Source organism: Balaenoptera acutorostrata, chromosome 2, assembly GCF_949987535.1.
Source record: "Balaenoptera acutorostrata chromosome 2, mBalAcu1.1, whole genome shotgun sequence".
NCBI classification, from domain to species: Eukaryota; Metazoa; Chordata; class Mammalia; order Artiodactyla; family Balaenopteridae; genus Balaenoptera; species Balaenoptera acutorostrata.
The window spans coordinates 32,059,064-32,347,421 of NC_080065.1; the positions used below are offsets into that span (position 1 = coordinate 32,059,064).

The 288,358-nt window shown below is 40.3% G+C and overlaps 1 protein-coding gene across 2 annotated transcripts; it reads right to left on the reverse strand.

Moving 5' to 3' along the window:
- Nucleotides 1–10,958: 10,958 nt before the first annotated feature.
- PRLR (prolactin receptor) lies at nt 10,959–194,796 on the reverse strand. 2 transcript variants are annotated; one of them, XM_057541846.1, is made up of 10 exons: nt 194,776–194,796; nt 61,539–61,599; nt 27,315–27,427; nt 24,464–24,596; nt 22,888–23,057; nt 18,161–18,330; nt 16,630–16,771; nt 15,138–15,237; nt 14,578–14,647; nt 10,959–12,729 (listed from the first exon to the last, which is right to left on the reverse strand). In XM_057541846.1, exons 3-10 carry the CDS (start codon nt 27,382–27,384, stop codon nt 11,707–11,709), a joined length of 1,878 nt encoding a protein of 625 aa, XP_057397829.1. In that variant the 5' UTR covers nt 27,385–27,427; nt 61,539–61,599; nt 194,776–194,796; the 3' UTR covers nt 10,959–11,706. The 2 variants fall into 2 exon arrangements, with proteins under 2 accessions (XP_057397829.1, XP_007192280.1); XM_007192218.2 differs by lacking the exon at nt 194,776–194,796 and adding an exon at nt 150,870–150,989.
- Between the last annotated feature and the right edge of the window lie 93,562 nt (nt 194,797–288,358).

Below are 288,358 nucleotides of genomic sequence, written 5' to 3' on the forward strand. Positions count from 1 at the left end.
AAAATACATCATGACCAAGTAGAATTAATTCCAAGAACGTGAGGGTAATTTAATATTAAAGTATTTTCTCTAAATAAATTCTCTGTTATAATTTACATGTTAACTGAATAACAGAGAAAAGTCACATTATCATATAAATAAATTTGAGAGCCTTTAACACCAATTCAAGATAAAAAAAATATTATTAGCAAACAAGGAATAGAAAGGAGTTTCCTTAACATAGCCAAGTGTATCTGCAAAAACCTACAGGAAACATACTTAATGGTGAACTTTTAGTAGCATTTTCTTTCATGGCAGGATCAACAAAGGATGTCCACTATTCTGCTTCTACTGGAAATCCAACCCCAAGAAATAGATCAGGAAAAAGAGTTATAAGGATCAGAAAAGAAGAAAACCCAGTTGTTACATTCTGATGATATAGTTGTAAAAATGGAAAATCCAAGAAAACTTACAAACTACAAGGATTAATAATTAGAGTTCAATAAGGTTTCAGGATATAGGATCAATATTAAAAAAATCAGTGGTTCCTATATACAAGCAGCAACCACTTAGAGTAAGATAATCTTTAAAAAGATACCATTTGCAATAGCAACAAAAATATTATGGTGCCTAGGAATGAATCTAATAAAACACATGTAGACATTTATGAAGAATAGCATAAAGCTTTATTAAAAGCAAAAGTAAATGAAGTGATATACCATGTTCATGATTAGGAAGACACAATATTATAAAGATGTGATTTCTCCCAGAATTAATACATAAATTCTATTAACAACAATTTAAATCCCAGAACAAGTTTTTAGGAAAGTTGATAGGCTTATCTCAAAATTCATGTGATGAGTAAATGGCCCAGAATTGCCAGAATAATTTTGAAGAAGGTATGGAGGTGTAGGAATTAATTTACCAGATAGCAAGACTGCATAAAACTAGGGTAATAAAACAGGGGAACATTGGAGAATGGATAGATAAAGAGACCACTGGACTGGAATAGAAGCCCAGACTTAAGATTTACGCTTATGTAGGGACTCAGAAGATGACAGTGATGGCATAAAAGATGAGCAAATCAGGGATGAGCTATTTAGATCCAGAATGGATTCATTAGGACAATGAGAATTAAAATGGCAACAATAAATTATTTTATGCTCATCAAATTGTCAAAAATTAAATATCTGACAATACTAGGTAATGATTAAGGAGTGAACTCCTACACTGCTGACTGGGATAGACATTGGTACAACCGCTTTGAGAGCAATTTATCAGTATTGAGAAAATGTTAACATATGTGTCCCATATGATCCAATAATTTCACTTCTAGATGTACATTCTGGAGAAAGTCTTGCAAACACTTAAAATGTGAAACTTGCATAAGAATATTCATTGCAGAGTCATTTATAATAGTGGAAATGGAAAGTTGATCAACACAGGGATTAACAAATAAATTTTACATATGTACACAACTGCATACAGCAGATAAAAACCAATCAACTGGAGCTGTTTGGATCTCAAAAACCCAATGCTGAATGAAAAAAAATCATGGTGAGTAATGATATATGTTATTATCTATGTAAAATTTATAAACACCAGAATAATTATATATATTGTTTATAGATACATATGTATGAAGTAAATGCATTTTTAAAATGTCCAGGAAGGATATACAACTGTAGGGTTGTGGTTACTACTGGAGAGGGAGATAGAGAATTTGGTTATTGAGGGATGCCAATTCCTGCATCCATCATGTTTCAGTTATTAAAAAGAAAAGGTATGCAAATGTAAAATAGATAGCTAGTGGGAAGCAGCCGCATAGCACAGGGAGATCAGTTCGGTCCTTTGTGACCACCTAGAGGGGTGGGATAGGGAGGGTGGGAGGGAGACGCAAGAGGGAGGAGATATGGGGATATATATATGTATAGCTGATTCACTTTGTTATACAGCAGAAACTAACACACCATTGTAAAGCAATTATACTCCAATAAAGATGTTTAAAAAAAAAAAAAGAAAAGGTATGGAAAAAAGGTAATATTTGTGAAATTTGGGTGTTGGTAAGTGGGTCTTTGTTGTATCATCCTCCCTAATTTTCAAGAGTGTACGAAATATTTTATGCAATAGACAAAATATTATAAATGGAAGAGTCAATTACAGCTGGAGTTCTAAGTGAAGACATGGGATAATTCCAGGTCAGAGGAAGCAAACAAAAGAAAATGTGTATTGTCGGTGCTGAGATTTGTGGCTTAAGCTTCATTTGGGAGAGTTGGTTGTTTATCAGATTTGGAACCTCTCATCTTTGTTGTTCTCAGAAGGCCCAAGGAACTTCTGAGTGCTTCCAAGCATGTTTGCATTTTTAAAGCTTGGGTCTGGCAAATGGCTAAAGACTGGAGGAACTTGAGGGCAGTGGAAAGAGAAGATGTAGAAATTAGCTGGGTTGGAAGCAAGATGTCAGTTTTGATTTAGAATTAGTAGGAAATGAAATCAGAGAATATGTTGAAAGAGGAGTACAAGAATGCATGCCTGGAAAAATAATGCCTTGGATGAGTGTTCTAAGCCAAATATTTTAGCATGTGTCTGCATTAGTATTTAGATTGTTGTTTTTTTCCTTCTTTTAAAAAAAATATGTCCCAATAAAGTTTGTTGAAACAAAGAAAAAAAAACCCCCAAACTTACATTATATATAAAATACGTGTTTCACATATATAGAAAAAGACCCTCCAAAAATCATTGCTTAGGAAGTAATTTATTGATTCAATTTAAATTAACCATTGCTACCATTGCAAAAGCAGTTGCTCTGAAAAGTATTGAAAAATGTATCATGAGATTACATAGTTCAGTAACAATATCAATATTGATCACGTGAAGCAAAACTACTGGCAAATGTCTTTGAAGCTCATTTTATAATTTCTAATAATTTATGCAGCGAATGTGTGTCACCTTAAAAATGTACCTGTGATGTTTACAAATTCTTTCAAACACATTTATAAATACAGTAATAAAAATTCCTGAGCTCCCTTAGCTTATACCAGTGTTCGCCAACCGACAATCCATGTAGTGTTTGACTAACACCCTCTAGCCTTTACTTAAAAAATATTTTGTCACATTCGTAAACGTATCTGTGCTTCAAGTCTGTTTGTAAGTGTAAGTTTTAATGTGAACCTGATCATAATAAGAGAAAAATGCTTAACACTTGTATGGGCAGCAGGAGTTGAGGGGTGAGGTGAGTAGGCCAGGTTGTAGACGACAGAATCCCAATTTAAGTGTCGAGACCTCCAAAGTAGAATATGTTTTATAGTATGGGTTTTGTCTCACTTGCATTCTTCAGAAGGATTCTCAGAAGTAAATCTGCAAGAATCTGCTTCCCTGGCCAGTAAGGTCCTATTGGAGGCTTTTCAATAACCCCATTTCCTATAGTCCTGCCCTATCTCCCAGCCCCAAGATTTCAAGGTTTCTGTTAAATAGATATTATATCTCCCAGTCCCTCAAAATAGTGGGGGATGTAGAATGTGTAAAACTTGGTTAGTAAGTTGTAGAGTTTAGTGGGGTTAAGGTTTCAGATATGGTTCTGGCAAGATGCGGCAACATATAATTTCTGTTTTCTTTTAGGAAAAGCACATGCGATAATTTTGGAAAATTAGCTACACATTACTTTTCCAACTCGTCATTAATTATGCGAACGCCGTGTCTGGTGACTAACACTACAATTTTTTCCAGCTTAAAAGTAAAAGTGTGTCCAGTAATTAAAGGCAGATGGCACCAAGGTAAGCATGGGGGAGTCAGTGCTTCTTTGACAGAAGCCAAGTTTTAGGGAGTGGTACTCACTAAATGAGAAATTTCTCATTCCCTGGTAAGACATGGCATTAGGGGATTTAGGAGGCAAAGAAGAATTTGTGAAGCAAACCCCACACCATCCCACAATTCTGTAACACAAGCATGAACAGTAGGTAAAGATTTCTAGATCTAGATCCATTAAAAGTAAAAAGTTATCATTTTACACTTAATCCAATGATTTTGGTCAGAAAAGATGTTGTTAGTAATATGGATGAATCATACTGTTCAAAAGCATTCCATTTCTTAATGGCTTGGTTTTACCTTTATTTTATAGTAGTTAAATGAGCTTCTCTGATCTGATCCCCATGTCCTTGGTTCCATCTCACGTTATTTTTAGCAGCTTCTTGTGTGAGGGATGGGGTGAAGGAGGGAGATTACGTTTTGCAATCATGTGGAAGGGTGAAGAGAAAGGAGGAAAATTGTTTTGGTCCAATTTACATAACCAATTTCTGGATTATAGATCCTTAGCAGCAAAAATCCATCAAGAAAATTGTTTCAGCCATGAACGTGTTATTTTGCTATTTACGTATCAAATAAAAATAAATAGAGGAAGGGGAGGCAAGGGGAATAAGCATGTATTGAGCCAGGCACTGAGCTGGGTGTTTTCAACAGCATGAATAGAAATATAATGATCACATGTTACTGGGATGATTTTGTTTGGCAAGCGTTGTTTTTGGCGTGCGGTAAAAATGAAGATGCTCTGGTAATAGCGATTAGCAGAATACCCCACACTGCTGACACGGATTTAACTGTCCGTGTTGCGCCCTCAGAATGGAAGGAGACAAATGAATAAATCCATGGGAAAGAGAAAGCACAATGTGCAATAACCAAAGATTTACAGAATTAAAGATGCAAGATGAATCAGATGACTATAGTCTATAATTCTTTAAGGCTAAAAAAAATAGGCATTACCATAAGTTCATGTAGAAATGAGTTTTCAAAATCAAAACAAGACTATTTCTGATATATGGCTGATTTCCCCCATACCATAATATCTTTGATGGTTAAAATCAAATAAGGAAAAGATTTATTTCTAGGGGCTTTAGGGAAGTCAAATTGTGAGAAATACCGCTATCGTGGCTTTGGGTAACCACCTTGAGGTGACTTACGGTTAGGAAAAAAATCTGTGTCTATAGTTTTGTTGATTTTTACCTGGTGACTTACCATGTATTCTTTCTGGCTCTTATTCGTCAGCCAGTTTTTATAAAATGGAAAAATGGTTATTGAGAAAACCTAGCATAAACCTACTGACTGGTGAATTAGAAGGTGTATTGTCATGTAAAAACAAAACAAAACCCCAGTAACATATTGTAAAAATCACTTCTAATTTCCTATGTAATGTTTAAGAATTTTGCTTGGCATTTTCTGGGAAGAGAGAAAAAGCAGAGGTAGTGGTAGCTTTGAAAATATGGAACCTTTTGCTATTCCATAGCCTTCACTTCAATATGGCTTTACAGAAGACACAGATCACCTAACAGTCTGGTTCTATAGGTTGCTTCGGTTTCCGTGTGAGACACATAAATTGTCTGAGATGACTGATCAAGCAGAATAACAAGCCTCATGATGCAAATAACATTCAAGAAGTATAAGAGGTCACATGAAGCAAAGCTGGGGGGGTTGACTTTTAAACAGTTGTTAGATTGTACTTTAAACACTTACCCCAGAGCAGCTGTACAAGGGCAACTTATACTACTTCTAGACAAAGATTAAGAAAAAAATTAGTACATTCATGTTTTCATCAGAAAGATATGATTACATATTTTTTTCAGTTTTGTTTTCCAGACATAGAAACAATCATACTGAAATACATATTGATAGATTCTAAGTCATTAAATAATTATTTTCCTTCGTATTACATGGTGAGTTTCACAACAGGAGGATTATATGTCTCAATGTGTCATACAGTTTTTGAACCACATAAAGCAATATAATATAAAATCATATAACAGCTACTTTAAAGTCAGGAATATCACATGCAAATACACAGTTATAGCACTGAAAATAGTCGAAGTGGGAGATGTGACATCTTTCATCTCTAAATGGTAAGCAGTTTGAAGGAAGGACACTAGAACAAGAAGGGAGGTAGTTACTTTTAAAACTTCCAAATCATTTTATCAGGAATTTTATAAAACAAATTGCTGTTCAGGAAAATCTTTGCCATATAGTTTTTCAATTTCAGATAACACAACAACAAGATATTTTCCCCCCTCAGGATTTGTGAAATTTGCATGGAAAAAACTCAGACTGGATTTTGAAGTGTATCCAGGTGAAGCATAATCTGACCATAACTATTAAACTATCATTTTTGATATTGCTACTTAAGTAGCTAAAGTTTTTAGAGTTAATTGCTTTTTCTTTTTAATCAGCAGCAGGTAAAAGGTTAACTAATAGACTGTGCTTATCTAAGGGTCTCTCTCTTCACTGACAACAACCATGTAAACAGTACACGTTTTTCCCCTTTACACATCCCAGTGCTTCCTGACATGAAATCAGAGCATAAATCAAAGGAATCAATGTGGACAAAACAGTCGTGGGCATATGGTGTTGTGAGTTACGTACATCTCTTAGCCATAAACTCAGAACACTGAATAGATAATAGAGTGACTATGTCCAATAAAATTTGGGTTTAGCAGGCTACTCTCGGCATTTTGTGGAATCCTAAGATGCCCAAACATTTGGAAACACCCTATCTTTCTATCTCTTTCCTTTTATTGAAATAGATACCATGTAATGGTCTCAGACCAAAAATCACCTTCTTGAAAGACACAAATCTAGGGAGAGAACTCCTGTTTGATTTGCAGATGACATGTATACTGATCATGAAATAAGTCCAGGCCATAACTATAAGTAGAACTTCTGGTTAGGTCATAAGCTCTCAAGCAATCATTTTGTGTTTTTAAGTTTCTGCTTAAGACCTCCTCAGCCGAGTCGTCAATGTAGCTGGATTTATTAATGGCCTTTGAATGAATGAATGAATGAATTGGGCTAGAATCTCTAAGCCTGAGGACCTTTAAATGGGGTAACTTGTGACCCTCAACCTGGGTCTTGATATCTGTGTGGCTGATTTAACATTTGACTCAGTCCTTTGACTCAGGCCAAAGTCATCGTTTATGCATAATGTAGTTTCTTGCAAATCCTATGGTTGCTACTGCACATAATGAACTCTCAGGAAAAATAAAGGCCCTGGAGTGAGAGCATAAGAAGCCTACAAGATGGACAGCTAAGAAGAAGAGAAGAAGCAAGGATGCTGAATGAAATCGATCTGACTTGGAGGAATGGATCTGTTTTTCTCTTCAGCAGTGTCACAGCCACATGGTCCACTGCTCCAGGTTAAGGCCACACCAGCAATATTTCCCTGCACTGTCCCTGGGCCTTCTACAGAAACCCTGGACTTTACTTAGATCATGAGCATCAAAGACAGTTAGAGCCGGAAGGGGTCTTAGAAACATTTTAGGCCAATCCACTCGTTTAACAGGTGAGGGAACTAGTGGCTAGAGTTTAAAGGACTTGCCTAAGATCACACAGCCTGTTTAGTGGCAGCAGGATGACCTCGACCTGGAAATTGAGTGCTCAGCCCACTACCCTAGCAACAACACAATTATGCTTGGGCTGAAAAAGAAATTGGTTCACTGAAGTACACACGAGGCTTTCATCAATGACAAATCTACGTTAGCAACCCTGCAGATGGTAATCCAGAGGCCTTTACATCTTTCTGCATGTGTGCAAATTTCCACGGTGCATGCATTGCCCTTCTAAGGCCCTGGCATGCAAGTCCAAGCCATTCAGAAGTACATTAATATGTTTTCAAATTGAGGGTCTCAAGTAACAGGGCGGCAGGCTTATTCCAAAATCCTAGCCAGAGTCAATTTCTTGTCAGACAAAGTAAGTTACACTATTCACATCAGCTCTGTGGCAATTCAATGAAACAGTAAATTAAAATCCACTCAATAGTTGCTGATTGGACCTTGGACCGTTTAGTCATTCCCTTTCTGGCTTTTTCATTCATTTATCTAAAATGTAAGATTTACTTTCTAATCGATACACTTTTCTTGCGAAAAGGAAACTTCAAAAAAATAAAAAAGTAAAGAAAGGCACTTTGTAAGATGTGTACAAATCTGTTTCTTTCATGTCTACTCTAAGGAGATAGCGAAATTACTACAGGCAGAGTCAAGTCTTTCTGCCAGTGATGGGCAGTGGCGGGCAGCCTGGAGAAAGAGGCAGATTTGGGGACGGACCCTCCTTAGCCAAGCTGCACCCTGGGGCTCAGGTGCCTCTGGTTGTTCATCGGATTCTCCCGTTCAGTTGGGTCACTACAGGACAGTCGAACTCCTTCATCTCGTACAGATGGTAAGGGATTGACCAGCTTTGGACCAAACCAGTGAAAGCAAGTATTTAGTACATAACCGCCTACCAGGATTGGCCTTAGGCACTTAGGAGATGGAGAGTCTGTTAAATGTCAGTGACATGGCTGATTATAACTTGTGCTCATTTGAGGTGCCTTGTACGCATTTGCTAAAACTGACCAGAGAAGATCTTGCAGTTTGAGTTATAGGCGTCCATAATTCATCCATTGGCTATCCTTTTTCCGTGTGCTTTGTAACTTGAATATTTAAGTGTTTGTTTATAAAAATATGACCTTTATAATTAAGAGCTTAAGGCTTTTAAAACCAAATGTGCAATGGTGGTGCATAATCCATGGGAGAAAAAAAAACAAACCAGAATCAGCCACCTGATATAAGAAAAGTGTCTTTCTTTCTAAAAATCAAAGCCTCTTTCAATGTCTTTTAAAAAATATCTCATGCCTCTTCTCTCTACACACATATTTGCACATAATCTTAGACTATGATTCTATACCTACATGATTTATAAAATGCATGTGCAATATGTTAAGATCGGTTGGACTTGATGATTTGCAAGTGAAATAAAATGAGCACATCACTGAAGAGGACTTGTATTTCTATGATAAAGGGCAACTATTTGTTAGCTTAATTATGATACAAGGCATTGGTTAATTATCTTTGCTGGACACTATTCAGTGAATCATGGAATCAAGGAGTCGGAGTTTAAAAGGACATTAGAGATTATCCGGCCTAACATTTCCTTCAGAGAAAACTGAGGCCCAGAGAAGGGAGTTGATCTGTCTAAGGTAACATAATTAGCATTAGAAGCTGGGTCTCTTGACCCCCAATCTGCATACTTTCATTCGACTAGGGAATTCCTTCACAGAAAATAGGCTAGACCATGAAAAAAACACAGTTTATTAAAGAGTGCTAACTGACCATAGAATTATAGCCTTGGCTTTAGTTAACAAGTGGTAGTAATTTACTTGGTGTTTTTTTAAGGATTTAGTTTGTCTTCAGCTATGACATTTTTTTCCATATATGCCAAATTATATATCAAAAGCAGACTATTTTTGAATTTTCATACTATCAGAGTGATTGATATACATCTTGGAGGAGATTGGACTGTTTTGGGGAAAGGTTTAGTCTGTATCGGCTTTGAAGGGCAGAGTCTTTTCTCAATGCCTCTCAAGGTGGAATATATTCCCTGGCCCTCTTAGAAGTTGTGTGTACTTTTGCAGGTCATTCTCTACCATTATGTGAATCCTAAACCACTAATGTGTTTTAAAAAATGATGCCTTTTTCTTACAGTACTGTTCAGTGCAAGTCAAATAGACTCGACCTGTACTTTCCAGGAGAGGATTGCTCCATGCACTAAAATAAGCTTCAGTGGAAACGATCATCTCGGGCAATGCTTCTCAAACTTCACTGCGCACATGAATCATCTGGGGATCTTAGCAAAATGCAGATTCTGATTCTGTGGGTTTGAGGCCGGGGTGGGGTGGAGATTCTGCATTTCCAAGCAGCGCCCAGGGGATGCTGATGTAGCTGGTCAGACCATATTTTGAGTAGCCAGGATCTAGGGGATTGAATAAACTTGGACAGCTTTCCCAAATAGCCCCCTCACTCTTAACATGTTGTTTGCATATTGGGAGAATAGAGCCTCAGATTTATTACTTTTGCATTTCTGGAAGCTCTGGCAATGTGTTCACTTTCACACATCAGGCCACTTCTGAGTCCAGTTCCTATCAACATGGACTTATTGGGCTGGAATATTTAGCTCACAGAGGGAGCTCAAATTCTCTATGTTCCAGCTAGTGAGTGGACACAGAAATGGATTTGCTGTCAGGTGAAATGGACACAGAGGCAGGCACTTCAATGAGTCATGGATGTGCTCTTTAAAATGGAGATCCAGGCTTCTGACTGCCCTTGGAGAGCCTGCCCTTGCAACTGACTTGGGGCTTCCGACCTCCATACCCTGGCCTTTGTAGTGGTTCCCACTAATCCACAGATGCCTGGTTTCTTGGAACTTTTCTTTGGATACTTCTGACGTGAGTGCTCTCCCTGCCCCTGCCAACATTTTGCAAGTGGATCTACTGGATCTACTCCTGAGGGACACAAACTCTTGGCTTTACTTAAAATGTCCTTGCTGCCCAAGGTCGTTCAGAAAAGCAGAACAAGAACCCTCTCTCTAGGACAGTGCGTTAGATGTTACCACTCTCCTTTTTCATTGTAGCTCTATGACTATTCACCCAGAGAAGAGCAGAAGCCCTGGAGTAGCCCTAAATTACAAAGAAGTAATTTCCGGTCTGTGGAGAGCCCTAAAACTCTAACTCTGTGATTGTTGTTTAAAGTATCCTGGAGATAAAAAGAATCAGCTAAACTATACTACACTGTGTTGGAAACTGAATATTGTCATCCGCTTCATATTCCTCAGTGGGCTTTGGGTTGGTGTGGCATTTTATTCCACAAACAGGGACTGCATATATCACTCTGTACTGTAAATACTCCTTATAACCACATAGCAGAAAATACTGCACCCACTGAATACGTAAACAGCTGTACTGGGAAGGTAGAAAACAGTGTTTTACTTACCTAAGTGATAGAAAAATAGTCTTCAAAAATACATTGTTAAACTTACAGGTTTATATTAAAGTAGAATTTGTATGTACAGTAAGGCAGTACTTCCATTAGCGATTATCTTTTAAATTAAAGTTAGTCTTTTGGGATTTTTTTTTCACTAACAGAAGACTAGGGTGTGTAATAAATTATCTATCATGCTGAAATGAAGCAGGAAAACATTTTAGAAGGATTCACGACATGAAACTCATTTGCCTCTTATGTAAGAAAATTTCACTTTCTAAAACTCTATTCTTCAGAAACTTCAGAATGAAATACAATTTAGGGGGGGACAATCCATGCTTAATAAATTCAAACTATTTTAAGAAAAAATCGGAGGCATCCTTTTTATTTGCATATTGGCAATGCATCATTAAGGTAATAGGAATGGATGTAAACAATTTGTCAGGTGTTCTAGAATGCACTCTTTTTTTTAAGTGTGTTTAATTTGGTTAATCCTAATAAAATGAAAGAGGAGTGCAAAGGTTAAGCAATTGGTCTTCAAAAGTGGTTTTCATGGCATTTTTCTCATATCTACCATCTTCCTGTGGTAAACAGTTTTGACTAGTTCATATCCTTCTGTCACATACCAGACCATGAAAGCCTGTTCCAGGGGATATACCTATTGGCACTGTCCCTCAAGAATACTAAGCAATGTGCTTTTATTTCATTGAACACATAATTTTATAACTGATAGCAAAACGTAAATCTACAAATCACACGAAACTAAACGATTTGCTCTGGAATCAGCTGTTGGAGAAAGAGGCAACTGGTTGAAAATGGATCATGAAGAGGAGTGACCTGGGAGTTTGGTAGTGCCATTCCAACCCCGTTCTCGAACCTTCTCTGGTAGAGTGCATTTCATGTACTCTGTAGTGTTACCTGAAGGAAAATCACATTTTAACCCATCCTTCCATGAATCAAGCTCTCACTGAAAGGAGTGCATAAAGCCTGTGGGATGCAGGTAATCCAACCCACCGAGCTGGAGTCTGCAGTTGCTCGGGGCCGCGGGGAAGGAGGCCAGGTCTACCTCGGCTGGATTCTGTGGCAGGGATGGCGGGGCCTCCTTGGCTGGTTCTTCAAACGGAGCCAGGTCTTGCGCTCGCCGATCCTGCACCAACACCAGGATGTTGTTATCCATCACCCGGGACACCTTCGAGTACTCCTTGCTGGTTTCAGGGGTGCTGGTCTTCTCCGCCCAGCCGCTGTTCTCGTTTGGTTTCGGGAGCAGCGCCAGCGCTCCATCTTTGCTGACTTTGTGGATCTCCACGTACTCCAGGGGTCTAGCAGAGATCGAGGGGGTCTTGTCCTGGGGCAGCAGCCGTGCCGCGTCTTGGTCAGTCTTGGAACGGAAGCTTTCTGACTCCCTCTGTTCAGCTGCCTTTCCTTCCCCGCCAGTCTCAATGGTTTGCGAGGGTTTTAAAGCATGTGTGTCTGTTTCATCCAACAAAGCGGATGCAGCACCTGGCGTGCCCAGGCCCAGCTTACACACATCAGCAACGCTGTGGTAAGATGATCTGGGGTAGGGCAGGCTGGGGGACTGCAGCAAAGGCCACGTTGAAGATTGGGATCCGCTGGCATGAAAAGAGGGGATTTTGCCTTCCACGCTTGTGCTCTGAGGGTCTTGGGGCTGGGTAACGTTTGTTTCAGGTTTCTCTGCCTTCTCAAGGCCCTCAGGAGTGTGGAACTTGGAGGGATTGGCCCGAGGTTCATCACACTTTTCAGACAAAAGGGAAGGGCTGTCGCAGCTGCCCCGGCCAGAGTCGCTGTCGGGATCCAAGTGTGTGGGCCTCACGCCTCGCCCCGGGTGTTCTTTGGAGTGAGCCGGCATCAGCTGCTGCCCTTCACTGTCATCCACCTCTAAGAACTCCACCAGTAAGTCCTCACAGTCGGAAGTGGGAGGGAAGTCTTGGCAGCCCAGGGCGCTCAGAAGTTCTTCGGACTTGCCCTTCTATTGAAACACAGACACAAGGCAAGAAGGCTGTGAGGTTCGTAACATTCTAAATCGACATCGCAGCCAAGTCTGTGTTCCTGACTGTGGGACGGTGGGATGTGGTCACGGCCTAGCAGAATTTCCCAAACGTCACACATTTGTGTCCCAGGCTATCTAGAATCACCTCCTGGACTATTACTCACCTAATATTTTTCTTTAAGTCAATTCACGATTTTAACTTAGCTTTTCTCTAAGCAATAATGATCATGAGTTGAATGGGCAAGTAGTATCTGTGCATATAATAAAACTATAACTATTAAATAAGAAAAGCTTGGGAAACATCTAAACCCATAGTGCTCACGCGTGCACTTGGTACTGGGACTCACTAGTTCTGAAATCTGGTTGCTGTCCTCCTAACTGGCTTCCTCACCCCACGTTCTAGAGTCTGGTAGAGGGAAGTTGATTCTCATCGTTTCCTTCTTCTCTCCCTTCTCCTCTTCCTTGCTTCTCCCTCCCCGTCCCTCCCTTCACCTCCCATCCCACTCCTTCATTTCCTTCGGCTCCATTTCCCCTCCCTGCACTCCTCCCCCGCTTCCTGCCAGCCCGTATTCCCTCCATCTCCTTCAGTTCCTCTCCCTCCTCCTTCTCCTCTCTATCCTCCTCTCCCCCCACTTCTCCTCTGGCCTCCTCTTCTTATCTTCCACGCTTCTCCAGATGCTCTGACTTAGGTCAGGGACCGGTGCCTAAATCTTGGCTCTATTACTTATTAAAGTGTCTATGACTTTGGATAAGCTGTTCTGTGATCCTCAGTTTCTCCATTTGTAAAATGGGAATAATAGTACCCATCTGGGAAAGTTCTTTTGAGAATTAGGGGTAATGGCATTAAAAATCCAAGAACTTTTTTTTCTGACACAAAAAGCAGTTTTTAAAAGTCATTAAGTCCCTGTGGCTACAAGGTCAAATTGCGAGCTAAACAATAATTCATTTAGTTAGCTGAGATGTTCATGCTGGGTCTATAAAGGTCAGTGCCAGAGACTGGAGAGCAGAATAAGAGCCCAAATTCTGGGGCTCTAGTTCCTGCTCTGATATCTGCAATCAAAGTGAATGCCATCAAGCCAAATTCCCCAGGACTCACTCTTCACATTCTTGTGCTTTTGGCCTCACAGTGGCTGGGGTCAAGTGACAATGTGTAGGTGACTGCTTTTATATACATCAGTGTTAAACAGAAGGTCAAATTGAAACTATATATTTCAACCTGCAGAGAAATTTAAAATGTTCTAACACCGAGAAATTCAAAATGTTCTAACACCTCTTTTCATTTGAAACACTTAAATTTAATTCCCACTTGAATCGGTCTAAGTGGGCCCTGGCAAACACCAGTTCCACTGTACTGAGCCAGTCTTAACTGAGCTCTCAAACTGAGCAAAAATTGCAATAGGATATTCTGTTACTATGGCCTTCTGTAAGGAACATTCAAGTGAGAGCTTACACCAAAGTATGACGGAGGGGCTGGTGGTAGGTTCCTCGTTCGTATTCATCAAAATATAAACCCTCTTTCTCAATTGATTATTTGTACAAAATGTTTTTGATGGGGCTTATGAAAAGACCTGATAAACCTAGCAAGCATTCCTATGTGTTTTGAGGTTTTCTTGGCTTTCTTTCATTGCCCTCTGACACTTAGTATCTGATGGTAAGTACCCTCATGCCTCCCACATCTTTCTGTAAACACACCTGTTGAAGAGGAGGGACAGCTGGTCCAGGATGGTCGAGCTGACCAGGCTGCACTGATGGGAACTGTGTGCTCGTGTGTAAAGATAATGAGTTTAGAGAAGCTGGTCACAATACATTCTTACCTCTGGCACTTACCTCCAGCAGATGAGTATCAAATCCTTTTATTTTTGGCCCAGGAACCGGAGGGAGGATGCAGGTCACCATGCTATAAAAAGATTTGTGAGATAAGATAAATGACACATGTTTTCACTTTGTAATTTTTGAAAGATTAGCATTATCTCCAAATAGCTGCTGCATGGACTATGGTAGGTAGAAGTTAGAGCTCCGAGGCTGCGTGAGACTAACAATCAGTGGTGAAGACAATGAATAATTCTAGAGGTCAACATAAAAATGAACGCTGGCTAACTAACTCTGGCTGATTCTGAAACGATTAGGGGATTATTTGCTGTTCTTGCCAGATTTTTACTATTTCACAACTGTGAGCCTCCATTTGATGGAAAGAGCATCAACTTCAAATGTGTCTATTCTACTTTTGCTAGCACTGATAAAAGTTTTTCATGGCGAACACACTGCAACTAATGGCTAAAATGAGGTGCTTGAATTATCTGTAGGTTTCCATCATTTTTGTATTGTCTTTTTTGGCCATTATCCCTGACAACCATGATTGGGAGGAGGGTTGATAGACAGTGAAGTACCTGTAGCCCTTCAAAGCCACTGCCCAGACCATAATCAAACAGATGACAGCAGAAAGAACGGCCACAAAGATCCACACGGTTGCATCTTTCATTGAGAAGTCTAAAAAGCAAACAGCCAGAAAGTTTTGATCACATATAGCATCATTAAAAACAAACAAACGAAACAAATCAATGAAATTTTTGAACATAAGTTCCGCCCCTCCACACCTTTTCTGATTTGAACATCAATCCAGAGTAACATTAATGATGGATTTAATTTTTTCCAATATTATTAAATTTTAAAGTTGCATATATTTTACAGTACTCTAAAATTTTCAAAATCCTTAAAAATATTATTTGATTTGATACTTTTATAGGAAGTCCAAGGGTACATGGTCAGTTGCAGTAATAATAATTAAGAAAGCTAACATTTATTAAGTTCTTAGTAAAAACCACATGGTGTTAAGCTCTTTACATACATTGCCTGTATGTAAAGATGAGGAACTGAGACTCTAAGAGTGGTTTACCCAGAGGCATGTAGCTATAAAGTTGCAGTCTGGGATTTGAACCCAGGCCTTCTGCCTCTAGACCCTGTGCTTTTATTTCGTAAGAGCCAGGGCTGGGCTGGATGCACACTCTTGTGGCCTGTAATTCGGTGCTCTTTCCAGTATGCCAATGTGAGCCCTGATACTTTGGCCAGGCAAGTTGTCACAAGAGCTAGGCTTCGCCATGCAGTTCTGGGCAAGACTTCTAACTCCACTGACCTTTGGTTTCCTCCCTTTCAGTTCCTAACGGCAATTCTGTTCTCTCCGAATATTTGAGATGGTTGGGAGGAACAAACAAGGTAAAGACTTTGTAAACTGTAAAGTACTTGAGAAATGCAAATGATTCATTCCCTGTAGAATGCCAGCCACCATGTTTAATGGCACTTAAAGAACTGGGTGCCTTTTATATACTGTTCCTTGACTAAGAGACCAACATGTAATTGTCTTCAAGGACTGAAAATCAATTCATGCTTTTCAGATGGGATAGCGCCTTACAAATTTGGGGAGAACTAGATGATGACCTTGAATGATAGGAATGGGGCAGATAGGGAGGGCAGAATGACTGACCATCAAGCCCTCTGAGACATTTCAAGCCCATGACTGCAGACTTATCCTAGAAACTGGTCCTCACTGACAGTGACCCAGGGAGCAATGCTATACTTCCAAATGTCTTTGTGTTGAGTGGAGAGATGATAAACTCACCTCTACTCATTCTTCTGGCTAAGACTCAAAATAGTTTCTCTGTTAGTAGTTACTACATACAAATTTACTAAACTCATTCTATTTTTTTTTTTTTTTCCACACACACACACTGTATTTTATTTTTACAAGAGATAAATAGACTGACACCAAGCATTGTACATGGATGACCACAACAAAAGCAACAATGATTGCAATTACCAAACATTAAACTCATTCTATTTTAAAAAGATTTAGGAGTATAAGCAAAAGGGAGCCAAGACACTCACCATTAGGTATCTGGATGGAGCTCTCTGGGCTCCACTCACTCCAGAATCCATGGTCTGGCTTGCAGTGAACCTGGACAAGGTATTTCTGTCCTGGATATAAGCTGAGAATCTTAAACTGAGTCTGCTGCCCAGCGAAATGAGTCTAAGGGAGGCCAAGGAAAACAGAAGTCACTCTGACTTGTGTTATGAAGAAAGAGACTTTTTCTTTAGGCAATAAACTATTGGAGGAGTGAGGCCAAATGATCACACTTAGTAAATACCCTGTTCACACCATTCCACCCTCTCAGCCCATCCCTTCCTCCTGTTAAATACTGCTCACACAAAAATCAATAGGCTTTCTATCTCTCCATTTGGAACTCTACTTCAGAAAGACAAATGTTCTGCTCCCTACACCTTGCTTTCTAAATTCTACATTATGGAAGGTGACTAGTTAATAACATTGGGAAATTGTTCTTTTCTAAACTCTAATAAAATAATTGATTCAAGGATCATTCACTGATGTAAAGCCACTAGGTGGAAGAGAACTGGGAATTCATGAACACTGAAGCAATTGTGCACAAATTAAACATGAGTTTACAATCAAGGGATCAAGAGGGCACTTTTAACATCATTTATGGTAGGTTGAGCAGATGATCTTTGTTTCCTGATATGATGGAATATGAAGCATATATATCACCTCTGAAGTTTTCTTGCCAAAAATTGTTCACCTAGAATCTAATCAAGTCTTTAGACCTAATGTCTGGTTACAGGAAATATGGGGACAGAGAAACTGGCTAAATGACCTCACAAAGAACTAATCAGACAAATGCAGAAGGTGGGGCATTCTATGTGACAAGTGGCCCAGTCTCCTGAGCACGTTGAGAGTGAAGGGATATATCAGCCAGCCACAGTGAGTGATCCTGGAGTGGATTCTGGTTTGAACAAACCAGCTGTTAAAAATATTTTTTGAAGCAATTGGGGGAATTAAAATATGGACTGGCCATTAAATGATATTAAGGGATTCAAAAAGATGATATTAAGGAATTTCAATTAATTTTCTACATGCGATCTTATTATTTTGGCTATATTTAGAAATATTCCCTTTTTAAAAGAGACATATACTAAACTATTTAAGAGTAAATTATCATAATGCCTATAATTTATTGTACTATTTGTTTACAATGAAGTATTTTAAAGTGAATAAAAATGCCATTAGCCATGGACTGGTTACACTGACATTTTTTCCTCCCACTTAGTGCCATTTAAGTACTCTCACAGATGTTAGATCTAAGATATCCTGAGGGAGGTGGGTTGAAAACCCGGCAGAAGTGGCTGTTCAGTTGCAAGGAGCTAGTCCTGGGAGAGCTGTAAAGATGAGCCCCCATCCATCCCAGTGGAGGGGAGAAGGCCCTTCCACACATGGGTGGGTAACATCAGCATCAGGAAGGCAACATGGTGGCCCAATAATTAGGGGGCATGACCTATTCTCAGTTGGAGTACTTCATCTTTGCCAAAGGACAGGGTTCCCTCCAAAAGCTTCCGGTTGACTCACCTCCCACTCAGCTGCTTTCTCAGGTTTTAATCGAATTTCATACTGGAGTGTGAGCCAACCAGATCTTACATCAACCAGGGTGGGTGGAAACCATTTTATCCACAGATATGGTTTGCTGTCTTCTGGCTGTTTTAATTCCAAAGTCAGGTTCACAGGAGGGTCTGGTTCAACTGTAGATATGAAAGAAACTCCACATTTAGTCAAATATGGGTACCTGAATCCAGAACTATATGACTTAGAGGTAGATCTCTCTACCTTTTTTCTCTCCATGGTTATGAGACACTTGGTATTTGATGTCAGGTTCCTTTAAGTACAGGTCTGTGAACACCTCCTTAAGGGTGAGGTGCCTAGGCCATACTCCCCAAAGCAATCTATAGATTTAATGTGACCCCTATCAAATTACCCATGACATTTTTCACAGAAGTAGAACAAATAATCCTAAAATTTATATGGAACCATAAAAGACCCAGAATTGCCAAAGCAATCCTGAGGAAAAATAACAAAGCAGGAGGCATAACCCTCCCAGACTTCAGACAATACTACAAAGCTACAGGAATCAAAACAGTGTGGTATTGGCACAAAAACAGACATATGGATCAATGGAACAGAATAGAGAGCCCAGAAATAAACCCACACACCTATGGTCAATTAATCTTCAACAAGGGAGGCAAGAATATATAGTGGAGAAAAGACAATCTCTTCAGCAAGTGGTGTTGGGAAAGTTGGACAGCCACATATAAATCAATGAAGTTAGAACACTTCCTCATACCATGCACAAAAATAAACTCAAAATGGGTTAGAGACAAATATAAGACATGACACCATAAAACTTTTAGAAGAGAACATAGGCAAAACATTCTCTGACATAAATCGTACCAATGTTTTCTTAGGTCTGTCTACCAAGGCAATAGAAATAAAAGCAAAAATAAACAAATGGGACCTAATCAAACTTACAAGCTTTTGCACAGCAAAGGAAACCATATACAAAATGAAAAGACAATGTACAGAATGGGAGAAATACTTGCAAACGATGCAACCAACAAGGGCTTAATTTCCAAAATATACAAACAGCTCATACAATTCAATATCAAAAAAAAAAAAACCAATTGAAAAATGGGCAAAAGACCTAAATAGACATTTCTCCAAAGAAGACATACAGATGGCCAACAGGCACGTGAAAAAATGCTCAACATCACAAATTATTAGAGAAATGCAAATCAAAACTACAATGAGGTATCACCTCACACCAGTCAGAATGGCCATCATTAAAAAATCTACAAATAACAAATGCTGGAGAGGGTGTGGAGAAAAGGGAACTCTCTTACACAGTTGTTGGGAATGTAAATTGGTGCAGCCACTATGGAAAACTGAACAGAGGTTCCTCAAAAATCTAAAAATAGGATTGCCATATGGTCCAGCAGTCCCACTCCTGGGCATATATCCAGACAAAACTATAATTCAAAAAGATACATGCACCTCTATGTTCATAGCAGCACTACTCACAATAGCCAAGACATGGAAACAACCTAAGTGTCCATCAACAGAAGAATGGATAAAGAAGATGTGAGATACACACACACACACACACACACACACACACACACACACACAATGGAATACTACTCAGCCATAAAAAATAATGAAATAATGCCATTTGTAGCAACATGGATGGGCCTAGAGATTATCATACTAAGTGAAGTAAGTCAGAAATAGAAAGACAAATACCATATGATGTCACTTGTATGTGGAATCTAAAATATGGTACAGATGAATTTATCTACAAAACAGACTCATAGACATAGAGAACAGACTTGTGGTTGCCAAGGAGGAAGGGGGTGGCGGAGGGATGGAGTGGGAGTTTGGGATTAGGAGATGCAAACTCATATATTGAATGGGTAAACAACAAGGTCCTACTGTATAGCACAGGGAATTATACTCAGTATACTGTGATAAACCATAATGGAAAAGAATATAAAAAAGAACATATATATATATATGTATAACTAAATCATTTTGCTGTGCAGCAGAAATTAACACAACATTGTAAATCAACTATACTTGAATAAAATAAATTAAAAAAAAGAGTGAGGGCCCTAGGGCGCTGGCTTGCCTTACCCTCGTCTCAGTCCTGCTGGCCAGTCACATTTTCTCCATTCATTTCTTACCTCCTCAAATCAGTCTCCATTCCAGGTGAGAGAAGAGTGAGTGTAACTCTAGTGGACTTGGCATTATACCCTACAGTTGCCTAAAAAAACAGCTTTAGAAAATTTGCCACTAATCCTAATGCTTGTATGTTACTAAGTAAATACCTAAGAAAGATTGTTTTATATGGACTTACTAAATAAACATCAGTTATTTAATATAAGTTTTAATTTGAACACAAGACTGAGAAATGTTGATTAAAACATCTTTGTACAAAGGTGCAAGTAAAATGTTCAAGATGAATCCCTGAAAGCAGTTTCTCAACCTCAGCATTATGTGTATTTTGGACCAGATAATTCTTTGTGGTAGGGGCCTTCCTGAGCATTGTAGGACGTTAGCAGCATCTCTGGCCTCTCCCCATTAGAGGCCCTCTCTCCCTGTGTTGCAAACATCAAAAATATTTCCTGCCATTGCCAAGTACCCTATGGGAGGCAAAGAGCACCCAGTTGAGAATCACGTTTCAAGTGTCTTCAGCATAGCTAAATATTTCTCAGTGACAACAACGAAATCTATTTCTGAGAGATTATGTGCCAATATCCTGTACTGCAGGTTATCGCTGGATGAGATTCAAGCTGGTAGACTTTACTGTGGTTAAAACTGTGTTGTAAATGAACTTCTGCGGCCTGTCACCAACACTGTGTGCTGCAGGGTTATATGAGAATTCCATGAACACTTCTTTTATTATTTTGAAAAGTATGGCCCAACACATTCTTTCACCAGAGAATTTGTTTTCCAGAGTCAGTATGAATTTGATCCATTCATTAATTTCACTTTTTAAACATACTACTTTTCTTTAGTGATCCCATTTTTGTTTTTGTGAATAATCTTCATTACAGCAGTTGTACATTTCAGAACTTCTCTTGCTTTCACTGTTTTGACCTTAAATATTAAATATTTTAACACTTGAGGGCAGAATATTTGAGGGCAAGGAAATTTAAGAAAGAAACTATGAAAATGGAATTATTGGGTGTTTAGCATTTTAAAGACTTCATATCTCATGTAAATTTATATGAATGGAATTTATTTTATTCCTACTTGTCAGTGGGGTTACTTTTTGATTTTCTTAAGCTAAGATCAAATTCTGTTTCCATCCCCATGCTCATTGCAATAATTTGCTGGGGAGAGACAGAATTCAAATGGGTTCCAGTTGATGTTGGAAGCTTTTCTAGTTTTTAAGGATCAGTCACTGATAACACACCAGTGGGATGATATACAGTCCAATACTTGAGAGTCCTAGCCTGATTTTCCTTGTTGGTTGGTGTTAGGTAAGTCAGGAAGACTTGGGTGACCTTGAACCTAATTAGCTACTCCTTAGGTTAGCTAAGGCCAAGCCATCTCTTGTCCTAAGATTCCCTTTGTCGTCCCTGCTAAACCATGCAGATCACTGCAGTTATGTCTCATTGTCCTGCAGCTCAGTGTTGATCATGCAAAGCAAGAAGCAGCTCTCAGGTCGATTTGGCTTCACTTTGCTAATGACTTCTCCAAACATCGTGGTTGTGATCCTGGCCTTCAGACTTCTGTTCAAGCAGCGCGATTTACTCCTCAAATTCTTTATTTTGAAAAGAATAGCTCCAGTTGCTAAGAAACATATGTATATTGAGAATTGAATTTGGGGCAAAGTGGTTTGGAGCAATTCCTGTGGGTGGAGAAGCAGATGAGACTCTTCTAAGAGGTGCTACTCCATGAAGCAGCTCTGTCTTTCAGGGAGAGAAATCTCAGAAAAGAAATCCCAGCTCGCCAAGGGAGAAGGGGACATCGGTTGCAGGGGGAGGGCTGGAGAGAAGGATTGATAAGGGAAGCTAAATAGAACATTCCTGTTGGGTGCAAGGGGATGGGAAGAAGGGTCAAAGGAAGGCATAAGGATTTTACTGTCTTACCGTCATAAATAAAAATTGGTTTACTCAGCCATAAAAAAGAATGAAATAATGCCATTTACAGCGATATGGATGGACCTAGTGATTATCATACTGAGTGAAGTAAGTCAGACAGAGAAAGACAAGTATTATATGATATCACTTATTATGGAATCTAAAAAAAGGGTACAAATGAACTTATTTACAAAACAGAAATAGAGTCACAGAGGTAGACAACAAACTTATGGTTACCAAGGGGGAAGGAGGGGGAGGGATAGATTAGGAGATTGGGATTGACATATACACACTACTAGATATAAAATAGATAACTAATAAGGACCTACTGTATAGCACAGGAAGCTCTACTCAATACTCTGTAATGACCTATATGGGAAAAGAATCTAAAAAAGAGTGGATATATGTATATGTATAACTGATTCACTTTGCTGTACAGCAGAAACTAACACAACATTGTAAATCAACTATACTCCAATAAAAATTAATTAAATCCAAAAAACTGGTTTAAAACACTCAGTTGGCAAGGATGGTGTGAATTTTCTCATCTTTCTTTATGGGAGTCTATCCATAAGCCAAGAAGACTCAAACTGAGTTTGACTATTGGTAGATTCATATTGGAGTAACAAATTCCTCACCAATCACCCTTCCCCTTACCTATGTAAGTCACGTCCACGTAACGTGGATCTGAGGAACTGCTTCCCATCTGGTTCGTGGCATTTACTGTGATGATGTATATCGTCCATATGGAGGTGTGCTTCTTGTTAAAGTAGCAGGAGTTGGGGCCACCGGTTTTGTAGTCCGGACATTCATGGGTGAATGTCTCTCTGCAACGAGTAATATATTAGGAGTCAGTAAGAAAGTGGTAAAAAGAGTCTTGTTTTTTCTTAATAGATCAATACCACTGGATTTTGGGGAACAGGCATTCCAGATGCAAAAACCAGAGCTGAAGAAGGGCTCCCCAAGTTCTTCTGCCCTGCCCATGTCAGCTGGGGGTGACCAAGGGGAGAGAGTGCTGGAGAAGGGGTGGCAGGGTCACGTCAGAGCCCCAGTGACTCTGTTTCTCACCAACCCTTCCTGTCTACAGGTTGCTGTGGGCTTTGTGACATATGCCCCCTGCCAATAAGCACTTGAGTTTTCTGTGGCCAGTGCACTGCTTTCCTCAGGGAACCACCATTGGGTCATCTCAGGGCACTGGGACTTTCCCCTGCACATACACACGGGGGGGCGGGGAATGCACAAGGCAGCATTTATTGCACATATGTTTTGAATTACATTTCATTAAAAAATGATTAAAGGGAATACAAACTGCAGTATATTTCCAATTACACTAAGTCGGCCACAGAGAAAAGTGACTCTGAAAGGAGATATTTCAGGCCCACGAGGCTCCTTAGGCTGCTCACATTTAGACCTGGGGGCCTCCGCGCAAGACTCACCCCGGAGGTGTGCAGGCTTATTCCACTTGGCTTGCCACTTGGAGTTCCTGAGATCTGTTTGCCTGACACCCCTTTGGGTCCCAGAAGGGATGACAGCTTTGTGTACCACTAAGTGCTGTCACTGGGAAGTGAGCCAGCTGTTTCTACTAGTAAATGTTTTCTTCACTGGGGAAGGATACAGCCGTCCCTGGATTTCCAGGAGGGTCTCACTGTAACTGTGACTAACTCCTTGCCCAGAGATCACCGTGTTTACTCTGCACTGCAATTTTAGCTCCCAGTATGCCTTCTGGGAGATCACGGGTCCATGGATTTCCTAAGGGAAACACCTCACCTTCCTTTTCTTGTAGGGCTTGTTATTTTCTTGCACGAGAAACAAGTTCGAAAAGCTAATGCACCACGGTTGTCAAAGATGACATGATAATACTCTTAGGTTACAAAAGTAATGGTTACAAAAAATGATAAATGGCACAAGGTTGATAGATAAGCATCTAAAATTAACTAGCACTTAGGAAACACTTATACGTGACCTTGGGCTACAACCTAAACTTACGACAGGCAATGGGAGCATTGCTGGATTCTGTTGCCGCGGTGGTGGCCGAGCTTATGCACGTGAGGGAGCTCGGCAGGGATGTTCAGAGGAAGATGTGGACGCGTATGTTTGATTCCCTCCCCCAGTAGCAGGAGCCTTATCGGCGTCCATTCAGGGAAGCGTGGCAATTAACCCAGAGTCAGTGTTCCTGTGGCTGGAGAGTGAGGACACCCAGGTGCGCTCTGCTAGGAGAGAAGCGAACGTTTACCCTTCCTTGCGGTAAGTCAGCGTGTAATTGGTAGGTAATCTTCCATCTGCCCCAGGCTTCCACCAGCAGGTGAATGTTTCCTTTTCGGGAGAACGACATTTAAAGATCTCAGGTTTCCCAGGAAGTGACTGTCCTAGAAAAAGCCAGAAGCCACTGGCGTCAATATTAAGGTCCGTTCAACTCTTTGACCATTCTGCTGGTGACAGAAGCAGATTGATGGGGCCGGGCCAGTGATGAGGCCTCGGGGGGAGTAGGGCTAGGGATGGAGGGCTCAGAAGTGCCGAGGTGTCAACATCCAGCAACACTCCTCTGTGGGCTGCCCTAAGTTGGCAGGACTCAGAGAGAGAGAGCTTTGCGGTGGGGGGGGTGTGTGTGTGTGCGCGCGGGCATACTGTGAGGTGGAGATACTACACCATTTGATGTAGTTTCAACAACGGTGAGCATCGAGTGCTAGGGATACATATGGACCGAGAAGGAGGACGTGGCCCTTCTATAATCCCAGGGAATCTATGGAGTGGATACACACCCACAGCCCCGTAAAAAGAATTCTCCCCCGGGCATGAGCATCCTGTGGTCATTTGCTGATCCAGTGCTCTCTGGACCTCTCCCCTCTGGCTCACTAACCACCATCTTTCTGCCATTCCCACACAGTGAACTCAGCTCTCTTCCCTTGCTCTTTCACTGTATCACCGAGGCTCCCCCTTGAGTTGCTTCCTCCCCATCTTCTCTGTCCCTTCCTTTTCCCCTTCACTCTCCCTTGATTGCATTCGGCTTTGACCTCTGATTCAGCCTCACAGTCTGGCTCCCCATCCTCCCTGCCTCCATTTCCTCATTTGGGTTTTTGGTCCCTTTTCCCTTATATTTCCCCCTCTCTCCCTGGGTCTTTATGTGGCGAGGTGGCAAAGGGTTCCCTTGTAATTCTTGGCTCTTGTTGGGGTAGGAGGCGTGGGAGCTCCTAGAGGTGGGCGAGTGCTCTTGCGGTTACTAGCTACCGTCATTATCTAGGAGCTGTACTTAGTCCCAGCTGGAAGCTAGCAGGGCTGAAAGAGCTGATGTGGAAAACCCAGTGTCAAGTGGAGGAAGCTTCGGAGTTCCCTAATCCCCAAAGTTCTTGGTGAGCTGGTTCCCTCTTCCGTTCCTGATCTGTCAGGTCCAGAGAGGGAAACAGTGGCCCTGAGTTGGCCCTGATGCTGCTGGGCTGGGGGGGCCCATCCACGCCGAGCCACATAACCCCAGGTGGTGATTAGTTCAGGAAATCAGGAGCAGAGAGAAGAGCTTCCAGGTGGTGGTCCCTCAGCCTCTGGGGCTTCTCTGTTTTCTGCCACACTTGCCCTTCACCCCTCACGCTGGCTCCCGGGTAGAACTGCTAGCAGGTCAGAAAGAGCAAGTTTGGAGGAGAACACAGGTGGGAAGACAGGGCACTAGGCAAAACCACTGGAAAGAAGAACTGGATGGAATGGGATGATGTGGTGCACGGGCTGGGGCCGAGGTCACCAGGCTGAGTGTCAGTCGGAGCCCAGCCGCCTCCCAGCCCCCCGAAAACGGTCCACGCCAGACGGCCTGGGGTCAGCTCTGCCGATGTTTGTAACGTGGCTCGTCCTCTGGGGAACATTTCTTCAGGGTAATGTCACAGGGTGAAGCGATTTTTTGTTTGTTTGTTGTTGTGGCTAGGGAGGAGTACGTGAGGTAGAAAGGAAAGTTTACTTTTCAAAAAGCACAAAACTTATGGCTCAATAATGAGCATATTTAGAAGCCAATTAAGGCCACTGTTGATTATTTGAATACTTAAAATTTCCTTATGGATTATACTGATCTCTGCGTTCCTTTTTCTCTGAAAGCTTCTCTCTCTCACATTTCACTGGTTATTAATAGTACCTCGAGGAAACTCAAGAGAGGAGGGTAAAGTTGTGAAATTATAATTAGTTAAATGTTTCTTTCACCCACTTTAGAGGAGATGGTTACAATGAATGGACTGTCTCACTATCCCTGTAAAATGCACGCAAACACAGGAACAACCACAGAGGTACCACACACGGGTACACACACACACACACACACGCTCAAATAGAGCACATATCAGAAGTACACCCACATATCACAGAGGAATAATATACAGAGGGGCATACTTGTACAAGTATACACCAGTACACACACAGGTACATACACAGAAATATACACCCACAAATGTGTACACAGACAGGTATACCCAGAGAAGCATTTGCAATCAGGCACATATAGGGAAGTTAAGATATACACAGGTATACAAAAGTATACACACCCAGAAATGCGCAGGGGTAGACACACTGAAATGTACACACACAGGCTCACACGCTCTAGTCTAGTTGTAAATTTCATTTCCCCATAACAGAGTTGGCTCTATACCAGTTTCCCACCATGTAACAGCAATCCCCTTATAACTCTTTACAGGTTTTCAAAGATTTTTCTCACACACCTTTTCATCTGAGGTGGAAGAAACATCACTATTCTCACTTTGCAAATGTATAAACCCAGAGAGGTTAGGTAATTGGCTCAAGGTTGCACAGCTAGTAAGGGACAGAACCTGAACTGAAACTCTGGTCTGTTGTTGGTAGAGCTCTTTCCCTGCACTCCCAGAATGAGGATGGAAGTCAGAGCATAGTGACAGGATTTTGCATTAATTGCATTCACTCTTTTGCCTTAATTTTTGCATTCGTTTTAATCCCCAAAATATTGTAAATAATTTAATAGCAGCAAATGACATGGACATTTTCATTTCTTGTAATTGCATTGCAAGAGGACTGTGATGGATTCTCCCCTCCTCTCATATAAACACCCCAGGGAATGAAAGAGAACAGGACAGTCTCTTACTTACCATTCAGAAGGTTGGTGTTGAGAAAGAGTAGCAAAATGAAAACCACTGTGGAGGCCGCATTTTCCTTCATGTTGGCTCCCTTCTCTTTCCACAGGAAATGTATCAGAGGTTCACTGAAAGAGAAGGCACAGGCAACTTTTTTGAAACGACAGTCTGGTTAGGCACATGCCCCACTTTACTCTGGGTGTTTGCAACTGATTCTTGCTCCTTGCTGAACATGAATAACAAAACAGGAGGAAAGGAATGTAGGAAAATGTAACAAGGATGGCTTGGCTCAGAAGCATCGCTGCGCACATGCTGGGAAAAATGCCACCACCAGAGGTCATCAGATGACAACGTTCAAGGGCAGCCCAGCCGCAGCTGGCTCTTTGCACACACCCCAAGGAAAAATTGTTCTCTTTGCACCCCACAGTCACCTAACAATAGATCACCTGTTTTACGTGACATAGATTGTATTCCCTACAAAAGAATTGTTCTGGGAGGGCTTTGATCCTCCAGCCAAAATTAAGCCAGGCTGAAAAAGTCAGTGCATTCAGTTTAACTCTAACCTGGCCTCAAGGATGCCACCAAGTAAGGGGGGCTTCCCCTGAAGGTTCAGGTTGAGAAGATTCTGGAAGCCTTCTGGGCTATGGGCATGGCTGTGAACGATGCAGTGAACTCTAGTGAACCTCCACATGGTTTCTTTCTCCCCTTTGGAAAAGCCCCATAAACAAGAAATGACAAATCCCAGTAATAATTCAAGTCCCTTGGGTTTGAAGAATTAAGCAAATTTTGAACCTGCAGGGGTTGAGAGTTTTGAGAAATTTATTATTATATTATTATTTTTACCCTTGGAACAACTTTTAAAGCCTCTAAATGTCCTTCTAAGAAAAAAGGATTTTTAAAGACATTTGGAAACGGTTCATTAGTCTTTTTGGACTCCACACAACTCTCGGAAAACAAGAGATTTGATGAAGTAAGTGTAAATTCTTGGAAACCCATGGCTTACATTTTCCCTTTAAAATTTATGGGGTTTTTTAAATCAGGAGAAGGGCACCCAGGGGCAAGGCTGCCCATCTAGGGACATTGGAAATGACTGAGTGCTGTTTGATGAGCCCTGAAAAGACCAGCCTTTGTCCATTCCTCTTGGTCAGAGGGCGGATCACTATCTGCCAGCCGCACACCACCTAACAGACAACTTCTTCTTTTTTTTTTTTAAACATCTTTATTGAAGTATAATTGCTTTACAATGGTGTGTTTTTTTTTTTTAAAGATTTTTTTGATGTGGACCATTTTTTTTTTTTTTTTAATTTACTTATGGCTGTGTTGGGTCTTCGTTTCTGCGCGAGGGCTTTCTCCAGTTGCGGCAAGTGGGGGCCACTCTTCATCGCGGTGCGCGGGCCTCTCACTATCGCGGCCTCTCTTGTTGCGGAGCACAGGCTCCAGACGCGCAGGCTCAGTAGTTGTGGCTCACGGGCCCAGCTGCTCCGCGGCATGTGGGATCTTCCCAGACCAGGGCTCGAACCCGCGTCCCCTGCATTGGCAGGCAGATTCTCAACCACTGCGCCACCAGGGAAGCCCCAACAGACAACTTCTTGAAGGCTTCTCTACCTGAGATGTACTACTCCCTCTGAGATGTACTCGGAAATAGAAATCTTAGTGACAATAGAGGTTCGGTGTACACAGGCGCCATCAAGGGACTCTCTCATAACTGGGGCTCCTGGTTCAGTAACAACTCCTGTGAAGTAGCCAGTATCCTGTTCTTTGGGGACCTTCTAGTTGCTTTTTCAGGATTCTTTTTGAATATCCTCCCAGGTTACACGTTCTAAGCCACCTGCTCTCTCTAACCCCTGAGGGTCATCTAATTAAATCAAGATGCTAAAGGCTCATAATGGGTTTCAAGTCATTCCTCCTATGTATGGAACACTTATCATGGGCCAGGCACTGTGCTGAGTGTCTTTTAAAAATTTTTTTTTCGGCTGTGCTGCGCAGCATGTGGGATCTTAGTTCCCTAACCAGGGATCGAACCCGCACCCCCTGCATTGGAAGGGCAGAGTCTTAACCACTGGACCGCCAGGGAAGTCCCTGTGCTGAGTGTCTTAATCATCCAAATTGCACTGAGCCCTCACAATGCCCCTGTGCGTAGCGTGGGCTATTACAATCCCCCCTTTTTTAAATTTAACTTTTATTTTATATGGGAGTAGTTTCATTTACAATGTTGTTTCAGGTGTACAGCAAAGTGGTTCAGTTACACATATACATATATCCATTCTTTTTCAGATTCTTCTCCCGTATAGGTTATTACAGAATATTGGACAGAGTTCCCTGTGCTATACAGTAGGTTCTTGTTGATTATCAATTTTATACATAGTAGTGTGTATATGTTTATCCCAGCCTCCTAATTAACCCCTCCCCTCCAACCTTTCCCCTTTGGTAACCATAAGTTTGTTTTCTAAGTCTGTGAGTCTGTTTCCTTTTTGTAAATAAGTTCATTTGTATCATTTTTAAAGATTCCACATGTAAGTGATATCATTCGATATTTCTCTTTCTCTATTACCATCCCTTTTAACAGAAGAGGAAATGAAAGTGTAGAAAGGTGTAGTAAGTTGTCAGTCACGTGCCACTGGGAGAAAGGAATCTGGCAAATCTGAGAGTGTCTGATGAATCCTCCTCATTTGTGGTCAGTGTGTGATGAACGTGCAATTATTCCCCATTCTATGGGGGAGACGGTGGAGACCACGGTGACTGAGTCAAGGTGAACAGCACCCCAGCCTGGAGTGGGTGTGGTGTCAAGAGAGCCAGGACTCAGCGAGCTCAACCACCATACTTGTGTCTGAGGATCTCAAACACTGTTGTTCTCCCTAATCCAGCTTCACTGGACCCATCTAGACCTGAAAGAGTTTTTTTTTTTTTTTTTTTTTTTTTTTTTTTTTTTTTTTTTTAAAGCTGCTTTGCCTTTTTTTTTTTTTTTTTTTTTAAGGATTTTCTTTTTAATTAATTAATTAATTTATTTTTGTCTGTATTGGGTCTTCGGTTCGTGCAAGGGCTTTCTCCAGTTGCGGCAAGCGGGGGCCACTCTTCATCGCGGTGCGGGGACCGCTCTTCATCGCGGTGCACGGGCCTTTCTCCATCGCGGCCCCTCCCGCTGCGGGGCACAGGCTCCAGACGCGCAGGCTCAGCAATTGTGGCTCACGGGCCCAGCTGCTCCGTGGCATGTGGGATCCTCCCAGACCAGGGCTCGAACCCATGTCCCCTGCATTAGCAGGCAGATTCTCAACCACTGCGCCACCAGGGAAGCCCTGAAAGAGTTTTTTGTCCTAAAGATCTGATCTCAGCCTGGCTTGGGGATGGGAATTCTACCTACTGGCTGAAGAAGTTCTATAATATCCTTTTATTGAAACTTCCCTTCCCTTTTTGCATCAAAATACTTGAGATCAACTGCTATAAATCACACCTTTTGGGCGAGGTCACGTGCTAACTAGACAGCTCTTCCAAATCAGGGCTCCACGTGTTTGGAAAAAGAAACGCCTGGATGGGGAGCAGCGTGGAGCAGGCAGGAGCAGATACTGTCATCACTTATGCTTCCTGGTATGCTGGTCCAGGCTCAAAGAAACTCTCCTAAATAAAGTTTTTCAATAAAAGTGCTTTCAGGAAGCATTTTATAAACTAAAAAGAAACAAGCTCCTCTGGGATTTCCTAAGATATCCTGGAATCGGTTGACTAGCCACGGGTAGTTTCTGACGCCTTGAAACCCCCATGTCAGGGAATTGGACACACTCATAGTGGTCTCATTACTGTGTTTCAATAAATAATGATTCCCAACTCATCCTGCAACTGACTCTCCAGCAGGGTAAACACAGTGGGGTAAGTAAACCTTCAGAGAGAAAGATAACCCCAACTGCCCACTTTGCTATGCCGACTGTTAACCTGATCATCTATTGTGGTCTCTCCCCACACTGGGCATACCTCCCGCTGTCCACTGATCATTCTTATGGCTGGTGGACATGAGGCTGGGGATAAATTTGGTTTTTGTCTCAAACTAAAAATAGAGTTACAGTATGATCCAGCAATCCCACCCTTGGGCATATATCCGGAAAGGACAAAAATTCTAATTCGAAAAGATACATGCACCCCAATGCTCACAGAAGCACTATTTATAATAGCCAAGACATAGAAGCAATCTAAATGTCCATCAACAGATGAATGGATAAAGAAAATGTGTATATATACAATGGAATATTACTCAGACATAAAAAAGAGTGAAATAATGCCATTTGCAGCAATGTGGATTACCTAGAGATTATCATACTAAGTAAAATAAGTCAGACAAAGACAAATATGATATAACTTACATGTGGAATCTAAAAAAATTGATACAAATTAACTTATTTACAAAATACAAACAGGCTCACAGACATGGAAAACAAACTTATGGTTACCAAAGGGGAAAGTCAGGGGGGAGGGATAAATTAGGAGGTTGGGATTAACAGATACACACCACTATACATAAACAACAAGACCCTACTGTATAGCACAGGGAACTATATTCAATACCTTGTAATAACCTATAATGGAAAATAATCCAAAAAAGAATATTTGGGTCAGATATTATATCCAGATCTGAAGTCTGAATCACTTTGCTGTACACCAGAAACTAACACAACATTGTAAACCAACTATACTTCAATAAAAAAAGTGTAAATTACTTAAAAAACATTTTTTTTTTGTCTCTCTGAGTCAACTTCCCCATTGCAGCAGGATCTTGGTCAAGATCATTCACTCTAACTGGGTCTGGAACATCCAAAGAGTGTCCACAGACTGCTTTTAGTGATGGTTATAGTGGTAAATGGCTCCAAATATTTGGAGTCCAACTAGGAAAATGTTAGCCCTATACTCCCACCAGAGGACAGTTATCTTGGTTTCACTCCTCAGTAGCTCCCCTAGTGTGACTGTGGTTTAAAAATGCAAAAAGTAAAACTGAAAAGCAGGTCTGTAGCGAGTCAGCAGCCTCCACGCCTCGCCCACGACAAACTGCCTCGGCTTCCTCGCTTCTGAATGCTCAGAGACTCTCCCATCTTTATGCTCCTCCGTAATCTTATTCAAATATGCCTTCTCCCGGTGCTGTGTCCCACTCTGGCATGACCCCACAAACCCTCTTCTTCCTCATCTTGCTCTGCATTAATGCTCATCCTGTTCAGATTCTCTCTGTCCAAACGCTTCCCTTCATCACTCTTTTCCATTAAGCCAAGTCTCATCTACACGGACCAAGAGTTGAGAAAGCAGGGGCAGGACAGGAGTGGAGACGCAGACGTAGAGAATGGACTTGAGGACACGGGGAGGGGGAAGGGTAAGCTGGGACGAAGTGAGAGAGTGGCATGGACATGTGTACACCACCAAATGTGAAGTGGATAGCTAGTGGGAAGCAGCCGCATAGCACAGGGAGATCAGCTCGGTGCTTTGTGACCACCTAGAGGGGTGGGAGGGAGACGCAAGGAGGAGATATGGAGATATGTGTACACGTATAGCTGATTCACTTTGTTATACAGCAGAAACTAACACACCATTGTAAAGCAATTATACTCCAATAAAGATGTTAAAAAAAAAAAAAAAACCAGACCTGAGCTTTCACCCTTTACCCCCTGGTAGACTCTATCTGCATATGCTGGCTCACCCAGGCCCTGAGCCAATCCCAAACCCAGAAATCTCAGCGCTACCATTTTGTGGGACTTGCTCCCAAGACCTGGTGTCAGGTGGTCTTGAAGTGAATGCAATTCTCACCTTGTCTTGCCTCATCTTCTACTGTTGCCCCAATGCTCTACTCAGATTTTGACTCAGTTTCCCTGACTCTAGAAGTGAACCTAGCATGCTGGGCAGGGATTCTGAGGACCTACCTAGCTCTTGCAAGCCCAATTCCCATGGATAAGCAGGGCCCCATCCAAGATTTGAATTTCTTTAAAGAATGTCACACATGTGAAATGCACAAATCATAAGTATTCTGCTCAATGAATTATCGCAAAGTGAATATGTCTATGTTACCATCAGGTCAAGAAATAGAACACTAATAGCATCCCAGGAATCTCCCTGGTGCCTCCCCCCAATCTCTACCCATCCCTTCCCAAGAGGAACCACTCTTCTGACTTTTAACACTGCAGATTAGTTTTGCTTACTTTGGGACTTTATAGAAATAGAATCATACAATATGCATTTTTTGAGTGTGTGTGTCTGGCTTCTTTCATTTCACATTGTTGTATGATTCAAGCTTGTTGTTACATGGACTCGTACAAAATTCATTTTCACTTCACCTCATTCATCTTCATTCATATTACATTGAATGAAAGACCATAATTTATTTCCTCATTCTTCTCTTGATGGACATTTGAGGGTTCCAGTTTTCGGTAAACTTTGGATTTTGCTAAGATCGATCAAGACTCCGATGGCAGGGGAGCCCTGAACACCTCATACCCACTTTGCGCTCCTCCCCAACTTTCAGTTCTCTACCATAAATGGTTAGGACACCACCTGCCATACCTCCTGACTATAAACGCAAACTAAGTTCCAAATGCCTGTGTGGTCCTAAAAATGCAAACAATCTCATTTCTTGCAAACAAATTTGAAATACATTCACCCATTGTTTGAAATGTTGGGAATTGTGTTAGCTGCTTCCTCTGGGGTCTGCTGGGTTGGTGTCCTCTGCCCGTTGGGTCTCCTTACCTGCTGCTCTACCTGTTAGATGGACTGAGGCTAAAAAAACAGGGCGAGAACCCCACAGGTACCTTTTGATTTCCAGGAATCTGGCATGTCTTTCCAATACAGAATGCTAATATTTAGTTTGGAAAGCAGAGGACATAATCTGCTAAGGGTGGTGGAGAGCAGCAGGAGGGATTAGCTATTTCACACCAGGCTCAAGATTAAGGCCGTTTTACAAACTCTGCCCAAAGTCAAGGGTCAATGACTGTAGAGAGAATAAGTGAATCACTGAAACCTTAAAGTTGAAAAAGCAGAACAAGAATCTAAGATAGGGGATGCAAATCTGCACGCAGAAGAACTGGTCCTGTGCTAATATTATCAAACTCTGGACTTGATGCCAGCTTAGCATTCTGTCTTTGACAGGGGAATCTGAAGAGGTTTTCAATATAACATGGCAGCCACTCCTGAATGCAGGCATTGAATGTTGCGGATACAGTGCTAGGAGAACCCTGGCCTGAGGGTGGGGAGATGAAGGTCCTAGCTCTTCCTGGGTTGCATGCAAACATGTGCCCACGGCACTGAAGTGTTTATCTGTCCACAGCCCAGAAAACATAGTTACACATTTGTTTGTGAAATTTTACAGCAGGACGTTTTCTCATATGTCATCCATTATTATTTTTCTTTTCTTTTCTTTTTTTTTTATCACTGCAATGATCAAGTTTACATTTTATTGCTTCTCAAACAGGTTGCCTTCTCATTCCCTGTCCTGAGATATCCTTTGATAGGAAACATCTGGCACTTTCCATAAGGGAATCACTTCTATATAAAACGACCATCCCAGTCGAACCCAGCAGTTTAGTCAGAACATCATGGCTGTGTGGATGTTACTAGAAATAGTAGAGAGACAGTTAGAAAATGTCCACCTCTGATTCCAGACAGCCCCTCCCTCCTCTCTTGTGAATCCCAGAACTTCTCGAACTGCTTGAAGACTCTCTGTCTGTGAAAATGCATCCAAGGAGAGGAAGTATGCTGTGCATGACCACAGCTGTGCGATGGAAGAGGCAGACAATTAGCAGAGATCGGATTTGTCCAAACTGGAGCCAAATCAGGGTCGGTACTGCACCTGGGGACTTACACAGAAAGGTCTCCTGGCCCCTAACCTAATCGGGGTAAACCACTCATGGTGATGTATGCGCCTTTGCACGGGAGTCACTTTAATAAAACAGAACCCTAAATGCTTCCCCACGGCTGGAGGCATTGCTTCCAAATCCAATTACACCAACTCCTCTCACTGGCCGCAACATGCCAGCAGCGTTTTTACTCTCAGAGAGGCTTATTTTCACTCAGCCTCCTGGGCTTGAAGGCAAGAATAGGAATTGGGTGAGTTTCAATTTTCCCCAGTCAGTGCACACTTCAGACAGATGGTGGAAATTGCCCTTTGGCCTGATTTTCAGAGGAACTAGTTCCTCATAAGACCATCAATTAACAACAATTAAAAAAAATCCACAAATTGTACATTAGGTTTTGCAGTTTACAAAGCTGTTCCAGACTCCAGTGGTCTTCAGTCCAGGATTCACATTAGAACCATGTAGGGAACTTCTTAAAAGGACCAACTCCTATGTCTTCCCAGAGGTTCTGATTGATTCAGAATTGGATCCACTGGCACATGGACATTTTAACAAAGCCCTCCAGATGATTTCAATATAAAGTCAGGGCTGGGAACCACTGATGCCGCCTAACACATATAATGCCTCTGCTAAGAGGCTTCCCTTGATGGGAGAGGAAACCGAGGCTCAGAGAGGTAACTGGTTTTGCCCACCATCACACAGCTCAGCCAGCACAGCAGAAATGGGAATCCAGTCTTCAGACTGGGAGTCCTGCCTCAAATTAACAACAACATCAAAGATAAAATGACAAAACATTTACACGGAGATCTGTAGTGTTTAAAGCACTTTCACATCATGGTCATATTTTATTCTTACAATAATCCTGTGCAGAGGCAGGAAAGCTATTATTGTTCCTACTACTATGTCACGGCTCCCATGATGAGGAAATGGAAGCCCAAGGGGGTAAGTGGTTTAAACTAACAAGCTTGTCTTAAAAGCGTCCAGTGTGCTCGGAACTGTGTGGTGATAAAATCCGCAAACCCTCGTGTAGGACACACTACATGCCAGGCACTGAGATGTAAGTTCTATGAATACGCCCATTTTACAGATGAGGACACTGGAGCCCAGAGAAGCTCCATGAGTTGTTCGGGGTCACACAGCTAGTGAGCAGTGTACGGACGGAGAGGAACTCTGCAGCTGGGCTCCATGATCTGGGTTGTTAACCACCATGCTTTCGCACTTCTGATGGCTACAAAGGAGTAGTGGCCTCTACCTTCAAGAAGCTCCAACGCACAGAACCCAGCCCGGCCATGGCTTGGTGGACAGGTCAGAGGACCTTGGGACCACGGGTTCTGAGCCGTCTAAGGCATCCCTCTTTCTGATAAAGGGCTCTCTCAGCACACTCTCCCTTCCCAAAGTCGGCTCTGGTACAGGGTGCTGCGGGGATCTAGGTATGGTCCTTCAGTAGCAGTGGATGTTCCTGGGGTACTGCTTCTAGAGTCTGTTCTGGGCACCACTTCCCATCCCAGATACAATGGGTCAAAATTTTTGGAGGGCGGGACCTAGGAAGGGGCATTTTTTAAATTAAAAAATGTTATTGGAATATAATTGTGCAGCATTAGCTAAAACCTCTATCAAGTCACATAACAATTATTTCTGTGATGGGAACAATTAAGAGCTAGTCGCTTAGAAACTTTGAAGTTTACATTGTTGTCTATAATCACTATGCCCTGCATGAGATCTCCAGGGCTTATTTATCTACTGATTGCAAGCTGGTACTGGAAGGGGCGTTTTTAACAAGCACTTAGGTGATTCTTTTGAAGCCCTACTTATAGCATAAAGGACTAGGCAAGGCAGCTACTGGTTAGGAGGTAGGATTGGATCCTCCTCCATCCTCTGGGCCTGGAAAGGGCATTTTCCTAAAAGGACTGACCTGAGCTGAGGGTTGCTCGGGAGGAGGGCTACGAGGTCAAGGGCACTCTCCCCGGGGGTGTAGGTCTACACCAGGAAGCAACTGTTACATTTTCAAGGAATGTTGTAAGCCATCGGGCTTCCTGTTGGTAGCTTGAAATCAGCCCTAGTGGGAGTGCTTATATGGTGGGAATTGGCAAATGCTACAAATCAGAATGTTTCTTTCTTCTTTTTTTTTCTCCCGGAAGACCAGTTGTTAAACTTTGACCAGCATACCCCTCACTCCACCTCTCTGGGCTCGGCGTCCCCCCATGTAAGAGGAGGACTTGGGGGTAGTTGAAACTTTCAGGCCAGCTTAATGCAGGTTTGCAGGGAGCCCTTTCTGACTGGGGGAGACCTCGGGAACCCAGGATCCCTTCCCTCCTCCCTTTCCTCTCATCTGCCTCCCTCTCTGTGCTGACTTAACCCGGCCTTCCTCGGGGTCCTGGTCAGACTCCCCCATTGCTGCCTCTGCTTGCTGAGGCTGCAAGGTTATTATTTTGCTCCTTCCTGTTGACAACTGCGTGGGAGGTTAGCGGGACCTCCAGTTGCTTAACACATTAGCTTTCTAGATATGGTACACAACACCAAAATCAAACAAACGAAGCCCCCGTAACCGTAAGCTAAAAACTCGGCTCACCTTGACCCTCGTAAGTGCGCCTCTCACAGTAGCCTGGCGCTTCTGTGCTAGAACATTTTCAGTGTGTGTCTATTCACCCAGCCCGGAGCGTGCCCTGACCTGCCTGCCACAGCTTTCCGTAGATAGCTGGGGCCCCTTGAGCTCCACCTGCAGGCTCTGGGCAGAATGTCCATGCAGTGAGAGAAGCCCAGGGAAGGCTTGTATCGGGTCCTGTTCTGTTCCTGGTGCTGGAATCCTGCGGGGTCATCTGTTAAGACCCCATTTCTTCCATAACAGGCCCTTCAGGCCCTGGATCTCTGCCCAGTGCCCAGATCAGTGGCTGACTCCTAGGGCCGGCCTGCACCCCCATATTCTGTTTGCCCCAGCATCCGTGGTGCGTGGCTGGACTGTCTTTCTGAATGCCTGGCAGGATTCCCGGATACCGCCTCCTTGCAGCCCAGCTTGTTGCCTGACCCCTCCCGTCTCGCGCTGTCCCTCTCACTGACCACGCTCCTGCTCTTCTTGGGAGGAAGGGTAGGTTTCAAGGTCCTGGCTCCTCCTGGCCCTGATCCCTCTCATTCCTAGAGAGCAGTAAAGCACCCCTCTGCATTCTTCTTCTTTTAATAAATTTATTTATTTATTTATTTTGTTTTTGGCCGTGTTGGGTCTTTGTTGCTGCTCATGGGCTTTCTCTAGTTGCGGTGAGCGGGGTCTCCTCTTTGCTGCGGTGCGCGGGCTTCTCATTGCGGTGGCTTCTCTTGTTGCGGAGCACGGGCTCCAGACGCGCAGGCTCAGTAGTTGTGGCTCGTGGGCTTCGTGGCTCCACAGCATGTAGGATCTTCCCAGACCAGGGCTCGAACCCGTGTCCCCTGCGTTGGCAGGCGGATTCTTAACCACTGTGCCACCAGGGAAGTCCCCCTCTGCCTTCTTGATATCAACCAAGTTTAATCTCTGCACACTTCCAAAGGTTTCACACCTTCTCATTTACTCATTTTGCTCAGTAATTCTATTAGCTGTGTCTGTTTCACATCTGGCTCATCTCCCTGTCAAAATATGCTCATCCTCGTCTAACATGCATGTGCAGGCACACAGACTAATAATAACAGCCCAAATCAGCCCCCTTCCTCCCACCCTGCAGCCCAGAGCAGGTGAACAATTGCTACCATGTGACTCCTGCACATTCCCAGAAAAATCCCTCGGCCATTTAAAGAGATCATGGGTGTGTCCTCTTCCACCCTGAAGGAAATTCATTGGTGAAATTGGAAGTGGCAGCAGCCACGTGACAGAGGAAGAGGATCGGGACTCAATCAGAAGATCAGCTTGAATTATGCCAGAGGAGGGCAGGCCTGGCCAGGTCTGAGTAATAAGGTAACTTTTTTTTTTTCTGTTTCACCAGGACAATTAAATATGGTTGAGTATTCATTCATTCATTTATCAAATATTAATATTTATCTCCTTCACCTTCTTCAGGCCATTGCTTAAATGTCACCTTATCAGCAAGATCTTCGTTGACCACTGTCTTCAAACCCCATCTCCAGCACTGCTCCACATTCTTCACCCCCCACCCCACTTTACTGTTCTCCACAGCTCATACCATCAACTGACCCGTGATATTTTTCCTCATTTGTTTGTTGATGGTGTGTTTCCCTCCACTAGTCTGTAAGCTCCATTAGAGCAGAGACTATGCAAGACAGTGCCTAGGGCAGTGGCCTAGATCCCAGTGATCTCAGAATGTTCAGTTTTGTCTATGTTCTGGAAAACATGTCATGTCTTACTGAAACAATGTCTGCCCCTTCCAGAGGAAATTGGTTTCCTTGCTCCCCTAAAATTGTAGCATAGCAGCAACTAACTAATCCATGGTGCTGGAATCCTCCCATTTCTCTTCCCTTCAGAGTATTTAAGAAGAGAGATTTTTCGAGCCAAATTATCTGAGTTGGAATCCTGTTCTGTCATTTACTAGATGTGTGATCACAGGTAACTTACTTCTCTGTGCCTTAGTTTCCTCATCTGTAAAATGGGAATAATGCACGGATCAACCTCGCAGAACTATGATGAAGATTCAAAGAGTTGGTATTGGTAATGGGCTTAAAATAGTGCCCAGTCTACCATGAAGACTATATAAATGTTTGTTAAATTTCCTCCATTCTCCCATTGCTGACTGCGTCTCCCTCCTAACTCTCTCCTACCCAAGAACTTTCCACAGTGGAAGAACTAAGAACTAAGGTAGAGTGGCATCCTTTCCATGGGAAATGTTGCAATTAGAATTTCAGTGGAGGCAATGGGGGTGTGAGCAGATTGGATTATAGTCCCCAACTCTTTGCTCCCTCCCAGTCAGAGGATTCCATACCCCCATCCATTGTCATTAGACACACTCATGTGTAAACAAAGAAGAACAAAGAGTTTGCTCACTTCCCAACTCTACAAAGATGAAGTTGTCAGCCACTGCAGTGCACCCTGAGAGGAACTGAGGATGAAAAATGGGAAGAGGCACTCGGCTTTGGAAAAACAGCCCCTTGGATAGTTGGATGCACAGATCAGGGAGAATTTTAATGAACCCAGATTCTTGCATCTTCCCACACATGGAAGAGCAAAAAAAAATCATTAACTTGAGATATCCATTCTTGTGACCAGCAGTAATCATTTTTTTTTTCAATTTTTATTGAAATATAGTTGGTTGATTTACAATGTTGTGTTAGTTTCAGGTGTACAGAAAGGTGATTCAGTTAAATCTATCCATCTATCTATCATCTATCTATCTACCTGTCTTAGATTCTTTTCCATTATAGGTTATTACAAGATATAAGTATAGTTGCCTGTGCTATAGAGTAGGTCTTTGTTGTTGGTTGTCTATTTTATATATAGCAGTGTGTGCATTTCAGCATTAATCTTTTACAAGATGTATACTGAATTGCATGTATTTCCTAGCCAAAAATCATATATAAACTCTCTCCTCCTTTACCTCTTCAGAACGGTTCCCTCCGAGCTACCGAGGGGCTGTCTCCCAGATTATAGTCCTCAGTAAGGTCCTTGAATAAAACTTAAACTCACAACTCTTACACTGTGCGTTTTTCTTTAAGGCTTCGTATGCACCCTGTGGGTGGAATACACATCTCATCTCAATGAATTTGGACTTGGCCACATGAAAAACTCTAGTCAATGGGACGTGAGTGGTTGTGATTGTGTTTGCTGTATCCAAACAGAGCCTTAAACACAATTGCATGGTATTGTATTTATTGGCTGAGGCCTTCCTGCTCTTGTTCTCCATCTGTCCTCCGGACGTGCCACGTGGTGCCTACTCCCTGCATCTGGGTTCCGGAATGAGAAAACAGGTGGAGCCCAGACAAGCTCAGCTGAGTCCAGCCAACCCCAGCAGAGCCACGGCCAACCTGCTGCTGAGCCACTGTCCTTGCGTAAAGTGAGCAAAGAGGAAATGTGTTGTCAGCCACTGAGAGAGCACCATTTGTTACCACTGCGGAACTGACTAATCCAGGGCAAGAGCGGTAGGAGGAGGACATATGTTTTGCAAGACTGTTCAAACGAGATGGTTTTTTCACAGAGGGATCTCTGTGTGTGTTATATATGGGTCTGTGAATGTGCTGTTCATCCAATCACAAAACAACTTAAACAATAATCACTCTTATATTGGTAACAACCTTGTCTACTATGTAGATTTCCATTTCTAGAAATGTGGGCTTGGGAAGTGAGAAGGGAAGTTAAAAATAAAATGAAAAACAGTAAATTGTTGACCAACTGGCATTACCTCTCTGGCTCTCTGGTTATTTGTCTCAAGAGGAAATGAACAGCAGGAGTTCTAGAATCATGGCATTTTGGATATGAAAGGAGCCAAAAGACATGAAAGGATTCTGATCCAACCTCTCCCTTTTACAGGTTGGGCAACTAAGGCCTGGAGAGATGAAGTGCTTTGGCCAAGTGCCTGATGGGAGAATCTTTACAGCACTGAGAGCGGGCTGTGTGCACATCTGAGAAAGTTACAATATCTAAGAAGAAATTTTCAAGAATGTGTCGAAAGCATTTTTCCTCTCTAATTCCTGCTTTTTTCTACATCTCGGTTAGAACTCTGGGAGACCACAGGAGTAGCAAAAGCTTCTAGTGTCCATCAGAATTTGGTTCTCCTTTTCCTTCTGGGCAGAGAGTTAAAATTTGCTTCATTGGCTCCCCTGTAGTTAGACAGAGGCAGGTGAAGGAGTTGGGGCCTCTGAAAGTGGGCAGAAATGATGTACATTTCGTCTAGTCCTGGTCTATAAGATATTCACACATTCTCTCTCTTTCTCTGATCCATAACTGCCCAGAGGATGATGAAATGGATGACTTCAGTCGTATGGGCTTAGTACAGCCCACAGATGGAAGGGTCCTGCATCCTCTTCTGATGCCCACTGGACTGGGACATGGGTGAGAAACAAATTTTGGTTGTTAAGCTTCTGAGACAGAGAGAGGTTGGGTGTTATAACGACTAGCCTTACCTAGATGACTAATCCAGGGATAATCCAGAGACAATCAGTGCTGCTTAGTTTAGATGGTAACTACCATATTTAACCAAGTAGAAGAGCTGTAAATAAGAAGGAAGCCTCTGATATCTGGCCCACTGTTCCTTCCTGAATACCATCATCAAAGTCTCTGAGTAACCTGTGACTTGCTTCCTCTGCATTTTCAGCCCCACACACTGTCACATTCATATGTGTCCACAGGTGTTCAGCAACACTTGTTGATGGCTGACTGACTACTTTTATAAAGCCATACACAATATATTATTTTGATTCACAGATCCATTGAAAGAGCACTTGACTTGAGCTCTACAATACATTCTTCCCATTAAGCAACAGGCCCTCCATATTACTGAGGGCTATGTTCTGAGACCCTATGGATTCTTCCAATAAAGCTGCTCATGTTCATCAATTCGAACTCTAGGACAGTTGGGGGACAAAGCCAACTGAGATGTGGTTGCTGGATAAGTGAGCTTTGAATAGTGATGCACTTCTGTAGCCCAGAGTAAGACAACAGCACTTAGAAAAAAAGAATATAATATGCTTAACACCTTAAAAGGTAAGTGCTATTGTCAATTATAAAAGAATCCCTCTATAGATTTCTTAATAAGTCCACCATCCTATTAGTGTATATCAACAACCAGTAGGCCTAAATCCCAATTGGTTGCTAGGTTTCCTGTGTCAGTGCATTTGCTCATGGAAATAGAAAGGCCCATGCAAACGTCTGCGTATTTGGCTACCGTGACATTGGCCTCGCAGAACCCAGTAAATCATTGTTGACTCACTGCTTTACAATAATAGCATCACCTCTTTGTACGATGTGTAGTTGATGGTGTGTCTTCCAGACAACCCTCTCTGAGATTACCAAGGAAAAAAAAAGATTAGGAAGTCCGCATCTAAAAGCTTAGCCAATTTCTCCTTATCTTTGTAAACATTCTTGTAATATCATCCATAATGATTTTTCATCCTTGGCCTGGCAGACATCCCATACCATGTTTCTCAACTCAGCTTCAGAGACAGAAATTAATTTTAATATTATGACAGGAACAATATAATTTGGAAGGGAAGTTTGCTGCTTTGCTGATACCTCCAGTTCTGTCAATTACCAACTTATTTAAAAGTCAAAATATAAGTGGCTTGGGATGCTTTTATGGGAGTGCCTCAGAAGAGGGACTGATCTGCACCTGGATGTCTGGAATGCCTTTCTGAATGTCCTTGATTGCTTAAAAAACTAAAAATAGAACTGCCATATGACCCAGCAATACCACTACTGAGCATATACCCTGAGAAAACCATAATTCAAAAAGAGACATGAACCACAATATTCATTGCAGCACTATTTACAACAGCCAGGACATGGAAGCAACCTAAGTGTCCATTGACAGATGAATGGATAAAGAAGATGTGGCACATATATACAATGGAATATTACTCAGCCATAAAAAGAAACGAAATTGAGTTATTTGTAGTGAGGTGGATGGACCTAGAGTCTGTCATACAGAGTGAAGTAAGTCAGAAAGAGAAAAACAAATACCATATGCTAACACATATATATGGAATATAAATATAAATATATATGGAATATATATATGGAATCTAAAAAAAAAATGGTTCTGATGAACCTAGGGGCAGGACAGGAATATAGACGCAGATATAGAGAATGGACTTGAGGACACGGGGAGGGGGAAGGGTAAGCTGGGACGAAGTGAGAGAGTGGCATGGACATATATACACTACCAAATGTAAAATAGCTAGCTAGTGGGAAGCAGCCTCATAGCACAGGGAGATCAGCTCGGTGCTTTGTGACCACCTAGAGGGGTGGGATAGGGAGGATGGGAGGGAGACGCAAGAGGGAGGGGATATGGGGATATATGTATACGTATAGCTGATTCACTTTGTTATACAGCAGAAACTAACACAACTTTGTAAAGCAATTATACTCCAATAAAGATGTTTAAAAAAAAAAAAGACCCATTTTATAATCCCCGCCTTTTCTTTCAGGCTCTGTGCATGTGCCAGGCACACAGAGCTAAAGTGTGGCCAGTGAGTCAGTCTGGGAAGAGCAGCAGATAATGTTCCCTTTAATGTCCTGTGCAGTTCAGAAGAGAGGTTTCCTGCTTAGGAGAAGTCCTCAGGAGCACTTGCATGTTTACTGGATGAAGGATGAGTGAACCAAGGGTCGCAGCCTCCAACGGGCTGTCTTCGTTCTCACTCTTTACCCCTCTGGAGGTCACATTTAGCCCCATGTCACTTCATGGATTAACAGGAGCAAGCATTTTGTGGGTGGACAGGTACCACATATCATGGCAGACCCTTGGCCAAATTCCTTATCAGGCATCTCTGTCTTCCCCTCCAAAGTTCTTCTCCTTGTCAGTTGCCTTGTCTTGCCCCTTTATCTTCCTTTCACTCCGCTCTAAATCCCCTTGGCAGTCCCAAGCCATCCTGCTCTCCCTCAGCTTCTGTGTCTCACAGACTAAAATACCAGGCTGATATCTAGAGAAATAACCATGAGTGTTCCTCAAAGTATGCCCCATGGGGCAAGCCTTCCCATCACGTGCCTTGTTATACTCTTTGCCCCACAGAAACGGCTCCCTTTCTATGCAGGCACAGGGCTGCACGGAAAATGTGATCTCTCCATGTTGTTTCAGAAGCAATGAAGATTGACACATGGCTGCCCACTCAAAAGCCCAGCTGCCTCCTTCGCCTCAATTTCGGCTTTCCTTCCTTCAGGCAGGGACTTCCTTGGGTCTCCCCAAAGCAGGGGCTGCCCTGTCCACAGAGCACCCAGGACCTGACCCTATCATAGAACTGATAATGAAACCCGATTTATCTTTCTTCCTGAACCCGCCCAGGCTGGTAGCTCATGGATGTCAAGAACTGTGTTTATTATTTTATTATTTTTTCTTCTATGTTCCTCATCCTTAATACAAATCTCAATAAATGGTTTTGAATAAATACATGTATTGGGTGTCAGTTGCATTTAGAGGGAAGTTGGTAAGGATTTTTTTTTTTAACATCTTTATTGGAGTATAATTGCTTTACAATGGTGTGTTAGTTTCTGCTTTATAACAAAGTGAATCAGCTATACATATACATACGTTCCCATATCTCTTCCCTCTTGCGTCTCCCTCCCTCCCCCCTCCCTATCCCCCACCTCTAGGTGGTCACAAAGCACGGAGCTGATCTCCCTGTGCTATGTGGCTGCTTCCCACTAGTTATCTATTTTACATTTGGTAGTGTATATATGTCCATGCCACTCTCTCACCCTGTCACATCTTACCCCTCCCCCTCCCCATATCCTCAAGTCCATTCTCTAGTAGGTCTGTGTCTTTATTCTCATCTTGTTGCTAAGGATTTTATTCTCTAATGGGCTCTAAATCATTGGCGTATGTGGTTGAGAGGGTAATGCCTTGTCTATATTGGGTAGTTTAAAAATTGATGATAATGGCGATGTGTGTTTTGATAGGATTTCCAATTTTCAAAGTATTTTCTTATAAAATATTTATTTTATTCTTTTCCCAACGCCGTGAGATTTCTGGATGGTATCACTGAATTTGCAAATGCTTGTGGCTATTCAACAGTAGAGGCGGGGCTGGCACCTTGCCTTCTGAGTGTAAATTGGTGAAATCTTTCTGGTAATACATGTTAAAAGCCTTAAGAATGTAGATACACTTTGTTTTTTTTTTTTAGAACAGTATACATAGTTGCCTGTCATTTTTATTTTTTCTCTTCATTTTTAACATCTTTATTGGAGTATAATTGCTTTACAATGGTGTGTTAGTTTCTGCTGTATAACAAAGTGAGTCAGTTATACATATACATATACATATACATATACATATACATATATCCCCATATCTCCTCCCTCTTGCGTCTCCCTCCCACCCCTCTAGGTGGTCACAAAGCACCTAGCTGATCTCCCTGTGCTATGCAGCTGCTTCCCACTAGCTACCTATTTTACATTTGGTAGTGTATATATGTCCATGCCACTCTCTTCGTCCCAGCTTACCCTTCCCCCTCCCTGTGTCCATTCTCTACGTCTGCCTCTTTATTCCTGTCCTGCCCCTAGGTTCTTCAGAACCATTTGTTGTTGTTGTTTTTTTAAGATTCCATATATATGTGTTAGCATACGGTATTTGTTTTTCTCTTTCTGACTTACTTCGCTCTGTATGACAGACTCTAGGTCCATCCACTTCACTACAAATAACTCAATTTCGTTTCTTTTTATGGCTGAGTAATATTCCATTGTATATATGTGCCACATCTTCTTTATCCATTCACCTGTCGATGGACATTTAAGTTGCTTCCATGTCCTGGCTATTGTAAATAGAGCTGCAATGAATATTGTGGTTCATGACTCTTTTTGAATTATGGTTTTCTCAGGGTATATGCCCAGTAGTGGGATTGCTGGGTCATATGGCAGTTCTATTTTTAGTTTTTTAAGGAACCTCCATACTGTTGTAGATACACTTTGAATTGGAAAATACACTTCTAGAAATTTATCCAAAGGAAAAGAGACGTGCAAGAACAATTTTGTACACACACAAAAAATCCCCCCTGGTCTATTTATAAAAAAAGAATATTGGGAAAAAAATCTAAATATCAAATCATAAAGGCTTATTTAACTAGATCATGGTATAGATATTCAGCAGAATATTATTTAATTTTAAAAATAATGTGATAAAACTTTTAATGATATGGAAACATGTGAAAGAAAGAAGATAACTGAGTACAGGAAGTGGATGTGTTTGACCTCAATTCTAATATATGTATCTCCACATGTGCACAGAAGAAAAACTGGGAATATATATATGCACCCAGTATATTAGCAGTGGTTATCTCCGGGAGGATGATTCTAAAATTAAAAAATATTATTTTTGTAATAAAATAAAGTATTACTAAAATACCCAAATAAAATTAAAAGTTATTACTTTTATAATTGAGGGGGAAAATCCCAATAAAAATTTTAACACCATAAAAACAATCCCTTCATGGACACCTGGCGTTTCGGAATGTAAATACATGGACGAAGTCCCCACTAGGGTGGGACACAGAATTGGTTATACGTGTCATGGCACAATTTTCAGCTGTTGACAGCCAGCCTCCCCGTGTTAATTAGTGGTGGTGTCTGAGCACGTGACCCATCTCTCGGGCAATAAAGAGGGGTTTCAACAGTTCTTGATGTCCTGCTTCCTTGTTTTTAAGAACTCCCTCCACTTCTCAGAATTCCATTATTATGTCCATCTTAGGGTTATTTAAAATCCCCAGGGGCAACTAGCTATTATTTGCCATTAAGCTTCTGACAAATGGATGAGAGGCAATTTCATGGAAAACCCCTTGCACTGAGCCTCAGAAAAGGGTGAGGTCATCTTATTAAAATGGAGTTTAAGAAGTTCAGCTGGGTTCTCTCTGGGAAGCTGGGTACTTGTTTTACCCCAGCCCCTCAGCTTCTGGTCATCCTTGGGATACAAAGCAAAAGGAATTAGAAGTTTAAAGTGTGGAAAAGAGGGAAAGAAGGTGGAGAAAGTGGGAGAATCTGGAAGTCCAAAGGGTGGTAAGGAAGAGGGGCAGCTGGTGGACTCAAGGGTTAAAGCCCCACTCTCTTGTCTATGGCCAGAAATCTGAGCATCTCTGCCACGTCCTGAAACCACTCCCAGGGCCAAAGTCTCTCTCTTCCCTTACCTTGCTCCATCTTGTACCGGCACGTCCTGTCCCTACCTGATTTAATCACCTGTTCTCACTCTTGTACAATATGTTCTTTCAAACTTCCTTCTTCATTCAAAGCATCTGGGCTACTTACACAGCAAGATAATTACTTGTCTCTCTTACTGGCTTATATTTACTCTTTTTTTCTTCTTTCCCCTTTACTCAGCTTCCCTCAGGAGCCCTCTCTTAGCAGAAAAGCCACCTGTCCAATCAAAGATGTAATGGCCAGGGATCTGAGCTAGGCTGGATCTGTGGCGAGAGCAAAAAGTACTCCCAGTGCAAACTCCTTGAGAGAAAAAGGAAGGAGGAATGAGAACCAGGATTCACCCCTTTAAATGCATTTTCAGAAAACTTCAGGATGACTCTAGTTTAGTGGCTGGAACATCTATCCATCCATCCATCCATCCATCCATCCATCTTTCAAACGTCCACTGAGCATCTCTGATGCAGCAGGCATGGGCAGGGCCCTGATAATTTAGTCTTGTGCTAAAGCAACCCTCCTAATACTTAGGCTGGTAGAGAAGAGAAAAGCTAGTATAACACTTTACTGTAAATGACACAAGTATTAAGAAGGAGCTCTGCAGGGGCCATGAGAGCCAACAGCAGGCAGATTTGACCTACTCAAGGAGGGTGGGGGCTTCCCTGGGGAGGCTACCTGAGGGATGACGAGTAGAAAGTCCCTCTTCTTTCTCTGTTCACAGCCCTGCGTATAGATGGGTGTAGCAGATGCTCCCGGTTGCTTCTCCAACAACCATTTCCCCTTTGTTTTTGCACACAGAGCCCAGTTTTGTCAGCTATCAGCTGTTCAGTCCCAGGGGATGGGGCGTTATCATTCTAAGGTAACTGTGGTAATCTCACTTCCCATTTATCTGTGATTGGTTTAGGACTGGTTATTCCACCCAGCTCTGGACATTGAGACATGGCAGAAGTCTTCTCGGGTCTGCTGGGGAAGATTTTCCTCCCTGGTCAAAAGAGAGAGGGTGGAAGAGAAGGGTCCCCAGATAAAAAGAGTCTGGGTCCTTGGCTGTATTATGAGCTCCTAAAGCAAACCTGGGATTGGTTTTCTCAGGACTTCTTTGGTGAGTGTTACACGTCCATGGTTTAGTCTGCTTTTAGCCTGGCATCTGGCCTTTGGGGGATGATTTCATCAAAGTCAGGCATGGACAACTCAGTGGTCTAATTGGAGAAATGGGTATGTTTTCAACCCTAGTGGCCTCTACGGGTGGAAATGGTGGATGTGAGTGAGAAGTATCAGGATTCTGCTGTGAAGGGAAGGAACAAAGTAGCTTGTGGCTGGGGTATTGCTTTATTAGGTGCATTCAAAGTAATCATATCCTCACTATTGCTTTATCTGTTTGAATATCCTTTTGATTTTTTTCTTTTCAGTTCTCTGGACAATGGCAGATTTAGTGCTAGCAGTCATTAAAAGCGAAAGTCCAATAATTACTCTGCCTATCTGATTTTTGATGTGCATGCTCTGTCCAAGAAAATACGGAATCTGATTGGTTATTTTGCCATGTATGTAAATAGCTCCCACGTTGTGACACATTTTCTCAAATTTGAGGAAAGTCATCAACATTTGGCACCAACCACTGAAAGTCCTATAAATGGACTAATCTGATTCAGTTTTCTGGATACTTTTCTAGCAAACAAAAGCCACCCGCATGTTCCAGGGTCTCCCACTGCAGACTCAGAGTTTTGGGAGCCAGGAAAACTGTATCTTCCTGTGTCTCGGGCACAGGAAAACAGACTTGGCAGCTCTGGTGCCCAGGCTGTCATATGCGCCATTTCCTCTTTACCATTAATGTTTGTCTGGGAGGGGTCTTCCGGGAAAAGTCACATCCTTTTTCTCAGTCTAGTCCTTTGCTTGGCCGTTCGCAAGTGTTATTTGGTAATGAAGAGTCCACGAGATGGTCAGGGCTTGGGGCTGGACATGAACTGAGGTTGCAGTATGATCCAGGTGGAGGTCACACACTTTGGGGCTGGCACACTTAGGGATCTGGACAGGTACAAAGTAACCCTCATTCACCTGAGAGGTGACGCAAGCTGCAGACAGAATTGGGCAGTGGTTTCTAGAGCTGGTTCTGCCATTTCTCAGTCAGATTGATTTGGGTCCATCTCTTCCTCTTTCTGAGATGAATTTCTTTTAATCGAAACTGCCGAGAGGGTCACATCTGTCTTGCTTTCCTCAGCCAACTATTGTGAGGATGAGATGAATTAATGTTATGAAAAGTCTCCACGGGACTCCAAGTGCTATGTGAGTGTGAACCAGTGGTCAGTAAGAGGTGAATGCTCCCAGATCCTCCACGTCTCTCTGACTCTCTGAGTGGAGGTCTAATTCCAGATGGAGAAGGTTCTCCTTTCTCCCTGAATGTCTTTTGATTTAGGAACTCCCAAGTATCCTTGCTTTAGGACTCTTGGTTACTGAGGGGCTGCCATGTGCCACCATGGTGATGATTTCCCTTTGGCTGGGAGTCCAGTGACCCCTGTGTCCCTCTTGGCTCAGGATTCAGGACAGGGTCATTTGTTTCACAAGGAGCCACGGATCCCAGGGGCCATACAATGGAGGAAATGGGGCCCAAAGCCAATGCCAATCGCTCCTTTATTTGCAGGTATCAACACCAAGAGCTTTGTGGTGGGGTGGCTTCATGTTTGCTCAGGGCTGGAGTCTGGGCAAAGCACACAAAGTTTGCCTTTGGTGCCCTTTTGCTTTCTCTTTCAAATTCTGTTCTCTCTCCTACTCCTCTCTGTCCTTCCCTACACAGAGGTCATTTCAGGCTCCCTCTGCTTCCCAGAACTCTGTGTTGGCAGTACCAGCAAAGTCAAGTGGAGTTCCACACAACAGAACTCCCTACGATGATGGAAATGGTCTATGTCTTCTCTGTCCAATACAGCAACCATAACCATATGTGACTGTCAAACATTTGAAATGTGGTCAGTGTGACCGAGGAACTGAATTTTTAATATTATTTAATTTCAATGAATTTACATTAAAATTACCACATGAAGCCAGTGGCTAGTGTGTTTGACAGTGCAGGTCTGGAGCTCAATACCTCAATCATTTCAGTCCTTCCACTCCAATCACAACTAACCTGTCCTGCAGAGGATGGATAAAGAAGATGTGGGACATATATACAATGGAATACTACTCAGCCATAGAAAGAATGAAATAATGCCATTTGCAGCAACATGGATGCAAATAGAGATTATCATACTAAGTGAAGTAAGACAGAAAGAGAAAGACAAATATCATATAATATCACTTATATGTGGAATCTAAAATATGACACAAATGAACCTGTCTACAAAACAGAAACAGACTCCTGAACACAAAGAACAGACTTCTGGTTGCCAAGGGGAAGGGGGTTGGGGAAAGGATGGAGTGTAAGGTTGGGGTTAGGGGAGACCTTCAAGATGGCAGAGGAGTAAGATATGGAGATCACCTTCCTGCCCACAAATATACCAGAAATACATCTATATGTGGAACAGCTCCTACAGAACACCTGCTGAATGCTGGCAGAAGACCTCAGACCTCCCAAAAGGCAAGAAACCCCCCACATACCTGGGTTGGGCAAAAGAAAAAAAAGAAACAGACAAAAGAGTAGGGATGCGACCTGCACCAGTGGGAGGGAGCTGTGAGGGAGGAAAGGTTTCCACACACTAGGAAGCCCCTTCGCGGGCGGAGACTGTGGGTGGCAGAGGGGGGAAGCTTCAGAGCCACGGAGGAGAGCGCAGCCACAGCGGTGCGGAGGGCAAAGCGGAGAGGTTCCCGCACAGAGGATCAGTGCCGACCAGCACTCACCAGCCCGAGAGGCTTGTCTGCTCACCTGCTGGGGCGGGCGGGGGCTGGGAGCTGAGGCTGGGGCTTTGGAGGTCAGATCCCAGGGAGAGGACTGGGGTTGGCTGCGTGATCACAGCCTGAAGGGGTTAGTGCACCACGGCTAGCAGGGAGGGAGTCCGGGAAAAGGTCTGGAGCTGCCGAAGAGGCAAGAGACCATTGTTTCAGGGTGCACAAGGAGAGGGGATTTAGAGCACCGCCTAAACAAGCTCCAGAGACAGGCGCGAGCTGCGGCTATCAGTGCGGACCCCAGAGACGGGCATGAGACGCTAAGGCTGCTGCTGCCGCCACCAAGAAGCCTGTGTGCAAGCACAGGTCACTATCCACACCTCCCCTCCCGGGAGCCGGTGCAGCCTGCCACTGCCAGGCTCCCGTGATCTGGGGACAACTTCCCTGGGAGAACGCACGGCGCCTCAGGCTGTTGCAATGTCATGCTGGCCTCTGCCGCCGCAGGCTCGCCCCGCATCCGTACCCCTCCCTCTCCCCGGCCTGAGTGAGCCAGAGCCCCTGAATCAGCTGCTCCTTTAACCCCGTCTTGTCTGAGCGAAGAACAGGCGCCCTCAGGCGACCTACACAAAGAGGCGGGTCCAAATCCAAAGCTGAACCCCGGGAGCTGTGCGAACAAAGAAGAGAAAGGGAAATCTCTCCCAGCAGCCTCTGGAGCAGCGGGTTAAATCTCCACAATCAACTTGATGTACCCTGCATCTGTGGAATACCTGAACAGACAACAAATCATCCCAAATTGAGGAGGTGGACTTTGGGAGCAACTGTAGACTTAGGATTTGCTGTCTGCGACTGACTGGTTTCTGGTTTTATGTTTATCTTAGTTTAGTATTTAGAGATTATTATCATTGGTAGATGTGTTTATTGATTTGGTTGCTCTTTTCCTTTTTTTTATATATAGATATATATATTTTTTCCTTTTTTCTCTTTTTGTGAGTGTGTATGTGTATGCTTCTTTGTGTGATTTGTCTATTTGTCTGTATAGCTTTGCTTTTACCATTTTTCCTAGGGTTCTCTCTGTCTGTTTTTTTTTTTATTTAGTATAGTTTTAGCGCTTGTTATCATTGGTGGATTTGTTTTTTGGTTTGGTTGCTCTCTTCTTTCTTTCTTTCTTCTTTCTTTTTTTTAAAATTCCTTTTAATTTTTAATAATTTTTTTATTTTAGTAACTTTATTTCTTTTTATTTTCTTTCTTCTTTCCTTCCTTCCATCCTTCCATCTTTCCTTCCTTCCTTTCTTCCTTCCTTACTTTTTTTCTTTCTTTCTTTCTCCCTCCCTTTTCTTCTGAGCCATGTGGCTGACAGGGTCTTGGTGCTCCAGCCAGGTGTCAGGCTTGGGCCTCTGAGGTGGGAGAGCCAAGTTCAGGAAATTGGTCCACCAGAGACCTCCTGGCTCCACATAATATCAAACAGCAAAAGCTCTCCCAGAGATCTCCATCTCAATGTTAAGACCCAGCTCCACTCAACAACCAGCAAGCTACAGTGCTGGACACCCTACGCCAAACAACTAGCAAGACAGGAACACAACTCCACCCATTAGCAGAGAGGCTGCCTAAAATTATAACAAGGTCACAGACACCCCAAATCCCACCACCGGATGTGGTCCTGCCCACCAGAAAGACAACATCCAGCCACATCCACCAGAACACAGGCACTAGTACCCTTCACCAGGAAGCCTACACAACCCACTGAACCAACCTTAGCCACTGGGGGCAGACACCAAAAACAACGGGAACTATGAACCTGCAGCCTGTGAAAAGGAGACTCCAAACACAGTAACTTAAGCAAAATGAGAAGACAGAGAAATACACAGCAGATGAAGAAGCAAGGTAAAAACCCACCAGACCAAACAAATGAAGAGGAAATAGGCAGTCTATCTGAAAAAGAATTCAGAGTAATGATAGTAAAGATGATCCAAAATCTTGGAAATAGAATGCAGAAAATACAAGAAACGTTTAACAAGGACCTAGAAGAACTAAAGAGCAAACAAACAATGATGAACAACACTATAAATGAAATTAAAAATTCTCTAGAAGGAATCAATAGCAGAATAACTGAGGCAGAAGAAGGGATAAGTGACCTGGAAGATAAAATAGTGGAAATAACTATGGCAGAGCAGAATAAAGAAAACAGAATGAAAAGAATTGAGGACAGTCTCAGAGACCTCTGGGACAACATTAAATGCACCAACATTCAAATTATAGGGGCACCAGAAGAAGAAGAGAAAAAGAAAGAGACTGAGAAAATATTTGAAGAGATTATAGTTGAAAACTTCCCTAATATAGGAAAGGAAATAGTCAAGTGCAGGAAGCGAAGAGAGTCCCAAACAGGATAAATCCAAGGACACACTTGCCAAGACATATATTAATCAAACTTTCAAAAATAAATACAAAGAAAAAATATTAAAAGCAGCAAGGGAAAAAAACATAACATACAAGGGAATCCCCATAAGGTTAACAGCTGACCTTTCAGCAGAAACTCTGCAAGCCAGAAGGGAGTGGCAAGACATATTTAAAGTGATGAAAGGGAAAAACCTACAACCAAGATTACTGTACCCAGCAAGGATCTCATTCAGATTCGATGGAGAAATTAAAACCTTTACAGACAAGCAAAAGCTAAGAGAATTCAGCACCACCAAACCAGCTTTACAACAAATGCTAACGGAACTTCTCTAGGCAGGAAACACAAGAGAAGGAAAAGACCTACAGTAACAAACCCAAAACAATTAAGAAAATGGTAATAGGAACATACATATCGCTATTTACCTTAAATGTAAATGGATTAAATGCTCAACCAAAAGATATAGACTGGCTGAATGGAGACAAACACAAGACCCATACATATGCTGTCTACAAGAGACCCACATCAGACCTAGGGACACATACAGACTGAAAGTGAGGGGATGGAAAAAGATATTCCATGCAAATGGAAATCAAAAGAAAGCTGGACTAGCAATTCTCCTATCAAACAAAATAGATTTTAAAATAAAGGCTATTACAAGAGACAAAGAAGGACACTACATAATGATCAAGGGATCAATCCAAGAAGAAGACATAACAATTGTAAATATTTATGCACCCAACATAGGAGCACCTCAATACATAAGGCAAATGCTAACAGCCATAAAAGGGGAAATCGACAGTAACACAATCATAGTAGGGGACTCTAACACCCCACTTTCACCCATGGATCATCCAAAATGAAAATAAATAAGGAAATACAAGCTTTAAATGATACATTAAACAAGATGGACTTAATTGATATTTATAGGATATTCCATCCAAAAACAACAGAATACACTTTCTTCTCAAGAGCTCATGGAACATTCTCCAGGATAGATCATATCTTGGGTCACAAATCAAGCCTCGGTAAATTTAAGAAAATTGAAATCGTATCAAGTATCTTTTCCGACCACAACACTATGAGAGTAGATATCAATTACAGAAAAAAATCTCTAAAAAATACAAACACATGGAGGCTAAACAATACATGACTAAATAACCAAGAGATCACTGAAGAAATCAAAGAGGAAATAAAAAAAATACCTAGAAACAAATGACAGTGAAAACACGAGGACCCAAAACCTATGGGATCCAGCAAAGGCAGTTCTAAGAGGGAAGTTTATAGCAATAAAATCCTATCTCAAGAAATAAGAAACAGCTCAAATAAACAACCTATCCTTACACCAAAAGCAATTAGAGAAAGAAGAACAGAAAAACCCCCAAAGTTAGCAGAAGGAAAGAAATCATAAAGATCAGACCAGAAATAAATGAAAAAGAAATGAAGGAAACAATAGCAAAGATCAATAAAACTAAAAGCTGGTTCTTTGAGAAGATAAACAAAATTGATAAACCATTAGCCAGACTCATCAAGAAAATAAGGGAGACGACTCAAATCAATAGAATTAGAAATGAAAAAGGAGAAGTAACAACTGACACTGCAGAAATACAAAGGATCATGAGAGATTACTACAAGCAACTATATGCCAATAAAATGGACAACCTGGAAGAAATGGACAAATTCTTAGAAAAGCACAACGTTCCGAGACTGAACAGGAAGAAATAGAAAATATAAACAGACCAATCACAAGCACTGAAATTGAGACTGTGATTAAAAATCTTCCAACAAACAAAAGTGCAGGACCAGATGGCTTCACAGGTGAATTCGATCAAACATTTAGAGAAGAGCTAACACCCATCCTTCTCAAACTCTTCCAAAATATAGCAGAGGGAGGAACACTCCCAAACTCAGTCTACGAGGCCACCATCACCCTGATACCAAAATCAAAGTTGTCACAAAGAAAGAAAACTATAGGCCAATATCACTGGTGAACATAGATGCAAAAATCCTCAACAAAATACTAGGCAACAGAATCCAACAGCACCTTAAAAGGATCATACACAATGATCAAGTGGGATTTATGCCAGGAATGCAAGGATTCTTCAACATATGCAAATCAATCAACGTGATAAACCATATTAACAAACTGAAGGAGAAAAACCATATGATCATATCAATAGAGGCAGAAAAAGCTTTTGACAAATTCAACACCCATTTATATAAAAACCCTCCAGAAAGTAGGCATAGAGGGAACTTACCTCAACATAATAAAGGCCATATACAACAAACCCACAGCCAACATCGTTCTCAATGGTGAAAAACTGTAACCATTTCCACTAAGATCAGGAACAAGACAAGGTTGTCCACTCTCACCATTATTATTCAACATAGTTTTGGAAGTTTTAGCCACAGCAATCAGAGAAGAAAAAGAAATAAAAGGAATCCAATTCGGATAAGAGGAAGTAAAGCTGTCACTGTTTGCCAATGGCATGATACTATACATAGAGAATCTTAAAGATGCTACCAGAAAACTACTAGAGCTAATCAATGAATTTGGTAAAGTAGCAGGATACAAAATTAATGCACAGAAATCTCTTGCATTCCTATACACTAATGATGAAATATCTGAAAGAGAAATTAAGGAATCACTCCCATTTACCACTGCAACAAAAAGAATAAAATACCTAGGAATAAACCTAGCTAAGGAGACAAAAGACCTGTATGCAGAAAAATATAAGACACTGATGAAAGGAATTAAAGATGATACAAACAGATGGAGAGGTATACCATGTTCTTGGATTGGAAGAATCAATATTGTGAAAATGACAATACTACCCAAAGCGATCTACAGATTCAATGCAATCCTTATGAAACTACCAATGGCCTTTTTCACAGAATTAGAACAAAACATTTCACGATTTGCATAGAAACACAAAAGACCCCGAATAGCCAAAGTAATCTTGAGAAAGAAAAACGGAGCTGGAGGAATCAGGCTCCCTGACTTTGGACTATACTACAAAGCTACAGTAATCAAGACAGTATGGTACTGGCACAAATACAGAAATATAGATCAATGCAACAGGATAGAAAGCCCAAAGATAAACCCACGCACATATGGTCACCTTATCTTTGATAAAGGAGGCAAGAATATACAGTGGAGAAAAGACAGCCTCTTCAATAAGTGGTGCTGGGAAAACTGGACAGCTACATGTAAAAGAGTGAAATTAGAATACTCCCTAACACCATACACGAAAATAAACTTCAAATGGATTAAAGACCTAAATGTAAGGCCAGACACCATAAAACTCTTAGAGGAAAACATAAGCAGAACACTCTATGACATAAATCACAGCAAGATCCTTTTGGACCCACCTCCTAAAGAAATGGAAATAAAAACACAAATAAACAAATGGGACCTAATGAAACTTAAAAGCTTTTACACAGCAAAGGAAACCATAAACAAGATGAAAAGGCAACCCTCAGAATGGGAGAAAATATTTGCAAATGAAGCAATCGACAAAGGATTAATCTCCAAAATTTACAAGCAGCTCAATATCAAAAAAACAAACAACCCCAGTGCAAAACTGGGCAGAAGAACTACACAGACATTCCTCCAAAGAAGATATACAGATTGCCAACAAACACATGAAAGAATGCTCAACATCACTAATCATTAGAGAAATGCAAATCAAAACTACAATGAGATATCACCTCACAACGGTCAGAATGGCCATCATCAAAAAATCTACAAACAATAAATGCTGGAGAGGGTGTGGAGAAAAGGGAACCCTCTTGCACTGATGGAGGGAATGTAAATTGATACAGCCACTATGGGGAACAGTATGGAGGTTCCTTAAAAAACTAAAAATAGAACTACCATACGACCCAGCAATCCCATTACTGGGCATATACCCTGAGAAAACCATAATTCAAAAAGAGTCATGTACCACAATGTTCATTGCAGCTCTACTTACAATAGCCAGGACATGGATTCAACCTAAGTGTCCATCGACAGATGAATGCATATAGATGTAGCACATATGTACAATGGAATATTAGCCATAAAAGAAACGAAATTGAGTTATTAGTATTGAGGTGGATGGACCTAGAGACTGTCATACAGAGTGAAGTAAGTCAGAAAGAGAAAAATATATACCGTATGCGAACACATATATATGGAATCTAAAAAAAAAAAAATTGTTCTGATGAACCTAGGGGCAGGACAGTAATAAAGACGCAGACATAGAGAATGGACTTGAGGACACAGGGAAAGGGAAGGGTAAGCTGGGACGAAGTGAGAGAGTGGCATGGACATATATACACTACCAAATGTAAAATAGATAGCTAGTGGGAAGCAGCCTCATAGCACAGGGAGATCAGCTCGGTGCTTTGTGCCCACCTAGAGGAGTGGGATAGGGAGGGTGGGAGTGAGATGCAAGAGGGAGAAGATATGGGGATATATGTATATATATAGTTGACTCACTTTGTTATAAAGCAGAAACTAACACACCATTGTAAAGCAATTATACTCCAATAAAGATGTTAAAAAAAAAAAAAAAAGGTTGGGGTTAGCAGATGTAAGCTATAATATATAGAATGGATAAACAACAAGGTGCTACTGTATAGCACAGGAAACTATATTTAATACCCTATGACAAACCATAATGGAAATGAATATAAAAAAACGAATGTGTATATATATATATACATATATATATATGTATATAATTATATACATATAACTGAATCACTTTTCTATACAGCAGAAATTAACACAACATTGTAAATCAAGTATACTTTAAAAAACCCAAAAAACAATTAACCTTCCTGTGTCCCAACCTCAAGGCCCCCTTCTTAGAGAGGTACCTACAAGTTAATCTGACAAACAAATTCCTATCCATGTTTTAAGTTCTTACCCTTCTTAGGTAAATGCGTAGGTATTGAACAATGTCGTGCTTCAGTTAATGCAGAGGCTCAAATGATAGGCATTTGAAGGACTCTGGTAGGCAAGCTCGGTGGGTGAAAAGATTATAGGCTTAGAGTTTTAGAGTGACCTCAAAGCATGCTCTATGGATGGGCCCATCCTCCCCAGTGCCCTGGGCTGCTTCAAATTTCCTCCTAGTCTCTTGCAGTTTGGGGAGAGTTAAGGTCAAAGATGTGTAGATGGGAGCCTGGGAAAGAGCTGGACGTGGGAGGGTTGGAATGGGCAGAGCCTAAAGGATGCCAACCTCCTGCAAAAGAACCTGGCATGCCATTCAGAGTGGCATTCTGTTCCACCCTGGGGAGGAGGTGCCAGGGAGAGGTTGTTAGGGAGGGGTCATTACCACTGGACAGGATTGAAGGGTTAACAGTTCGAAGAGACCAGAAACCAGACTGAAGGCCACAAAATGGACTGTGGCACTTCCGGTGGGGTATCAGACAGGAAGTGTGATTCTACTCTTAATTCTAATCCTCCTTTATAGGGATCATTTTGTTTCCTCTGAATTCTTTTATGAACATTGCTTTCTGGATGTTCCTTTCACCCTGAAACTGAGCAGCGTTTCTGTTTCTCTTGGACAACCGTGGGACTGCTCTCAAGTTCTTGCCTGTGTTTTCACAGATACCTACTGGTATCAGAAGCCAACATTTTCACACCAAACACTAGGTTGGGTAAAGGGTTGAGGATAATGAGGGGCGGATGTGGTTTGTAAATAAGTATACATATAAATAAAAAAGAGTAGCCAACCCCCCCTGGTGCTTTGCAATGCAGTTTAGATCATGCTGTGCTTTTCCAGACCTCATGAAGGGAAGGATTGCTCAAGCATTTAGTGTTACTCTGTCCTCTCCCGTTTGCCTTTCACTCAACCAAACCTCATGAGGCATTTGCCATCAAGGGGCAGAAGCCTAGGAAGAGAGAAAATCCGAGAAGCTGGTGGTTTGGCTGGGTTGATTCACCGGTTGCAGTGTTACCAAATACTCCTGGGCTTTAAGCCAAAGGGTCTTGCTGTGAGGAAGCACTTTGACAACTTATGGCATCCCTTCTGCAAGTCCTTGCTAATGTTTACTCTGAACACTATAAATTTCAGTCTACTCACGTGAAAAATACAAGTCTTTGCTGGGCTGAGGTAACTTAGAGCAGGGGTTTTTCTTGTGGGGGATTTTGTCTCCCCCAACCCAGGGGATGCCTGGCAATGTCTGGAAACATGATTTTATTGTCACTACTGAGGGTAGGACTTTCTCCTCTCTGGAACCCTAGGCGACATCTGAAGACATGGTTGGTTGTCACAAGTGGGGTGGGGGGTGGAATAGTGGCAGTTAGTGGGTGGAGACCAGGGGTGCTGTTAAGCATGCTACAATGCACAAGACAGCCTCCACGACAAAGAATTATCTGTCCTAGAATGTCAACAGTGCTAAAGGTGAGAAACTCTGGCCCCGAGGGAAAGCCCAGGCTTGGTTCTTGACACTGACGTATCAGATGGTCCTCAAAGGACCATCACTTTTCAGTATTGGAGGACAAGTACCCTGGGGTGACCTCAGGAAATCCTTGGATAATTCTCATCTACCCATGACCTAGTCAGTTTCATATCTTCATGAGTCCTTAACTTAACATGCTCTGAAAGAGAGAGTGCATCCTCAGGGTGACACGTGCCAAGTTGGTCTCAGAGGGTCAAGATCCCATTTTTCTGTAGTACATACAGAGGGTAGCCTTGAGGCTTGATTTCTCCATCTGTCAAATGGACTCATAATACTTTATGACCTATTTATCAGCTGGGCCCGGTATCCTAGGGAGATGGAGTTGGGGTATGGTATTTGAGGTGGCATGAAGGGGGAATATGTGAGTTAAGTACTTCTACCCAACTCTGACTCCAAAATGGCAATAGGATATTGTAGGTGAGGAGAGGCAAACAACAACTTGTGAGATCCAAGTCAGTAGATTGTGCCTGGGGTTCAGTGGGTCATGGGACCAGGAAGTGATTTTCCCTGCCGATGGTAGATAGGGAAGATGCAGAGCCCAGCATGTCTGAGTCTTTCCATGAGGACTGTCAGTGGGCTGGGAGGAAGGGGACAGGCAGCTGTGACAATAGTAGGGGCTGAAGGGGACACAGAAAGCCATGGCAAGAATTTATGCAGAGCTGCTTGGGAAAATAAAAGCAAACACAATATTTCTTTTTCTGATTTTAAAAGAATAACACAGTCATTGTTGAAATTTTCTCAAGTACAGACAACTATGAAGAGAAAATTAAAATCTCCTATAAATGCACCATGAGGAGATATCAGCTCTTAATAGGTGTGGTATTTTCGTTGAGAGAAACAGAGAAGGGTTTTCTGGGCAGGATGGGCTGGGGAGATCGAAAAGGTCTTTGAGAACAGCAGAATGCAGCAATGTGGATGTTGACTGGTTGGGAACTATTCTCTCTGTGAGCCAAGAGAGAAGAGTCCTTTCCTGAGCCTGGATGAAGCGCACAGTAGGACAGTTGGGCGATGTGACAGAGGGGCACGTGTCAAGCTCCCCTTACCTCAAGGTTCATGTGGAAAGCATCCTTAGTGTTCGCCTCCATGAATAGAAGAGTTCTTTAGCTGAAAGAGGAAATGACTCATTTTAGCTCAAAGATGATGAAACAGAAGATGCCATTTCTTACTCACTTTGCAGCAAGAGCATGACTGAAATCACTGCACTTCAGTGATGGCATAAGACAGCTCTAGTTTTTTTTTTTTTGAATTAGTTTTCTATCAACCTTATTATGAAGTAATTTCAAACTTATAGAAAAGTTGCAAAAATACTAAAAAAAATGTTATATTCCCTTTACCCAGATACCCTAATTATTAATACTTTACATTTGGTTTACCATACTCTTTCTTCTTTTTTTTAAAAAATTTTTTGGCCACACCATGCAGCATGTGTGATCTTCATTCCCGACCAGGGATCAAAGCTGCACCCCCTGCAGTGGAAGCCCAGAATCTTAATCACTGGACCGCCAGGGATGTCCCTATCATTCTCTTTCTTTTCTGTATACACAAATGTTTATTTTTATTAAATCATTTGAGAATAAGTCATGCTGTCTCTTTGCCCTCTAATATTTCTGTCGTGTTTTCCTAAGAGCAAGGGCATTCTCTTATATAACCATCATGTAATGACTAAAATCAGAAAATTAACGTTGATATAGTACTATTATCTTATCTACAGATCTTCCTAAAATGTTGCCAGTTATCCTAATTGGGATTTGACTTTGTGAAATTTGGCCCTGGAGACCTTGAATGAAATTTATTGACATATCCTGTCATAGCCATGGCTGAACTGGGAATTTGGCCGCTCCAGCTCAAAGCTCGAGTTTGATTCTATCTCATGGGTTCATATGAGCATTGGCAGAAGCCCGCTTTTCGAGATGTGAATAATTTTTGGTAGTGACAGGGTTGTTCCCTGGGCTGTTGCGTGTGGGCTTATATCAGCTGGGCTATGCCCATCTGGAATCATGGTTCCCATCTTGTTCCTTCCAATGTATCTGGCTCTAGGTTTTGTCTAAGACATTTTAAACTCTGAGGACTAACTTGCCTGGGTCTCTGAGGCATGAGGTGACAATTGCTAATAGTATGGATCTGAGTTAGAACAAAAATGATTTCAGGACTTGAATACAAAATAGGCTCCTATATGTGTGCAGTTACTTTTTAAAATTTGCTTTGATATAAAGACAACAATTCCTAATTTAGTGCTCAGTTTTCTCTTGCACATTCCATGCAAAAACAAGCAATCTAACCAGAGTAGCAGACCAAATAATACTTTTAAATAATTTCTATGTCTTCAAAATCCAGAATCTTGGGGATTATTGTTCAAGGAATCCAGGGCTGAGTGTTCTCCATGCTGACACCCATGGAGAAGGAAGTGGAAGGCAGGCAGCTGCGGATTGCTACCAGCGGCTTCAGGCCAACACGAATCTCTCTCATACACCCCCAATTCCTCAGCATCAACCGCTACTGGCCTAATGAATGCAGAGCCCAGATATCTTTGCAACAAAAACCTATGATGTGATGAGCCCATGTGAGCGTAAAATGGCCAGACCCAAGACATCAGTTAATGAGGTGTCTGGTGAACCCAGAGTTCATAACGCAACTGTCTGGGGCAGCTTTCTCAGAAGCCACCAATTTTTCTCCATAGGATACAGTGATGCTGAATTTTTCATTTTAAAATTCTGAACATTCTAGAATGTATTTTAAATTCTGGGAATCATTTCAGGACTTAAAGCCCTCTCTTTGATAATGTTCTAACTCTGGTTAAAACAACCCCTGCTCTGCTCTGTTGCCTCCCAAATTAAATTGACACTTTTTACTCTTCAGCGGGAAGCGCTGAGGGGTCAGCAGAGGCTAGGGGAGGGTGCAGGAGTGGAGCACAGGAGGAGGGCCGCGTTGGGGGTGGAAAGCCTGGAATGGCGAGCAGCAGTAGTCAGGGCTCTGGAGCAAGAAGAAGTAAAGGAGATTGTGGTCCTTTCACTCCTGCAGTTCAACAAACATTGACTGAGTGCCAGGTCTTGGACTCACTTCATTCATTCATCTGTTTATTCATTCAGAATTAAAAAAAATGCCTGGCACACCATTTAGCCCTTGTCACTCTCTACCCCGACTCCCACGCCTACTCTCAGCCCTCTTCTGTGCCCTGCGGGCTGGCTCCTGTGATGCTCTTGTCCTCCAGCTCTGGTTGGGTCCCACCCATGGGAGGCAGGCAGAGGATGGGAGCAGAACACATCAGGGTATCTGTTTCCCAACCCCCTTGCCTTCATCCTGGCCTGCTTCCAGCAGTGGTTGTGTCTCCACTGCCACAGCTCCAGGTGGGCGGCCCCAGCTCTCACTGGGTCCTGCCAAAATCTCTCCCTCCCCATTCCCCTCTAGGCAGAGAGGGTGGTGACAAATTCCCTTGTTACTTGTCTCAACTCTGCCCACAGGTATGTAAATTATAAGATTACATTTTCTTAAACATCCTAGCTAAGTATGTCATCTTTTTCCTTTCTGACCTTGACTGCTGCAGCCCTTGAATATATGCTGAATTGTTTTCTGATTGCTTGGGACAGACTGGAAAGATGAAAGTTTTGTAGATAGTGTCTGACACTAGGCTTCACCAGTGCAGGGTGTGGAGGCGTAACTTAACAGAAGCTTCTGGGGGAGAAATCTCAGAGGTTTAGTCCCTGATAGACTCCAGTATTGTGTGTCAATCAAAGACTGACTTGATCTCTGGCCACATAATTAGAAGTATGATGTCCAGAATAAAGGAGGTGATAGTGCCACTTCATTCTGTCTCTATTTAGAGTTCTAGGCTCAGTTCTGGGCTTTCCACTTTAAGAGGAGACATGTTAGTTGTCTTAAGTGTTTGAAGTTCTGTCATATAGAGCAGAGGTTGGACAAGTTTTTCTTTAAGGCCCAAACAGTAAATATTTTTGGCTTTGTGGGCCACATGTTCTCTGTTGCAACTACTCTCTTGTGCAAAAGCAGTCACAGACGATATGTGAATGAATAGGCTTGACTGTGTTCTAATAAAACTTTATTTACAAAAATAAATGGTGAGCTGGATTAGGCCTGTAGGCTTTATTTTGTTGACTTCTGATATAAGGGGAAAAACATGGATTTTTTTCTGGGTGTTTCCAAAAGGCAGAAGTTAGATCCATGTGTAAAAATTGTAGGGAGGTAGATTTGTGCTAATTTTAAGGAAGATCTTTCTAAACGTAATGACTGTTCCCAAACAGGATAAGCTGATTCATGAGGCAGTAGGTTTCTTGTTATTGAAAGTATTCAAAGGAGAAGCTGAGCGTCGCAGAATAATTTTCAGCAAAGCACACAGAGTAACTCAGATGATGAGGAAGGTAACAATACCTCCTATATCTGTATACTTAGTACAGTACCACACACAGTAAGTCTTCTAGATTTTATACTCTTAGAGGGAAGAGACTGTGCTGTATCTATCTTTGCATCCTGCCCACTCCTGAAAGCCTAGGATAGTGCTTTAAACACAGTGAGCGTGACCAATACATGTTTTGTCAACTTGGCTCTTTAAGTAAAATCTTGCTGACAGATGAATTAAACTAACTCGTCTTTAGTACAGTCATCACTACTAGTCACGTTAAGTTAGTTCAATTATCTCTAATAAGCTTCAATATTGAGGAGTTTCACTGAAAAGAACAGACATCATAGTGAACATTTATTAAGTTCTAAAATATGCCAGCTACTGTGCTAAGAATTTTACATGCACTATTTTAATTCTCCCAAAACCTATGAGGTAGGTGCTATTATCACCCCCATTTTATTGATGAAGAAATTGAAATCCAGAGAAGTCTCAAAGATGGGAAGTGGCGTAATTAAAAATCGAGCTGGGATCTCTTTGATGTCAAAGGCTGTTGTCCAACCACAACACTATCCTGCTTCTCATTCATTTGTTCATTCATTCAGTATTCAACAAACACCAACTGGCGGCCTGCTATTTGCCAAGTACTTTAGCTGTTGAGGACAGAGCTGTGATTATAAACGGAATCAAGCCCAGGCTCCGAAGGAATTTACATTGCCAGTGGGATATATCTGGGATAGATGTATTATTGACAAAGGAGAAGATATTAAATGGTAATTCATCACAAGAGACAGAGATTAAAAAGAGAATCAATATTTCTGTCCACATCAGAACTTCCGGTATAATCCTAACTGATGAGTTTATCCAAGCTCTTTCTTTGTACTGGCATTGGCCCAAGTTTAGTCTTTAGTCTTTTGTCAAATTCTCAGATGGGTTCAGAGATTCAGAAGGAAGCTTCAAGCATTTTGGCAACTGATTCAGATCACTATGGCAATTTGTAGATATGTGAATGAAGCCCTAGAAGGGAAAAAAAACCCATGAAGCACTCAGGTGTCACTCTTCCAGGGCAGGTTGAATCTGAGCATCGTCAAACTGGGAGACCAGAGGCGAACAGATGAAAAGAGGTAGAAAAAGCCAGTTCAGTTAACACAAAAATAAAGAAAAAAAAAAAAACCTCTTGGCAACGTTCCATTTTCCCCCTTTCCTGAAACATAGAAATACTAAGAGCCTAAATTCTAACTCCCAGCTCCCAGTATCATAAAAAAGATCAATATTTATAACAAATGCTACAATGTTGAGAGGAAAACACACCAACTTGGGTCAAGCGGATGGGCCTTGTTTAGAAGGAGGAGAGCTACCAGGGCGCAGGCAGGGGAGTGGAGAGAACCAGAGGGAAATTCCAAAACCTTGAGTGAGATTGAGATAGAGCAAGAGTGCTAAGGTTCAAACAGCACAAAGCCAAATAAATTGTCAGGTCCAATAGACAAGGGCTTACTGGAGTGGGAGACAGAGCCCAAAGGTCAGGGGCTGAATAAACAGGAGCCCGAGGAGGAAGTGAGAGAATTCAGAACTTTGTATCTTTTTGGGAGCTAACGCAAGCTTTGTATCTTTTTGGGTGCTAACCGCAAAGGATGGGCATGGATGGCCTAGTTAAAATCACAGGATAGGAAGATGGCGGAAGAGTAAGACGCGGAGATCACATTCCTTCCCACAGATACAGTAGAAATACTTCTACACGTGGAACTGCTCCTACAGAACACCCACTGAACGCTGGCAGAAAACGTCCGACCTCCAAAAAGGCAAGAAACTCCCCCCGTACTTGGGTAGGGCAAAAGAAAAAAGAAATAACAGAGACAAAAGAATAGGGACGGCACCTGCACCAGTGTGAGGGAGCCGTGAAGGAGGAAAGGTTTCCACGCACTAGGAGCCCCTTCGCGGGCGGAGACTGCGGGGGGCGGAGGGGGGAAGCTTCAGAGCCTCGGAGGAGAGCGCAGCCACAGAGGTGCGGAGGGCAAAGCGGAGAGGTTCCCGCACAGAGGCTCGGCGCCGAGCAGCACTCACCAGCCCGAGAGGCTTGTCTGCTTAGCCGCCGGGGCGGGCGGGGCTGGGAGCTGAGGCTCGGGCTTCGGTCGGATCGCAGGGAGAGGACTGGGGCTGGCAGCGTGAACACAGCCTGAAGGGGTTAGCGCACCACAGCTAGCCGGGAGGGAGTCCGGGGAAAAAGTCTGCAGCTGCCGAAGAGGCAAGAGACTTTTTCTTGCCTCTTTGTTTCGCGGCGGGCAAGGAGAGGGGATTCAGAGCGCCGCCTAAACGAACTCCAGAGAAGGGCGCAAGCCACGGCGATCAGCGCGGACCCCAGAGTCGGGCGTGAGACGCTGGGGCTGCTGCTGCCGCCTCCAAAAAGCCTGTGTGTGAGCACAGGTCACTCTCCACACCTCCCCTCCCGGGAGCCTGTGCAGCCCGCCACTGCCAGGGTCCCGGGATCCGGGGACAACATCCCCGGGAGAACGCACTGCGCGCCTCGAGCTGGTGCAACGTCACGCCGGCCTCGGCCGCCGCAGGCTCGCCCCGCCTCCTCCGTACCGCTCCCTCCCCGCGGCCTGGGTGAGCCAGAGCCCCCGAAGCAGCTGCTCCTTTAACCCCGTCCTGTCTGGGCGGGGAACAGACGCCCTCAGGCGACCTACACGCAGAGGCGGGTCCAAATCCAAAGCTGAACCCCAGGAGCTGTGCGAACAGGGAAGAGAAGGGGAAATCTCTCCCAGCAGCCTCAGAAGCAGCGGATTAAAACTCCACAAACAACGTGATGTACCTGCATCTACTGAATACCTGAATAGACAACGAATCAGCCCAAATTCAGGAGGTGGACGTTGGGAGCAGGAGATATTAATTTTTCCCCTTTTCCTTTTTTTTGTGAGTGTATATGTATATGCTTCTGGGTGAGATTTTGTCTGTATAGCTTTGCTTTACAATAGCTTTATTTTACTTCACTATATTATAGCCTCTTTCTTTCTTTCTTTCTATTTTTTCTCCCTTTTACTCTGAGCCGTGTGGACGAAAGGCTCTTGGTGCTCCAGCCAGGCATCAGGGCCGTGCCTCTGAGGTGGGAGAGCCAACTTCAGAACACTGGTCCACAAGAGACCTCCCAGCTCCACGTAATACCAAACGGCAAAAATCTCCCAGAGATCTCCATCTCAACATCAAGACCCAGCTTCACTCGACGACCAGCAAGCTACAGTGCTGGACATCCTATGCCAAACAACTAGCTAGACAGGAACACAACCCCATCCATTGGCAGAGAGGCTGCCTAAAATCATAATAAGGCCACAGACACCACAAAATACACCACCAGACGTGGACGTGCCCACCAGAAAGACAAGATCTAGCCTCATCCACCAGAACTCAGGCACTAGTTCCCTCCACCAGGAAGCCTACACAACCCACTGAACCAACCTTAGCCGCTGGGGAGAGATACCAAAAACAACGGGAACTACGAACCTGCAGCCTGTGAAAAGGAGACCCCAAACACAGTAAGATAGGCAAAATGAGATGACAGAAAAACACACAGCAGATGAAGGAGCAGGCTCAAAACACACTGGACTTAACAAATGAAGAGGAAATAGGTAGTCTACCTGAAAAAGAATTCAGAATAATGATAGTAAGGATGATCCAAAATCTTGGAAACAGAATAGACAAAATGCAAGAAACATTTAACAAGGATGTAGAAGAACTAAAGAGGAACCAAGCAATGATGAAAAACACAATAAATGAAATTAAAAATACTCTAGATGGGATCAATAGTAGAATAACTGAGGCAGAAGAAAGGATAAGTGACCTGGAAGATAAAATGGTGGAAATAACTACTACAGAGCAGGATAAAGAAAAAAGAATGAAAAGAACTGAGGACAGTCTCAGGGACCTCTGGGACAACATTAAATGTGCCAACATTCGAATTATAGGGGTACCAGAAGAAGAAGAGAAAAAGAAAGGGACTGAGAAAATTTTTGAAGAGATTATAGTTGAAAACTTCCCTAATATGGGAAAGGAAATAGTTAATCAAGTCCTGGAAGCACAGAGAGTCCCATACAGGATAAACCCAAGGAGGAACACGCCAAGACACATATTAATCAAACTGTCAAAAATTAAATATAAGGAAAACATATTAAAGGCAGCAAGGGAAAAAAAACAAATAACACACAAGGGAATCCCCATAAGGTTAACATCTGATCTCTCAGCAGAAACTCTGCAAGCCAGAAGGGAGTGGCAGGATATACTTAAAGTCATGAAGGAGAAAAACCTACAACCAAGATTACTCTACCCAGCAAGGATCTCATTCAAATTCGATGGAGAAATTAAAACCTTTACAGACAAGCAAAAGCTGAGAGAGTTCAGCACCACCAAACCAGCTTTACAACAAATGCTAAAGGAAATTCTCTAGGCAAGAAACACAAGAGAAGGAAAACACCTACAATAACAAACCCAATACATTTAAGAAAATGGGAATAGGAACATACATATCGATAATTACCTTGAATGTAAATGGATTAAATGCTCCCACCAAAAGACACAGGCTGGCTGAATGGATACAAAAACAAGACCCATATATATGCTGTCTACAAGAGACCCACTTCAGACCTAGAGACACATACAGACAGAAAGTGAGGGGATGGAAAAAGATATTCCATGCAAATGGAAATCAAAAGAAAGCTGGAGTAGCAATTCTCATATCAGACAAAATAGACTTTAAAATAAAGACTATTACAAGAGACAAAGAAGGACACTATATAATGATCAAGGGATCGATCCAAGAGGAAGGTATAACAATTGTAAATATTTATGCACCCAACATAGGAGCACCTCAATACATAAGGCAAATACTAACAGCCATGAAAGGGGAAATTGACAGCAACACAATAATAGTAGGGGACTTTAACACCCCACTTTCACCAATGGACAGATCATCCAAAATGAAAATAAATAAGGAAACACAAGCTTTAAATGATACATTAAACAATATGGACTTAATTGATATTTATAGGACATTCCACCCAAAAACAACAGAATACACATTTTTCTCAAGTGCTCATGGAACATTCTCCAGGATAGATCATATCTTGGGTCACAAATCAAGCCTTGGTAAATTTAAGAAAATTGAAATCGTATCAAGTATCTTTTCCGACCACAACGCTATGAGACTAGATATCAATTACAGGAAAAGATCTGTAAAAAATACAAACACATGGAGGCTACACAATACATTACTTAATAACGAAGTGATTACTGAAGAAATCAAAGGGGAAATCAAAAAATACCTAGAAACAAATGACAATGGAGACACGACGACCCAAAACCTATGGGACACAGCAAAAGCAGTGCTAAGAGGGAAGTCTATAGCAATACAAGCCTACCTCAAGAAACAGGCAACATCTCGAATAAACAACCTAACCTTGCACCTAAAGCAATTAGAGAAAGAAGAACAAAAAAACCCCAAAGCCAGCAGAAGGAAAGAAATTATAAAGATCAGGTCAGAAATAAATGAAAAAGAAATGAAGGAAACAATAGCAAAAATCAATGAAACTAAAAGCTGGTTCTTTGAGAAGATAAACAAAATTGATAAACCATTAGCCAGACTCATCAAGAGAAAAAGGGAGAAGACTCAGATCAATAGAATTAGAAATGAAAAAGGAGAAGTAACCACTGACACTGCAGAAATACAAAAGATCATGAGAGATTACTACAAGCAACTCTATGCCAATAAAATGGACAACCTGGAAGAAATGGACAGATTCTTAGAAATGCACAAACTGCCGAGACTGAACCAGGAAGAAATAGAAAATATGAACAGACCAATCACAAGCACTGAAATTGAAACTGTGATTAAAAACCTTCCAACAAACAAAAGCCCAGGACCAGATGGCTTCACAGGCGAATTCTATCAAACATTTAGAGAAGAGCTAACACCTATCCTTCTCAAACTCTTCCAAAATATTGCAGAGGGAGGAACACTCCCAAACTCATTCTACGAGGCCACCATCACCCTGATACCAAAACCAGACAAAGATGTCACAAAGAAAGAAAACTACAGGCCAATATCACTGATGAACATAGATGCAAAAATCCTCAACAAAATACTAGCAAACAGAATCCAACAGCACATTAAAAGGATCATACACCATGATCAAGTGGGGTTTATCCCAGGAATGCAAGGATTCTTCAATATACGAAATCAATCAATGTGATACACCATATTAACAAATTGAAGGAGAAAAACCATATGATCATCTCAATAGATGCAGAGAAAGCTTTTGACAAAATTCAACACCCATTTATGATAAAAGCCCTGCAGAAAGTAGGCATAGAGGGAACTTTCCTCAACATAATAAAGGCCATATATGACAAACCCACAGCCAACATTGTCCTCAATGGTGAAAAACTGAAACCATTTCCACTAAGATCAGGAACAAGACAAGGTTGCCCACTCTCACCACTATTATTCAACATAGTTCTGGAAGTCCTAGCCACAGCAATCAGGGAAGACAAAGAAATAAAAGGAATCCAAATCGGAAAAGAAGAAGTAAAGCTGTCACTATTTGCAGATGACATGATACTATACATAGAGAATCCTAAAGATGCTACCAGAAAACTCCTAGAGCTAATCAATGAATTTGGTAAAGTAGCAGGATACAAAATTAATGCACAGAAATCTCTTGCATTTCTATACACTAATGACGAAAAATCTGAAAGTGAAATTAAGAAAACACTCCCATTTACCATTGCAACAAAAAGAATAAAATATCTAGGAATAAACCTACCTAAGGAGACAAAAGACCTGTATGCAGAAAATTATAAGACACTGATGAAAGAAATTAAAGATGATACAAATAGATGGAGAGATATACCATGTTCCTGGATTGGAAGAATCAACATTGTGAAAATGTCTCTACTACGCAAAGCAATCTACAGATTCAATGCAATCCCTATCAAACTACCACTGGCATTTTTCACAGAACTAGAACAAAAAATTTCACAATTTGTATGGAAACACAAAAGACCCCGAATAGCCAAAGCAATCTTGAGAACGAAAAATGGAGCTGGGGGAATCAGGCTCCCTGACTTCAGACTATATTACAAAGCTTCAGTAATCAAGACAGTTTGGTATTGGCACAAAAACAGAAATATAGATCAATGGAACAGGATAGAAAGCCCAGAGATAAACCCACACACATATGGTCAACTTATCTTTGATAAAGGAGGCAAGCATATACAGTGGAGAAAAGACAGCCTCTTCAATAAGTGGTGCTGGGAAAATTGGACAGGAACATGTAAAAGTATGAAATTAGAACACTCCCTGACACCATGCACAAAAATAAACTCAAAATGGATTAAAGACCTAAGTGTAAGGGCAGACACTATCAAACTCTTAGAGGAAAACATAGGCAGAACACTCTATGACATACATCACAGCAAGATTCTTTTTGACCCAGCTCCCAGAGAAATGGAAATAAGAACACAAATAAACAAATGGGACCTAATGAAACTGAAAAGCTTTTGCACAGCAAAGGAAACCATAAACAAGACCAAAAGACAACCCTCAGAATGGGAGAAAATATTTGCAAATGAAGCAACTGACAAAGGATTAATCTCCAAGATTTACAAGCAGCTCATGCAGCTCAATAACAAAAAAACGAACAACCCAATCCAAAAATGGGCAGAAGATCTAAATAGACATTTCTCCAAAGAAGATATACAGATGGCCTACAGACACATGAAAGAATGCTCAACATCATTAATCATTAGAGAAATGCAAATCAAAACTACAATGAGATATCATCTCACACCGGTCAGAATGGCCATCATCAAAAAATCTAGAAACAATAAATGCTGGAGAGGGTGTGGAGGAAAGGGAACACTCTTGCACTGTTGGTGGGAATGTAAATTGATACAGCCACTATGGAGAACAGTATGGAGGTTCCTTAAAAAACTACAAATAGTACTACCATACGACCCAGCAATCCCACTACTGGGCATATACCCTGAGAAAACCATAGGTCAAAAAGAGTCATGTACCAAAATGTTCATTGCAGCTCTATTTACAATAGCCAGGACATGGAAGCAACCTAAATGTCCATCGACAGATGAATGGATAAAGAAGATGTGGCACATATATACAATGGAATATTACTCAGCCATAAAAAGAAATGAAATGGAGGTATTTGTAATGAGGTGGATGGAGTTAGAGTCTGTCATACAGAGTGAAGTAAGTCAGAAAGAGAAAAACAAATACAGTATGCTAACACATATATATGGAATCTAAGGGAAAAAAAAAAAAAGGCCATGAAGAACCTAGTGGCAAGACGGGAATAAAGACACAGACCTACTAGAGAATGGACTTGAGGATATGGGGAGGGGGTGGGGTGAGATGTGACAGGGTAAGAGAGTGTCATGGACATATATACACTACCAAATGTAAAATAGATAGCTAGTGGGAAGCAGCCGCATAGCACAGGGAGATCAGCTCGGTGCTTTGTGACCACCTAGAGGGGTGGGATGGGGAGGGTGGGAGGGAGGGAGATGCAAGAGGGAAGAGAAATGGGAACATATTGTATATGTATAACAGATTCACTTTGTTATAAAGCAGATGCTAACACACTATTGTAAGGCAATTATACTTCAATAAAGATGTTTGAAAAAAAAAAAATCACAGGATAGGAACTGACAAATACTAGTGATACTTTTGCAATTCCAGAATTCCTTTTGTTAGTAGATTGCAAAGTGATTTTCAGATTGGTGAGTCCTTATCGCGTTAGCATGACCTTATTGCTAAGATCATGGCTAGAAAACAAAGAATGATAATTAGTTAACATTTATTGACTGCCAGACACAGCTTTTCAGCACTTTAATGCATTGTCTCATTTAATCTTCCCATGTACATTTTGAAAACCAAGCTCTTTACTAGAGACCTAATTAAAAAATGATTAAAAACAGAGGTACATTTGGAGGAAACCATAAAATGTCATCAGAAACAAGTACTAGTCATTTATTCATTCTTTTGTTTCCTGGACTATTTCTTCAGCCGCGAGTGATCGAGCACCTAATATGTGTGGGTACTATTAAGGGTCTGTGCAAGGGTGATTGTACTCATTTCCCTCATTGTTTAACACACAGGCAGTAGAGGGAGCAAGAGACTGTGAGTGGCAAAATACGGGTTCCGTTTTAGCCCTGCCTCTAACTGTTCCTGTGGTCCTTGGATAGGTCAGTTTCTTCTCTGTTTAACGTCTTCTAGTGTAAAACAAGGAGCTGGGACCACATGATGCTTGAGGTCTTTTAGAATTTAGTGGTAAAGTCTGCAGTAGCTTTATAATACTTTGTATTTTATAATGAACATTCACTTATATTCTATCATTATACTCTCCCATCACCATTGGGTAAGTAATAATACTATGAAGCTTTAGAGAAATTTGCCAGGGCTTGAAGCAAGTTCCTCTGCTCTGTCCACTAGAACCCTCTGCCTTCTGTGTATGAGTCCATGCTTAGTTTCCAGAAGAATTGTACAAGGGCTGGGTGCAGATATCAGAGGAAAAGGAAGAGATACAGGAGATACAGAAGACAAGGAGAAGTTGTGAGTAGGAAGATGTGCCAACACTCAGGGGCTTCGTGTGTTTTCTCGGAAACCATTTAGGGCTGCTGTGACCACTGAGGAAGTGTATCCCAAGGCACAAGAAGAGAAATCCTCTAACTGGAGTAAATTACATGGAGGTAGATTCAAGTTCAATGACTGGGGAGTGAAGTGCCTCCCTGGACATTCCACTTGTCCATTACTGAACAGAACTACAATGAATGGGTCTTGTTATAAGGCAGAAGCCCTGGACTCAAGAGGAAGAATACCTTTCACATGATTATTATGCCCCAAAGATGAGATGGGCCCCTCTGGTAGGAGATTAGCTGCTTAAGCAGAGACCATATGAAACCCTACAGGGGTTAGCGACTTGGATCAGGCCTGGAAGACCAGTAAGGGGACTTCCAACTCTGAAATGCTATGGTTCTGGAGACTGGTGTCTTACAATTTAAGCTGTAGTCTATCATTCCTACTCCAGAGTTTAGATATTCCTGCAATCATCTGTTGGGAAAATTCAAGGTCCTTTTCCAGCTACTCATATTCAGGACAAGTTCCTCAATTCATTTCTTTCCAAGAAGTTCCCTGTATGGATCCTTGCCGGCATATCCACCCTGACCTCCTGGTCTTGGTGTTTCTGACCTCCCATTCTTGACAAATATCCAGGATTGGAACATCTTTGCAAGCCAGAGTTGAAATCAAACACCATTGTGTTGGACCAACACAATGAAACTCTAGTCTTACCAGCCCATTGATTAACAGGGTGACCCTTGCATTTGTCCAGTGTCCTTATTTTCCAAGGTGTTTTCCATCTGCAAGCTTTATCAGAAGCGTATAAGTCAATTGGTATCCTGAGGGTAATCACTTTCACAAGAGAAGGTACATGGAAGTGCTTTGTAAAAGTGAAACACTGTGAAAGGTGAGATGTTTTATTATTGTTATAACATGCCCCGGGTCACAGTACAGCAGAGCCATATCTAAAGCAGGTTCCTTCAAATCCTTTTGGGCATGAGTGTAAAGTAAATAAAGAGTACTATGGATAATTTACAAAGAACCAAAGTCCAGATCTCCTTGATTGATTGGCAGGGAAGGATAGAATTTAGAGCTGGATTTTACAAGTGTGATAGCACCAAATCAGGATCACTTAAAAGCAGGCTGGTTGTTCCAGTACAATGAATAGCCACGGCATGAACATGAATCTGCATAAATTGGCCAATGGTCATTTTGAATGGGGCAACCATGGGTTGGATGAGGTAGCCACCAGCAGCGGACCTGAACCAAAGGGCTTTCTGCTTATTTTAGCTCAGAGACCACAGGTGTAAATCCACCTTCCCAGAGAAGCTTGTAGCATCTAACAAGCTAGGGTTACACTCCTAATTCAGAGGACAATAAAAAACAACCTCCAATGATGAAAAGACCTTAGCCAGAATTCTCAAGAAATTGGCTTAAAAAATAATCCCCAATTGATTGCAACATTAAGAACATTCTTAAAATGTTACCTTTGTCCTGATGTCTAAACCCCCATGGAGGGGTTTACGAAAAGGTTCTTTATGCATTTGAAGCCACTAATACTATAAGTGGGGAAAGAACACACTCTTTTAATTAAAAGAGCAGATTGTTATGATTGTGGTAATCTGAATCGAGAACATCTTTTTTACCTAGAAATATGAGAGAATAAATATTTCCCGGAGTTAGTATCCAAAGCTTGGGATTATTTAGGATTAGTAGCCAAAATTGTTATTTTACACTGTATAATCAGGAAGGCTGCTCAGAGGAGAATGTTAGAAGGAAAATCTGTTTTAGGTTTCCTGTTACTCCAGCCAACTGGGGACCATCTAAATGCCATTTGTCTCCGACCCTTGAACTGTCTTCTCCCCCACTCTTGGGGCAACACAGCCAATGACCCTCTTGGAGCAGCAAATAACTGGCATGTATCAAGGCTAACACTTCTGCTTTGCAGTCTAGTTGTTTGCTTGACTATCAGATGTTGCCTTTTTTAGGTAGTTGAACTTGGCAGAATAATAAACTGTGCTTCTGTTTACTCTTTTGTTCTCAAGGCTAATTTAAAAGTGCTCTTGGTGGGTGAGTGGTGATGATAATGGAAACATCTTAAACCATTAGGTTGAGAACTGAAATACCAACATGGGCACAGGAGACTAATTCCGTAGCTGATGGAAATGAGTCAATGTACCTTCTTTAGCCTGAGCACCATGTGCAGTGTTCTTTTTGTTCCCATAAACCACAGGGTCTGGCTCCCCAGAGTTGGGAGAATATAGCATCTAGCCAGAGGATTTGCTTTACTTTGAGGTTCTTTAAGCCCCATGTTTGTTCCAACAGCCTCAACTCAGCCCCTTACTACTGTTTTCTCCCCATGGGTTTTGGTCACATCATTTTCCAAAGTGGCCCAATTGCATCAATCATTCATTTTTATTAAAAAAAATGTGGGTGTGTGTGTGTTATTATAGCTATATCCCACTATACAGCATATTGGCTAACATGATTCATTGCATAGAGGCACCATGGTCCAATGAATGTGTTAAGAACCTGAACCAGACCAAAACATATATAAAAGTGACTTGTGCCATTTTTTAGCCATGTGACCTTGAGGAAGATACGTAACTTCCTTGAATCTCAATTTCTTCATCTGTAAAGTGAGAATACCTTTCGCTACCTTTTTGGATTGTTGTGAGGATTCGATGCACAGTATCGAGGAAATAGCAAGTAGTGAATACATGCTAGTGATATTAATGGTTAACACTGTTAATTTGTTATGCCAGGAATTACAGGCATCCTCAAAGCATCTCTAGGAACTAAGACCCATTATTATCTTCACTTTGCTGATGAGAACTAGAGAGACAGGTTAAGTACTTGCCCAGCATCACAAAGATATGAAATGGCCATGCCAGGATTCCAGAGTCCTCAGTCTGGCCACTACTCCCCATGTAAGAAGAGTGGGCAGCAAGGGTTTTGACACCTTAAGAAAGTGGAACCTTATTTGTTCCCTCTCACTCTTCTTTTCCATGCTTCTTCATTCACACCTGAGTCAGAAGCAGGGAAAGACAGAAACTGATACAATAGGACAGTGTAACCAGTAGACCTCTGGCAGACCAGCTATGGAGCTTGGCCTCAACCTCAGCTGTGAACTTGTTGGCTGAACACAAAGGCAGTTGTTATATTCCATGTAGTCAAAAGATTTTAAACATTCTAAAGTTATTTTATTAGAAGGGAGGAGTGAACACTCTTCTATACAGATCCACTCTACTGAGATCACTGAAAAGCACAAATATAAATATCATGACATTATTATATTATTATTATTATCTCATCCTGCAAACATCTATTCTCCATAAACTTAAATAGAAATCATTTTTGCTATCAATACTAAATCTTAAATCCCTTACTAATCTTATCTCTTAAATCTAAGATATTAAGATCAGGAACCGTTTTATTCACTCAAACCTACAGCAAAAAGCTGTTCAACTCAGATTGCTGAGATCATGGCAATTTGCTCTTTTAATTAAAATACTAGTGTGACTAGTGTGTTGTCCAACAGCTGATGAATGGACAAACAAAATGTGGTATATCTACAATGGAATCTTATTCAACAACAAAAAGGAATGAAGTACTGATATATGCTACAACATGGACAAACCTCAAAAATGTTATCTCAAGTGAAAGAAGCCAGTCACAAAAGACCACATATAGGGCTTCCCTGGTGGTGCAGTGGTTAAGAATATGCCTGCCAATGCAGGGGACACGGGTTCAAGTCCTGGTCTGGGAAGATCCCACATGCAGTGGAGCAACTAAGCCCGTGCGCCACAACTACTGAGCCTGTGCTCTAGAGCCCATGAGCCACAACTACTGAGCCCATGTGCCACAACTACTGAAGCCCGCGTGCCTAGAGCCTGTGCTCTGCAACAAGAGAAGCCATCGCAATGAGAAGCCTGTGCACCACAAGGAAGAGTAGCCCCCCGCTCGCCGCGACTAGAGAAAGCCCGCGTGCAGCAATGAAGACCCAACGCAGCCAAAAATAAATTAAAAAAAAAAAAAAGACCACATATAGTATGATTCCATTTATACGAATTGTCCAGAAAAAAGCAAATCTACAGCGACAGAAAGTAACTTAGTGGTTGCCAGGGGCTGGGGGTAGGGGAGAAAGGGGAAAGGGGAATGACCACCGCTAATGTGTACTAAGTTCCTTCTCCGGTTGTTGAAATATTTTAAAATTAGGTTATGATGAGGGTTGCACAACTCTGTAAATATACTGAAAACCACTGAGTTGTATACTTTAAAGAGGTAAACTTTATGGTATGTAAATTATGTCATAAAATATATTTAAAAGAAACGGTGTGTTATTTCCCCTACTTACTTGCAAAAATGATAATAGACATTCTTTCATGTTCAGCAATCCTCATTATTAGCAACACTCTTTTTGAATAAACAGTGATGAACATGAAAGCATTTATCTCCTTCCTCCCCCCACCCTCCCAAGAGCCTTGATAATTAATCTTGTCTTTACTTTTAACCTCTCTGTCAAGTATTTGACTGCTGGGAAGTCAGAGTTCTAGAGATAAATGGCTCTCTATTTAAGTACAATTTTCAGGCCAAACCTTCAAGTCTGCCTCCATCTCTGGCCCCTTCCCTGTGTTCTCTTTCTTTCTCTTCCAAAACCTTGCTGCTGAGGACCCAGTGTTCCAAATCAGAACTGACCTGGAACAGGGCCTCCACACTGCAATGGGAACAGAGCCAATTGTTAATGAATACAAAGCATTATAGACAGAAACTGGCGGGGATAAAAAGGATGGTACCTCATCCTTTTGGATGTTGGTGGTGGAAATGTAGGCAGCTTTTATTTCAATACGTGTGCCTTACAACAGGAGTTAGATGGGAACTGGGATGCCAATTAATAGAACTGCAAAAAAGTCATGATTGATTGGCATTTAGGCATCAAGAGAAAAAAGTTCTCTCCTTAGTGTTCTCGATTTGCTCCATTAACTGTACAAACAACCAAGGCAATGGCAAAATCGTATCCTTTGGATGGAAATCCCAGTCCAGTTTCTAAATATTGAGAGTTCTGTTCTCCACTCAGCTTTCCTGCCAGGAGATGCACCACATGGGTTTGTGCAGCTCTGACAAAACCCTTCCTTCACGTTCCATTCCTCTGGTCCAAGGACGTTAGGGAGGATTTACCCATAGGTCAAGGGATTAACCTTGGCTAACATGGAGTAGGGGCTCAACTGGTTTTAAGACAGGAGGAGGCCCTGAAATCTGGAAAGATTCCAGTATCTTGGCCAAATCCACTCCCTCTGTCATTCTGAGATCATTACCTCAGATAATACTAAATCTTGATCATTTTACCCACTGCTAATATTTTCCCCCTTTGAAGCATACTTCCCCTTTCTTTTCTTTCCTTCCTGTTCCCCTCACCTTCCATCCTCTGTCAGTGACAGAGTAGCTTAACTCCTTTACCTACATCAGAAGGCAGGTAATATGCCAAGCAGTGGGGTGAGAGTGAGTACAGGATTCTGCAAACACACTTTCACTGTCCCCTCACCCCCAGAGGACCTGATCCTCATCCAGAGAGAGAAGAGAGCTTGTGACACCAGGAAATCCATCCAGAATCCAAGAAGCCCGGTGACTTACCCTGGGCATGCCACAAGCCAGGTGAAGTTTGGACCCTTGCTTCAGAATTCAGAGGGCGAAGGCACAGAACTTGCCTTCTGATTTACTGAAAGTGCCTGGTAGGGTTTGTTCCTGGCTCTGAACACCCTCAGAGACCAGTCTGTGCAGCTCTGATGAGCATCAACCCGTTTGCTGATTACCCCTAGGCAAGCTGATTCAGGCAGATTAATGTTTGCCTTGTGATATATAAGGCCCTTACTGCCTCTCCCCCGCACTGCAAAAAAAGCAATAATTGGATAACTTGCTTGTGACAGTGGTTGGATTTGCTTGGTTTGGCTTAATTTGGTTTACAGTTCACTTGCCACTGAATCAGAGATTCAAAGCAGCTATTGTTTCCCAGCAAAGCAGAGAGGATGAGCAAGGCAGAGGGGAAGACTTGAGAGGGGTAAGGGCCAGGGCAGCAAGGGCAAGCTACAGTGGGTGAGTCGTGAATCCTGCACTGCCCTTCCCACTACAAGCTTGAGTTTACCCCGCCATCACTGCGTTGTCAACATCTGATCACTCAGGTTCTGTGAAGCGTGTCACACGGGATGCGACACGTGCTTCCGAAGGGGCGGGCACTGGCCACGGGGCTTGGGCTGTTCTCTCAATCCTTCTTGCCAAAAATCACTTTCCAGACAGAAGTGGATTTTTAGCTCTAATATTGTGTAAAGTCAGGAGCCTAGTCACAACAGTAGATGCAAATGGAAACCTTCTCACAATGTCATTTGTTTGGCTGGTATAATGGGTTGAATCGTGTCCCCTCAGAAGAGATGTTAAAGTCCCCCAGGACCTCAGAATGTGACCTTATTTGAAAATAGGTTCATGGGAGATGGAATTAGTTAAGATGAGGTCATACTGGTAAGAAGTAGAGACACACAAGGAGAATGACCTGTGATGACAGAGGCAGAGACAGAAGTGATGCAGCTGTAAACCAAGGGACTCCAGGACTTGCTGGCCACCATGGAAGCCAGGAAGAGGCAAGGAAGGAGTCTCTCCAGAGTCTCAGAGGGAGCATGGCCCCGGTAAAACCTTTGTTCCAGACTTCTAGCCTCCATCACTGTGAGAAAATAAATTTCTGTTATTTTAAGCCATCTAGTTTGTGGCACTTTTTTTTACAGAAGCCCTGAGAAACTAATATACAGGGTTTATATCTCAGTGAGCTGGTGTGCTTATATAAACACCTTTCCTGCGACCAATTCATACTTCTTTTCTGCACCAATGCAAAGTCTGATTGCACTTTTAATCAGTGAAAGTAGTTGGACTGCACGGGATTTGGTCAGCCTGACTAATATAGACACAGCACAGTCCTATTCTAGGGCAGCATCTGTGCTCTTCCAGTGGGAAAGTTGCTAATGGAAGAAGCCAGCAATGGTGTTCTGAGTTCACTGCTATGAGGTCTGGTTAATTTTTATTTAAAGGAGAGCTTTACCACTAGAAGGAGCTTTAAGAACGATTAAGGAGACTTGAATACTGGACAGACACAAAAACCCTACAGGAAATAATGGTGCCAGAAGCATATTTACGCTTTTGGCAATTCCCCAGCAGGAGTGGAAGGAGACATGGGAGAGCGGTAGTCATGGAACCGCGTCCTCCAATCCTCATTCTGGCTTTGATGTTGCCATTAGTTATGCGTCCCCAGCAAAGGCACTAAAACCTCTCAGGGCTTCCATTTTTTTCAGGGGAAACTGCTTTCAGCTTACCGTCCTATCCATATAACATGGAAGAAAAAGGTGTATTAATTCAACCTCCATATTCCAGATTTTCAGAAAAAGCTTTGTGTGGCCTCTCAAGCATCAAGTCTCTTGGCTCTGTGTCCACAACACTCAAGACCATCCACATCTGCTTACTCCAGACTCCTGAATCCTTTTTCTAGAACATAGATTCCAAACTTAGAAACGTTGTCAGCTCAAAAGAGATCTGGATATATTATTGGATATATAACTTTATTATTTTTTAAAAAAGCAAATCTCAGGCATCCTGTTATTTTACACCTACCTATTTCAGTGTGATATCTAGCAATTATGACCATATTCTTACACAACCATAGTGTTATTTTCATTATCTAACTGGATTAGTAATAATTCCTTGATATCATCTGATATGGTCCTGATTACATTTTTGCAATTCAAAATAGGAAACAAAGTGGTCAATTAGTCTGTAACTTCTTGAGTTGGAAGGAACCTCAGATAATCAGCTTCTATTAATATCTACTCAAGGCAGAGGCCTCCCTGTCCTGTTTTCAAATATCACAGAGCATTAGTGCGTTAGGAAGAACTGTGGCGATCACCCAGCTCAACTTCTCACTTGACTGATGACGACATTGAGGCTCTGAAAAGTCACATAACGTGCATGGTCACATGGCAAGTTAGAGGTCAAGGTAGGATTGTGATCCATTCCTCCGATCCCGATTTCACAGCAGACTGTCTCTGTAGCAAGAAACGCCACAGGCTTCTTCCAAAAGTCAGATCTATAATTTAATCCCGAAGTTATCGTTTCGGGCTCACTAAACTGCCAATTATGTGTGCTTTAAGCTTGTTTCTTCTGTGAAAATAGCGACCAATGAGCCTCAATTTTCTTTCTGTTCATCTGTCATGCTTTTGGAGACCATCATTAAGTTGTATTTTAGGCTATTCCTACGAGACTGAGCAGCCCTGAGTCTGATCCTATCCTCACAGAGTTTGCTTTCTCTCCTGAACTAGTAAAGGACACAGTTACTAGGAGCACGAAAAAGGTCTTGCTCAAATGAGGTCACACTCTCATTTTTGCCAAGTGGTCATGAGAATATGCCATCAAAATAGAATGCACTCAGAAACAGGCCCTAAAGTCTTCAGCTATGTTTAATTAAAAACAAACAAACAAAAAACTCTTCACATGTCAGGTGAAATAGAAACCAGGAAGCTGAGACAGAGTTGGAACTGGGTGGGCTCTTGAAGTGTTTGCTGAGATGGTGAGGTGTTCTTGAGGGCGTCTGATGGCTACTTTCTCCTTAGATTATCACACAAAGATCTGGTGCCCTGGAGACCAGATTGCTCTCTACTGACTCTGGAGAACAAGGTGGAGAATAGGTTAGAAAATCCCCAGGGTCCAAAACTGTGTCTGAATAAATTAAAACACCAAGTTACGGAGCTGAAGATTAAACTAACAACCCCAAGTCAGTGAAATCGACTGTTTTGACTACAGGATGCCAAAATGCTACTCTGCTATTTTGACTGATGTAAGCCATTTGCCCAGCTGGTTGCCTTCTGGCAATAAATTAGAGCACAACCTCAATTAACTGGGATTTAATTCAATTAATTGAAAAAAAATGTGTTTTCTGTCACATTTCACTTTTTGGTAGAAAGTGGCAAGATAGCAATCCAGTATCAGGGCTTTATTAAAATATCCTCTATAAGGCAGTGGCTTCCAAAATCTGTTGCACATTGAAATCACCAGAAAACCTTAAAAAATACTGATTCTTGGCTTTTCCCGCCAACATTCTGATTTAATGATGTAGGGTGCCACCTGAACTTCAGAATTCTAACGTATGACAAAGTTTGCGAACCATTGTTCTAAGGTATTTTGGGGTTTGGTGTGATGCACCCCTGTTACCCAAACCATTATATAACATTGGATGGAGGGAGATTTGTTTTTCCCCCTTTGGATCTACTGGCCCAAAGAAGAACAATCCATTTAAGGCTACATAAATACAAATACTGTATAATTTAATGTGGTTTAGAGAGTTTTGTGCTACTTTTCCTTAGAGAGTTTTGTTGGTTTTAAAATTAAAAATTAGGAAATAAACACTTCTTTACTATTCAGTCAGACAAACAAAATCCTGTCCTTGTGAAACGGGCTAAGAGAAAAAGCTAAGGGGCAGGGAGGGATCAGAGAGAGAAGCAACGAGAAGCACAAAGGACAAATCCAGTTTCTCCGTGGCCCCTTGGCTTCCTCGACAAATGCAGCTTTTCCGGCTGTCTTGTTCTGTAAGCCTCTTGACCGAGATTTTATGTGGATGAGCTTCTGGTGAGAAAGGAAGAGAGTAAAGGCAGCGAGGGAGACACAAGTGCCTTGCTTTTGATGTTCATTCAGTTGTATTGGCTTGTTTCTGCTTCTGCACCTGAGCTTATCCTGTCTTGATTATGTGGACCCCGTGAGCCCTGACTCTTCTTGCTTGACCCTGGATTGCCTCCCCAGCTCGATTCCAAGAGCCCTCGTCACAGGCTTCGGAGTCTGCTTGTCTTTGCTGCACCCTGTGTTCTGTTTAAGATCGACTCCATGCTCTTCCTACTTTTCCAGACAACCTGGTGGCTTCTCCAGACAGAACCCAAGCCCTGGATTTTCTTCTCATCACCTTAGTTAGACACGGCCACTGTGGTGCCCCAACCAGTGCCTATTCTGAGGGTGCCTGCCATGGACAGTCGTGTAGGTACTGGCTGACATGGCTTCCCTCTGGCCTTACCCGTCTTACGGTGCATCTGACCGACTATTGCATTGGGTTGTCAGAGGCCCACAGGGGCGTCTGGTTTGAAAACCTCTGTCCAGAGAAGGGAGAGAAGTGACAATCAGATGTTTTATGCTGGGGATTTGAACTGGCCAATGGAACAGGAAAAAGAGAGCAGCAGTAAGGGTAGAAGTTGAGAAGTTATGACGTAGAGACACGGCAGAGTGGCCATGATTCCAGGAGGAGCTGAAACCACCAGCAAACTGTAATGGGGAAGGAACAGAACTCTGAGGTAGAGAAATAATACATGGAATTAACAAAGAAAAAGCCTTCTGAGAATCTGATGAAAGCTGTGCACAGCCCCTTTCCCAAACCTTGCCTTACACACAAATAAGTAAATAAAGGGACAATATTTTGTAAGCCTTTGTGGGAGTTTACCGACTCTCTGAGGCCCATCCATGGGCCCGTGGAGGGTTCACAGAAGCCAGTTTGAGAGCTTTAGGGTAGAGGGTAAAGAAGTTAGTAGTTGGTTATGGGAAGAGAGGCAAGTGTATCAGGAGGAAGATCTCTAGAGCAGGGTTTCTTAACTTCGGCACTATTGACATTTGGGGCTGGGTAGCTTTTCATTGTGGGGTTGTCCTGTGCATTGTGGGATGTTTAAGAGCATCCCTGGAGCCTGCCCACTAGACGCCAGCACTAACTCCGCAGTCATGACAGTAACAAATGTCTCCAGATATTGCCAAATACCATTGGGAAGCAAAACTGTCCCTGGTTGAGAATACGGCCCTAGAAGCTGACTGATTCATGGGAAACATAGCATCAGCGTAAAGACCTATCACTGTCAGTTTCTGAGGTCCTTGGAATTGAACTTGGATCTGGTTTCCAATCCTTAAGAGACCCAGTTATTATTCGACTCCTATCTCTGTTATGAGATAGGAGTCTCACAGCATACCCCATACCTCTCCTGCTCCCACTTGAGCTGGCTAGTCCAAGTGAATCGATTCTTTTCAGTGGTTTTCAAACTTCAGTGCACATCAGAATCACTTGGAAGGCTTAGTAGGACAAAGATTGCTAAAATCCACCCCCAGGCTTTCTGTCTCATAGGTTTGGGGTGAGGCTGGAGATTTTACAATTCTAATAAATTCACAGATCATGCCGAGCCCAAAGTCTATACCTTACAGGAAAAAAAAGGTGTCTACTTAAAACTCTTTCTGGAGCTCTTACAGCAGAGGCAGAAGGGCAGAAGACAGAATGAAAAAAAAGTGACATCACATCCATGACTGTCGTCAGTACCCTGCAGGTACTGATGCAGGCTACCACCAGCACACATTCACCGAGGACGTGAACTTCATGTGAGACATAATTAATACTGTACTCTATTTTATAATCCTCTCAGTGACTTGGAGATAACAATAGCTAATATTTTACTCACAAAGAAAATGAGGCTTGGAGGTTAGTGATTGGTCTAAAGACCTCACAGGTTTTAAGGCACTGGGCTATAATTTGAACCTAGATCTGTTTTTATTAGTCTGAACTTTCTCTACTCTTCAAGACTTTTCTTTAAAGCAGCACAGCTTTCTCTTTCCTTTATGAAAAATCTATATGGGATCTCAAAATATAAAACCGATAGGAATAGTTGAAAGGGGAGAAGAAAGAGTAGGCGACCAGCCCCATCCATCTGGCCTCCTGTTTGTACCTTTTGGCCCGCCTGGAGACACCAGCACAGAGGTCTAGGGCTCCTAGAAATCCAGCAGGAAAACCACTGCCTTACCTAATTCGGTCTCTACAATTAGTTCATATATTTCAAAACAATCTCCTTCAACAAGGATCCAGTTATCTGATTCATCCACACACTTGAATGCATACCATGAAAGGCTATTCTCTGACTCCAAAGAAGCGTACTATCAATAACAAGGCAAGACAAGAAGCGAGATGTGGGAACAATTTCTATAACGCGTCAGCTTCTTTAATGGAGGGACACATTCTTTTTTGGTGGGAACCTACAAATAAGAACCATTTTAAAGTATTAAAGTGTTAAAATATTAAAACGTTGAATCCCATTTTACAGACCAAAACAGCCATTTATACTTACACACACATATTTAAAGAGAGTAAAATTAGAAAAAAAAATGTTGAAAAGTTTAATCTGTGCTGGGCTAGAGCTAACCCTCTGGCTTGAGGCTTGGAACTATTTGAAAGAGTTCTGACAAAAATTGCAAGGGCTGTGTAGCTAAAAGATTAGAGAACTGCCTTTTAAAGGATATCACAGTAGCTCCAGTTTTGCCAGATGAAAAGAGTTCTGGAGATTAGTTGCACAACAATGTGAATGAACTTAACACTACTAAGTTGTCCTCTTAAAAATGGTTAAGATGGTAAAATTTATGTGTATTTTACCAGCATTTTAAAAAGAGAAGATATCATGGTAACTACAACATTCTCGTTGAGTAGCTAAGGTGGCCAGGAAGTTAGTTATTTAGCGATTTGTTTGCTGTTTTGGTGGGGGACGAGTGGAAGGAGTATTGGAAATTTACAGAAAACAGGACATGCTTCAACATAGATGTATACTTTGGTTTTGTGAGTCATTTGCAAGGCATAAGTCAGTGAGATTCAAAAACTGTAGTTGAGAAAAACATCCCATGTAGAGAATCAAAAGGAAGAGTGTTTATACACTTACTCTTATTTCCTATTTTCAAAGACTTAAACCTCATTCTGGTTAGGATATAAGATGGCACAAGGCAGGAACAACTGTATGGTTCAGGGCAGATTCCTGGATCATTCAGAAATTCTTAGAAATACACTGTACTGTTGGAGATTATTTCAACTCATGTGAGAAGACATCAAGTATTTTATTTGCTACTGTTCTTTTATTTACTGCCAAGAAAAGAAAACCTTCAGTTAAATCATGATATGCCAAAAATTTAAAGAGGTATCTCAATTTCAAAGCTAATAAAATGTATGTAAAGAAAGTTCATCTTAGAATTGAAAGTGTATGGTATAAAGAAGATAACCCAACATACTGTCTTAATTAAGTTAGCCTGGCAGAAACATAAAAATAGATTTCCCTAGAGGACCAAGAAAAGATGTAAGTACATACCTCAAATATTAAGAGGAGCCAAAGCAAGAGATTAAAGTAATGAAAAAAGGCACCCACTATATTCTAACCTTTATTACTCCATGGAATCATTTTCATTTGAGAGGTGTTTTAATGGAAATGATGATTCAAAGATAGGTCTTTCCAAAGCCAATTTGGAAATTGGATATTGCATTCATATGCTTTTCTTAGAAGCCCATGAATTCTTCAAATAGTTTCAGATATATTTGTATTGCATTTCAAGAAACACACAGAATGGAGAATAAACTGGAGAAGTAGAGCAAATGAAAAAAGTGTAGTAGAAACTGAAATATCATTTAAAAATGAGTAAAGCAGAGAAAATAAAGGCACTTGAAAAAAATTTAATTGATTAAAATTAAACTATGAACATTAAAAATACATCTTTTTTTAAGAATAAGGATTGATACATGAATTTCTGAGTTAATCTCAAGTTTATAAGAAAATTAAATTAAGTAAAATGCTCCATCCCAACCTCTGAGCATTATGGTTACTCAAGATGTGAATGAAAAGAAATAATACACTATTAGGTTTATTATAGGCTTTAACAACCAGATGCAGCTCTTTAAGGGACTGATTTTTAAAAATTCTTTACACTGGGGCTTCCCTGGTGGTGCAGTGGTTGAGAATCTGCCTGCCAATGCAGGGGACACGGGTTCGAGCCCTGGTCTGGGAAGATCCCACATGCTGCGGAGCAACTAGGCCTGTGAGCCACAACTACTGAGCCTGTGCGTCTGGAGCCTGTGCTCCGCAACAAGAGAGGCCGCGATAGTGAGAGGCCCGCGCACCGCGATGAAGAGTGGCCCCCACTTGCCACAACTGGAGAAAACCCTCGCACAGAAACGAAGACCCAACACAGCCATAAATAAATAAATAAATACATTTAAACTGCTCTGCAACATACTAATAAAAAAAAAATTCTTTACACTAACAGGATGGGGGTGGCTCCTTATGAATTCTATTCAATCTAATAAATGGAGGGAAAGGTCTTCTGAACCTCTATTATGCCTGAAACTTTTTGCTTCAGGCAATACCTCTTTTTCTTAAGTCTATAATAATCCTTTTGAACAGTTGTAAGAGATCTGAACAACCTTCAAAGCCCAAATCCCTCTGCCAGTTTTATAATCAATTGTACTGTGGCATTTAGGATATACAGTCACCATTCATAGGAGTTATTCATTCCTGAAGAAACAGAATAGGTAATAACTTGAATACTTCTTTACTTGGTTGTCTCATCCTTAGATTATAATATGAATAATTCAATTCCTTTCAACAAAAGTGAACCCTTACTCTATGTAAATGTCACTTCTTGGGGAATGGAAAGAGTATACATAAAATATAGTAAGTCCCCTACATACAAACGAGTTCTGTTCTGAGAGCACATTCATAAGTCCAATTTGTTCATAAGTCCAATTTGTTCATAAGTCTAACAAAGTTAGCATAAGTACCCAACTAACACAATAGGCTATATAGTACTGTACTGTAATTGGTTTATAATACTTTTCACACAAATGATACATAAAAAAACAAACAAAAAATAAAGAAAACATTTTTAATCTTATAGTACAGTACCTTGAAAGATACAGTAGTACAGTACAACAGCTAGCATACAGGGTCTGGCATCAAGTGAACAGGCAAGAAGAGTTACTGATGAGGAAGGAGAAGAGGTGGGAGATGGTAGAGCTGAAGGGTTGTCAGCAATAGGGGACGGAGGGTGGGGGGCAAGCTGCAATTTCACTCACGCCTGACGTTGATGGAATGCATCTTTGAAAGTTCGCAACTCAAAGGTTCGTATGTAGGGGACTTACTGTATAGTCTTGCCCTTGATGGACTTAGTCTTTATTACGTGGGGGGAAGAGGGATGATGACTATAACGCCAAATAGAAAAACGTGAGGGCAGCTGCTCAGCAGGTATGTACCGCTACACGGCTCTGGCCAGCATCTGTTCTGATTGGTCAATGGCTATGCCAGTCCTGTTTTAAAATATTTTGAATATTACATCTGAATATCCTTCAGAAAATGATGCAAGCTGCCTATCCAATATCCCTTCTCCCTTTCCTCCTTCTCAACACAGCCCTCATTCTGTTTAGTGCATCAGTGTGCCCAACCAAAGGAAAGAGCATTTCCCAGACTTCCCTGCACCCAGGGGTAGCCACGTGACACAGTTCTGACCAATGAGTTTTAAGCAAATACCACTAGGGCAAGCTCTTTCAAAGAAAGCCTATTCAGCCAGCCCTTGACTTGCCCTTCTTGATATCCCTTCTTGCGTGGAGCCCAAACTTGAAGCTTATAGAAGGAGCAGCTGTCTTGGAACCATGGATGGCTAAGAAGAGAGTTTGAAGGAACTTGGGTCCCTGATGCCCTTGTTTGGCTACTTCATCAGCCATGGGCTGCCTACCTCTGGACTCCTTAGTAAATGAGAAAAATAAAACCCCTAATTCGCTTCAGTTGCTGGTCAGTCAGGTTTGGTGTGACACACAGTATAATACAGTTCTAAAAGACACACCATCCTAAGGTTCAGAATTGGGAAATTCCACCTGAAGCCACAGAGATTAGTAAAGCATTATGAAAAGGACAGGACTTAAAAAAGTAGAATTTTAGAGGGGGAAGGAACCACAAAAATCATTGTGTTCAGTATCGTTATGAAGGTGAAAGGGCTGGGGCTGAGTAAAGTTGAGTTCTTTGTCCAAAATCCCACAGCTGGTTACTAGCAAAGTGAGGCTGGATTGATTCTCTTGCTACCTTGAAACACAATAGCATCCATGAAACATTGCAGAAGGTGTGCTAATTTGAATGGATGAGTACCAATTTTGGAAGTGTGTAGAAATATATACTGAGAAAAGGTTAATAATTCAACAAAATGTTGGTGATAAAACCAGATGTCTTTCCTCGACTCCTTAATTTCCAATCTTCTCCCTTCCTACACTCCAATTCTGATAAATTTTATCTTTTAGGGAGCCTTCCTTGACTATGCCCTCTACCCTCAACTCCTAGTTGGGTGCCACGGCTTTGGACTGCTCTATCATCCGCACTCTGTATATCATAACACTCACTACATTGTACATTCATTTTCTCTTTAATGGTCCCTATCTCCACCATTCCATAAGGATGGAAATCAGGGCCATCTGTGTGATAAGGTACTGTTTAGCACTTTGTGGTTACTCAATAACTATTCATAGCCCATACTCGGACTTTGAAAAAAAATGGCAATTCTCTAATGTTTAGTGTTTTCATTGGGAGTGTAAGTGTTTCAGTTCAAATGCCTTTTGGAAGCTTATACCAACCTATAGGAAATCTCTTCAGAAGTGAATAGACTGCCAACAAAGAGATACAGAGATATAGACGTCTTTCATAGAGATTAGCACATATAGTTTCAGGGATACTGCTGCTATCCTAGGTTGAACTGAACATTTGGGCTTTCTGAAATAGATTTTTCAGCTGAGTTTACACATGGTTGTACCAAGGATATCTAGGATTTTAGTGGAAGTCACCCAGAAATCCAGGGAGGGAGTGCTTAAGTTACACTGGATCCTTAGGAAATGGAGAGAAAAGGAAGGGCGACAATGGCTCCAATGGTACCTCTTCCAGCCAAAACAAGAGAGAAGGTTGAAGAATTATCTGATACATTTAGTAATAAGCACATTTGATTAAAGAAACAGTCTGGATTTCCACCATGGGCATTCCTAAAATAACCAATTATTTACCCAATGCTTCTCAATGAAGCTTGAGAGGAAATCACTTGGAAACCTTCTTTACATTCTGAATGCTAAGCAAGGAATAGCTGCAAAATTTGTCTCTAAAGCAAGTTATAAATTCTTTGAAGCAAGATGTTTGCTTACTTGTGCAAATTAGGAATAGATAGGTAGTTTTTTAAAAAAAATAAATTCATTTATTTATTTTTGGCTGTATTTAGTCTTCATTGCTGTGCGCGGGCTTTCTCTAGTGGCGGCGAGCGGGGGCTACTCTTCGTTGCGGTGTGCGGGCTTCTTGTTGCGGTGGATTCTCTTGTTGCGGAGCACAGGCTCTAGGTGTGCGGGCTTCAGTAGTTGCAGCATGTGGGCCCTAGAACGCGTGACCTTTAGTAGTTGTAGCGCAGGGGCTTAGTTGCTCCGCGGCATGTGGGATCTTCCCGGACCTGGGATCGAAACCGTGTTCCCTGCATTGGCAGGTGGATTCTTAACTACTGCGCCACCAGGGAAGTCCCAGATAGGTAGTTTTAAGCCATGGGGTTTGTTATGGTGGTGGAGTTGCAGAATATTAAATCACAAAGGCAGTTTTAGGACAGTGTTTATGACCCAAGCTGTCTGGCTTTGACTCTTGATGCCACCACTTCCTTGCTGTGTGACATCAAGTGAGTCACTTAACTTCTCTGTGTCTCAGTTGCCTCATCTATAACCTGGAGTGATAATCGAACTCACCACGTAGGGCTGTTGTGAGCATCAAGTGTAATGCAATTCACATAGAGTGCTTAAAACAGTGCCTGGGACACAATTTCACTCAATGAATGTCAACTGTCATCACTAGGTGCAGTTTAACAGGGTTTTCTGTAAACTGTTAATTTGATCTCACAGAGTTAAAGACAATAGAATAAAAAATGATCACAAATGTAACGATTATTCAAACTGGTGATTTAGATCAGGGGTTGGTAAACTTTTTCTTTTAAAGAGCCCCATAAATATTTTCAGCTTTGTGGGCCATGGGGTCTTTCCTGCAACGATAAAGCTCCGCTGTTGCGTGAGAATGGCCGTAGACCATACGTAAAAGAATAGGCTTGGCTGTGTTCTCAAAACACCTTATCTACAAAAACAGGACTAAAATGTTTTTATAGAAACAGATGGCAGGTGGAATTTGCCAACCCTTGATTTAGATAATTGTATACTGCTTTTGTCCAGAGCCATCTTTTGTAAACAATAGGTAAATATTCTGTTTTCTGCCTCAAATTCTTTTCCTCCCCTATTTGCATGATTGGCTACACCTGACACCTTATGTAAAGTACCCTTTTACACACACTCACATTCACACACACGCATGTGTGCACACACACCATTTGTTTTCTTCATAGCACATATCACAATTTCTAATATCTGGCATTTTTTTGGTCTATTTATTTATTTGTTTTCATTGTTATCTTATCCAGTGTAAACTTGAGGATATAGGATCCTTAATTCTCGGTGCTTAGAACAACAACTGACTTATCCACAGTAGCAGATCAATAAATATTTGTTAAATAAATAAATAAATATGATAATTACTGACCACAAAGAACTAAAACATTCTGACAGTTTAAATATACGTAAATTAAGTGCTACTCTCAGTAAAACACCCTTATGTATTCACTTCTCTCTTAGTAAACTGATCTATGCATCTGTTTTCAATACCTCAGGTCTATAAGTGGGGCTTTCTTCCCCAGATCCATGGGCCCAATCATGCTGTTTCCAGCTTATCAGTTTACCCATGGCTACTGATTGAAATATGTATTCTGGAGAGCTTTTGAGTCCTCTCATTCATTATTAATCCACTTTTATTTAAGGCATCTATTTCATGTTCTCTTTTGTCTTTAGATGATGCCACAGTTTTTGGAAAAGTTTGAAAAAAAAAAAAACATTCCCTGAATCAGGTGCTTCTATCTTTCTCATTGTTGTGTGTTTAAGATTGAGCATAGTGTCAGGCATACAGTGGGTACTTAATATATATTCATAAATCAACAAATGAGTCTTCGTTGAGTTATTCTAGAACATTCCACAGTAAGACTATGAGCAAAGGGGTTGCACAGTCTAAAAACACTGGTCAAAACAGAGAAGAATGTACTATATGTGTTGTGTGGGCGCCAGAAAGTGAGCCCAGGAGGAATGTAAAATCCAATTTTGAGGTAACCTTGCCTTTGATATTTTTGCAGCATTTACAAAAGACAGAGTAATTTCCGGGAATAAAAAAAGAGCAATGGGAACATTGTGTTTCTCAAATTACCATATGCATATTATTTACCAGCATGATGAGGCAAGTAATGAATAAATTAGGAGAATAGCACTCAATCCCTTTGTATTCATGATACAATATCAGCCCTGTCAAATCACCCAGGAATGAATAGGATGGTTGTGGAAAGCTAGTTCTCACATTAGCCTGATCCGGCAGGTACAGAAAATTGATTTCATAAACATTATGCTGGTATCAGAGCACAGACTCTCTCTGACTGCACAGAAATACCTATCTTTTGTTTTTCCCTGACATCTATTGCTGGAGCATTCAGTTGCCCTGAGGATGACTTAATGAAAAAAGCAAATAAAGATGAGAAGAGAAATGTTACTCTTCAGGGTCTGCTCCTCTGATAGATTCATGGCAAGAAAAAGTGAACAACACCTAATTTATGTCACCTGCACACCAAATGGTTGTCTTCCTCCCTGGCTAAGGGAAGAAGTCCCCCACTTTACAAAGCTCTTAGAATCTCAGGGTTGGATGAATCTTTGGAGGTTGCCTGTTCCTATCAAATGCACCCTGTAAGCAACTTTTTGTGGCACACCACATATTAGAGGGTTTTCTGAACTCTGCTTGAGCATTTCCACTGCTGTGTCTATGCATCTGCTCTACTCTGTACACACTATTATTATTGCATTATTGCAACTCAGAAAAAAAGTTTGCCTTGACCATCTGACCATCCTGAAGACAGGGGTCTTACTCCACATTTGTGTCTCCAAAACTTTGCTGAGTGCCTGCTCATGGCAGGATCACAACACATGTTTGCTGACTGAGTAAAACAATAAATAAAAGGTTAATATGTCAAACAAAATTCATTTCTCTGCTTAGACACTTCTATTTTATAAAACAGTATAAAAATATAAGAAATAGCTTCCATTTCTATTTCTCAACAACTAAGGCAACTGCAGTTGAGAGAGAAAAACAAAGCCCCCATCACAACATACTTGTTATTAAAATTAAAAAAAATATTTTTAGGGGCTTCCCTGGTGGCGCAGTGGTTGAGAATCTGCCTGCCAAAGCAGGGGACAGGGGTTCGAGCCCTGGTCTGGGAGGATCCCGCATGCCGCGGAGCGGCTGGGCCCGTGAGCCACAACTACTGAGCCTGCGCGTCTGGAGCCTGTGCTCCGCAACGGGAGAGGCCGCGATAGTGAGAGGCCCGCGCACCACGATGAAGAGTGGCCCCCACTTGCCACAACTAGAGAAAGCCCTCGCACAGAAGCGAAGACCCAACACAGCCAAAAATAAAATAATTAATTAATTAATTTAAAAAAAAATGTACTTAAAAAAATATATTTTTATTGTGTAAGGACACTTAGCATGAGATCTACCCTATTGAATTTTTAAAAAGTGTACAACACATTACTGTTGACTATAGGTACAATGTTGTACAGCAGGTCTCTAGAATTTATTGATCTTGCTTAACTGAAACTTTATTCCCATTGATTAGTAGTAACTCCCCAATCTTCCTCCCCCCAGGTACTGGCAACCATCGTTCCATTTTTTTATTCTATGAATTGGTCTATTTTAGATAACTCGTATAGGGGGAGCCATGCACTATTTGTCTTTCTGTGACTGGCTTATTTCACGTAGCATAATTTCTTCACGTTCTATTAATGTTGTAGCATATTGCAGGATTTCCTTCTTTTTAAAGGCTGAATAGTATTCCATCATGTGTATATACCACTCTTTTTTTCTTTAACATCTTTATTGGAATATAATTGCTTTACATTGTTGTGTTAGTTTCTGCTGTATAACAAAGTGAATCAGCTATACGTATACATATATCTGCATATCCCCTCCTTCTTGCATCTCCCTCCCACCCTCCCTGTCCCACCCCTCTAGGTGGTCACAAAGCACCTAGCTGATCTCCCTGTGCTATGTGGCTGCTTCCCACTAGCTATCTATTTTACATTTGAGAGTGTATATATGTCCATACCACTCTCTCACTTCATCCCAGCTTACCCTTCCCCCTCCCCGTGTCCCTGAGAAAACCATAATTCAGAAAGAGTCATGTACCACAATGTTCATTGCAGCTCTACTTACAATAGCCAGGACATGGAAGCAACCTAAGTGTCCATTGACAGATGAATGGATAAAGAAGATGTGGCACGTATATACAATGGAATATTACTCAGCCATAAAAAGAAACGAAATTTAGTTATTTGTAGTGAGGTGGATGGACCTAGAGTCTGTCATACAGAGCGAAGTAAGTCAGAAAGAGAAAAACAAATAGTGTATGCTAACACATATATATGGAATCTAACAACAACAAAAAATTGTTCTGAAGAACCTAGGGGCAGGAAGGAATAAAAACACAGACAAAATTGTAGTTTTGATTTGCATTTCTCTAATGCTTAGTGATGTTGAGCATCCTTTCATGTGTTTGTTGGCAATCTGTATATCTTCTTTAGAGAAATGTCTATTTAGGTCTGAAAAGAGGCTGTCTTTTCTCCATTGTATATTCTTGCCTCCTTCATCAAACATAAGGTGACCATATGTGTGTGGGTTTATCTCCAGGCTTTCTCTCCTGTTCCATTGATCTATATTTCTGTTTTTGTGCTAGTACCATGCTGTCTTGATTACTGTAGCTTTGTAGTATAGTCTGAAGTCAGGGAGCCTGATTTCTCCATCTCCGTTTTTCTTTCTCAAGAATGCTTTGGCTATTCTGGATCTTTTGTGTTTCCATACAAATTGTGAAATGTTTTGTTCTAGTTCTGTGAAAAATGCCATTGGTAGTATGATAGGGATTGCATTGAATCTGTATAGTCAAGTTCACACTGTTGATTCTTCCAATCCAAGAACATGGTGTATCTGTCCATCTGTTTGTATCATCTCTAATTCCTTTCATCAGTGTCTTATAGTTTTCTGCATACAGGTCTCTTGTCTCCTTAGCTAGGTTTATTCCTAGGTATTTTATTCTTTTTGTTGCAATGGTAAATGGGAGTGTTTCCTTAATTTCCCTTTCAGATTTTTCATCATTATTGTATAGGAATGCAAGAGATTTCTGTGCATTAATTTTGTATCCTGCTACTTTACCAAATTCATTGATTCGCTCTAGTAGTTTTCTGGTAGCATCTTTAGGATTGTCTATGTATAGTATCATGTCATCTGCAAATAGTGACAGTTTTACTTCTTCTTTTCTGATCTGGAATCCTTTTCTTTCTTTTTTTTCTCTGGTTGTTGTGGCTAAAACTTCTAAAACTATGTTGAATAATAGTGGTGAGAGTGGGCAACCTTGTCTTTTCCTGATCTTAGAGGAAATGGTTTCTGTTTTTCACCATTGAGAACGATGTTGGCTGTGGGTTTGTCATATATGGCCTTTATTATGTTGAGGTAAGTTCCCTCTATCCCTACTTTCTGGAGAGTTTTTATCATAAATGGGTGTTGAATTGTGTCAAAAGATTTTTCTGCATCTACTGAGATTATCATATGGTTTTTCTCCTTCAATTTGTTAATATGGTGTATCACATTCATTGATTTGCGTTACTGAAGAATCCTTGCATTTCTGGGATAAACCCTACTTGATCATGGTTATGATCCTTTTAATGTGCTGTTGGATTCTGTTTGCTAGTATTTTGTTGAGGATTTTTGCATCTATGTTCATCAGTGATATTGGCCTGTAGTTTTCTTTTTATGTGACATCTTTTTCTGGTTTTGGTATCAGGGTGATGATGGCCTCGTAGAATGAGTTTGGGAGTATTCCTCCCTCTGCTATATTTTGGAAGAGTTTGAGAAGGATAGGTGTTAGTGCTTCTCTAAATGTTTGATAGAGTTCACCTGTGAATCCATCTGATCCTGGGCATTTATTTGTTGGAAGATTTTTAATCACAGTTTCAATTTCAGTGCTTGTGATTGGTCTGTTTATATTTTCTATTTCTTCCTAGTTCAGTCTCAGAAAGTTGTGGTTTTCTAAGAATTTGTCCATTTCTTCCAGGTTGTCCATTTTATTGGCATATAGTTGCTTGTAGTAATTTCTTATGATCCTTTGTATTTCTGCAGTGTCAGTTGTTACTTCTCCTTTTTCATTTGTAATTCTATTGATTTGAGTCTTCTCCCTTTTTTTCTTGATGAGTCTGGCTAATGGTTTATCAATTTTGTTTATCTTCTCAAAGAGCCACCTTTTAGTTTTATTGATCTTTGCTATTGTTTCCTTCATTTCTTTTTCATTTATTTCTGATCTGATCTTTATGATTTCTTTCCTTCTGCTAACTTTGGGGTTTTTCTGTTGTTCTTTCTCTAATTGCTTTAGGTGTAAGATTAGGTTGTTTATCTGAGATGTTTCTTCTTCCTTGATGTAGGATTGTATTGTTATAAACTTCCCTCTTAGAACTGCTTTTACTGCATCCCATAGGTTTTGGGTCATCATGTTTTCATTGCCATTTGTTTCTAGGTATTTTTTGATTTCCTCTTTGATTTCTTCAGTGATCTCTTGGTTATTTAGTAGCATATTGTTTAGCCTCTATGTGTTTGTATTTTTTATAGTTTTTTCCTGTAATTGATATCTAGTCTCATAGTGTTGTGGTCGGAAAAGATACTTGATATGATTTCAATGTTCTTACATTTACCAAGGCTTGATTTGTGACCCAAGACATGATCTATCATGGAGCATGTTCCATGAGCACTTGAGAAGAAAGTGTATTCTGTTGTTTTTGGACGGAATGTCCTATAAATGTCAATTAAGCCCATCTTCTTTAATATGTCATTTAAAGCTTGTGTTTCCTTATTTATTTTCATTTTGGATGATCTGTCCACTGGTGAAAGTGGGGTGTTAAAGTACTATGATTGTGTTACTGTCGACTTCCTCTTTTATGGCTGTTAGCATTTGCCTTATGTATTGAGGTGCTCCTATGTTGGGTGCATAAATATTTACAATTGTTATATCTTCTTCTTGAATTGATCCCTTGATCATTATGTAGTGTCCTTCTTTTTCTCTCGTAATCGTCTTTATTTTAAAGTCTGTTTTGTCTGATATGAGAATTGCTACTCCAGCTTTCTCTTGATTTCCATTTGCATGGAATATCTTTTTCCATCCTCTCACTTTCAATCTGTATGTGTCGCTAGGTCTGAAGTGGGTCTCTTGTAGACAGCCTATATACAAGTCTTGTTTTTGTGTCCATTCAGCCAGTCTATGTCTTTTGGTTGGAGCATTTAATCCATTTACATTTAAGGTAATTATCTATATGTGTGTTCCTATTAGCATTTTATTAATTGTTTTGGGTTTGTTATTATAGGTCTTTTCCTTCTCTTGTGTTTCCTGCCTAGAGAAGTTCCTTTAGCATTTGTTGTAAAGCTGGCTTGGTGATGCTGAATTCTCTTATCTTTTGCTTGTCTGTAAAGGTTTTAATTTCTCTGTCAAATCTGAATGAGATCCTTGCTGGGTAGAGTAATCTTGGTTGTAGGTTTTTCCCTTTCATCACTTTAGAGTTGTCCTGCCATTCCCTTCTGGCGTGGAGAGTTTCTGCTGAAAGATCACCTGTTAACCTTATGGGGATTCCTTTGTATGTTATTTGTTGCTTTTCCTTGCTGCTTTTAATATTTTTTCTTTGTATTTAATGTTTGAAAGTTTGATTAATATGTTTCTTGGTGTGTTTTTCCTTGGATTTATCCTGTATGGGACTCTCTGCACTTCCTGGACTTGATTGACTATTCCCTTCCCCATATTAGGGAAGTTTTCAACTATAATGTCTTCAAATATTTTCTCAGTCCCTTTCTTTTTCTGTTCTTCTTCTGGGACCCCTATAATTTGAATGTTGGTGCGTTTAATGTTGTCCCAGAGGTCTCTGAGACTGTCCTCAATTCTTTTCATTCTTTCTTCTTTATTCTGCTCCGCAGTAGTTTTTTCCACTATTTTACCTTCCAGGTCACTTATCCATTCTTCTGCTTCAGTTATTCTGCTCATGATTCATTCTAGAGAATTTTTAATTTCATTTATTGAATTGTTCATCATTGTTTGTTTGCTCTTTAGTTTTTCTAGGTCCTTGGTAAACGTTCCTTGTATTTTCTCCATTCTATTTCCAAGATTTTGGATCATCTTTACTATCTTCACTCTGAATTCTTTTTCAGGTAGAATGCCTATTTCCTCTTTATTTGTTTGGTCTGGTGGGTTTTTACCTTCCTCCTTCATCTGCAGTGTATTTCTCTGTCTTCTCATTTTGCTTAACTTACTGTGTTTGGGGTCTCCTTTTTGCAGGTTGCAGGTTCTTAGTTCCCATTATTTTTGGTGTCTGCCCCCAGTGGGTCAGTGTGTTTCAGTAGGTTGTGTAGGCTTCCTTGTGCAGGGGACTGGTGCCTGTGTTCTGGTGAATGAGGCTGAATCTTGCCTTTCTGGTGGGCAGGACTGAGTCTGGTGGTGTGTTTTGGGGTGTCTGTGTACTTATTATGATTTTAAGCAGGCTCTCTGCTAATGGGTGGGGTTGTGTTCCTGTCTTGGTAGTTACTTGGCATGGGGTGTCCAGCACTGTAGTGTGCTGGTCATTGAGTGGAGCTGGGTCTTAGCATTGAGATGGAGATCTCTAGGAGAGCTCTTGCTGATTGATATCATGTGGGACCTGGAGGTCTCTGTGGTCCAATGTTCTGAACTTGGCTCTCCCACCTCCGAGGCTCAGGGCCGACACTTGACCCGAGCACCAAGACCCTTTCAGCCACACGGCTGCTTCTTCCTTGTTTTGCCCCAAAAGCAGTGTTCCACAGAGAAAAACAGTAGCCTTGAACATATTCACAGCTCTGAGGTGGCTTTTTATTTCCTTTTTGCTTAGTTGGTTTCACTTGCTCACAGGGGGCCACGTGCAGAGGCCTTGCACCCAGCTCTTCTGACCAGAGGTCTTAGTGTGGAATCTATATCACTCTTTAACCATTCATCTGTTGATGGACATTTAGGTTGTTTGCACATCCTGGATACTGTGAATAGTGCTGCAACTAACATGGAAGTGCTGCTATCTCTTCAAGATTCTGATTTCCATTCTTTTGGATATATACCCAGGAGTGGAATCCTTGGATCATATGGTAGTACTATTTTTAATTTTTTGAGGAATCTTTATACGGTTTTGCATAACAGATGCAACATTTTGCATTCACACCAACAGCATGCAAGAGTCCCAATTTCTCCACATCTTCGACAGTAGTTGTTGTCTTTTTTGTAACAGCCACGCTGACAGGTATGAGGTGATATCTCACTGTGGTTTTGATTTACATCTTCCTGATGACTAATAACATTGAACATTCTTTTCATATCTCTTTTGGCCGTTTGTATGTCTTCTTTGGAGAAATGTCTATTCAAATCATTAGCCCATTTTAAATTGATGATTAGTTTTCTGTTGTTTGTTTTGTTTTTTGCTGTTGAATTGGTGTTCCTTCCAAATTTTGGATATTAACTCCTTTTCAGATATATGGGAATATTTTCTACCATTCCATAGGTTCCTTTTTCATTCTGTTAATGGTTTCCATGCCTGTGCAGAAGCGTTTAGTTTGAGGTAGTACCATTTGTTTACTTTTATTTTTATTGTCTGTGCTTTTGGTGTCATATCCATGAAATTATTGAAAAGACCAATGTCATGAAGCTTTCCCCATACATGTTCTTCTAGGAGTTTTACAGTTTCAGGACTTACATTTAAGTCTTTAATCCATTTTGAGTTGATTTTTTTGTATGCTGTAAGACAAGGGTTCAATTTCATTCTTTGTATGTGGATATCCAGTTATCCCAGAACCAGCTGTTGAAGAGACTATCCTTTCCCCATTGTGTACTCTTGGGACCCTTGTCAAAGACCAATTGACCACATAAATGTGGGTTTATTTCTGGGCTCTCTATTCAGTTTCATTAGTATATATGTGTGTCTTTATGTTTTGATTATATAGCTTTGTAATATATCTTGAAGTCAAGTGTGTTGCCTCCAGCTTTTTTCTTCTTTCTCAAGGTTTATCTGGCTATTCATGGTTTTTTATGGTTCCATATGAATTGTAGAACTCTTTTTTCTATTTCTCTGAAAAATGTCATTGGGATTTTGATAGGGATTGCATTGAATCTGTAAATTGATTTGGGTAGTGTGGACACTTTAACAATATTAAATCTTCCAACCCCTAAACATGGGATATCTTTCCATTTGTTTGTGTGTTCTATAATTTCTTTCATCAGTGTTTTGTAGTTTTCAGTATACAAGTCTTTCACTTTCTTGTTTGTTTATCCCTCAGTAGTTTATTCTTTCTGATACTATTGTGAATGGGATTGCTTTCCCAATTTCCTTTTTAGATAGCTTGTTTTTTGTGTAGAGAAATACAACTGATTTTTTGTGTGTTGATTTTGTGTTCTGCAACTGTACTGAATTCATTTATTAGTTTTGACAGTATTTTTATGGAATCTTTAGGGTTTTCTATATGCAAGATCATGTCATCTGCAAACAGGGGCAATTTCACTTCTTCCTTTCCAACTTGAATGCATTTTATTACTTTTTCTTGCCTAGTTGCTCTGCCTAGAACCTCCAGTACTATGTTGGATAGAAATTGTGAGGAATGGGCATCCTTGCCTTTTCTCCTGATCTTAGAGGAAAAGCTTTCAGTTTTTCACCTTTGACTATAATGTTAGCTATGGGCTTTTCATATATAGATTTTGTTATGCTGAGGTACTTTCCTTCTATTCCTTGTTTGTTGAGGGTATTTATCATGAAGGGATGCTGAATTTTGTCTAATGCTTTTATTACATTTATTGAGACAATCATGTGATTTTTGTCCTTTATTCTGTTAACGTGTTGTATCACATTAAATGATTTTCATATACTGAACCATCACTGCATCCCAGTAATCAATACCATTTGGTCATGGTATATGATCCTTGTAATGTGCTGTTGGACTCACTTTGCTGTTATTTTGCTGAGGATTTTTATATCCATATTCATCAGCGATATTGATCTGTAGTGTTTTCTTGTGGTGTCTTTGGTGTCAGGGTAATGCCGGCCTCATAACAGGAGTTTGGAAATGTTTCCTTCTCTTCATTTTTTTAGAATGGTGTGAGAAGAATTGGCATTGATTCTTCTTTAAAGGTTTGGTAGGATTCACCAGTGAAGTCATTTGGTCCTGGGCTTTTCTTTGTTGGGTGGTTTTTGATTACTGATTCAATCTTTATGCTAGTTATATCTGTATTCAGACTTTCTATTTCTTCATGATATAGTCTTGGTAGGTTGTAATGGTTCTAGGAATTTATCAGTTTCTTTTAGATAATCCAGTACTTTGGTATATAACTACTCATAGTAGTCTCTTATACTCCTTTGCATGTCTGTGGTATCAGTTGTAATGCTTCCTCTCTCTTTTCTTATTTTATTTGAGACTTCTCTCTTTTTTTCTTAACCAATCTAGGTATGGGTTAGTCAATTTTGTTCATTTTTTTCCCAGAGATCAACTCTTGGTTTCATTGATTTTTTTCTATTGTGTTTGTATTTTGTATTTCATTTATTTCTGCCCTAATCTTTGTTATTTCCTTCCTTCTGCTAAGTTTGAGTTTAATTTGTTCTCTTCTTTATAGATCCTTGAGGTACAAAGTTAGGTTGTTCATTTTAGATTTCTTCTTTTTTAATGTAGGAGTTTATTGTAAAAAACTTCTCTCTTATAGCACACTTGTTATTTACATGGACTTTTATTTTCCAAAAGTCAGATCATGCAATGGTAACTTTGCAATGCTAGGTTAGCTTTTAACTGCTTTTAGCCTTTCCTGGCCCACAGTGGCATAATAAGTCTGAGCTTTCCTTTGTCTCTACCTTATTTGTTTAAGGTTTACTCATTTTTGATTCATCAATGAAAGAGAAAAAGCATTAGTGAGGACTGGCTTCATGGTCTTCACACTGTTTTTGAGTATAGTTACTTTATTCACAATAAACATCTCCTTGCAATGTGCACATTGTTTCAATACATTGGAGATTAAGTCCCTCCCATAAAGGTCTTTACATTCCTAAAGCCATCTCAATTTTGAAAGCAAATTTGGTTATATTCAATGCCTAGTGTGGTTAACTCATCATTAAGGGCCCTAGAGAGCCCAGATACTTTAAGTTTTGTAACTAAGGCTATTGGTGACTTCTAAATCACTTTGGAATCTGGTTGACTCTTTTGCTGGTTGAGGAAAATGTTCATAGTGAAATAAAACAACTAAAATGGAGAAGGAAACAGTAGTTGCCCTGGGCTGGTTACTTCATCACTCACTTTTCCCAATTTTAATTAGTCCTAAGTACTACACATGTTGACTAAACATCTCACAGTAATAATTTTCAGAAGAAGGAGCCTGGAGGGGGAAAAGTCATGCACAAACCAGAATGCTCAGTGAGAGTTAGAAAGGCTCGATTCCATACTGAAATGTTTTTCAAAATACAGCCAAAGCAGATGGTATTTGAATGCTGTTGAGTGGAGGGAGATCTTCCCCCCAATTAATTAGGTGATACTAATTGCTTTAAACATGTCTGTTCATAATAGTCTGCATAAAATTTCCTTACGCTATTGGTGGTGTGAACAAGTTGACAGAGAACCTCCACAAATCCTTCATCATGGTCTTCAAATCTAGGATGGTGGAATTCTTACAAAGCTAGACTTGCCAAGTCACTGCCAGAGAGTCTGGTTCTATCAAGTAACCAATCAATCAAAGTAGGCATTCAATGTGACATGTTTAGTGCCAACTATTCAAAAGGGACTACACTAGCTGCTGGTGGGGGGTATAATAAGTAACATATATAGATGTAATAAATGAGATGCTTGCCTTCAAGGAGCCTACAGTGTAGTGGGAAACAGACATGTAAACAAATCATTTGCAGTACAGTTTTGTAAGTGTGTTTTTGAGTATAGTTACTTTCTTCATAACATACATCTCCTTGCCATGTGCACATTGTTTTATTACATTGGAGATTAAGTTCCTCTCATAAAGGCCTTTGCATTCCTAAGAAGAGACACCCTTCAACAGAGCTCCTTCTCAAACACTACTGTAGTCACTATGTGGGTGGCAACCTTATTTCCTAATTGAGGTTTGGGAGACACCTGAATGTCTTCCCCATGTTTGTGGGGATTATAGCTATAAACTCCTCCTGAGAATATGAAGTCAAGCACATATGTCCAGGGTGGAGCACCACACCTGCTGTCAGTGGTTTAGAAACGTGGAAATTTAATTCCTCTCTCTGCAGAGAAGGATGGAGTTCTCAGAATATAAAGGCATAGGGTAATGAAGGACAACCTCAGTGCTCGCCTGAGAGTAGCGCTCCTGCCAGAGCAACTGTTTGATTAACCAGGGCAATCAAGGCAGCTTTTTTGAAAAAGCAAATCCAGGTTCTGCACTTATGTAGTCCCCCTAAATCTTTCTGAAGCAAGATTTCTTTCACTCTTTTGGAAAGGAGTTGGAGAAGAAGAAAAGAAGAGGAAAGAGGAGTTATCCAACAGGCTTGGGAACAGAAAAGAACCTCCAGCCACCTCACCCCCCCATGCCTGGCACCCCCAACTCTTGTCCCTAAACTTCCAGGGACCCAGAATAGGAATGGATGCTGCGGAGAAGAGTAGGATGCTAAAGCGAATCTCAGCCCCTCCTTCCAACACTACCTCATCTGCCAAGCCATTAAAAGTCAGTCCCTTTTGTCTCACCATAGGCCACCGATTCTTCATATAGTTTTCTGTTTCAGTTTCTTACATCAACCCAGCTAGAAAAGCAAAAATTTAATGCAGTCATGGCAGGGGGACAGCCATAGCTGGGAAAATGACTGGTCAGGTCTGTGATTGGACCTGCCCCTGTGAGACCCACTTTTCTGCGCTAGTCACTGTATCGTTCAGCTTTCTCTGAGATTTACTGCCCACTCTAGTTGCACTGTCTCCAGCTGTGCCTGAGAAGCATCGTGGCTTCATTTCTGCCCTCATTTCTGGAAGATGAAATGCCCCCTCAGGTTCACATGAGACTGCTATCGTCTCCATTTCTGAAATTATTAAACCACAGCTTTAGAAAGCAGATTTCTTTCCTGTGTTGAAATAAAACACAGAGACAATTCAACCATTTTTTACCCAGAGTAGATGTTGACAATCAGAATGTAAGGCTTGGGAGGCAGAGTTTAATCAAGGCTGAATGGTAATGGGACTGATGATAGCTAAAAGCTGTGATTATCTGATGTGTGTACTCAGGGTTTGTGGAGAAAAATGCTTTTGTAAAAATCAGAGCCAAAATAAAAGATAAATTCCAAATCAGAAGAGGCATACTTAAAACAACCACAATTTAGAAGAATCAGAATATAGACAAAATTCCAAGCACTACTGACTTCCTGAAAAGAGGTCTTGGACAAATATATTTTAATGCTCAAAAAAGAACACACAATGAAAGTGGTAAAAAACTCCAGAAAACCAAAGATTTGTCAAATACATATGCTACTCCTTCTGGAACAAACTGATTGTCATAGGTGGTACATGTCAATGCATTTACTATGGTAGAATTAGAAGAAAATTGCTTTTTAAAACTTTCTGAGAACAGTAAGTTCAATATATTTGTGTTTGTAATATAGATAGGGAGACAACAGAGAATTCATCACAGATTTAATTTTTTCATTCATTTTTAAAGAAATGAACTCAGAAAGGTGTTTTGGCTAAATTCTCTAAATTGACAGCACTAACTCAAGTTGGACAATTTTACAATCTACTCTCTGAAATATTTCAAATTGTCTTTTCCTTAATAGCAGTTATTTTGATCTTAATTGTCTAGAAAATTGTTTCAATCTCTACTTCACTCTGTGGCATCAATCTTTAGGTGTGGATCTACTACCCTCTACATACTAACAATATTCCCACCATTCCACTTGGGTTGAACTTCCAGGGTATGGGCTTTTTGAGAATCAGTGGTACTTTTTGTGATGCCAATAAAGGGAGCACCTCCTGAGAAAAAATAAAATATTTTGCAGTGCGGATAGTCACTGTTTACTGCAAATTGCCATGTGAGCTGAGGAGGGGCAAAGATGGGAGAGAGTGGGCTTTGATGCTGGACGGATTTGGGGTGGAATTCCAGCTTCACTGCTGATTGGTCATGTGAACACTAACAAGCTTTTTAGCTTTTGTTTTGTTTTGTTTTGTTTTGGCCGTGCTGCGCAGCTTGCAGGATCTCCCCTGACCAGAGATTGAACCCGGGCCCTCAGCAGTGAAAGCACCGAGCCCTAACCACTGGACTGCAGGGAATTCCCTGAACAAGCTTTAATCTTTAGGAGGTTTGGGTTTTTCATTTGTAAGAGAAGAATAACAACATTTACCTGATAGAGTTGTTGTGAGCGCAGGGTGCATAGTATATGCCCAATAAATATGAGCTCCTTTCCTTCTCTCAGAGAAGGGAGAGAGCCTAGAAGCCATTTAGTTCAAACCTTGATTTAAAAAGAGACAATTTTAAAAATTAACATTTTACAGGAATTTGAGTAATGCCAACAAGAGAGATCCTAGTTTCAGATTTTAAAATGCCATTATTTGCACTTAAGTATGAAAAAGAAATAAATTATAGGTAGCATGTATGTTTGGGAATTTTTAAAAGTATGCACACATGTAGAATTCTAAAGATGTAAGACATATACATCAAATATATACATACATATAGAATTTCTTTAATTTTTGAGAACTAGTAAGCCTTCAAAAGTTTTAGAAGAATGCAAGAATGTGACTTTAAGAGTATAGCTTTGGGCTGTAAAATAGTGTTTTGGACTCCAAAGCACCAAATAAATACAGTTGGTAATCTTTATCTGCCATGATGTAACTAAAATTCTTAGAATTCAAAATGTCGAGCTGCTCAGTAATTTCCTTTTAGTATAATCATCATCATCTAGCTTAGTTTACATCTGACTGACCTTGAAAGACCTGAGATTTTATTAAAAGGTAAAGTCATCATCAGAATACCTATTGTCAGTTTTGCTTGTGGTTTTGATAATATCTCTGTTTATTTCTTTTGGCTCAGTCATATATGGTATGCTAGGTCTGACGGCTAACTGGTTGACCTAGTTTGGAAGACTTAAGAAAGCCATATAGTTTTAGCAAATTAAAACCTATGTTAATCATCCTTTAAATAACCAGTTTTCACCCAGCTTACGTGTAAAATACTGGGATAGACTAGCAGACAACTAAGTTTCTTACACAATTTCTACAAGGGTTCTTGTCATTGTGGGTGCACTTCAAAAGTTAGGGGTCTCTGGTGAAGAGTTTTAGCAATCCTGATTTTAATTTTACCAACTACACATTTATTTAAACACATCTTGAAGATATTTTTAGTGTGCACCTCCAATGATTTCCATTATTTATAAATCCTATTATTTGCTTTTAAATAAGAACTTGCCCTAAGTTCTCAATAAATTAGAAAATTTCAGTGGGAAATTCCATAGTATGATTTGCTGTACGGATCAACCATGGTTAAGAGTGATTTTCCACCTACCTTGACAGCCATCGAGGCAAAAACACAACATCCTTGCTTTAGTCTATCACAGAGCTCATTTCTTCCTCTTTATTCTTTCTTACCAGAGAGTAAGGGTTGTTCTATGGTTTTCCATTAGAAACACACACTTTCTAATTGAAGCCTGAGACACAAACCGGCCCTGATCAGAGCTCCTGCTGGTTTCTGTTCCTTTTGTTATTGAAATGTAGCTTATGAGCTCTGCTTTTGGAAAATAGGAGACTTCTGGCCACACTTATCTACTGTTTACAGCCCTGATATCTAAATTTCCTTTAAAACAACAACAAATGGAATCATGCTGCCAGACTAATGATGTGTGATAACTCTAAACTAGATTTAAAGCCATTTAATTTATCATACATTTTATTGCTATGGCAGTGTCCAATTAATAGTCACCATCTACATTTTCTAGAAATACAGCTGCATCCTCAACAGTCTGTCATCAAATTAAGGCCTGCAAAAGGGGAGATAGATGATGAATATTGAAAGAAAAAGGGTTCTGACTACACTAGTGAATGAAAATGATAAAATCGATGAAGTGGGAGGTAAGGAGAAAAAAAGTTTTATTTCATATGCCTTGGAGGGGATAGGACAGTGTAGGATCTTAAAGAGACATCCCCCTGCCCCCATAGGAGTCAATGACAAAGCAACTGAAATTTCAGTTGTTTTTCTGGAGCAAAATTATATGCTTTTGGGGGGCAGCTAGCTACTGACGTATTGCACATAGTAGGCATCTAAAACATATTTGTTAGATGGATGAAGGAATGAATGAGGTGCTTTGACAAAAACCAGCACGGAAAAGAATTACAATGTTTCACTACTCAGGCATTATCTCTGAGGCTGTAATAAACACTACTGCTATTTGCCAACATTCCTAGCTCTCTTTTCTTTCTGGGCACACCGGAGGGCCACACTTGCTTGCTCTCCTGAATTTAGGCATGGCTGTGAGAACCATGAAATGTGAGTAGACATGAGTTCTGTCCCTTCCAGATGGTGGTCTCTAAGAGCTGGTGTGTGATTGTCCATGCTGCTCTTACCCTGCAGCAGTGGTTGTGGAATCATGAGTTGATATGGAGAGGCTAAGCCAATAGGAGGACATCTGCTCTGGAGAATTGCCTGGATCCACAGAAGACTTTGAGCAAGAAGTAAACCCTTGTTGTTGTAAGCCAACACATGGCAGCTGGGATATTCCAAAGACCATCCAAAAGCTGGCCCATAATATCTCCCATCCAACATGCTCTTCTTCAGTGTGAATTTGCCACTCTCCCATCAAGAGTGGATGCTATTTCCTTTCCCCTTTGATTTGGGTGGTGGAAGTGATGCTGTATGACCTCTGAGACTAGGTCAGTAAAGGTCAGGAAGCTTCTCTTGGAGCATTCACTCTCCTGGACACCTGCTCTCTGCACGCTCCCTCTCAGAATCTAGCCACCCACACAGCTAGTCTGAGTCATCTCAGCCAAGTACCAAACATGTAAGTGAAGAAGTTTCTAGAAAATTTCAGCCCCAAGCCATTTGAGAGTTCCCAACTGAGACCCAAGACTACATAGCAGATACAAGACATCACCACTGTGTTGCATCTAATCTCCTGACCTACAGAATTTGTGAGCATAACAATATAATTATTATTTTACACTACTAGTTGGGGCAGTTTGTTATAAAGCCACAGGTATCTGGAACATACCAATCTGTAATTTGTTACCATACCATAATTTAGCCCATCCTAATACAAAGGTGATTTCTGGAAAGTCAAACAACATAAATAGCAAAGTAAGGTGAACAATAATGTTTTCAGTTTTTGGGTAGTAGTACCCTACATGGTACCACCATAATGGGGGAGTTATACAGGCTTAATCTGGCATCCATTCTCCTTAACTACAAATCACATTCCCAGCACCTCATTCATGTATGCAAGGTTTAACAATCTGAATTTACCGGTGCACAGTAACAATATTTATTGTTTCATCCAGGCAAGATCTATTCTACAAATAACTGTATCCTTCTGTGCCTGAAGGAAACAAATGATACATTACACATGGTAAAATGTTAGGAAGAAAACTGGGAAGCTCATTTGTGGCATGATTGGTTGACATTACAGAAATAGTTGGCATCGAAGTCAGCTATGTTACATATAAGTTTCAGATATTGCCATGCAAGTCTGGGAGATTTCTTAGTAAATGTTGCTCTTCCCCTTCAAATTATTAGTACAAAAAATTTTAACCAAACGACTAGAACAGCTTAGGAGTTCACATCACATTATATTAGGAAGTGTGGATGCAAGGAATGAAAAAGCATAGAAGAAAATTGCCAACATTACACACAACTGTAATACTGATTAATTAGCTTAATTTTAAGGTTCTACAGTTCTAGGGACAAATGGACATCACAAATCCACACTAGTGCAACTTAGTCTGAGTTAAGGTCTGTTTCACAGCTTCTTAATTAAACTTCATGGGCCGATTTTCATTATTCATAATGTGTTGGGAGATACGTGTCTCAGAGAAAATATAAAATGTACACCATTAGTAGTTTGCAGAGAAGGCAAAATAAATATTCCAACAGAGGAGCAAACCAATCCAGAGCAAGGAACCAACTATACACAGAAGACATTGATATATGTGATGACTTCATGTCATTCATGTCTGACTCATAGCAACAAGACAGGCAGAATGGAGAGAAGTATGTAAGGATCCACATACTAGGGTCATGGACATGTTCACTAAGTATCACACAATTTAATAGAGGTGAGCTAAAGGCCATGGGGCTTGCCATTGGCAAGACCTGGAATTAAATTGCAGCTCCTCTGTAACTTGCTGTTTGACCTTGAGCCAATAACTTTTCTATGTCTCAGTTTCCCTAACTTTAATATGGGGATAATAATTTTCATCATGGAGGGTTATTTTGAGGAGAGGAAATCATGTGTATAAAATAAAATGCCTGATATATTGTGAGCACTTAATAAAGGGTGGTTATCATTGTCATATTTTAATAAGAAATAGTAGCAGTCTTGTCAGCACAAAAGGGTTTTGTAAACCCTTGGATTACAAAATCCAGCAGTCAGTTTGCTTCTTGGTGGTTTGCTGAGAGAGCTGCCATTTGGATTTAGGCAAAGGCTTTGGATTGTCCTCTTGTTTTGCTCTTTCATTTTGTTGCTAGGGTAAACTCACTAGGGACTTTTTCTCTCAAAAAACTTTGTAAGGACCAGTCTCAAATCTGACTGTTCAGGTCTGTGGGCCAGAGATATAGATCCCCATGTTTGAAGCCTTTTTCCACACAATAGCCATATGCAAAACTAGCCGGTAAGCCATGATTCCCTTCTGGGCTTTCATCAACGACACTAAAATGATTGTTATTATATAACAAAAAAAGGGAGGAAGTGATTTGCAAGCCAATTATTCACACATAGCCAGTGTTGCATTCTAAGAAATTCTTTGATTTGCTCAGGGTGGGTTGCTGTTTTTACAATTGTCTTTCTTTTTCCCATTTCTTCCTCATCTCTCTGCCAGCTGTCCTCCCCACCCCCATCCTTTTACCCCACCACACATACACACACGCACACACACACACACACACACAGACACACACCATTATTTCTCCAATACTGTGGGAAGCCAGCGCCTTGTCCCCGAGCAGTCCCCTGGGCCCATGGCTGATGGTTGCCTATTTGGTTACGTCTGCAACAGTATCCAAATCCCAGGTGCCAGCCTAGGTTGCTTTCTTTACCACAAAGTCTGTTGATCATGAGGTTCCTTGCCTCCAGAGAGAGCCCTGCTGACAGTTTCAAAATGAATCACATAGAGTTGATGATTCCTTTCACTGGGTTTGATAATTATTTTCTCATATCCCAGAGGATCTATTGACAAATTACTGCAGTTCACCAAAACTGGATTCTAAAATTTAAGATTAAATAAAATATATGTGAAGATATTTTCTATGCCAAACAGAAGGAATAGTTTCCAGGTAGAAGATTCATAGAATTACAGATCTCTTAAGCTGGAAGACCTCTTTGAAGTAAAGGAGTCCAACTTCTTGGCTTACATTTGAGGAAGCAAAGATTCTGAAAGCCAGCACTGGAAGCTCAAATAAGTTAAGGTGTAGAAACTCTTGGAGGCCATGAAAATAATGTCACAACCATTTTAGTGCCTAAATACTTCATGACACATTTTCAAGTTTACAGTTATTCAGTCTCACACTGTCCTTCCTCTATTTGACTTATTTTTTAAATGTATTTATTTATCCTTGGCCATCATCACAAAGCATTCAAGGCTGTGTCTTTCCAATACGAAGAAAATATTATTCTCAGCAGGGACGCTTGTTTTTTGAACTGTTTTCTCAATGGCCGAGATGGATTTACACTCTCTTGTCTGTTTCATTTTGTAATCAATTCCACTCATTTGTGAAGCTGAGCGAGGTGTGTGGCCAGGAAACAGAGTGAAGCTAATTTGTGAAAATACAACCAATTGAGCTAACTGGTTTCACCTCTTTGTTCACATAAACCACAGCTAAAAAAACCCATCATTAACTATTTACAACAAGGAAGAACAATGAACAAGTGTAACAAGTGTATAAATTAGAATAAGGGTAAGACCAAATATTTGTTTAACTAAGCTTCTGCTTAAAAAGAGGCCATTAGGATTTAATGACAACTGGGATTTGGATGCTGTTTCAGGGTTGACAAAATGGGCAACCATCATCCTCATTTTTAAGATTTGGGATCTGACGTTTAAAAGAATTAAAGAACCCGCTGGAGATCCCAGAGCTAATAAGGGCCATTCCCAGGACTTGAAGCCAGGACCAAGGGTTCATCCCCCTGTACCCTAATAATTTAAGGTGCTGACCTATTGATTAAAGGCACAAAATGAAGCTCAAACAAAAGATAATTCACAATTTTGCAAAGTTCTTTCCAGCTGTGGATATTAGTGTACTGAAAAATATACATGTACACATTTTTATACATTGCTTGCATATGAAAAGCAATACAAGTTCATCTCCCTTCTCATTTAGAAACTTTCATTTTTACTGTACTTCAGATCATCCAGGTGCTTTTTTTTGACTGCCACCAGTAAGATAGTTTATGACTATGTCCACCCCTATGTTACTGAAAAGCAAAGTAAATGAAAATACTGACTTTATCTTTCCAGTTGCTCAAACTAAGAAGTCTTGGAGTCATTCTTGACTCCTTCTTTTTTCTTTTATGCCATATCCAATCCATTGGCAAATCTTGTTGATTCTACCTTTACAGGAGATAGAAAATGCAACCTTCTCTCACTTTCTTCACGGCCACCACCTTGGTCTAAGCGATTGCAATCTGCCTGGAGGATTGCATTCACCTCCTGGCCGATCTCCCCGACTCTCTCCTTACCCTTTACAGTCTATTTCCAACATAGCAGCCAGTATGATTCTTTTAAAACAAGTTAGATCCTATCACTGCTCTATTCAAAACCAGTCAATGGCTTCCCATCTCGCAAAAAGTAAAAGTCAAAGTTACTGTAATGACCTACAAGACTTTTCAGGATCTGGTCTCCAGGCAACTCTGAAATCACCTCATACTATTCACCCCTCCCCCCTGCCCCCCACTTGTGCCACTCCAGCCACTCTGGTCTCCCTGATGCTCCTGGAACATACCAAGCATGTTCCTATTTCAGGGCTTGTGCAGTTGCTATTTCTACTGTCTATAGCACTCTTTCCTCAAATATCCTCCGTGGATTGCTCTCTCAACTCCTTTGGGTCTTTGCCCCAAATTACAGTGTCAGTGATTTCTTCACCAGTTCTGTCCTTTGACTCAGGCAAGAAGGGCAACTATCCTGGCTCTCCCATTTTAGAGGGCCCTGCTCTGATTCATCCCTCCCCAGTGGGGCAGAGAGTATGCAGGGCTAAGTTGTATTGCCTGATTAGAGCTCACTCCCCTCTTCCCACTTCTAGACAACATTCTGAGTACCCACAGTTCCTGGCCCAATGGCCCTGAGCCCACTTCCAAGACAGTGCTGCCGGTGGGCACACGCCTAGGCCTGGGTAGAGGGCCGAGCAGCAGCTGTTTATGGGGTATGTGGTTAGAACTTGGACTTATGGGCTCAAGTGTTCACATGCATGTGTTTGAGAGCCCTCATGATGCAGGACATTGCTGGAGGTAGGGAAGGAACAAGTGAACCCGCCACTTTCTAGTGCAGCACTCGGAGGGGTCTGAGAGTGCCAAAATTGAACATGGCCTTCCAAGACGTAATGAAGGTTTATGGTTAAGGAAGGAGGATGATCTATATTTGATTTCAGAGTTTATCAAATATTTAAACATTTGGCATGAAGTCCTTCATTTGTAATTTTCCTCCAGGCCCTGCAGATATCAGGGGCTTGTCTGGCTCTCCATGACCGCTCTATTCGTGATTGCTTCCCTTCCCATGGGCACTCCATATCGCTCCTCCCTTCTTTTTATTTATCTCCTTAGCACTTATTACCATCTGGCATGGTATTTGTTCAGTTTATCTCCTACACAGTGCATGTAAGCTCCACTGAGGGCAGGAGTTATTTTCTGTTTTGTTTATTGCTATTTCCCTAGTACCAAGAATAGCCCTTCGCACATGGTAAACACTCATTAAACATTTGTTGAATGAATGAATGGTTGTTGGCTATCTTCTAATAAGCACCTACTGTTTTACATGTGTTATGTCATTTAAATCTAACTAACCCTATGAGCCTATTACAATAAACCCAATTATTATTTCCATTTTACAGTGTAGTCTTAGAGGGTTGAAATAAATTCCCTGAGGTCACACAGCTTCCAAATAGAATTTGATCACAGGTCTCTCCACTTCCAAAGCCCATGTTCTTTCCACCATATTGCCTTTGGATATGCTAAGATCCAAATAGGAGATCTAGAAGTTTTGTGATGCAAGGATTTCCATCCCATTTGCCTGGCTGGCTGACTCTCTCTTTAAACTCAAGAGAGTACTGAATTGACAAGAGAACTTGAAAATGGTAGAAATTTTTCTTTCAGCAATTTGAATTTATTTATTTTCTTTGTTTAGCCTGGACAGGTAGTGATGATGTATGTTAGTTGGGGAAATTCACATAAACATGGTGCTTGGACTGAAAATATTCGGAAGGAGAATAAATATTTTCTACTAGTTAGACGTGTTCAAGATGGATGACTTACACAATGATTCAGGGTGGAGGTGGGGCAATTATCAGTGGTCCATAAAATAGCCTGCACTTCGGAAGAAAGGCAGAAGTTGGAGGAAAAACAGGACTTCGCTGCTGTTTTTCCCAGAGTTAGGTTTTTTCATAACTGTTTTCGTTTGGTTAGGACTATGAATATTTCATTCTTAGAATGCCGCGTGGACCGTGGGTTGAGATGTCATGGAAAAATTACAGATGCCTAGGTGGGGCTGCTTCTCACCAAAGCTTCCTCAAGTCTTGTGACTGCCTTCTTTCTCCCAGGATGTCTCATTAAATCCCCAGTCTAGCTCCTGATTCAAAGCCAATCTCATGTTCCAGGAAACAGTCCAAGATATTTCCTGCCTGGGGTCCTGCCCCTGGATACATTAACGCCAGGCTGCCCTTTTCCTGTAAACCATCCTTGAAAGCTTTCCTTTTGAATCACAGCCCTTTGGGCTCATTTTGGAAAACATAAATCTTCTCTGGGTTCAGACAAGGTCTTATTTTATTTCAGAAGATGTTGATTTCTTCTATGCCAGATTTGTTTACTATACTATTAATATATAGTATAATATGTATACATAGTATAATGCCAACCTTTCATACCATTTTTTTAAACTTTGCCTCTCTGAGTTCCATGAATAGCATTCATTCATTTTCTATATATGTACCGAGAGCCTGCTGCATGCTCTGGCTGGAACAAAAACCTGAAACTAAATGTAGTCACCACATTCACAGAGTTTACAAACAGACTTAACATGGAAACAAATACAACAGTTATCTAGGGACAGTGATATTTTAATTGGGCTTCTCAGTGTAAAAGAAATGATATCCAAGGTGGCTTAGACTCAGCTTTCCTCAAAATGTCAAAAAAAATTAATTCCTTTATCCTTCTGTAAATGGATATTTGTGTAGCTGGCTAAGGGCAATATCTTGGATTTGAAATATGCACTTCCTACCAGGTCTGGGGGCAGAACTCACTGGCAGTCCAAATTTGTATCAGCACAATATCTTCTTAACATTTTATGCAAGGCATGGAATTTCGGGGGGCCTCATGGACACTTCCAGGGGGCTGAGGTGGAGATGTCACCATATCCAATTGGAATAATCACTTCCTGGTTGATGAGATGTCTCATCCAGGAGAGGACTTGACCTCTTCCCTTAACAGAGCAGAGATTGGTGGCTCTTATGCCACATCCAACGTAAGCCCAGAATATAGGTCAGGAAGGTGGGCACAGGAGCACAGTGTGTCCCCACTGGACAGGACCCTGGGCCTTCATTCATCCAAATGCCTAATTTTATTCATGGGTGTCTAAGGTTCCAAAATCGTCAGGCTTCTACTCTGAGTACATACAGCTTCATCACTTGAAAGCCATTGGAGAGCCTGAAGAAGGTAAGGAAGGGACAAAAAGAGTGAAATCCTGATGACTTTATTCCCTTTTTCCCTGCAGATTGTCATTTCTCTTCTTCAGAAGTCATCTGTCTTCATATTTTAATATTGCTTTGGGTGAGTTTTAGCAGCCTTTAAAGGCTACCTTGAAAATACTTTTTTGGCGTATTTTATCTAATACCTCCTTCCCAGCTGAGGAATCTACTGATTCAATTTCCATTAAAACATTAACTGAAAATTCATTATTTTCTTGCTTTGTTCTTGCCATGGTGTAAGGCTCCCCCTGTGGGCCAACTATTTGCTAGCTCCACTCTTTGGGTATGGGTTGTGCTGAAACTGATGGTACTTTCATCTGAATTAGGGCAGGCTTCTGTCAGGCAGTGATGTTAGTCCTGACCTCAAAGTCTTTGCACTGTCTAAACCTTCACAATAGCAGAGGGAGATGACCTCTCTTATCCCTGTCGTATTTGACACCCAGCAGAGTGGATCACCAGTTGATCCCCTCAATATCGCTCTGTGATATTGAGCAAATGTCACAATCTACTGTAACGACTTGTATATGCGCGGTTTATGGGTTGCCTTCCTCAACTAGACCATGAGAATATTGAGAGCAAGATGGGGTCTTTTCCATTTGTGTTCCGTCAGCTCATAACCCAAAGAAAGCAAGGAAAGAAGAAGACCAGGGAATGAAGAAAGAGTAAAGAAATGTCTAGGGATAACTGATGATTCACCAGGTGTCTTCTGATTTGCTTACTGTTGATGAAAAGAACATTCTTAGTAAATACAGACAAGTAATTTACTAGCATAGTGCACAGCTTTCAGTTTTGCGTCTGACCCACATTCTTCCATTTTCAGAACTTCCTCCTGCTCATTCCACCTGATTCTAGTAAGACCAAGCAGGTAAGCATGTGGCCCACACAAGGCAGTCAGAGGATTCCTGCCTCCTAGACTCATGGATAAGTCCAAAGGTGAACATACGACTCAAGCAGGGACATCAGGATCTTTTCACAGAGACAGAAAGAGATGCTGGGAGGGATGCTCTCTCCTTTGGAGATTGTGAGTTGCAAGGACCCTACGAGTCTGGAAAGGCTGCAGCCCATCTTCCCTTCCACATGGAGAAAGCTCTTCAGTGCACGAGACCAACACAGATGAGAGCAGAGAGAAGAGAAAGAAAGGGAAGGAGAGATAATGTTTCCCGTGTGGATACTGGATACAGCTGTCTGAAGATCAACCTATAGTTTTTTTCAGACTTTGGAGCTAATGGTATTTTTTTTTTTTAATGTATTTAATTTTGTTTGGGTCAGTTTGAGTTAGGCTCTATTACTTGCAACCCAAAAGTCTTGATAACAGTAAATATTATAACAGGCAACATTGCACCAAAATAAGTGATTCTAGTGAGGTATCCTGTGTGGCAATACTGTAGGAGCAATGTGAGTTAGGGGTCCTCAGAGCCTGGCGCCCCGGGAAGGCGTGTGGAGTGCTCACCTTTTGTCCCTTCATTCTGTGGTGGCTCCAGGCAGAAGTCACTACTGTGACAACTAAAGGTTTTGGCTTCCTTCAGCCTTCTCTTGGCTTCCAGAAAACCCTAATGGCCCGCTCTTTTCCTCTGAGGGCACTCCAGTCAAGAAAGGAAAAAAAGCACAGAGCATTCTTCCCTGAACTCAGACCTACTGCCCTTACCCACGTCAGAAATACCACAGACCTGCATCTGCTTCTTCTCAACCCAGAAAAAACTAGTGAGTGTTCCCAGAGGGCAGTCCGCTCCACTGACACAAATAAACAGTGTCTGCAGGAGAGAAAGCCCTTGGATTTCAAGGGGTTGTTTGGCTGTTATGTTCAGTGAGTAAACAAATGAGGCCTGTTCAGGGAATGGGCCACTAGAGTGCCTACGGATCCAAGGAATGTGGCAAATTCCTGAGGCTGTTATTTATATACGAACCCAAGTATTTCCCTTCATGGTAAACATGTAGTTAGTGATCTTAGCAAGGAGTTTGGGGCTTTTTCTGTATTTCTCACTAAAGTGATGTTAACAAGCGACATTCATATTCCCTTTTGCCCTGTGTTATTAAGTGCAACCCAAGCCACCAACACCCACCGAGGATGTAATGGCATTTGCGGCGGGGTGTGTGTCAGAAGGAATTCTTCCCCTTGGTCCTTCTTCTCCGTGAGCCCTGTGACTTTAGTCTTACCTACAATGACTTTTATTAAATGAGGCACTTTAGAGACAAAATGCAAAAGTGACCTCATTTAAGTGTCTAATGTGACAGCATGCGCACAGAGGAAAAGTGGGATCTGAGGTTCTGGGGTGTGGAATAGAGCCAGAGAGGATGACTGCTACCGAGGATATAGATTCTCTCCTGGGCTGGCTGTGTTAGTGTACAATATAGATAGACAAGCACTGCCCTTGGGCCAAATCCAGCCCACCATGATCTAAAAATGCTTTTCACATTTTTAAATAGGTGGAAAAAACCAAAAATGGAATAATATTTTGTGATGCGTGAAAAGTATATCAAGATCATATTTCAGTGTTCATTGATAAAGTTTTATTGAAACACAGCCACTCCTGTTTTGTTACATACTGTCCATGGCTGCTTTTATTTACAATGACAGAATTGGGTAATTATGGCAGAGACCATATGGCCTGGAAAACCAAAAAAATTTACTATCTGGCCCATTACAAAAATTGTTTGCTTACCCCTACTCTACAGAGATCTTTCTTCCAAGGCTACGGATTATATCGCTATCCTTTGCCAATCATCAGAGAGGCATGTGATCCCACAGAAGAGCAACCAGGGTTCCCATCCTGGCTTCATACCCAGCTACCTGTGTAACCACAGAAGTGATTTAACTCTTGTAGGGCCTTGTTTCCTCCCTCTAATCCCTCATTACAGAGCTAATTCCAGCTCTCAAATTATTTGCTCTCGTGAAGGCCTGATGATGGTTGTAAAGGAATGGATTGGATGGCTTAAATGCCCCTTCATCACAACCACAGATTAGTGCCTGGGAAGGGACCTCTGCAGGATCATCATTCCACAGAAGAATGCAGTACTACATCCTTAAGAGGCATTCTGATCCCTAAAAATCACAACTCTATCCACATGACTTTATTTTCAAGACTGTGGCCGTAATTACAGAAGCAAAGTGAAGCAGAAAATGGAAGGAACTGGCTGAATGGTATCCAGCTTGCCAAATGCTTTGTCCTGAAAATATCTGCTTGTGGTGTAAGTCACAGAGGATGCATTAAATCTATCTAATGGGGGAGGCTCCTTGTTTCAACAGGCAAGCTTCTTTTAGTTTTCTGAAGGGGGTAACTGATTTGGGATTATCTGGATAAGTGCCTCGGCTGTCCTTCTGACTTGGCTAATGAAGATCTGGCCAGAATCAGCACCCCTGGCAGCCCAGATCCACGGTGGAAGATCCAACTTGCACAGAGGATAATTTTGCAAGTGACAGATTCTTTTCCTTATGAGTCTTTAAACACTGTTGACCCTAGTCCTGTTCCAATAGTCTTGTGAGAAAGGAAAAGCTTGATGTTTGGCAGATGATACTCTCTAAAGCCAATTTTCCAAGGCTTTAAAGCCCTTGAGCTGCTGTGGTTAGCACCTAATCATATTCTTCTGTGGATGTGATGCATGGTCACAATAAATGGCTGTCACTTACCCAGTTAGTATTCTGCATAAAGAAAAATTCTGGGCATTTAATTCTAACACTTATCCAACCTTTCATCCTTCCCAGTAACAAAAGGCTTGTTAAGCATTGCAGTGAAAAAAGTTCTGCTTACAACTTAAGTGCAGCACAAAATAAAATCTATCTCAGCATCACTGTTTATAAGCTTCAATATCATTTAACATTTCTGGTAGATCACAAAAGATCTCAAATTCAAGCTTAGTCCCCAAAACAAACCACAAAGCTCAAATAGCCCACATTGATTGGCCCCAACCTTGTCTTTAACCAAAGGAGACTGTTGGCCTGTAGGGTTCACTTTTCCTATTTTCTCATCCATGTTTTGAGGAAGTGTATACAAGGATTTTTCCACTCAAAATAAGCAGGAATACAAAAGTAGCATAAAAATGAATTTCACTGGATATGAAACTCTGTGAGAATACTAAGTATGTAATTACATACTCAACCTTTTGAGGAGATTCTTGCTCAGGACTGCAGTTTCAGAAGGCAATGCTTCTTGAATCAGAGGTTCAGAGTTGACAGGGATCTCAGAGGTGAGTGGTCCAGCTGTTGCATATTCCAGATGATGAAAAGGAGGCCAAGGAGGGGAGGGACCTGCCCAAGGTGAGCAGCACACTGGTTGTAGGACTGCATTCAGGTTCTACCTCTCCATATGCCTAGTCTCTGTGTATACTGGCCCGTTTCCTCTACTCCACCTCCATTCTGACAGCTTGTAATTCAAATGATTATTTTTAAGACTCATTGCCATGTGAGTAGGAAAAGGGTACAGTGATATATTTCAATGGACACCTTAAGTGAGCACGTCTATATTATCCACCACTTGGTCTTGTTGGATCAGACTTTCCTCTGCAATTGCGAGTCCCCTGGACTTATTTGCACTACCCAGACGACAAAGTCCTGAGCCTTCTGGAAAGCCTGACAGAGTGATGTGGGATTTGTTTTGCCCAAACCCTGGAACTCAACAGATCCAGATGAACACCACTTCCTGAGGAGGGGCCAGCATGTGAGATAATGACAAAGTGAAACATGAATTGAGGCCACATAAAAGAAAGGCTTCTATGAACATGAACATGAGCTGAAGGAGGGAGGGCTGTGCCTCCTTTTAGTTCTGTTCAAGGTTTCACTCTCAGAGTGGAATTTGCAAGGCAAAGGGTCAGAAACATGGTAAATGCTACTTGGGGATGTATTTGCCTACATGAAGCATATGTATTCCTGAAATCTTACATGTAATTGAATCACAGATTTCCATTATAATAGCAGAGAAGGTTTATGTTAATTTCCTAATGCTCTTCAAATACCAAAGTTTCCTAACTTTTTAAACTTCCAGTTTCTCTGGCTCTCACATTCCTGAGAATTTCATTCATTCATTCATGCCTGCATCAAATATTTACTGATTGCTTACTATGTAGAAGTATCGTACAAGGAAAACTGTGATAGAATTAAGTTAGGGATCAATATCAGAGACATAACTAGAAAATCCCCAAACATCTATAAATCAAATATTTACTTTTTTTTTTTTTTTTTTTTTTTATAAATTTATTTATTTTATTTTTTTCAGCTGTGTTGGGTCTTCATTTCTGTGCAAGGGCTTTCTCTAGTTGCAGCAAGCGGGGGCCACTCTTCATCGCGGTGCGCGGGCCGCTCACTATCGCGGCCTCTCTTGTTGCGGAGCACAGGCTCCAGACGCGCAAGCTCAGTAGTTGTGGCTCACGGGCCCAGTTGCTCCGCGGCACGTGGGATCCTCCCAGACCAGGGCTCGAACCCGTGTCCCCTGCATTGGCAGGTGGATTCTCAACCACTGCGCCACCAGGGAAGCCCCCAAATATTTACTTTTAATAAACCTATCAGTCTAAGAAGAAATTACAATGGAAATTAGATCATATTTTGAACTGAAAATAATGGAAATATTTCATTCCAAGAGAAGCAATGAAAAGGCTGAGCAATGGTTGTCCTTTCTGAAAAAAAAAATATGGCAGAATTAAGATCTTGTTTTATTTATGGTGTGACTACATCACGGATTGACACGCTGCAGATTTGACAAAATGATGCTACATGTTCCAATTTGACATTTCCTTTTTTCACTTGATATATAATGTTGATATAGGACTTCGATATAAACCCACAAGTTTGTCTTCTGTTCATATCTTGGTCAGACTGCCAGTGAATCAGGATCCCACAACTCAGATCCTGGAAAGCAGGGTCTTCATGATGCTCTGGATGATTGCAGAGGCAGAGCAAATTCTTTTTCTCACGTGCTTAACTGAAAACCCTTCATTAAATGATTACTAAGAAACCAATTCTAGTGGGTGGTGATAAATCAGTAATCGATTAGAGGTCTCCCACTAAGGATGATTTCCTGCAGTAGCATTGTAGCTAATCAGTCTCATATTAGTTTAGTGATTAGTGCTAAGTTTTGCATAGACTTTTCTTCCAGGAAGATCAACGAGGAATTGAATGACCCAAGGCACAGTGTGGATGCTTGTCAAATGTAGATGGAAAGTGTATCAGAGTCTCCACCTGACCATGTAGCTCTATTATCCATAATATATGCAGAAAGATTTTATTTTATTAGATATTCAAGGTTTTCTTTATTAGTTTATCACTACGGCAAAAAGATTTCATGCTTATAAGTACTTGGTGTGGTAATTGGGTCAATATAAAAATATTAATTTCTGTACACCAGCTTCTGATTCCTGAGAATCGTCCAGGAAATCTCAAGACAATGACTTTGGAACAGCAAGAGTCCTAATGATGTAAATTAATAATGAAGACATGAATTCATAGTAGTGTGAAATGGATCTGTACCAAGAGCTTAACCACCAAGGAGCCACATTGCATATCCCCCCATGACATTAACAGTACCTCTTGTTTGACCATTGCCATCTTGGAGAGCTGTGTGGTCACTGAAACAACTTTACTAAAGACCCTTATGAGGCAATACTGTGAAAGATCTCAAATCAATTACTGATTTACCACCACCCACTAGATTGGCTTCCACTTTGTTACCCTAAACTTTCTGAATTATCACACAACTCCTAGACACCACTTAGTACTCACAAATCATCAGGTGGTATGGAATGCTTTCCACTTCTACACAGTGTGCTCTTTCACGGTGGCCACTTTGTTTGCATAGTCTGCACTTAGCACTCCTAAATGCAAGCAGCCTGAGGCACTTCTCTGAATTCATCTATAGCATGAGTTTCCTGTGTGCTGCCTAATGTTTTAGTCTAAGGCTCAGTCTCTATGATAGGGAGAGTATTTCTTTCAGATGCTGCCACTTAATTTCCTATGGTGTAGTGTTACAGAATATCACTAAGGAAAACTGATTCATGGAGGTTTATAAGAATGTAAAATTTTGGCTTAGTCAAGAGGTTCTGTTGAGGACATACAGTTGTGATCCCATAATCCATTTAAGAAAACACCCAGATTGAAGTGATAGGATAGATGCTATGTGCTACAATACAAGCAGCAGTGTGTATGCTGTGGATTTTGATTGCAAAATTTGAATCTGAGGAAAATAACTGATCTGCTGGTGGGAACAGACTTCAGGCATCATTAGAAGCTCATCATATGCATTAGGTGAAGGGGGCTTCCTTAAAATGTCTTCCCTAGGGACCACCACAGTTTCTAAGCCCTTGGTTCCACTCACTCTGGGAGATATCTTTTAAAGAAACTTCATTTTGAAAAAGTAAAGATTTCTTTTCCTCAGTGTAAATAATCTCACCTAAGTGTGTGTTTTGAAACACCAGGGTTTCTTAAACCAGAGCAAAGCTGTACTACATATTCAATAAGTTATGGCAATATCAAAAACAAACTGTCTGGGGAAGACCTTCAAGATGGCAGAGGAGTAACACGTGGAGGTCACCCTCCTCCCCACAAATACATCAAAAATACATCTACATGTGGAACAACTCCTACAGAACACCTACTGAATGCTGGCAGAAGACCTCAGACTTCCTAAATGGCAAGAAAATCCCCACATACCTGGGTAGGGCAAAAGAAAAAACAGAGACAAAAGAATAGGGATGGGACCTGCACCAGTGGGAGGGAGACGTGAAGGAGGAAAGGTTTCTACACACTAGGAAGCCCCTTCGCGGGTGGAGACTGTGGGTGGCAGAGGCGGGGAGCTTCGGAGCCACGGAGGAGAGCGCAGCCACGGGGGTGCGGAGGGCAAAGTGGAGAGATTCCCACACAGAGGATCGGTGCCGACCAGCACTCACCAGCCCGAGTGGCTTGTCTGCTCACCCGCCGGGGTGGGCGGGGGCTGGGAGCCAAGGCTCGGGCTTTGGTCGGATCGCAGGGAGAGGACTGTGGTTGGCTGCGTGAACACAGCCTGAAGGGGGCTAGTGCACCACAGCTAGCCGGGAGGGAGTCCGGGAAAAAGTCTGGACCTGCCTAAGAGGCAAGAGACCATTGTTTCAGGGTGTGCGAGGAGAGGGGATTCAGAGCGCCGCCTAAACGAGCTCAAGAGATGGGCGTGAGCTGTGGTTCTCATCATGGACCCCAGAGATGGGCATGAGACGCTAAGGCTGCTGCTGCCACCACCAAGAAGCCTGTGTGCGAGCACAGGTCACTCTCCACACCTCCCCTCCAGGGAGCCTGTGCCGCCCTCCACTGCCAGGGTCCTGTGATCCAGGGACAACTTCCCCGGGAGAATACGTGGTGTGTCTCAGGCTGTTGCAACGTCACGCCAGCCTCTGCCTCTGCAGGCTTGCCACGCATTCTGTACCCCTCCCTCCCCCGGCCTGAGTGAGCCAGAGCCCCCTAATCAGCCGCTTCTTTAACCCTCTCCTGGCTGGGCGAAGAACAGACGCCCTCAGGCGACCTACACGCAGAGGCGGGGCCAAATCCAAAGCTGAACTCCAGGAGCTGTGCGAACAAAGAAGAGAAAGGGAAATCTCTCCCAGCAGCCTCAGGAGCAGTGGATTAAATCCCCACAGTCAACGTGATGTACCCTGCATCTGTGGAATACCTGAATAGACAACGAATCACCCAAAATTGAGGCAGTGGACGTTGGGAGCAACTGTAGACTTGGGGTTTGCATCTGCGACAGACTAGTTTCTGATTTTTAGGTTTATCTTAGTATAGGTTTTAGTGCTTGTTATCATTGCTAGATTTGTTTATTGGTTTTATTGCTCTCTTCTTTTTCTTATTACTTCTTAATTTTTTAAATAATATTTTTTATTTTAATAACTTTATTTTTTTAAATTTATTTATTTTTTCTTTCTCTCTTTGTTTTCTCCCTTTCCTTCTGAGCCGTGAGGCTGACAGGGTCTTGGTGCTCTGGCTGGGTGTCAGGCCTGAGCCTCTGAGGTAGGAGAGCCGAGTTCAGGACATTGGACCACCAGAGACTTCCAGGCCCCATGTAATATCAATCAGCGAGCGCTCTCCCAGACATCTCCATCTCAATGTTAAGACCCAGCTCCACTCAACGACCAGCAAGCTCCAGTGCTGGACACCCTATGCCAAACAACTATCAAGACAGGAACCTAACCCCACCAATTGGAAGAGAGGCTGCCTAAAATCATAATAAGTTCACAGACACCCCAAAACACACCACTGGACATGGTCCTGCCCACCAGAAAGACAAGATCCAGCCTCATCCACCAGAACACAGGCACCAATCCCCTCCACCAGGGAGCCTACACAACCCACTGAACCAACCTTAGCCACTGGGGGCAGACACCAAAAACAATGGGAACTACGAACCGGCAGTCTGTGAAAAGGAGACGCAAAACACAGTAAGTTAAGCAAAATGAGAAGACAGAGAAATACCCAGCAGATGAAGGAGCAAAGTAAAAACCCACCAGACCAAGCAAATGAAGAGGAAATAGGCAGTCTACCTGAAAAAAAATTCAGAGTAATGATACTAAAGATGATCCAAAATCTTGGAAATAGAATGGAGAAAATACAAGAAACGTTTAACAAGGACCTCGAAGAACTAAAGAGCAAACAAACAATGATGAACAACACAATAAATGAAATTAAAAATTCTCTAGAAGGAATCAATAGCAGAATAACTGAGGCAGAAGAATGGATAAGTGACCTGGAAGAGAAAATAGTGGAAATAAGTACTGCAGAGCAGAATAAAGAAAACAGAATGAAAAGAATTGAGGACAGTCTCAGAGACCTCTGGGACAACATTAAACACACCAACATTCGAATTATAGGGGTCCCAGAAGAAGAGAAAAAGAAAGGCACTGAGAAAATATTTGAAGAGATGATAGCTGAAAACATCCCTAATATTGGAAAGGGAACAGTCAATCAAGTCCAGGTAGTGCAGAGTGTGCCATACAGGATAAATCCAAGGAGAAACACGCCAAGACATATTATTCAAACTTTCAAATATTAAATACAAAGAAAAAATATTAAAAGCAGCAGGAAAAGCAACAATTAACATAAAAGGGAATCCCCATAAGGTTAACAGCTGATCTTTCAGCAGAAACTCTGCAAGCCAGAAGGGAGTGGCAGGACATATTTAAAGTGATGAAAGGGAATAACCTACAACCAAGATTACTCTACCCAGCAAGCATCTCATTCAGATTAAACAGAGAAATTAAAACCTTTACAGACAAGCAAAAGCTAAGAGAATTCAGCACCACAAAGCCAGCTTTACAACAAATGTTAAAGGAACTTCTCTAGGCAGGAAACACAAGAGAAGGAAAAGACCTATAATAACAAACCCAAAACAATTAAGAAAACGGTAATAGGAACATACATATCGATAACTACCTTAAATGTAAATGGATTAAATGCTCCAAACAAACATAGACTGGCTGAATGGATGCAAAAATATGACCTGTATATATGCTGTCTACAAGAGGCCCACTTCAGACCTAGCGACACATACAGACTGAAAGTGAGGGGAGGGAAAAAGATATCCCATGCAAATGGAAATCAAAAGAAAGCTGGAGTAGCAATTCTCATATCAGACAAAATAGACTTTAAAATAAAGACTATTACAAGAGACAAAGAAGGACACTACATAATGCTCAAGGGATCAATCCAAGAAGAAGACATAACAATTGTAAATATTTATGCACCCAACATAGGAGCACCTCAATACATAAGGCAAATGTGAACAGCCATAAAAGGGGAAATTGACAGTAACACAATCATAGTAGGGGACTATAACACCCCATTTTCACCAATGGACAGGTCATCCAAAATGAAAATAAATAAGGAAACACAAGCTTTAAAGGACACATTAAACAAGATGAACTTAATTGATATTTATAGGACATTCCATCCAAAAACAACAGCATACATTTTCTTTTCAAGTGCTCATGGAATATTCTCCAGGATAGATCATATCTTGGGTCACAAATCAAGCCTTGGTAAATTTAAGAAAATTGAAATCGTATCAAGTATCTTTTCTGACCACAATGCTATGAGACTAGATACCAATTACAAGAAAAAAATCTGTAAAAAATACAAATACGTGGAAGCTAAACAATACACTACTAAATAACCAAGAGATCACTGAAGAAATCAAAGAGGAAATAAAAAAATACCTAGAATCAAATGACAATGAAAACATGATGGCCCAAAACCTATGGGATGCAGCAAAAGCAGTTCTAAGAGGGAAGTGTATAGCAATACAATCCTACCTCAAGAAACAAGAAACATCTCAAATAAAAAACCTAACCTTACACCTAAAGCAATTAGAGAAAGAAGAACAAAAAATCCCCAAAGTTAGCAGAAGGAAAGAAATCATAAAGATCAGATCAGAAATAAATTAAGAAGAAATAAAGGAAACAATAGCTAAAATCAATAAAACTAAAAGCTGGTTCATTGAGAAGATAAACAAAATTGATAAAACACTAGGTATAGAGGGAACCTACCTCAACATAATAAAGGCCATATATGACAAACCCACAGCCAACATCGTTCTCAATGGTGAAAACTGAAACCACTTCCTCTAAGATCAGGAAAAAGACAAGGTTGTCCACTCTCACCACTATTATTCAACATAGTTTTGGAAATTTTAGCCACAGCAATCATAGAAGAAAAAGAAATAAAAGGAATCCAAATCGGAAAAGAAGAAGTAAAGCTGTCACTGTTTGCAGATGACATGATACTATACATAGAGAATCCTAAAGATGCTACCAGAAAACTACTAGAGCTAACCAATGAATTTGGTGAAGTAGCAGGATACAAAATTAATGCATAGAAATCTCTTGCATTCCTATACACTAATGATGATAATTTGAAAGAGAAATTAAGGAAACACTCCCATTTACCATTGCAACAAAAAGAATAAGATACCTAGGAATAAACCTACCTAAGGAGACAAAAGACGTGTATGCAGAAAACTATAAGACATTTATGAGAGAAATTAAAGATGATACAAACAGATGGAGAGATATACCATGTTCTTAGATTGGAAGAATCAACATTGTGAAAATGACTATACTACCAAAAGCACTCTACAGATTCAATGCAATCCCTATCAAACTACCAATGGCATTTTTCACAGAACTAGAACAAAAAATTTCACAATTTGTATGGAAACACAAAAGACCCCAAATAGCGAAATCAATCTTGAGAAAGAAAAACGGAGCTGGAGGAATCAGGCTCCCAGACTTCAAACTATACTACAAAGCTACAGTAATCAAGACAGTATGGTAGTGGCAGAAAAACAGAAATATACATCAATGGAACAGGATAGAAAACCCAGAGATAAACCCACACACGTATGGTCACTTTATCTTTGATAAAGGAGGCAAGAATATACAGTGGAGAAAATACAGCCTCTTCAATAAGTGGTGCTGGGAAAACTGGACAGCTACACGTAAAAGAATGAAATTAGAACACTCCCTAACACCATATACAAAGAAAACTCCAAATGGATTAAAGACCTAAATATAAGGCCAGACTCTATCAAACTCTTAGAGGAAAACATAGGCAGAATACTCTATGACATAAATCACAGCAAGATCATTTTTGACCTAGATAAATGGAAATAAAAACAAACAAATGGGACCTAATGAAACTTAAAAGCTTTTGCACAGCAAAGGAAACCACAAGCAAGATGAAAAGACAACCCTCAGAATGGGAGGAAATATTTGCAATTGAAGCAACTGACCAAGGATTAATCTCCCAAATATACAAGCAGCTCATGCAGCTCTATATCAAAAAAACAAACAGCCCAATCCAAAAATGGGCAGAAGACCTAAATAGACATTTCTCCATAGAAGATAAACAGATTGCCAACAAACACATGAAAGGATGCTCAACATCACTCACCATTTGAGAAATGCAAATCAAAACTACAATGAAGTATCACCTCACACCAGTCAGAATGGCCATCATCAAACAATCTACGATCAATAAATGCTGGAGAGGGTGTGGAGAAAAGGGAACCCCCTTTCACTGTTGGTGGGAATGTAAATTGATACAGCCACTATGGAGAAGAGTATGGAGGTTCCTTACAAAACTAACAATAGACTACCATATGACCCCACTACTGGGCATATACCCTGAGAAAACCATAATTCAAAAAGAGTCGTGTTCCACAATGTTCATTGCAGCACTATTTACAGTAGCCAGGACATGGAAGCAACCTAAGTGTCCATCGACAGATGAATGGATAAAGAAGATGCGGTATATATATACAATGGAAAAATACTCAGCCATAAAAAGAAATGAAACTGAGTTATTTGTAGTGAGGTGGATGGACCTAGAGACTGTCATACAGAGTGAAGTAAGTCAGAAAGAGAAAAACAAGTACCGTATGCTAACACATATATATGGAATCTAAAAAAAAAAGGTTCTGAGAATCTAGGGACAGGACAGGAATAAAGACACAGATGTAGAGAATGGACTTGAGGACATGGTGAGGGGGAAGGGTAAGCTGGGACAAAGTGAGAGAGTGGCATGGACATATATACACTACCAAATGTAAAATAGATAGCTAGTGGGAAGCTGCTGCATAGCACCAGGAGATCAGCTTGGTGCTTTGTTACCACCTAGAGGGGTGGGATAGGGAGGGTGGGAGGGAGCCATAAGAGGGAGGGGATATGGGGATATATGTATGCACCTAGCTGATTCACTTTGTTACACAGCAGAATCTAACACAACATTGTAAAGTAATTATACTACAATAAAGACGTTAAAAGATAAACAAAAAAAAAAACCAAAAAAGAAAAACCAAACTGTCTATTTCTTCTCCCCCAACCACAGCAAGCAGGTTGTTTACCAAGAGGGGCTGAGGTGGCTGTGAGGGGGATGCTTCTAGAATAGCTAAAACGATGCTTCCTGCTCTGGGCTGTCTGGACTGCTTCGAGGGGCTCTCTTGCCTTCTGACTTCTAGGATGAATTTGGCCCACATGCAGCCTTGGCAGGAGATGGAGGGAGGGAAGGAGTGTTTGGGGCATTTTCCCCCCTGCTCTCCTACTGTGAGGTCACCTGGGGCTGACTGAAGGTCATTGCTCCCCTCCAGTTGGTCCTTTCAACACAATTCTCCCTTTGGGAGTTGGGGTAGAACTGTTCTCACCCTGATACTCCATTCTCCTGTGGTTCCGAATGGTCTTCTCACACCATCGAGCCCTTCTCAAACTGCCCTGTCCCTGCAGGGCCCCTGTGCTGTGGGGACCACTCCAGTCTCCCCACAGTTTCCGCAGCAGCAAGAGGTCCCTCCCCACACACAGGGTGGACCCTGCTGACCACGACCCATAGTGGAGCCTTGTGTCTGCTTTCACTGCCGGAAGCACTTTGTCCTCCAGGGTGAGAGGATTTGATTTGTTCTGAGGAAAAAGTTAATATTTTTATTGAAGCAGAAATGGCTTCCGGTTCAGGAAAGGAGTCTATGAAAATGTAACCAATTCATTTTTGCTTTAACTTTGTGGATAAGAAGAAAGTTTCTGATACTTAGGCTGTGTGGTTTAGATTTTCTTTTTCTCTTATTTATTTATTGCCTGGCTTTCTTTTTAAGTTTTAATTTTTTTAAATTGAAGTATAGTTGATTTACAATGTTGTGTTAATTTCTGCTGTACAGCAAAGTGATTCAGTTATACATACATACATATATATATATATTCTTTTTTTTAATATTCTTTTCCATTATGGTTTATCATAGGATATTGAATATAGTTCTCTGTGCTATAGAGTAGGACCTTGTTGTTTTATCCATTCTATATATAAAAGCTTACATCTGCTAATCCCAACTTCCCTCCCCTGACCCTCTCCCCCTTGGCAACCACCAGTCTGTTCTCTATGTCCGTGATTCTGTTTCTGTTTCATAGCTAGGTTCATTTGTGACATGTTTTAGATTCCACCTATAAGTGATATCATATGGTGTTTGTCTTTCTCTTTTTGACTTACTTCACTTAGTATGATAATCTCTAGTTGCATCCATGTTGCTGCAAATGGTATTATTTTGTTCTTTTTTATGGCTAACATTCCATTGTATATATGTACCACATCTTCTTTATCCATTCATCTGTTGATGGACATTTACGTGGCTTACATGTCTTGGCTATTGTGAATAGTACTGCTATGAACACGGGGGTGCATGTATCTTTTTGAATTATAGTTTTCTCCAGATATATGCTCAGGAGTGGGATTGCTGGATCATATGGTAGTTCTATTTTTAGTTTTCTGAGGAACCTCCATACTGTTTTCCACAGTGGCTGTACCAACTTACATTTGGCTTGGCTGGTTTTTGTTTGTTGCTGCAATTGTTCTTTTTTTTTTCTTTTTTGCTGCAATTGTTCTTAAGATGATCTCCAGAAATGTGAACATTGGAAAAACTTGACTTGTTGGGGAAATATGTCTTATTCACACTTTTTGCCCCTTTTGTCCTTGTTCTGTCTCCTACCCCTCTTCCCTCATCCCCACCCCACATCCCATCTGTGGTTTATTTATCAGTCTTGATCTCCAGGGACGTTCACTTGGATGTTGGCTGATAAAATTCAGTATCTTTCAGGGCTGGGTTCATCTTTATTAGGGCCTCTTACAATATAGAAATCCTTCACTGTGATGGTGGGATGGCAGGCAGACAAAACGAAATTATTATTTTAGGCACAGAATCCTTTCATCACCTGCCTTTTCTCTTCCTTAGCTTTGATCTGGTTCCCTAGGGAGAGTCATTCCAGCGAAGGAGAAACAGCCAAAGCAGGTCTGCTGGACCCTGCACAACTCAATTCTAAGGGATTTGGCAGAATCATTTAAGAACTCAAGGGGCAAGACTGGCCTGAAGTCCACAGCTATTTATTTAAGGAAAAAAAAAAATTGGGAAACAAAATGCAAAACCTTACCCTGCTCAAAGGCCGCTGGCAAGAGTGACCTTCTAGTTCAGAAGTTAAATTCTTCCCAGTTTCTCTTTTATTTCTGGCAACTGAAACTTGTCTACCTCTTGTTCCTTCAAAAAGACATGTCACATTCAACTGAAAGACACGTCAACTGATGTTTCAGCAAACAAATTGTGAAAGAAAAGGGAAAGAAAGAAATGATTGTCACTATGCATTCCTTTTAAGGGTAGTTTTTTGTTGTTGTTCTTCATTTCCTATGTTGACCCATGCTGTTCTGGTTTATTAATTTTCCACGATGATTTGAACCCCACGCCCCCAATCAACTTGTTCATTCCTGTTGATGGGTGTTTCCCACATTGTTTTCTTACAAACAATGCTGCTGTGAACCTCCTCTAGCTCAAAGCCAGGCCCAGATGCAGGGACCCTGCCATTTTGCCCCATCCTCTGTCACTCCCTTTCTTCCACCTCCTTTTCCAGGGAACCCTTTGCCTCTGCCCCACATTGAAGCCACTCTGTTTGGGCTCCATCTCTTGGCTCCTGTTGTCTGACCAGGTCCTTGTTTCCATAACCTGTTTTGGGACCTACCAACTTGACTTTACCCTTGGGAACTCCTCCAAAATGAAGCCCTTGTCTCTCCCCTCCAGCTTCAGACTGGAGATTATGGGTAAGAGCCCCACCCTGAGCTCCACAAAGCCTGTGGGACTTGTCATATGTGGACTAGCTTCTTCCTGGCTCCTGCTTGACTAGACTGTAAGCCCATAGATGCAAGAAGGGGTCTGGCTTGGTCAATGATAGACGCTCAGCTCAGGTACAAGGCCTGGCACGTGTATAATCTTAAGGGTGATTTTAAAATTATTTTGTGACTTAGCAAATTAAGTTTCATGACTTTTAGGTGTCAACTGCCTCGTAGACATAATAAGATTAAAGATAGGTAGATAGATAGACACATAGATACATAGATACATAGAAACATAGACACATAGATAGATACATAGATAGATCTGTAATAGGCCCAGTACCTAGTGGCTTATATAGAGTATACATATGGATGCCTCAAACCAAGGGAGAACCTGGTAAACAAGGGGAAAAAGACTTTTGTATGCTTTGCCTCCAGAATTTCTAAGAACAAGTCTTTTAAGCATTAGCATTTCAGAGGCCTTGCCATGCCAAACTTTTCTGCAGTGATGCCCACCTTACTCTGTTTTCTCCCAATGTGATGACAAGTCTTCTCAAGTAGGGCATTATTAGTTAGTAAGACTTCAAAAACTGTCCCTACTTTCTTGGTCTGATCAGAGAGTGCACTTCCTCAAGTAACAGCCTTCCACATTCACTTTTTTCACTTCCTACTTAACTATTACTCTATGATCACTGCACACAAAGTAAGACAATACTGAGAAGCAAAAGGAAGAAAAGAAATTAAATCACCCAAAATTCCACTAAACAGGGACAACTGCTGTCAACATTTGGGTGGTATATTTTTTGAGAATTTTCCCCATGTGAATATATATACATAATATATATATATATAAATTATATACTATAGCATCTAAGGTATAATATTATATATGTGCATATATATATTACAAATACACACACACACCTCCCTCATATAATCTGCCTGATTGTTTTCATAAACCTCAACTTAGTCTCCCTGTGTACTGTCTCTTGTTATCATCAAATTCTTTCCCAGTCTTCTTTGACTCATCCATCTCTTTGTTTATAACTTCTCCCAATTACAATCTTTTTTCATGGCTTTCCCCAAAACCAAGAACTAATTTCACTACATGCTCATCTGCTTCAAAAAACCATCAATGATTCCAAGTTTCATCTTTTTAAAAGTCCTTTTTAATTTTTTAAATGAAGAAATAATTCACATACCACAAAATTCACCTTTTTAAAGCACACAAGTCAGTGTTTTTTTGGTATGTTCTCAAGGTTGAGCGTCCATCACCACAATCAATTTCAGAACATTTTTATCACAACCAAAAGAAACCCTGTAACATCAATAGTTGCTCCTCCCCATTACCCGCTCCACAAGTCCCTGGCAACCAGTAATCTACTTCTCGTCTCTATGGATTTACATATTCTGGACATTTTATATAAATGGAATCAGCAAATATATAGTGTTTTGTGATTGGATCCTTTCACTTTGCATAATATTTTTGAGATCCATCTACGTCATAGTATGTATTGGTATTTCATTCCTTTCCATGGCTTAATACTATTCCATTGTCTGGATCATTACATTTTGTTTACCCTTTTATCCGGTGGTAGACATTTGTGTTGTTTCTTCCTTTTGGATAGTGTGAATAGTGCTGCTATGAACATTCACGTACACGTATTTGTTTGTGTATCTGTTTTCAATTTTGGGGGGTACATACTTAGTATTGGAATTGCTGGGTCATGTTGTAACTTTATGCTTAACTTTTTGAGGAATTGCCGAATTGTTTTCTGAAGTGGCTGCAACATTTTGTACCTCCATCAGCATAATATGAGGGTTCTAATTTCTTCACATCCTCACCAACACTTGCTATTGTCTGTCATTTTAATTACAGCCATTCTAATAGGTATGAAGTATTAGTATCACATTATGGTTCTGATTCATATTTCTCTAGTGAATAATGATGCTGAACGTCTTTTCATGTGCTTATTGACCATTTGGATATCTTTTTTGGAGAAATGCCTATTCAGATGCTTTGCCTATTTTAAAAATTAGGTTATTTGTCTTTGTATTGTTCCAAGTTTAACCTTCTTGAAACCAGATTTTTGCCACTGGTTGCAAACTAAGCCTTCAGGAAAGATGATATTAAGGAGCATTTCTACACTGGACCTTCTCCATCTTCCCACTTGCCCTTAGAAACCAAATATACTTGGCTCTTATATGTCATAAACACCTCATATCAAGGTGGTGTATATCTATGCCATAAGCTATAGTTCGCATGATTCATGGGGCCCAAGGATAGTTATGTGGCCTGTGAAGGAACTAGCTTGCAACCAGAATATACATTGTTAAAATCTGGCTGCCTATACAAAATGCAAAAAGTTCACTGTATGTTCCATAGGAAACAGTATTGGGAAGGAGTGGTTTAGTTATTGATGTTCATTGTTACACTGCGTGACTTTACATAAATGTAATGGAGCAGATGAATTCTAGTAAAGTGTGCTCTATGATGAAAGTCCCATTATTCCATTGAATTATATTATGAAATGAAAGTGTAGTCTGCTAGAAAAGACTTTTGTCTATGAATATATTTAAACCACATTTTAACAATGCCCTAAAGCTTCTTAGAAATACAATATTTAAAGAAACAAGCTGTATTTATGAAAACATTACACATCACTGTTAATATTAACATACTGGTTAAGTAAAAATGAAATAGAAGTGCAAATATAATCTAGCCCTGGAAATTCTGACTGGGTGACTATATATCTCACGGAAAGTTTTGAGAAAGCAATTTTTTTTTTTTTTTTGGAGTCTCAAAAAAATTCTATTAACTGCTCATTCATTATTTCTTTACCCCATAACTACAAGGAATTATAAGTGAAAATTTCAGTTCTAATTCTTTCCAAGCTATACTTCCTTCCATATATTGCATTTTTTTTTAACATCTTTATTGGAGTATAATTGTTTTACAATGGTGTGTTAGCTTCTGCTTTATAACAAAGGAGATAGCAATTCTTAAAGTGTGTGCATCCTGGCTAAAGTTTCCATCAGTAATGAACTGTCTCCTAGCAAGGATGTCATAAGAACTCTGGGACCTTTCCAATGACTTTTCAACCTTCCTTAGTTTAAATTTTTTGCTGGTTTTCCCTATCCTCAGGACAAAGCTCTCAAGGCTCTTCCCACCTAATGAACTCGATTCCTCACAGCTCTGACCATGCCTAATCCCAGTCGGCCCCGTCCCACCTCACACCATCAGGGCTGGTCTCAAAATCTCTCCTCTGCCCACAGGAATGGTGTTTCTTCCCCTTGGTACCCATTCTGCCCACGCAGTATCCAGCACACGGTGAGGGAGCTGCAAATGTTTGCTGAGAAAATGAAAGGATATATTTGCCATGCTAATCCTTGCTTCCTGTTTTGGTTCATCTGTTCATCCTGCCGTTAAACTTCCATGTGTGTTAAAATTTTGCCCATCCTTCAATATTTACTTCCTCTATGTAGCTTCATCTGCGTGACAGTCTTTTACTGATTGCTAGTGACAGGCCAGATGAATAGAACAGACATGGTAATAACAGAGTTACTGGCCCTGCCCTCATGAAGCTTCCAGTCCAGCGTGGTGGTACAATTACACACAAGAGAGCAGATGAAGAACCACCTATCATTGTAAGTGCTTAGGGAGCACTGTGGGGGGGGTGGTTACACAGTGACTTCATGTGGCACTCCTCTATGCGTCTCATTTGGACATTTATTGCACATAGTTCTGTAAAGCTATTTACTTTTTAAAAGAAAGTATGTGTCTCCTACCTCCTCAATTCAAGATTGAAAGTGTTTTTGAGAGCAGTGGCATATGGTAGGTATTTAAGAATATGTTGTTGATTAGTATGTCCTCAGGCAAAAGCACTGAGCAGCATATTCAGTTAAGTCCTAAAATGTTCAATTCTTGAGGTTCCAGAAAAATGACAATTTGTCCTAATATTTGTACTGGGATATGTAGTTGAAGGTCCAACAACCAGCTAACCTCTGCTAACAATTTTTACATTGGAATGCCACTGGCCAAGAGTGATCTCATTAGGGGCTAGGATTTATCAAAGTCATGATGAATACTGGCACTAATTAGTCAGGCATTAGAGTCTACCTATTGGTTAGTCTAATACAAGGGTGAACTATACCCTCCAGCTGGTGAAATAACAGCAAGAGAAGGATGATTTGGCACCCTTAATTTTAGTAAGGTTGTGGGGCAGAGATGCTGTGCACTTATATTAATTTTGAATTATTTAATGGCTCCATTAAATTCAGAAACATTTCTAGGAAGAAAATTTCTTAATAGGCATCTCTATGCCCATTAAGTGAGAGATGCCACTCAGACTGTATTATTCTTCTAAAAGAGAAACCTTCCCTCTCTCTTAATAAGTTTAATAATACCCATTTGCAATATTCAATTCTCATAACATCAGAACTCATTTACAGATTAAGTGCAATCCTTTGTGAAATAAGGAATAAAGTCGAAACTCAAATAATTCAACCCGGTAAATTCCTTTTTTATGATTAAGGGGAATAGATCTTAAAGCCTTCCTAAGTGGGAAAGGCTCTTAGGCAGGAGAGAGTGCCTTGGCAACTACAGGCTCTGTGTGTGCAAGACGTTGGCTCTGATGCTCTCTTCCTCTGTCCACACTCACTGAAATGATTCTGTAGTTTCTTCTTTCTGGAGATCTCCTTCCATGGAGTCCTGACAACTGTCTTAAGGTCACTGTAGTTAGGTAGAATTGACAAGTGATCACACGTGGTTGAGACGAGACTTTGAAGATGTCACACTACATCCCACCTGTGTTTACCATCACCCTGAATGTTTTCATGACATATTCTCTATCTGTGAGAACATAACATGCTGGTTCACAATCTTACACCAAAAGGCTTCGTGGGCATTCTTTACAGGTCAGTATGCAGAATCTTCCAGACAAAAATCTTTGTGAAGAAAATTCTGCCGAATTTCACCACCATCTATATATGTGCTAGGTCAAATAAAGAGACAGAGAAAGACAAATACTGTGTGATATCACTTATATGTGGAATCTATAATATACAACAAACTAGTGAATATAACAAAAAAAGAAGGAGACTCACAGATAAAGAGAACAAATTAGTGGTTACCAGTGAGTGGGGAGAGGGAAGGAGGGAAGGGCACTAGAGGGGTATGGGATTAAGAGGTACAAACTATTAGGTATAAAATAAGCTACAAGGATATATTGTACACCATGGGGAATATAGCCACAATTTTATAATAACTATAAATGGGGCATAACCTTTAAAAATTGTGAATCACTATATTGTACACCTGTAACATATATACTATTGTATATCAACTGTACTTCAATTAAAAAAACAAAACAAAAAAAGTAACAAACAAAAAGAACAACTAATAATTGTTGACCTAAGGAAACCGGGGCACCGATTCTGCCTGAGTCTAAGTCACTAAGTTAGCTGGCCAAATAGTGCCTCTTAAGTTAAATGTTACAATAGTAACATTTTTCTATTGTATTTAGAAATATTTTTCCCTCTGTGAATTAAGTGATATTATGTTCTATATAGTGGATAGATTTCCACGCAGATAGATTTTAACGGCTAGTGTCGTAAGTGATAAAAGAATGAAAATAATAATAGAAAGAAAGAACAAAGGAATCAGGAGAAACAACTTTCATCTCAAACTTGATTCTCGCTCATGTTTCATCTGCACTCAAAATTTGAGGAGGGGAATAAGTTTGAAGAGTCCTACGAGCTGCGCATGTGCAGATGATGATGGCGTATCACCTAATCACTGAATAGTGATTCAGGAGCACACTAATGAAGCTTAACAGTTCCTAGCATTTTGTAATAATATTGATTTTATAGACAATCCAGGGAGAAAGGAAGCAATTTACATGGCCGTTCTTGACACCATCCACCTTCCGGAGAGACCATCCGGAGTTGTCTGCGGTCACCTTGTTGTATTTACTGGGAGCGTGAAAAATAAGCTTGTCCTATCACATGCGATTGATCAGTTAAAATTAGGACAGAGCTGCCTTATTTCACAAAGAAACAAAGTGATGTAACTCCCAGGACTGGAAAACATTTTGCTCAACAGCTGACCTCTGCTATTTCCCCAGAGATCTATTTCATTTGGATAAATGAGCAGGCAGAATCTCAAGAGCTGCATAATATGTCCTGAGAGGGATGTTTGAAATCTTTCTCCCCTTCCTTTCATTAGCTGCCAGCCTAAAAAAGTGATGACAGCCTGAGAAATTCAAAGGACCAAAAGGGGATGAATGGCTCCTCCACCCCAACAAGCCCTCTCAGTGCAAATTATCAGGCAATTATCAAGATGAGAAACTAAACCCTCTTTTGTCTTTTTCTCTTCTTTTCCTCTGGTCATGCAGGTGCTCTTAGGATAAGAAAAAAAATTTAGGGGAGAGATGATTAAGTTGTCAGCCAGATGTTACTGCATTTTCAACATGGGGGCAGATGAGCAATCTGAATGAAGCCTTGATCTTTATTTCTCTTGGGGAAGCAAGGAGCCAAAATACAGCCACAGGAAACAGTGGAAATCCCAGGGACTTGGCTACACTTCCATTCTCTTTGGGCTCCACTACTCAAAAAAAAAATCACTGGACTCTATTTTTTCCATTGCTTCATGGGACTCAGCTGTCATTCACTCCACTTACAGGATTTATCACTCCTGAACTGGCCCTAAAAATGTCCATTATTACCAAAAATCAGCCATATTTAACTCTTTCTTTTCATGACATCACAAATCAAAAGAAACATACACGTTTTTGTTGCAAGCTGATGCCCTGTTGTTTAAATTCTCTCATGGACCTAAGAAATGATAATGATTTCTCCTTGTCTAACAATCATCACTAACCTTTACTGAGTGCTCACTATGTACCTGGCATAGTTGTCACATTTTAGGTGCATTCACTGACTTCAGGCTTACAACGGGAGGAGGAGGCAAGGGTTAACCTTTCCATCTTACAGCCGCACAAGTGAAGGCATAACTAAGGTCACCCGTCCAAGTTCAAGGAGCTTAATGAGGGCAGAGGAAGGATTTGAATCCCTGTGGGCTCTGCTTTCATGGCCCACGCTCTCACTCACACCGTGCACTGCCTTTTGTGATCCAATCGCCTCCCAGAAAGCATTTTTAAATTACCCTGCAAACTTCTTAGCTTTCCTTTTTCTCAAGTTTTCCATGCATGAAATAGTTAATGTGGGAAATGATAGTTTGTGGAGTACAGAGACCATAAACCCACCTTTATTGCTCACACATTTAAAAACATCATAAATCCATTCTCTTTACAATTAGCAACAACCTGAGTAAATCTCTAGTCCAATCTCCCACCCAAAGGAAGGCATCCCTCTTCAACTTCCCCTACTGGTGTCTCCTTCTCTCCCCGTCACTGAACCAACACATCAAGCACCAAGAAAGGCACCAACCTGCACAGTGTTCGTGCACTACAGACAGCTCTGCTAGAAAAACCTGGCTGTACCATAATCTCCTTCCACTGGTCCTACTTTTCACAGTTGGAACAAAGAAGAATTCCTCTTCTTCCTCTTCTATATGAGTGCTTTAAAGAGTAGACAGCCGTCCCATTCCTCTGGGGCTTTCTCTTCTACAGGAAAGAACATCCCAATTCTTTCTCACATTTCTCTGGTTTTGTCAATCTGCTTCCTTGTCACCCCCTACTGGATACACTGTGAGTTGCCAATGCCCCTTGTCAAAGGTCCGTCACAGAACGGGGTATAGGGCTCTTAATGTGTCCTAGCTTTAAGTCTTGGGTTCTACAATAAAGCTGGCAGGTCTACGGCATGCCTTCCATGGCCAGAAAGTGTGGCCTGATCCCAGGTCGCATGTCTCTCTCCTATGGATCCCATCACATTTGCTTCATTTAGGCCAAGGGTCTCCAGGACACAGAAAACAAGGTCCCTTAGACTCCATGCATTTTCCCTTTTATTTTATGCATGGAGAAGGGCCATACAGCTCAAATGAAATCCTGGTCCTGAGTCGGTCCATCTGTGGTCAGCTGTAGACACATATGTTGGCATGTGATTGTTTCGATTTAGAGAGCTCAGAACTGAGTGGAGCGTTGAAATCTCAGGGTTATAGACTGATAAATCTCTAAGAAAAACAGAACAGGCATGGTATTTGAAGGATCCCGCCATCTGCTTTTGCCAAGTCACTCATTCAGGGTAATAGGAGTTTTTTCCCACCTCAAAGAAGGCAACCCAAGAAGACCTGAATTTATTCTTATAGGAAAAATTCACTCTGGAGTAGAACAGACTAGATGTCAAATGACCACCTCTGAATTGGTCTGAATTCTCAGGCATCCCATCTGAGGCAACCTCAGAAGCTTGGCCTTTTCTTGTGCCTTTACCTATATAATCTTGATCTTTTAGATTCGTGGGAAGATGTAAAAGAATTCCTGATAATGGTTGGCTGATTCAAAGCTTATCCCTTAGAAGAGTATTTGCCTTTACGTGAGGCTCCCTTAAACTTTCAGATGAAAAAAAAAAGTAGAACCTGGTAGACTAGAATGAATTAGACGTGGGCATGGGGGCCGTTGCACCACAGAAACCCCCAGCGATAGGGGTCTACCTGTAAGTTCAGCCCTGCCTGCACATGACCTCCTTCCATTCCTCACAGGGCGTGGTTCTACATGACCAAAGCAGGGATGCCCTGAGGCTGTAGGTGAGATGGGGTGGTGGAGTTCTAAGCACTTTGCATGTATTTATTCAGTTTTCCAAATAATACAAGTATCCGTAAGGCACCTGTGAGGTAAGTCACCTGACTGTAGGCTCAGTTTAGCACAGTGCTACACATATAGTAAATGCTCAGCAAACATAGGTGTTATTATGAGTTCAGAATGATGATATTTTGGTATGAGTTAGGCCAAGGTGCACTTCTGTTATTATATCAATAAAGGAAAGTTTTGTTTTGCATAAAAAAATTCAGGGGACTGCTTGAATGTCTTTAGAGAAACAACTGTTATGTAAGTCATTATAAAGCACCCTAGGCTTTCAGGTCTCCTTGGGCAGGAAGCAAACTGGCCTACAAGTCATTACTCTTGCTCTCTAGACTTGGAACTTCCTTTCATGTCAGACACTTCATCCATATACTGAGAAAAGACAAAATGAGTTCCCACATCCCTTCCAACCAAAATTCCGGGATATGTTAATTTCATGGTGAGTATAGTAGCCAATAAATCTGAGAGCTTACCATTATTTAGAGTTATCTTGAACAATGAATAAGTTCTCTTTAGATACTCCCCAAGTCAGGCCAGACTACCCCAGTTCCTTATAAGGTAGTGTGATTTTATTCTCCCAAAACACCTGTTTGGTTGAGATGTCAAATCAAAGAGTCTACTTTCCTAGAAAAATCTTCCAAGTGAGTTCCCTGAGGTTTTAGGCTTGGGTCTATTCTAACTAAAATGACAGGCCCAATGTTTTTCTGTCTCTCTGTCCTGGGCCCTGAGGAGGAATCCGATCGGGGCAAAGTCCTCATGGAAACGTGCTTCTAGAAAATGCACAAGTCCCTGCTCACTGTGAATATCTTTGGCTGTTAATAATTAATTCTGGAACTCCCAGTGGGGGCAGTCACACCGGTAGAAGGCAGAAATTCTGTTTACACGTACACACTGCCAAGAACTAGAGGTGGAGCCTTCTCAAGGGATGAGAACAGTTGTTTCCACTTTGACCAGGTGTCTTTGACCAGGTGTCCTGTTGACCCTTCTGAGAGGCTGGGTTGGGGAGTCGGGGAGTCGGGATTATATTTTGCAGCATCTGTTTCTGTTCAGAATACGGGGAGCAAGAGGAAAGTTTTCCCAAGCATATTAGTACATTATAGGTGTACTGGGTAGTGTTGCTCTGATGGGTACAAATAACCCCACCTTGGGGCTCTCCTCCAGCGTGATGTGATGCTGATCTGATGCCCAAGACTTGCTGTAATGCTGGACGGTGCTGCCGAGCATCAAGACTAAACTTCATCTAGACTCACCCTGGAGAGACCTTAGAGAACTTAGTGAGCTCAGAGGGTGTCTCTTCTCCACCCAGAGGAGGCACTGACGTCTCAACTGAGGCCTCAGTTTACCCAGAGGGAGCGGCTCTCCCCTGAGACGCTGAGAGGTGCTGGCACTACTTGGGACACCTGTGTTCCAGTGCCTCTGGCCCTTTAGGTCAGGGATGACAGGGTGAGGGCGAGAGAGTCAGTATAAAAACCTCACTGAAGCAGAGAGGCAGCTGCCACTCTGCTACCCTAGGGTGGACCTGGCTAACTCATTTTGCTCCACTTCTGATGAAACAGTTTATTTCTACTGTCACATATGGAACATCTTCTTAAAATCTCATCTATCTATTGCAAACTAGGTCACACTGGGAAGATGGATATTACTTTTCTGCTGCTGTTGAGAATAAGTATTCTTGCTTGCCTGTCCCGACTCCTGTGATGGACCCATATGCTCTCAAGAATCAGGTCCCTGCCCTTGCTGAGGTTGGTGCCAGGGCACCCAAGGTGGCCTGTGGCTGGGATTTTCTGCGGGTAACTGGAGGCAGCTGGTTGCAGCAGGAAGTGCACCAAACTAGCAAAGTCCTGGCTCTTCTACTCAGTAGCTGGGGATCTTGGGCAAGCCAGTTTCCTTACTTATAAAATGGGTATAAGAATATCTACCTCAGAAGGTTGTTCTGAGGCGTAAATGTAAACACTCTGACACTATAAACAGAGGAGGGATCGCTGTCGTTAACAGAATGGGTCCCAGGTAGGAGTCAGGACACCTGAGTCCTAGGTTCCTGTCCCCTCATTAATTCAATGACTGTGAGCCATTCACTTAACTTCTCAGCCTTAGGCTCCTTATCTACCAGATGGATCAGACTGGATTCCTAAGATCCCTTTTAACCTGAAGAGTCTATGACTATCATGACTCCAAGCCCCTCAAATAATAGATGAGGGCACTGAGCCCAGAAAGGTTAAACCACTTGTCCAAGGTCACACAGCCTGCGGGCAGCAGAATCAACAGACGTCCCACCTCCCAGTCTAGGGTTTTCCTACTGGAGTGCAGAAGCCTTCCTATTTACCTATTGAAAACAGACAGGAATTTGAGGGGCAAGAGGGAGAGAGCGGCCTTGCCTTGGCCTTGGAGGTCAGGGAGTCTACCCCCTCAAAACCTCCCTGTGGACGACAACCTTTCTGGTATTTCCCTCCACTGAAACTGTATATCCCCAATCTTTTTTCTTCAGCAGCTCAGTTTGACTTTGGCCTGGGTCAGCTACCCCCTCTCCCGGGCCCACGCTGTCTCCTTAATCCCCTGCCACTGCAGTCACACGGCAGCTGCCAAGAGGGGTCAGGGGGCTTGCTAAGAAGAAGAACCTTGCGATGCCCAGAAAGCTCTACAGAGGGGCCACTGGGTCCTCCAGACCCAGCTCTTGCTGATTTCAGCAGCTTGCCTTCTGATATTTCCTCTTATTCTTCTTTACCTGGAATTCATTTGGGGCCACCAGATTTGTTTAGCCATCCACACAAAAGATCAACACACCTTATTTATTTTTTAAAGGGCTCATTCTAATGTGAACTGAGGCGAGCAAACACTTTTATTCACGTCAGCGGCTCCCCCAGGCAGCCTGGGCTCAGCCCATTTATGACATCCTTCGGTAAGCTTCATCTCCAAGGCCCAAGGTGCTGGCCCCATCCCAGCCCCCAGGGCTGAGACATCGACAGTGGGAAGTTTCCTTTTGTGGGTTCATCAGGAAGACAGGGCCTTCTTTGGTTCCTTGCTAAAAGAAATGAGAGTTGCTTTTTTCCCCTCCGGGCTACTTGCATTTTGCAGCATACACAGCTTGGAGAACAGGGAAACAAAAGCACAGACCTCATTAGATCTACACATTCTCATCTTGCACCTGTTAGCCAAGAGTATTATCCAAAATACTCACTTGGTATGGTGTAAGCCCTGACCAAAAAAAATGACACAAGTCGTAAATAATTGGTAAGGCCATACTGGTGCAAACCGGCTGAATTATAACCCTGCCATTCACTAACCTGGGAGTTTTTTATTTATACCTAGCATAATCTAGCATTACTGAGAGCTTCTAAGTGTCAGGCACTGTTTTACAGGCATTAATTCATTTAATTTTCATTGAAAATTCTATTTAGGTGGGGTGATGGGTTAAATTGTCTCCCCCCCCAAATTCATATGTTGAAGTCCTAATCCCCCAGTACCTCAGAAAGTGACCGTATTTAGAGATAGGTTCATTACAGAGGTAATCAAGTAAAAAATGAGGTCATCAGGCAGACTCTAATCCAATATGACTGGTGTCCTTATAAAAATGGGACATTTGGATGTAGACACTCATTTGGAGACGACATCATGTGAAGATGAAGGCAGATATCGGAGTGATGCATCTACAAGCAAAAGAAACACCAAAGATTGCCAGCAAACCACCAGAAACTAGGTGACAGGCATGGAGTAGAGTCTTCCACATAACCCTCAAAAGGAATCAACCTTGCCAACACCTTGATCTCGGGTTACTAGGCTCCAGAACTGTGAGACAATACATTTCTGTTGTTTAAGCCTCTCAGTTAGTGGTACTTCATTATGGCAGGCCTAGCAAACTAGTACAGGTGGGCAACAGAATTATCCCATGTTACATGTGGAAACTGAGGCACAGAGAGGTTAAATGCTTCCCTAATGCCACACAGCTCACAAATGGCAGGTAGCATGCTCCAGAATCTGTCTTCTTACCTACGTTAGAAGGAGGTATTTGCCCACTGCCAGGCTCAGGGACCCAGCTGCCTGGCATATATTCACAGCCTCTTTTGGGAGGACGTTTCCTCTTGGATTAGATGCAGAGACACAATTATCCAGACACTTGTTCTAGCACAGGATGGCAGAATGACATGGGCTGGACTATGGCCTCACTAGGAAGGGTCATGGACCGCCAAGGAGTTCATTTACTTCTTTCTCTTTACTATAGGACTACGCCGAAATTAAGCTTCATTTCAAAGGAAGAGCATTCAACTGTTTAAGACCAAGACAGAATTATTTTTAAATACTGTAATTAAGAAGGCAGATTCTGGAACAAGCTGCCCACCACTTCTTAGCCGTGTTGCACTGGGGAAACACTTACTCTCTCTGTGCCTCAGTTTCCACATGTAACATAGGATCATTATACTGCCCACCTGTGTTGGTTTGCCAGGGCTGCCACACCAAAGTACCACAAACCGAGTGGCTTACACAACAGAAATTTATTTATAGCCTCACAGTTCTGGAGGCTAGCTTTTATCAGGAGGAAATATTTGCATGATGCTGATTTTACATGACTGTAAAACAAAGCATTATAGTCACTGACAGCACCAAAACATTGCAATTAACGAGTGAGCTATTTTCCCGAAAACCTGTTTCGCCAGCTTGCTTTCCCCTGACAGGAAGCCTGAGGTAGACAGGTGTGGACATAGAGACTTCCGAAGAACATCGTTTCCAGATGATGTTATTGCAACAGCCTGCTACGTGTTCTCCGTGCCTCTGGTCTCATTCCTTCCAAACTTATCTCCACATTTCAGCCAGGACTTTCCTTCTGTAAATGGGAATCTGATTGCACGTCTCTCCCATCCACAGTCCTTCTGTAATTTTCCGTAGTCTCAGCATCCTTGCTGGCCTCCAACTCCATCCTTAGCTGCCTCTGCCTTCCGGCCTCAGGTCTCACCCATCTCAGGGTTCCGTCCACTTTACGCCCTAGTTTCCCCATTACCACCTGCTCTCTGGGTGCCTCTGCTCTTGCACTGGGCCCCTTCTGTCAGGAACACATCATCCGGTGCCCTACTCCTCCCAACTTTACCTTCAAGTCTCGGTTCAGGCATTAAGTCCTTGCAAATTCTTCCCAGATCAACCCAGTTGGGTCCCAGACCTTCTCCTGCACACCCACTGCCCTTGGGTCTCTCAGGACCACCGACTTCTTGATACTTGTTATCGCCATTTCTGGTCCATGTGCCAGGGTCACCCATAAGCTTCTTGGGGACAAGGACTGGCTTTCATGTATACTTCCTGTTACACAACTGGTGCTCAATCAACATTTGTTGAGAGAATGAATAATTTGTTGAGAAATGAATAAATGAATGACCCACAGTTTAATATTATAAATAATAAGGGCATGGCTCTGTACTCTGTCATAAGTGTCTATCCCGTTATGTTCCCAGACATTCAAGGGCCCTTGTGAAGGACCTCTGGCCATTCTCAGCTCTGTGCCCTCCTCTCTCCCAACTCCCAGTTTCCTGGGGAGCCTGGACCCCTTGCTGAGACTTTACCTTTGTTATGGGTGGCTATTTAAATGTGCTCCAATGTGGGTGGTTGAGAAATACAGGGTGAGTGGGAAGAAAGGGCATAGACTAAGATAGAAGGAGGTTAAGTCTAAAGAGTGTTCTGGAAAGCTGGGGGGAAAAATTGTGAGTGGGAGGAAGAGAGAGGGGAAGGCTTTGGATTATGAGAGAGTCCTAGTCCCAGGACAGAGTAGGACTGAGCCTAGCACTGCCTCTTCATTTTCTCTCCACTGTTACCAAATGTCAGACTTTGCCCTGAATTTCCACAAGCAGTCCCCCTGATGAAGGCAAACGCATGTAAGCAAGAAAGTAAAATAAAAATTCTGTGCTGGTGAGCACCCAATAGCAGATGCCCTGAGAAAACAGATTGTGGTGAGACGCGGGAACTATCTTTCTCATAGAAATGTTTGGATACAGAGAACTTAGTGGTCATTCTCTGGGGGCCCATATGTGCAAGAAATGCCCCAGGGACTGGCCAGGCTCAGCAGATGGGGCCAGATGCTGGTGTGTTAGGAGAGGCCGGCTGTCCCAACGCTGAGTGAACCTTGGCTCTCCCCTGCTTGCTGTGTTTCTGGCTACCTGGAGGTGTTGGGGCCACTTCTGCTGCCCCATGGGCGAAAGAGCACGGATGCTGATGACTTGAGAACACACAGAATCAACACTGGGCCATCCTCCCCGTGGGTGTGTCCCCCTTCTTCGGGGATTGCCATTTAGGGGGCTTCAAGGTGGGAAGGCATCTCCTTCTCCTTGCATCTCGACCCTCTGCCTCTGATTAACTATTCACCATCACCCTCAACTCCCCCAGTAGAGATGGGGAGCCATATGTATGTCTCTGGATGAGCCCCCCTGTTCAAAACAGGCTTCAGGCCAAGCAGCCCATGTTCTTTCCCTCAGATAAGAAATTCTCGGGAATTCCCTGGTGGTCCAGGGGTTACGACTGCACGCTTCCACTGCAGGGGGCACGGGTTTGATCCCTGGTGAGGGAACTAAGATCCCACGTGCCGTGAGGCGTGGCCAAATAAATAAATAAATAAATAAAATAAACTGCTGTTTCTCAAACATTTAAAAAACAAGAAATTCTCAAGCGTTCTCCACCCTGGTGCTGACTGTGTAAGTCATATGGGCACAAACATGAGTAGTGTATGGACAGATCCCAAGCAAAATACCCTCATCGTCTTCCCAGGCTCATTCACCCCTTTCTTCACAGGAAGAGAAAGTGCTATGGGTACCAAGGAATGCCAGTATCACACCCTGGGAGAGGACCTGATTTTAAGCAGTGACCTTGCACAAGACAAAGGTCTGGTTGGTAAACTCTTTTGCCCCGGGAACACTACCCACGTGGTGAATTCTGACTGGTGAATGGCTATTGATCCTGCAGTTTCTGAGCTGATTTTCCAGCTCCCCTGGAGGGCTATCCCCTTTCACCCAGACTGTTAGCTGCACTCCCTTGGCTGGGCTCCCACAGCTCCCATGCTTGGGCTGCTGCTTTGTGGCACAGACCTTCTCTCCTCCCAAATGTGAACATCTGGAGTGCATGGCTCGTCTTCCTCTCACAGCTGTTTCCTAGCACCTGAATCACCCATTTGGTCTTCCTGTCTCCAGAGCAGTTGTTTGGGCTAATTCTGCTGCCTTGTGATTGGGTTGAAAAGTGAGTGCTTGGAGAGCTGGATTCCGGTCCTTTGGTGAGAGTGCCTTTTTACCTGGGATGTTAGGTTAGCTTGAATCTCCCTTGGTTTTCCTGTCTCCCTACAGCTTGCCTCTGCTTCTGTCCACAGAACATCTGCAGGGGCAGATGGTGGCAAGAGAGACGCATGCTTGGTTGAGGAGGGGAATGTCCCAGGCAAGCTTTGCCCCACCACAGAAAAGGGCTCAGCCGAGCGAGCGGTGAAGACCTGCCTGAGATGACCGGCCAGCCTCAGAAGCTTCAGATCTTCTGGTGTCTGGGCAAACTTGCTCTTTAGGAAAGGTCTTGGAAGGTTTAATGGGTTCAACAAATATTTATTGGATACCTGCATCACACTGGGCTCTCGGGACGAGACTGACATGGTTCCTGCCCTCATGAAGTTTCTGTCTGTAAGAGCAGGAAAGGCCTGGGGAAGGGTCAGTGAGAAGCAAGCTTCTCCCACCGAGCACTAGTCTCAAGAACCTGCCTTAGGCCGGTTCAGGCCTCTGCGCTCATGTTTATTTTCCCACTTCTCCAAACCTTCCTCCTTCTTCCTTCTATCATGTCCTGTGGACCTTGCCGCTTTCTCTGCATCCACCCTTTCCATTGTTTCTGCTTTTTTATCTTACTGAAAAGTCTGCCCAAATGGATAAAAATCCTGTTGCACATCCATACAATGAGAGATTACTTAGCGCTAAAAAGAAATGAGCTATCAAGCTGTGAAAATACATGCAGGAACTTTAAAAAGCATATTGCTAGGTGAAAGAAGCCAGTGTGAAAACCCTACATCCTGTAGGATTCCAACTATATGGGGAAATTCTCTGTGGAAAAGGCAAAACTATAGAGATAGTAAAAAAGGTCATTGGTTGCCAGGGGTTTGGGAGAAAGGAGAAAGGGATGAATGGGTGAAGCACAGGGGATTTTTAGGGCAGTGAAACTATTCTTTATGACACTGTAATTGTGGATACACGACCTTATGCATTTGTCAAAACCATGGACCTGCACAACACAAAGAATGAACCCTAATGTAAACTATGGACTTTAGTTAACACTCACGTATCCATGCTGGTAATTGTAATAACTGTACCACACTAATGCAAGATGTTAATAATAGGGGAATCTGTGCGTAGGGGAGAGGTGGGAAATGGGAATTCACTATATTTTCTGTGCAATTTTTCTGTAAACCTAAGATTGCTCTAAACAAATGAAGTCTGTTAAAAACCAACAAACAGGAAACAAAAACCTCAGCCCAAATCACCAAATTTCTCTTGATCCTCTGGTGCGGCCTCCACTGGGTCTTCACAGTTCACTGCCTGGCCTCTCTCTGCCTCCCAGTGAGATCCGGACTCCCCATCAGTGCAATGCATCCGTGTCTTCGCCATCTTTTGCTCTCCCTTCCCACACCCTCGGGACTGATATGTCATGTGACCAAGCCGCTGTGTCCTCATGCTGCCCTTTTGATCTTCGCTCCCATGCCAGGCCCACACTCTCTCCCTGGAACACCCGGGGTCTAAAGGGGGGCCTTCATGTTGGTTTTTATGTTCACATGCCAGCTCCGCGCTCATCTCTTCTTAAAACAAGAACCTCTCCCTAAGATCTTTGTGCAGCCATTGATACCCTCATCATACTCCATGCCTTCTGGCCATTTCCAATCCCAGAAGAGAAAAACCAAAAGGAAAGACTCAAACCTGACAAAGAGAGCTGGAAGTCTCTCACCTGTGGCCTTCCTGCCGTCTGTCACCCCGCTCCCACTCCCGGCTGGAGCCTGCCGCATCTTTGTTATGTGTCTTAGAGGCCAGTGGCCTGAGATGACATTGTCCTCTACATTTCCTCTCCTGACAAGGAGAGCATTGGGATTCTACCCAGTCATCTTTTTACAACCTGGGAAAAGGCACAACCCACTGTTAATCATTTATTTGCATATTAAAGTACGGAGGGTTGTTAATCATTGTTCAGTTTGGGGATAGGGCAGGCAAGACAATCTCTTGCTAAAAACATGAGGGCACACTTTGTCTCTGCAGGTTTCAAGGGTCAGAGCCTGGGGTCAGGGGAAGGCTTGCTCATGTGTGTCTATTGGGTTTGGCTGGGGGTGAGGGAGAGGACCTTAGTCTTTAACAGGTTCTAAGTGAAAAGTCAATGTTGATTTGGAAGGAAAATACTAATACTCAAGTTTCCAGAAAAGGCAGTCCATTAACTCCTGTGAAACAAAGGCACTGAAAAAGACCAAGAGAATGGCTTGTTCTGAAACCACATTCAACGGTCCCATACTGAGCCCACGCTCCACAGAAAGCCACGCTGAGGAGTCTGAGCTCAATCCTGCAGGCAGTGAGGAGCCTATACGCTTCCTGGGAGGTGACAAGAGTGTGGCAGGATAAAAGGACAGGAAGTGAAGAGAGGAAATTCAATGGAGGAAAATACAAAGGGAATGAAGGAATAGTCCTACTTTCTTAAAGGTTCTCATTCACACGCTGTCTGCCTGCTCAGAAACTGGACACACATAGACAAGGGGGACTCATATACGAGAAGCACATTTGGGGATGTCTAAGGCCAACTGAGACCCTTGAAGGAATCCTCCAAAGACTGGTTTCCCTGGGGAGGAGCACCTCCTCACACCCTTGTTCCTCATACCTTATCTCTTCCTCCCACCAGGAGAAGCCAGCAAGGGGAGCGGTCCCCCCGCAGTGCGGGCCAGCTGAGGCCAAGGGACACCTGCCATGAGCATAGAAGCCTCACTGGCCGTGAGGGTCTTGCTCTAGACTCTTAACTCCCCAGGCTTTGCAGAGAGAGAGAGAGTAGTGCCACGCACTTTGTAGCTCTAGAACCTGGTACATAGTAGTTACTCAGTAAATGCTTAGGGAAGAAATGGCTGTATGACATTTAAGCCACCACTTCAGGATAATCGCCTTCAAACTGCCTAGGCCAACTGTTCTCTTTTTGGATGTCGCAGCACTGGGGATTGTAATGCTCCCATGAGGCTGGGCATGGAAGGGGTGATGTGAAAGGCCTAGATTTCTCTTCCATCTCCTCCACCAGCATAAGAAGATGCTCAGGGCACAGTAAACTGTCACACTGCTGGGAGAATAGCTCCAAGTTTTCTGAAGGAGACACGGCAGGGTTGTGTGATATTTTTAGTAATTCCCTGGATCCCTGAGAGAAAAACAGCAAAGAAAAGGAACCAGATTTTGCTCATTAGAGTAGAAATCTCCAATGTGTTCTGACTGTTCATGCCTCTGGCCACCAAAGGAAGCCATCACAATGGCATTTGAAAGAAGAGAAGTCCTCTGTTCCTCTGAGGAAGTTGCCAATGACTGCCTTACTTGGAAGTTCTTTCAAAATCATACCCTGAAATGTGAAGCTGATTGGGGCTTGGCCTATTGTGCCTGAAGGTGGAGTCTTGAATGGGAGAGAGGAATACTCTCTGCCAGGGGCTTAGAAGGAAAGTCAATGTAGGGCGGGGGGAAGGCTGGGACCCCAGAGAGCAAAGCAGAACAGAGCCGTAGCTGGTGAGGCTCAACTCCTTGAGAAGGCGGTTTCTGCTGAGACGACCCTCCGTCTCCCAGCCTTGCCACGAGCACTGCTCTGCGGGAGGGAGACGTGGACCTCCTGCCTGGGAGCCTGGGCAGCGGCCCACAGACCCTGGCAGGACTCTCCAGCGTGTGTGCAAACAGACTAACTGGAGGCCTGTTAAGACCTCCCCCAGGGAATGGGTCTCAGGGGCCGGGTGTGTAAGTTCCTGGGAACCACTTTCCTCTGACCTCAACATTTTTTTTTTTTAATTCAAGATCGATTAATTTGTCAAGAACTTCAGCCATGATGGGAAATAAAATGTCACAAGTGGGAAAGGAAGAGAGTAAGGCCGGTTCTACCCATGAGCTTTGCTACAGAGTAGCAAATCGTTGGAGGGATTCACAGGCTCATTAGGAGTGTTTGAAGCTACAATCATTTTTTGGTTTTCTTTTTGCTTGCTTTGAACTTAATCAGCCACAGGGCCAACTCCTCCCCTTCTGGCTGCTTCCCCAGGTCAAACTAACTGCCGGGCTTCCCCTTGGGAGGGTTCCCTTGTGGCTCAGATCTGGGAGAGACCGACTCAGGTGAATGATTAGGGTGAATGATTAAGACTCTGCCCAATGCCACCCTTGCTGAATTTGCATAGGTGCCGCCCCTCAGCCGCTCAGCTGCTTCTGTCTGTCACTCGTGACTACAGCTGCTCAGCCCCTCATCACGCCCTTCAGTCTTTGAGGCTGGAGAGACGAACCTACAGGGCGTAAGTCTGGGAGGAGGCTCACAGTAAATCCGCCAACTCACCTGGCACCATCCCTGAGAGCGCTCCGGGGCCTGTGGCGGAGACCCGCCCGCTTTGGGAAGCTTCCGTCGCCAGTGAGCGCGGCTCAGAGCACGCGGTCAATCTGCGGACAGGAGCAAAGCTCCCCGAAGGCAAGGTTCATTCAGGGTTCCCACCCCACTTGGGTTTGCCATCTCGCATCTGCATCTGGCCCCGAGGATGCTCCTCGAGCAGGCAAGGGCACGCGGACAGAGGCTGGTGAGCTAAAGGAGCGCCGCCCGTCCTGGCGAGAGGGAAAACCAGCCTTGGATACCCGCCCTGACGATGGCGGAGCAGTGCAGGGGTGCTGCATTGGAGATGCTGATGGGACCATCGCTCTAGCCAGCCCTTCAATCCCTTTCCAACGTCCTCACCCTCCCCTGGGATCCCCCAGTGACAGGGCAGCCTTTAGGTAGCCCAGCTCTACTTCGGGAATTTGCCAAGGATGGTGAAAACTTTTACACTCCTGCTGCGGACATCTCAGGGACCCTCTGAGAGCAGGAAGGTTGAGAAAACCTTGTGCCAGAGAAGGATTCCCTTGTCTTGCTCAAAGGGTGCTGGCCCCAGGCCCTATCAGAGTGCGGCTTAGCGAAGTTGTCTTACACCTGACAAAGTAAGCAAACAGAGCACTATTATACCGTGCCCTTGACTCTCGGGAGTATTCCTCCAGGTCCTAGGAGGCTGCAAAGCTGGTAACCTTCAATAGGCTTCCTTGGCATTGCACAAAAGGGGTGTTTCTGTGGGATGCTTACAGAAATCTCTTTTTATTTCATCAAACAAACCCTGGCATTTTCAACTTCTTCTCTTTGCCTCTCTCCTTTCTCAAAGATAAGAGCCTGAATTCCTGACTCTGATTTCCTTGCCCCTGCTCTTTAGTCACCTGGCCTTTTAATCTTATTTAATTTAATTCTTTGTTATTTGTGGTTAAGCGGGAGACACTGGTTCTCTAAACAGGAAAATATTTTGCCTGCTGAAAAAAATATTCTTTTGGTTTCTTGCTTCGTATCACTAAGCTCCACCACGCGGTCTTTTTCCTCTCTTTCCTCCCTGCCCCTTCTTTGCCACTGAAAATTATGTAATGCCTACCTGGTTTGGGTTATAAAATTGGTCACTTGGACTGTGTCTACAGCAGCTCTGACTGTGGTGTCCTCAGTGAACTGCAGACACTCTACAGGTAACTTGTTAGTCCGATGATCTGCTTGTGCTGAGAAGCCGGAAACCTTCCCTGCAGCCAGCTGATCTGTCCCCCTTGAAGTCTTCGCTCCTAAATCACAGTCACCATCACAATAACAGCAGCAAAGTTCAAACGAACTGAATATGTGTCGTTTGCCCGTGCCCTGGGTTGTCCCCTCCAGGCTGGGTTCTGGGTTTTCCATAGAGCTGGCCGCAGAGAAAGCAGCGTCCCTTGGCAGGAAGCTCCAGCACTGGAGTAGAGGTTCTTTTTCTCAGAAGCAGGAAAAGTAAGAGAAAATGCACAGAAAAGTAGTCCTAAGCCCACCCCCCAAATTCACCAAAAGTTTCAGAAGGCTCATACAGTTCCCAAGTCAACCGGGCTTTTTCTTCAGTGTAAAGAAATTTCTACAGGAGAAAAAGATCAGCCAAGAGACAGAATTAGATGCAGACCCTCTATCTTTTCTCCCCCTAAGCCAGGCTGTGCACTTTGTGGACATTTTCAACTTAAGATATCCCAGATATGAAAGTGGTTATGACTGTGAGATAGACAACATACCCGGTTGAAAAATGTCATTTTTTCTGAAAGGAAGAGCTGTGATCTATTTCGTTGTACCAAATGGCTAGGAAGAATAATAATTCCCACTAATCTTCTGTGATTAGGGTTATAATAGAAAGGTTTCCAAGGTGTCATTTTTATAGCTATAAATTTACCCTAAAGGGGATGGAATTTCAGAAAACAAAAAAAAGTTTTCTAAAAACTTTTTTCAAAAATTGAAAATAGAAAAAAATCCAACTCATTTAAAATATGTTCTCCCCCTTTACATTTTACCTTTATAGTTCTCTAAATAAAATCTGGTTATTTACATGAGCAATGCATGTAACCTATCTTGATATTCTAAAATGAGGTGATTGTAAACCTGTAAATGAGACCGAAAATTAAGATTTTGTGTATTTCAATTCCCACTACATTTTGCAGCTGCGTTACTCCCCAAAATTCCAAATTTGTACTCCAAGGCATCAAAATTTCCCAGAATATATCTATCATCATAACTAAATAGAAACCCAGGACTGAATGAATATAAGAAAAGCAAAGGCTTTGATAAAGTGTCCAGAAAAAAAAAAAAAAAAAAAAAAGCAGGGGTAGGAGTTGGTCATAGCCCAAAGGGTGGGTGTGAGTTTTAGAAAATGCAGCTCTCTTTCCGGCCAGCATGGTCCTCCAAGCCCTGAGCAAGAAAGGAATGGTAGGGCTGGATGAGGAAAGGGTGGCACTTTGAAGATGGCTGGTTGTTTAGGTGACATGGAATGGATGACATAGGAAGAAGACCAGTGCGAAACTGACTAGCTCTGAGGTCCTGGGCAATTCCTGCAGTCTTCTCCTCTATAAAACGGGAATAAGAATACTTCACGTGGCTATGGTGAGGTTTAGAAATAATATACTTAGTGCACGTGTCCCACTGGAGGCACTTGGTAAATGGCAGCTCTCATGAGAGTCAATGACCCTGAACACAAGAACAAATCAATTCTGTCTCGGCCACAAGCTACCAGGGCCTTCCCTCTGTTTACTCTAGGGCAGAAGAGGTTGCTAGTCATTCTCAGAATATAAAAACCCTCAGGGCAGTGATTTTATCCACCTGGTTTGTTGACGGACAATTGCTTTGCCCAGCAGCCAAAGAGAGGGTGCTCAAAAATATACTCTTTGTAAATGGCAGCTAAATTTCACTCAATGAGTTTCTATACTATAAGGAAAGGGAGATACTCTCATGGACATATTCTGTAAGAACAAAGGTTTTTTTTTTTTTTTTTTTTTTAAAACCAAACTGATCTGGCAGCTGTGGAGAGAATATGGGACTGAGGGAAGAGCCCAGATTTTCTGGGCATTGCTATGAGCTGTCAGGATATTAGGGCTGTAGTCCCAATTCTAACACGAAGAATGATGCCTTGCCTTCGTACCATTCTCTTCAGTTTAGAGAGCCCCTAGGTATGTCTGGCCTGATGGATCCTCCTATGTGAGATATCAGGCCAAATAATACTGATAGGGATAGATTAGGATAATTAAATAGTCAGTTTTTAGAAATCCCAGTAGGGGACTAAGGACAGAAAGGGAATTTCAACAGAGTTTGAGAGACTGTTGTAAGCTAATGACTACTCAAAAGAAGAATCCAGTAACCTAGCAACAATCTACACGACCTTGAAGGAAGACCAGGCATATCCAAGAGCCAGACACACTCAAGCCACAAGCCCTGATAATTAAAACACAAGACAATAGATATGGGGCCTGAGTCTTGTTACGTGAAATCAGAGAGTGAAATCAGAGAGTTAATAGTCCTTGAAGAGTAGCATTTCTGCATGTGGCCAAGACAGAAATATGGGTGAAAGGGGAAAGAAATTAGGTGAAAGGGGACATTATATCAAAACCTGAGATAAATTACCGTATTTTAGTATATGTTACCACACTTTTGCTAATATACGCATGATTTAAATAGCACCATGACAGTCCCGGTTAAACCATATAGGGCCACAGGAGACACTAATGACGTAAGCCTTGACATCTGCTGAAGAATGAGTAAGAAGGTGGTCTTCTCTCCTCCTCAATTTTTCTTTGATTATAAAAATGTAGTCCTCTTCATTCTCAGGGCTGCTATGCTCCCTTGCCAGCCCGCTTGTATCTCTCACAAATGTTCTGTGTTAATAAGCTCATTCTTTGCCTGCGGCTTTGCCTCACGCTGAATTCTTTCTGTGATGAGACAAAAGAACCCGAGCTTCAGTAACAGGTGAGTGGTTTTAATCAAAAGACAGCGGGTTCGAGCCCCCTCCTAGTCAGGGATCATGGGTTCAAGTCCCAATCTGAGTTTTGGCTGGGTTCGAGTCCCATCCGAGAAGGAGCGTGGTTTCAGCAGCAGCCCCATTTTATAATAAGAAGCCGAGAGTCCAAAGGGTTAACAGATTTTCCCAGGATCATACTGATGAATAGAAGCAGAGTTAGAACTCAAACTCAGATCTTTTATCCTTCATAAGACCCTGCCTCTTCTTCCAGATTTTAGCTATATGGTACTAGCAAATTCCATGGCTCAATACCCAGGTCTGGAGATAGATTCAGTCTCTACCAATCTGTACCTTTAAGCAAGTCATTTATGCTCTCTGAAACCCAGTTTCTTCTTTAAATGGGGATAATAATGATAGCCCTCAAAAATTACGAAGAGTAGAAGCAATAATGCATATGAAGTAATTAGTACAGTATCTAGCACATAGCAAATGCTAAAAAATCAGTTATTAATTTTACTATTATCCTTGTTCCAGACTTTGATTCCTGTCCTGGAACTAGGAGGGCAGCCATGGAGTAGAAGACAGAGCACAGGACATGGCATCTGTCGGAACACCAGAGTCTGAGCCCTGGCTGGGCTGCTTCTCAGCCATGTGGTCATGGACATGCCATGTCACTGTGGTGACTTAGTCTCTTCACCTCTGAAAAATGAGGCTATTCATATATACCTAATGGAGGACTTCCCTGTTGGTGCAGTGGTTAAGAATCCGCCTGCCAATGCGGGGGTCATGCGTTCGATCCCTGGTTTGGGAAGATCCCACATGCCACAGAGCAACTAAGCCCGTGTGCCACAACTACTGAGCCTGTGCTCCGGAGCCTGAGAGCTGCAACTACTGAAGCCCACGTGCCTAGAGCCCGTGCTCTTCAACAAGAGAAGCCACTGCAATGAGAAGCCTGCGCACCACAACGAAGAGTAACCCCCGCTCGCTACAACTAGAGAAAGCCCGCATGCAGCAATGAAGACCCAATGCAGCCAAAAATAAATTAATTAAATAAATAAATTAAAAAATATATATATATATACCTCCTGGAGTCGCTGTGAGAATGGAATGAAAAATACAATCCCTTGAAATACTCTGCAAAGGAAAGGTCGTGTGCAGGAGTGAACAGAAATCCAACTACTGCAAACTTTCTCTACTTCTTCTCTATGTTTTAATAATGAAGTATGTTGCCAAAGAACCTTCTATCTCACCAGAGTAGCTGAAGACTTGGATCCATCTTTTGTGACTCAAGGAAGCTGCATAAAACAAAGATATGAGTTCAATCACTCACTCTGCTGGTGCCATCCTGAGGAACTGTAAGGAGAGCGGCATAAGCATAGCAAGCATCGCTTTGGAGCAAGGGAGCAAGATGAAAGAGAGGAAGTGATAATTACCCGGACCAAAAAAGGGTGGAATCTTCAGCAGAGTTGGCACAGGCTAATTATGGGGGGTCATCTCAGCAGTGAAAGAGAAGGGCAGCTAGCACTGATGTGTGCTTGCCTAAGTTAATAGCTGGAGAATGACTAATGAGTACTACAGATGAATCTTTATGGCAAGAGATAAGACCCATGCTGCCTGGAACACAGACAGGCACTAGGGAGTGAGCTCACTTGATTTAGTGTCTACCAAGATGCCTGGGAGCTCTGGCAGTTCTAAGAGGACACTCAGTTCTTAGGGAAACCATTGACTTGGGAGAACACGGCCCATTCTCTTGCAAAACCATGACCCCCAACATATGTAGTTGATCTTTGAGTGAGATTTCTTGTACAAGGAAAGCCAAAGCAGAAAGAAGTTGACTCTTCATTTGAACTCATCTCCAAGTAGAAGACTTCACATCTTTTTTTTCAGGCTCTCCAGCAGGACCTAGCCGAACCATTATCACTACCTCTCAACATTGCAAAAAGAAAACAAACCAACTCTCTTTTCCATCTAGCAGTTACCTCTGCTTTATACAGCCTCCCTAAGGCAACAAGTGCTGGATCCAGTTTGGCAAGTGCTTCTGAGAAATATATCATCCGACCCAGTTGAGAGCTTATATATGGAAGGAAGTCCACCTTTCACGTTTATCTTGTTACTTCTGTCATGTAGCATCACATTGTCTGAAATTTGTCTTGCTATTGGGACACTTTGACTTGTAGCTGCTTCATCAAATGTAAATCGTGTGTCTCCTTCGGACTATGAACAACAAATTCTACGGTAACAAAACAAAAGATAAAATCTCCCCATAGAAAGTAATCCAAATGCCTCATGGCCCCTCCCCTTAAGGAGTTTTTATTATAATTAAAACCAAACAAAGTGTCCACATGTAAACTAAGGGACTATCCGGAGGGCCATTACCAATAAGCATTGGAGACAGAGGACATGGAAAGATGCTGGGTCCTGGGTTTTCGTCTATAATATAATCATAGAAATACTTCTTCATGTTCTACCTTGTAAATATGATCAGAGGATTAATGAAATACTGTTAAAGTTATGTGCCATGTACACACACAGACATATAAATCTATATATCTATATCTATATCTAACTCAAAGTACATGAAAATTTTGGAGGTATAATGATGGACATGAAGATGACAACTACTTCCAAAAAGTGGACTGAATATCTTTTTCCATATGGGATGGGTGAGCATGATAAAACAGAATACTAAGGTCTTGGTGCAGGCCAGTACTTGTAAATTATTTCATACTTTAGAGCTAGAGAAACCTTCTGAGACCATTCTCGTCCAGCCTCAGACATCATGCTCTTGCTCTGCCTTAGCACAAACCTCCAATAGTTATTCAGTCTCTGCTCAAACACTTCAGGGGAAAGGGAGGTGAGTATTTCACTTAGCAGCTGCAGTTATCACAATCCTAGTTAATTTGAAAGCTTTTCTTTAGATTGCTAGATAGGTCCTGCTGTAACAATTCCCATTGTTCTGGTTCTAGCCTTTAAAGCCTCCCTCCTCCCGCACAATAAATCTTTGATGTTGAACTTCCAGCAAATCCTGATTCTTAGTAAGGTATTGAAAAGCTGGGGATACTCAAAACACAGTAGCTGATTTGTAAAAATCACAAAATTTGAGTGATGTTGTAAGAGTATACTTAACATCTGGGCTTCCAAGAAAAATGATATCCTACTCTTCTGGTAAGGGCAAAGTAAGAAGACAGCCCTAAGGCCTGTTTGGATGTTATTAGTATCAACGCATAAAGAGAAACACTTGCAGGACCTGTCTGTCCGGTTCTGACTTCAGCTTACACTCCAATGTCTTTTTTATTCACTCTATGAATATTTAAACAAAACCAAACAACCAGTATTTATTAGGCACATAATATTCTCTCTTAGATTTTTAGCTTTTACCTTTCAGTGTCTTGCATAGTAAGTGCAATTGCAGTATTTGTAACATCTCAGAGGGCTCATCAAATCTGTTAAGATTCCTTTGAGATCTTTCTAGTACTTCTCCGTGCTTAACAGGAAACCAGTTCCAGATATCTGGTTTCATGTAGCCATGAAAGGGTAAGAAAAAGATATCTGGAGACATGACTAGGGATTATCCTTCATTCCTTGACCCTGAGGCCTGTATTATCATAAGCATTAATCCAGCGGTCTCCAACCTTTTTGGCACCAGGGACCAGTTCTGTGGAAGACAATTTTTCCACGGACGGGATGGGGGTGGGGGGGATGGTTCAGGCGGTAATGAGAGTGATGGGGAGCGATGGGGAGCGGCAGATGAAGCTTCGCTCACTCACCTGCCGCTCACCTCCTGCTCTGCAGCCCAGTTCCTAACAGGCCATGGGCCGGTACCAGGGGTTGGGGACCCCTGCATTAATCCTTTCAGTTTCAAAATTGGCCAGTTATCAAAACTGTCCTGGAAGGCAGCCTTTACTTGTAAAAACTAGCATCAGTAGAACACAGACAAATGCATAAAGTTTGCTAGATCAAAGGAAGATAAAGTGTTGTTAAAACTACAGACTGTGCAGTCAGATTGCCTGGGTTCACCTAACTAGTTGTGTGACATTGGACACATTACTTAACTTCTTTATGCTTTAGTTTCCTCATCTGTAAAATGGAGATAATATTAAGAGAACTCACCTATTGCTTCTAACAGGTAATTTATATATTTCCATTGGGTGATCTTTAGTCAAATCCAGGGTGGTGGTCCCTAGCTTTTGGAGGGATGAGTGTAATCTAGCAGAGAAAACTAAGCCTCTGAATCAAGAGACCTGACTTCAAGTCTTCTACTAACTGTGACTCCCCCAAATCACAGATCAAACCACTTAGCACAGTACTCAAAGCTCTTTACCAGCTGACCCCAACCTACTTTTTTAGCCATACTTGCTGTCACTTCCTATTTCTTCTCTTTATGTTCTGCCCATCAGACTACTTGCAGTTGCCCAAAATATTAGGGACATGTGAATCACTGTAAGTTTGTGTGTGCCATTTCCTCGATAGAATCTCCTCCTTACTCTCTTCCTGCTTCTTCAATAAGTGCCCTCACTTCTACCCGTGACTGTATTACAGCTCTGTCCTCCACTAGACTGTGTGCTTCTGGAAGGTAGAGAGTGGTCACCTTTTCATCTTGGTGCCTAGCATAGCATCCAACATGGTGGGCAGGCAAGAGCTGCTTGCAAATGATTGAAAGAATAAATGAATATGTTTTACGAAAGTCTCTTAAGAACGGTGGTCATAATAGGGCTCCTTTCTCCGTTAGAAAAATACATGAGGGCATCACTTTGAATATAAACTCATAATACAAGATATACTAACAATGAAAGCTTGACTAAAGACATGAATGCAGTATAGCCTTAGGCCACTCCTACACTCCTTTGAAAGCCCGAAAAAAACATTCAAGTGGCAATTATTTTATGTGTCCCTGGAAATGTCAGTGGAAGTTTCTCTGTTAATGGAGCATCTGTCTTCTGACAATATGGGGGATGGTGCATAATGACCCCATTCGTGGCTTTGCTCTTAAACACATTATGAATCCCTGATGACTTCTCATTGTCGGCTGTGTCCTGGATAGATCCCGCCCCAAAGGGCAGTGGGGACAGGAGAGGATCTGAGTCAACCACATCTTTCATCTGGCCCTGGAAGGAGCACCAGTTACGAGGCCACCTTGTTGACATGTTGCCTCATATGCTCCCTGGTTTGAGAACAATCCTTTTAGAAAGACTGAGCTGTCCTTTTCAACAGGCAATAGAAAACTCAAAGTAGATTCTTGTGCTATAGAGGTTGGGCTTTTGGCAAAGTATGGTTTAAAAAATTCTTTAGGTACCATCAAATATCTGGTTATGCCAGAGGTGACAGTGGTGACAGAAGATGCCTTGCTCAGCAGGACATTTTCCTGAGGATGTAACTAGCAAGACCCACTAAGTAGAAGAAAAGAGGTGAGAGACCAACATTTCTTGAGCTCCTACCATGGCAAAGTGTCATTAGGTTGTGTCTGAAATCATCACAAGAAGGCAGATAGCATCCTATGGTGCCAAAACTTTGGATCATTCTGCCCATTTGTGGTGTGAAGTACTGTCCACCACTCATGGTGCAGAGGGAAGCAGATACCTACTAAATGATGGTCCAGTGGCTGGAGGTGTTAATGTAGATCTGATGGGGGCTTTGTGCTAGTCTAACACAGCTTTGTTAATAACTTGTCAAACATCTGTGTCAAGACAGCAATAATTTATATGGAGTATTAGTGGGACTAACTTCTTGAATATGGTTTCCTAATAACAAAGATCCTCTCTTCATCTAGTGGGCAAACATGGGAAATTTGAGACTTTACCAAGAGCTCAGAATTGCTGTACTAAATATTTTGGGCAGGTAGTTAATCTTTCTCTCCTTGAACCTTTCTCTTTGTTTGGTATCCTTGGTGTTGTAAGCCAATATTGAGAAAGTTGAGATTGATTTTTCTGAGGGTCATTAAGAGAACAACACAGCTCTTATTTTTATTGGTTGTGATAAGAAAAATCAAGATGAGGACATGCGTGTTTCTTAGAAACACTGTTTTTTGGGACAATGTTTTCATGGTACTTTAGGGAATATATATTTCAAAGGCTAATTGCGTGAAACTTTTCTCTCAAAAGAAGATTGGAAATTAACATTGTTGTCTTACTTCTGGATTAGAAAATTATCCTGGGCTGAGAGTATATAATACATACTCATAAGCAATGATGAAATGCTTAGTTACATTTTGAATCTTATGACTAGGGTAGATCTATTTCCTGAGGGAGCAGGTTTTGGGATTTTTCATTGTACACAGCAGAGGGTACCTACAAAATGCCCATAGAGCTGTGCTGAGATTTAGTCTTAAGTTTCTGAGCCTTTTGGTGTCATTCTTCAGAGACTCTCACCTCCTCAATCTTAGCATCCCCAAGGAACAATGCAATATAATTCCAGAGTCAAAAGCTTTCCTGGTAGACATAAAGGGCATAATTCTAAGAGATTAAAAAATACATTTGCATGAGAGTCAAAAGATTTTTAAACAATATAGGAGACTCTTCCCAATTCCAAAGACTGGACTCACCATTTCCATACATGACAGTGGTAGAGGTCAAAGGAAGAACTTGAATTACTCAGTGTAGAAGACTGTGTCTTACACATCTCTATATGGCTAATTTCTAGAATGTGCCTGATACATCACAGGACCTCAGTGAAGATTAGTTGACTTGAATTCAAGTGTCACTCAGAGATGATAATGCCACATCTTTCCAGACATACACCTAATCACCTTTTTAAGAAAGTAACAAAAATATGATTAACCACCTTCCTCTCACCCCTTTCCCCAGGACATTTGGTCATCTGTAAAAGGGTTTTCTTGGTGAGACAGCACTTGAAAATGCTAAAGACTTCTAGAGGGTTCATTATGTATTTGCCGTTATTTATGTGTATAAAACAGAGAAACATTTTAGTTGTTCATACAAACTTGGATTTGATTAAACTGAAGGTATAGTCAAGATTTGTGGGGGAAATATATAGAATGATAAAATCTTAAAACTGGAAAGAATTTAAAAAGACACTTACTAGATTTCTGGAGAGATGTCCCTATTTTTGATTACTTGTAAAGACATGGGGTGGAGGAGGGGAGAGAAGGAAAACTAAAAAATACCCAAAACCAAGACCTACAGTCAGTCTATAGTCAGAAACTTGAAATGTTAAGATGAACATAACCCATGGCACTGAATTGAGAATCATCATTATTAAGCAACATGTGATTTGCTGCTAGAAACAAAGCCAAACTGTTGGCTTCAAAGAAGGTAGGGAGTGTGTTCGTTCCTTTCCTGAAAACTGTACAGCTATCCCTCTGCTAAATGGAACCATCTTCAACCCAGCCGGGTGCCCTTTCCATATCTGTATAAAAATCTCAATCCCCAGAAATCAATGAAGTTGGATGTTACAAGACTGAGTAGTGGCACAATGAATCCTGGAACACACATTCAATAAGAAAAGGCTACAGGGGAGAAAGGAAGAGTCCATGGAAGAAGGGCCTTCTAAAGATGATGAATTTTTGTGTTCTCTATTTTGAGTGCAGGAGAATAGACAGTGGGGGAAGAGAAGGTCCTAACTGAATACACAGAGCTCTATCAGCGGCATTCTTGTCAGGAGCTGATCTTGAACTAGGACAGGTCATTCTGCCCTCCAGCTGTGGACCAGAAAACTTACAGCCCAGTACATATTGAGCAGGCCAGGAACACACTGCACATGATATGTGTTCACAAATATTGGGTCTAAGGAGATTGATTTTCATTCCTGGATGAATAAACATGAAAAATAAATAGCATAGCTAGTGGAAAAAGTGCATAACAAGGGAACTGAAACATCATCTCAAAGACAATTTTAGAAAACTGCTTCTCACCCTCAGTGGATGTAGAAAAAGGACACTGTGGAAAAGGACAGGTAGCTATTCCGAGATAAAGGGATGAAAGAAGAAAAGGTGCTGGGTGAGATAAAGAGGGATTGTAGGGAAGCAAAAAAGGAATAGCATTAATAATAGTATTAATATGTCCACTGAAGGCAATAAGAGGTAAAACTGACACTATAATAAACAGAATCAGACACTCCCTAAAATATAGAAGCTGTACACATTGTACTCCCTAAAAGGAATAAACGTGGTAAGAGATGGTAGATACATAAAATGGGGAACAGAATCAAATCAGTGTTAATTTGTACTCATGAAAAAGAGAAGAGTTATCACCATGAGATACCACTACATACCCAATAGGACAACTAAAATGAGAGTAACAACACCGTATGGTAGTGGGGCTATAGGACAGCTGAAACTCACATGGCTGGTAGGGGTGTTTTACACAACCACTTTGGAAAACTGTTGGTAGCTTCTTACCAGTTAAACCTATTCCCACCCTTTGCCCTCAAAATTCCACCCCAGGTAATTAGTTATGCAAAAGAAGTGAAAAATATGTCCACAACAACCCTTACAAGAATATTAATAGCTCCAAACTGGAAATAGCCCAGGTATCCACAAAGAGCAACATCAATAAACAAACTGCAGTGTATTCATATAATAGAATTCTACTCAGCAATGAGTGAAATGAATTACTGATATAAGCAATAACACGGACAAATCTCAAAAAACATTAGAAAAAAGTGAAATAAGTCTCATACATAATATTGTAAGATTCCATTTATATGATATGCAGAACAGGCAAAACTAATCTAAGGTGATGGAAATCAGATCAGTGGTTACTTCTGGTCATTCGATTGCCTCGGAAAGAACATGAGGGAATTTTCTGGAATGATGGAAATGTTCTGTATCTTGAAAGAGATGTGGGTTACTCAGATATTTGCACTTGGCAAAACTGCTAAAACTATACACTTTAGAATCTTTGTATTTTATCAGATGTAAATTACATCTCTAAAAAAGCATTCAACTTTTTAAAAATATATTTTAAAAAAGAAAATATTCTTTTCCATCATAGGTTATTACAAAATATTGAATATATTTCCCTGTGCTCTGCAGTAAGTCATTGTTATTTATCTATTTTACATTTACTAGTGTGTATCTCTTAATCCCAAACTCCTAATTTATTCCTATACCCCGTTCCCCTTTGGTAACCATAAATTTGTTTTCTATGTCTGAGTCTGTTTTGTAAATAAGTTCATTTGTATCTTTTTTAAGACACAACATTGTAATTCAACTATACCTCAATTAAAAAAAAAGAAAAAGAGAATAAAGAAAATATAACCAAAGAAATATTCAAAATTATAAAAAAATTTTAAAACACCTTCCCAGTGCTAATGCAAGATCTGACTCTGGAAATTGAATTGATTTGGCAAGTACTATGCAAAATCAGTAAAAATAGCTCACATCTAGATACATTATGATAAAATATTTGAATTAGAATGTAAAACCCATAAAATCCAGGAAGAAAAACTGATGACTAAGAGATAAAAATATGGATAAGCTCAGATTTTTCTACCACATGACTAAATATGAAAGGCAAGAAAGATGGTGAGATAAGAATTTTATACCCAGACAAATCATTATGATGAAATCTGACAGAAATTTGTTCATGCTAACCAAGAGATTAAAAAACATATATATGACCTACTTGCCCTACTTAAAATAATTCTTGAAGACATCTTTTAGCTGCCTGAGAGATGAATTAAAATAAGAAGTCAAAAGTAAGTAACTTGTGTTGTACAATGGCAATAGCTATGGACACAGAAATCAGGTAACCATAGAACTGTCCAGGAATATACTGTAAATGATTACCTGCTGAGCAGGTGAAATAATTCATGAAAGAGAAGTCATGTAATATAAAATACTGACAGTAACTTGAAGAAAATGTTAAATTATTCTTATAAATACTGAGAAAAGTGTTGGAAGGAAGTAAAAATGGATTAAACTTCTCATCTGTGAGGGGGTAATTCAATCACACCATTTCATTCTGAACTTGATTAGAAAAGTGGATGTTCCTGTTTTTGACTTTGGTAAGCATAAAGTATAGGTAGAAACGTTTTGAAAAATCTTAAGTGCAATCATTTGTAGAAATAAAAAAAAGAGAATGACAGTCCTCTAAATTATTGGAAAAAAATAACAGCAAAACCAAACCATAGTCCACATGGCAAAAAGATAGAGATAAGGATGCACAAAATATCAAAAAAAGTAAGATCAAATTAATATAATTTTGACTGTCATAACTGATGTAAATTTCCAAATGAGAGAAGAATACTTCTGAGGTCAAATGAATTCTAGAAATGCTCAAACTCAGTAGAATGTTTCTTTACTGCAGATCTCAGACTCTTAACACATTAATATAAATTATGAACCCCTGAGGGACAGGATTTCATTTGGAGCATTTCCCAAGTTTATTTTATTAGTTCTCACAGAATATACTTTGAACTATGTTAAACAAAGAGGCATTCTTCTTAAAATTGGTATTAAGAGAAGATGCTCACTGTTATCATTATTATTTACTAGAAATTATAATTAATATTGTAAGACATCAAATAGAAATTAGATGCAACTATTAGAAGGAGAAAAATTATCACTATTTACAGACACCATGATTATAAACTCTTACAATCAACTAAAAACTCATAATTAATTACAATGAGTTAAATAGAAAATATACACACATTAGCATAGTATTTTCCTATATTTCAGTAATATCAGAGAGAAGATATGGAAAAAAGATCCATTCATAATGAAAAACTAAAATTATAAAATGCATAATAACCCTAACCCTCCTAAATGTGAGGACCTATATGAAAAAATTTGTAAGGTTTTGACAAGAAATATAAAAGATAATTCAAATAAGTTCAATGCTTCCTGATGGGCTGACTCAATACTAAAATGAATGCCATTTCTTCCACAACTGACCTATGGGTTTATCACATTCCCAATCAAATTACCAATGGGGAATTTTATGTGTGTGTGTGTGCGCGCGCGAGTGTGTGTGTATATGTAAACACACACATACACACATATACATGTATACAGATATGTATTTACCCACACATATGTTATATATATGCATATACTCTTCAAACTTTTCAAAATCATTTTTGAATTTATCTAAGAGAACATACTGGCAAGAGTAGATTTTGAAAGTAAAAAGTGATCAGAGGGTACATGCCCTACTGGTTTAAATGTTTCATAGAACTCAAAACCAGTAGATACAGTGATGCTGTATCTTGGGCCAGTGATGCTGACCCAAGAATGGACATAACAATAAACCTAAATAAATCATTTTGCTTTAGACAGTATGATGTGCATAAGAACATAATATATACAGCTGAAGCACTGCTTGTCAAATGAAAAGGCATGAGTTATATAGCACATTCCCTGCCCATCATCATTACCTCTCTCCTGGACCACGGCAGCAGCCTCCCCAGGGGTCCTCTGCTCATACTGTTGATCGCTGCTCCCCTCACCCCATGGCGCATACACACACACACACACACACACACACACACACACACACCGTGCTCTAGGCATAGAGCACATTTAGCATTTAGGTGACTGAACCTTCACACATACTGTTTCCTCTGCCCCAGTTCACATTGTCATTGTCTCTTCATTCTCAGCTAGGAAGCTGCTTTCTTCCAGAAGCCTTCCCTTACCCCCAAAATCCAGATTAAGTGTCTCAAACACTCTGTACTTCCTCTTGCATAGCTTACAATAAGCTATATTATTTATAAAATGGCCGGGGTTTTGTTTGTCTGTCTCCCTCATTAGGCCGTAAGCTCTGAGGAGGCAAAGTCATCTCTGTCTTGTTTTCTGTTTTATCCCTAGTATCTTGCTTAGTTCCTAAACACATAACACTCTATAAGTACTTGTTGAACGAACAGCTAAAAAGTAATCACAAAGGAAACATGTGATAGACTTCGAGCCACAAAAATTTACAAATTTGTTTGTCAAAAATATTTTCAACAGAATTGAAAGACAATCACCAAATCAGGGAAAATAGAACAAATATTATAGAAAACAGATTGATATCCTCCAAATATTGAGAGTTCATTTTTAAAAATTAAGAAATTTTAAGAAAAATGAAGAAAAGATTGAATCAAATGCAAATCTTGATAAATCAATATGAAAGCATAAGTAATAAAATAAGAAGTATGGAGGGTGGTAAATGTATGAAAAGTTAGTTATACCTGCTAATCAAAGAAATGAAAATTAATATTATTTTAGACTTATCAAATTGGAAAAAATAGTACATTCATATGAGGGAATGTTATGGAAGCTTAAAAGCCATGTTTTCAGAAACAATTTATTGACATAAGACTATCATATAATATTAAGTTTCAAAAGGAGGTTTAAAAACAAGATATACATACATATTCCTAAATTTTTAAAGAATGAAAAAGGAAAAATTTTAGTCATACATAAACGGTGATTTTTTGGGGGGAGTGGTTGAATTATGGGTGCTAACAATTTTCTTTATTCCATTCTATAATGCCGGAGAAGGGTTATAAAATTTTTAAGCCTATATAAAAACCCCTTTTCTAACCTTTCACCAACTTCAGGAACCCACTCTATAATATGTGAATAGCAAGCTTTTATATTCTTATGCAAAATTACCTTCTTCCATCTTCCTAAGGTACCAAATAAAATCAAACTTTCTTAGAATCCATTGATCGAAAACAGATTCTTCTCCTGGGGCAAAATGAGTGTCGAGAGGTAGGCCAATAAAAAACAAATAAACTCTCAAAGACCAATAGGGTACTTAAGACCCATGGTTCAGAATTGACCAGACCTGAGAGGTAAACCAGTTATTTGGTTTATTGCTGGAAATAATTCTCGGAGATGGAAATCCCAAGTAGACACTAAGAAAAATCACATCATGCCTGAGATCCCAAAGTATTAACACTCACGGAGGGTGTCAGTTAAGCTGAGTGGTACAACAGTCATTTGCACCTGTTCCTGCAGGAAGACATTTTTTTTTTTAAATTTATTTATTTATTTATTTATTTATGGCTGTGTTGGGTCTTCGTTTCTGTGCGAGGGCTTTCTCTAGTTGTGGCAAGCGAGGGCCACTCTTCATCGCGGTGCGCGGGCCTCTCACTGTCGCGGCCTCTCTTGTCGCAGAACACAGGCTCCAGACGCGCAGGCTCAGTAATTGTGGCTCACGGGCCCAGCCGCTCCGTGGCATGTGGGATCTTCCCAGACCAGGGCTCGAACCCGTGTCCCCTGCATTGGCAGGCAGATTCTCAACCACTGCGCCACCAGGGAAGCCCAGGAAGACATCTTAACTGTGTTATGGTACACAGGCTTGGACCACCTAACAGTCTATAATTTAAAAATCATACTAGGCAAGCCAGCACTGTGGCTCATCTTTCTTAACAACTGCCTTAACCTCTGAGTAAAAGTCCACAGGCATTTTCTCTTGCCTCCCACTATATTCTCCACAGAGCAGTCTGGGTGGTTCTTTCTATTTATCTCTTATTTTTTAAAATCTATTTTTAAATTTTTAAATTAGTTTTAATTGAAGTATAGTTGATTTATGTTTCAGATGTACAGCAAAGTAATTCAGTTATACATACATACATATATATTCTTTTTCAGATTCTCTTCCACTATAGGTTATTACAAAATATTGACTATAGTTCCCTGTGCTATATAGTAGGTCCTTGTTGTTTATCTATTTTATATATAGTAGTGTGTACCTGTTAACCCCAAATTCCTAATTTATCTCTCCCCACCTCACTTCTTTTAAACAATACGTATCGGATCATGCTATCCCTTTTCTTCAAACACCCCAAAGGCTTCCTGTTTCTCCTTGAGATTCTGTGTGGTCTGGCCTCTCTCTCATTCTCGTTTTTTTTTCCCTCCTATTTTGTTTCAACTTGGTTCAGTCACATGGGGTTTCTTCTATTCCCCCACGTTTGGCATGCTCTCACCTACGCTTTTGAGGGTTCAGTTCTTTTTGCTGAGAAAAAGGAACTCAGCAAAAGACCCATTCTGATTTTAGGTCCATCATCACTTTCTCAGGGTTGCTTTCTTAGAGAATAAAAGGCCTCCCCTTTCCTGTCCTTACCATACTCACAAATGCACATGCATTTGATTGACATCTGCTTCCTCACTATATTATAAGCTCCACACAGGCGGAGACGATTCTGCTCATTATTATTTCTCTAGCATCTAGCACAGTTTCTAAGGGGCTTGATAAATGTTTGTTTAGTGAATTGTGCAGGATCACTCCCAATGCTGATTATAAATTTTAACCCGAACTTTTGCACAGGACTGTCAATGATGACACAGTCCCTCTCTAACTGATCTCACTAAATTTAGGTTAACTTTTACCACTGGGTCAGGAGGGCAGAGGAGAGAATTCAATGCCAAGGTAGAACTTTCCAGATTAGTAGTGTAGTCCAGTCAGGGCAGCAGAGCTCATTTCATGGTGCTAAATTAGGTCCCAGATTTTCTCATCCCACATTAGAAGTGTGGTTTGTGTAAACTCTTCATGGTTGGTATCCAACAGAGACAAATTCTCACCAGAGCTCTTCACTCTAAATTACAACAGGATCATTCCTAGGTAAAGCAGGATGTTGGTTTTGTTCTTACTCTTTTCAGCACTCCAGAAAGCTTAATTGTGGTCACAAGGAAGATTTAAGGAATTATGGAATGCGTTAGTAGCCAGTTCAAAGTGTTTTGCAAGAGGCAATGTTTGCCTTTCATGTAGTCCCATTTGCTCGTCCTCAAATCCTCTGGGCTTTCTCAATTTCTTCCCTACTTTCACACTTTTTGACTTTGTTTATTGCTTGATGCAGTCAAAAGGTAAGGCTGGGCGTCATTAGGAAGAGACGATGTGACCAACCTGGAACACTGTGTTCCAGTCTAGTCACTAAACTTCAACGACTCACAAAGCCCGAAGAGACTCAGTGATGGAGGCATAAAATGATTGAGGAACCGAGGGAGGGAGAGGGATTTATCTAAGAGTATATCATGAAAATCAGAACTATTCAGTCTGCAAATATAAAAGCTACCACAAGGGCTTCCCTGGTGGCGCAGTGGTTGAGAATCTGCCTGCTAATGCAGGGGACACGGGTTCGAGCCCTGGTCTGGGAAGATCCCACATGCTGCAAAGCGGCTGGGCCCGTGAGCCACAATTACTGAGCCTGCGCGTCTGGAGCCTGTGCTCCGCAACAAGAGAGGCCGCGATAGTGAGAGGCCCGTGCACAGTGATGAAGAGTGGCCCCCCCTTGCCGCAACTGGAGAAAGCCCTCGCACAGAAACGAAGACCCAACACAGCCATAAATTAAAAATAAATAAATAAATAAAAAAATTAAAAAAAAACACATTACTGTTTAAAAAAAAAAAAAAAAGCTACCACAAGACATAGTTAATAGCAAGGAAGGGATAGGATAAACAGACTTATTCCCAATACTGTAATTATGTAAAATCCCTTTGCATCAGAAAGAGTTTAGGAATGGGGAGAAGATTTGCTATATTATCCAACAGATAGTTAACTTAAGATACTCGTTACCTCAGGGTGTGTTTATTGTTTTTTTTTTTTTTCTTTTAACATCTTTATTGGAGTATAATTGCTTTACAAAGGTGTGTTAGTTTCTGCTTTATAACAAAGTGAATCAGCTATACATATACATATATCCCCATATCTCCTCCCTCTTGCAAAGGTGTTTATTGTTGACAACAAATATTGATAAAGTAAACAAAGATTTAAAAAAATTCACATATACATGACAACAAATTCATGATGTAATAGTAATAATGTCTAAATATTAATAGGTCAAATAAACTTTTAGATAAATTCCTATGTGGTATGACAGCAGATTCAGAAGGTATTATATAACATGGACTAAAATATAAATAGGTTAAACAGAATTTAGGATAAATTTAATCTATGTGGAGACACAGGATGGATACTGTGGCATTAAGAGACTATAGAACAGGGGTCAGCAAAATATAGCCCATGGGCTAAATCTGACCCATTGACTATTTTTGATAATAAAGATTTGTTGGAACATAGCCACACATTCATTCATGCACAGGCTATGGCTCTTTTTGTGTGACAAGTACAGAGTTGAGTTGTGACAGAGACTGTATGTCTTGCAAATTCTACAATATTGACACGCTAGCTCTTTACAGAAAAAAGTTCGCTAATTCTAGTCTAGGACATATTAGGAACATGCTAATAGTATTCATATTTGAGGCCCACATTAAGCAGGATGAAAAAGTTCTTTCGATAGCACTCCTTGGTAGGTGCAGAATTTTTGCTAGGGTTGAAATTACTGAAAATTATATGAAGAGTCTGAAAAACACATATTTACCAGTCATCTAATCATCACATCTTTGGAGGTTGGGTAACCAAGTTAAAGATGCTTCCTGAATTTGAGGAATATGGTGAGAAAACAGGTTTTTTGATGCTTTTCAATTCTGGTCTCATCTACAAAGAATCAGGGAATTTTGGGGAAACAAAGCTCAGAAGTATGAAGTAATGTCGTAAGGTTAGCTAGAACTAATGTTAGGGCTTCTGATTTTTGGATAAAACTGCTGTGCTTTCCTGTACACCAAATACATTAGCAGTGTTCTACCCACAAAAAAAACCCAAATTCATAGTCTTCAGAAGAGTGACTTCTTTTTTTCGCAGTGAAGTTCCCTGTTATCAAATCAATTTGTATACATGCATTAGGACATGACTTTGGTAATCCCAGTAGTTAAACTACCACTGAAATACTTATATGAGAACAACTTAGGGAAAGGAGTCCATTATTCAGGCTCCTTTGTTGCCACTTTGCATAATGAAACACATAATGGGATGGATTTTCTCTCATGGATCCCTCTTCTGATGGTAGTGCTCAGAACATAGAGACCACTGTTAAAGGTGGAGTTCACAGTTGAATCTAGTTCATACATGATAGATAAACTGGTATCAATGAGAAGGCAAGGAGTTGCTATTTGGGGGTTGGCACTATTAAGATACTTTCTATTTTCTAAAATATCGAATCCCCTTAGATAATTCAAATTTTCTGTCAAAACAGAGGAAAAGAGAGCCACAGCAGTTAATGATCAAGATCTAAATTTTGAGGTATCATGGTTAAGCTCTTCAAGCACAGGGCTCTGACTCAGTCATCCAGTCTTAAGTATGAGAATCATTAAGTATTTCATTTTTCAACCAGTCATCAATAATAATCAGTGCCACTCTCCCACTCCCATTGAATGTTTCCCATTTGTTGGGCAAAATCATCCACAAAAAAGGAAGTCTCTATAGCAGCCATTTACCTACACAGAAGAAAGATTCTCAGAGAAGCTTAATGCTTTGCCACTGAATAATAACCTAGCTGCTTCGACAATCAGAGCTAAAGTCCTATCCGAAATTCATTGCCTGCTTCCAAAGGAATATCAGTAGGAAGGTCCCAGTCAGCTCTACCCACCACTAGTCCCTCTCATCAGGAAATTTGCACAAGCCTCTTAGATAGCCTCATCCACCAGAGGGCAGACAGCAGAAGCAAGAATAACTACAATCCTGCAGCCTGTGGAACAAAAACCACATTCACAGAAAGATAGACAAGATGAAAAGGCAGAGGGCTATGTACCAGATGAAGGAACAAGATAAAACCCCAGAAAAACAACTAAATGAAGTGGAGGTAGGAAACCTTCCAGAAAAAGAGTTCAGAATAATGATAGTGAAGATGATCCAGGACCTCAGAAAAAGAATGGAGGCAAAGATCGAGAGGCAAAGATCGAGAAGATGAAAGAAATGTTTAACACAGACCTTGAAGAATTAAAGAACAAACAAACAGAGATGAACAATACAATAACTGAAAAGAAAACTACACTAGAAGGAATCAATAGCAGAATAACTGAGGCAGAAGAACGGATAAGTGACCTGGAAGACAGAATGGTGGAATTCACTGATGCAGAACAGAATAAAGAAAAAAGAATGAAAAGAAATGAAGACAGCCTAGGAGACCTCTGGGACAACATTAAACACAACAACATTCACATTATAGGGGTCCCAGAAGTAGAAGAGAGAGAGAAAGGACCAGAGAAAATATTTGAAGAGGTTATAGCTGAAAACTTCCCTAACATGGGAAAGGAAATAGCCACCCAAGTCCAGGAAGCACAGCGAGTCCCATACAGGATAAACGCAAGGAGAAACATACAGAGACACATAGTAATCAAATTGACAAAAATTAAAGGCAAAGAAAAATTATTGAAAGCAGCAAGGGAAAAACGACAAATAACATACAAGGGAACTCCCATAAGGTTAACAGCTGATTTCTCAGCAGAAACACTACAAGCCAGAAGGGAGTGACATGATATACTTAAAGTGGTGAAAGGGAAGAACCTACAACCAAGATTACTCTACACTGCAAGGATCTCATTCAGATTCAATGGAGAAATCAAAAGCTTTACAGACAAACAAAAGTTAAGAGAATTCAGCACCACCAAACCAGCTCTACAACAAATGTTCAAAGAACTTCTCTAAGTGGGAAACACAAGAGAAGAAAAGGACCTACAAAAACAAACCCAAAACAATTAAGAAAATGGTCATAGGAACTTACATATCAATAATTACCTTAAATGTGAATGGATTAAATGTTCCAACCAAAAGACACAGGCTTGCTGAATGGATACAAAAACAAGACCCATATATATACTGTCTACAAGAGACCCACTTCAGACCTAGGGACACATACAGACAGAAAGTGAGGGGATGGAAAAAGATGTTCCATGCAAATGGAAATCAAAAGAAAGCTGGAGTAGCAATACTCATATCAGATAAAATAGGCTTTAAAATAAAGAATGTTACAAGAGACAAGGAAGGACACTACATAATGATCAAGGGATCAATCCAAGAAGAAGATATAACAATTATAAATATATATGCACCCAACATAGGAGCACGTCAATACATAAGGCAACTGCTAACAGCTATAAAACAGGAAATCGAGAGTAACACAATAATACCGGGGGACTTTAACACCTCACTTACACCAATGGACATATCATCCAAAATGAAAATAAATACGGAGACAGAAGCTTTAAATGACACAATAGACCAGATAGATTTAACTGATATTTATAGGACATCCCATCCAAAAACAGCAGATTACACTTTCTTCTCAAGTGCGCACAGAACATTCTGAAGGATAGATCACATCTTGGGTCACAAATCAACCTTCAGTAAATTTAAGAAAATTGAAATCATACCAAGCATCTTTTCTGACCATAGCACTATGAGATTAGAAATGAACTACAGGGAAAAAAAATGTAAAAAACACAAACACATGGAGGCTAAACAATAAGTTACTAAATAACCAAGAGATCACTGAAGAAATCAAAGAGGAAATCAAAATATACCTAAAGACAAATGACAATGAAAACACGATGATCCAATACCTATGGGATGCAGCAAAAGCAGTTCTAAGGGGGAAGTTTATAGCTATGCAAGCCTACCTCAAGAAACAAGAAACATCTCAAATAAACAATCTAACCTTACACCTAAAGGAACTAGAGAAAGAAGAACAAACAAAACCCAAAGTTAGCAGAAGGAAAGAAATCATAAAGATCAGAGCAGAAATAAATGAAATAGAAACAAAGAAAACAATAGCAAAGATCAATAAAATTAAAAGCTGGTTCTTTGAGAAACAAAATTGATAAACAATTAGCCAGACTCATCAAGAAAAAGAGGGAGAGGACTCAAATCAATAAAATTAGAAATGAAAAAGGAGAAGTTGCAACAGACACTGCAGAAATACAAAGCATCCTAAGAGACTACTACAAGCAACTCTATGCCAATAAAATGGACAACCTGGAAGAAATGGACAAATTCTTAGAAAGGTATAACCTTCCAAGACTGAACCAGGAAGAAATAGAAAATATGAACAGACCAATCACAAGTAATGAAATTGAAACTGTGATTAAAAATCTTCCAACAAACAAAAGTCCAGGACCAGATGGCTTCACAGGTGAATTCTATCAAACATTTAAAGAAGAGCTAACACCCATCCTTCTCAAACTCTTCCAAAAAATTGCAGAGGAAGGAATACTCCCAAACTCATTCTATGAGGTCACCATCACCCTGATACTAAAACCAGGTAAAGATACTACAAAAAAAGAAAATTACAGACCAATATCACTGATGAATATAGATGCAAAAATCCTCAACAAAATACTAGCAAACAGAATCCAACAACACTTAAAGGATCATACACCACGATCAAGTGGGATTTATCCCAGGGATGCAAGTATTCTTCAATATACGCAAATCCATCAATGTGATACACCATATTAACAAATTGAAGAATAAAAACCATATGATCATCTCAATAGATGCAGAAAAAGCTTTTGACAAAATTCAACACACATTTATGATAAAAACTCTCCAGAAAGTGGGCATAGAGGGAACCTACCTCAACATAATAAAGGCCATATATGAGAAACCCACAACAAACATCATTCTCAATGGTGAAAAACTGAAAGCATTTCCTCTAAGATCAGGAACAAGACAAGGATGTCCACTCTCACCATTATTATTCAACATAGTTTTGGAAGTCCTAGCCATGGCAATCAGAGAAAAAAAAGAAATAAAAGGAATACAAATTGGAAAAGAAGAAGTAAAACTGTCACTGTTTGCAATGACATGATACTATACATAGAGAATCCTAAAGATGCCACCAGAAAACTACTAGAGCTAATCAATGAATTTGGTAAAGTTGCAGGATACAAAATTAATGCACAGAAATCTCTTGCATTCCTATACACTAATGATGAAAAATCTGGAAGAGAAATTAAGGAAACATTCCCATTTACCATTGCAACAAAAAGAATAAAATACCTTGGAATAAACCTACCTAGAGAGACAAAAGACCTGTATGCAGAAAACGATAAGACACTGATGAAAGAAATTAAAGATGATACCAACAGATGGAGAGATATACCATCTTCTTGGATTGGAAGAATCAATATTGTGAAAATTATTCTACTACCCAAAGCAATCTACAGATTCAATGCAATCCCTTTCAAATTACTAATGGCAGTTTTTACAGAACTAGAACAAAAAATCTTAAAATTTGTATGGAGACACAAAAGACCCTGAATAGCCAAAGCAGTCTTGAGGGAAAGAAACGGAGCTGGAGGAATCAGACTCCCTGACTTCAGACTATACTACAAAGCTACAGTAATCAAGACAATATGGTACTGGCACAAAAACAGAAACTTAGATCAATGGAACAAGATAGAAAGCCCAGAGATAAACCCACGCACCTATGGTCAACTAATCTATGACAAAGGGGGCAAGGATATACAATGGAGAAAAGACAGTCTCTTCAATAAGTGGTTCTGGGAAAACTGGACAGCTACCTGTAAAAGAATGAAATTAGAACACTCTCTAACACCATACACAAAAATAAACTCATAATGGATTCGAGACTTAAATGTAAGACCGGACACTATAAAACTCTTAGAGGAAAACATAGGAAGAATACTCTTTGACATAAATCACAGCAAGATCTTTTTTGACCCACCTCTTAGAGTAATGGAAATAAAAACAAAAATAAACCAATGGGACCTAATGAAACTGCAAAGCTTTTGCATAGCAAAGGAAACCATAAACAAGACGAAAAGACAACCCTCAGAATGGGAGAAAATATTTGCAAATGAATCAACGGACAAAGGATTAATCTCCAGAATGTATAAACAGCTCATGCAGCTCAATATTAAAAAACAAACAACCCAATCCAAAAATGGGCAGAAGACCTAAATAGATATTTCTCCAAAGAAGACATACAGATGGCCAAGAAGCACATGAAAAGCCGCTCAACATCACTAATTATTAGAGAAATGCAAATCAAAACTACAATGAGGTATCACCTCACACCAGTTAGAATGGACATCATCAGAAAATCTGCAAACAACAAATGCTGGAGAGGGTGTGGAGAAAAGGGACCCCTCTTGCACTGTTGGTGGGAATGTAAATTGATACAGCCACTATGGAGAACAGTATGGAGGTTCCTTTAAAAACTAAAAATAGAATTACCATATGATCCAGCAATCCCACTACTGGGCATATACCCAGAGAAAACCATAATTCAGAAAGACACATGCACCCCAATGTTCATTGCAGCACTATTTACAATAACCAGTTCATGGAAGCAACCTAAATGCCCATCGACAGATGAATGGTTAAAGAAGAAGTGGTACATATATACAATGGAATATTACTCAGCCATAAAAAGGAATGAAATTGGGTCATTTGTAGAGACATGGATGCATCTAGAGACTGTCATACAGAGTGAAGTAAGTCAGAAAGAGAAAAACAAATATCGTATATTAATGCATGTATGTGGAACCTAGAAAAATGGTACAGATGAACTGGTTTGCATGGCAGAAATTGAGACACAGATGTAGAGAACAAACGTATGGACACCAAGGGGGGAAAGCCGTGGGCGGTGGTGGTGTGATGAATTGGGCGATTGGGATTGACACGTATACACTGATGTGTATAAAATTGATGACTAATAAGAACCTGCCGTATAAAAAGTAAATATAATAAAATTCAAAAATTCAAAAAAGCAATCACATTAGAAAAAGAAAAAAAGAAAAAAAAAAGAAGGTACGAATCACTGGCCACTTTGTAAAATAAGCCTTCATGAATTACCATCGTGGGGAGAAAATGTTTTACACTTGAACATGTATTCATCAAGTTCTTACATACACAGTCTCCTGATTACTTTGGTGAGAATCTATAAGCCTTGCTTATGCTCCCGTTGAATGTTTCCCTAAGCCACAAGCAACTTCTGTTTTAAAAGGGATCCACAACCTTTAAATTATTACATTTTGATCATGCCTTAGATTTCAAAGTATTCCCCGTGTACATTACTGATGTTCACCTTAACAACCTAGCATAGGACATTTGGAGCCCATGTTACTGCAGTTCCTAAACCTATTTCAGTCTCTTACAGATTTTTGCTACTGGATTCTTACTACACACTGTTCACAAATGAAATTATATCACTAATCACAATTATGTTTAAGAAATCAGAAATAAACGGAAAGAACCCAAATTAAATAGCGAATAATAATAAGCATCTAAACCTGACAGTTCCTTCTGGTGCACACACTGCAATCCAAGTCTGAAGCCCCCTCCACGTGGCCAAAAGAAGCCAATCATTTTGCTTTCATTAATTGTTTGGCCTTCCAAGTGGGTCAGTCACAAACCCCATATCATTTCATTGCTCACAAATGGAAACAGGCCGGCTTTATTAGGTTGGTTTTCAATCCTCGGTGCCTAGGGTCCAGTTCTTGCGGAGCCCAGTCTCTGGCTATTCAGGGCTTTGTCCAGTCTGAGGCCAGTCTGACAGGCTCTCTAGCATCAGTGGGGAGCAGCGCTTTCCCCAGCAATGTGAGTTCTTGCGGTACATTAACTGCCTTCCCTATTATGCTTGCCAGTGGTGCTGATATATTCCTGAGCTTTTCCATTTTCCTTGGCTTTACTAGAGGAAAAACAGGTACTTCTGCCTTCTTCTCATTTCTCAGAATTGCACACTGCCCAACCGACTCTGATTTGCCTGTGGCATCAAAGGTAAGGCAAATGGAGGAGGTATATTCAGCTGATCGCCGAGCTTCATCTCTCTTGAGAAGTTTTCCTGAATACTTAATCAGGTCTGGGTCCCAAAGGCTCATAACCCAGCTCCCCGGTTAAGTATTTGGGAAGAACAATGGCCTTGAAAGTGTGCCGTTTGTGGTTGGGTGTACAAAGCACCAAATCAACAAACTATCTGTTATCATTCCAGAGCCTTCCCTCCATGTGTGATGCACTGTTCAAACCATCCACATATGTGGGGTCATGGGAGAAAGGAACGAGCTTGTTCTGAGGACGAACTATAGACTACAGGTCATCCATTATCTTAGTCCATCCTCAAAATAATCCTGGAATAGGGCATTATCTTCATTATCTTATTTTTACAAATAAGGAGACTAACACTCAAAAGAAGTTAAGCAAACTTTCCATGATTCACATACCTGCTCTGAGGCACAGCCTCAAAGCAGATTCAGCAGAAAGAAGGAATATGCTGCTTTTGTATCCAGAGAAGGTAACTTCTTTCATAAGGGTTGCCAACCGGAAGTGCCATGTTGATCTGCTGGTGCAAGAAGGAAGGGAAACGGTTGAACTGAGTGGTCCATACAAGGATTTCTGAGGACCTCACAAGCTTACTAATGCATGCTAAGCTCACACTCAACACTTACTCCATGCCCTTGGAATTTTGCCTCGTTGACTGTACATTTGTTGGTCTCCCATTAAGCCACGAATTCTTTGATGAAAGTGATACTCCCATGAATTGGGGGCTTCCTTGGTGCCAAGCGTTTTTACATACTTTATCTTGTCTTATTTTCCCAGCAACCCTGGAATGTAAGTTTTAGTGTCCTCATTGTACAGATGAGAAAGTAAGGCACAGAGAGGCAACTAAATTGCTCCAAAGCCTTGCCCCTGAAAAGGTAGAGCTGAGATTTGTGCTGAGTCTACCTGATTCTAGTGAATGTTCTCATTGGCAAGACACACATGAGACTCTTACTCAGAGGGCAAGTTCCAGGTTCTTACAAGATCCTAATTCACTGATGTTTAGAAATAAGAGTAAGGGCTTGCTTTTGGCACCGAGGGCTTACTTTTAACTCAGCTGGATAACAACAAGGTTTCCCATACTTGTAATATTACACGTCAGCCGCAAAGGAAACTACTGCCACATGTGATTGGAGGTCTTCACCTGCCCCAAATATGTTTCTCCCACCTAGCTGCTAGTGGTTCCCACCAGTACAGACATTAGGTTGAACCATTGCTATTAAACGGCAAATGCTGGGAGTGTTCAGTTCTTGAACTATGGGGGCCTGAACGGCTGACCAAGTTTTTTAACACATTCTTAGGAACATTCCATTCAGAGGAGGAAGGTGTTTGACGGAGGAAAGCAGACAATAGAGTGTGAGTGGGGACACAAAAATTGGGGGGCTTACATGGGGGCATCTTAGTGTGGTAGGTGGAGCCAAAAGGGAATTCTTTCTGGAACAAAGTAAGATGATAGTGCAGGAGAGATGAAATAAGGAAGTGAACTTATTTCTTAGGCCTTCCATGCTCTCGTGTGTGATCTGCTAGAGGAGACATGCATATAATGGTCATTAGTGAGTGATGACCATGGACAAGCTGTGCCCTAGGTCAACACAAAAGACGGCACTGAGGCTTACGGAATGCCGGGAGGAGCTTATACCGCCAGCCTTCTGAAAGTGGGTATGTGTGGCAGCTTTGGGGGCTAAGGGAACCCCAACATCCCTAAGTCCCTACAGAAGTCTGAGCCCAAGAAGGCTGAGACCCCAGGACTCCTATCCTGATACTTAACGACCCCATCTGGGTTATTTGTAAACTCACCACAGAAAACACATGTCCACCAATACCCAGGATGGGCATCTCATGTAATTGCATCTTCTCCTCTGTACTTGGCAGGTGAACCCTCCTCTGAAAATACTGCTGTGCATCCTCTAATAATACAGCTGAGATATTGAGCTGAGATAGGAAGCTCCAGGTTCAAGAAGGGATCAGTGCTGGTAGGGCTGGGAGGTCAGTAATAGAATGTAGGTTCTGGCTTCCCAGAGCACAGCATCTCATGTGAAATAACTAAAAAAGGACACCTAGCCTATATATATATACATAGTGTATTTTTGCAAAGATATAGGATATTTTTATAATAATATGAGTGATTGCCTTTGGGGGTACTGGGTAGCCATGGGACAGGAGAGGGAAGGCCTATTTTTCATTGAATACTCTTTGTTACCTTGAATTTCATACCCTGTACAAAAATAAATAAAAAATTTAAAAGTCACAGATATGAACAATGTTATGGTTTCAGCGATGTCCTTTGAAAAGTAAAATCAGAAAAGTTTACTAAAAGAAAAAGAAAACCTTCTGGTCAAACTCCAAATGAAGCAATGGCGTCACCCCTATGATCACATAGCTTCCGTGACATTTTTCTGATCTTTGAATGACTTGGTTTTAAGACGTATCTACATTTGATACACATTTACTCTCACTTTCTGCTGAGTATTTAATCAAAACCATCCAATAAAGGAGGAATTTACCTTATAGATTTGAAGATAAAATTTAAAAAGAATTATGCTGTTTGCAGGATTCTGGGCTATTTGGAGGATATTCAAAGGCCTGAAATGGCTTTCAAGCTTTCTGTAATTAATTGATGTTCCACTGAAATCTTCTTAACTTCAGTAAGATGATTGCCTAATGCAAATGCAACTATATTTCTTTGTCTCCTTTGTAGTTTTGAATTTGGAAGTTAATGTTAGCATAGGAAATATGTCATGTATATCATTTTAAAATAACACTTTTATTGAAAGTCATACAGTTGAATGAGCAGATTGATGATTTGATTAGGTAAATTCAACAATTCCCATGACTGCACATCAATCTCAATAGAAAGTTACCCTACGGCAACTGGAGCAAAAAAAAAAAAAAAATTGCCTTCTATTTAATCAAAATACATAACAAGCTAAAACTTATAGAAGATGAATCACCACAATTACTGCCTTTATACTCATTGCTGGAAAATTCATTAATGGAGTTAAAGAAACTTTAATGAACTTCTTTGTATAAACCTCCATTCGTTAAATTCATTGTCATTACCACCATTAGGAAGAGGGGAAGGTCTGTTACTTTCATGCTGATTACTGATTACTGGAAAACCAAGTCACTTGAGAGAAGACTTTTCTGGAGCCGATATTCAGTAGAAGGTACAGAAGACAGCATGACCTCCTGTGTTCACCAGACTTACTGAACTTCTAATAATACAACTCTAGGGAGACTCTTCAATATTTTTAAAGCAAAACTGTGATAACAACTGAATTAGTGACTCCTTTTTGGTTAGTTTCTGAAGGCCAGCCTCAGATGACCTGGAGAGCTACTAGAATTTGCTGCACGACTTATTGAGTAACTTTGGTATTTTCCATCCTTTGAGAGGGGACAGGTAGGTGGGTACAACTACAGGAACTATGCATAGTGGGCAGAAGAGGGGGTGTGGAGAAAAGGGAGCATTTCCTCGAGTGTCCTCTGGTGTCAGCACCTTTGTCCAGCCAGCTCCCTAGGTGGGGATTTATCCTTCCACCTTGGCAGATGGCAGGCGGTTCAGATGCGAGGCCCTCCTGGAGGGGGCTGGATCATCCAGCCTCTGAATTATGCAATTTCCCCAGCAGTCCCACTCCTGGAAGCCCTGCTCAGTTGAAGTGCCCCCTAGTGGTACCTTTAGGTTTTTGCAAGAGAAAGAAGTTTAATTCTGAAGTCGCAGCTTCAGTGATGTAGGAAAGACTGAAAAGGATATCCATGGAAAGTGGCACAGCCAAGCTCTGCAACCAGACTCTTTTCAAAACCTGGCTTTGCTACTTACCAGCAGTGTGATCTTGGGTGAATGACTTAAACTCTTTTTTTGCCTCAGTTTCTTCTTTTATAAAATGATAATAATAAGGACACTAACTAAAGGATGGGTAGGAGGAATAAAGGTGTTAAAACATGTGAAATTCTTAAAACAATGCCTTGATATATATAGTAAGTGCTCATTAAATGCTTGCTATTATGATGTTAGAGTTTATATGGGGAAACTGACCAACTGCAAAAGGCCATGTATAAATGTCCAACAGCATGAAGGGCTCAGTTAATACAGCCCAAAAGTCAAAATACTCGGAAAAGAGATAAACTAGCAATGTGAATGTGACATTTCCAGCACTTATGAAAAGCACAGTAATCAGAAACATCAAAACCCATCAGAACAGTCTTAACGAGACAGGATGAAATTTTTATGGTTAGGAGGTAAAAAAACAACAAACAGAAATTTCTCCTTGGACAGGAATTTGGTTTTTTCCCTGCTTAGATAGGTTACGGTCAAAATCCCCTATGTTTTCAAATAACACTAGATGTTTTTCCATTTTGGTTCAAAACCAGTGGCCCAAGTCGAGACAGGGCAGGGGCAATGATCTCAGACAGGACTAGGTCTGGTATCGTTTTCACTGGCCTTATCCATCTGAAAGCCATGCTGGCCCTACCTCCACATCCTGAATCCAACACTTCTTCTCCCCACTGCTACCCCTTAACTGCCCCAGCATCACCTCTTGCCGGACTCCTGACCAGCCTCCCAAGCTTTCCCTTTGCTCCCAGTCTACAATGCACTCTACACACAGGAGCCCAAGAGACCTCTAAAATGCAGTGTAATACACATTACTCCCCTACTTAAAAGCTCCCAGTGATTTCCTTAAAGCACTTAATCCTAATTCCATGCATGACCTTGGGCCCTCAGGGCTGTTTTCCTGTCTGACTCCATCCCTTCCTCCCTAAGTGTCCAGCCACACTGGTCCCCTTTCTGTTTCCTGAACACGCCAAACCTTTTCCAACCTCAGGGCTTTTGCTCTTGCTTGTTCCCTCTGCCTGGTGTGTCTTTGTGTGGCTTTCTCTTCAACGCTGATGTGCTAGCTCAAACGCCACCTCTTCAGAGAGGGCAACTCCTGCAAACCTATTGAAGGCAGCCCTCATTGGTCTGATCCCTTTACCTCACTTCGTTTTTCTTCATAGCACTAAGTGATTTTAGTTTATTTATTTGTTTCTTAGTATGGATATGTTTCCTCTCACTGCAAAGTAAACTTCAGATGAGAAAGAACATCATTACTTTATCCTGTAATGGTCCCTGGCACAGAGCAGACCCTCTATAAATATTAGTTGAGCGAATGACAATTGCCGATGCCCATGATGCTTGGCTAACAGTAGACCTTTGCCTATCCTTCTCTCTGCAATCTCCTTAACAACTTCTCATCTCCTAATCCTGCAATCTCAGCCCTCCAGAAAAGTGGAGTGGTCCATCCTTCCCCCTCCCCCCAAATCTAGCACAAGAACTTGGTTACTTTTTGGTATTAATACAACCTTCTGAGAAGGGTTGGCACCTTAGACTTAACCGGACCCTGGATAATTATTCTCAGACTCATTCTAGAATCACCTTCCATAACCTAAGTTCTTCTCTATTTGGTATGACTTGTAACTGGCTCTTTCCAAACCCAGATTCATGACTCCTTTAGCCCAGTCTGATGCTGGTGGCCTCTGCAACACAAATGATTTCCTGAGACCGAGAGAGTTTTACACAACCTAGTTAGTTCTTGGCCAATTCACCTAATAAAGTCTACCCAATAACAGAGAATACTGCTGTAATTATATTTTTAATAAGGGTGTGAACTGGAATGGAGTCATTTGGCTTTAAAATGGCTGTGACAGGAAAGCAAGCGTTAGCTGACTAAATACCAATATAGCAACTGGGAAATCTAACACATGGATGGCAGGGGAGCTTAACCTTTATCTTCCAATCTCACAATTATCAAGCTTCTGGCAACTTGATTTCCAAACTGCACATACAGAAATTTTAGTCATGAGGCCATGCAGGGCCACTCTGAATATGGAGTTAGTTTACATAGGTAGAAACCTCAATTTTCTGCTAGAAATCCTGCTTCCAAAGAGTAGACTGATGAAGTTGCTACCCAATGAAAATACGGTTTGGATGGTTCTCTGGGGTCCATGACACCTATTAAAACAAGGCAGAAGAAGAAATAGAAATAAGTCATGAAGATTTGGACCTTAGCTGAGAAGTAAGGTCAGCTTTTAGCGAAGATCACCTGGAGAACTGTAAATAAATACGATACCCAGTCTCCATACTCAGAATCTTGATTTAATGGGTTTAGGGATGGGGCCTGGGCAGCCTTATTTTTTAAAGCTCCTAAGGTGATTCTCATGTGCAGTCAGTGTCAAGGACCACTGTTTTAGAGGCTTGCTTTTTGCTGTAGCTAAAGAGATTGGAAATTGTTTTTAAATCAGTAATGGATTTCAAGACAGAGAAAAAGAAAAGAAAATAACCATTTTGGAATGGCACGAAACTGACCTATCCTCATGTCCTAAAGAGGACGCAATGCTAAGACTCTAGCTTTGTTCCATTACCCTTCATAAAGACCTCCCAGCCTCACCATTGGCAATAAACCCAGAAGTTAAGGCATACATGGAATTCTTTAAAAATGCAGCTTGTAAAAATTGCTGGGCTTTCTTCTCTTTTTTTAGGTGTGTAACAAAAACCATTATCCTTTCAGTGAACAGAAGCTTCAGAGAAGAGAAATCAGAACAGCCTGAAAGCTCTGGGACTAGAGAGACTTCACTTTCCACAGGTAAGAGTGGATAAGATTGACCATGCTTTCACTTGAATTCCAAGATGATAGGGATGGGTCTCCTGGGGCCACTGCAGCTACCTCCGGGCTGCTGACACTCATAATCACAGTGTTGCCAGCTGGGGCAGACTAGTCATTCTTTGCCTGCTGATCTGTAACATTCATTCATGAAGAAATAACATGGCTAAGTACAGAGTTTTCTAACAGCAGCAGGAGACGGGGCACACACGCCTTAAGAGCCAAATAAGATACGGGGAATTCAGTGGCTGAGAATCCTAATTTCATTCTGTTGCCAGCAAGCCTCAAGGCCCAAGGCAAGTAATTAAACTCCATTTCCCAATTTGTAAAGTTGGAAAGGTGAGGCAAGGTTACAGACTGTTAAAAAATAGCTACTGTGGGCGCTAATGGGCATGATGATGAAGCCCTTTGCAATGATTACACAAAGCCTGGTGGATACAAAGAGCTATGAGATACCAATCACCCCACACATAGCCAGGGTTGACTAAAGGGCACCCCTAAAGCACACGGAGTACAGGAGTGGGTAGCTGGCTACACCATTCAGCCACAACATCCAAGTCGACAGAATCACTACAAACAATTGTCCGTGAATTAAAAAGACTGCATTCATGTATATAAAACTCCTACAAAATAAAGACCATACATCTTAATTGTCCATTTCATTCCCTTGAAAATATTACCCTTTTAATTTTATTGTCCATGATGACAAGACAAAGACTTTGTGTTTTTGCTCAGTCACTTTCAACTCTGGCTTCACGTTAGAATATTCTGGGGAATTACAAACAACAAACAACAATAACACTGGCACCCAGGCCCCATTCTTAAATGAAAATTCTGGAATGGGCTGGGGACCTCAGTAACTTTTAAAAGCTTCCCTGGTGATTCCAACTGTTCTTTTTCACATCACCAAACACTCCAGGCACATTTCCATCGCCAGGCCAGGTGTGCTCGTCTCCTTACTTGGAGTGCCTTCCTCCCTCCATCCCCTACCCCCAACGTCCATTGGTCTATAGCCCAGCCTTACATCCTTCAATGTCCATCTCTTACCTTGTCTTTCTCAATGTACTTTAGGGGGCACAATGCCCTCTGGAATCTCCAAACTCTAACTGTCCGTTGTTAAGCGTCCAGGTAACACTTAGAAAATGTCATCTTACATTGCTCCTGGTATTTCATGTTTATGCCCATGTTCCCAGCGAGATAACATGCTCCTGCAGAGCAAGGACCTTGTTTTAAGATTTTTAAAATTTCCCCATGGAGTCTGGCACAAACTGCTTGTCTTAGAAGATGCCAAAAAATACGTATTACTGTTGAGGTAGATACACTAAAATTAGCTCCTGTCAGCTTCTTACTGCTATTTTCCCCCAAGATTTAGATTTCGAGTGGAAATAAACAAATGCCATTTGTATATCTCAAAGAGCATCTTGTACAGGCATACCTCATTTTATTGGTCTTCGCTTTATTGCTCTTTGCAGATATTTTGGGTTTCTTTTTTCTTCTTTTACAAACTGCGTTGTCAGATGGTGGTTAGCATGTTTTAGTGATAAAGTATTTTTTAATTAAAATATGTACAGTGCTTTTTAGGCATAATGCTATTGCACACTTAATAGACTACAGTATAGTGTAAACATAACTTTTATATGGACTAGGAAAGCAAAAACTTTATGACTCATTTTACTGCAATATTTGCTTTATTGCAGTGGTCTGGAACCAGCCCAGCAATATCTCCTAGGTCTGCCTGTATACCCTGTTCAAGCTGCAGAAAGGAAATTCTTCCCTGTAGGCAAATGTCTACAGTCCATGGCCAACCATTTTATAGTACATTTCTCCATTAGCATCTTATGTGGCATTATCTCATCAACTCTGACCTTTCTACAAGATTGTTGGGGGAATGAGGGTGAGGGTAACATACAAACCAGTAGACAAAAGTCGAATCCAGGCCTCTGACATCCCAGGCCAGAGGCTTCCCCTAACAACCCCAGAATCTGTATGTTCTTCCCTTTGGAATACATCAAACCAATCATATCTTCACTGCATTGACATATTCAAGGCCACTTTAGCTAGTGGACAAGAGGAGAAGTCAAAATGGCCTTCTGTGATGTCCTTGGAACAGCCCTTCTGGAAACTTGGACTGCATCTTGTTCAAGCTGTTTTAAGCGAAAGCACAGAGAGGGGGAAACATTTATCACCACAATGAGATAATTTATTTAATGATCTTTGCACACAGACATGAAACCCTGGCTGTCTGCCAGGCTGATTTTACAAAGTCTCGGAATGACAAAAACATTGTCCTAGGAAATGATTTTATGCTAAAAGTATATCCAGGTTCAAAATGACCCTTTGGTCATAGGATGCTTGAAAGCTTGAAGTTTGCCTGGGTGAGGGAATGGGTCCTGGTGATGAAAGTAACCACTGAGTCTATTTCATCAAATCCCATAGTGGCGTGATGTAGTGGGTTTTGAATGATCACCCACTCAGCAGAATAATGAGGGTGAGGGAGGACACATAGGGACCTCTTTTCTCTTGTCTACTGTTTCACTGAGTAACTGAATTAGGAGACAGACCTGTGAAGGAGCCTGAGCCAAGAATAAAGGAAAAGCTGTGTTAAGAAGAAGGAGGAAAAATTTCCTATCCTATCTCTGTCAACTGATTAGTCTATAGCAGTGCTGTTTGACGGAAATATAATGCGAGTCACATATGTGATTTAAAATTTTCTACTAACCACATTAAAACAAATTGAAAGGAAACAGGGAAAATTAATTTTAATAATATATTTCAACTAAACCCCTACAGCTAAAATACTACCATTTTAACATACAGTCAATATAAAAACTAATGAGATAGACATGTATTTTTTGGTACTAGGTCTTTGAAATCTGGGGCGAGTTTTACAGCACATCTCAACATGCACGAGTCAGTCACATTTCAAGTGCTCAGTCGCCACATGGGGCTAATGCTACCGTACTACGCAGTGCAGGTTTAGACATGCTGACTGGAAATTGGGACGTCAGATAGAAATCACTGCCAGCATTTAGCTACCTAATAGACTTTTGATATTTTCTTTCTGCTGGCTCTTTCACTATCCCCTAGAACAGATGATCTCAAAGGCCGCATGTTGTGTTAGCAAAAAGTTTGGGGCTTTGCCGCAAAACAGACTGTGGGATTCAAATACCAGCTTTATAACCTTGGACTAGCTGCTTACCCTCTATACGTCTCAGTTTCTTCAACTATTAAATCAAGACAGAATAGCTAACTCACCAGAATGCTGAGAAGATTAAATAAACTAGGCAGAAAGTACACAGAACAGCCTAGAATAGCATAATAGGCAGTCAAACAATGATTTCTCCTTTATAAAACTCGACTTGATTTCTAAGGGGCTATCTCATTGTATTTGAGGCTCTACTGTTTCATTTATTCACTTCCAGAACTCTCCCTCAAGGCTTCTTCTGCTAAGGCAGCCTTTCCCCAGATTTTCATGGGGCTGGCTTCCTCTTACTCTGCAGGTTTAAGTTTAAGGGTGACCTTCTTATGGAAACCTTCTCTGGCTGCCCTATGTAAAGTTGCCCCCAAGCCCTGTTACTCTCTGAGCCCCCAGCCTCTCTTTACTTTCTTTATAGCATTTATCAATATCTGAAATTATCTGATTTATATATTTGTTCACCTGCCTCTTATACGTCTCTCTAGCATAGCCGCTTCACAAGAGCTAGGGCCTTGTCTGTCTTATTCAGAGTTCAGCAAGTATTTGTTTGAATAAATGAATGAATGAAAGAATGCTCAACACAGGGAGGCAAATATAAACAGTGTCCTGATTCTAAAGGTAATGGAGAATGAAAATTCCAGAGCTCTTTCTGACCTAAATGAGAGCCAGCCTCACCTGCTGGGGGTGAGTATTGTCTTTTCTTGAGTCTAACAGCTGGGCTGGGGAAGGGGCAGGAAAATTATTCTCCACAGGTGATTTCATTGCTACCTGTTGATGTGTATCACATGCAAAGTGTATGTTCACGCCACTTAAGTCACCCAAAGGATTTGGTTATTCCTGCCCTTTGAAAGAAAAACTACATTGGGACTGATGAAACTTTCTGACTGCAGGGAGTCTGGCAGCCCTGGGTAGTGGAACAAGAGTGGGTGTCAAAGTCAGACAGACCTGGGCTTGGATCCCGATTCTGCCTTTTACCAGCTATGCAGACTGGGCAAGTCATGTAAATTTCTCTGACCCTCAGTTTCCGTATCTGTAAAGCTTTAAGTGATAATCCATACCCTGCGATGTTACTGTGAGAATTAATTGAAGGAATGTAGGAAAGTGCTTAGTACATCTTGACGACTCAGTGAATAGTAGGTATCAATATTGTCATCTTTGCATTCAAGAATGCTTTGCCAGAATATACTGATCGATCTTAGGAATGGCTACTTAGAGGGAATCCAATTTCCTTTTAAGATTCTGATAGTTCTCTCCCCCATTTCTACGTCATTCAATTCTTGCAACTGAGGGGCCAGAACCACGGAGAGAGACAGAGGGTATTAGCTGAGTTGATTAAATCTGTGCCGAGCTGAGAAAGATGGAAATGGAGACATTTCTCTTTACAGAGACAGTTTGTGGCGTATCTAGAGATGGTTGCAGGCATCAGACCTCTCCAGTTTCCATACCGAGATGCTTGTAGCCACAGGCACAGATCTAGCTGTTTTGTATTCAAGATTACGGGCCAAAAGAGAACTCAGAGAAAGGGTCAAGAATCCACTCCAGTCTGGACACATTTCACTTGCTGGCAGCACAGAACGCTCTGCTTGACAAAGGAGAAGCAGTAAGCCCAACATTGTATTCTGAACCCACCATTCATCTTTTAGAATAACTAGACCAGGACTGATTTTACTCATTCTTTTGCTGACATAAGCCCTATAGGAGACAGAGTAAACTGCTCTAAAAAAGCAGGAGACTATTTACCACTGACTTATAACCTCACATTAATATCAATAATAGCAGTCTCTCATTGACTATAGACTAGGCATTTCCATTTATTATTTTTCATTTTCCTAACAACTGTGCAAGAAAGCAGTATTGTTCCCCATTTCACCAATAGGAAAAGTGAGACTCAGAGAAGTTCAGTGACTTGCCTGAACTGTGAGAGCCAAGATTTGAAGCCCGGTTTGTTGGGCTCCAAAGCTCCCTGTGTCCTCTGCTACACCTTGCTGGCATTGCCAATGGCACTGCCCAGGTCCCACGAGGCATGAGTCCCTAGTACCTTAAAGGAAAAGTGCAGAGGTCCCAGAGAAGACCATTACTATCCCTACTATGCATCGGGGAGCAAATAGCACTTCGTTTCAAAACCAAGCCTTGGTCTCACTCTCTGACATCCAGCTAGGGGACCAGAAGAGCTCTTTTTTGAGACAGTGACCCTCTGCAGGTGTTCTCCAGTGCTGTTTGCAGGAGTGAAAACTCCAGGGCTGAGGATTATCACCTTAGGAAAGTCATTACAAGAGTTTGTAAGGAGGGTTCCCCACAAGGCAGAGACTGGTGAAGCCCTTGGGAAACAGCGTCCCGGGAGCTCCCTCATGAAAGGAAGGCTCTCTCCTTCAGCAGCATGGCTGACTCCAGACCCCCAGGGAAGCCTGCCAGATTACTCCCACAGCCAGCCCAGCTGCCTGCAGAGGTTTGGCTGGATAGTTGATGCAGGCCCTTGAAAGGAAGGCAAGGGATGTTCACTTGGGGTTCAGGCAGGGTCTTCAGGGGATGTCCAAAACCCCCCAGGGATTGCTTTCAAAACTTTATTTACATTCCATAAGAATATGCCCCCTCCCCACCCCCTGCTCCTTTGGGAGAGGACTCATATCTAATTCTCAAAAGGACTTACGATCCCCAATTTTTAAGAACCACTAAAATTTAAAATTTCATCAGCTTCTTTCTTACACTATTCTGCGGCACTTTTACCCCACTAATTTTACATATATTCATATATAAGTAGTGATCTAAATATATATATATATATATATATATATAGTAGATGCATATGTATACATATGCACACATTTAGGGCAATATATATATTGCATTAAATGTTGCACACACATGTGCACACATACAATGTTAGTGGTATATATATATATATATTGCCTTAAATGTTGCAAGGAAAACTGAGGCCCGGAGACCATAAGTATCTTGCCCAAGTTTGCACAGCCAGAGGCAGGGGTGGGATTAGCAACACTCCCCTGACCAAGAAGCATGAAACTCGGGTGGGAAATCTTTGCCAACCAAGTTGATGAATGAAAACAAACGAATCCCTCCAGATTAATAATAATGTTTTGCAACCATTTTCAAGTCCAGTCATCGAAAATCCTAAATTGCTTGTTATTAGGGCAACGTGGCTGCTTGCCCAGGACTCAGGTAGAGGTCACCAAAAGGATTTTCTCCCGCTCAAAGAGCTGCAACTCCAGCCCTCGCTGCGGCAGCGCTCTGGCTCCCCAGTTACCTGAGTTCGCCTGACTTCCCCTCCTCTCCTCTGCTCTGCTCTCCTCTCTCGTCCTCTTCCCTCCAGCGGCTCCCGCAGCTGCCTCTCCAGCTGGAATTCCTCTGCTGAGGTCGGGCCGCCTCCCTCCGGCTGGGCTCCGGATGGCAGCCAGGAGGCTGCTTACCTGCCACTACTCCCACTGCCTCTTTTTGGTGAGGAGGGGGCCACGCCTTTCGGGACAGCACGGGGACCGCTCAACTTTGCACGCCGGATACCCGGGACGTGGCGCGTGCTGGTGCTACTGGGAGAATCCTCAAGCCCGCCGTCAGCGCATCCCCTGTCTCAGCCCCTTCCCCCTCCCCGCTATTTTTTTCTTTTCAGTTTGATGTAAATAATGTACCTTGTGAAAATCCCACAGTCACGCCGAAACTCATTCTTAAGGGTGCATCTGAAGATGCCTTTTATAAAGACTGATGCGTGCAGTTGTAAAAGCGGCAGGGGCGGGGGGCGGATAGAGTGTTTTTAGTTCCTCTGAGAGGGGACCTCCCTGCTGTCAGAGCCCCGGCTCTCCGCCAGGCTGCCGCCGGGCGGTTCCGCCGGGTTTCTGGCGTTTTCCGGAGCAGCCCGCGCTCGCCTCCCCGCACGCGGCCTCGAACCCGCGGCCCCGGCGCCGCCCGCGCCGCCCCCGTCACCCCTGGGCTCTCGGTTCAGCCCGCGATGGGTACTCACTTTTGCCGGGGAGCAAAGTCTGCCATCTCAGTCCGTGAGCACTTCCTGTAAAAGGACGTGGAGATCCATCGTGTGTAAAGCTGTTTCAGGAACAGCCGGTAAAATCCAGAAAGAGGGAGAGGAGCGAGTTAGACCCAAATGGAAGGGGGCGGGCGGCCGGGAAGCCCAGCCCAACCGGGGGGTGTCCCGGGATCTCAGCCTTGGCTCCCCCAGCCCGGCGGCTCTGGGAGAAGAAGCCCAACAAGTGCACTTGTTCACTCTTTCTTCATTAGAGGAGGAGTCAGGGTTGCAACATTTCTGTTCCTTGCTGGAGGCGAAACAGTGATTTTCTTCAGCCTGCAAAACGTCCAGAGCCAGCCAGCTTTGCCAGGTGAGGAAGGGAGCTGGGGAAGCCGAAATGCAGCAAAGACGTGGAGAAGAAAGAACGGATTCTCCCCAGATGGGTTTTGCACAAGCAAGACCACACGTCTTCCACTGAGACTGCAACAGGAAAATGGGCGGACAAAACAATAATAAAAATGTCTTCATGAATGGCATGACCTCAAAGATGGTATTTCTCCTGGCAGCCAAGATGTGGAGTGGCTCCTTGTCAAATTTCTTTCCTTATTTCTGAACAACACTGAACAGCAGCTTGACAGCATTGGAGGGGGGCCCCAGAGATTTGAATCTCACCTTCCCTGAGAAAAAGAAGGGGTCAGAGTGAAAGGGGCAAAAGAAAACAGTCAGTGACCCGAGAAGGGGAGAGAGCAGGTTCTGCTTTCTTTTTTGATAGCCCAAAGCCCAAATTTCCGGGGCGCGCCGTGTTTATTCTCCGCCACAAGAGTATAACACAGAAACACTGGTGGTGCTGAAATAATCCACGCTTTCGTTGTTTTCCACAAATATAAAATTTATCTTTTCTAATATCTTTTCCGATGTGGGTCTGACTTTTTTTTTTTTTTTTTAGTAATAGCAAAACCATGAAGAACCACCACCTTTCTCTGGCAAAAGAAAAAAAAGTACTGAAACAAAAGTAGTAGCTGCCTGAATCAAATAATTATCCCTCAATTAGTAAGTTGCTAGTGTCCGTTTGATGCTATTAAGTAATATTGCATCTGATTGTTTCATAACCCAGAGGGGCACCATGGAGATATTTTAAACAAAGACTATAAAGTTTCAACAAAAAAGTTATTGGAATGCTGGGCTTTTCCCTTTTGAGTTATTGCCACTCTGGAATAATGGGCAAATGACATTCGGTAGCAGCCACTTGCCAAGTCTCTGGAAGCCAGTGACTATTCCAGGACACTTTGGTGATCCTTTTGGACCGGAAGCCCAGAGGCACCTGCATAGGTATGACCACCTGATGCTTCCTGTTCAGTAACATGACCTTGGACAATTCAATTATAGACCCCATCTGGTTCTCTCAGCGGAAGGGAGATGCCTCTTTCTTGCATACTTACCTTCGCTCATGGGTGGCCACAAAGGTATGCAACCCCTATTTACTTTCAAAACCACTGGGTGACATGAGATCATCAATGGCAGAATATTTCCACATGACCTTTGCAAAGCAAGGGATCGTCAGTTTTTTGGAGTTGTTCTAGTCAGACAATTTTAATAGTTGGTGAAAAAACCTCGCCCTAGTAACTCTCGACTGTCAGCTCTTGGAAGGTGGGACCCTCGCTCTTCCTCCCTGTGGTTCGCAGTTAGCTGCAGGCAGCTCTGCTCATTGGTGCTCATCCGTGCTCCTGGCTTCCGGATTGACAGATTGGTTGTTGAGTGACTAATCCACATCTCACTGGAAGAGAAGGGCGAGGCTCGCTTTCCGCTCTATGGTGCAGCACACAGGTACCATCCACGAACCACCAGCGTTAGCTGTCAGTGAATTAATCACCTTGCCCTGGCTTTACTGAGATCATGAAGGAAGTCCGCGGTTAACCTCAACTTCTTTCCTAACTGCCCCCTGCCTCCCTCTCTAAACACAAACATGCCCCGCCCCTTTACGTGTGTTCCCTTCTTGCATGTCTCTGTCTTGTCACTCTCTCAGCTGGTGTGTTCCTCCTTTTTCCCAAGCTACTTCTCCACGTGAGTCCTAGACCCCAGCCCTGCCCGCTGCCTCCAAGACCTTAATCCATGGCTGATGCAGAGGAAAGAGCTCAGCCGTTGGCATGGGTTTGGGACTCTAGTATTTACATGGCTTCCCTAAGCCTCACTTGCCTCATTGAAAATCAGATGCGGTGATATATGCCTCAAAACTAACAATGGTAATTATTAATCACCAGTAAAAGGAGTCATAATGGTGATAACATATGTAAAATGCCTGACAAATAGCAGAAAATCTAGAAACATTAAGTTCTTTTTCTCCCCCTTCCTTTTCTCCCTGTCTTCCTCTCATAGTTAATGTTTTCTGCCCCATTGGCTTCTTCTGCAGCCAACAACATCCTCGAATCTTCCTTGACCCTGCTGACTCTTTCGGTGGCTTTATGATTTAACTCACTGCATTCTTCATCTGTCAGACGTAGTGGAAGAATGATCTACGCTCAGCTCCCCTGACTCACTAAGCTCTCGGTGCCTTCCCTCAGTGGTTCTTAACCTTGGCTGCACACCTGGTCATCTGAGGAGGGTTTCAAACATACCATATACGGGTGGCCCTTGCAGAACTTGTAATTCAGGAGGTTTAGGGTGGGGCTCTGATTTCTCTGTTTCTACCAAGATGCACAGGCAGGGTAGACAAAGGCTGCCCTAATCCCCCCTGCGCCACGGCTTCCACCACTACTACTCATCAGCTGCTCTCTTTCCCTGGGCTGCGTCATCCCAGGCCTCTCAGCACCCCTTCTCTCCCTCCTCTTGAAATTCTCATTCCTTGGATCTCAGGCCCTGTCCTCCCTTGGTTCTCCTCTGTCTGTCTGTATCACTCCTCTATTGCCTTTTGCCACGGCTCTTCTTTCTCCTCCTTCCTGAATGGGAACAGTTTTGTCTTTGGTCTTTTATCACGTGCTGTCCTTCTTTCATCTGATCCCACCCCCAGAGGTGATCACCATTAACTTCTTGGTGTGTATCTATCCTTTATCCTACATGTAAGTAGTCATGTCTCTATTTGCTCATGCTTCTGTTTTTTAAACTAAAAATGGAATAATTTCTATGACTTGTGTCATACAATTATATATTCCAGGTTACTAGTTACAGACTTAACCCATTCTTTTTTAAAATTTATTTTTATTTATTTATTTGTAAACATCTTTATTGGAGTATCATTGCTTTACAATGGTGTGTTAGTTTCTGTTGTATAACAAAGTGAATCAGCTATACATATACATATATCCCTGTATCTCCTCCCTCTTGCGTCTCCCTCCCACCCTCCCTATCCCACCCCTCTAGGTGGTCACAAAGCACCGAGCTGATCTCCCTGTGCTATGCAGCTGCTTCCCACTAGCTATCTATTTTACATTTTAACCCATTCCTTTTAATGGCTGCCTATTTTGTAATTTATTCTGCCATTCCTCCATTGTTAGATCTTTGGTAACTTTAATTTTTTATTGTAAAAAGTACTGTCATGATTATCTTCGCCTGTACCTTAGGATAGATACTTAGAAATGGCATTGTTAGGCCAAAGGGAATAAAAACTAAAATTTTGCTATATCACTGCCAGATTGCTCTCCAAAAATGCTGTAGAAGAAAGTCCTAGAAATGAGAGTACTGAGTCATAGAGGAGGAACGTTTAAAATTTTCATACCTTTAAATTCTTCCCAAAATATTTATCAATACACACGTCTACCAATATACACTCCTAACAAGGATGTTTTCTCACATCCTTGACAGCACTGAATTTTATCAGTATAGTTTTCGTTAGTTCAATAGGCAAACTATCCTTAGTATTGTTCTAATTCACAATCCCCCGACTTCCAGTGAGGGTGAATTCATATGCTTATTATCCTTTGAGTTGTTTTCTCTTATGCTGTGGCTTTTCATTCCTACTCTTATTTTTCTTCTGGTAAGTTTGTTTTTCTAAAAAAATTAATCTTTCTGTACTATTGTATATATTAACACTTTGTTAAATATATTGTAAACATTTCTCGGTATCTGTCATGTTTCCCTTGATTTTATTTATGGGCTGTTTTACTGCACAAAAGTTTTAAATTTTCACCCAGTCGAATCTGTCAATTATATTCTATTAAGTCTCTGAGTTTTCTCTGTTGCTTCTAACACTGTTAAAAGTTTTTTTAAAAAGATCTTTATCCTAGGAATGGTTTTAAAATATTATATGAAGTAGCAAATTAAATTGTCTTCTGAATGTCTAGTCAATTATCCTATTACCTTTTATTGAAAAATTCACGATTTCCCCACTTATTTCTAGTGTCAAATATTATATATTACATTTTCATGTATATTTATATCTATTCTGGACTATACTCTGTTTTCTTTGGCATGATGATTTACATGCCAATAATGCACAATTTTGATAACCATATTGTAAAAATAGTATAGTATAACACCCATTACATTAGTGCAAGTAATTGATCAGTCTTTCCTTTTAAAATTTGCTTGATAAATGTGATATATTTATTTTCCCATAAAATTTTAGAATCAATTTGTCCAAATAAAAAAAAAATTGGTTTTACATTATCTTTATATATTTATTTGGGAAAATTAGCTATCATTAAGGCATTAACTTTTCCTCTCCAGGAAATATGTTTACTTTAAAGAAATCTTTAAAATGTATCCTTAGATTTAAAATTTAATCTTATAATGTCACTTTATAATCTTATTGCACAAAATTTACTTAATCATACCGTATGATGAACATTTAGGTTATTCCCCAATTTTTACTCTTAAAAAATGCTGCATTGAACATATTTGTGGAAAGAGATTTTGTTTTGGGAGGATTTATTTCCTTAGTCTAAAATCCCAGTGAGACATACTTAGGTCAAACGACATGCACATTTTTATGGCCCTTGAGATATAAAAACTTATCTATTTCTGACGGCTTCAACTCTTAATATTCCCTCCATCACACTCTACATCCAATTAGGCACAAAGTCCTGTAAGTGTCTTTTTCCCCTTTCCACTGTTAAGGCCACTGTTAAATTCATGCTTCTTCCCTTTCAATAACCCCTGGCTGGCTTCACTTTCAACAGTCTTGCCTACATCAAACTCAGATGCTTCCAGGTAAATCTGATTATATCAACTCCCTGAATTAAAATACTTTAATGGTGCCTATATCCCACCAAAAAAAGTTAAAACATCTTTGCTCCTGCTGATTCCATTGAGTTTTAGAGTACTAGCTCAAGACATATTTACAGTTTGTCTGCATCCCTTCTTCCCTTCTTGGAATGTTATTTCCCCCACTCCTTGCCTACTTGAACTCTATCTATTCTTGATTTTCATATTCAATGTCACTTTCTTCGAAAACCTTTCCCTGATCACTCCAACTCTGAAGGCACTCTGCTTGCTTCTGCCACATGGGTTTGTAATACACCCCTCTCTTCTACCTCCAAGTATCATCGTGAGACTGATATGAGTTTACATACGTGAGTGCATTTGTAAATTATAAACCATGTGTAAATATAAGGCACTACTATTATTAGACAGTGTTTCCTTCCTTCCAAAGAAACCCACACCACTGAATAAGCAGCTAGGCTAAGTACAGCCAGCCTTTATAAACATGAGAATGGGAATAATTTTCTCCTTGTGGACTTGCAGTAGGAAGATGCTAAGATTGCTGGCCTGTTGAGTCGTAAGGACTCGTGTCTCCTAAACCCAAAGAGGGAAAATCAAGCATGCTGAATACAGTGCATTGATTGTTAGTCCCTGAAGTAGCTACATGGGGTTCTTCAGGCTATTGCGGTATGAGTCTTGCTACTCAAAGTGTGGTCCTTAGAACAGCTGCATTGGCATTACCTGAGAGCTGATTAGAAATGCAGGATCTCAGACGCCACCTCCACCTTCTGAATCTGACATTGCATTTTAACCAGATCTGCTGCTCCATTGCTCGATTTCATAAAGCCCAAGTGATGGCAAAGTGAGTGTTCCTTCTGAAGTGCCCAATTTGCCGGGGGCGAGGGGAAGTTGACTTTGACTTATGTGCTTTCTCCATCTTTATCTCTATCTGTGTGGGCGTTGGGGGGAAGATTTAAGGACAGGCTGATGTTACAACGTTCCAGATTATAAAGTTGAAGAGTCATACAATTAGGAATGTACTACATTTTCAATTAGGTTTCTAATAGGTAGTGAATATTCTTTTATTTTCTTTTGTTTTACATTGTAGTAAGAACACTTAACATGAGATCTACCCTTTACATTTTTAAGTGCACAATACAGTGCTAATTATAGACACAGAGTTGTACAGCAGATCTCTAGGACTTATTCATCTTGCATAATTGAAACTTTATACCCATCAAACAATGACTCCCCAATTTCTCTTCCCTTGGCAACTACCATTCTACTTTTTGCTTCTAAGGATATGACTATTTTAGATGCCTAACATAGGTGGGATCATGCAGTATTTGTCTTTCTGTGACTGACTTGTCATTTAGCATAATGTCCTCCAGGTTCATCCATTTTGTTGCATATGGCAGTATTTCCTTTTTAAGGCTGAATAATATTCCATTGAATGCATATACCACATTTTCTTTATCATTCATCTATCCATGTATACTTAGATTGTTTTCATATCTTGGCTATTGTGACTAATGCTGCAATGAACATGGGAATGCAGATATCGCTTTGAGATCCTCATATCAATTTTTTTGGATATATATCCAGAACAGGAATTGACAGATCATATATTAGTTCTATTTTTAATTTTTTGAGGGACTTCCATACTATTTTCCATAGCAGCTGCACCATTTTACATTCCTAGCAACAGCATTCAAAAGTTGCAATTTCTTCACATATTTGCCAACACTTTTCTTTTTTTTTTGGATAATTGCCACCCCAACAGGTGTGAGGTATTACCTTATTGTAGTTTTGATTCACATTTCCCTGATAATTAATGATGTTGAGTACCTTTTCTTGTACCTGTTGGCCATTTGTATGTCTTTAGAGAAATACAATTTAAGTCCTCCGGCCATTTTTTAATCAGATTATTTGTTGTTGTTGTTTGCTTTTGAGTTATAAGAGTTCCTTATATATTTTGGATATTAACCCCTTATCAGATATATAGTTTGCAAATAAATATTTTCTCTCATTCCATAGATTTGCTTTTCATTTGTTGATTGTCCCTTTACTGTGGAGAAGTTTTTTAGTTTGAGGTGGTTCCACTTGTTTATTTTTGTTGCTGTTGCCTGTGCCTTTGGTGTCATATCCCAAAAGTCATTTCAAGACCAACATTAAGAAGTTTTTCTGTCTGTGTCTTCTGGAAATTTTACAGTTTCAGGTCTCACACTTAAGTCTTTAATTCATTTTGATTTGATCTTTGCGTATCTGTAAGATAAGGGTCCAATTTCATTCTTTTGCATGTGGATATCCAGTTCTCCCATCACCATTTGCTGAGAGGCTCTCCTTTCCCCATTGTGTATTCTTGGCACCCTTGTCAAAGGTCAGTTGGCCATAAATGTATGAATTTATTTCTGGGCTCTCAGTTCTGTTCTGTTGGTCTATATGTCTGTTTTTATGCCAATACCATACAGTTTTTTTTATTATTGTAGCATTGTAATATAGTTTAAAATCCAAAAATATCTTTCCAGCTCTGTTCTTCTTGCTCAAAATTGATTGGCTATTCAAGGTCTTTTGTGGTTCTATATGATTTGTGGAACTGTTTTTGTAATCTGTAAAAAATGCCATTGGGCTTATGATAGAGATAACATTAAATCTATATAGTGCTTTGAGTAGTATGGACATTTTAATAGTAGTGAGTTTTCCTATCCACAAACATGGGATATCTTTCTATTTATTTGTATCTGCTTTAACTTCTTTCAGCATTGTTTTATAGTTTCCAGTGGGCAAGTCTTTCATCTCCTTAGTTAAGTTAATTTCTGAATATTTTATCCTTTTGATGCTACTGTAAATAGAATTGTTATCTTAGTTTCCTTTTTGTATAGTTCATTGTTAGCATATATAAATGCAACTATTTTTGTATTTTTATCCTGCAACTTTACTGGATTTGTTTATTAGTTCTAACAGTTTTTTGTGGAGTGTTTAGAATTTTCTATATACAAGATTATGTCATCTGCAAACATAATTTTACTTCTTTCTCTCTGATTTAGATGCCTTTTATTTCTTTTTCTTGCCTAATTGCTCTGGTTAGGACTTCCAGTACTATGTTGAATAGAAGTGGTGAGAGTAGACATCCTTGCCTTCAGTTTTCATTCATTTCATTTTTTTTTTCATTCTTTCATCTGTTAACAAATACCAGGCTCAGTTTGAGGTGCTGGATTACAGCAGGAAAAAATTAATTAGACTCAGTCTGAGATCTCTTCCATGGTATTATAATCTGGGGTTTGGAGGAGGGGAGATTAAAAACAAAGAAATGAATCATATGTCATGTGGTGATATATGCTAAGAACTAAAACAAAGCAAAGAGGGGGTTTGGATTAAGTCAGAGAGTCAAAATTGGCCTCTTTGATAATATAACTTGAGCAGAATCTTGAATAAGGACTATGAAGCACCTTTCTGGCTCCTCCTGGGAAGGAAGAGGGAGGCCATTGGAGTGTTAAGCAGTGTGACAGGAGCAGATTTTTATTTCAAATGGATCACCCTGCCTGCTGCCATGGAATGCTATTGATAATTGTCATCCCTGTCTCCTTTGTTCCTTTCTGAGATTTTTGCCTCATGAGCTGTCCTGAAAGTTCACTTTCTTGATGAAATCTTTCAGATTCAGCTTTGTAAGCTGAAGCCATCCTTTTCTCCGTATGCCACCTCTCAACTCCCAGGGGAAGAAGGAAAATACTACACAAAGAAGCTTTCACCACTGAGTTTTCACCATCTGAACAGCCTCAGGTGACAAGAACCTGTGGCTGGAGGCTATTGCTTCCTTCCTGGTTCAGAGTGAAGACTTCCTTGAGCTTTGTCTTCTCTGATGCCTAAAGTGTGGGAACTAGGGCTAGTCTTAGAGTCTTTTCTAGAGCAAGGCTGCCTTTCTGTCTTTGCCAGAGTACATTTTCCTGACTAAATTTAGAAATAGGAAAGGTTACTTTCTACTTTGGCGACATAAGTAAAAGCTCTATTGATAGCCAGTTGTCCTGGGGATTTGGATTTGGGAATTTTATACTCTAGGTGTCCTTCCCCAAGATCCCCCTACCTTCTATGGGCATTCTGTCCACACTTGGGGTAATGTGACATGGTGGAAAAGAGCACTAGACTGGGAGCCAGAAGGTCTGAGTCATAGTCTGAACTCACACTAACTGACCATGGGTTTGTTAGGGGAGATATGGCAGAGCAGAGTGTAATGACTTATGATCTCCAGAGTCAGACTTGCTAGTTTGCGTGTCTGGCTCTAATACATACGGGTTATGTATCTTGGGCAGATTACTTAATTTTTATATTTTCTGTTGTCCTCATCTATAAAATGGGAGTCATAATTGGACCTATCTCACAGGACTGCTTGAATATTAAAAGAGATAATTGAAGTAAAAGCACTTAGAACAGCACTGGGCATGCAGTAAACTTTATGGTTAGTATGATTGTTGATAAGACAATCATCGAAGTTATGTCCAAATGCTAGAGGTTGCATCATATGTGGAATGTCCTATAGACCTGATGATGTTTGGCTGAGGAGAAAGAAGGCAAATAGGATAATTTTCTTCAGTCATATAAAGGATTGTCACCTGAAAGAGGTATTTCTTTGGGGTCTCTTAGAAACTGCTCTAGACTTTAATTCAAAATAATGGAGAATTTTGATATTATCAATAATTTCCTATCTTTTCCTGCTTATGCACTGGTCATCTTAATCAGTGTGGGCAGCTCTAACAGAATACCATAGACTTGGTGGCTTAAACAACAAACCTGTATTTCTCCTGGTTTTGGAGGCTGGAAGTCCGAGATCAAGGTGTCAGCATGGTGGAGTTCTAGTGAGAGCTCTCCCCCTGGTTCATAGATGGCTATCCTCTTGCTGTATCTCCACATGGCAGAGAGAGCTCTGGTTCCCTGTATCTCTTTATAAGGGCACTAATCCCACCATGGGGGCTTAACTCTCATGACCTCATTTAAACTTAATTACCTCCTAAAGGCTCCACCTCCAAATACCATCACACTGGGGGTTAGGACTTCAACATACAAATTTGGGGGGGGGATACAAACACTCAGTCCATTGCATGTCTAATTCCTCTTGCTCTGGGCCTTTATACTTGCCATTCCCTTTGCCTGGAACATTCCCCCTCTCCCATAGCCACATCTTTCTCTCCTACCTCCTTCAAGCTTTTCCTCAAGTACCATTTGTTTCCTATCAGGCAGGCCTTCCTCTATATCCTCATTTAAAATGGCCTCTCATGGCCCTCCCTATCCTCTTTTCCTATTTGTTTTTTACCATAGCATTTATCCTTCTTTCATAGTTTGACTTACCCCAGAATTCTTGTGCCAAGCATTCAAGTATATATGGTTTTGGGGGGGAGATGTTTCATAGTTACCCCACCCAAGTGGAGAAGAAGCTGGACTATTTTTATAAAAACTTCCACCAGTTGTTGGTTGTGGGCTTCTTGGGTGTGGAGTGTTAATTTTCTGCTTCTACTCATAGTGGGCAAATAAGCCTTCTGTGACTTTGGAAAATGTTTCAAAGCAAAGAGATGCAGATATTGGCCCTTGGAATAGGAGGGAGCACACCTAAGTGGTGATGTAATATGATATCCAGGGACATGAATGGGGCACCAAGAATATCTGCTGTACCATCTGATATACCATACGATTTATGAGATATATCATATATATCACATATCATACACACACACACACACACACACACACACACACACATACACACACCCCTTCCAGAATATAAGCTCTATGAGGATAAGTATTTTTGCCTGTTTAATTCTCTGCTGAATTAAAAACCGTACCTGGCGTCCTGGCACATGTTGGTGTGTATAACTATTTGCTGAAGAATGAATGACCTAGATCAGAGATTTTAAGCTGTGCATTGTGACCAATTTAGCAGGTCATGAAATTAATATGAGTCATGACCAGCAATAAAGAGAGAGAGAAAAGAAATAGTAAAAGTAAATACTGTTTTATAAAAGATTTCACTTCGATTATTTGATACACATATCATAATTATTAAATTAAAATATATAAATTAAATGTATACTGGGTCTTGAAAGAAAATGTACTTTTCACTTTGGGTTGTGATATTTGACAATCCCTGATGGATTTTCTCATTTTAGAGACTAGGAGATTAGAGCCCAGAGAAGTAAAGACTTTCCTGAGGTCACAAAACGGAGCCCAGGCAAAGCAGTACCGTGACCTCATAGCACCTCTGTGAGTCTAGCAACTAGTAGATGTTGGTAATTTAGTTTATGGGACAAAGGCCTCCAGCCAGGTCTCCCTCTGAGCCAAAGGAAAGCAGATCCTTTGTAAACATCTGACAAGCCAAGTTGCAAAATGTGAGGATCTGGGGTTCCTTGGGAGGCTGAGAGACTGGCTGGGCTACCACATGGGACTGGGAATGGCACCCACCCGCCAGAGTACGTGCCCTCTGTGCAGCAGGATTAGCTGCTTTGCCATCTGCATCTCAGGGCGAAACAGTCTCCCTAGGCGTGCCTGGCCTGCTAGCTTCCCTCCACACCGTCATTAAAAAAAATGTTGACCCTAGGAAGTCCTGTTAAAAAGAGATTTTCTTAAGCATTGTCTTGATTATCATTTAATTCCTTCTTTTTCTTCAGCGTGGAAGCAAGAACATTCTCTGAGCCTGCCTCTCCTCTTGCTTGCCCTTTCCTCTCTTCTCTTGTACTTCCTACATGGAAAGGAATAAATGTAGGGCACCTTCAGGGTTTCATGGCCATGGTTCTAAGAGAACAATGCTTCCAGTGATTGTCATCTAGAAGGTGTTAGGCAGATTTCCTCCATAGCCTGAAGTTCTTTGCCAGAGCCAGAGAGAGAGCTGCTGGCACTGGGGAGAGAGGGCTGGGCAGGTGCACCAGAGCTTTGCTCTCTGCTGCCTTCCTTTAACCTCACGTCACAAAGAAATATTTGGGAGTTTGTTGAAATACATTCCCAGCCAGGACCATAGGCACAGTGAACCTCCATTTAATTGCATCTCAGGGCAGGGTGTGGCTTTGGGCAGGGCCTGGCTTAAGAAAAAATAAAAAAGAACCACCAGTTTGCAGGGACCAGAGGGGTCAGGATGGGACCATTTGGGGAGTGAAAATGTACTCCAGACATTATAAACACATTAATCTGCAATGTTCATGAGTCAGGAAAGGAGAGAGAGAGAGATGGAGATAAAGAAGAGGGGAAGGGAGATGGGGACAGAGAAATACAGGGAGAGTGACAGGGAGAGAGAGAAGGGGGGCAGGGGAGGGGAGGGTAGGAGAGGGAAGGGGAGGCGAGGAGAAAGGAGGAGAGGGAGAACAAATGTATGTATTTGTCTTGCTTAACTGCTGGCCTGCTGCCATTTCTCCTTCTCAGCTGGCTTTTTTTCAGCCTGGGAGCACAGATCCACTTTGCCACATACATGAGCTCTCAGTCCCAGCTTATTTACAATATAGCCATCCATCCAGACGGAGTCATGTCTCACCCGTCCCAAGGCTTGTCTTTGGGGCGGTGGGAGCAGAGTCAGGAAGGGGAGTGGAAATGGTTTCAGAGGGCCTGAAATCTTGTCCCTCACACTCTGAATAAATCATCAGCCTCACCAGCCACTTAGCTAGAAAGTGAGAGAAGAGGGAAAAGCTAGGAAATTATCCTGTTACCTGCTGTTCTTTCTTTTTCTTCTTAATTTTAAAGGGAAGGTAGATCTCTGTCCAACATATGGTGCATGGAACAAGATGCTTCCTTGTGGGCTGAGAAAAGCCACTGGCTTTTCAGCCACTGGCGGGGCTGAGTCACAGCTGGGACACTTGGCAGGCTGGAGACTCACCAGTTCCTGCCAAAGAAACCATGGCCAGCAGCTTCTCCTGCCCTTCTCAGTCCCTCTCCCACACCTGTGGGGTTCCTTTGTTGGCTGAAATCATGAAACCAACTCTTGCTCCCTATGGGAGGAGCAGGGTGAGTAGAGGCTGATTTGTATCTCAGGATTCAGCCCTAGAGAAAGAGATCAGCTGCGCAAACATCAGGGTGACTTCACCATTGTCCCCTTCACTCTGTCTCCTGCCGCCTGTTGACTAATAATGCAAGGGCAGGTCAGGCAATTCACAGAAATCCTATGTGCCAGGGCTCCTTGCATGGGCAGGCTCTGGCTGCCAAGGCAAACACATCACGCTCCGCTCGGGCTGAAAGGCAAACAGCATCACTCACTGTTTCTATGATAACGCAGACCTTAGCACCGTTCACGGAGATGCACGGCACCCTCCTAAACTGCACTTGGGATAAAGTGATTTGTTTTTCTGTAGTTGGACCACCTGCCTTCTCTCAGGCAGCATTTCAACCAGTATAAGTTGGTCGATGCTATCAGGACAAGTGGAGATTTCTCCTTTGCTTGAGTCAATTGGCTTATTCTTTTCCTGAGTTAAAAAGCCCACAGGACCTGGATCATCATGAGATCTTGCACTCTTACTGAGAAGTGGGACTGCTCTGAAAATTGTACTGATGTTTACTCTTCTCATGAACACCTCTCTTAAGAAGAGACTATAGCCATCTTTATCAACCACACAAATCTTCCAGGAAATAATACGTTTCATAATGTTGAATCTCTAATACTGCCATTGCAATTTTAGCCAATCACATAGTTCAGGTTTCAAGGTCTGATACAGTGTCACTTCATTCATATGTAAAACAGAGGACAGAAATAGCAGCCTTAGCCTTGAAATTGAATGCAGCTCATAGACTTTCATTCCCCCAAATCATGAGACTTTACCATAATATCCATATATGCAGCATTTCTTGAAAAGCACTGTCTGTCCCCATGGGACACACATCCTCACCTGTCACTAGTTCACTGTCACTGAGCGTGGGGTCCCTCTTCCGTGGAGCCTACCGTCCCCGGTTCACCCAGTCTCCTCCCTCCCTGTTACTGACCCTGAAGCCGCATGTAAGTTGCTATATATTATTTCACTTGCATTTATTTCTTAGGCTAGAAATATATTTTTTTCAGTGCCAGGTAGTTACTAAAAGTGAGAAAACAAAAGTTAACCTGATACAGGGTCATGTTTCTAGGGGAACACGTGGAAAGATTACAGTTGTTAAATGGAAGATAAGTTTTTTATACCTATACTCGCTTCACTCATTCCTGCTGTCTCCTGACTGCTGTGTGCATTTGTGATTGCGACCCCTTGTCTAGCCTGTTTCCAACACCCTCTCCACACATTTTGAAAAGTCAGCTCATTTGCTGTAGCTTGTCTTTGGTCTTACCTCCATCCTCTACCTCATTCCTTTTAGAACACCTCCAAGAAACGAATGTTGAATGATTTGAGAAAATAGGAGACCAACCGATCAAAGGTAAGATTAGAATTCCCCACGGTCATCAACAAAAGACAAAAGTAAGATCTGGAGATAATAGGAGATGTGGGTTTTTTCTTTATTGCTGACTGGTTGGAGAAACAAAGTGACTATGTTTTGAAAAATCACTGTTAGGGCTTATAAAAGACATACTTTTACTTTTCATCACACATAGGTAAAATCTGCATTAATTTTCTTCAAGGTGTGCATAGGAGATTCTGCAAAGGTACCCAACATGATAACTATAATTACCCTTCATTTCTACAAAATCTTCTCATTAGAGATTTTAGGAAAGTGCTTTGAGGCAGAAGACAGTTTCCAAAACAAAGTCGCAATATATCAAATTCTTCCTGTTAGTAAAAAGCCAATAGAAGATGAGAGACCAGAACACAGATACGGTGATACTGAAAAAGGAGAATGTTCGTTAAATGTCTCCTCAGTATCCATCAAAGCTCCAGAAGAATGTTAGAAATCCCAGAAGAACTGCAGCCCACCCCTTGCAGTGGATCCCAGGGACCTATGAGCCCACCTTACTACTCACCCCAGTAAATAACACTTGAGTAAAGCTCGGCAAAATTAGGCAAATCCTTTCTATATCAGAAAGGTGTGACTCATCCAGAATGAGGCATGGAAAAAAATGCAGTTTTTAAGAGAGGTAAGCTGTGAGAAAATGAACTGTGGAGGCAGGGGATCAGGAAAGGAGGGAGTTTAGAACCTCGAGGAAGGAATTAATCTGTTTGGGGTTTAAAATGAGAGTTATTTTGCAAGAATTTATATACAAGTTGGCGTGTGAGGGAAATGGGGGCCAGGGAAAGATTGAGAGGTAAATAGCTAAAAGGGGAGTGCTTCCTAGATTGTAGAGAAAGAAAGAAATCTTCACACACACATACACAATTATTTGACGTTTGACATCTTTTCTTTATCTCTCATTCTGTGTGTGTAAGTATATAAATGCTTGTGTATGTATATAAGCATATGCATATCTCTCCTCCACTTTCTTTGTGTATATATATACACACACACACTGATTGAGAGATAAAGCATATGTATACACATATCTATACACATGTATATATATCACTGTTCTATCTCTCACTGTATGTGTGTGAATATACATATATATATTCCCCAACCCCCCCCGCCTCAGAACATTTGCTAGGAAGTTGCAGGTAGCGCAAGACTACATCCCTAAATACTTTAGCAAACAGCATCTCAGAACACAGACATTCTCTTATATAACCGTAATGGTATAAGGACAAGCAAGAAATATAGCATTGAGACAACAATAACAATATTATCTGATACACTGTCCATGCCCGAATTTCTAAAATTGTCTCCAAATGTCCTGTATAGCTGTGCATGTATATTTTCCCCAGACCAGTATTCATTGATGTTTTGCATTTGATGGTCCTGTCTCTTTAATTTTTATTCTAGGACCATCACCCCGCCTTCCATGACATTGATATTTTTGATGAATTCATGCCAGTAATCTTGTGTCTTCCTGTATTTTTAAACTTAAATCTGTGTGTGTTTTGCTTGCATTAATAGACAGATCTCATTGTTTAAATACACAGGCTCAGAAGCCAGGTGGCCTTGGTTGGAATCACAGGCCCGTTAATGAGCTTTGGGATCTTACGCAAGTTACTTAACCTCTCTGTACCTCAGTCACATCTAGACAATGGGTATAAATGGGTATAATAGTTACAAGAATATTTGGCTACTATTGTTTTTATTGTTATTATTAGAGAATACACTCCAATTCAATCTTATAGCAGATGGGAGAGTTTTGTATGATTCCTGATATGCTTTAGTTGCAAATGACTTGAGAGTAATTTATTCTTAATTTAGAATAATAAGGATAATGGTATAATAATAATAATTGTAGTAACATATACTGACTTCTGAAGATAAAATTATGTGGTCTCTAATTACTGTATCTAAAAGTCCAGATTTAAGATAATGTCAACATTGTATACCTAATTATGACACTGGCTAATAGTATACCTAAGGTAAACTGTGTGGGCTAGGAAGTAAAAATATTTTGACTTGCCAGCCAGCTTGGCCAGTCACGAGCTATTTGACTGAGCAAATTACTTACCTCTCTGAGCTATCATTTCCTCACCTGGTAAATGAGAATAATAAGAACTATCTCAGAGACATGTTTGTAAAACTCCATCTTCCTTCCCTGGCACCCAGCAAGCCCTTCAAAAAGCTTGCTCTCAGAGTCTTAGTGTGAAGTCTTCCCTAGAACAGACAAAAATTCACTCATTAACTTGCTTTCAATAGATGTTACCAACACTTAATAAAATTACTAAAAATTATTGAACATCAGTGATTTTATGATAACCCTAGCCTTAATGTTACCTTAATTTGACTTACTATTAGCTAGACCATTCTATCTTTGTTATACATAGGGTATAGGCTCTTTTTTATTTTTATTTTTATTTTTATTTTTTTATTTTTTATTTTTCAATTGTATATTTTAATTTAAAAAAATGTCTGGTATATTCTTATACAAATCAGATAATCACTTCATAGTTATTTTATTTTATTTATATTTTTTTACTACAATAACATAATATTATATTATAACATAACATAATATTGACATTCAGTCCAGTAATCCTCCACTGTAACAGCTCCTTTACTTTGCAGTGAAAATTGATTTGTATATTCTTTGCCTCTGAGTCCTTGTGGGATTTTTTTTTTTTTTAATTCAGACAGAAAGTCACAAAAATTATACTCATCCTCATCAGTTCACTCAGTCCCATGTAATTAATTTTTTTTTTCATCTTGATCTTTTGTTAGCACTTTTATGAGTTCATCAGTTTTTCATTAGAGTTCTGAAAATGCTTATTCATTCAGTTCAGCAGTACAGTCAGTTACCAGAAACCTGTACTTGTCAGAGTCTTTTCCATGAATTTCTTGAAGATGAAACCCTTTTATAGGAACATATTTGCAAAATCATCAGAGTACACCCAGAACTGTCTGTAAATGACAAAAGACTTAAAAATGACCATGGTTAAAGATTTGATGAAAGTTCATAATAATGCAGTTGACAAGAAAATTAGTTATTTCTGAGATATACATTTTAAAGTAATAACTAGGATTATTACTTATAACATTATACCAGAACATATAAGATTTTTAGAAGTTTCCTGTAATGTCTGAAACATTTATATTAACATATTTCCATACAAATAACCCAATGAAAGTTTAGTATTAGTTGTTTTGTTTGTTTTTTTATACTGCAGGTTCTTATTAGGCATCAGTTTTATACACATCAGTGTATACATGTCAATCCCAATCGCCCAATTCAGCACACCACCATCCCCACCTCACCACAGTTTTCCCCCCTTGGTGTCCATATGTCCATTCTCTACATCTGCGTCTCAACTTCTGCCCTGCAAACTGGCTCATCTGTACCATTTTTCTAGGTTCCACATACATGCATTAATATACGATATTTGTTTTTCTCTTTCTGACTTACTTCACTCTGTATGACAGTCTCTAGATCCATCCACGTCTCAACAAATGACTCAATTTCGTTCCTTTTTATGGCTGAGTAATATTCCATTGTATATATGTACCACAGCTTCTTTATCCATTCGTCTGTTGATGGGCATTTAGGTTGCTTCCATGACCTGGCTATTGTAAATAGTGCTGCAATGAACATTCGGGTGCACGTGTCTTTTTGAATTACGGTTTTCTCTGGGTATGTGCCCAGTAGTGGGATTGCTGGGTCATATGGTAATTCTATTTTTAGTTTTTTAAGGAACCTCCATATTGTTCTCCATAGTGGCTGTATCAATTTACATTCCCACCAACAGTGCAAGAGGGTTCCCTTTTCTCCACACCCTCTCCAGCATTTGTTGTTTGTAGATTTTCTGATGATGCCCATTCTAACAGGAGTGAGGTGATACCTCATTGTAGTTTTGATTTGCATTTCTCTAATAATTAGTGATGTTGAGCATCTTTTCATGTGCTTCGTGGCCATCTGTATGTCTTCTTTGGAGAAATGTCTATTTAGGTCTTCTGCCCATTTTTGGATTGGGGTGTTTGTTTCTTTGATATTGAGCTGAATGAGCTGTTTATATATTTTGGAGATTAATCCTTTGTCCGTTGATTCATTTGCAAATATTTTCTCCCATTCTGAGGGTTGTCTTTTCGTCTTGTTTATGGTTTCCTTTGCTGTGCAAAAGCTTTGAAGTTTCATTAGGTCCCACTTGTTTATTTTTGTTTTTATTTCCATTACTCTAGGAGGTGGATCAAAAAAGATCTTGCTGTGATTTATGTCAAAGAGTGTTCTTCCTATGTTTTCCTCTAAGAGTTTTATAGTGCCCAGTCTTATATTTAGGTCTCTAATCCATTTTGAGTTTATTTTTGTGTATGGTGTTAGGGAGTATTCTAATGTCATTCTTTTACATGTAGCTGTCCAGTTTTCCCAGCACCACTTATTGAAGAGACTGTCTTTTCTCCATTGTATATCTTTGCCTCCTTTGTCATAGATTAGTTGACCATAGGTGCGTGGGTTAATCTCTGGGCTTTCTATCTTGTTCCATTGATCTATGTTTCTGTTTTTGTGCCAGTACCATATTGTCTTGATTACTGTAGCTTTGTAGTATAGTCTGAAGTCAGGGAGTCTGATTCCTCCAGCTCCATTTTTTTGCCTCAAGACTGCTTTGGCTATTCGGCGTCTTTTGTGTCTCCATACAAATTTTAAGATGATTTGTTCTAGTTCCGTAAAAAATGCCATTGGTAATTTGATAGGGATTGCATTGAATCTGTAGATTGCTTTGGGTAGTATACTCATTTTCACAATGTTGATTCTTCCAATCCAAGAACATGGTATATCTCTCCATCTGTTGGTATCATCTTTAATTTCTTTCATCAGTGTCTTATAGTTTTCTGCATACAGGTCTTTTGTCTCCCTAGGTAGGTTTATTCCTAGGTATTTTATTCTTTTTGTTGCAATGGTAAATGGGAGTGTTTCTATAATTTCTCTTTCAGATTTTTCATCATTAGTGTATAGGAATGCAAGAGATTTCTGTGCATTAATTTTGTAACCTGCAACTTTACCATATTCATTAATTAGCTCTAGCAGTTTTCTGGTGGCAGTTTTAGGATTCTCTATGTATAGTATCATGTCATCCGCAAACAGTGACAGTTTTACTTCTTCTTTTCCAATTTGTATTCCTTTTATTTCTTTTTCTTCTCTGATTGCCGTGGCTAGGACTTCCAGAACTATGTTGAATAATAGTGGTGAGAGTGGACATCCTTGTCTCGTGCCTGATCTTAGAGGAAATGCTTTCAGTTTTTCACCATTGAGAATGATGTTTGCTGTGGGTTTGTCGTATATGGCCTTTATTATGTTGAGGTAGGTTCCCTCTATGCCCACTTTCTGGAGAGTTTTTATCAGAAATGGGTGTTGAATTTTGTCAAAAGCTTTTTCTGCATCTATTGAGATGATCATATGGTTTTTATTCTTCAATTTATTAATATGGTGTATCGCATTGATTGGCTTGCATATATTGAAGAATCCTTGCATCCCTGGGATAAATCCCACTTGATCGTGGTGTATGATCCTTTTAATGTGTTGTTGGATTCTGTTTGCTAGTATTTTGTTGAGGATTTTTGCATCTATATTCATCAGTGATATTGGTCTGTAATTTTCTTTTTTTGTAGTGTCTTTGTCTGGTTTTGGGATCAGGGTGATGGTGGCCTCATAGAATGAGTTTGGGAGTGTTCCTTCCTCTGCAATTTTTTGGAAGAGTTTGAGAAGAATGGGTGTTAGCTCTTCTCTAAATGTTTGATAGAATTCACCTGTGAAGCCATCTGGTCCTGGACTTTTGTTTGTTGGAAGATTTTTAATCACAGTTTCAATTTCATTACTTGTGATTGGTCTGTTCATATTTTCTGTTTCTTCCTGATTCAGTCTTGGAAGGTTATACCTTTCTAAGAATTTGTCCATTTCTTCCAGGTTGTCCATTTTATTGGCATAAAGTTGCTTGTAGTAGTCTCTTAGGATGTTTTGTATTTCTGCGGTGTCTGTTGTAACTTCTCCTTTTTCATTTCTGATTTTATTGATTTGAGTCCTCTCCCTCTTTTTCTTGATGAGTCTGGCTAATGGCTTATCAATTTTGTTTATATTCTCAAAGAACCAACTTTTAGTTTTATTGATCTTTGCTATTGTTTTCTTTGTTTCTATTTCATTTATTTCTGCTCTGATCTTTATGATTTCTTTCCTTCTGCTAACTTTGGGTTTTGTTTGTTCTTCTTTCTCTAGTTTCTTTAGGTGTAAGGTTAGATTGTTTACTTGAGATTTTTCTTGTTTCTTTAGGTAGGCTTGTAGAGCTATAAACTTCCCTCTTAGAACCGCTTTTGCTGCGTCCCATAGGTTTTGGGTCGTCGTGTTTTCATTGTCATTTGTCTCTAGGTATTTTTTTATTTCCTCTTTGATTTCTTCAGTGATCTCTTGGTTATTTAGTAACGTATTGTTTAGCCTCCATGTGTTTGTCTTTTTTACGTTTTTTTCCCTGTAATTCATTTCTAATCTCATAGCGTTGTGGTCAGAAAAGATGCTTGATATGATTTCAATTTTCTGAAATTTACTGAGGCTTGATTTGTGACCCAAGATGTGATCTATCCTGGAGAATGTTCCGTGCGCACTTGAGAAGAACGTGTAATCTGCCGTTTTTGGATGGAATGTCCTATATATATCAATTAAATCTATCTGGTCTATTGTGTCATTTAAAGCTTCTGTTTCCTTATTTATTTTCATTTTGGATGATCTGTCCATTGGTGTGAGTGAGGTGTTAAAGTCCCCCACTATTACTGTGTTACTGTCGATTTCCTCTTTTATAGCTGTTAGCAGTTGCCTTATGTATTGAGGTGCTCCTATGTTGGGTGCATATATATTTATAATTGTTATATCTTCTTCTTGGATTGATCCCTGGATCATTATGTAGTGTCCTTCCTTGTCTCTTGTAACATTCTTTATTTTAAAGTCTATTTTATCTGATATGAGTATAGCTACTCCAGCTTTCTTTTGATTTCCATTTGCATGGAATATCTTATTCCATCCCCTCACTTTCAGTCTGTATGTGTCCCTAGGTCTGAAGTGGGTTTCTTGTAGACAGCATATATATGGGTCTTGTTTTTGTATCCATTCAGCCAGTCTATGTCTTTTGGTTGGGGCATTTAATCCATTCACGTTTAAGGTAATTATCGATATGTATGTTCCTATGACCATTTTCTTAATTGTTTTGGGTTTGTTTTTGTAGGTCCTTTTCTTCTCTTGTGTTTCCCACTTAGAGAAGTTCCTTTAGCATTTGTTGTAGAGCTGGTTTGGTGGTGCTGAATTCTCTTAGCTTTTGCTTGTCTGTAAAGCTTTTGATTTGTCCATCAAATCTAAATGAGATCCTTTCTGGGTAGAGTAATCTTGGTTGTAGGTTCTTCCCTTTCATCACTTTAAGTATATCATGCCACTCCCTTCTGGCTTGCAGAGTTTCTGCTGAGAAATCAGCTGTTAACCTTATGGGAGTTCCCTTGTATGTTATTTGTCGTTTTTCCCTTGCTGCTTTCAGTAATTTTTCTTTGTCTTTAATTTTTGCCACTTTGATTACTATGTGTCTCGGCGTGTTTCTCCTTGGGTTTATTCTGTATGGGACTCTCTGCGCTTCCTGGACTTGGGTGGCTATTTCCTTTCCCATGTTAGGGAAGTTTTCGACTATAATCTCTTCAAATATTTTCTCTGGTCCTTTCTCTCTCTCTTCTCCTTCTGGGACCCCTATAATGCGAATGTTGTTGCGTTTAATGTTGTCCCAGAGGTCTCTTAGGCTGTCTTCATTTCTTTTCATTCTTTTTTCTTTAGTCTGTTCCGCAGCAGTGAATTCCACCATTCTGTCTTCCAGGTCAGTTATCCGTTCTTCTGCCTCAGTTATTCTGCTATTGATTCCTTCTAGTGTAGTTTTCATTTCAGTTATTGTATTGGTCATCTCTGTTTGTTTGTTCTTTAATTCTTTTAGGTCTTTGTTAATCATTTCTTGCATCTTCTCAATCTTTGCCTCCATTCTTATTCCGAGGTCCTGGATCATCTTCACTATCATTATTCTGAATTCTTTTTCTGGAAGGTTGCCTATCTCCACTTCATTGAGTTGTTTTTCTGGGGTTTTTTCTTGTTCCTTCATCTGGTACATAGCCCTCTGCCTTTTCATCTTCTCTGTCTTTCTGTAACTGTGGTTTTTGGTCCACAGGCTGCAGGATTGTAGTTTTTCTTGCTTCTGTTGTCTGCCCTCTGGTGGTTGAGGCTATCTAAGAGGCTTGATGGGAGGCTCTGGTGGTGGGTAGAGCTGACTGTTGCTGTGGCGGTCAGAGCTCAGTAAAACCTTAATCCACTTGACTGTTGATGGGTGGGGCTGGGTTCCCTCCCTGTTGGTTGTTTTGCCTGAGGCAACCCAACACTGGAGCCTACCCGTGCTCTTTGGTGGGGTTAATGGCAGACTCTGGGAGGGCTCACGCCAAGGAGAACTTCCCAGGACCTCTGCTGCCAGTGTCCTTATCCCCACAGTGAAACAGAGCCACCACTTGCCTCTGCAGGAGACCCCCCAACACCAGCAGGTACGTCTGGTTCAGTCTCCCCCAGGGTCACTGCTCCTTCCCCTGGGTCCCGATGCACACATTACTTTGTGTGTGCCCTCCAAGAGTGGGGTCTCTGTTTCCCCCAGTCCTGTCACAGTCCTGCAATCAATTCTCACTAGAGTTCAAAGTCTGATTCTCTAGGAATTCCTCCTCCCATTGCCGGACCCCCAGGTTGGGAAGCCTGACGTGGGGCTCAGAACCTTCACTCCAGTGGGTGGACTTCTGTGGTATAAGTGTTCGCCAGTCTGTGAGTCACCCACCCAGCAGTTATGGGATTAGATTTTACTCTGATTGCGCTCCTCCTACCGTCTCACTGTGGCTTCTCCTCTGTCCTTGGACGTGGGGTATCCTCCTTGGTGAAGTCCAGGGTCTTCCTGTCAATGATTGTCCAGCAGCCAGTTGTGATTCTGGTGCTCTCGCAAGAGGGAGTGAGAGCACGTCCTTCTACTCCACCATCTTGGTTAATCTCTAGGCTCTTTTTTAGATGATACATAGATCTGTACCCGAGAGGGTAAAAGTATTTAAAGAGTGCATTAACTTGCAGAAGTTGTTTTGTTTTATTTTATCACCGTTAATTAAAATTTGGTAAGAATTTTGAGGAGAGGCAACACAACATTGTGAAAAGAACACGTGCTGTGGAGAGAGATAAGTTGGCACTGTCCCTCATTCATATGTGGTTTGGGGAAACAACCTAACGTTTTCGCACCCACCCTAACTTGCTCTTTTGTGAGGGCGCATACAACAGAGTGACTGAAACATAGTGACTACTCACTAATGCCTTCCTCCATCCCTCTCTGCTTTTTTCTTTCTTTTCACCTTCCCTTTTTCCCCTTCCTCTCATCATGTCTTCTTGGGTACATGAACCAAGGTATGTAAGTTAAGAGTAGGTCCAGGGAAATATTTTAGAGACTTTTAAGAAAGATCCCATCCACTCTCCCTAATGGCTTGGGAAATATCGCATCTGTGTCCTGCACGTATCTCTGACTTCGGGGCAAAGGCTTCCTGTGCACCTACGCAAAGGAAGCATCTACCTTTCTATATGTCAATATCAGGGTCTCCAGAAAACTCTCTCTGCCTCACAAGTTAGCTGGAGACTGATAGTGTTTATTAGAAAAGATCACCTTTCGTTCCTCAGTGTGACAAAGACATGCAGTGCCAACTCCTTTGGTAATGGAGCTTAAATATTGCAGTTTTCAACAGACGACAGGTATAGGATGCCCGACTGAGTGAAAGACTGCACGGGAAATGAACTAAGGATACCGGACCTCTTCAAATATCACCCAAAACAACAACACAGGCAAAAGCCACTCCACTGCTGTCAGGATTTTGTTGAGGGCCACCTTTTCAGATATTCTTGAGAAAACAAGTGTGTGTTTTTGCAATTTTGGGTATGTGGAGAGGTTAGAGTGGCAGTGTTCAAGTGTTTAAGTCTTAGGACCTTCTCATTCTCTTAAAATCATTGAGAACTCCAAACGGCATTTATTTATGTATGAAGTTGTTTACCATACTAGAAATTAAAATCGAAAAAGTACAAAAATGTTTATGTATCAATCGATCTAAAATAACAATAAAAATATATCACACGTTAACATACGTAATATGTTTTTATTAAAAACTTTTCTTTTCCAAAACAAAGCCATTGTGTGAGAAGTGGTATTCTTTTACTTTTTTGTAAGTTTCTTTTAAAGTAGACTTAATAGAAAACAGCTGTATTTTCATATCTGCCTCTGCATTCAATCTGCTGTGATCTGTGATTTTGATTGAAGTCTGTGAATTAAAGCTAGCCTCATATGAATATATAGTTGAAAGGGTATTTTAATATTTTTAATAGTTTAATAGTCTATTCAGATAATTATGGATATTCTTCTTTGATACTACACTGAAACTCCACAGGTAGTTGCTCCTTCAAATTTAGCTGCAATGTGGAATCTGACACCGATGTGAATCAGTGACTGAACTTTTGAGAGTCTGTTGCATTAAAATCTACTGTTGTACATTGTATTTCTAGTAAGTGTTTCTGCCTGGCTCTGTAATATCATGCATTGGTCATTTCAAAAAAATTGGTTCACTTGAGTGATCAAGGTCTTCCAAATGGTGACACACTTCATGATACATATCCAGAAATTACATTTGTTAATACCATAAAGTCTTCAAGTATTAGGGTGTTGTCAGCCTCACAGTGATGATTTTTCTAAATTTCTAATTTTCTCTGGAAAGCTCAAATTTTATCATTGGCAACAAAAGCTGTCAGTTGTTTTCCTTGATGTGACAGACATACTTCGTTCATTTCTGAGATGTCTGTCAAATACCTGAGTCTGAATAGCCACAGTTTGTCATTCATTCTTTCTTACAAGTAAAACTGGTGCTCTGGGGAAAAAAAAAAAAAAAAAAAACAGAAGAAGAAAAGAAAAAAAAAGTAGCTGGGCTAGCTTCCAGGTCAATTACCTGAGTCCTTTTCTCACATAACCCTTACACTTGGGTATGAGGAAAGGTGTTTCTGTGAACTTCCCATTTCACCACAATGTATAAAAGATTTGTACTCAAGGTTTGTGATTTTATAAAATTACTAAATTTTACTGCTTCATTAAAGACGTTCCTCGGTGAAACTGTCTGTTTTGATTTTTCCCCGTGAATGTGTGTCTGTAAAAAAAATACAATGATGGTTAACACAGTGTGGGCCCTGTCTTGATTTATACTAATGTGTCAGCAATTTTACTCACTACGGCTTACATCAAAGTAAATGTCAACACAGTAAAAAAAGCAAATAACTATTATTATTATTAACCTAATATTGTTATGAAAGTAGTTTTGACCTTGTAGTCCCAGCTCTGAAATTGTGTTAGGTTTCCCCAGAGGTCCGTGAACTGTACTTTGTTTGAGAATCACTGTGTTGAAGGTGATGGGTCAATTGAGTTTTGATTTTGCTGGTATGCTTTCTGCTAGGCTTCAGGGAGAAAACGAAGTTGTCTGAAACCTAGTCTTGGGGAGCTAAAAATCTAGCAGATAAGATAGACATATATACCACTAGGTTAAAAACCATGCCAAACTTCAGGTACTATGGATGCTGACAAAAGAGTAATTCTTTTGATCTGGAGAGGTTGGGGAAGCATTTGCAAATAGATCATGTGTGCTGGGCCTTGCAAACCATGGAAGATTTCCACGTTCCAAGCACAGGAATTAGCCCATACATGCAAGCATCTGAACCCTTAGAGAATGGCAAGGGGCCTGGGTTGGCTGGATGATAAGGTGCCTCAGAGTAGGCGGTCCTATGAAACCGGAAAGGGAAGTGGGAGGGGGGCTGGTTGGAGGGGACCCTGAAGGCTTTGGGGACACATCACTTTTTCATGTTGCTTTGAGCAAACACATTAATTTAGTCTAGAGCAGTGGTCCACAAAGTGTGGTCCCAGATCAGCTGCTTCAGCATCACCTGGGAACTTGTTAGAAATGCAGACTCTCAGGCCCCACAAAGACATACTGAACCAGAAACTCTGAGGGTAGAGCCTAGTCATCGATGTCTTAATAAGTTCTTATTAAGATTCTGATGCCTGCTAAAGTCTGAGAGCCACAGGCCTAGAGCCTAGATTGTGGTTCTTTCGAGAGAAGAGCCACCTGCATCAGAATCTCCTTGGGGTAGGGGGTACGACACCTTCATGTCCCTGGGCCTTACCTCAGAGCTACAGAACCAGAACCTCTGAAATGGAGTCCAGGAACCTGGATGTCTGCAAGTCTTGGTGAAGCACAAGCATCACTGACCTAGCAGAGAAAAGGCTGAAGGAAAACTGCCTAATTTTTACCAGAGAATATATTTTGATAGAAGGAATTTTAGGGGAAGGAATACAAACACATATTTCACTCTATTTCCATTGCAAGTCACCGTCTATGTGCATTTTTACAGGTCATAAGAGAAGCATGAGTTCTCTGCAGTATCACCAAGGAGATCCACCATTTTTTCCCCCCAAAACCTCTTCATACATTACTGATCTTTTCAACTTTTGGTGTGGAGTTGGAAGGTGGGAGAGAAGTAGGTGACTGCATAAACAATTGCAATGCATAAACAATTGCAAAGCACAATAAGATCTTCTGCCAGAATGAAGGCACACATTATAATTATCTAAGGAAAATTTTATCTTCTGGTAGTTACTAAGAGTACCTAGATATCGAGTTTTGTTTTTCTCCCAGCTAAACATATGTTAAGGGACACCCACAACTTAATTCCCTTAAGTAGTTAGTCTAATCAGATGTGTTATTTTCTCAATCTCTACAGTAAACTTGAGTTAAATATCATGTAGCTGGATGTTAAATGGACAGTAATTTGCCAGACACTTTAAAATTATAGGGTATCTCACATAGATCTGTGGGAGATGAGGGAAAACACACTGAGGGATTGAGTTTATGTGTGTGAGCCTAGGAAGTGAACACAGCCTAGGATATTGAACGAGCAAGGGCCCTTAGAAATATCCTGTGTAACTGCACATGAATGGGACGGGATGGGGAAGTGGGCAGAACCAGAAAAAGGGTGAAATTGAAGGAGGAGAGGCTATTTGAATCTTGCAGTTCGTTTTTTGTTTTCTTCTTCCAAAAGGAAAATTAAAAGCCATTTAATATGCTTTTATATATAAACCTTATAAGTGAATAAGAAAAGACTATAAAAAAAGAATGTATATATACATATATATATAACTGAACCCCTTTGCTGTACAGCAGAAATTAACCCAACATTGTAAACCAACTATACTTCAATTAAAAAAAAAAAGAAGAGACTAGTTATTCTGCAGTGCTTGGCTAGTGTCTTTACTTTGAAAGTGGCTGTACTTTTATTTTCTGTGTTTTATAAAGTGCTTTGGGACAAAAGTTACCATGAAATGAGAAAAAAAAAGGCAGTACATACTATACACTCAATGTGTGAGTCTTTCTCCCTGCTCTATTTGCCAGAGATCATTTAAATAAAAAGGTTTCTGTGATTAGATAAACTTAAAATAATCCATTCTTCACTTGGAGGAAAATATCCCATAACCGGAAAGTCTTTTATAATTTCCAGCAAATTGATTTTAATTTAAGAGGAAAGGAGTTGTGGGCTTATAGGTAGAGGAAGAGGATTCTCAGACCTCAAGGCACTTTGATCAGAAGTCTATGTTTCTTATAGATACTCGCTGGTCTCATTTGTGTTGGGACGTTAGTTTCAGAGGTGCTTGACAGAAAATGAAACTTCCCCACCCAGTGCTTTAACTGATTCACAGGTGTGGCAAGCACCTGCAGAGCACCCAGAGCTGGCCCCAGGGCAGGGGCGATGCTACCTAAAGGCACAAGAACAGGTCAAAGTGCAGAGCTGGGTCAGAAAACATAGTTCTTGATTTTAATCTACAAGAAAAGTCTGCCTGTGGCCATTTAGAGACACACACCCTTTTAAGAAATCATTTGGGAAGAACTTGCCTATGCATTAATTGAGGAAAGAAAGTTCCAGACCACTGGGTCTCCAGGGTCTTCTCTGCTGTAGAACTGTCCATCTTGGTAATATTAGCCATGTTTCCCAAGTGGGTAGAAATGCTACTTCTGCTGATAGGCAATTGCAGTCTAGCTGATGTTCACTGTCTATTTGGAAGGAAGAGATCAAGTAAACATATACCTGATGTAGCTTTCTTGCCCAAACCTGCAGTGATTGAATATCACCTTAATATTTCATATCATTATGAATGCCATCTATCAAATTAAGGTAAAATTTATTGTGTAACTTCTATATGCAAAGCACTGTGTGTGCGCCACCCAGTGGGAGGCTCCGCTGCAAAAGATCTCTGGCTCTTATCCCTTGAGAATCTCCAATTTAGAGAAGGAGGATAAACAAGAATGTAAACAAAGCAAAAAAATCTGCTTAATACAAAGCAGATTCTAACAGGTGCAGTAAGGGAGGCGGAGAAACAGTATCTCATGAAACATATAAACACATGTAGGAACTATGCAAGCACACTCATGCACACACACATTGAGTGGGTTGTATATTTCTAAAGCAAGTCTTGTTAATTCATGTTATATATTATCTTCAGTACTTCTATCACCATTTAACTGAAGGAGAGAGAGGCACATTCTTCTGTGAATATCTGCTTATTAAGGTTAGATTAAAGTGTATTCAGGAGATTTATTTGTTGTTCAACGACATTAGAGAAATACCATGTAAAACCTTGAACACATTTTATCGTACAAGCTTATGACCATTTAGAAATATTGTTCCCCAAACCCAGATGTGAACTCTTTTGTCTACACAGAGGAGATAAATACATAATACAAATGGAATTAAGGAATGTGAAACGTTCGATGAAATATGAAGTACTGGTGGAATCTAACGAGGTCAGCCTTGAGGTGGGAACGAGGTGAAGAGGGAAGATATTTGGGGAAGTTTTTCAGATCCTATGGAGTGCGCCAGGAAAGGAGAGACCCTCTAAGATGGAGACATTCTCGATAACAACGGCCTCACCAACTACTCACGGAAGGCCTCCCATTACAGTGTATATGTTGGGAATACAAACGCAACAAGATACAAAGGACACCTTCCTTCCCGGATCTCTCAATATATTAGGGAAACAGATCAAAATGTGACAAAGGACAGATAAATGATATAGATGAGAAAACCCCAGGAGTCCAAAATAGGAGAGCTTCATAAGAGCCGGGAGGGGTGGGAGATGCAGTGACTGGGATAATGTATCTAGGAGGAGGTGGGATTTGAGTTGAGCTTTCAGGGCCAGGTGGAAATGAGAAAGGCAGCGAGGAGGCCCGTATTCCAGGCAGAGAAATACTCCAAGTTCTTCTCTTCATACACCCACAGCAGCGCCATGTTTTGCATCACACTTCAGGGGAGGTTATCACTCCCTTACTGTCCCACAGAACTTACAGGAGTCCACAGACCTGAGGTGAAGACACCTGCTCTGAAGCTTATGAAACTGCAGTATTGTGTAGTAGTTGTGCCACATAGGATTCCTTTTTTTTGCGACTAGAGCAGGAAGCAGCACATGGTACTTGCTAGACAGGAGAAAAACTCTTCTGCTCCCCAAATTCCTCAGTTATAAAAAATAATTATTCAGAAACATAAAAAAAACAAAAACAAAACCCCTGTGTATGTGCCCCATTTCCTTTCACCATTTTTTATTTCTGAATGTTTACTTTGTATATTTAAAGGCAACGATTGTGGTTCCACTTAAAACAGGGAGGGTTGCTCGCTACCATTTCTTGCTACCAGATGTCTGCATGTGTTTTTCTTCCTACTCCTCAACAAGTGTAACTACAGGCATTAACAATTAAATTGCAGTATTCTTGAAATAAGATATGGTTACAAATGCTTTATGTTTTACAAAATTATAGTGTTTCAAACACCTCTACCTAACACTTATTGAGTATTAATAAAAGAATGAAATGGGTGTGTGCTGAGATTAAGAGATTCAGTTCCATGTAGAACTATTATTCTTACAGGTTTAGTGTTGGAGTCTGTTTTTCAAGATTAAGTATCTATATTCTACTTCTATACTCTTTGCCTCCTAATAAAAGGACTATGCCTTTTTTTGCTTAATAGTTTTTCTTGTTCAGTGATATTCTAGAACATATGTCTCTCTTAGCTACCAAGAACTAGAATGCACTGAGGTAAAGAAGGTGTCATATCTTCATTATTTGTCCAAGGTTATATCACTCTCAGTAAGTGTGTGCGATGTGAGTTGATTTAGGACATACCATACAGTATCATGCAGTGTTACAATTAGCAGACTCAGTGTTCACCAATAGGACAGCATCTCCACAGTGGAACCCCGCATCTGCACTGAAGGAGAACCCACATTTGAGAATCAGGAGTGTCACTCATTAGCAATCTAAAGGAAATCTGTGTCTCAGACCCATCGCCTTCATGATGATTCACCATCTGGAAAATGGCAACTCCTAGAAACACATTAAGATGAGTGGCAAATGATGCAGTGCAGTAAGAACCAAACCCTTCTCCCACACTCTCAAATCTTTGAATTATATGAGGAACAGACAATCCCACACTCATCAAGTAATTTTTTTCAGAATTAGTAGAGAAAGCCTGGAGTGTACACAAGACTAGCTATTTAATTTGCCAACCTAGTGAAAAGTGAAAATGCAGGGCCTGTTGCTCAAAAATTATTAAAAATTTCAAGAGGGCAGAAGCTGAGCATTAAACCAAGAAGCCCAGGGCCCTTCTAAGTGCAGAGTCTTGTGTGACTGCCTTGCCTTTATCTGTAAAACAGGGTAATTGTTAACTAACCATCTCTAAGCAATCTTCTAAATTCAACATTTCATCATTCTCATTATAGCTATAATTATAGCTTATATGGTCTCCATCTCGACAGCTGCAAGATTAAGAGATGATTTCCCTTAAAGCCATTTCTCCCAACCACTCCCTACTGATATTTCTTTCATGGCTACCACTGTTCTTATACTTTCTCAGAGACATCTTGGTTTATTTCTTTTCCTCAACTCCTCTGATCAACAAGTCACTAAGTCTTGCCCCTTATAATGTTTTATATTTACTTATTCCTTACCATTCTTACGGCCAAAGACCACATTCAAGGTTCTAGGTTGTTACAACACTCTTTTTATAACCTAACCTTACCATCTTCATGAGTTAATTAATGTTGTGTAACAAATCATCCCCAAATTTATTATCTTCACAGTTTCTGAGTCTTAGAAATTCAGAAATAGGTTAACTGAGGGGTCTGGCTCAGGATCTCTCTCATAAAGTTGCAGTCAGTATATCCCCAGGGATGCAGTCATTGAAGGCTTGACAGGGTGGAGCACGTGCTTTCAGGATGGCTCATTCATGTGGCCGGCACGTGGATGCTGGTTTTCAGTGAGAGCTCTCATTATCCTCCTTACTTGGGCCTCTCCATAGAGCAGCTTGAATGTCCACATGACATAGGGGCTAATTTCTCCAAAGTGAAGGATTCAAGTTTCAGGCTGAAACTACACTTTGGATCACCTAACCTCAGAAGTCACACACTATTCTTGTTGACATATTCTACTTGTGAGAATTGAGTCATTTAATTCGGCCCACATTCAAGGGAAGGGAGATTAGGCTCCACGTTCTGGAGGAAGGAGTGATGAAAATTTTACAAATATATTTGAAAACCATTACATCATCCTTTTCTCTACCTGCTGTAAGCCACCATATATGTTCCTTCCAAATCCACCTTCCTCAACCAAGGCTTTAGTTGATTCTGTTCCCTGATCAGAAAATATAAGTGACTTTAAAGTATAAAAGAACAAGTAAGAACATCCCTTATTGTTCTACTCAACACGTCTGTCATCCATCATATTTCTGGACCTTGTCATCCTTTCCAGCAAGGCCTGCCACTCACCAACCCCAAGCACACCTGGATCAATCTGGGGTGGACATCATGTCTTTGTCCTCACTGTTCCTTCCAGTTCTAATGTCCTCTGCTCCAGCATTTTCTAGTTTCAAAATAAAACCCATTCAGCCATCCTTTCAAATTTTCTGTGGAAAGTCTTCCAGAATTCAAAAACACAGTGTTTTTCCCTTCACTTCTGTTTTTTTTTAGCCATTCACTGGTGGTTTATTGGACACCTAAAATAAAATGTGCCGAGAGGTGGGGATATAAAGGTGAAACTGTTTTAAAGTATTAGGAGTATTCCTATCTAATGCTCATGTATTCCCCTTCTAAATTTCCTTTCGGAAGAGCCCTTAGGAGTCTTCTTCATTGGGCCTAGCCTGGTGCTAGGCTATATGCTGGGTATTCATTAAATATTCAGTGATTGAAGAAGCAAATAAAGATTATAATATCAATAGGTAATTATCAGAGGTAATTCTCTCTGTCAAGAAGTGACATTTTGCTTTTTTCCCTTAAAAAAGAGGGCTATTTTGAAGCCTTTGAGAGAATTAAAACTATTTTGTCTTAAACCAGAATTATAATACTCGAATGTTAATCTGATTACAACAGCACAAAGATAATAGCTTCAAACTGATGATTGGTTTTCTGCTACCTTCTTCAGCCCACCCTCTAATCATGTATCTGGTTATAATACTGTCATCCCGACTTGAGCTATTTTTGATATTTAAACTAGTTCTTTAAGAATTCTGAATTGTCATACAATACAGTCAATAGGATAAGGAAAAAGGACCCTTCTGAAAGCTTTGTGGGACCCTACCACACACTCTACTTGGGCACTCCTGCTTTAAAATGCCCCAAACGCCTCTTGTTTTGATTTTCTGTAGATACTTAGTGAGATACTTCTGTAGATACTAAGGAGCAAATCTTTATAGTGAAACATTTTAGCTTCCAGAGCTCTGCCTTCATAAATATTCCCTAAAAGCTTAGGAACTAGTCATGAGTCTGACTCCAGGAAAACCTTTGGCCACATGGGTCTGAATCATTCCTCCCAAGAGACAAAACAAGGTGCTAAACAAAAATTGCCTGATGCAGAAGGAATGTGATCTGTGATGTCATGCTTCACAAAACACAAGGGATCTTCTGTTGGGCTGGCTTGGCTTTTGCTTTTTAAAATCCATACCTGAGATGAGCATCAATAAATAGGGGAACTTGACATTATTTGACCTAAGGGAAGAAATAAAGCTAGAATCAGGACTGGATTCTCCAGGCTACTATAGAAGGAATCCTATTCTATGCTCTAGATGAGCAGGCTGGGTTAACTATTTGTGAGTCTTCATTACAAAAAGAGAGAAATTGGGAGATCAGAATCATGGATACCTCTGAAATTAAGGCTTCTCCACCAGAGTCAAAGACAATGACTGTGTCGTCTCATTTCCTCAGTGGGAGTGTTATGTGGCTAGCTGATCCATACTAAACTTTACCTTGTTAAGAAATCAACCATCTAACTAAGAAATGACTTAATATTCTCTTCTTGTTCTGCCTCCACAAAGGCAATGTGGAGTTGAGTTGTTTGGTTTTCAAATGCATCCTTTCAAGTTTAAGCTGCCTTAGAGTTGGGTACAGAGTAAACTTCTTGATTGTGTATGAGCTGAATATTGGAAAAAATTGAGTTTTAAAGATCTTAAAAATAATAAACTGTAATGGAAAAGATAGAAAAAAGAATATAGATATATACAGACATATATATGTGTAAACAAATCACTTTGCTGTGCATCTGAAACTAACACAATATTGTAAATCAACTCTACATAAAAAAAAAAAAAAGGAAAAAAATCAAAAAAAGAAACGACCTAGGACAGATTCTCATTAAATGGGGAAAGTTACAAGAGGGTTCTTTCTGGAGGCTGCAGGAAGAAGTGAAAACTTCTTTCAGAATATGGCTTGATGAAGAGCATACGAGAAGTGACCAGCCTTGCTCCATTTGTAAGACTATATCATAATCCCCGCGGATGTTCTCTTTCTCCAAAGATGGATTGCCACATTCTGGTTATGTTCTGAGTTGTCTAAGGGTCCTAATGACCAGATAACCAACTTTAGGTCACGCTACAGAAATATAATGAGCACCCTTTCAGGGGTTATATAACCAATCTTGTAACACGGGGACAGCAGAACACCCTGGACTGCCCTTCCATTAACAGCTAGAGAAGCAGGAGCTTGACTTCTTGGGAGGAGCATTGATCAAGGTACCTCTGCAGGGCTGGGAAGCTCTGACTTCTAATCTTGGGCTCCAGGCATGGTTTCCTCCTCCCCACACAGTGATTTGGCCAGAGAGACAATATTCCCTACAGACACAAGGTGAAGTTCTCAAAACTTTTCCAAACTTTTTCGAACTAATGGATGAGGGGAAAGTCATCCGGGGACCACAGTTAAAATATGTATATTTTTAGTTGGCAGTAGCACAGATAGGAGTCTATAGGAAAAATTTGAGGTGTGGTGTAGCTATAACTTCATTCCTCTCCCTCCCAGTGATCTGGGTCACAATCACATTCTTGAGAATCCTCACTAAGCAATACATCAAGATTTATGTCATTGCATGATCCCAGAGACCTGGGGTGACATAAGGTAATGCAATGAACTGGGATTCTCTGACTCCACTGACTCTTATAATCATTAAATACTCATTAACCCTAATAATCTTAAAGGGAGTAGTAAAAGAATATCACAAAAGAAGCCCACTGGGACCTGCACAACTTGGCAGGGTGAGGGGTCTGGTCCCACTCTAGCAATGGCTAACTATTTGACATTGGGTCTAATTTCATCTGTGGCTCATTTTCCTCCTTCATGAAATTAGGGAATTAAACTAGGTGGTCTCAAAAGTCCCTTGTCTATAATCTTGTGAATTTATAAATTCATTCAGATTTTTTTTTTACTTATATAGCCCTTGTTTTACATGATTATTAAAAGAATTTTTTTCAATAAAGAAACTTCCCAATATTAAATTTTAATTCACTTAATTTTACCAGAAAGCATTCTGACCATTACTTTTCAGAAAGGCTATAATGAAAATAAAATGAATCCTATCCCCGTGGAATAAACAAGGATTAAATAAGGGAATACACATAAAGTGTTGCACGCAGTCTCAGCACTTAGTAAGTTCTCAATAAGTGGAAACAATTCTTATTGTTGGTATCATATAATCATTTATTCATTCATTCATAAATATTAGTGCATATACCAACTCATGGCTATAGACAAATGCTGAACAAGACAGACAAGTTTATTGTCTTCACTCTTATTATTTACTGAGCCATAGTGATTCCCAAGCTGACCCAGGCCATTTGAGAACTTGATGAGCAAATGCTCAGGACTGGAATTGTCCTCTTCCCTTTGGTCCTACCCTGTTAAGGACTAGGGATGGGGTGGATCTGGGGGACGACATCAAGGGCAAGAACCCTCTCTTGCTCTGATTTGCCAACTAGTCACATGGGTAGTTTCCCATGTTTCTTACTCCATGAAGTCCACTCCAGGCTTATGTCTTTTGTCTTTGGTCTTCTTCCTGTTACAGAGTACGGTGGCACTGTGCTTGCCTAAGGTAATGTGATACCCTCCCATCAAATCATTTACTTGTGTTTTTTATTCCCTTTAAAAGCTAAGTAATAACCACGAAGTGCAGCAAATATTGCTGGGAAGTCTTATGGATTCATCCTGGTTAATCATTCTGTACTTCCTGGATGCAAGTTATACACAAAGTGATCCCTCCAACCGCCCCCCCCCCCCCACCCCACTCCCCATTTAGAAAAACTTTAATTTGGTCATGTAAAGAGCTGAAAATTTCACAGGGAGGAATCGTTAATGCTCTTAGTGATGAAGTTGCCTAGGTAAACCTGGTTCTACTGTTTTTGTTCAGTTTTCTGTTTAGGTCTTTGAAAGTTCAAAGCAGCAAATTTATCCTTTCTTTCCTGGTGAGATACTCACCAGGATATTAATTTTTTTCTTATATTGACTAACACATAATAAAACATAATTTTTCAACTTTCCTCCCCTCAACATAGGCACACATTTGACCACATATGATGGAATTCAGTTCCTAGGAGCAGCCTAATCCAATTAGAAGACTTTGTGGCTGCACACATGGGCTCCAAATCATACCAAACGCAGATGTTTTTCTATTCTTTCCAGTCATAAAGCTGGGAGGAATGGGAAGCTGGCAAGTGGGAGGAAGAATTTTTTCCCTTCTTTGCTGCAAATAATGCCAGTGCGAGGTAAGAAAGCATCTGTTGATGGCATTAAATGATTTAATTAACAGAAAGGAACAAAGAAAAGTTTTCCTTTTATTGTACAGAGACACCCACAGAGATTTTACATACCTTTCCTTAAAAAGAACAGACATAATGAGGTGAGTTATGACCATCTTAGAAAGAGTATAAAAGTCAAACTGTTATTATTAGCATGTTCTGGCTCCCATGAAAATATCCTCACTTACTCTGTCAAAGCTACATGACACACCACACACCTTACTGCAGTTGAGTCAAGCCATCTTCATGACTTAGGCTCTGCCCTTCTCCCAAACCGGAATATTAATTAACTCTGCTGCTTGCTGGGCTTACCTACTCCCTCCTATAGATGAGTCATTCATTTCAAGAAGGAGCAAAGAGGAGTTATTATGCTCTTGGGGGAATGACAGAAAAAAAAGAGTTTGAAAGACACAGAGGCAAAGGTCCTTGAACCTGGGCAAATGTTGCTTCTTTGCATGCCCATTTCACTACTATTTTGCCACTGATCGTTCATTTATTGAACTTATAGTTTGCCATAAGCTGTAGGGGATGCAGAAAATGAATCAAGGATGGTAGATAAAATATGTAAATAATATAATGTAGTATAACATATTCTTTCAATCAAGCATTTATTTACAAACTTCTGCTGAATTCCTACTATAAGTTATTTTCTGGGCTAAGTGTTGGCAATACAAAGATTAAAGACATAGTCCTAACTTTCAATTGTTAAAAAATTAAAAATAATACCGATAAAGTACCTTGGATTCTTAGAAAGGAAAAGGAGTATAAATAATCAGGGGAAAAAAATTTTAAAGGCAGACTGCATGCTTATAAGAGAAATAAAATAGTAAGGATGTTAGGGCAAAAATTATGTCCAACCCATACTGGACATAAAATAAAATAAATAAAATATTTATTGAAAATAAAAGCAAGAACTATCTTTTTCATGGAAAATAATTTTGCTTATATTTTTGCCTCAGCAGAAGATAGACTTATTTTAAAAATTCACCAGTTGTAGAGTAACCATAGATAATAGTTACACAAAGTGTCCTACACTAAGTAAACAAAAGGACATAATACGTAGAAACGAGAAGGCAACAAAAGTACTTATAAATCTTAACAAATCTCTGTGAAGTGAGACAAAATATTAAAATAAATTTTCATCATGGTTACAAACAGGGACTTTTAGTGGTGGGATAAAAAAACTGGATTGCCTATAATTAAGCCAAAATACACATCCCTCTTTTTTAAACAAATAATTGTTAACAATTAAATGATTAAACCTACTGTAAAGGGTTTGGATATAAAGAAAACCAAGTAATACACTCAAAGAATCCCTATGGGAAGAGGTTCTTAAAACTCTCCCCCAGGTGCCCCATCCCACTCTGCCCTGCATGGAAGAGCCAGTTCCATTGGACCCTACTGTGATCTGACCTACTTAATACTAGAAAAAAGTCTAATTCTAACACTGTGTATATTGAGAAGGGGAAAATCCAATTGAAAGAGATAATTACTTTCTGGTACAAAGGTAGTTTTGTTTCTGACCATCCAAAGATGGACAACAGTCTCACATGCCTAGTGTTGCCCAGCGGCTTGCATGCTGTTCCTCTGTAAATCCCTTTTCCTATCCGAATAGGAAACTGTGAGATTCATCAGACCTCATGGCTCTTGGCCTCTCACTGTCTGGACAATAAGATTTGTTGGCTTCAGCAATGGGAAAAGCTAATTAAGCCTTTATCCAACTCTTAGGCCAGAATGAAATTACTCTTTTTGGTTATAGCATTGTTACGTGTTTTATTACCTCTTTGCACTAGAGAAATAATATTACAATAATTTTGTTCTAAATCCAGGATCTCTGTCTAGTATATATATGTAGGATATATCTATATATGTATATATATAGATATATGCATGTATATATAACAGTTATATAAGTTATATATATATTATATACATAATTTAGAAGCATGCTCATTAGCTCTATTGTTCCTGGTGTCCTTCCTTTTTTTTTTCTTGATGAGGGAGAAGTTGTTCAAGTGACCACAGGAATTAGAAAGGAGCAGGACTGAAGAAAGATGATGGACAAATTGATACCTGGCCCCTGAAGTTGCACTCTGACTTTGAAAAATGAATGTAACAATATTCCATCCAAATTGGTTTGCATCTCCTAGGCTTAATGTGGCTGGAACTTAAAAGCACACAGAAGATGGTATTCCTACCATATACCCAGGATATTTTGGTCATTAAGACATCTATGGACTTATATTTGGAAAGATCTTAACTAACCCTTAAAGGTACATTGGTATGGTCATTGGAACTGATTTAAAATGGGAGGCAAGAAAGACCACACTTTTTGTCAAAATCTAATCTTAAAAAAATTCAAGTTTAAATATGAACTTGTCTCTGTTGTGATAATTTTTTCATTAAAGTGATGCGTCTAAGAGTGTTCCAGAAAACCCTTAAAGGAGCTGACCAATTTAGTAGTTATTCTGATATATTGCACTTAAAGAAGATGCTATTTCTGAAATCTGGATTTAAAAAAAAAAACATAAATAGAGAAGATTACATATTTTACAAGAGGTTCCACTACATTATCTTATTAAAGATCAGTCTCCTCTTATGTATTAAAAAGATTATTAAGACTTTAAAATAAATCTGTAGTTTAAAACTTGATTCAGAAACCAACTAATTAGAACTTCAATTAAATTGTTTATTTTTTTTCTCTATAGTCTACTTTTATAACAAAGAGTCAGATCACAAGAAAAAAACCCCCACTGATTTCAGGGCTTTATTTATTTACAGAGTTATTCACATTTACATATTTATTTATATATTTACAAAGCAGATGGTGTTTGGCAATCTTCCTCCTTCTTCGACTTTCCTTTTTCCCTTCTCTTCTGAGCTCATAAGTATTTACTGAACACCAACTGTGTCCCAATCTTTGCCACATGCCAACAAAACAATGGTGAGCAAGGTAGGCCAGGTTCCAAGCCTGACGGAGGTTACAGTCAGCTGGGAGCATAAACAAGCAAACAGGGATTTCCAGTACTGTCCTGTGACAGGGAAAGCCCTGAGTGCTTGGGGACCACAAAGGAGAGATGCCTTACTCCAAGTTGGAGATTAGGGCAGTGACATCGAAGCTGAGATCTGAAGGATCAGTAGCAATTGCCAGTCAAGGAAGGCAGAGGAGTCTTCTACCTGGAGGGCACAGCATGTGTGAAGTCTCAAGTGTAAGGGAAAGAACACAATCTTTGAGGAGTTGTAAGAATAGATAGAAATTAGAGGCCAGTCTGGAGAGGTGGCAGAGGAAGGGCAAGAATGGAGACAGAAGACTAACTGATTAAAAGGATATTAACAGTTATCTAAGCTAGGGATGATTTGACTTTGAACTGCAGCAGTGGCAGTGGGGATGGAGCACAGTAGTTGATTTCCAAAGCTATTTGAAAGGTAAGATCAATAGGTGGCTTTGAATAGTGAGTGAGTGTGTGTTTGTGTGTGTGTGGTGGGGTTGTGGAAGAAGAAGAAGAGGGAGAAGTAAAGCGTGGCCATAGAATTTCTTGTTTTGGCAATTATGATGATATGATGATGCCTGAGATATAGAACACAGGAGGAGGAGAAGGTGTAGGACAGATTGTGAATTTAATTTGGTGAGAAATTAGAGTCAAAATGACTAGCAGAGAGTTGGCCATATGGCTCTGAAAATGAGTAGAGATATCACAGTTGGGGATGCAGAACTGGCAGTGTAAGAATGATTATCAAAGCTTTGAGAGTGAGTGAGGCCACACGAGAAACAAACTAGAGAATAAGACTAGAATTTGGCTGGATATCTGTCCATTCTGGTCATCAATAGGCAAAAATCTTGTATACAATGATCTGTCAGTGTTCTCTCCTTGGGGCCTCTTCTCATCTGTAGAGATTTCAGATTATGACTCCTTCCAGGACCTCCTATAATGTATTGTAGGAAGAGCTGTTTGGAGGAACCATCCAGATGTCCAGGTGGCACAAGCTCCTGGATCCTTTAAGGATTGGCTCAAGTCACACAGAAGGCATGTTGGCCCAGTGCTTCACTGAGTTAGTTCCTGGGTGCCACAGAGGTGTAGACAGTTGTGGAAGGAGTCAAACTATTTGGATTCAAGTTGCTTTAAAGCTGCCACTTTCCCTATGCATGGTTATGTCAGTTACATTCAGGTATCAGCTTTTAAACTAGAGAGAGAAGGTAAGATTATATCTGCCTCCAATCCATGTAGAGCTGCCTATCCCTTTTCTATTTCTCTCTCATAGTCTGGGGACCTTTAGTACAGAGTGACAGATGTTTCATCTTAAAGTAGACATCAAATTGCTCTGGAAAAAAGCCAATGGTAAATGTGTATGTGTATGATGGTGGGTCTCTGTGTTTAAGAAGATGCAAGAAGGGAACACCACTTGCTAACTATAAAACCAAGCAAGTTATACAGAACAGTAAATCAAATTACCCACCTTTATTTCTTGAAAAACCTATGTGCTTTTTGAGAACACTTAAAACTATTGAAAATGGTTCATTAGAAATACAGTTGATAATATCAATCAAAAGAAAGTGTAGCCATCTACAGTCCATAAACTTTCCAGACAAATCCCAGGTGAAGTCTATAATGATTCCCTTGAGACTTTTGTCCAAACCAGAGTTTAAAAATTCATTTTGGGGAAAATGGCTTGAAAATAATGTGAACACTATAGCAAAGTTGTATAATTCAGGTTGGTAAAATAAGTATTCAGAAAGATACAAAGTTAAATAAATTGAAAGTACAAGTGTGTAATGAAATGCTCTGCGGATAACTAAAAGCAAAGAGGAAAAAACCCCCAGAAAAATGGTTATGCCAGAAAATGGCAAGAAAACTGGGATTCTGCTTGCCTGATAGTGAAATCAACACTTAAATTACATTGCCCGTTGAATTCCTGTCTAAGGAAGAAAGAAGCATACACATACAATGAAACGCTGTGAGGATTAATAAGTGTGTGTTCAAAGCCTTGCAAAGAATCCAGATGAAAGACATTGTACACAAACAAAGCATTTGTATTGTTTAATCTAACCATGGCTAAAAGCCCAGCAGTACCATAAAAAAGCATCTTTCTACATGAAGGAACTTGAACTTCAAAGAAAGGGAGACAAGTGCTTAGCATAACTGACACATCCTAAATTTTCCTCTTCCAGATTTTCTTGATGTTTATAATTTTTTCTTTTAGAATTCCCTGAATTTCAAACCATTAAAGAATGTTTTTTTTTTAATTAAACTGGTCTGTTCTAAAGTCACAGGACACAGTTCAACTTGTTCCTTCACTTCTATGTGATGCAGCAGCACACGCGTTGGAAATCGTGGAGGGAATGCAGTGTGTTGCCCAGACCATCCTCAGGCATATCAAAAGCACTCAGATTTTTATTTTTATTTTACTTATTTTTAAAATTTTTAAAATTTTATTTTTTATTTTATTTACAATGTTGTGTTAGTTTCAGGTGTACAGCAAAGTGAATCTGTTACATATATACATATGTCCACTCTTTTTTACATTCTTTTCCATTATAGGCCATTACAGAGTATTAAGTAGAGTTCCCTGTGCTCTACAGTAGGTCCTTATTAGTTATCTATTTTATATATAGTAGTGTGTATATGTCAATCCCAATCTCCCAATTTATCCCTCCTCCCCCTTACCCCTGGTAACCATAAGTTTGTTTTCTACATCTGTTACTCTATTTCTGTTTTGTAGATAAGTTCATCTGTAGCCTTTTTAAAGATTCCACATATAAGCGATATCATATATTTGTCTTTCTCTGTCTGACTTACTTCACTCAGTATGACAATCTCTAGGTCCACCCATGTTGCTGCAAATGACATTATTTCACTCTTTTTTATAGCTGAATAATATTCTATTGTATATATGTACCTCATCTTCTTTAAACATTCCTCTGTTGATGGACATTTAGGTTGCTTCCATGTCCTGGCTATTGTAAATAGCAAGGCACTCAGATTTTTATGTGGGGATAGTTAACAGTAGAATACAAAACAGAAGAGTTCAAGGCACCTTAGTGTAGACATAGAGCATTAGTGTTATAATGACCAAAAGTTCCATCATTTTAATTTGTAATTTGCCCAGTGGTAGAGTTGTAATATGGAATCAAGGATGGAACTGTTACCCACCTGCTATTTGGGCACAGAGTGATTTATCAGTAATAACCTTGATTATTGCTGGAACATGTTTATAATGTTCTCCAAGGGCAGGTATGTGTGCTGGCTGATGTTCTCAATTCAGGTTCCAAATAGGAAGGGGCTCCTTCTAAAAGGAGTTTATACAGATGAGTGGAGAAATTGAAGATAATATACCACCAAAGAGAACATGCCACCAGAGAGGGTGCAGGTAAAAAATATTTAGGCTAGAGAGAGGCAGAGAGCTGCAGTATCACATGAGCATTGCCATTAACTAGTAAAGACAACAGCCAGTTTTTTCCAGAATGAAATATAGGAAAACAGAATCTTCCACAGAAATTATTGATGAACTCTCTGAAGGCACAGAACTGAATTATGGGTGACTTTAAGGTCTCTGAATCAAGAAGAGGATGTTCCCACAAGATGATCTGGAGCCCTAGAGGAAGACTGAGAATGGCCAAAGGACAGGTTCTTGTCTTTGATACAGAGGATAAGAGGCATTACTAGATTCTTGGGGGAAAGAAGAAAAAATTAATATAAAACTCCCTTTAAGCTTTATAAATCATCATTTTTAAGTGTAGATCTTGATAGTGTGGTCCAGGCATTCTCACAAGTCTGTTAAGATACTGTTTAAATATAAGGACACATGAACTTGTGGTCCCTCCCCAGTTATTTAAAGACTGTGGTGACCAGTGGAGAGAAGACCAGGTAAGAAACACCCTTATGAAATTCTGTGTTAGTGAGGTATGCTTATGACTGAGAGAGCTAATGTTTCAGAAGGGTTCTGCTTTGCTTCTCTGTTCTCACCTGTAAAATAAATATGGAAAATAGTCTTCACTTTATATAAGTATCATGAAGACCAAAAGAGAAAAGGTGCATTAAGCTTAGCAAACGGAGAGTGCTCAATAAAAGGTTTGTTATGATTACTCACTGTCACTCCTCACACACACGAGTGTTTGTGTGCACCCCTATTTATAGACACACAAACTATAACTTAGTTTTTAAAAAACAGGAGTCTTGGGAAAAAAATAGAGGTCAGAAAGAAAGTAGTGTTTAATTTGTTTTGAAAGAAGAGAATATTTTTATTCTCCCAACATACAACATATTGCATTACTGTATTTCAACAATCTGTAAGATAAATACAGGCAGACCTCAGAAATGTTGTGGGTTTGTTCCAGACCACTGCAATAAAGTGAATATCACAATAAAGTGAGTCATATGAATTTTTTCATTTCCCAGGGCATATAAAAGTTATGTTTACACTATGCTGTAGTCTATTAAGTGTGCGATAGCACTATGTCTAAAAAAACAATGTACAGACTTTAATTAAATATACTTTACTGCTAAAAATGCTATCTATCATCTGAGCCTTTAGTGAGTTGCAATCTTTTTGTTGGTGGAGGGTCTTGCCTCGATGTTGATGGCTGCTGACTGATCAGGCTGGTGGTTGCTGAAGGCTGGGGTGACCGTGGCAATGTCTTAACATAAGACAACAATGAAGTTGCCACATCCATTGACTTTTCTTTTCACAACAATTTCTCTGTTGTGAAAATGCTGTTTGATAGCATTTTACCCACAGTAAAACTTCCTTCAAAATTGGACTGAATCCTCCCAAACCATGCCACTGCCTTATCAACTAAGTTTACATAACATTCTAAATCCTTTGTTGTCATTTCAACAATCTTTACAGCATCTTCACCAGGAGTAGATTCTATCACAAGAAACCACTTTCTTTGTTCATCCTTGAGAAGTAACTCCTCATTCATTTTATCATGAGATTGCAGTAGTTCAGTCACACATTCAGGCTCCACTTCTAATTCTAGTTCTCTTAGAACTGTAGTTACTTCCTCCACTGAAGTCTCAGACCCCTCAAAATCATCCATGAGGGTTGGAATCAACTTCTTCCAACCTGTTAATGTGGATGTTTTTACTTCTTCCCATAAATTGTGAATGTTCTTAATGGCATCTAGAATGGTGAATCCTTTCCAGAACTTTTTCAATTAACTTTGCCCAGATCCACTGGAGGAATCACGATCTATGGCAGCTATAGCCTAACAAAATATACTTCTTAAATAATAAAACTTGTACGTCAAAATTACTCTTTGACCCATGGGCTGCAGAATGGATGTTGTATTAGCAGACATAAAAACAACATGAATCTCATTGTGCATCTTTATCAGAGCTCTTGGGTGACCAGGTGCATTGTCGATGAGCAGTAATATTTTGAGAATAATTTTTTTTCTGAGCAGTAGGTCTCAAAAGTGGGCTTAAAATATTCAGGAAATCATATTATAAAGAGGTGTGCTGTCATCAAACTTTGTTGCTCCATTTCTAGAGCATAGGTAGAGTAGATTTAACATAATTCCCTAACATTAACATAACCCTTTAACATAAGGCCCTAGGGTTTTTGGTATGGTCAATGAACATAGGCTTCAACTTCAAGTCACCAGTTGCATTAGCCCCTAACAAGAGAGTCAGCCTGTCCTTTGAAGTTTTGAAGCCAGGTATTGACTTCTTCTCTCTAGCTATGAAAGTCCTAGACGGCATCTTCTTCAAATATAAGGCTGGTTCATCTACATTGAAAATATTTTGTTTAGGGTAGCGATTTTCATTAATTAGTTTAGCTGGATCTTCTGGATAACTTTCTGCAGCTTCTCCAAGAGCACTTGCTGCTTCACGTTACACTTAATGTTATGGAGACAGCTTCTTTTTTTCAACCTCATGAATCAACCTCTGCTAACTTCAGACTTTTCTTCTGCAGCCTCCTCACTTCTCTCAGCCTTCATAGAATTGAAGAGAGTTAGGGCCTTTCTCTGGATTAGGCTCTGATTTAAGGGAATGTTGTGGTTGTTTTGATCACCTTGCCAGATCACTAAATATTTCTCCACATCAGCAGTAAGACTGTTTCACTTTCTTAGCATTCGTGTGTTTACTGGAGTAGCACTTTTCCTTTTCCTTTGCATTCACAACTTGGCTAATGGTTTGGCGTAAGAGACCTAGCTTTCAGCCGGTCTTGGCTTCTGACATGCCTTCCTCACTAAGCTTAATCACTTCTAGCTTTTGATTTAAAGGAAGAGATGTGCAACTCTTCCTTTCACTTGAATATTTAGAGGCCATTGTAGAGTTATTAATTGGCCTAATTTCAATATTGCTTTGTCTCAGGGAACAGGCCTGAGGAGAGCTGGAGAGACAGGGAATGGCCAATAGGTAGAGCAGTCAGAACACACACGACATTTATTGATTAAGTTCATGGTGGTATACGGGAGTAGTTCGTCTTGCCCCAAAATAATTACAATAGTAACATCAAAGATCATTGATCACAGATCACCATAACAAATAACATTATAATGAAAAAGTTTGAAATATTGTGAGAATTACCAAAATGTGACACAGACACACCAAGTGAGCAAATGCTGTTGGAAAAATGGCACCCATAGGATTGCTCAATGTAGGATTACCACAAACCTTCAATCTGTAAAAAACACAGTACCTGCAGAACACCATACTGTGAAATGCAATAAAACAAGGTACGCTTGTATAAAGATAACAAATTGGGTAATTTTTTTCCATTTTGAAGAAAAAGTTTCTGCCTGTGAATGATCTCTGATTAATTTGTGAAAAAAGCATTTTTATTCCATTAATATATATTTTTCATTTATAGTGATTCTATCTCTTGCCAAACCATATAAAATTAGTAAACATTCCTGTGAGACAAATCAACTCTAAGATTCATATCCTGGTGATGTTAGCAGTAATAAAACATTTTCCAGAGCATGTTACTCACATCAGACATAACTCTTGAAAGCCTATGCCCATTTGTAGCGAGAAAACTTGGTAACAATACGAATTAGAATTAGAATGGAGATGTTTTGTATTCATCAGGCTGTCTCCTGGCTTTCTATCTATGTAGATGCCTGCTGAAAATCTTTACTTTTCCCTGTAATAATTAAGTATGATTCAGTCTTACTTCACCAGTTTTCACTGAGACCACATCTATATTATCAAATCTTTCATCTTCTTCTCTGACTCCCTGCTAAATATAAAGTCAGGTTACAACAGAGACTTAGAAACAATTACAGTCCACATTCTCCCTGCTAAAGTGGCTGGGGAAAGTGATTAGGGGTAGGGGGTGGCTGCTTTGTCCTAACAAATTACCTCCCTTATTTATTCCCTTTAATAGCAAGAATTGGTCAGTGGTTGCTCAGGGCATACTAAGTTAATGGCGTTAGGACTATTCTTGATAGCACAATATTTCTACCCAGCATATTCCACCTGTCTTATTCAAATACCCGCTGGCAATGCAGAGTTTGAAAAGGTTGCTGGCAACCGTTCTCAGGTATGAATCAAAAGAAGAGTCCCAGATAGCTATTAAAGGACAATGATTGGAAGTAGGTCTTGGTAAAACGCCGAAGCAGTTTCATGTGTATATAAATGAATAGTCAATAAATAACCCAAGCATTCAACTTGTATTGAAGACAACAGAAGATGTCTGAGTTTGAGTTCATAGTTTTTGCCTGATTTTTCAGCTAGGTAAGGAAATTGGCCAGCTGACATAATTTAAAGGTGCAGCAGGTGGTGAAAAGAAGTTTCTCAGAACCCTACAAAATCAGCATCACCAGGAGTGATAATTTATTCAGCCTACAGTTGAACTGTTTGTTGTTTCTCCCTGTGAAATTATGTGTTTCACATAATTTTTTTTCTGCATTTCTTTCAAGAGTTCTACAGATTTTATAATGTTTAATTAAAAGAGCACTACATTCCCATGATGTACACACTCATAGGTGCCTGGGCATAAAGAGAGTTCTAATCATTCTAGTGGAAGAAAAATTATTTGATTCTGCAGAGTCTTGCCTAAGCCAAACTAAATGGAGGCAAACACAATAATGGGATGTGTTTGGCTTTCAAGGAAAGACCACTCTCAGCTTCTGTTATTAAAGATGTTCTAGAAAAACATTGTCATAATGTAACAAAATAATGATAATAATGAACATTTATTAATTTCTCACTAAGATTCAGAATAAATGCTAAACACCTCAATGCACTGAATCATTCAAACCTTTCAACACATCCACTATGAGGGTACGTTTATTGTCCTCATTTTATTTGTTTATTTATTTTTACTTTTGGCTGCTTTGGGTCTTTGTTGCTGCACGCAGGCTTTCCTTAGTTGCGGTGAGTGGGGGCTACTCTTCGTTGCGGTGAGCGGGCTTCTCATTGCGGTGGCTTCTCTTGCTGTGGAGCATGGGCTCTAGGTGCACAGGCTTCAGTAGTTGTGGCATGCGGGCTCAGTAGTTGTGGCTCATAGGCTTAGTTGCTCCACGGCATGAGGGATCTTCCTGGACCAGTGATCGAACCCATGTCCCCTGCATTGGCAGATGGCTTCTTAACCACTGAGCCACCAGGGAAGTCCTGTCCTCATTTTATGTATGAGGAAACAGGCTGGCGAGAAGCAGAGAAGGAAAACAATGTTAAGTCGGCCTAGTCTAGAGCCTGTACACTCAACCACTAGTTACTGCCTGTGCACCCCAGAGAAAGCTCTGGAGGGCTGTGGAGATGGCACAGGTAACCATTCCTGTATCCTGGGCTGAGTTCTGCTTAAGAGCCATGACAATTTTTAGCAACAATTCAATTCCAATATTTTCTCAGCACCCAACTGAATCATCATCCCCTTGATGTTATGGTTGAGGGAACAATGATTTATTACTTCTCAGATTTATAAGTGATAGATATGCACACAGAGGGAAAATAATGAAGAAAAAACTGAGAGTTTTTTTGTGATGACTGAGAGTCATGACAGCTGGATTTTAGACTCAATTTTTCTAGTAATTAACCGTGTGCATTTGGGCAAAGTCACCCTATTGTTTTTCACCTCAGCTTATGTTACATTTGTCTGTAGGACAGGAGAAGACTATTAGTGATTCCCTTTTTCTTGGTAGTAGAGATTACATTAACTTTCGACTTCTAAAAATTCTCTGTAGGAATTTGCGGACTTGAGAATTTAGCCAGCTTAACCTGTGGAGTTTGTTCAATTCTGGCCACATTAGACTTACAATTCTCCAGGATGGGGTCTATGCCTGCTTAGTTATTTTTTTGGAGACATAGACAAGGCAGTCTTTTTTGTAATGTTATTGGATAATGACAAAAATAAATCATTGGGGTAGAGGTCAATAGAGTATATATGAAACAATAGTTTTAGACATTGGACAACAGGTGCATGATAGTAATTCCTGAGAAAAGGGAAACCAATGAGGTGAACCCTGTAATCCCTCCAGTTTACCCCCTAGAGAGAATTTCCAGGCCACAGCACAAGGTTCAAAGAGAGCCCAGCCATCTCCCCACGTTGAGGAGAAAGAGTGTGAATTCAGGGACACCAAGATGGCTAAAATTTGCAGGCAAAGTACCAGAGAGGAGAACTTTAAGGAGAGGAGCTAGTGGGAGGAGAAGGGAGAGAGAGAACAAACTACTCTGGAGATGAGGCTTCCACTCAAGTCTTTGGTTGAGTATTGATCAATGCATGCATGTAAGGAAACAACTAAGAACTGAAAGAAGCAGAAACAGAAAAGAAACAGGGAGAGAATAATTGGAATAATTGCGCATACAGGTCTGGGAATAGTTTGTGTTCTCAGTAGCCAAAGTGAAAAGGCCTCCTAATGTGCAAGGCATCAAGTCATGTCCTGGAAAAGGTATTGCTTCAGTAATGGAATCAAATTAACCCTAGGCTAAAAGTGTTTTGGCCCATCTAGCAAAGCTTAAAAGTAAGCCTTGAAAGGATAAAACTGTTTCCAGGTAAGTAAACTAAGTGTAAGAGCAAAGTATCAAAATATTTGAAATAAATACAACAAAATCCAGCACCCAAAAGTTTAAAATTCACAATGTCTGGTATCTGATATCAAATCAAAGATTACCCAGCACACAAAGAAGCAGGAGAATATGACCCATAATCAGGAGAAAAGTTGATCAGTATAAATACACCCAGAAATGACACAGATGGTATAATTAGTAAGCAAGGACAGACATTGGTCTTAGCAATTTTTTTTTAGATATGTCTCCTCAGGCAAGGGAAACAAAAGCAAAATAAACAAATGGGACCACATCAAACTAAAAAGCTTTTGCATAGTGAAAGAAACAATCAACAGAATAAAAAGGCTGCCTACTGAATGGGAGAAGATATTTGCAAATGAAATCTAATAAGTAGTTAATATCCAAAATATATGAAGAACTCATACAACTCAACATCAAAAAACCAAACAATCCAATTAAAAAATGGGCAGAGAACCTGAATAAACACTTTTCCAAAGAAGACATACAGATGGCCAACAAACATGTGAAAAGAACACATCCCTGGTTTACATCAGGGAAATGTAAATCAAAACCACAATGAGATATCATCTCACACCTGTCAGAATGGCTATTATAAAAAAGACAACAGATAAGAAGTGTTGATGAGGATGTGGAGGACAGGAAACACTTGTGCACTGTTGATGGGAATGTAAATTAATGCAGACACTGTGAAAAATAGTTATGGAGGTTCCTCAAAAAATTAAAAGTAGAGCTACTATTTGATCCAGCAATTCCACTTCTGGGTATTTATCTGAAGAAAACAAAAACACTAATTCAAAAAGATACATGTACTCTTATGTTCATTGCAGCATTATTTACAATAGCCAAGGTATGGAAGCAACCTAAGTGTCCAACCATAGATGAATGGATAAAGAAAGTGTAATAGAATATATATACAATGGAATACTACTCAGCCATAAAAAAATAATAAATTCTTGCCATTTGCTACAACATGGATGACCTAGAGGATATTATGCTAAGTGGAATAAGTCAGACAGAGAAAGACAAATACTCTATGTTATTATTTATATATGGAATCTAAAAAACAAAACAAAGAAACATAAAAAAACAGAAACAGAGTCATTAATACAGAGAATGAACAGGTGGTTGCCAGAGGGAAGTGGGTGGAGGGATGAGTGAAATAGGTGAGGGAGGTTAAGAGGTACAAACTTTCAGCTACAAAATAAGTGAGTCATGAGGATGGAATATAAAGCATGAGGAATATAGTCAATAATAATGTAATATCTTTGCATGGTGACAGATGGTAACGACTAGTCATAGTGGTCATTTTAGAAAGTACAGAAATATCAAATCACTATGCTGTGCACCAGGAACTAACATAGTGTTGTATATCAATTATACTTTAAAAACAAACAAATAAACAAACTCATAGAAAATGAGATCAGATTTGTGGTTACCAGAGGTGGGGAGTGGTGGGAAGTGGTACTGGATGAAGGTGGTCAAAAGATACAAACTTACAGTTATAAGATAAATAAATACTAGGGATGTGATGTACAACATGACTAATAAAATTAACACTGCTGTATGTTATACATGAAAATTGTTAAGAGAGTAAATTCTGAGTTCTCATCATAAGGAAAAGATATTTTTCTTTTACTTTTATTTTGCATCTCTATAAAATGATAGATGTTCACTAAACTAATTGTAGTAATCATTTTATGATGTATGTAAGTTAAATCATTAAGCTGTACACCTTAAACGTGTATAGTGCTGCATGTCAATTATATCTCAATAAAACTGGAAGAAGAAACTCCAGCTATTATAGACATAATTCATATATTCAAGAAGGTAAAATAAGATATGAATATTATGAAGGAAACAAAAGAATGATATAGAAAACACCTGCAATGAACATGCAGAGACAAAATATACAACATAATTACACCGGATAAAAATTACACTGGATGGGATTAGACACTGCAGAAGAAAAGAGTAGTGCATCAGTGAGCTGGACAATTAATTTAAAGCTGTCTAACATATTTTTAAATAGAGTCCCAGAAGGAGAGAAACGTGTGTGTGTGTGTGTGTGTGTGTGTGTGTGTGTGTGTGTGTGTTATGAGGACATAATGGCTAAAAATATTTCCTAATTTCATGAATTCTGTAAACTCAAATTCAGCAATCTCTACTTACCCCAAGCAAAAGAAACATCAAGCAAACTACACCAAAGAACATGATAATCAAATTGCTGAAAATCAGTGTCAAAGAGGAAGTCGTTAAAGCAGTGGGGGAAAAAAGAGGTTTCACATTTAGAGAAATAAATAAAAGATTGACAGAAGACTTCTTATAAGAATAATGCAATTAAGAAGACAATGGCATATCTTTTAAGTACTAAAATTTTTTCAGTCTAGAATTTTGTTCTTAGAGAATATATATTTCAAAAATGAAGGCAGGAAGAAAGATATCTTTCAGACCCAAAAACGCTGAAAGAGTTCATTAACAACAGACTTGCACTGCAAGATATGTTAAAAAAATTCTTTAGGCAGAAGGAAAAAGATACTGAATAGAAATTTGCATCTATCTAAAGAAATGAAGTATAATATGTAGATAATATAGAAGATATTTCTTTTTCTAATTTCTAAAATATCTGAAAAAGGTAATTGACAATTTCAAGTAAAACTAATAATAATGCATAGTGGGTTTTTACATATGTAGAAGTAAAATATTTGATAAAGATAACATAAAAGCTGGGAGAGGTAAGTAGAAGTATACTACTGTAAGATTCTTATACTGAATGTTAAATGGTGCAATATTAGAGTACAGATTGTAAGTTAAAGATATATACCATAAATCCTAAAGCAACCACTAAAATCACATACAATAAAGGAGATAAAATGGAATAATAATAAATATTCAATTAATTTAAAAGAATTCAGGAAAAGAGGAAAAATAAAGCAAATAACAGATAGAACATATAGAAAAAAAATAGCAAGATGTTTGGCTTAAACCCAACCATACCAATAATCATATTAAATGCAAATTTTGGACAAAGTTTAGCAAATCAAATGCAACAAAAAATAAAAAGGATAACAAATTAAAACCAAATGGAGTTTATCCTTGGAATATGCAGTTGGCTTAGCATTTGAAAATCAATCAGTATAATTTGCCATATCAAGAGACTAAAGAAGAAAAAACATTTGATCATATCAACAGATGCAGTAAAAACACTTAATATAATCCAACATCCATTCAGTATAAATACTCTCAGCAAACTAGGAAAAGAAAGGAACTTCCTCAACTTGATAAAGAGCACTTATGAGGAGACTGACTGCAAAGGGGCCTGAGGGATATTTTCAGGGTGATAGAAGTGTTCTATATCTTGATTGTTTTGGTTGATGCATGTCTGCTTATGGTTTTCAAACTCATCAAATTTTATGCTTAACATCTATAAATAAAGAAAATACCCGTCATCATAAGTAACATTCTGATGTAAATAAAATGTGATCTGAGGGCACAAGATATGTAAAGACTGACTCCAGGAAAGTCAGGGATGCTTTTAGGAATCAGAAATATTTGACTTGGTCTTGAAGTTAGAGTAGGTGAAAGAGAAGGTGCAGGTAGTAAGCATACTCTTCAGCTCCTCCCTGCGGGGAGATTATCTTTCTCTTTCCTGTTGATTCAGTGTGTCACTGGCTTTGGCCAAGTCCTAGTGGAAGCTTTATTACATAGTGATTTGCTCTGATCTTTTTTCTCCTTGTCCCTTCAACAATACTCCAGATAGTGCCTGCTCTATCCACACATCACATGACTGAGAAATAAACCTGTGTTTATTTCAAGCTACTGAGATTTTTGGATCATTCTTTTGTGTTTTAACTTAGTATATCCTAACTGATACAGAATGTAAGAGTGATCTAGGAATAATTCCAATAAAGCCGTAGAGGTTTGGAGGATTAAGGAGTATTAAGAAGGTCAACGTGATCAGACTGTAGAAGCATGGAGGAGAGTGACATGGAAACAAACTGCGAATGACAGTGAATGCCAAGTTAAGGCATCTCAATAATTTTTCTTCTTGACAATGAGAAGCCATTCAAAATTTTAATCAGAGGAGTAAAATTAAAAAGAAAATTTAACTAGTGGTAGTGCTGAGAATGGACCTAAGGGGAAGAGAATGGTTGAGTATCTTTCCATAAAGTAAGTTGAAAGAGAAAATTGTTGTGTGTTGGTGTGTTATCATTTACAGGTTCACAAGAATTTACATGGACATATGCATTTTATACTCTATAGATTTTCTATTTATGCATATTTGATAACACATAAAAGTTTTCCATTTTTACATCCTTTGTGTGTGTGTGATGGTGATAAAGTTGAATTTTAAAGGCCATATCTCTCATCTCTCAGAACTGTGGTAAGATTTATTACCTCTCTCTGATATTATCAATTACTTAAAAAAAAAACCAAATAAATCACTCCAAAGTATTATTAATGTCTGAAGTATCTTGCTGCCAATTATAGAAGTCAAAAAGTCAAAAAGATCATGTAAGATATACATCTCTCTATACATATGTGAATGTATACATACATATTACATATATATCTAGGTAGATAGATAGATATACTGTGTCCATTTACAGTCCCTTCTGAGTGACTCAGCTCCAGATAATTCCTCAGAAAATACTAGACTCAAAACCTGGGGATCCTGCCTTTCTGGCTACAGCTGGTAAGGTCAAATGTGGGCACCTGGACCAAAAGCAGCAAGTCTACCATGTCTATAGTTTTGAATTTTATATAAACAAATAGGCATATAAAGGCATTATTGTTTATTATCAAAGAATTTTAAATTAACAGAAGAGCTCCTGCTACCAAGGTTAAGAATTAAGACATTAATATTTTTTGAGACCCAAGTGTGCCACCCTGCAATCACATCTCCTTTCCTATCGGCCTTACCAGAGGTAACCACTATTCTAAGTTTGGTGTAAATTATTCCTTTTAATTAAAAATAATTTAAACAATTTTAGCACCTATATGTATGTATATTTACACATATATACATACCTATTTATATATATACTTATACATATATATATATGGACATATACTGTCTATATGTTCGGCTTGTCTATTTTTTTTTTTTTTTTATACTGCAGGTTCTTATTAGGCATCAGTTTTATACACATCAGTGTATACATGTCAATCCCAATCGCCCAATTCAGCACACCACCATCCCCACCTCACCGCAGTTTTCCCCCCTTGGTGTCCATATGTCCATTCTCTACATCTGCGTCTCAACTTCTGCCCTGCAAACTGGCTCATCTGTACCATTTTTCTAGGCTCCACATACATGCATTAATATACGATATTTGTTTTTCTCTTTCTGACTTACTTCACTCTGTATGACAGTCTCTAGATCCATCCACGTCTCAACAAATGACCCAATTCCATTCCTTTTTATGGCTGAGTAATATTCCATTGTATATATGTACCACAACTTCTTTATCCATTCGTCTGTTGATGGGCATTTAGGTTGCTTCCATGACCTGGCTATTGTAAATAGTGCTGCAATGAACATTCGGGTGCATGTGTTTTTTTGAATTACGGTTTTCTCTGGGTATATGCCCAGTAGTGGGATTGCTGGGTCATATGGTAATTCTATTTTTAGTTTTTTAAGGAACCTCCATATTGTTCTCCATAGTGGCTATATCAATTTACATTCCCACCAACAGTGCAAGAGGGTTCCCTTTTCTCCACACCCTCTCCAGCATTTGTTGTTTGTAGATTTTCTGATGATGCCCATTCTAACAGGAGTGAGGTGATACCTCATTGTAGTTTTGATTTGCATTTCTCTAATAATTAGTGATGTTGAGCATCTTTTCATGTGCTTCGTGGCCTTCTGTATGTCTTCTTTGGAGAAATGTCTATTTAGGTCTTCTGCCTATTTTTGGATTGGGGTGTTTGTTTCTTTGATATTGAGCTGAATGAGCTGTTTATATATTTTGGAGATTAATCCTTTGTCCATTGATTCATTTGCAAATATTTTCTCCCATTCTGAGGGTTGTCTTTTTGTCTTGTTTATGGTTTCCTTTGCTGTGCAAAAGCTTTGAAGTTTCATTAAGTCCCACTTGTTTATTTTTGTTTTTATTTCCATTACTCTAGGAGGTGGATCAAAAAAGATCTTGCTGTGATTTATGTCAAAGAGTGTTCTTCCTATGTTTTCCTCTAAGAGTTTTATAGTGTCCAGTCTTATATTTAGGTCTCTAATCCATTTTGAGTTTATTTTTGTGTATGGTGTTAGGGAGTATTCTAATTTCATTCTTTTACATGTAGCTGTCCAGTTTTCCCAGCACCACTTATTGAAGAGACTGTCTTTTCTCCATTGTATATCTTTGCCTCCTTTGTCATAGATTAGTTGACCATAGGTGCGTGGGTTAATCTCTGGGCTTTCTATCTTGTTCCATTGATCTATGTTTCTGTTTTTGTGCCAGTACCATATTGTCTTGATTACTGTAGCTTTGTAGTATAGTCTGAAGTCAGGGAGTCTGATTCCTCCAGCTCCATTTTTTTCCCTCAAGACTGCTTTGGCTATTCGGGGTCTTTTGTGTCTCCATACAAATTTTAAGATGATTTGTTCTAGCTCCGTAAAAAATGCCATTGGTAATTTGATAGGGATTGCATTGAATCTGTAGATTGCTTTGGGTAGTATACTCATTTTCACAATGTTGATTCTTCCAATCCAAGAACATGGTATATCTCTCCATCTGTTGGTATCATCTTTAATTTCTTTCATCAGTGTCTTATAGTTTTCTGCATACAGGTCTTTTGTCTCCCTAGGTAGGTTTATTCCTAGGTATTTTATTCTTTTTGTTGCAATGGTAAATGGGAGTGTTTCCATAATTTCTCTTTCAGATTTTTCATCATTAGTGTATAGGAATGCAAGAGATTTCTGTGCATTAATTTTGTAACCTGCAACTTTACCATATTCATTAATTAGCTCTAGCAGTTTTCTGGTGGCAGTTTTAGGATTCTCTATGTATAGTATCATGTCATCTGCAAACAGTGACAGTTTTACTTCTTCTTTTCCAATTTGTATTCCTTTTATTTCTTTTTCTTCTCTGATTGCCGTGGCTAGGACTTCCAGAACTATGTTGAATAATAGTGGTGAGAGTGGACATCCTTGTCTCGTTACTGATCTTAGAGGAAATGCTTTCAGTTTTTCACCATTGAGAATGATGTTTGCTGTGGGTTTGTCATATATGGCCTTTATTATGTTGAGGTAGGTTCCCTCTATGCCCACTTTCTGGAGAGTTTTTATCAGAAATGGGTGTTGAATTTTTTTTTTTTTTTTTAATTTAATAGCTACTCTTTTTATTTATTTATTTATTTATTTATTTTTAGCTGTGTTAGGTCTTCGTTTCGTGCGAGGGCTTTCTCTAGTTGCGGCAAGCGGGGGCCACTCTTCATCGTGGTGCGGGAGCCACTCTTCATCGCGGTGCGCGGGCCTCTCACTAACGCGGCCCCTCCCGTTGCGGGGCACAGGCTCCAGACGCGCATGCTCAGTAGTTGTGGCTCACGGGCCCAGTTGCTCCGCGGCATGTGGGATCTTCACAGACCAGGGCTCGAACCCGTGTCCCCTGCATTAGCAGGCAGATTCTCAACCACTGCGCCACCAGGGAAGCCCATGGGTGTTGAATTTTGTCAAAAGCTTTTTCTGCATCTATTGAGATGATCATATGGTTTTTATTCTTCAATTTGTTAATATGGTGTATCACATTGATTGATTTGCGTATATTGAAGAATCCTTGCATCCCTGGGATAAATCCCACTTGATCGTGGTGTATGATCCTTTTAATGTGTTGTTGGATTCTGTTTGCTAGTATTTTGTTGAGGATTTTTGCATCTATATTCATCAGTGATATTGGTCTGTAATTTTCTTTTTTTGTAGTGTCTTTGTCTGGTTTTGGTATCAGGGTGATGGTGGCCTCATAGAATGAGTTTGGGAGAGTTCCTTCCTCTGCAATTTTTTGGAAGAGTTTGAGAAGGATGGGTGTTAGCTCTTCTCTAAATGTTTGATAGAATTCACCTGTGAAGCCATCTGGTCCTGGACTTTTGTTTGTTGGAAGATTTTTAATCACAGTTTCAATTTCATTACTTGTGATTGGTCTGTTCATATTTTCTGTTTCTTCCTGATTCAGTCTTGGAAGGTTATACCTTTCTAAGAATTTGTCCATTTCTTCCAGGTTGTCCATTTTATTGGCATAAGGTTGCTTGTAGTAGTCTCTTAGGATGTTTTGTATTTCTGCGGTGTCTGTTGTAACTTCTCCTTTTTCATTTCTGATTTTATTGATTTGAGTCCTCTCCCTCTTTTTCTTGATGAGTCTGGCTAATGGCTTATCAGTTTTGTTTATCTTCTCAAAGAACCAACTTTTAGTTTTATTGGTCTTTGCTATTGTTTTCTTTGTTTCTATTTCATTTATTTCTGCTCTGATCTTTATGATTTCTTTCCTTCTGCTAACTTTGGGTTTTGTTTGTTCTTCTTTCTCTAGTTTCTTTAGGTGTAAGGTTAGATTGTTTACTTGAGATTTTTCTTGTTTCTTTAGGTAGGCTTGTAGAGCTATAAACTTCCCTCTTAGAACCGCTTTTGCTGCATCCCATAGGTTTTGGGTCGTCGTGTTTTCATTGTCATTTGTCTCTAGGTATTTTTTTATTTCCTCTTTGATTTCTTCAGTGATCTCTTGGTTATTTAGTAACGTATTGTTTAGCCTCCATGTGTTTGTCTTTTTTACGTTTTTTTCCCTGTAATTCATTTCTAATCTCATAGCGTTGTGGTCAGAAAAGATGCTTGATATGATTTCAATTTTCTTAAATTTACTGTGGCTTGATTTGTGACCCAAGATGTGATCTATCCTGGAGAATGTTCCGTGCGCACTTGAGAAGAACGTGTAATCTGCTGTTTTTGGATGGAATGTCCTATGAATATCAATTAAATCTGTCTGGTCTATTGTGTCATTTAAAGCTTCTGTTTCCTTATTTATTTTCATTTTGGATGATCTGTCCATTGGTGTAAGTGAGGTGTTAAAGTCCCCCACCATTATTGTGTTACTGTCAATTTCCTCTTTTATAGCTGTTGGCATTTGCCTTATGTATTGAGGTGTTCCTATGTTGGGTGCATATATATTTATAATTGTTATATCTTCTTCTTGGATTGATCCCTGGATCATTATGTAGTGCCCTTCCTTGTCTCTTGTAACAATCTTTATTTTAAAGTCTATTTTATCTGATATGAGTATAGCTACTCCAGCTTTCTTTTGATTTCCATTTGCATGGAATATCTTTTTCCATCCCCTCACTTTCAGTCTGTATGTGTCCCTAGGTCTGAAGTGGGTCTCTTGTAGACAGCATATATATGGGTCTTGTTTTTGTATCCATTCAGCCAGTCTATGTCTTTTGGTTGGGGCATTTAATCCATTCACGTTTAAGGTAATTATCGATATGTATGTTCCTATGACCATTTTCTTAATTGTTTTGGGTTTGTTTTTGTAGGTCCTTTTCTTCTCTTGTGTTTCCCACTTAGAGAAGTTCCTTTAGCATTTGTTGTAGAGCTGGTTTGGTGGTGCTGAATTCTCTTAGCTTTTGCTTGTCTGCAAAGCTTTTGATTTCTCCATCAAATCTAAATGAGATCCTTGCTGGGTAGAGTAATCTTGGTTGTAGGTTCTTCCCTTTCATCACTTGAAGTATATCATGCCACTCCCTTCTGGCTTGCAGAGTTTCTGCTGAGAAATCAGCTGTTAACCTTATGGGAGTTCCCTTGTATGTTATTTGTCATTTTTCCCTTGCTGCTTTCAATAATTTTTCTTTGTCTTTAATTTTTGCCACTTTGATTACTATGTGTCTCGGCGTGTTTCTCCTTGGGTTTATCCTGTATGGGACTCTCTGCGCTTCCTGGACTTGGGTGGCTATTTCCTTTCCCATGTTAGGGAAGTTTTCGACTATAATCTCTTCAAATATTTTCTCTGGTCCTTTCTCTCTCTCTTCTCCTTCTGGGACCCCTATAATGCGAATGTTGTTGCGTTTAATGTTGTCCCAGAGGTCTCTTAGGCTGTCTTCATTTCTTTTCATTCTTTTTTCTTTAGTCTGTTCCGCAGCAGTGAATTCCACCATTCTGTCTTCCAGGTCACTTATCCGTTCTTCTGCCTCAGTTATTCTGCTATTGATTCCTTCTAGTGTAGTTTTCATTTCAGTTATTGTATTGGTCATCTCTGTTTGTTTGTTCTTTAATTCTTCTAGGTCTTTGTTAATCATTTCTTGCATCTTCTCAATCTTTGCCTCCATTCTTATTCCGAGGTCCTGGATCATCTTCACTATCATTATTCTGAATTCTTTTTCTGGAAGGTTGCCTATCTCCACCTCATTGAGTTGTTTTTCTGGGGTTTTTTCTTGTTCCTTCATCTGGTACATAGCCCTCTGCCTTTTCATCTTCTCTATCTTTCTGTAACTGTGGTTTTTGGTCCACAGGCTGCAGGATTGTAGTTTTTCTTGCTTCTGTTGTCTGCCCTCTGGTGGTTGAGGCTATCTAAGAGGCTTGATGGGAGGCTCTGGTGGTGGGTAGAGCTGACTGTTGCTATCAGACACTTTGTTTTTTATAATAATCCTGTGCTAATAATCTGTGTGGGAGAAAGTACAGAGGTTTTCCTACATTGACATATATACACTAACTAATATGTATAAAATAGACAACTAATGAGAACCTGCTCTATAGCACAGGGAACCCCACTTCGCTAACACCACATTGTAAAACACTATACCCCAATTAAAAAATAATAAAGCATTAAGAGGAATTTCCTGAGGTGATTTCATTTTAGCAGATGATACATTCAAAGAGACTTCCACTGTAATTTATTTGTATCTCAGTCCCAGTTTAGCATCTTGATAAGATTTATGTTAACAAAATCAATGAGTTAGTCATATAATTGTGTGTCTGTTTGTGACTCAGTCCTCATAGAAAAGCCCTGTGGGACAATCTCTATGACTAACAAACTAAAGTCTTTCCCGATATATATCCTTGGAATAAGATCTTATATTTTACTTGAGTTGGTTAAAAAAATTTTGAAGTTGTACTTCTAGAAGATATAAGAAGTTACTTTGGAGTATATAGGTTTAGGGAAATAAATGATAGAGCATCAACCTTAAATCATTTAAGACCAGAAAAGAGAGTCTTCTAGTTTATCCATTGCTGCATAACAAGTTTCCCCAAAACCTCCTGGCTGAAAACAGTTCATATTTATCATCTTATAGTTTCTATGAGTCAGGCATTAGGGGGAACCTCATTTGGTTGGTTCTGGTTCAAGGTCTCTTATGAGATTGTGATTGAGATATTGGCCAAGATAGCAGTCATCCAACGCTTGACTGGACAAAAAGATCTGTTTCCAAGCTTATTCCTGTAGCTGTTTGTAGGACTCCTCAATTCCTCAATGGCTGTTGGCCTCAGTTGCTCTTCATAAATGGGCCTCTCCATAAGGAAGTTTGAGTGTCTTCACAAAATGGTAGCTACTTTCTCCCAGAGCATGCAATCCCATAGAAGAATGTGAGGCTGCAGTCACAAGGTATTTTATAACCTATCCTCAGAAGTAACATACCATCATTCTTGCCACGTCACAGAGACCAACCCTGGTAAAACATGGACGGGAAATACACAAAGTCGTGAATACCAGGATATGAGGATCACGGGGGCCATGTTGAAGGCTGGCTACTAGCTAGTGGGAAGCAGTCCCATAGCACAGGGAGATCAGCTCAGTGCTTTGTAACCAGCTAGAAGGGTGGGATAGGGAGGGTGGGAGGGAGGGAGATGCAAGAGGGAAGAGATATGGGGATATATGTATATGTATAACTGATTCACTTTGTTATAAAGCGGAAACTAACACACCATTGTAAAGCAATTATACTCCAATAAAAATGTTAATAAATAAATAAGTAAATAAATTACCAAAAAAACTAAACAAACAAACAAAAACAAACAAACAAAAAACCCCAAAAAGAGTCATGTATTGGAAAGCGACAGGGGGCTGGGGGTGGTGGTGTGATGAAGTGGGCAATTGGGATTGACATGTATACACTGATGTATGTAAAATTGATGACTAATAAGAACCTGCTGTATAAAAAAAAATAAGCATGATCTAAAAAAAAACAGTCATCAGGGATCATTCTGGATGATGAAAATGTTCTAAAAGTGGGTTGTGATGGTCACTGCACTTAAAATTGGTGAATGCTATATTATATAAATATACCTCAATAAAACTGCCTAAAAAAACAACACTAAGGAGGTTAAATTTGTTTGCTGCTTTACTTTGCAGAGTAAATAAGCAATGTGCACTGTAAATCTCTAAAACAGGGATAGATTACAGACCATTTCCCAAACTTATTTGACTCATGGAACACTATACGTATATAAATATATCAAATGTAACATATATGTAGTATGTTATATATATATGAATTATATGTAATATAAATAACATATAACATTAATAATAAATATATATATTTAATATTAAAAGAAAGAGTCATGTACCACAATGTTCATTGCAGCTCTATTTACAATAGCCAGGACATGGAAACAACATATATATGGAATCTAAAAAAAAAAAAATGGTTCTGATGAACCTAGGGGTAGGACAGGAATAAAGATGCAGATGTAGAAAATGGACTTGAGGACACGGGGAGGGGGAAGGGTAAGCTGGGACAAAGTGAGAGAGTGGCATGGACATATATACACTACCAAATGTAAAATAGATAGCTAGTGGGAAGCAGCTGCATAGCACAGGGAGATCAGCTCGGTGCTTTGCGACCACCTAGAGGGGTGGGATAAGGAGGGTGGGAGGGAGACCCAACAGGGAGGGGATATGGGGATATATGTATGCATATAGCTGATTCACTTGTTATACAGCAGAAACTAACACAACTTTGTAAAGCAATTATATTCCAATAAAGATGTAAAAAATAAATAAACAGAAATACAAACGTAGGCAACAAAGTCTAACCCAGGGCAGTTTACTTTGTATTGTCACTCAACACTAGCTCATGAGAACACACTTCTTGATCTTCACCCTTATCCCACACTGTCTTGGAAGCATCCAGTGAGATGCCTGGAGTCCACATCTACTCTTCTTCAGGGACTCTTTCTGTCTCAACTAGATTTTCAATGCAGAGTGTAGATGTGATCTACAGGTGATTACAAACTAACAAACTAGATCTGAGTCCTACCGTAGCCCTCAGAGCACCCTTCTTTTCCCTATGTTTAAGTCAGCATTGGTGAGAATTTGCATGGGCCCCTCTACTTTCTTTAGCTTTCATGTACTTCTGAGGAAAATACCCTGTGCATGGCAGTGGCGGCTGCTGAATGAAGGACTTTCATTGGAAACATATTCAATATCCCAAATCTAATTCCTCTGTCCATTTGGGTCCAAAGAGATGCTTCTATCTTCAGCTGATGAAGCGAGGAATGGAGGCAAAAGAAGTTGGAAGAGCTGGGCTACTTCGGTTCTATGGAACCATCAGAAGGACGGAGACTAAACCACTGAATTTCTTTTTAGAGGAGGGCAGGTTACCCACCACTTTGCCCCAAGAAGAGTGATTTTTACTTTCTTATTTACTACAGAATTAGCTTCAAGTTGAAACCTTTATAACCACGGCTCACAACAATGAATACCTTAGAAAACTTAGCAAGGGCAAGAGAAGCATCAGCAGAGCCTAATAGGAGGAACTGAGAATTCCCCTGACGGTCTCTCTAGACCATTCTTGGAAAGCCCCAGGCCGGTGTTGGTCATATTGCTTTATATTCTAAATCTTAAGCACTAAACCACGAAGGGGGCAATTTTGAATTTTTCAGGAGTACTAATGTACCAGAAATAACTGGGGTCAGTCAATTGGTAGATTGGAAAACCCCACCAAATACCTAAAAATAAGAGGAAGGCCTGTAGAATTGAAGAACGGATCTAGAAGTAATTGGGAAATTTGGGTTATATTGCTATTATGTGGTTTGGATATTTTCTATAAATCCTTCAGCTGCTGTGTTGAGCAAAAAATTTTGCTTTTATTCTTTTTTTACTTACTCCCAACTGTACGAAAAAACCTGACAGCTAATATTCCTCAAAGCTGCATTGAGAGAACAGCTTTCGCATCAAAGACCCTTAGCAAGATGTTATTTTAGATGAGCACCTTAGCTCTTTCTGAAGGCAACACACACTTGTGGAAGAGATTTCCCATACTTTGTAAGCCTGGCTTATTATAGCTTTCTGCAATGACAGGCTGGTTTTGTGGAATGACTTTTTAAATTGTTTTTCCAAGTAATTTCCAATATTTAATTAGACCTTAGCTAACCGACTTTAATTTAAGACAAATGGCTCTGCTGTGGCTAATTGTTAGAATATGCTGATCTGGGAGCATCTGACTACAGTGGGAGTCTGTCCTGTGTAGTTATGCTGAGGGTGGCTGGGAAGACCCAGAGGGGCCTGTGTGTCCCTGCTTGGAAATCACCTGTTTGGGGTGAGTAATCTCAGTGCACTGCCTGAGTTGACCCCTCAGAGTCCAAGCTAACCTGGTATGGATTGAAGATTTAGAATCTCATTATCAAATGAATCAATAATAACAACTTGTATTTGTTAAAAGTAGGCTTACATCCATTATGTCCAATGCCTTCCCAAACCTACCACATTAGAGCTGGAATGGACCTCAGAGGATGGCTGTGTCAATGCCAACAGTTTGATAGAAACAAAAAAAGGACCAGAAAGGAGGAATGACTTGCCCAAGGCCACGCAGACTTTAGAACTGGGGTCTTCTACATCTTTCCCTCTTCTGCCCTCTTCCTACTCCATAAATTGTATTCAATTTACCAGTTAACTCTAACTCTTTCAGGACAGGAGGTCAGAAAGGACTTGGGCTGGGAGGTGGGAATGAACATTTCTGACTGGCTGACATGTCCAGCGTCCTAACCCCTGACTGCACTGGCTGTTCGTGGCCTGTCTCCTGCTCCTTCCACCTCCAAGGATCAGTGCCCGAGACAGCAGGTCCTGCAGACTGGTGACGGGGCCACTGTCCATGGGCGTCCTGAGGGCAGAGGGCAGGGACCGGCATGTCGAGGGGACAGGGAAAGACCTTGTAACACAATTCAGCGAAATAAACGGACACCTGTGCCTTTGCCTGAAAGTTGTGCTCCTAACTACTCAGTCTTCTTGAGGTTCCCCTCACCATTTCCGAAGGATGAACTTTTTGATTTTCTTATTTTCAGTCATTTCCTGTCACTCACTGCCTTCCTGTCATCTTCCCTCTGCCCCCCGCTTCCCTCTGTTTATTTCCTCATGTTCATTTACCTTTTCTTCTTGGTTGTGTCTCTCTTGAAGTTCTCACTTCCTTCTTTGTGTTTCAACATCTTCTCCATTTGCAGCTTAAACCGACCAGTTTTCTGATTTTCATAGGTTGGTATGATGATTGAGTTGAAATATACAAACATCCCAGCACAATATCTGATGTATAATAAGCACTCCCTAAAGGATAGCTTTTTTTTGCCTTGTTATCATTCCATTTGTTTTCTTATCTTTCTCTTGTTCTGCCAACAGCTCTATTTTTATACTATGCTCTTTTAACAAACTCTTACTATCTCCTGTTACTCAGCTCTCCATTCAACTTTGAATGCTCCCTCCGTGTTTACCCTCTCTTATAGACCTGACATAATCTAGGACAAGCTGTTCTACCAAGAGGTTATTCACCTTCTTGATGAAAAAGTGAAAGCATATGCCTTTAAGATGTTATTTTAAAAATTCACATTATATACCCCCTCCAAAGCGGTATTTTATGACAGTTGTATTGTTGGAGTTTTGTACTTTATTCAACACTGTTACCTATTGTAAACATAAATTTTAGCCCTCTTTGAAATTTTCAGAGTTTATAGAATACTTATTTATAGAGACCTTAAAAGTATAAATCTTGAAAAAAATTGTAAATCTTTGAAAAAAACCAAAAAAGAGCAAAAGTTGATATGAAGGTAATAAGCAAAATAAGTAATGACATATTTAGTTTAAAATTGTATATATAAAGTAATAATAGAGAGTCACTTCAGATATTTGTCATAGTGGAAAGATAGGCTGTCAGTTATCCTAACAACAGATGAGGTAACAAACATTAAAAAAAATCTTCATGAAGATGAAGTTTGTCTTTAATATACAGATAAGATTGACATTAAAAGAAGAAGTTTATGATTTGGGGTATATGTGAGATAATGCACATGTTGAATACATTTAGTTAAATAATATTTCATAGTTCACAGTAATTTTATTTTCACTAGTCCTAGTTTGCCCTCCTATATGTTGTTGGAAATGGGATAAATGTTCTACATAGATTGAGGCTGTTTAAAGACAGGACTTTGTGTGAAGTGACTGCCACAAAGATAGTTTCAATTGAAGCCCAGAACAGAAATGACATGGTTTAGAATTTCACAACAATTATTTTCAAAAGCAATGCAATTTCCTTCTCCAAACTGCAAAACAAAACAAAATGGTGCTACTCTTGCTGAAACACTTTTGCCACCTGTCTTTAACTCTTGATTGCTAGCAATATTTAAGATTCCTAATTCGTAACCAGAAAAAAAAATATAGGCCACCAAATCATTTATCTGATATAAAAGCATTATAACTAATGAGAATGGGAAGTTTGTTAAATGTGCCTGGATGGAAGTTTAAAAAAAATCATGAAAAACAAAACTCAAGAGAGGCTGGAAAAAAATGAAGGAATATATTATTCCATGTGCCGTGATAAGCTTGGCCCTGGACCAGTCTTCTAGAGGGGAAATTTTACTATGGTTGAAGCTTAGGTGCTTTTCCAGCAACAAGATTCAAAGGCTGCATCTATTAAGTACTCTGTGGTCATCATGATACCATTTGGTGATTTTTACCGTCCTGATTGATTTACAGAAGATAAAAGCCCTGCTTGCTATATAACAGAAATGAACATAGTAGCCAAACCCTTTGATTCAACTGTGGGCCAATTGGAACATTAAAAGAATTTCTATGCCCTGGCCACAGAAACTTAACTTTGTTAGTTTCTTGTGTGATCTATTTCAATTTTGAAAGAAATTCGGTTTAGAAATTGTAATAGATTTTATTTTAAATCAATCATTAATCTAGCCCTTTCTGCCTCACTAGACAAAACTCTGGGTTACTTTACTAGCCAAAATATCCTAATCTTTTCTTCAGGAAGGTTATAATTGGTCATAATAGGTAAAGGTCTATGTGTGTGGACTCGGACCAGACTTCCTGGTGGAATTTGGGTTCCACTTTCCTTTTGACTAGGGTAGGTTAGTTAACCTCTTCGTGTCTCACTTTTCTCATCTATCAACCACCTAAGCCTGGATGAATATTGGGAAAGATAATATTTGCAAAGCGATGACATGGTGCCTGGCATGCAGTAAGTGCTCCCTACATGTCACTTAAGAGGGTGATGATGTGGGGCCTTTAACAACCTCTCAGCAGCACCCTGGGCCTCACTTAGGTAAGCACTCATCATGCAGTGTTGCCATTGCTCACTAAACTGTTTCCCTTCACAGCCCGTAGGCTCTAGGAGGGTGGGGACATATATGTCTAATTTCTTGGTTGATCACCAATTGATCCCAGCACCTACCATGTTGCCTGGCATTAGTAGGTTCTAATCAACAGTTTTCCATGAAGGAATAATTGATACATGGTACTTTAAGATGATTTACTCATTGTGGGACTCTGGGAAAGTTGCCCCATCTCTTTGAAGCCTAAGTCCTTCAGCTATAAAATGGGGATGAGAGATTGGAAATAACCAGTGTGAAAGTGTTTTTTAAAGTTTTGTTTTATTTTATTTTAATTTTACAAAGGTAGGAAATAGTTAATAAGGGGAAGTACAGCAACGTGAAAATAGATAGTAGTGATTCACTTTCAGAAAGGTAGTTTGATCTAGTAGTAAACAATCTTTGTTTGGTCCTAAAGCTTAGTCCTGTTATGGCCCAATACAGAGTCATCTGTCAAAAGACTTGCACACCTAAAAAAAAAATACCTCTCTAAATCTTAAAAATCTCTAGATACTCCCAAATTGAGGGATAGCCAGATTCAGACTACTCTGAAAGACAACTCAAGGTCCTCTACGGCATCCACTGATCAATAACAAGAACCTGTAGCTTATGCACAGGCTGCTTGGTATTCTCAGATGATGGACATTTGTCAGGTGTATCAGTGGATGTGTTTGCGTGGTGAGGCCACTCAGCAGATGTCATCACATCTTTCTTGTCATTTTTTTATCTGGGAAGCTCTATTCCCATAGCCAGAATGGTACAGGCCTGTTTTTTCCCATTCCCAAACCCTTTTAGCAAGACAGACAGGCTGACTTCCCATCTCTTCAGCTGTACTCCTCACTAGTGATGTGACCCTTGGGGAAATAGTCACTGCTTATTACAAAGTCACTGACTCTTATAAAAGACTAATATCTTGAAACAATGTTCTAAATTAAACACAAGATTAAAGAGGAAAATATTACTTACAAATAAAAGTTCCAGTTAAAGCAAGAGCTGTTTGCTCTTCTAGACAACAAAAATATTTTAACACTGTTCTCCTTGGCAATTTCACAGAATTTATTCTTTGTACAGTCTGCAAGTCGAGTTATAGACCATGTACATTGTTAATAGTATACAGTGGTCTTGCAGGAAGCAGAAGATAGTTGTAAAATAAAATGTTTCATAAAAACAAAAAAAAAATCAATTGATTTGACAGTAACCCACTTAAATGTCCAATTAAAGTAGTGACACTACATTGATGCACTGATATAGTATACTTACATATTAACAAGAGCATATTTGAGAAAAATAGAATGGTAAATATCTTGAAATGCAACATAAATTATAGCAATCTACTGTAATGAAAATTCATTGCAATTCTGAATTTCATACTGAAAATTCATTCTCACTTCATGATACTTTTCATAAACTCTGACAAGAGCACTTTTTTCAAACATGTGAAGAAAAACATTTCACCTACTAGTAAAAAATCCCTTGGAGACAAAATTTAAAATACAAACCACAACCTCCTTCCTGGATAAAACATATGATTTTCCTCTTTAGGTACGTGGATTTAAAACAGCTGCCAAGCCTACTTAATTATGGGCCCTTAGAGTCAAAATAGAAATGACAGATTTTCATTTTGATGGCAACCACGTTGAGTGTTTATTTAGCAATTGTGGGTAATTCTTCGGGTTCTTATTTGAAAATTTTCTCCAGAATTGGTTGCATATTGTTCATGAACTGCTGTGGTCTCAGTACTCAGCATTTCAGGGTCTTTTTCTCCTCCTCCTTTTTTTTTTTTTTTGATGAGGCTTTTCTCCAGATTTAAAAAGTGATTTCTCACCTACAGGTACACAAACATGAATTCCATCTCTGGAGAAAGAGATGTATTCAAGTGTTGATGGAAAAACATTTTTATATTTCACGGCAGAGGTATGAAAGCAAAATGTCCTGGTCATCAGCTCAGGGGGTCACTTTTATGGCCAACATTTTTTATTCCAATTCTTTAGTTCTTTACTGAAGTACTGAAGCCAGGCCAATGGTTCTTCAAGGACGCCCTTAATTTACAAAAGGTAAGGGGATGAGGCACCCATGGTCTATCTGCTGATCTGAATTGGTTTTCTGAGTAAGGAATAAGGCAGAACTTCAAGCTCCTAAACTTGAAGTTGTACAAAGAACTTTCTACTATTACTTTCTAATATACTCGCATATTTGGGAAGTATCTTGTCTTCATTTATCTTGTTTTAGCATCACAGCAATAATAGAAGGTAAGTAGGAAAGACATTCTTATTTCTGTTTGAACTGATAAACAAACTGAGTCTTAGAGATGTTACGTGCCTTGGTCAAGTCAAACACCTATACAGTACGCTGGGTGCTGGAATTCAAGGCTCAGAACTCCTACTGCAGGGTTCTTTACAGTATCCATTGCTTCTGGTATCTTGATGGAGTGGAAAGGAGGAACCTAGAAGCTACCAGAAGAATAAAGACTCACAAGAGCGTGTTTTAGGGTTGCCAGATAAAACACAGGACACCCAGTTAGAGATGAGTTTCATATAAAGAACCAATACATTTTTTTAATATAAGTATGTCTCATAAAATATTTGGGACATACTTCTACTAAAAAATTATGCATCATTGATCTGAAATTCATGTTTAACTGGGCATCTTTTTCTTTTCTTCTAAATCTGGCAGTCCTATCCTGTTTCCACCTCTGATTGGGTAACCCGGGTTAAAAAGATGCCAGTGTCAACAACTTGCAGTATAACCTAGTGTTTTGGGTTGAACTATGTCCCGCAAAGAGGACATGTTGAAGTTCTAAGCCCTGGGACCTCGAATGTGAACTTATATGGAAATAGGGTCTTTATAGAGGTCATCAAGTTAAAATGAGGTCATTAGGGTGGATCATAGTCAGTATGACTGATGTCCTTATAAACAAAGGACATCTGGTTTTTTTAATTACATTTTAATTTTATATTGGAGCATAGTTAATTACAATGTTGTATTAGTTTCAAGTGTACAGCAAAGTGATTCAGTTATACATATACATGTATCTATTCTTTTTCAGATTCTTTTCCCATATAGGTTATTACAGAGTATTGAGTAGAGTTCCCTGTGCTATACAGTAGGTCCTTGTTGATTATCTATTTTATATATAGTAGTGTGTATACGTTAATTCCAATCTCCTAATTTATCCCTCCCACCCCCCCCCCACCTTAAAAGGGGACATTTGAACACAAACACGCACAGAGGGAAGACCATGTAAAGACACACAGGGAGAAGACGGCCATGTGACTGGAGTGATGCATCTATAAGCCAAGGAAAACCAAGGATTGCCAGCAAATAACAGAAGTTAGAAGAGGCAAGGGAGGATTCTCCCCTGGAGCCTTTAGAGGGAGCATGGCCCTGCCAACATCTTGATTTCAGACCTCTGGCCTCCAGAATCGTGAGACAATGAATGTCTGTTGTAAGTCACCCAGTTTTTGGTACTTTACGATGACAACCCTAGGAAACTAATAAACCTAGTATAAGGTGGCATACAATTTACATCTCTTACTGTCACATTCTTACCGGCCAGAGATTCTGAGGTGCTTTTTGCATATACTTACTGTCTATCTTTTCATTTGGGGGCCTGTGTAGCTGGTGTAAAGAGCTATGCCTCATGGTAAGCACTGCAGCCATGTAGAATCACTGTGATTTTATAGTTATTGCTCCATCCGAGGTCTTACCGGGGCTTCTGGTTCTCCTCACTTTCTATACCCAAACATGAATAATTCACATCTGAGAACATACCACAATGTGTAAACAATAGATTAACCAGAGAGGATTACTAATGAATTAGTCTGGTCACAAATCCAATCAAAATCTCCTGCCAAGTTCTAATAATTTTCAAAATATTTGATATCTTGGAATGGTATAATCAGAGCCACAAAAAGATGTGAAATGTGGCAGCAGAAACTAGCATGGACTCTGTAGGAGAGGACAGGTCTCCTAAAGACACGTTCTGTGTAGTAGCTTTGCTCCTGCTCTGTTGAGAGGCCAGTCAGCCCGAGTTCAAAAGAGCTGAGCAAACTGCATCGTGCGGTGCCCCAGCAGCCAAGTAATGACTTGGATTGCTTTGTTCATTAAAAGCTTGTTTCCCTCTCCAGTGAAGCTTAATGGAGAGGGTGCTTTTTTTGAAGTTAGCACCTGGCAAGAAACACAACAAACATATTCACCTTCTGATCACCCTGTCATCTCATTACCTTGGAATCACAGAATGACAAGTACATGGAACACAACATATTATTAAACTTAAACAAACACGTTGGTGACTAGGTACGTCACAAACCCAGAAGACTGCCAAATGCCATAGAGTTATTCATTCTCTGATTAACGCTAAAGCTACAAGAGATTTGCCCAGAGGGGCAAGCCTCCTTTTAAGGTAGTAAGACTATCAACTGTCTGATGCACATCCATGAATGTACAGCCTGTGCCCTTGAGTTTGCTTTTGCTGTTCCCTCTACTTGTTCTGCTGTTCTGCAACTCTTCTTCATTATTTTGGTGTCAGATGAATGTCACTTCTGTGGGGGCCTTTCTGGACACACCTCCTCTCTTTTTCCATAACTCTCTCTTTGTTGCCCTGTTTTATCTCCTCAGTGCAGTTATTATTCTGAAAATTCTCATTTGTATGTTTGCTATATGTTTATTGTCATCTCTCTCCACTAGAATAGAAGGTTCCCTGAAGGCACCTAGCTGGCTCTCCATCCATATTTGTTTAAAGAATGAATGAGTGAATGAATGAATGAATGAATACTAGCTCCGTGACTATGGTCAATATTCAGTTGTCTTATCTGTAGAATTGGGACAATATTTGTTATCATAGACATGTTATAAGAATTAAGTGAGGTAATGATGCTAAAGACAAGAACTTGTATCCTTTATCTATCTTAATTCTTATAAGCATTTCTTGAGCTAAGTTCTAAAATGTCACCCCTATTTTACAAAAGAAGAATGAGGTTTCAGAGAGGCTAATTAACTTGCCGAAGACTATAGAGCTAGCAAATGTTAGATCTAATATTTGAACCCAGAGTTTTAGATTCTAAAACTGTTTTTCCAAACTGCTGACAAGCCTTACAGATACACTCAACATGAAAAATCTCAAGGAAATCCAAGCCTGGATTTTCTTTCTCTATCCTAGCTGCTGTCTAGACTAAATTTTGTCTTGGTATACACCTTCTGAAGACTGGAAAGAATAAGAGCAATCCAAGAAACTGGGATCAGCACATTTATGAGGGAAAGAGGAAAGAGAAAATAACAAACTTTATTTTATTAAGCAAATGTCTATCAGATAATATGTTTAAAAACATTTTGACAATTTGCAAAATCTGCCAAATTCACGTGTTAAGGAGGGGATGTAGGTAAAAGAGAAAATGGTACTATGCAATTTTAGAAGATGTGATGTGACGACTGAAAGTCCATCCTAGTAAAAGCCTACAAATGGAGCAGAATCAATGACGTGAGGTCACCAGAACTAGTATTTGTGAGACAGAGAGAAGGGAAGAAAAAGTAACTTCTTCCCAATTCTCTCTAATGATTAAAAACACATTCAACAATGAAAGCTGGGGTGGGATTGAGATGGCTAAGTAGGAAGACCCTGAGCTCCCTCCCATCCATGAGCACATCAAAACCATAACTACACAGAGGGCAACTCTGTCTAAGGATGACCTGAGGACTAGCAGAGCAGCTCTTCTGTGATGAAGGTTATACAGAAAAAACCACCTGCAGTCTGGTAGGAGAGGAGGAGGCACGATCTGTTCAGGATCCACAGCCATGGTGGATCCCCAGAAGATGAGGGGAATGTCATAAGATCAAGGATCCTCCCTAAGGAATGAGGGGTTTGAACCCCATACTGGATATCCCAACCCTGGGGTCCAGCACTGGGAAGACCCTTTGGCTGCTTTGCAAACCACTGGGGCTTACAGGGGGCTGTAGGAAACTGAGACTCTGCTCTTTAAGACCTTGTGGACAGCCTTGCCTGTTCTCAGTTCCAGAGAAGAAGCTGCAGGTTGAAAACTGCCTGGTGTTCTGGCCATCCTGCCAGGACCTCCCCAGTGCATCTCCCAGCCCACACAAGGCTCCTGATCCAGCCCCTCCTGCTCGGGCACTGCTCCCAGCCAAGGTGGAGAGCACCATCATGCTGGAGATAAGTGGAGCTAGCTTAGATTTGCAGATTTCGCCCCTTGGGCCTCGGATCCACCCCTCACCAAGGCAGAGGCTACCATCGCATCAGGGAGAAGTGGAGCTAGCTCAGATTTTTGGCTCCAGCTGCTGGGGCCCCAGCTCTGGCCCCAACCAAAGCAGAGACTGCCATTGTCCTGAGGAGAGCAGAAGTAGCTCAGATTTGTAGTTCCAGCACCTTGGGCTTTGGCTCTAACCCCAACCAAGGCAGAGACCACCATTGTGCTGAGGAGACACCCAGCTCACTCAGGGCTCTTACTCCAGCCCCTTGGGCCTCAGCCCCTCCCCCTTCAGGGTGGCAACTGCCATCAAGCCTGGGGGAAGCCCTGGATCACAGCTGGCTCTGGCTATATCCCCTCCATCTCCAGCCTTATGCCCCACCAACGTGACGGCTGCCAGTGCACTCTGGGGGAATGCATAGCCTGTCCTCACTTCAGATTCAGCTCTCCCACCAAAACCACTGGGCAGAGGCAGACTGCAAGGGAACACACCCACATAGGGACACACCTTCAACACCAGGATAGGTAACTGTTTTGCCTAATTGCCTAGAGACAAACAGAAAAGGTCAAGCAAGGTGAGAAGACAGAGGAGTGTGTTCCAAATGAAAGAACAAGATAAAACGCCAGAAAAAAAAAACCCAAAACCCTACTGAAACGGAGATAAATGATTTATGTAACGAAGAGTTCAAGGCAATAGGAATAAAAATGCTTACTGAACTCAAGAAAAGAAGAGACACAGTAAAACTTCAACAAAGAATTAGAAAATATAAAACGGAACAAATCAGAGCTGAAGAATGCAATAACTGAAATGAAAAAATACACTAGAAGTAATTAACAGCAAATTAAATGATACAGAAGAATGCATAACTATCAGAAAGAGAAATCAAGAAAACAATCCCATTTACAATTGAATCAAAAAGAATAAAATACCTAGGAATAGATTTAACCAAGGAGGTGAAAGACTGGTTCTGTGAAAATTATGATACTCATGAAGATGATACAAACAAATGGAAAGATATATCATGTTCATGGATTGGAAGGCTTTATATTGTTAAAATGTCCGTACTACCCAAAGCAATCTACATATTTAATATATACCTTATCAAAATACCCATGACATTTTTCACAGAACTAGAACAAATAATCCTAAAATTTGTGTGGATTCACAAAAGACCCTAAGTAGCTAAAGCAATCTGAGAAAGAAGAATAAAGCTGGACGTATCACATTCCCTGACTTTAGGCTATACCACAAAGCTACAGTAATCAAAACAGTATGGTACTGGCACAAAAACAGGCACATAAATCCCTGGAAGAGAATGGGAATTCCAGAAATAAACCCACACACCTATGGTCAACTAATCTATGCCAAAGTAGACAAGAATATACAAGGGGAAAAGACAAGCTCTTCAAAAGTTCTGTCAGGAAAACAGGACAGCTACATGCAAAAAAGTCAAACTAGAATATTTTCTCTTACCAAATACAAAAATAAAATCAAAATAGATTAAAGACTTAAATGTAAGAACTGAAACCATAAACTCCTAGAAGAAAGACTAGGTAGTATGCTCTTTGACATTGGTCTTAGCAATTTTTTTATTTTTGGATATGTCTACACAGGCAAGGGAAATGAAAGCAAAAATAAACAAATGGGACCTAATCACACTTACAAGATTTTTGAATAGTGAAGGAAACAACAAAACAAAAAGGCAACCTAGGGACTGGGAGAAAATATTTGCAAAAGATTTATCTGATAGAGATTAATATTCAACATGTATAAAGAACCCATACAACTCAATATTTAAAAAATCCAATTAAAAATCAGGCAGAGGACCTAATAGGCATTTTCCCAAAGAAGACATACAGATGGCTAACAGGCACATGAAAAGATGTTAACATCACTAATCACCAGGGAAATACAAATCAAAAGCACAATGAGATATCACCTCACACCTGTCAGAAAATCTGTTATCAATAAGACAAGAAATAACAAATGTTGATGAGGACATGAAGAAAAGGGAACACTTGTGCACTGCTCATGGGAATGTAAACTGGTGTAGCCACTGTGGAAAACAGTATGGAGGTTCCTCAAAAAGTTAAAAATGATCCAGCAATTCCACTCCTGGGTATTTATCTGAAGAAAATGAAAACACCAATTTGAAAAAGTATACACACCCAAATGTTCATGGCAACATTGTTTACAAGAGCCAAGATATGTAAGTAACTTAAATGCCCATAAATAGACGAATGGATAAAGAAACTGTGGTAAAATATATAGAATGGAATATTACTCAGCCATAAAAAAGAATGAAATCTTGTCATTTGCAGCAACATGGATGGACCTAGAGGGCATTATGCTTAGTGAAGTAAGTCAGACAGAGAAAGACAAATACTGTATGTTTTCACTTTATATGGGGAAATCTAAAAATAAAACAAACTAACAAGTACAACAAAACAGAAACAGACTCACAGATATAGAGAACAAACTAGTGGTCACCAATGGGGAGGAGGAGGGGTAAAATAGGTGAAGGTGATTAAGAGATACAAATTACTAGGTAAAAAATAAAGTTACAAGAATGTAATGTACAACACAGGGAATAAAAAGAATATTTTATAATAACTTTGTACAGAGTATAGTCTATAAAAATATCAAATTACTACATTGTACACTTGAAACAAATATATTATTGTAAATCAACTGTATTTCAATAAAAGAAAAAAAAATGTTCAATGCTCTGAATTGGAAAGTTGGATTGTGATGATGATGAGATAGTTCAGTGTCTCTTTCACACAAGCACACACACACACACACACACACACACACATCCTTTTCTCATGTTCTTAAAATTTGTCACAGGAATGGAGAAAAGGAGATAAGAGAAAGAGAAGCAGCAGGAGATTGAGGAAAAGCACATTGATAAATGAGGTGACAAGGCCAAGATAGAGATCCTTGATTCTTAAAAATTTAGTCCCCTTCTTAGTTAGTTAATATTTTCATTTCCGGAGCATTTCAGTCTCCTTGAAAAAATTAACATAGCACGTGGCTTAGTGAGGAATAAACAGGGAAGACCTAGAAAGCACTTTGAAAGTCATTAACTGCTGTATAAATAGTAAACATACAATAATGTTAATAACTTTAAGGATCCTATCTGTCCTGCAGTGTCCTAAAATAACAGTGTTATGAAACCAGGAGGGCTAATAAATTAGCAAAGTGAAAATTAAAAAAAAAAAAGAGAAATATGTATGATTTTTTAAACATTTGGCCATATTCTAAAGTTAAGGGAAAACACTGTCTTCGATCTCCATCCGAAACCAAACATTTGGTGAAGATTCTTTTCCTGGGCCAAGCACCTCTATCAGTCTTTTAAAGGGCTAATTTAGAGAGCTAATATACATTCTTCAACATCAGTTAGCACTTTCATTACATTAATTTTAAAATTTAAATATAAAGGAATAGAGAATAAGGATTTAATTTCCTCTAAGATAAGCTATCTTAAAAAATAAGAAGGAACAAGTTAGTCAAAAGACAATAAAATGAAGGGTTTTCTTATTTTAAAAATTGTTAACTCTTCGTGAGGAGAAAAAATAAATTCCATAGGCCTGTGATACTAATATTTTGTGAACTGTAATGAAAAAGCACATTGGGCTCCATTCATTCATTCTTTCACAGTCTATCTTTGTACTCCCATCATGTTGCCAAAAGGGTTAGAGGGATATCAAGCCCATACAATGAACGGTGTCTTCAGTGTTTAAGAGGAAAAGTGAACTCTTTCTCATGATTCATACTAGTCTCCTTGCTGTTCCTTAAACTCCAGGCATGCTCCCACCTAAGGGTCTTTGCACTTGTAAACATGCATCTTCTTCCTGGATATTCACACCACTCTCCCTCTCTTCTTTAGGTCTTTGTGAGACATTCCTTGACCAAGCCATTTAACCATTTCCATGTTTCCTCAATTCGGACCATACTTTCACTAACTTCCCACCACCCTCATCTTTCTTTTTTCAGTAGGACTTTGTATCACTTAGCATATCAAATGTTCCACTTCTTTTTAAAAGTTTTCTTTTTCAGTTCCGGGAGGGGCAAGGCATTTTGTCTGGTTGTTCACTGCGGGGATCCTTTGGATATAACAATCTTTGAAGGTTTATCATTTTATGTATTATAAAGCCTAAATTAATACCTACTTCATAGAGTTCTGTGATAATTAAGATAATTTAAGTAAAGAACTTATCACAGTGGCTAGCACTTATTATGGCTATTATTTTGTTATAGACAAACTTGTATGTTATATGTCTGGAAGAATCATGGGAAGTCTTGAAATGGCAAAAATAAAAAATAGAAAGATGACTGGATTTCTCATCTAATGTACCCTCTCAGGTTATCTGTGACATTGTCTCTGAGGTATTTTACAGCTTTGTAAATTGTAGAAAACTGTAGTAATACAAATTATTCTTGTCCATAGAAATGCAAATGATTTTTGCCCAGAGGTGCAATTGATTAATACGGCACTGATACTGACCAGCTGTGCATCTGTTAAGGAATTCACCTCAGCATTTCTAATTGCCTGTATATGTGTCTGCTCTTTGGATTCTCCTTTGAATAGGTTGTGACTGATAAACCTTATTAATTAACAGTTTAAACAAAATCTTTGACATTTTATATTTTATGAGGATTATGACTTTATCTTTTCAAAATCCTTTAACAAATATATAGTTCCCGTTACAAACTATGGATTCAGTCATGAACAACAAGTCATTTTATTATTTTTATCAATGTTCTAAGTGTGTGTATTTTTTTGGGGGGGGAGACATTTTATTTATTTATTTATTTATTTACCATTTTTACCCATTTTATTTTTGTTGTGGTAAAATACACATAACAATATTTACCATCTTAACCATTTTTAAGTGGCATTCATATTATTGTGCAACCATCACCACCACCCATCTCCAGAACTCTTTTGATTTTGAAAAAATGAAACTAAACACATTAAACAATAACTCCACACTCTCCTCTCTCCCCCCATCCCCTGGAAACCATCATTCTACTTCCTGTCTCTATGATTTTGATTTCTCTAAGCCAGGTATGTGTATTTCTTTTAATAAATACTCAAGGGTATTAATTTGTGTTATGTTAATTTGTGCTCAGTACTCAACTTAAAAATAAATAAATAGAAAGCAAATGGTCAGAGAGGAAGTTGAATAAACAGGTCTGTAGTAGGGGAATGCCACAGGAAGGAGGAGTGGCAGAAACCAAGATGGAAGACAGGGTGCCAGACTGAGGAGTTTGTGTTTGGTTCTGAAGACTGTGGACTCCATTTGAACCATAAGGACACCACTGCAGTGCTCTTACTAATCTAAGGATATCACAGCTCTCTCCAGTATTCTTGTTACATTCTTCTTTCTGAGCAAACCAGGCCCCATAGATTTGGTAACTTCTTGATAATTTAAAGTCTGTTGCAAGTTGCCCAGCTGGTGATAGCAAAGCTCACAAGTACTTTGCCCTTCTTGATTTCATGCCAATGACTGATATCCCATTATTAATCAGGATAGATTTGGCATGGGGAAAAAAGAGATACTTGGATTGTGTGGTCCAGACAGCCTTGAGGGAATTAAGATTCAGATGCCCAGAGTGGGCAATAATAGACTGGACTATTCCAGAACTATTTCCTTAGCTGCCCTGGTTGTCAACTATTTTTTTGTAAAGAGGGACTAAAGACTGATGTAATATTTTTTGAAAATTCATAATTTTATGTATTTTAGGGTCTTGATTAACATGTAGTTCTTATTACGTGATAATTTAACAAGATAATTTAAGTAAAGAGCTTATCATAGTCGCTAGTCCTTCTTGTGGATACTATTCTATTAGCCACATTCCCTTCCCATTCCTCCTTACAGAAATTTGTCCTTCTGAGTCTTTTCTTTGTCTGAGGGCATCACGTGTTACACAAGTGAGGTACAAATCCATGATTTATGTTGAAAGGGGAAGATTTTGAAACACTTGCCATCAATTAGTTTTATGAGTTTCCACCAGTGTCAGTGTACTCCATGAAATCCCTCCAGCCCCTTGTGTAGGGAAGTCCCTAGGTGGATTCAGTAGTCCGTCCTGATCTTTAGGGCATGGAGCCAAACACATGGCTTGCTTAAAATAAATGTATTTTTATCTCAATGATCTTCTTGGATCAAGGCTTTGAAATGTCTGCACTGCTCTTAAAACCATAGTTGTGAAATGCATGACTGTATTTCACTGGTTAAAATCATTGATTTGGTTAAAATCATTGATTTGGTTAAAATCATTGATTTGAATGAGGTCTGAACTGAAAGGCAGATGGCAAACTTCACATAGCATAAAGCCCCAGGGGTCTTGGTAACGCAGTGGTAAGGCTGGGATGTGTTAGGCTTGGGGCATTTACCTGTTAAATAATTCTCAACTTCCAGTTGTTGTTGTTTTTTAAAACATCTTTATTGAAGTATAATTGCCTTACAATGTTGTGTTAGCTTCTGCTTTATAACAAAGTGAATCAGTTATACATATACAATATGTTCCCATTTCTCTTCCCTCTTACATCTCCCTCCCTCCCACCCTCCCCATCCCACCCCTCTAGGTGGTCACAAAGCACCGAGCTGATCTCCCTGTGCTATGTGGCTGCTTCCCACTAGTTATCTATTTTACATTTGGTAGTGTATATATGTCCATGACACTCTCTTACCCTGTCACATCTCACCCCACCCCCTCCCCATATCCTCAAGTCCATTCTCTAGTAGGTCTGTGTCTTTATTCCTGTCTTGCCACTAGGTTCTTCATGGCCTTTTTTTTCCCCTTAGATTCCGTATATATGTGTTAGCATACTGTATTTGTTTTTCTCTTTCTGACTTACTTCACTCTGTATGACAGACTCTAACTCCATCCACCTCATTACAAATACCCCCATTTCATTTCTTTTTATGGCTGAGTAATATTCCATTGTATATATGTGCCACATCTTCTTTATCCATTCATCTGTCAATGGACATTTAGGTTGCTTCCATGTCCTGGCTATTGTAAATAGAGCTGCAATGAACATTTTGGTACATGACTCTTTTTGACCTATGGTTTTCTCAGGGTATATGCCCAGTAGTGGGATTGCTGGGTCGTATGGTAGTTCTATTTGTAGTTTTTTAAGGAACCTCCATACTGTTCTCCATAGTGGCTGTATCAATTTACATTCCCACCAACAGGGCAAGAGTGTTCCCTTTCCTCCACACCCTCTCCAGCATTTATTGTTTGTAGATTTTTTGATGATGGCCATTCTGACCGGTGTGAGATGATATCTCATTGTAGTTTTGATTTGCATTTCTCTAATGATTAATGATGTTGAGCATTCGTTCATGTGTCTGTAGGCCATCTGTATATCTTCTTTGGAGAAATGTCTATTTAGGTCTTCTGCCCATTTTTGGATTGGGTTTTTCGTTTTTTTGTTATTGAGCTGCATGAGCTGCTTGTAAATCTTGGAGATTAATCCTTTGTCAGTTGCTTCATTTGCAAATATTTTCTCCCATTCTGATGGTTGTCTTTTGGTCTTGTTTATGGTTTCCTTTGCTGTGCAAAAGCTTTTAAGTTTCATTAGGTCCCATTTGTTTATTTGTGTTCTTATTTCCATTTCTCTGGGAGCTGGGTCAAAAAGAATCTTGCTGTGATGTATGTCATAGAGTGTTCTGCCTATGTTTTCCTCTAAGAGTTTGATAGTGTCTGCCCTTACACTTAGGTCTTTAATCCATTTTGAGTTTATTTTTGTGCATGGTGTCAGGGAGTGTTCTAATTTCATACTTTTACATGTACCTGTCCAATTTTCCCAGCACCACTATCACTGATGAACATAGTTGCAAAAATCCTCAACAAAATACTAGCAAACAGAATCCAACAGCACATTAAGAGGATCATACACCATGATCAAGTGGGGTTTATCCCAGGAATGCAAGGATTCTTCAACATACGCAAATCAATCAATGTGATACACCATATTAACAAATTGAAGGAGAAAAACCATATGATCATCTCAATAGATGCAGAGAAAGCTTTCGACAAAATTCAACACCCATTTATGATAAAAGCCCTGCAGAAAGTAGGCATAGAGGGAACTTTCCTCAACATAATAAAGGCCATATATGACAAACCCACAGCCAACATTGTCCTCAATGGTCAACTTCCAGTTTTAACAAACCAAGACTCAGTCACCACAGCTGTCAAGCATTTTGCATACTTTGAGAGAGAACCCTAGACACATTCCTGAGATGAACAAATGCCTCTTCAGAAGCTGGCAACCTAAACAAGATGCTGTGTAGGAACACGAAAAGATAGCAAGATGATCCGTTGACAAGTAAAGACAAGGAAGGCACAGAGTCCCTGGCATCTTACTGAAGTAATGCGGTTAAAAAATCTTCCAGCAGGAAAAGAAGAATGTGGGCCATGTCTATTCAAGTTTCCTCCTGCACGCAGAGCCAGAAGCCTTGGTCATAGTGCCATTGCTTATATATATACTTCTATCTCCAAACTTGAACCTGTATCTAATTCCATCATGTGAGCAACTTGAAAGGTAGCTCCATAGATTCTACTGTAAATTGACCCAGTAGTAACAGTCATAAACATTTTCTTAACACTATCATCTTTTCTATAAACTGCTCAATAATCCCATGAGATAAGCACTTATTATTTCCAATTTTTGCCTGAGGTTACTGATGTTTTCAGAGCTTAAGTAATTTGTCCAAGGTTGTCTAAACACTTAGGAAATAACAGAACTGGGATTCATATCCAGGAAACCCAATTCCAGACCCCAAAGCTTGATCACTATTCTCTAATTCCACTGGCCTTAGGGGAAAATGTAACCACCAGATGTTATAAAACCAAGTCAAATATTAAAAAATAATACTCACTGGGATAAGTCACATAGAGCAGGTAAAAGAAAAAGAACCCATAATGCGTCCTCTAAAATCTTTTTCCTCAATTCATTTAAAGGCTGTATTTTAATGGAAAGTGCAGAGCAAAAAAGAATCCAGACTGCATGTGTCAATAAAAGTCACCCTAGTAAGTGCTCAGAATTCTCACCAGCAGTGTCTAAAGATAGTAGTTTGATATTAGTAGTTAACTTAGTGAAGATATACCGAGAATAAGCCATTGCCCCAAGCACTGTACAAGTGTTAACGCATTATTCATAAAATCTCTCTGAATTGAGCACTATTATCCCTATTTTACAGATGAGGACCTTGAGACGCACAGCTCATACAGGCCGTTAGAGGCATAGCTCGGACCGGAGCCCCGCTGTCTGGCTCTAGAGTTTATGTGCCAGACCACTATGCTATGTCCCTTTTAAGAATCTCGAGTGTTGTCTATTTTCCCCTGAAAGCGCTATTAGCAACAATTTTTCACAGCGTAATCATGAGCTCAGTATTTACGTCTGTGTACATAGTTGGATGTGGAGAAGTTTCACATACCATATGTTATTGATATAATAACATCCCTATAAGGAAGCAGACCTGTTGCTACAGTCTCTGTTTTATGGATAAGGAAAACACAAAGCCAGAAAGAGTAAGTCATTTGCCTAAGGTCAGCCCGCTGAAAGAAGGCAAGAATGAGAATTAGAAACCAAGTTGGCTTGCTCCTGGTTCACATTTGTCATATTACTTGAATGAGGCTGACAGCAAGATAGCAGTCATTTAGAGTTCACGTATGTCTAGTTTTGAGAACAATCACATCTTATTTCAGGGGAACTGCCTCATTGCCAAAAGCTGGAGCAAGAAATCCGTACACAGGTCTGGTTGCAGACACCCATTACCAAACATAAATAAATGCCTTGGGTCTAAGTTAAGAGCATAGCCTATGAGTGACTTACAGATATATGAAGAAAGAGTGGGTCCATTTGCTGGGCTGGTTTCTAGTTCTTTTCTAACTAGGGAAATGTTTCCCAAATTTGAGTCACTCATCTGCCCACCATTGTGAATTTTTCCTTATCAATATATCACCTAGAGTAATCTACATAATCTACATTTTTAGTAAGCTCATGAATTTTATTTAGCCCAAGCCATACAATCTGAAATTACAGGTTTGATAATGTGAGTTATATTTTTTCAGGCATGCATTGAAATAAATGCAAAATTATTAAAAATATTCATCTGTAAACCCCTAGCATCATCTTGTATAAAAACAAATATTTACTGAGCACTTACTAGGTGCCAGGTATGCTTTAAAATACTTTATATATATATCAACCACTTAATTCTCATAACTATAAATAGGTATTTGTATTATCCCCATTTTACAAATGAGGAAACTGGGGCACAAAAAATTTTGGTAATCTGCGTAAGAACACAGAACTGATCAATGGCAGAGTTAGAGTTATGAATCCAGGTTGTCTGGCTTCAGAATCTGGGCTTTTAACAACTGGTGGCCTCCATGTTGGATAAACTTGAATTGTGTGGAAACAAACAAACAAACCCAAACTTCTACAATTGTGTAGCATCCTTGGACAACATCATGACTCTAAAATCCCAGGTTCCTACCTGAGGACTGAGAGAAGTAGAGTTTCTATGATGAAGTGTGTAAGGAAAAAGATATTTTATGACTGTACAGGTCCAAATTGACTGATGCTTACAATTTATTGTGGGAATGGATGGAGAATTGCTGTTCTAAGTCTGTTACCCAAGAATATACCACTAACTTGAAGCCAAGGAATAAGGAGAAGTTTGAGTTGGACCAGGTAAAGGAGAGGAACTCAAGGTTTCTTGGGTCCTGTCACACTCTTAATGTTTATTTGCCCAGATGTTAAGAAACAGAACTCCCTTTCTTCTTGATAAAGGTCATTGAGCTGGAGGGAAAGCTTGAATTGTGCAAAACTTAATATGGAAATGTGGTAGGAATTCATTACAACAACCAGGAGCAGACTGGGAGAATCAGAGGTGGTAAAATGCTACATAAACATAAAATTGAACTTTAGCTAAAGGGCAGGAGAATCTAAGGTTTTGCCAATCCTTTTGCCTTGTGATGGGGTAAGGTGGGGGCCCTGGCTGCTGAATTTTCAGAGTGGTATTAAGCATTTTAGAGCTAAAATGTAAACTCCTGCTATGTTTCCCTCCCAGCTTCCATGTTATCATAAAGCTAAGCATGATTCTCATTTGAATTCTAGACATAGAAACTGCAACAGATACACAAGTAGGGGATTCCCAAAATGTCACCTCTGAAACTAGCATTCTGTTTCTGTCTAGCTAATATCATCACAGTTATCCCTATATTCTCCATTTATGTGTATACACATTATCTATATGTGTGTACATGAACATCATGTAATTTTCAAGGACTGAAACAGCATTTTTTAATTTAGTTTAATTATTGCAATAACCTTCTATCAATGATATTGTCGTGTCTATTTTGTGAATGGGAAAATAGGCTGAGAGGTTTGGCAACTTGCTCTCAGCTAGCAAACGGTACAGTTATGATTTGAATCTAGGTTTATGAAACCGATGAAAGACAACCACTAAATCTTTTTCACTCCTTCCACTGAGAGGTGGAGTCTAATTTCCCTTCCTTGAATTTGGGCTACTCTTAGTGACTTTCCTGATGAATAGAATGCACTGGAAGTTGTATTCTGGAATTTCTGAGGTTTGGTCATAAAAAAATGCAGCTTCTGCTTTGGTCTTTGAGAAACTTTGCCCTCAGGAAATTTCTTCTCAAGACATTCCTTCTTGGAAACCAGCCACTGTGATTTGAGGAAGCCCAAGGGGCCCCATGGAGAGGCTCACATGGAGATTAGTTGCAGCTGCAGCTGACAGTCTAGGTTGAACTCCCAGCCAACAGCCAGCACCAACATGCCAGTGGTGCCATTGGTTCACCCTCCATGATTTCTAGCCTAGTTGAGCCTTCAGATGATTGCAGCACTAGCTGATATCTGATGACAATTGCATGAGAGACTCTGTGTTCATTTCTTAGGGCTGCTGTAACAGAGTGCCACAAACTGGGTGGCTTAAAACAACAGAAATGTGTTCTTTTACAGTTCTTGAGGCTCAGGGTATGAAATGAAGGTGTCAGAGGAACCGTGCCTCCTTGGAAGGCTCTAGGGAAGAATCCCTCCCTGCCTCTTTTAGCTTCCAGTGTGTTCCTTGGCTTGAGGAAGCATAACTCCAAACTCTGCCTACCTTTATCTTCACATTATCTTCCTCTGTCCCTGTGTGTCTCTCTGGGTCCTCTCCTCTCCTTATAAAGACACCAGTCATTGGACTTGGGGCCTACTCTAAATCCAGGATGATTTCATTTTGAGATCCTCAACTAATTATACCTGTGAATATACAATTTCTAACAAGGTTACATACTAACATTCTAGGTGGATATGACTGCGGGGGGACACTGTTCAATCCACTACAGATGCCAAGCAAGAAATGTACAGTCAAGCTCTTCCTGAAATCCATCCACAAAATCATTGTCCTAATAAAACAGTTATTTTAAGCCACTAAGTTTTGCAGCAACAGAAAACCATGTCTTTCTACCTTACTACACTGCCTCTTTTCACAGAACCTGCAATATTGAAGGTTTGTAACACATATTACAGACAATAGCTATTTTTAAAAATATACTTGAAGTTTGCAAATACTCGTATTCTTTATCTCACAGAAAATTCAATTTGTGAACTACCAAGCACAGAACCTCACACATGATAGGCATTAGTATATATTAGCTCTTTGTATTATTAATATTTCCTGAACCACAAAGATTTATTTGAATGTGTCTTCTCAAACAGAACATCTTAATCCTGTCTCCATACACGAGCTAAGTCTCTAAATATAAAAATTTTTTTCTTTATGTTTGTTCTCTATAATTTCTTGGGACCACTCCAAAAATTTAACTTGGCACAGAGTATGAGAACACATCCTGAACTATGGAAGGGTATAGCTAACTTGGCATCAGTCACTTACATGCTACCAGGTTTGCCAAAAGAAAGGCATCTTTAGTTTGTGTGTGTATGTATGGGTGTGAGTGTGTGTACACACATTGCATTACAATGTCATGGTGTCAGCAACTGTGTTCTCTATTACAGTTTACTTAACTAAGGCAGAGGTGGGAAATCATCAGCCTACTGGATATATCTGTCTTGGACTTATATCCAGTGGGCTGACCTAAAATTGAATCCAAGGAATAATATTATCTCATCGTTGTTCGACATATCAAATAATTTCCCAAACCTAATAGTTAGATCATTAAGAACAGAACTTCTGAAGGGTTAGGGCTAAAGAGAAGTTAGAGAACTAAGAACAATGGTTACACTGCCAATTTCAAATCACAAAAAATAAAGGGTAAACATTTTCCAAACCCATGACCCAAGTGAAAGGCAGGGGGTGGTGAAAGTTTAGGAACATCTAAGAAATTGCTCAGTGGTCTCCCTTTTGTCCAACTTCTCTTTAATTCTCTCTGTATGTGTCTCCCTTTCCTTCTCAGTGCTGTGTCTCATTCCATTTTCCTTGCCCTATCTTATCCTTGGTCTGTTAACTTTTTCCCAGTGACTTTTGTCCTTTCCATTTTTCATCTTAACCCAGTGGCAATTCACAAACAATTGCAATATTGCTTACATGTATATAGAATTTACTGAATGACAATTTTTCAAATTTTTAATTCTTGGATGGTTATCTCAAACAGAAATGTAAAATCACTGAACCAAATTACATTATTTACTTCTCTATGTCGAATAATTTCAATAATTTATTTTTGCCTCAGGCCCACTCGTATAATGTTTTTGAGCATATGCTTAGTTATGCCTTATTTTTAAAATAGTTTTTCCAATATAAGAGGGCGTTAAATACCATATCCTTTCTAGAAAGAGAACAAACGTCATTAATTGCTGTTAATTTGGGAAGACTTGTTTTGAATTAGTGGAGAGCTTCAATTAAATATTTATGTAATTTTTTTTTCCCATGAAGTTTAAAATGTTTACCCTAAGAGGAGAAAACTGTAACTAGACCAACACTCTCACTTAGTAGAGGTCTTTAGAGACCTATTTTATAGAAACGATAATATGTATGAGGGTATGTAATAAAGTATAAGAAATAAAAATTTACTCACCAGAAACTTTCCTCAAAGATTTCTCAAGAGAAAAGGATTCAGAATGAAAGAACTATGCTTCCCAGTATAGACTTAGGAGCTGAGGTATTAGGAGTAAAGGTGAGGAGCATGGAGCTGCTGGGTCCTCCAGCTGTCCTAGAGTGACCCCATATGGCCTTTAAGAGCGAGTAGAGCACATGAAGTTACTTGCAGCAGAGAGGTGAGGCTGGCATAGTGAATGGTGTCTACATCCATGACAAAAACTGAAGCTGTTAAAGGAAGTCAAGGCAGACATAAATGTGAGAAGATAATAGAAAGGACTAATGCCCATGATGTGAGCTAAATACCGGGTATTATGGTCCAGCAACCCATCAGTAATGATCCATTTGTAAACTCTCTACACAGTTGTCCTAAGGGAGGAGGCTTCAGGATAATCCCTCACACAGATTCCTCTTCCCTCAGTATTAAAAAGTCTGGTTTAAATGTGAATCCGGTTTTGTGTGGGAACTGTATTTTTGTTTTGTTTTTTTTAATAAGAAGAAATAGATTATTCAGCCAAACCTCACTAATTTACACCACAGATTCATATTAAGTCTGCGTTTAGGTTTGTCTTTTCACTAAGAACAGAGACATTTCAATGAATGATCATCACAAAAACAACATTAGAAGGTGATCAATGGCCAAATGGAAAAACTGGTCTCCTTTGCATTCAAAGAATTGCTGTGCAGCAAACAAAAATAATCCTAATCTATGTATGTATGTGCTCAATCTATGTGTATGCTCAATAAATACTGGTTAAACTGAATTCACTGAAATTTATAATACATGTGAGCTGCACGTTGAATTGTAGAAAAAACTTCAAAGATTCGTTATTTCACATGTAGTATGAGATCGACTCAATTATACCCTGAGAGATACTCTGAATATTCAGAAAATTTTCTCAAAATTTTGTTTTCTTTTGTGAGGAATTACAACTTCATTTATAGTACACAAAAGAGACCTCTTCCCTCCCCTACAACTGGAGTGTGCCCCAGAAAAGTTGTCATTCAGTAGTCAAAGAATAATTGTCAGAGGGTTATAACAAAGAAGAGAATATTAGTGAGCTTCAAACTCAAAATGTCCCAAACTGAATTTGTCATGCCCTTCCCATTTCCCTCTTTCAAGTCTGGCTCTTACATTGAGTCCACTCTTCCAACCAGGCAGCATGTTTGAAGTCTTATAATGAGCTTCTTGGTTTATACACAATCAAGTTTATCATGAAACCCCCTGTTTTCCTGGGTTTTATCTCTTAATTTCCATTTCCATTATTTAGATCCTCATCTTCTCATACATGGACGCTTCAGATAGATTCCTTTAGTCCAGTTTCATCTTCTGTCAATCAAATCTACCTCTTGCTTTTTAAAATCTTGATTTCATCATGTCATTCCCTACAAACTTCAGTGGCTCCCTATTTCCCAGCCCATTAAGTTTTAGTTCTCTGTATGGCTTTCAGGTATCTCCCTTGTATTTACATGTACAACTTCTCTGTGGTTATTTATTACAGTTGTTCCATGGTATCTGCAGGAGATTGGTTCCAGGATCCCCTGTGGATAACAAAATCTGTGGAAGCTCAAGTCCCTTACATAAAATGGCACAGTATAGTTACCCCTCTGTTTCTGTGGATGCAGAACCTGTGGGTACGGGGTGGACTGTACTTCTCCTCCCCTTGGAATCCTATATATTTGTAAATTCAGGCAAAGTCTTTCTCTACAAACACATTACACTTCTCGCTTATGCTGTATCTTAGGTCATTTTGTTTCCAAAAAAACCTCAACCCTTTCTCTATCCATTTACCTCTCCTTCAAAGACAAACTCAAGTCCTGCCTAACTTCCAGATCCTTCCAGCTCTTCGGTCTCCCTTTTCCACACAATGCAGTCCTCTACTGCAGTCCAAATTAGAGTCCTATATTACTTCAGGTGTGATCACTTGTTTCTGCAAGTGAACTTGTTTCTTGACTGTAAACATCCCTTCCTCAAGAAAGCCTTTTCCAATTATACCTTCCATGTCCAGTTTAGGCTAGCCCTCCAAATTAGGTGCTCCCATCACACCCTGTGCTTTTCCATCATAGCAACTTGCACTTGTTTGCTTATTTCCCTCCTGGGCCGTGAACTCTTTTTATGGTATCAGTCTAATCCATCCACATTGTGCACCACTGTGTCCCAAGGACAACTATTGTATCTCTTAGTGCCTGGCACACAGCAGTTGCTTCAAAAACACCTTTTGGTATGATGACAGACGGTGACTACAAACACATTACACTTCTTTTCCTACAAACATGGATTTGAAAATGATCACTTATCATGGTGATCATTTTGAAGTGTAAAGAAATATTGAATCACTATGCTGTGTACCAGGAACTAACACAGTGTAGTAGATCAATTATATTTAAAAAAAAAAACAAACTCATAGAAAAAAAGATGAGAATTGTGGTGACCAGAGGCGGAGGGTGGAGGGAGGAGGAATTGGATGAAGGCAGTCAAAAGGTACAAACTTCCAGTTATAAGACAAATAAGTATTAGGGATGTAATGGACAACGTGATAAATGTAGTTAATACTGTGGTACATTATATATGAAAGCTGTTCAGAGAGTAAATCCCAAGAGTTCTCATCACAAGGAAAACACTTTTCTATTTCTTTAATTTTGTGTCTGTATGAGATTATGGATGCTTACTAAACTTATTGTGATCATCATTTCATGATGTATGTATGTCAAATCATTATGCTGTACACCTTAAACTTGTTCAATGCTGTATGTCAATTATATCTCAATAAAACTGGAAGAAAAAAAAACACCTTTCAACTTACTGTGAATCTGAAGGCAAGGGCCACAGTTTTGTTTTGTTTTGTTATTCCCCCGAAACAGTTGTTAATGTATAACTTTTAAAAATTTTAGAACCTTATCTTCAAACATGGAAAAATTAATAATGATAGTTGGGTTTATTTTTTATGGAATTGTTTGAGGGGGGGGGGTTCCAAGCTCACTTTGAGATCCAAATTATAAACATTAATTAAAAAAAAATCTCCTTAGTAAACCAGGGAAACAAGCCAACAAGCCCTGAGAAATCAACTCACCCGAGGTGGGGCCTGAGCCTTCCCAAGGCTGGAAGCTTGAAGGCAGATATTGACTGTTCTTCTCCCCTGTGATTTCCAGAAAAGAATAGGCTCTTCTGATCTTCACTGAACACAGACAGAGCCTTAGGGAAAGGGTGAGGAAGGGCATGAACCCTACGGTAAGGACTCATGACACATCCAGCATCCATAGCTCCACCCTATGGATCCTTCTGTGCCTGGAGCCTTGCACCTGTTTGTGGCTGGAAGCCTTCAGGAACCCCCAGTCCTGAGTTTAAGTTTTCTTCCAGGTCCTCATCCTGATAATGCAGCCTGGGCACTAGATGAGCTGACTTCCCAATTCTGGAGCTCCCTCTTGCAAAATCTGAGTTTTCGTGTCTTTTTTTTTTTTTAATGACTTGTAGCTCTTCATTGCTTCTGAAGTCTTTTAGTTAACTCGGGTCTCTAGAATCTCACTCTAGGGTCCTTATTTTAGAACTGTCTGACTTAAACTGTGTGTGTGTAGAGGAGGGGTAGGGAAAGGATCCAGCTTCTTGAGGTCCTTCTAATGCCCATCTCTCCTTTCACTCTCCGTATCTTCCTAAATTTCTGACCAGGAATTCTTAACACAAAGGTCATGGATAGTCCTGCAGATCCTTGATTATCTGTGTATGCAATTGTCTAAATTTTTGTGGATAGACTGTCTATCCCTTCCATTGGATTTTCAAAGGAACCAATGTCCCCCAAAGATTAAGAACTACTGTTCTATAGGTTTATATGCCATGGTTGGGTCCCATTCCCCGATAACCATCTTTTTCTCATCCTTTCTTCATGATCAAAGGATTCAACCTTAGCAGCAAAACCTATGCTTTGGTACCTGATGTGAAATAAAGTCGTTCATTCATTGGCTCAACAGATAGAGTGCCTACTATATGCTAGGAATTATTCTTGGCATTGAAAATAAAACATAAAATAAAACGGATACAAGACACTTTATTTGCTGAATTCTTACTCTGTGTAAAGTACTTTGTTAAGTGATTATCTTCTTTTTTTTTTTTAAAGAAATTCACGTTCTTTTTATTTATTTATTTATTTATTTATGACTGTGTTGAGTCTTCGTTTCTGTGCGAGGGCTTTCTCTAGTTGCCGCAAGTGGGGACCACTCTTCATCGCGGTGCGCGGGCCTCTCACCATCGCGGCCTCTCTTGTTGCAGAGCACAGGCTCCAGACGCGCAGGCTCAGTAATTGTGGCTCACGGGCCCAGTTGCTCCGTGGCATGTGGGATCTTCCCAGACCAGGGCTCGAACCCGTGTCCCCTGCATTGGCAGGCAGATTCTCAACCACTGCGCCACCAGGGAAGCCCTGATTATCTTCTTTAAACCTCATAACAGACCTATAAAGTAGGCACAATTATCCTACTAATGTTATAGATGAGAAAACCAAGGCAGTAACTAATCCAGGTTCTCATAGTTCAAAAGTCATGGCTCTAAGGGCTGAAGGCATCTCTTTAAGTAAACTCTTCAAATTATTTGAGGGTTACAATGGGAGTTTGAAGTCAATCAAGCCCCCAAGCCCCAGTACATGAGAATAATCAATAACATCATTCAACAAAATATATTTTTGTACTGGCTCATGACAGGCATGTGAGATACAACCCTGAATAGTGTCTAGTCCTTCCCTCAAAGTTCAGGGGGTTAGTGAACTTGGCTTTCTATCTGACGATGGAGAACTGATGTAGTATGGCAGTATGCACAGATTCTTCCTGGTCAAAAATTGAGGTGTCGGGGTAGGCAGAAAAAGGTGAAATATGGGGTTTGGGGATAGAAAGCCTTATTTGTGAGCCTCTGTGACCTGTATGGGAAAGGCAGACATGTCACCTTTGGCCAATTTCTCCCTCAATCCTCATGCTGATGGACTCCTGATCACCTATCAATGTTCTTTCATTTTTCCACCCCCTCATGTAGGTTTCATCTTTACTTACAGGAGAATAACAGGTCCTACTAGCATTAAGTCAGCAGCAGTATTTTCAGCCAAGCTTCATTGAAGACTCTACACAAGGCCAAATCGTGTTAGTCATAACATCTGAGCAAAACCGCAAACTCCCTTTTCATTCACTTTAATCAAATGTATTTACATATATTTACAAGTGTCTCTGGTTACCCAGAAACAATCTTTTCTGCGGCTTAGTCATGAAGTTACTTGGTTGAATGTCCATGTGTTCAAATATGCTTTAGTTCTTACTTATAACTACCTACAATTGGGTTTCTTCTTTTTCTTCTTCCTCTCCTCCTTCTCCTTTTTATCACAGACATCTCCCATTTATGTTTCTTCCTAATAAAGTTAGATATGCTATTTACCTGTTGAGTAAATGTTTGTTAGTGTTTGTTGGGCAGTATATGGGCACTACCAATACCTTTAAAATTGTAGATTTCTTTATATAGACTGAAAAATTTTTAATCATTTTTAGTCATGGATATATTTTCAGTCACGGATATATTTCAGTTCAAATAATGAACATTAGCTTAGTATTTGTTGGAGATTTTTGTACTGGGCACTGGTTTGGGATTTTTTTCTCACTGGGAAAACTGAGAGCTACAATCCTACCCAAATCTTCCTTGACTTACAATGTGGTTATGTCCCAATAAACCCATCATAAGTTGAAAATATTTTAAGTCAAAGGTGCAACTTTCTGAACATCATAGCTTAGCCCATCCTACCTTAAATGTGCTCAGAACAATTACGTTAGCCTACAGTTGGGCAAAATCACCTAACACAAAGCTTATTTTATGATAAAATGTTGAATATCTCATAGAATTTATTAAATACTGTACTGAAAGTGAAAAACAGAATGGTAGCATGGGTACAGAATGGTTGTTAAATGTATCGGGTGTTTACCCTCATGATCACGTGGCTGGCTGGGAGCTATGGGTTGCTGCCCCTGCCCAGCATCA

Excerpts from the sequence above, each read along its gene's own strand:
- PRLR (XM_057541846.1), bottom strand. The coding sequence starts at position 27,384 with ATGAAGGAAAATGCGGCCTCCACAGTGGTTTTCATTTTGCTACTCTTT. Across the intron at positions 23,058-24,463 it reads CTGACTTACCGCAAGGAAGG|AGAGACATTCACCCATGAAT; the intron begins GTAAACGTTCGC and ends TACTCGTTGCAG. Across the intron at positions 12,730-14,577 it reads TTGATACTCATCTGCTGGAG|AAGGGCAAGTCCGAAGAACT; the intron begins GTAAGTGCCAGA and ends GTGTTTCAATAG.